Source organism: Oncorhynchus mykiss, chromosome 3 (genome assembly GCF_057628025.1).
Source record: "Oncorhynchus mykiss isolate SJ-2025 chromosome 3, ASM5762802v1, whole genome shotgun sequence".
NCBI classification, from domain to species: domain Eukaryota; kingdom Metazoa; phylum Chordata; class Actinopteri; order Salmoniformes; family Salmonidae; genus Oncorhynchus; species Oncorhynchus mykiss.
The window spans coordinates 74,191,060-74,479,417 of NC_143024.1; the positions used below are offsets into that span (position 1 = coordinate 74,191,060).

The 288,358-nt window shown below is 42.3% G+C and overlaps 7 protein-coding genes, 2 long non-coding RNA genes and 2 other non-coding genes across 30 annotated transcripts in view; 6 read left to right on the top strand and 5 right to left on the bottom strand.

Annotated features, from left to right (window-relative positions):
- Positions 1-17,289: 17,289 nt before the first annotated feature.
- Positions 17,290-59,315, top strand: LOC110520346 (5-hydroxytryptamine receptor 2A). Of its 2 annotated transcripts, XM_090230128.1 has the most exons (4): positions 17,320-18,937; positions 41,114-41,314; positions 55,450-55,496; positions 59,096-59,315. In XM_090230128.1, the coding sequence occupies exons 1-4, from the start codon at positions 18,454-18,456 to the stop codon at positions 59,159-59,161; spliced, it is 798 nt and encodes a 265-aa protein (XP_090086254.1). In that variant the 5' UTR covers positions 17,320-18,453; the 3' UTR covers positions 59,162-59,315. The 2 variants fall into 2 exon arrangements, with proteins under 2 accessions (XP_021453276.3, XP_090086254.1); XM_021597601.3 differs by lacking the exon at positions 59,096-59,315 and having other exon boundaries at positions 17,290-18,937; positions 55,450-58,199.
- A 14,458-nt stretch (positions 59,316-73,773) lies between these two features.
- LOC110520349 (uncharacterized) lies at positions 73,774-76,564 on the top strand. Its single transcript, XR_002472969.3, has 3 exons — positions 73,774-74,086; positions 74,246-74,334; positions 75,833-76,564. It is a non-coding gene; the product is annotated as an uncharacterized LOC110520349 (long non-coding RNA).
- LOC110520347 (leucine-rich repeat and calponin homology domain-containing protein 1) lies at positions 76,282-180,858 on the bottom strand. 8 transcript variants are annotated; one of them, XM_021597605.3, is made up of 20 exons: positions 180,521-180,858; positions 136,860-137,004; positions 122,116-122,242; positions 121,472-121,577; positions 112,339-112,475; positions 111,654-111,784; positions 110,679-110,766; positions 109,941-110,046; positions 106,650-106,768; positions 102,891-102,958; positions 102,159-102,239; positions 96,383-96,460; positions 96,276-96,309; positions 94,958-95,074; positions 93,412-93,481; positions 92,079-92,195; positions 83,865-83,974; positions 83,605-83,742; positions 83,414-83,491; positions 76,282-79,464 (listed from the first exon to the last, which is right to left on the bottom strand). In XM_021597605.3, exons 1-20 carry the CDS (start codon positions 180,735-180,737, stop codon positions 79,351-79,353), a joined length of 2,181 nt encoding a protein of 726 aa, XP_021453280.1. In that variant the 5' UTR covers positions 180,738-180,858; the 3' UTR covers positions 76,282-79,350. The 8 variants fall into 8 exon arrangements, with proteins under 8 accessions (XP_021453280.1, XP_021453277.1, XP_090086255.1 ...); XM_021597602.3 differs by having other exon boundaries at positions 76,282-81,536; XM_090230129.1 differs by lacking the exon at positions 94,958-95,074.
- Positions 180,859-181,890: 1,032 nt separating this feature from the next.
- rubcnl (rubicon like autophagy enhancer) lies at positions 181,891-189,593 on the top strand. Of its 2 annotated transcripts, none has more exons than XM_021597609.3 (14): positions 181,891-182,551; positions 182,786-182,893; positions 183,231-183,888; positions 184,031-184,110; positions 185,777-185,969; positions 186,296-186,350; positions 186,491-186,626; positions 186,889-187,028; positions 187,236-187,300; positions 187,848-188,086; positions 188,496-188,557; positions 188,901-189,054; positions 189,186-189,276; positions 189,380-189,593. In XM_021597609.3, the coding sequence occupies exons 2-14, from the start codon at positions 182,870-182,872 to the stop codon at positions 189,481-189,483; spliced, it is 2,001 nt and encodes a 666-aa protein (XP_021453284.3). In that variant the 5' UTR covers positions 181,891-182,551; positions 182,786-182,869; the 3' UTR covers positions 189,484-189,593. The 2 variants fall into 2 exon arrangements, with proteins under 2 accessions (XP_021453284.3, XP_021453285.3); XM_021597610.3 differs by having other exon boundaries at positions 181,966-182,551; positions 182,789-182,893.
- Positions 189,594-190,133: 540 nt separating this feature from the next.
- trnal-caa (transfer RNA leucine (anticodon CAA)) lies at positions 190,134-190,243 on the bottom strand. The gene is made up of 2 exons: positions 190,206-190,243; positions 190,134-190,179 (listed from the first exon to the last, which is right to left on the bottom strand). It is a non-coding gene; the product is annotated as a tRNA-Leu (tRNA).
- Positions 190,244-190,773: 530 nt separating this feature from the next.
- Positions 190,774-190,882, bottom strand: trnal-caa (transfer RNA leucine (anticodon CAA)). Its single transcript has 2 exons — positions 190,845-190,882; positions 190,774-190,819 (listed from the first exon to the last, which is right to left on the bottom strand). It is a non-coding gene; the product is annotated as a tRNA-Leu (tRNA).
- Positions 190,883-190,965: 83 nt separating this feature from the next.
- Positions 190,966-197,638, top strand: dhrs12 (dehydrogenase/reductase (SDR family) member 12). The gene is made up of 10 exons (XM_021597612.3): positions 190,966-191,290; positions 191,570-191,703; positions 192,032-192,114; positions 192,677-192,769; positions 192,977-193,058; positions 193,179-193,240; positions 193,510-193,614; positions 193,725-193,815; positions 193,954-194,091; positions 194,250-197,638. The coding sequence occupies exons 1-10, from the start codon at positions 191,235-191,237 to the stop codon at positions 194,360-194,362; spliced, it is 957 nt and encodes a 318-aa protein (XP_021453287.3). The 5' UTR covers positions 190,966-191,234; the 3' UTR covers positions 194,363-197,638.
- An 8,882-nt stretch (positions 197,639-206,520) lies between these two features.
- Positions 206,521-246,623, bottom strand: LOC110520350 (WD repeat and FYVE domain-containing protein 2). The gene is made up of 12 exons (XM_021597611.3): positions 245,588-246,623; positions 239,058-239,125; positions 238,798-238,871; positions 236,446-236,500; positions 236,009-236,159; positions 229,651-229,763; positions 216,561-216,687; positions 216,133-216,238; positions 215,592-215,693; positions 215,219-215,349; positions 209,466-209,574; positions 206,521-209,330 (listed from the first exon to the last, which is right to left on the bottom strand). The coding sequence occupies exons 1-12, from the start codon at positions 245,722-245,724 to the stop codon at positions 209,301-209,303; spliced, it is 1,203 nt and encodes a 400-aa protein (XP_021453286.3). The 5' UTR covers positions 245,725-246,623; the 3' UTR covers positions 206,521-209,300.
- Positions 246,624-249,094: 2,471 nt separating this feature from the next.
- Positions 249,095-262,998, top strand: LOC110504388 (uncharacterized). Of its 10 annotated transcripts, none has more exons than XM_090230134.1 (9): positions 249,311-249,404; positions 249,864-249,911; positions 250,321-250,431; positions 256,206-256,413; positions 256,874-256,950; positions 257,039-260,401; positions 260,873-261,366; positions 262,021-262,125; positions 262,248-262,998. In XM_090230134.1, exons 3-9 carry the CDS (start codon positions 250,404-250,406, stop codon positions 262,248-262,250), a joined length of 4,278 nt encoding a protein of 1,425 aa, XP_090086260.1. In that variant the 5' UTR covers positions 249,311-249,404; positions 249,864-249,911; positions 250,321-250,403; the 3' UTR covers positions 262,251-262,998. The 10 variants fall into 10 exon arrangements, with proteins under 10 accessions (XP_036830771.2, XP_036830773.2, XP_090086259.1 ...); XM_090230132.1 differs by having other exon boundaries at positions 249,335-249,404; positions 257,036-260,401; XM_036974876.2 differs by lacking the exon at positions 249,864-249,911 and having other exon boundaries at positions 249,095-249,404; positions 257,036-260,401.
- On the bottom strand, positions 252,195-255,781 carry LOC149984676 (uncharacterized). The gene is made up of 3 exons (XR_016494807.1): positions 255,455-255,781; positions 255,121-255,180; positions 252,195-252,933 (listed from the first exon to the last, which is right to left on the bottom strand). It is a non-coding gene; the product is annotated as an uncharacterized LOC149984676 (long non-coding RNA).
- Positions 262,999-265,279: 2,281 nt separating the features above from the next.
- The window catches only part of LOC110520352 (neuroligin-4, X-linked), a 30,899-nt gene continuing 7,820 nt past the window's right edge, over positions 265,280-288,358 (top strand). Inside the window, exons 1-7 of one of the 2 annotated variants that reach the window (XM_090230140.1) lie at positions 265,280-265,448; positions 268,851-268,929; positions 269,979-270,059; positions 272,690-273,344; positions 275,399-275,551; positions 281,156-281,341; positions 281,490-281,755. In XM_090230140.1, the coding sequence (XP_090086266.1) occupies positions 272,858-273,344; positions 275,399-275,551; positions 281,156-281,341; positions 281,490-281,755 (1,092 nt within the window). In that variant the 5' untranslated portion in view covers positions 265,280-265,448; positions 268,851-268,929; positions 269,979-270,059; positions 272,690-272,857. Of the gene's footprint in view, positions 265,449-268,850; positions 268,930-269,677; positions 270,060-272,689; positions 273,345-275,398; positions 275,552-281,155; positions 281,342-281,489; positions 281,756-288,358 lie in introns of those variants that run through there. The other variant, XM_036974880.2, reaches the window with a different exon arrangement.

Genomic DNA, 288,358 nt, shown 5'->3' on the forward strand with positions numbered 1-288,358 from the left:
TCCACGTCATTTCAACAAAACAATTCAATGTGACAACGTTAAATCAATGTGGAAAACTGATTGGAATTGCAAACAGTCATCAACGTAAAAGGAATTTCATAGGTTTTAACCTAAATCAAATTATATGGTGACAATTTTAGTTGAATTCACGTTAATTGGACAACTCAACCAAATGTAAATCAAAACTAGAGTTTGAAATGACGTCTGTGCCCAGTGGGCATTGTGAAAGTTTCATGCGATATCTAATTGTACGGAAGAGGCGTAGAGGAAAATGAGGTGGAAACTTTCAAACAGTGGAGAGAGTTTCACACTTCATAAAGTTGCAATTACAGCTATGCCAGCAGCCATATGATAAATTCAGTGAGGTTTCTGCCTTTGTGACTCTGTAGGGACCTAGCTATTTTCTGACTGAGAAGCTTGGATGTGGATACTGAGAGATGATTCCTGGAAAAAGGGCTCTGGGCTGTGTGAATCATCTATATACTGTATGTAATGACAAGTGGATCATAACAGAAACAGTACATTCCACGGCATAACAAGTCTATTCCAAGTAAAACCTCAACTTCAACAAAACATATTGCTACATGACTACCATCCACTTTCACTTATCACCACAGATATACATCTCCTGACAAGCACTGAACACATTATGTGAACACAAGTCAATACTTTTACAGCTGCTGTCCAGGATTAAAGCTTGACAAGGCTTTCAACCTTCACAGCTACTTGAAAATTAGAAAATACTTCACTGAGAATGATGGCGGCTTTGTTTGTTAGTATGTGTTGGCGTGTATGCCTACGAGTACACTTAAGTTCGCTTTGTGAAGCTATGTGAATTGGTTCACAGCTCAAACTCTGGCCCTCAGCATGAACCCTTCAACTGAAGAACCATATAAGTGTGTTTTTCATTTTCAGATGATTACTGATTTTGTGACCTATTAACTGTAATGTCCAGAATCCTCAACTGACATAGATGTGTATTGTACATGTTGTTTATTTATAGTCTGTATGTAATATCAACACTCTGGATGATTCATTTTGACTATACAACTTGAAATATACCATATCACCAAAATGTTTGTGCCATGAAGTTCTGCCCTGGCTGTGAAATCCCATTACCCTGTAATACAGCATGGCAGGGAAGAGCTCAAGGGCAGGAGGACAAAAGAAAGCAACATCAAAGTTTATGTGAGTTCCTCGTAGTATCCCCACTGTACAAGTAATTAACTAATCAAATTCGAGGGGATTTAGCGCTGTGACATGTGGACAGCTGAGAGAAAGAGCAGAGGGTCTTAACGTGTGTGTTTGTGTGTGTGGAAAAGCTGAAACTGCTGGGAGTTAATGCACCCTAATCTAGCATCACTGGTGCTGAGGAAAACAAACAGCATAACAGGCTTAGCCAGAGAGAAAAGGGGGGGTGGGGGGTGGGGGGGGGGGGGGGGGGGGGGGAGCGATAGGGAGAGAGGAGGAGTGGAAAAGAGAGAGGAGAAACGGAATCGTGACAAAATAGTTGACAGTAAGAGAGAGACCTGTAGAGGGGAGAGATAAAAAGAGAGATAGATGGAGAGGGATAGAAAGAGAGATAATAGGAACAGAAAGAGCAAAAGAGACATAGAAAGAGAGAGAGAGTCAGTGTTATCATAAGTTTATGTCCAACATCCTCTTGGACTCCTCCAGTGAATGATGTACTGTAGGGCTGTCAGGGAGCCTGTCTTGGATATCATTGACAAAACCTCTCTCTCAACTCATCAAGCGTCTGGCAGGTATAGTGGCAGCAGCCCACACAGCACCTTGCCCATAGACACGACAACCCTCTGTGTCCTGCTGAGACATAAGCCCCAGTACAGAGCAGCTCTGTCCCACATGGGTGATACAAGAGACCGGAGGAATGTGAGAGTGAAATTATGCCAGAGATTGAACAGGAAAGGAGAAAGAAAGAGAGGAGTCAAAAAAGGAAGGAAGAGAGTGGAGGGGATTAGAGTCTGAGGTGAGGGGGAGGAATTGAGAGGGGGTTTGGAGCTAAGAGACGAGAGATGAGTAGAGGAGAGAGGGGTAAGGTGAGAAGACCATGTGAATGACATTTAGCTATCATTCTCCCACCCATCTCCATAACAGGAGAATGGTCAGGATGTTTAAGTCAAATCGTCATTTTACTCAGAGGGTTCATTATTGTGTTCAGCTGAATCATTGTAGAGGCTATTCAACCCTGATGAAAGGGAATAAACAGAACCTCACTCAATTTAAGCTGGGTTTTTTTACTTGGTAATTGTCATGTTCTTTTTCTCTTTCTAAGGACCACACCTGAGGCAGTGTTCCCAGCTCACCCTGTCTCTTAACCCAGGCTCTTTTAATTGACAATCTGTGAGCAAGGCTTTGGTGTTGCTGTCTACACTCCCAATGTGTTTTTTAATCAAGGACAACATTTTAGAACTGGGACACCAGGTGGGTACAATTAATTCTCAGGTAGAACAGAAAACAAGTAGGCTCTGGACCTCGTATGGTAAGAGTTGAGTATCCCTGCCCTATGCTCTGTAGGTCAACAGCTTATTGATGCCAATGTCACTGTCAGTTCAGCACAGCATTGCATTTACAAGGTCAGACTAACTCTTGCAAGCCACTCTGTAGCATAGTATCCTAGATCAGTGAGATCTAGATAAGCAGTCAGTTACTGTTGGTTTACAACACGTGTCAAACTCATTCCACAGAGGGCCGAGTGTCTGTAGGTTTTTGCTCCTCCCTTGTACTTGACTGAGGAATTAAGGTCACTGATTAGTAAGGAACTCCCTTCATCTGGTTGTTTAGGCCTTAATTGAAAGGATAAACCAAAAACCAGCAGGACCTTCTTGGAATGAGTTGGACACCCCTGGTTTACAATGTCCATCTATAACGCTTGTGAGATAGATCAGCCTTCCAATGGGATTTGATGAATCACATTGATCTTTGACCTTTATAGAGGCATCAGTTTGCTTCCCTCCATTCTCCTCTCATTGGATTATACCATCGCACAGTCAGTAACTGTTGATGTACAAGAACACTGTTGATTGAGAGAAACATGAGTTATAAGATGGAATATGATGGATCAGAGCAACCATTGACTTTTTACATCAGTTTATATTTAGGCAGGTAGCCTCGTGGTTAGAGCATTGGGCCAGTAACTGAAACGTCACTGGTCCAAATACCTGAGCCGACAAAGTGAAGTCTTGCGATGTGCCCTTCAGCAGGACACTTCACCCTAATTTGCTCCAGGTGAGCCGCAGTACTATGGCTGACTCTGTAAACCAACACATTTCTATGCACCTGTCTGGTTTATTATTTCCCTTCCCTCCCCGCTCATCCCTATCGATCACTTCTGCATATCCGCACATAACCAATGACACAGGCAGATAAAATGAGGGAGGAGGAGGGAGGGGAGGAGGGAGAGGGAGAGAGGGAGGGAGGGGAGATGTCATTTATCTGTCTTTGTGAACAGTGAGGACAAGTCATTTATGGAGATTAAGTGTTGTGGAGGAGGTGGGAGGGGAGTGTTGATGGAGGACATTGTTTAGAACTACAGTCAGCAAAATGACTGTTTAGTCTACTGAGCCGATCATTCATCCAGACCTCTGTTCTCTCTGTCATCCACTCAACATCTGAGGCTGTTTTATCTGAGGGAGTCTTCAGTCAGTAAGCACGAAAGGGGAAAATGTTTTAAAAACCACTACTCTTATTGGACAATATTTCTCCTTTTCAAAATGTTTTTGTATTTAATGCCACTGTGCCAACCTATACGAATGGAACGAATCCAGGAAAGAAACAGAACTACATGCCACCTGAAAGACGAGCCCAGGGCAAGAACACCTGTTATTTCTGACATGGCTGTCATCATGACCTATGGTTAACTCATGGGGAATGCAGATTGATGACAGTACCTTGAGCAACGTCCTTGTGTCCAGGCTTACAGTAAAATACAGTACAGATAGTTACAGTAGTTTACTAGAGTTCATCTTCCATGTCATCTGAAACGTCACTGATGGAAGATAGACAGTAAGGTAAGGTGTGACGATAACTGTGGAACTCTCCATCAAACCCTGAGCCATTAAAAGGTCTATGGGAAGTGGGGTCGGGTGACTTACTCTCTAAAAACACACATTTTGAATATCATTCAAAACTGGTTTTCTTCTTCAGAACCGGTCAACTCTTCTGATTGTTAGATAAATCGTGTGTGTGTGTGTGAGATTATGTGCGTTCATGCTTGCATGTTGTTTACTTCGAGTTAATCAGGTATGACTGTGTTGTAAGATTTGGGGGGATTAGTTTGTAGTGGTTATGCCTGCAGAGTTTCCAAAGCACAATTAATAATTCAAGAGACATTTTTACCCAACAGCAAGAGTGGAGAATAGTCTGTCTAGCCAGTGTGGAAAATTAAGCTTCCCACAAGGCACAGACGTCAGTTCAACGTCTAGTTTTGATTTATATTTGGTTGAGTTGTCAACTAACGTGAATTCAATGTGAAATCATCCAAAAATGACTCCCTACCATTGGATTTAGGTTAAAAGTTTGGTGAAAAAAGACAGAAATCCCTTATGTTGATGACTTTTTGTAAATCCAATCAGTTTTCTACATTGATTCAACGTCATCACAATGCATTCTTTTGGGTTGAAATGATACAGAAATTTTGTTGATTCAACCAGTTTTTGCCCAGTGGATTGGCCTCCATTACTTGACCTGAACTTGAAATAGTACTAATTTTGGGTGTTGGAACTGTTTATATTGAGGTGCAGGAGCATTGAATTCACGTTAGTTGACAACTCAACCAAATATAAATCAAAACTAGACGTTGAACTACTTTTAAGCTACAGGAGCTCAAGCAGTAGAAAATTTGAGGTGCTGGTACTCCCACATATTCCCTTTTGTCCCATCTACTCTTTCACCACCTCCAGTGGTCATCAGCTAGTTTGCATCATTTAATTAGGCAAGTCAGTTAAGAACAAATTCTTATTCACAATGACGGCCTACACCAGCCAAACTCGGACGACGCTGGGTCATTTGTGTGCCGCCCTATTGGACTCCCAATCACAGCCAGTTGTGATACAGTCTGGATTTGAACCAGGTTGACACCTCTAGCACTGAGATGCAGTGTCTTAGACCACTGTCCTACTTGGGATCCCCTACAATACTGAAGACAAACAGTAAACATACACAAAATTGTAGCTATTTCAACGGAATATCTACTAGCCCTAACACTAGTCCAAACCTTAACCCTTACCCTAACCCTTACCCTTATTCTAAATCTAACCCTAACCGTAACTTTAGCAAGCAGTTGCTTAACAGATAGTTTGTTGAAAATCCGGACTATCCAAATTAAGTGTGACCAACCAAGCAGACCAGGCTTGGGTTTGGTGCTAAAAAACTTTAAAATTATATTTTTTGGGGGGAGGGGGGATACAAATCAAACCTATTCAATCTTTTCAGGCCGGTGAATTGTCAGTGATTACAAGTGGTCCAATAAGAACAGCATTTTGAGTTAACCCATGCTTCCCTTTTTCAATGAGAGCGGTAACAACCTAGATTCGAGCCAATGTCTTAAGTAGTTGAACCTGTTAATACTCCAACCTTCATTTTCTTCAAAAACAACATTTTATAGAATGAGTGCCTTTGATTTGACAGCCTGCACATTCAGTGCGAGATGACCGTTAGACCCCGATTACATGTTTCTGTGCATGAGCTTAGCTAGCCAATGCAGCCATGACATCGCTTACAAGCGTGATCAGGGATTTCTATTGAAGAAGCAGTTTCTGCCTATCTTCATACTGTACTGTCTTTGCTTGTGCTCTATTTGATACTCTCAGACACATTATTCAGTCCATTTTAAGAGCCCTTAAGTAGCACAACGCCGATTCCATGCCAGCATGGAGGCTGACATGAATTGTGCAGAGCAACAGACGGGCTACAGTTAGGAAACTGACAGTCCAGTACAACATTGGTGCCCAAAGACCCATAAAAGAATGCACAACTCGTCATACCTTCACACAAATGGGGTTTGGCAGTCAACGACCTTACAGAGTTCCACCTCTTTCAGCACAAAAAAACAACAACTGCGGTTACAGTGGGCTAAGGAACAAAAACACTGGACACTGGAGAATTGGAAAAACATTACCTGGTCTGATGAATCCCGGTTCCTGCTGTTTCACGCTGATGGGAGGACTAGGGTATGGAGAAAACCACATGAGTACACGCATCCATCATCCCGCGTGTCAACATTGCAGTGTGGGGTGTGTTTTCATGGCACACATTGGGCCCCTTGATAAAAGTGGAGCAATGTTTGAATGCCACAGGATATCATATCTGAACATCATTGCCAATCAGGTGCATCCCTTCATGGCAGCGATGTATCCATCTGGAAATTTTTCAGCAGGAAAATGCCCCCTGCCACAACGCAATGATTGTCCTGAAATGGTTCCACAAATATGACAGTGACTTAATGTTACTGCATTGTCCTGCCCAGTCACCAGATTTCAATCCAATCGAATTGAGGCTGAGGGCAAAAGGGGGTACAACTCAATATTAGGAAGGTTTTTCCCAATGTTTTGTACACTCAGTGCCTTCAGAAAGTATACATGACCCTTGACTTATTCCACATTTTGTTATGTTAAAGTCGGAACTCAAAATCGATTAAAAATATTTTTTTTCTCACCTATCTAAACACAATATCCCATTTTAGCAAATGTATTGAAAATGAAATACAAAAATATCTAATTTGCATAAGAACTCACTTCCCTGAGTCAATACTTTGTAGAGGCATCTTTGATAGCAGTTACGGCTGTGCGTCTTTCTGGGTAAGTCTCTAGGAGCTTTCCACACCTGGTTTGTGCAACATTTACCCATTACTCCTTTCAATATTCTTCAAGCTCGGTCAAATTGGTTTGGTGATCATCGTTAGACAATCATTTTCAGGTCTTGCCAAGCAGATTTAAGTCAAAACTATAACTTGGCCACTCACGAACAGTCACTGTCTTCTTGGTAAGCAACTCCAATATAGATTTGGCCTTGTTTTGTAGGTTATTGCCCTGCTGAAAGGTGAATTAATCTCACAGTTTCTGGGGGAAATCAGGTTTTCCTCTAGTATTTTGCCTGTGCTTAGCTCCTTTCCATTAATTTTTTATCCTGAAAAACTCCCCAGTCCTTAACAATTAGAAGTATAGCCATAATGTAATGCAGCCACCACTATGTTTGAAAATATGGAGAGCGGTACTCAGTAATGTGTTGTTTTGGATTTGCCCCAAACATAACACTTTGTATTCAGGACAAAAAGTAAATTGCTTTGCCAGATATTTTGAGTATTACTTTAGTGCGGTTTCCTTCCTCTCTGGTAACTAAGTTAGGAAGGATGACTGTATCTTTGTAGTGATTGGGTGTATTGATACACCATCCAAAGTGTAATTAATAGCTTCACCATGCTCAAATGGATATTCAAGGTCTGCTCTTTTTTTTACCGATCTACCAATAGGTGTCCTTCTTTGAGAGACATTGAAAAACGTCCCTGGTCTTTGTGATTAAGTCTGTGTTTGAAATCCACTGCTTGACTGAGGGACCATACATATCATTGTATGTGTGGGGTACAGAGATGAAACAGTCATTCAAAAATCATTTGAAGCACTATTATTGCACACAGAGTAAGTCCATCCATATTATGTGATATGTTGCTCCTGAACCTATTTAGGCTTGATATATAGTATATATAGTATAAATACAGTACCAGTCAAAAGTTTGGACACACCTACTCATTCAAGGGTTTTTCTTCATCAAAACTATGAAATAACACATGGAATCATGTAGTAAAAAAAAGAGTTAAAGAAATGAAAATATATTTTACATTTGAGATTCTTCAAAGTATCTACCCTTTGCCTTGTTTCTCAAACTAGAGACTCTAATGTACTTGTCCTCTTGCTCAGTTGTGCACCGGGGCCTCCCACTACCCTTTATATTCTAGTTAGATACAGTTAGAGCTGTTCTGTGAAGCGAGTAGTATACAGCGTTGTACGAGATCTTCAGTTTCTTGGCAATTTCTCGCATGGAATAGCCTTTATTTCTCAGAACAAGAATAGACGGACGAGTTTCAGAAGAACGTTATTTGTTTCTGGCCATTTTGATCCTGTAATTGAACACACACATGCTGATGCTCGTGATACTCAACTAGTCTAAAGAAGGCCAATTGTTATTGCTTCTTTAATCAGAACAACCATTTTCAGCTGTGCTAACATAATTGCAAAAGGGTTTACAAATGATCAATTAGCCTTTTAAAATGATAAACTTGGATTAGCTAACACATTGGAACACAGGAGTGATGGTTGCTGATAATGGGCCTCTGTACGCCTTTGTAGATATTCCATTAAAAATCTGCCGTTTCCAGCTACAATTGTCACGTCCTGACCTTAGAGAGACGTTTTATTTCTCTATTTGGTTAGGTCAGGGTGTGATGCGGGGTGGGCATTCTATGTCTATGTTCTATTTTCTATGTTTTTGTATTTCTTTGTTTTGGCCGGGTATGGTTCTCAATCAGGGACAGCTGTCTATCGTTGTCTCTGATTGGGAATCATACTTAGGCAGCCTTCTTTCCCTGTTGTTTGTGGGTAGTTGACCTTGTTAGAGGCATTATAGCCTATGTTAAGCTTCACGGTCGTGTCTTTGTTTTGCTGGAGACATTTACCTAAATATACAGAAATGTACGCTCACCACGCCGCACTTTTGTCCACTTCTTACGACGCCCGTGACAAGAATATTCATTTACAACATTAACAAAGTCTACACTGTATTTCTGTTCAATTTGAAGTTATTTTAATGGACATACATTTTATTTTATTTCAAAAACAAGGACATTTCTAAGTGACCCCAAACGTTTGAACGATAGTGTATATATAGTACCAGTTAAAAGTTTATATATACACATATATACAGGGTCAGTGCCAAATGTAAAATGTGCAGGGATACTGGAGTAGTTGAGGTAGCTACTGTATATACATGTAGGCAGGGTTAGGAGAAAGTGACTGTTAACGGGATAAATAATAATAATAGTAAACAATATGGCAGCAGCATAAGTGGTGGGTAGGTGGGTGTGTGTGAGGGTGTGTGTTTGTGTGTGTGTGTAAGAGTGTCAGTGTAGGCATGACAGGAAGATATACAGTACATGTAACCAGGGATGAAAAGTGACTGGTAGCAGGAATATATAAATACTTATTTCAAATACCATTAGTATATTACCATATGTAAATAGGATAAATAAATACATCTACTAATGGTAATGTCTATCAATAGTCAATGAACAGCAGCGTAATAGTGGTAATGAATCGAAACAATAATAATTTTAGCAACAGTGTAGGTCTGAGGGTGTGTGTGGGTGTAAGTGTAAGAGTGACAGTGAAGGTGTATGTGTCTGAATGGGTAGAGACCTGTGTATAAAAACGGGACAGGGAGGAAAAGTCTTATAATAATACATTCGTAGAAAAATCTTTCTTTTGTGCATCATGACAAAGGATTCAATTATTCCACTTGATTACAGTAAATCTCCACAGATGCTTGGTTTTTTGGCACTTTATTAAGCGCTCCGGTCATAAATGAATGGATCTCCCTTGCCTGGGATGAATTATTTTGGCAGGAGGACTGGAGGAATGAGAGAGGAGCGAGAGGAGTGGGAGGAGTGAGAGAGCAGTGAGAGATGAGGGAGAGAGATCAGTGAGAGAGCAGTGAGAGAGATGAAAGATCAGTGAGAGAGGAGTGAGAGATGAGGGAGAGAGATCAGTGAGAGAGGAGTGAGAGAGCAGTGAGAAAGCAGTGAGAGATCAATGAGAGGGCAGGGAGAGAGGAGGGAGATAGATGAAAGATCAGTGAGAGAGGAGTGAGAGGAGTGAGAGAGCAGTGAGAGAGCAGTGAGAAGAGTGAGAGAAGAGTGAGAGAGCATTGAGAGAGGAGTGAGAAGGCAGTGAGAGAAGAGGGAGAGGAGTGAGGTAGAGAGGAGTGGACTGGGACGATATGAATTAGAGGGTTTGACCCAGCACAGCGGTAGCAGGGCCAAGCTATAGGAAATATGGGTTTGGGACCTGCAAGCAACTCTCATCTATCAGCTCTATCAATAGGATTTGTGGAGTTTCAATAGTCCTTCTAGTTGATTCTGTAATGCACTGTAGCTGACATCTGCAATGTTTAAACTTTGGTTCTGTTGGAAAAGAACAGCAGCTGTGTATGATTTGTATAATTTATGCTCTTCCTGCAGAAGCATTCAATAGTCTTGTTATGTTAACAGTGTTTTGAGTGCGTCTGACTGTCAGAGTGGTAATATAATGTGTCTGTAACTGCCTCGTTTTATCACTACAGTGTGTTTTGTGTGGGGCTGTGTATGTTTGTGTCTGTGTGTGCCTGTGTTGTGTGTGTGTGTGTGTGTGTGTGTGTGTGTGTGTGTGTGTGTGTGTGTGTGTGTGTGTGTGTGTGTGTGTGTGTTTGTGTGTGTGTTTGTGTGTGTGTGTATAAATGTAGGCAGCTATCTTTGCCAGGCAGCAGCCTCTGCTTACATCAGGGTTTTTTTCAGCTCTAATTAATGTTGACTTATTCAGTCAACACCGCCGCAGTGTAGCGCTTTGCTACACAAATTAGCATATAGCTAATTGAAAGCGCAAACAAACTAGCCGAGTCATCTCTGTTATGTGGTTAGGGTGACCACATGCCCCGGACAGTCCTGCATTTTTCCTTTTGTCCCGCAACCAAACAATACTGTCCAGCATTTTATCAACAAATTCAAACAAATCCAATCAAATCAATATTTATTGGTCGCATACACAGATTTTCAGATGTTATCGCAAGTGCAATGGAATGTTTGTGTTTCTAGCTCCAACAGTGCAGTAATACCTACAGTAGCAATACAAAACAATATACACATAATCCAGAAAACACCACTAATTTGTAAAAACAAAAGGCTGATTTGTCACATATTTCAGTCAGACATTCCAACCCGTCTCTTGCGGTCATGTTGTGCTTAGATATATCATAAGGATGAGGTACTGATGATGTTAAACACTCCAATCGCTGTTGAGATCTAATATTCTGTGCAGTGCAAGACGAAACCTAGGCCAATGTCATAGCCCTATTGTTAACCAATCACATTTCTCAAATCCTTTCGGGCTAAATTCCAGCTAAACACTTGGAGAGGAAATTTAGGCCTAACTACTTACAAAAAGCGTGCTTCTGACAAAGAGCTACAAAAGTAAGTAAATAGCCATATTAGATTGAAAGATAAGGTTATTTCGTTGAACTTGCTCATTAGTTGCTCATTCAACATATTTGCTGCTACTTCACTCAATCTTGTTTAAAAAGTCTAACTTCCCTTCATAACTGTTTTACATTCCCAGACACCAACCAAAAATGCTTCCTTGGCCACATATTCCCAGATTTTCATAAAACAGCCACACTTGTGGTTTCTCTTTTCTGCATCGCCAAATTTTGTGCGAGGCAAAAGAGTAGGCTAGGTAACCTTCAATTAGCTAGTTCAGCGCAGTGGGAGTAGAGGTGTAGTGCTGCCACTTCTTACAATGGTGCTAATTTAGTAAAGTTAGAATCAATGTCTTGGTAGATCATATAATGTCATTAATGTCTGGCGAAATCATCCTGTTATTTGGGTATTTTATATGTGATCACCCTATATGTGGTTCCGGCTGTCACATCATATTCTCAATGAATATGGGCTCCTGAGTGGCACAGCGGTCTAAGGCACTGCATCTCAGTGCTTGATGTGTCACTACAGACACCCTTGTTTGAATCCAGGCTGTATCCAAGCAGTGATTGGGAGTCCCGTAGGGCGGTGCACAATGGTTTGGCCGGTATAGGCCGTCATTGTAGATAAAAATGTGTCCTTAACTGGCTAGTTCGGATGTACCGATCCTGTGCAGGTGTGGTTACACGTGGTCTGCCACTGCGAGGACGATCAGCTGTCCGTCCTGTCTCCCTGTAGTGCTGTCTTAGGCAACTTACAGTACAGACATTGCCTTTCATTTCCCTGGCCACATCTGCAGTCCTCACGTCTCCTTGCAGCATGCCTAAGGCACGTTCACGCAGATGAGCAGGGACCCTGGGCATCTTTTGGTGTTTTTCAGAGTGAGTAGAAAGGCCTCTTTAGTGTCCTAAGTTTTCATAACTGTGACCTTATTTGCCTACCGTCTGTAAGCTGTTAGTGTCTTAACAAGTGTTCCACAGGTGCATGTTCATTTATTGTTCATGGAACAAAATCAATTCAAATTGTATTTGTCACATACACATGGTTAGTAGATGTTAATGCGAGTGTAGCGAAATGCTTGTGCTTCTAGTTCCAACAATGCAGTAATAACCAACAAGTAATCTAACCTAACAATTTCACAACAGCTACCTTATACACACAAGTGTAAAGGGATGAAGAATATGTACATAAAGATATATGAATGAGTGATGATACAGAACGGCATAGGCAAGATGCAGTAGATGGTATCGAGTACAGTACATACATATGAGATGAGTAATGTAGGGTATGTAAACATTATATTAAGTGGCATTGTTTAAAGTGGCTAGTGATACATGTATTACATAAAGATGGCAAGATGCAGTAGGTGGTATAGAGTACAGTATATACATATGAGATGAGTAATGTAGGGTATGTAAACATTATATTAAGTGGCATTGTTTAAAACCTCTCTGGGATCGTTCGGGACGCTAGCGTCCCACCTTGCCAACAGCCAGTGAAATTGCAGGGCGCCAAATTCAAAACAACAGAAATCTCATAATTAAAATTCCTCAACCATACAAGTATTTTACACCATTTTAAAGATACACTTCTCGTTAATCCAACCACAGTGTCCAATTTCAAAAAGGCTTTTCGGCGAAAGCAGAACATAGGTTAGGTCAGCAACTAGTCACAGAAAGCATTCAGCCATTTTCCAACCAAAGAGAGGTGTCACAAAAAGCAGAAATATAGATAAAATGAATCACTAACCTTTGACGATCTTCATCAGATGACTCTCCAAGGACTCAATGTTACACAATACATGTATGTTTTGTTCGATCAAGTTCATATTTATATCTAAAAACCTCAGTTTACATTGGCGTCATGTTCAAAAATGCCTCCAAAACATCCGGAGAAATTGCAGAGAGCCACATAAAATAACAGAAATACTCATCATAAACTTTGATGAAAGATACATGTTTTACATAGAATTAAAGATAAACTTGTTCTTAATGCAACCGCTGTGTCAAATTTCAAAAAAGCTTTACGGCAAAAGCACAATATTCAATAATCTGAGAATAGAGTTCAGCCACAGTTTACTCTGGGCACCTTATTCATCCAAGCTACTCAATACTGCCCCCCTGTCACCAAGAAGTTAAAGTGGCTAGTGATACATTTTTAACATGTATGGCAGCAGCCACTCAATGTTAGTGGTGGCTGTTTAACAGTCTGATGGCCTTGAGATAGAAGCTGTTTTTCAGTCTCTCGGTCCCTGGTGGTTGTTGTCCTTGATGATCTTTATGGCCTTCCTGTGACATCGGGTGGTGTAGGTGTCCTGGAGGGCAGGTAGTTGGCCCCCGGTGATGCGTTGTGCAGACCTCACTACCCTCTGGAGAGCCTTATGGTTGTGGGCGGAGCAGCTGCCTTACCAGGCGGTGATACAGCCCAACAGGATGCTCTCGATTGTGCATCTGTAAAAGTTTGTGAGTGCTTTTGGTGACAAGCCAAATTTCTTCAGCCTCCTGAGGTTGAAGAGGCGCTGCTGTGCCTTCTTCTCCACGCTGTCTGTGTGGGTGGACCAATTCATTCTGTCCGTAATGTGTACGCCGAGGAACTTAAAACTTTCTACCCTTTCCACTACTATCCGCCGATGTGGATAGGGGGGTGCTCCCTCTGCTGTTTCCTGAAGTCCACTATCATCTCCTTTGTTTTGTTGACGTTGAGTGTGAGGTTATTTTCCTGACACCACACTCCGAGGGCCCTCACCTCCTCCCTGTAGGCCGTCTTGTCATTGTTGGTAATCAAGCATACCACTGTAGGGTCGTCTGCAAACTTGATGATTGAGTTGGAGGCGTGCAGTCATGGGTGAACAGGGAGTACAGGAGAGAGCTCAGAATACACCCTTGTGGGGCCCCAGTGTTGAGGATCAGTGGGGTGGAGATGCTGTTACCTACCCTCACCACCTGGGGGCGGCCCATCAGGAAGTCCAGGACCCAGTTGCACAGGGCGGGATCGAGACCCAGGGTCTCGAGCTTGATGACGAGATTGGAGGGTACTATGGTGTTAAATCCTGCGCTGTAGTCGATGAACAGCATTCTCACATAGGTATTCCTCTTGTCCAGATGGGTTAGGGCCATGTGCAGTGTGGTTACGATTGCGTCGTCTGTGGACATATTGGGGCAGTAAGCAAATTGGAGTGGGTCTAGGGTGTCAGGTAGGGTGGAGGTGATATGGTCCTTGACTAGTCTCTCAAAGCACTTCATGATGACGGAAGTGAGTGCTATGGGACGGTAGTCGTTTAGCTCAGTTACCTTAGCTTTCTTGGGAACAGGAACAATGGTGGCCCTCTTGAAGCATGTGGAACCAGCAGACTGGGATAAGGATTGATTGAATATGTCCGTAAACACACCAGCCAGCTGGTCTGCGCATGCTCTGAGGACGCGGCTGGGGATGCCATCTCGGCCTGCAGCCTGCGAGGGTTAACACGTTTAAATGTTTTACTCACGTCGGCTGCAGTGAAGGAGAGTCTGCAGGTTTTGGTAGCGGGCCGTGTCAGTGGAACTGTATTGTCCTCAAAGGGAGCAAAGAAGTTGTTTAGTCCGTCTGGGAGCAAGACATCCTGGTCCGCGACAGGGCTGATTTTCTTTTTGTAATCCGTGATTGACTGTAGACCCTGCCACATATCTCTTGTGTCTGAGCCGTTGAATTGCGACTCTACTTTGTCTCTATACTGACGCTTAGCTTGTTTGATTGCTTTGCGGAGGGAATAGCTACACTGTTTGTATTCGGTCATGTTTCCGGTCACCTTGCCCTGGTTAAAAGCAGCGGTTCGCGCTTTCAGCTTCGCACGAATGCTGTCATCAATCCACGGTTTCTGGTTTGGGGATGTTTTAATAGTTGCTGTGGGTACGACATCTCCAAAGCACTTGCTAATGAACTCGCTCACCTTATCAGCGTATTCGTCAATGTTGTTGTTTGACGCAATGCAGAACATATCCCAATCCACGTGATCGAAGCAATCTTGAAGCGTGGAATCAGATTGGTCGGACCAGCGTTGAACAGACCTGAGAGCGGGAGCTTCCTGTTTTAGTTTCTGTCTATAGGCTGGAAGCAACAAAATGGAGTCGTGGTCAGCTTTTCCGAAAGGAGGGCGGGGGAGGGCCTTATATGCATTGCGGAAGTTAGAATAACAATGATCAGGGTTTTACCAGCCCTGGTAGCACAATCGATATGCTGATAGAATTTAGGGAGTTTTGTTTTCAGATTAGCCTTGTTAAAATCCCCAGCTACAATGAATGCAGCCCCAGGATATGTGATTTCCAGTCAAATAAAGTTTGTTCAGGGCCATCGATGTGTCTGCTTGGGGGGGAATATATGCAGCTGTGATTATAATTGAAGAGAATTCTCTTGGTAGATAATGCGGTCGACATTTGTTTGTGAGGAATTCTAAGTCAGGTGAACAGAAGGACTTGAGTTCCTGTATGTTGTTATGATCACACCACGTCTCGTTAGTCATAAGGCATACACCCCCGCCCGTCTTCTTATGTTTGTTTTATGTTTGTTTCTGTCGGCGCGATGCGTGAAGAAACCAGCTGGCTGTACCTACTCCGATAGAGTGTCTCGAGTGAGCCATGTTTCCGTGAAGCGAAGAACGTTACAGTCTCTGATGTCTCTCTGGAATGCTACCCTTGCTTGGATTTCATTAACCTTGTTGTCAAGAGACTGGACATTGGCGAGTAGTGTGCTCGGGAGCGGTGCGCGATGTGCCTGTCTCCAGAGCCTGACCAGAAGACCGCTTCGTCTGCCCCTTTTACAGCGTCGTTGTATTGGATCGCCGGCTGGGATCCGATCCATTGTCCTGGGTGGTGGGCAAGACACAGGATCCGCTTCGGGAAAGTCTTATTCTTGGTCGTAATGTTGGTGAGTTGACGTTGCTCTTATATCCAGTAGTTCCTCCCGACTGCATGTAATAAAACCTAAGATTACCTGGGATACCAATGTAATAAATAACACGTAAAAAACAAAATACTGCATAGTTTCCTAGGAACGCGAAGCGAGGCGGCCATCTCTGTCGGCGTCGGAAAACAGTGTTTAAACCCTTTACAATGAAGATCTGCGAAGAAATTTGGATTTTTACAAATTATCCTTGAAAGACAGGGTTCTGAAAAAGGGACATTTATTTTTTTGCTGAGTTTATGTATGCTTGAGTATGTATCTAAATATGTAATGTGTGTGTGTGTGCTTGTACTTTGTCTTCCTACATATTTTCTGTTTGAGCGAGTATGTGTCAAGTCCTGACAACAGAAAGCCTTTATTTTCTATGGTGGACTGGGCGGTGTTCTAGTTTATTATTTCTATGTGTAGTCTAGTTTTTGTATTTCTACGTTGGCCTGGTATGGTTCCCAATCAGAGGCAGCTGTCTATCGCTGTCTCTGATTGGGGATCATATTTAGGTAGCCTTTTCCCACCTGTTGTTTGTGGGGATCTTGTTTTTGTATTGTTGCTTTTAAGCCCTATAAGGCTGTACGTTTGTTTGTTTGTTTCTCTTTATTGTTTTTGTTGCTGGTTCACATTCAAATAAATTATGATGAACCCAAATCATGCTGCGCCTTGGTCTACCCATTTCGACATCCGTTACAGTATGTGAGAGACCCAAGAGTGGGAGGAATGAGGTGGTCCTTCGGTGGGCACAACAGGGGGGTACGTGCACAACAGGGTGCTCTCTTGCTCTGTGGTACTTGGCACAGACACTGCTCAGAAATACCCCTGTATGCACACTATGCTGCCTGAATTCAACTGATTTCTCACTGCGAAGCAATACCTTTATGAGCTCTCACAGAACAACTCCTAAAGCTACTGTGTGTAAACTGAAGACCTACCCTGGAATGTGCCAGGAGGGAGAGCTGCCTGAAATACAGTACAGAAAGCCTGCCCTGTGTGAGAGTGACAGAGAGAGAGAGAAAGAGAGGGAGACCGAGAGAGAGTGAGTGAACCAGGAAGAGAGAGAGAGATGCGTGGAGAGGGGAGCAGAACAGAGAGTGAGGCAGGGAGAGTGAGAGGCAGGGAGAGAGAGAGAGTGAGGTAGGGAGAGCGAACAAGAGGCAGGGAGAGAGAGAGAGAGGCAGGGAGAGCGAACAAGAGGCAGGGAGAGAGAGAGAGAGAGAGACAGAGAGAGAGAGAGCGCATGTGAGTGTGTGTGTGAGGGAGAAGAAACGGCACACAGTGGAGTAGTGCTCAGTGACTGGTGGCTGAGGTGAGGTGTAGAGCTGTAGGGGACTTCCTAATAATCAGGGGACCTGAAGACCCTGTCTTTTGTCAAAGAGGAATCAAAACGATATGGGCTCTGTAGAGGCTGGACTAAAGGGCTGAAGGAATATGGAAGAAAAAAAGGAGAAACGGAATAAAGGTAGAGGAATGTTTTCAGTGTGACTGTTTTTCCCAAACCACCATTTTCCATCCATCACATCCGGCGAAACTCACCACCTTCCCAGCACAGAGGGCGGACCTGGCTGGAAGTGTGTGTGTGACAGTAAGAAAGGGAGGAAGAGTGTCTGTGACACCTGTCGTCACTCATTATGCTGTTGATCCATCTCCATAGCACTGACACACACAGGTGCAGTTCCTAGCGAGCGCAGCAGACACCTGAGAATTTTCTGACAAACACATACCTCCTGTCTCATCTTCTCCATTGAAATGACGATGTCAGGTTTAAACCGAGCGATCGCTGCCTTCTGACAGTGTGGATACCTTCTGTCCAAACTGGCACACTGGAGTTGAGCACATTCTTATCATTATACTTTCCTGATTTCAAATGGATTCAACCTCTTTGATCAACAGGTAATAATGTGGACCTGAGAAAAGGATTGAATGTGAGATATCGTGCTTAGGGTATTTGCCCTCCGGTTTGGAATACTTGGAACAGAGCGAAAGTCATAGAGCTCTCTATTGTTCGGGGGGTGGGGGGGGGGTTTGCTAAGTTATTGTTGCTCTCCGTTTCCGTCTGTCATTAGCTACGACTACTTCAAGAATTAACCGAGGTGAAGTCTGTACCAATGGACAGCCTTCTCTGACTTAATCCCACATGTAGTTTAACACTGACAGACGTTATGAGGGTTGACTTTGAGCTCTGAGCATGTGGAGACTCTTAAGGACCAGACCTATCCCTTTCTGCTCCTCTCTCACCACGTAACAGACTTGTAAGAGTTAGTGTGCCATTGTAAGGGACGTGCTGGAGGTGTATGGCGACTGACATAATGAACCTGCATGGGAACGTATCGGAGTTGATCTCTTCTGCCGTCAGAGCCATAACGCTTCCGTCCTTTGACCCCGAACCTGACCCTTGGCCTAATGGTCCAGAGAGACTTCTGGGAAATGAAAGCATGAATTTTTCAAATGGGTGTAATGGGAATGATGGCGGCAATGTGCATGACTTTCCGCCAGGCAACTGGACGCATAGCGGTAAGGTTTACAGTGATGAAGCAAGGATTCTGGCATCATCGCAGTGTGTGAAGGGGATGAAAGCAGTGGATAAGAACTGGGCTGCTTTGCTGATCCTGGCGGTCATCGCCGTTACAGTGACGGGTAACATCCTGGTCATCATTGCAGTGTCTCTGGAGAAGAAGCTCCAGAACGCCACCAACTACTTCCTGATGTCGCTGGCTGTCGCCGACATGCTGCTGGGCATCCTGGTCATGCCCATCTCCATGGTGACAATTCTCTATGGTGAGTTCCAGCTCAAGTTCAAAACTTTATTGTCTAATTGTTTGGTTAAACATTTACATTTGTCTTTGGCTTGCACACGTACAGGCTCAGACACAGCACAGTAAAGACGTACAAAATAACAGAAAACAGAGAATGAATCATAATACTTACAAAGTCTATCAACAAGAGTGTGTTTTGTATATTTGACATTTACGTTACTGTTCTCAGATTTTGTATTCATAGATTTTAGATTTTTATGAAAATGTGTTTTTTTTTACAAAATGCTATATATCCATAACTTATCTGGAATGGAATGGTCGTATCCTGTATATTTGACTGTACAGGATTTGGTTGTCTAACCTAGCTATCTTAAGAAGAATGCAGGTACTGTAAGTCGCTCTAGTTAAGAGCATCTGCTAGATGACTAAAATGTCAAATGTAAATGTTTTACATACAGATCTCCTATTAGTGTATTGAGTTATATTTTTTTATTAAATATTGATGTCACAAATGTATCATGTGTACAGTTCTTTATTAAAAATGTAATTATTTGTTACATTTGACTGTGTAAAACCTAGCAGTACTACTTATTTCTCTGAGTGAGGCATATAACATTTTGAAAAAAAACACCCTATTATTTGTCTCTGAAATATAACCATCAAGTGATTTTAAATAAATATGCCTGTCATTGAACAACCCCATACAATGATTAGATAGTGAAAAAAACACACCAATCTCTTTCATAATTTATTTAAACAATAAATGCTAATTTACCTACATTTCTGAAAATGGATATACAGTGTTTTGGAATTAAACTCTTCATTTATTTATAGTAGTATTTAGTACGTATTTCATATTTACAGTGCCTTGCGAAAGTATTCGGCCCCCTTGAACTTTGCAACCTTTTGCCACATTTCAGGCTTCAAACATAAAGATATAAAACTGTATTTTTTTGTGAAGAATCAACAACAAGTGGGACACAATCATGAAGTGGAACGACATTTATTGGATATTTCAAACTTTTTTAACAAATCAAAAACGGAAAAATTGGGCGTGCAAAATTATTCAGCCCCCTTAAGTTAATACTTTGTAGCGCCACCTTTTGCTGCGATTACAGCTGTAAGTCGCTTGGGGTATGTCTCTATCAGTTTTGCACATCGAGAGACTGACATTTTTTCCCCATTCCTCCTTGCAAAACAGCTCGAGCTCAGTGAGGCTGGATGGAGAGCATTTGTGAACAGCAGTTTTCAGTTCTTTCCACAGATTCTCGATTGGATTCAGGTCTGGACTTTGACTTGGCCATTCTAACACCTGGATATGTTTATTTTTGAACCATTCCATTGTAGATTTTGCTTTATGTTTTGGATCATTGTCTTGTTGGAAGACAAATCTCCGTCCCAGTCTCAGGTCTTTTGCAGACTCCATCAGGTTTTCTTCCAGAATGGTCCTGTATTTGGCTCCATCCATCTTCCCATCAATTTTAACCATCTTCCCTGTCCCTGCTGAAGAAAAGCAGGCCCAAACCATGATGCTGCCACCACCATGTTTGACAGTGGGGATGGTGTGTTCAGCTGTGTTGCTTTTACGCCAAACATAACGTTTTGCATTGTTGCCAAAAAGTTCAATTTTGGTTTCATCTGACCAGAGCACCTTCTTCCACATGTTTGGTGTGTCTCCCAGGTGGCTTGTGGCAAACTTTAAACAACACTTTTTATGGATATCTTTAAGAAATGGCTTTCTTCTTGCCACTCTTCCATAAAGGCCAGATTTGTGCAATACACGACTGATTGTTGTCCTATGGACAGAGTCTCCCACCTCAGCTGTAGATCTCTGCAGTTCATCCAGCGTGATCATGGGCCTCTTGGCTGCATCTCTGATCAGTCTTCTCCTTGTATTAGCTGAAAGTTTAGAGGGACGGCCAGGTCTTGGTAGATTTGCAGTGGTCTGATACTCCTTCCATTTCAATTAATTCCATTATCGCTTGCACAGTGCTCCTTGGGATGTTTAAAGCTTGGGAAATATTTTTGTATCCAAATCCGGCTTTAAACTTCTTCACAACAGTATCTCGGACCTGCCTGGTGTGTTCCTTGTTCTTCATGATGCTCTCTGCGCTTTTAACGGACCTCTGAGACTATCACAGTGCAGGTGCATTTCTACGGAGACTTGATTACACACAGGTGGATTGTATTTATCATCATTAGTAATTTAGGTCAACATTGGATCATTCAGAGATCCTCACTGAACTTCTGGAGAGAGTTTGCTGCACTGAAAGTAAAGGGGCTGAATAATTTTGCACGCCTGATTTTTCAGTTTTTGATTTGTTAAAAAAGTTTGAAATATCCAATAAATGTCGTTTCACTTCATGATTGTGTCCCACTTGTTGTTGATTCTTCACAAAAAAATACAGTTTTATATCTTTATGTTTGAAGCCTGAAATGTGGCAAAAGGTCGCAAAGCTCAAGGGGGCCAAATACTTTCGCAAGGCACTGTATTAGGATCCCAAATTAGCTGCTGCCGAGGTAGGCGCTTCTCTTTCTGGGGTCCAAACAGGAAACAATGTCTGTGTGTCTCTTCACAGTCCCTGTTGTGCCACGAGGTGTTCTTTTATCTGGTTATTGAATCTGGTTTTATTACTAGCTTGAGTTACCTGGGGTGGCAGAGAGATCCATTTGGTCATGGCTCTATTTAATACTGTTTGCTTCCCAGCCTCTGTTCTGGTTGCACGTGTTGTTTGATGACGATGAGTGTCCGAACTGTGTGCCAACTGCTTGAACAGATACCGTCAACACCTCGCACAAAGACCAACAGTGATGCAGTAAATCTCTCCTCAACTTTGAACCAGGAGAGATTGAAATGCATGTCATTGACATTCACCTTCCGTGTACATCTAAATGCAATGCATGCTGCTCTCCTCTGGACAAACTGCAATTTGCTTATGTTTTTCTTGCCTAAAAAAAACTGCTTGGTTGACTGAGATGTCAAGAAAGCAGACCTCTTTCCTATTTTAGTAACCATTGAGTCTATATGTTTTGACTATAATAGCTTGCTATCTAGGGTAACAGCCAGCAGTTTAGACTCCTCAACTTGCTCAATCGCCACATTATTCAATAATAGATCCAGATGAGGTTTAGGTTTGATTGAGTGATTTGTCCCAAAAATAATGCTTTTAGTTTTTGAGATATTTAGCACCAGCCTATTTCTAGTTACTGACTAGGGGACAGCATTCGGAATTTTGGATGAAAAGCGTGCCCAAATTAAACTGCCTGCTACTCAGGCCCAGAAGATTGGATATGCATATAATTGGTAGATTTGGATTTTAAAAAACTGTTAAAATAGTGTCTGTGAGTATAACAGAACTGATTTGGCAGGCGAAAACCTGAGAAAAATCCATCCAGGAAGGAGTTTTTCTTTTGGTTTTGTAGTTTTCTATTCAATGCCATTACAGTATCCATTGACTTAGGACTCAAATTGCAGCTCCTATGCCTTCCACTAGATGTCAACAGTCTTTAGAAATAGTTTTAGGCTTGTATTCTGAGTGGACCCTGCTGTGTCACAGAGATTTTTCATACGCGCCACCGAGAGAGTGCCTTTCTTGTTTACCTTTTATATTGACAACGTTATTGTCCGGTTGAAATATTATCGATTACTTAGGCTAAAAACTACCTGAGGATTGAATACAAACATCGTTTGACATGTTTCTATGAACTTTACGAATACAATTAGGATTTTTTGTCTGCCTGTTGTGACTGCATAAGAGCCTGTGGATTACTGAAGAAAACGCACAAACAAAATTGAGACTTTATCGAACAAAACAAACATTTATTGAGTAAATTAATGTCTTCTGAGTGTAACCATGTGAAGATCATCAAAGGTAAGTGATTAATTTTATCTCTATTTCTGACTTGTGTAACTCTTCTACTTGGCTGGTTACTGTTTGTAATGATTTGTCTGCTGGGCGATGTTCTCACATATTCGTACGGTATGCTTTCGCCGTAAATTATTTTTGAAATCTGACACCGTGGTTGGATTCACAAGAAGTTCATCTTTAAACCTATGTAAAATACTTGCATGTTTTCTGAATTTGTATAATGAGTATTTCAGTATTTGAATTTGGCGCTCTGCAATTTCACTGGATATTGGCCAGGTGGGACGCTAGCATCCCACATACCCTAGTGAGGTTAAAGGTGCCAGTTATTTATTTTACTGTTGCAGCCGACGTGTATACTGTTGAGTCGTCAGCATACATGGAAACACAGGCTTTATTCAAGGTCAGTGGAAGGTCATTAGTAAAAACAGAAAACGATAATGGGCCGAGCCAGATGCCCTGTGTTACACCACACTCAAACGAATTTTCATTAGAGAGGCTTCCATGAAATAAAACCCTCTGTGTTCTAACATGTTTTTTCAGCAATGTGTTATGATCAATGATATCGAAAGCTGCACTGAAGTCTAACAATCTCCCAAAATCACATTATTATCAATGTATGCTGGAGCTGACATTCTTGTTGTGTTGTACAGAATTAGTTGGTTGTTTAACATTATTATTAAAATTGTTAGAATGATTAAGTCATGCGTGGAAACTCCAGCTGTTTGGTTTTTCACAAGTGGTTCAATAAGAAGCAGATAAATATTTGGAGAATTTTAATTCAATACATTTTGTGGTTGTGGTTTTGCAATGTGTTGATATTTTGGTTATATTTATATGTTATATACACCGGCTAGTTTATTACCGACACCAACCTGTTCACAAAAATGTATCGCTCCTACAGGCAGTGAGTCACATGGCTGTGGCTTGTTATATAAAGTAGACAGACAGGCATCTTGTTACTGTTCTATTGAACGTTAGCATGGCCATAACAAGTGACCTAAGCAACTTTGAGCGGGGTACAGTATGAGCGCCGGTGCCAGGGGCACCGGATCCAGTATCTCAGCAACATCCGCCCTCCTGGGCTTTTCACGCACAACAGTCTCTAGGGTTTGCCGAGAAAGGTGCGACAAACAAAAAACATCCAGTCAGCGGCAGTCCTGTGGGCGAAAATAGCTAGTTGATGAGAAAGGTCGAAGAAGAATGGCAAGAATCTTGTAAGTTCACAGGCGGTCCACAAACAGAACAACAATGGTGTGCAGAAAGGCATCTCGGAATGCGCAACTTGTTGATCCTTATCACAGATTGGCTATATTGCAGCAGATGACCACGCAGGGTTCCACTACTATCAGTTCAAAAACAAGAAGAAGCGGCTCCAGTGGGCACGCGATCACCAACACTGGACAATTGATGAGTGGAAAACCATCACCTGGAAGCTGACAGCGAGTTCAGTTTACTTGATTGGCCTGCACAGTCCCCAGACCTCAACCCAATAGAACATATTTGACATGAGATGGAACTGGCTGTTCACAGCATGAATGTTGAATAATTTTTTCCCCCTTCATTTAACTTGGCAAGTCATTTAAGAACAAATTCTTATTTACAATGACTGCCTACCCCGGCCAAACCCTAACCCGGAAGACGCTGGGACAATTGTGCACTGCCTTATGGGACTCCCAATCACAGCTAGTTGTGTTACAGCCTGGAATTGATGCCGCTAGCACTGAAATACAGTGTCTTAGACCACTGCGCCACTCGGAAGCACCTATGTACCGCCGTCCAATCTGCAGCAACTGTGGAACGGTTCCGACATTGTGTAGAATGCTCCGAAAGAATTCAGGCTATTTTGGAGGCTAGGCCGGGTCTGACCCTGTTCTAGACGGGTGTATCTAATAATCTGGTAGCATTGAAAGTACCAATTACTGGGATTGTTACTGAATATGGGCTATATTGCGAGCATCCCTTAGAGAGATCTTTACTCTGGAAGCTGGATAGACATGTACAGTCATACTATGGAAGCTGTCAGATATTTGCCTATATGGCTTTGTATTTTGATTTATGGCCCCCTTACTAGAAGCCTCCACCCCCATCTGGTCTGGTGAACATACCACATACCCACAATGCTTTGTGCAAGTAATGAATGTCACCAACATTTTTTTTCACCTGAAACATGGAGTGGAGAGGACTCTCTCTGAATAGAGTGCTGACTCTCTCTGAATAGATCTCTCTCTCTCTTTCCCAGCTTCTCCAGGGATTGGAGTTAGACAGTCTGTTGTTTCCTAAGTCCCTCTCCGTGCCTTTCTAAATGTGTAAATGTCACAAGTCTGCTTTTATAAGGAGCTTTAAGCCCTAAGTAGAGACCTCATTTGCATGAAAATGAGGAGTGTAGTAAATGAGTCTGAAGGAAGTGTGCTTCTGTGAAAAGTACGACCTCTGCTGCTTATTAGATGTTCCCCTTTAATAAGCAGACAAAAGAACTCATTAAACGTTGGGATGCCAACAGAAACTCTTCAGATACTTTGTCATTATTTTCTTGTGTTGCTACTTTGTTGCTAAATTGCCCACAGTGGATTGGATTCATCTGGCACATGAAAAGACTGAGCAAACAGAGAATCTTTTCATTACAGAGAGAACAACAACTGTATTACAGGCCTGTCTGTCTATTACATGCTGTTGGGGATTAGACGTCTTGATTCTTATGAATGCATATAAATGAGGTTTTACCCTTTGAACAGTGTCCAGAGTCAACCAATAATTTATTAGCTTGCCATTGCCATAGATTATGTGAGGGTTTATTAATTGTCTGCCTTTCGGTGATGTGACACCAGATTACAGCACCACAGGGCTCTGATTCAAGGTAAGGTAGAAGATGAACATGAGTAGTCTCACCTGACAGCCATTCTTAGAAGGCTTGCGAGATTAAGGCCTTCATGGTCCACTGAGTTATAATCAATCACTCTGTTTTATAGACACTTTTAACTGGGCTGAGTAGTCACCAAAGGCGACGTCTGGATGTTCATGAGAACAGAGTACTCTGTTATGGTCTTAATGGAGGTTAGCCAGACCCTCCAGTCCTGTCCTGTGGGACTGTTAGGAAGACAGCACCTTTCTTCAGCCTCGCCACTCATTTAGCTCTACTGCCCTCTGGAAATAAGGAAATTATTTAATCTCTTTATTGATTTGTCTCTCTCTCTTCTCGGTTATGTCAGGATCCTGATACCTGGTCTGTGTCTCCCACCTCCACCACTTTCATGGCTTTAATCGCTCTCCTTTCCTTTGCTTTGCTTCCGCTCATGCACTGTTTCGCTCTTAGAGGGGTGCATGACAGAGAAAAACAGAGACCTCTTTTCAGAGTTTGTGTTTTTGAAGACAGAAATTTTTGACAGGCAGGTATGCCATGTTCTGTTGCCGATGCAGTAAGTGTGCTCTAGTTTCTTGGTGTTGTCTAGATCATGACATAGAGAATGAATCATTGTCTTCCTACTGGGCACATATCAGTTCACCGTTTAGTTTTGTTTGACTTTAAGTTGATTTTCATGTGAAATCAAAACATTTATTTTAGGTAAAAGTTAGTTGAAAAAATACGAAATACTCTTATGTTTATTTTTTGCAAATCCAAATAGTTTTCCATGTTGATTCAACGTCATCGCATAGATTTTCTGGGGATGAAATTACGTGGAAACAACGTTGATTCAACCATTTTTTGCCCAGTGGGTTATGACTAATGCTTAACTAAGGGGAAATGTGTTTCATATAACCCCGTAAAATCCTTTGACCCTCGCTCTTTAGACTATCTTTATAGAAGAAGATTACCCCCTTGGTAAAAATAGACCTAATCCCCTGGGTGATGGACTAGAGAGGGAGAGAGAGAGAGAGAGAGAGAGAGAACAAGAGAGAGCGAGAGAGAGATGAGTGGTTTTGTGGTTAGGGAGAAAACTTGGTTTGTGCTCAGACGTTTAGCCAGACATGGGGGAAATTTCAGGTCAAGCCAGCAGCAGCAAAACAAGATTCAAAAGAGCAGCCAGCATGAGAATTAGGGTGGCAGGTAGCCTAGCGGTTAAGATCGTTGGGCCAGTAACCGAAATGTCACTGGTTTGAATCCCAAAGCTGACTAGGTGAAAAATCTGTTGATGTACCCTTGAGCAAGGCACTTAATTGCTCCTTTAAGTCGCTCTGGATAAGAGTGTCTGCTAAAGGACAACAAATTAAGGAAAGAGTGAGTCTCAGCAGCTTCCTCTCAGACACAACCAAACACAAAACAAAGCCTTGTCATTATCTGCTCTCAGAGAACCAGATGTGTTCGCAGGGCAAAATAGGGGTATACAACAATGCAGGATCTTTCCTAAATATATATGTTTTAATTATATAAACTTAACTACTTAACAACCAAAAACACACACACAGTACGTGTCTGGTTGTTTTTCAAAGTTAGCTGGCTAACTCATCGATGCTGCTTTGTAGTATACCCCTCAGGTAAATCACAGACTGAGAGATACAAGAGGAGGAAAATAAACAAATTGGTTTCTAGGGCGAAAGACAAGAGATGGGAATGATAGAGTTCCTGATGCTTCAATCAAGGGAGGGACCTTTTTCTCCCCAATTTCGTAGTATCCAATTGTGTAGTAGCTACTATCTTGTCTCATCGCTACAACTCCCGTACGGGCTCGGGAGAGACGAAGGTTGAAAGTCATGCGTCCTCCGATACACAACCAACCAAGCCGCTGCTTCTTTAACACAGCGCACATCCAACCCGGAAGCCAGCCGCACCAATGCGCCGGAGGAAACACCGTGCACCTGGCCACCTTGGCTAGCGTACACTGCGCCCAGCCCGCCACAGGAGTCGCTGGTGCGCGATGAGACAAGGACACCCCTACCGACCAAGCCCTCCCTAACCCGGGCGACGCTAGGCCAATTGTGCGTCGCCCCACGGACCTCCCGGTCGCGGCCGGTTACGACAGAGCCTGGGCGCGAACCCAGGACTCTGATGGCACAGCTGGCGCTGCAGTACAGCGCCCTTAACCACTGCGCCACCCGGGAGGCCCCGGGAGAGAAACTTCTGAACGAGAGAGAGAGACAGAGGGAAGAGACAGAAGCCCTGTTTATACCTGGTTTTAACTTGCATCCTTTGTCCTGATCTTGTCCACATTCTGAATATGCCCACATTTTTAGAAAGGTGTAGACAATCAAAAGACACATTGTGATCTGATTGTGATCAGATCATCCTGCCCACCCCTGGAGATAGTTAGACACACATTGTGTCTGGATATCTTACAAGTGTCGACATATTGGGATAGAGAAACTATTTAAATCATCATTATTTTGCCCTCTAAAATCATTGGCAGGTGGTACCATTGACTGAGAACATCAATGTGTCTTACAATAAATAAATAAATATTATTTTGAAAGAATAGCTGTGAAATAATTTGCATAAGGGACCAGGAAACCTGTTCACAATGCAGACACAGTGGACAGATAACAGACACATTGTAATACCACGCGTAAACACATTTTGGGAAATGTGGGCAAAATTAGAATGTAGACAAGATCAGGACAAAGGACACATGTTAGCCCCAGGTATGAATGGGACTAGAGAGGGACAAGAGAGAGCGAGAGAGAGAAAGGGAGAGAAAGAGAGAGACAGAGAGAAGAGGAGGCTGACTGAGTGTATAGGTGTTTGATACAGGGGCAGTTTGAGAAAGGATTTAGAAAACATACCCGAGAAAGAGAAATGGAGAGATCAAGAGAGGCGAACATCTTTTCTTGCTTATCCTCCCACCGTTATTTGAGCTACATAACTACCCTCATTTGGGGTTCTTTGGTACATGATGTCATAGTCATGGATATTTGATAGTTTGTTTCTGATCCACTGTTTATGCGTCTGTATTATTGGTACAGGCCCCGTGTTTCAAATTCTACCTACTGGAGCCCACCAGCGCTTTACTGTGTAAATGCTGCAGTTAGAGGCAGAGGTAGTGGATTGGTGGATGTATTTATTTATACGGCTCTGTGTTTATTTTTGGAGTCTCTGACTGCTTCCAGTCCTCCTCTAACTAGTTATAAAACCCTATTACACCAACGTCAAGACCAGGAATGGGGGCATCAACCATGACAGATTGTACACATGCATGCACCGCACGCACACACACACACACACGCACGCACACACACACACAGAGTCAGTATTGGCTTTTAAGAACCTGGTATCAAACACAGAAAATACTGCTATTGAACCCCAGAATAATACAGGATATCAGTAATGAACACTGTATCCACGGTGATAGACAATTTGTGAACACGTCATACATAAATGCTGTTACCAGGGTGATGATGAACCCCAGTTTAAATCCAAATGGCTAGTTGCCATGACTCTCATCCATTGACTCAAGCGTTGTAACTATTGGCCTCATTGTGTGAGGTGTGCAAGTGTGACATATACTGCATTGTACTCTGAGTCATCGTTAAGAAATCTCAGTTATCCAAACTATGAACCTGTGGACCAGACATCAGTTACTGATGACTGAGAAATTGTCTTTGGTTGGGTGAAAATGAATGCAGAACACTTTATGACATACATAGTATGGCACACAGTAGATGGACTGTACGTGTCAGCTTCATTCTCTGAATATTATGTGGTATTGTAGAATGTGTAAATAATGTAGAAAGACTGGTGTCTTTCCTTCTATTTTTACATTTCTCTGACATGTGTGAGGGTATAGATTGTAACCACAGGTGTTGTGGTGAAGCTAATCTGATGTTTCCAAATGAACTGGGATTCAAGCCCAGTCAGAATACCCAGGATGACTACTGATGTTACCTGAAACACCAAACTGCAGCAAAAGTCAAAGGTCTCAGAGAAAATGAGTGAATTAGAGACAGAAGGAGAGACAGAGCAATAGACACATTGAGAGACAGAGCGAGAGACAGACATGGACAGACAGAAAGAGACGACTACCTCCTGTCACGTTCTGACCTTTATTTTCCTTTGTTTTGTCTTTATTTAGTATGGTCAGGGCGTGAGTTGGGGTGGGCAGTCTATGTTTTTTCTATTTCTGTGTTTGGCCTGATATGGTTCTCAATCAGAGGCAGCTGTTTATAGTTGTCCCTGATTGAGAACCATATTTAGGTAGCCTGGGTTTCACTGTTGGTTTGTGGGTGTTTGTTTCCGTGTCTGTGTTTGTCACCACACGGGACTGTTTCGGGTTTGGTTTTCGTTATTGTTCACATTTATTGTTTTGTATTTCCTAGTGTTCAGTTTATGTTTTATAATAAACGATATGGACACTTACCACGCTGCGTTGTGGTCCGATCCCTGCAATCTGCCGTTACACCTCAACTGTCTGCTCCTATCCACTGTATTCTTTCCTAGATTTTCTCATTGGTTATCGTGTTTTGTTGCTTTGTGTTCGTGTCAAGGTCAGTGGCCACAGGGTTATGAAATGATGTATGTGACTTTGTCACTCTAGTACATTCTACAACATTCATATCACTCTATAACCAAGTTAGATTTGTTTAAATTCAACAACAAAATTGTATCTTGCATTCATGCCAATAAAGCATTTGAAATTAAACAATTAAATCGAGAAAGACAACAAGAGAGACATAAACAGAATATACAGAAACTAACTTACAAGAGCCTTAGTAGGATAATTGGTTTTCCAAACTTTTTCCTGAAGCGATTACCCAGCTAGCACATAACGTTCTGAGAACCATATGTTTCTTAGAGCTTGTTGAGTGCGTTGTTGTTCTGTGGTTATTTTGCATACAACCTTCCCATCACTTTCTGGGAATGGTGCTTCACATTGGGCATAGTTGCTTCAAAATGGGTAAAAACTGTTTGTATCAATGTTGGTTACATGTCATTTCAACCCCCCAAAATATTGAATAAATGTGCAAAAGTGATTGGATTTGCAAAAAGTAATAAACTTAAAGGTTATTTTGTTTGAATTCACATTAGTTGAAAACTCAACTAAATTCAAATTAAACGTTGAACTTACGTCTGTGCCCAGCGTGTGCCCACATGCACACTGATTTAAAGCAACGGTATTCTAAGGATATGCTTGTTTAAAAATTCTGCAGCTGCAATTAAAAAAGAATAACCTTAACAATTAAATAAATAGGTGACCCCGAAAGCCGATAGCACTAGCCATAATAATGAATCTGCAGAAGGGACGAGTGAGGACAGATGGACATGTGTAAATTAGACGTTCATTCATACTGCATTTATTAGGCCTATTATTACTGAACCCCGTAGGGTATAATGCAGCAACTTTTTCACAAGACAAAAGTTAACAGCTGATGATGAGATGATACAGTGCATTTGGAAGGTATTCAGACCCCTTGACTTCTTCCACATTTTCTTACGTTACGTTCTTTTTTCCCTCATCAATCTACACACAACACCCCACAATGACAGAGCAAAAGCAGTTTTTTAGAATTTTTTGCAAATGTATTACATATAAAAAACTGAAATATCACATTTCCATAAGTATTCAGACGCTTTACTCAGTACTGTTGAAGCACCTTTGGCAGCAATTACAGCCTCGCGGCTTCTTGGGTATGACGCTACAAGCTTGGCACACCTGTGTTTAGGGAGTTTCATTCTTCTCTGCAGATCTGTTGCACAGCTATTTTCAAGCCTCTCCAGAGATTTATGGTCGGGTTCAAGTCCTGGCTTTGGCTGGGCCACTCAAGAATATTAAGAGACTTGTCCCGAAGCCACACCTGCGTTGTCTTGGCTGTGTGCTTAGGGTCGATGTCGTGTTGGAATGTGAACATTCGCCCCAGAGTGCTCTGGAGCAAGTTTTCATCAATGATCTCTCTGTATTTTTCTCTGTTCATCTTTCCCTCGATCCTGACTCGTCTCCCAGTCCCTGTCCCTGCCGCTGAAAAAGATCCCCCAAAGCATGATTCTGCCATAACCATGCTTCACTGTAGGGATAGTGCCAGGTTTCCTCCAGACGTGACGCTTGGCATTCAGGCCAAAAATTTCAGTCTTTGTTTCATCAGACTGAGAATCTTGTTTCTCATTGTATGAGAGTCCTTTAGGTGCCTTTTGTCAAACTCCAAGAGGGCTGTCATGTGCCTTTTACTGAGTGGCTTCCGTCTGGCCACTCTACAATAAAGGCCTGATTGGTGGAGTGCTGTAGAGATGGTTGTCCTTCTGAAAGGTTCTCCTATCTCCACAGAGGAACTCTGGAGCTCTGTCAGAGTGACCATCGAGTTCTTGGTCACCTCCCTGACCAAGGCCCTTCTCTTCTGATTGCTCAGTTTGGCTGAGTGGCAAGCTCTAGGAAAAGTCTTGGTGGTTCCAAACTTCTTCCATTTAAGAATTATGGAGGCTACTGTGTTCTTGGGGACCTTCAATGCTGCAGAAATGTTTTGGTGTCCTTCCCCAGATCTGTGCCTTGACACAATCCTGTCTCTGAGCTCTACTGACAATTCTTTCGACCACATGGCTTGGATTTTGCTCTGACATGCACTGTCAACTGCAGGACCTTATAAAGACAGGTGTGTGCCTTTCCAAATCATGTCCAATCAATTTAATTTACTACATGTGGACTCATGAAAATTCTCAAGGATGACCAATAGAAACAAGATGCACCTAAGCTCAATTTTGAGTCTCATAGTGTCACGTCCTGACCATAGAAAGCCTTTATTTTCTATGGTGTAGTAGGTCAGGGTGTGACTGGGGGGTGTTCTAGTTTATTATTTCTATGTGTATTCTATGTTTTCTATTTCTTTGTTGGCCGGGTATGGTTCCCAATCAGAGGCAGCTGTCTATCATTGTCTCTGATTGGGGATTATACTTAGGCAGCCTTTTTCCACTTGTTGTTTGTGGGATCTTGTTTTTGTATTGTTGCTTTTGAGCCCTACAAGGCTGTACGTTCGTTTGTTTGTTTCTCTTTATTGTTTTGTTGCTGGTTCACTTTTAAATAAATGATGACCACGCCGCGCTTTGGTCCACTCCTTATAACGATCGTGACACATAGCAAAGGTTCTGAATACTTATGTAAATAAGATATTTCTGTTTTTGATTTTTTGATTTAAAAAAAAATATTATAATAATTCTAAAAACAGTTTTTGCTTTGTCATTATGGGGTATTGTATGTACAGATTGATGAGGAGTGTTCTTTATATATATACATTTTAGAATAAGGCTGTAACGTAACAAAATGTTGAAAAGGTCAAATGGTCTGAGTACTTTCCGAATGCACTGCACATAGATAGACACATTACCGCATGGCAAGCAGTACGGGAGTGTCAAGTCTAGATCCAAGAGGCTTCTAAACTATTTCTACCCCCAAGCCATAAGACTCCTGAACATCTAATCAAATGGCTACCCAGACTATTTGCATTGCCCCCCCACCCCCCCTCTTTTACACTGCTGCTACCCTCTAATATTATCTACGGCAATGTCACTGTAATAACTCTACCTACATGTACATATTACCTCAATTACCTCGACTAACCGGTGCCCCCTCACATCGACTCTGTTACAGTAACCCCTCTATATAGCCCCGCTATTGTTATTTTACTGCTGATCTTTGTTATTTTTTTTTGATTTTTTTTTTGGGGGGGGTGGTATTTTTCTGAAAACTGTGTTGTTGGTTAAGGGCTTGAAAGTAAGCATTTCACTGTAAGGTCTACTTGTTGTATTTGGAACATGTAACAAATACAATTTGATTTGATTTGATTACAGAGATAGAGACGAAAAATGCTCAACCTCCAGATGAGTATGAGGGGGAAGTTTAAGTACAATTCTTACAAGCTTGTTTGGTTTGTAGCTTATTCTTTAGATGTGTGGGGCTGCTGGTGAACCATGATACGCAGGCATAATCAAAATGACACTTGACTAGCTAGGTTTCCATCCTATTGGCGACAGATTTTCAAGCGAATATTCTTCAGAAAAACTATGCCATTTCAGAGTTTCCTTCAGGAAAATGTAGCACCAGACAACATGACAGGGAAGATTTTAATGCACCAGACATTTGATACATTTACCGGACACCCATATGCATTCAGATCCAGTCTGGTGCAGCCAGCACCATCAATAAACAAGGGATATTGGCCAAGTGAGCCACATTTACGTTACCTTAAAAACAGCCTATAACAAATTACAAAAACATTATTCATTGTGTTTCGATGTGTAGCACTTGTATTGGTTTTTTGGCTACTTTCCTAAAACAATAATTGTCCACCTCACGGTTCAGTTGTCACAGATTTGAGCACTAAATATATCAGGGTATTGCATGTAAAGGCCTATAGGCCTGTGTCCACTGTATGATATTAACATTTTAATAAATATACACTACCGTTCAAAAGTTTGAGGCCACATAGAAATGCCCTTGTGTTTGAAAGAAAAGCTAACTTTTTTGTCCATTAAAATAACATCAAATTGATCAGAAATACAGTGTAGACATTGTTAATGTTGTTAATGAATATTGTAGCTGGAAACGGCTGATTTTTTATGGAATATCTACATTGGCGTACAGCCCATTATCAGCAACCATCACTCATGTTCCAATGGCACATTGTGTTAGCTAATCCAAATGTATCATTTTAAAAGGCTAACTGATCATTAGAAAAACCTTTTGAAATGATGTTAGCAGAGTTGAAAAAGTTTTTTTCTGATTAAAGAAGCAATAAAACTGGCCTTCTTTAGACTAGTTGAGTATCTGGTGCATCAGCATTTGTGGGTTCGATTACAGGCTCAAACTCGTCAGTCTATTCTTGTTCTGAGAAATGAAGGCTATTCCATGTGAGAAATTGCCAAGAAACTGAAAATCTCGTACAACGTTGTGTACTACTCCCTTCACAGAACAGCGCAAATTGGCTCTAACCAGAATAGAAAGAGGAGTGGGAGGCACCAGTGCACAACTGAGCAAGAGGACAAGTACATTAGAGTGTCTAGTTTGAGAAACAGACGCCTCACAAGTTCTCAACTGGCAGCTTCATTAAATAGTACCGGCAAAACACCAGTCTCAGCATCAACACCGAAGAGGTGACTCCGGGATGCTGGCCTTCAATAAGAAAAAAGGCACAACCATCCCCAAAGCAAAATATATATATATATAAAATAAGTTGACAACACTCCCCTGTTTTAGACCACCCCTGCCCCCAGTAAATGTTGATCTGTCCCTTAACTGGCCTGAATTGAGTTTGAGTTTATTTTATTTTTTACAGGGACAGTGCACATTAATCAACGTTTCAGTAAAAGTGCCGGTTTTAGCCAGCCGGCTAACTTTCAACCGCAGTCCCTGGGTAGGTTATTAAAAACAATTACAATATAGACAATCATTAAGCAGTGAGTACATACAGAGCAACATAGGACAAGCAAGATGTAGCATACAGACAGAGCAACATAGAACAAAAAGCAGCAAGACAAAATACATAAAAGCAACAAAGTGTTTCCACACCTCACAAGATAGGGACAACAGACAACAGAACAGACAACATGGAAAGCGGCAATACACAGCTAAGGATTATGTTCACAAATCTGATTGACCTTTAGCCATGTCTTCATGCATTTTGTGAAAGTGTGATATGTGGTGCAGTTATGTATGTGTGTCTGATGGCAGTGTATTCCAGACATGGGAAGCTCTTACAGAGAAAGCTGATTTACTAAAGGTGCTTTTCCTAAGGGAACTATATAGCTACCTCTCATGGAAGACCTTGTGGATCTGCTGCCATATGTTTGGGTTTTCTGTTTAACAAAAATACTGAGTGGAAGGGGAGCCAGGCCATTTAGGATTTTGAATACAAGACATGTGTCGGTGTATTGCACAAGATTTTCCCAACTCAGGAGCTCATGCTTTCCGAGGATGTAACAGTGATGATGGCTATTGGGCTTCCTATCAAGCACTTTGAGAGACTGTTTGTAGACAGACTGAATAGGTTATAATGTTGTACAGCAAGCTTGGGCCAAACTAGTCAAGCAGTATGTTAAGTGGGGGAGTATCATAGATTTGAAGTACAGTTTTGCTACCTCTGTAGTCAAACAATTTCGTATAAATCGGAAATTAGCTAGGTTGAATTTGGTTATTTGAATAACCTTTATCACATGCTTTTTAAAAGAGAGGTTGGAATCAAGTATGATGCCAAAGTACTTAAAATCAGATACCACCTGGAGCTTCTCCCCTGACACATAGACATCTGGCTCAGTAGCATTTGTTGCCCTCTTTGTGAAGAACATGCAAACAGTTTTTTTCACATTGAGATGCAAACACGAGTCACTGAGCCACTTTGTAACCTGACCATTACAATAGTGAGTTCTTGTGCAGCTTGTTGTTTGCTCTTTGCATGCACATATATCACTGTATCATCTGCATACATCTGAACTTCAGACCCAGTACAGACAGAAGTCAGATCATTAATGTACAGGCTGAACAGGAGAGGCCCCAGTATTGACCCTTGGGGCACGCCCACGTCATAGCTAAGAGTGGGCGACAGTTCATTGCTCACTCTGACACACTGAGTACTGCCTTCAAGGTATGATTTCATCCATCTCAAGGCATCGGGGGAAAAGTTGAACTTGGACAATTTTGTGATGAGAATCTCATGGTTAACAGTATCAAAAGCCTTCCTTAGGTCCAGAAACACAGCCCAAAAAACGCCCCATTTGTCCATCTTGAACTTCACATTTTCCAGAAGAAAGCAGTTGGCCATTTCTGTGGAGTGTTTCGCTCTGAAGCCAAACTGCATGGAGTGTAATATGAAGGGGCTGTTGTTGAGGTGGGCAGTCAGTTGTTCTGCTACACACTTTTCAACAACCTTTGACACCACAGGTAGTATACCAATGGGCATGTAGTTATTCACGTCAGCAGGGTCGCCTGTTTTAAAGATTGCCATTATTATGGCCGGCTTCCATACCCTTGGAAACACCCCGAGACCAATAGATGTGTTGGTGACCTTAGTAATGGGGCCAATGAGTGACTTTAGTGAGCTAATCACCTTGTTCACCTTTGACTCAGAAACCTCCCTTATGATGAAGACAGGATGAGCGTCATTCACTAGCACTGAGCCCAAGAATCCAGTGGAGGGGTTCTGTGTCAGTACCCAGACAGAGTCAATAAAGTAGGAATTGAAGGCTATTGCTATTTTGTTATTCACCATGATTTATAGTCTTTTTGCAGTGTTACTATGGTCTTTCCCTGTTAACTTTTTTTAGATTATCCCAGATCAATTTAGAATTTCCCTTTGCGTCACCAACTATGTTAATAAAAAAGTTTGCCTTGGCTTGTCTGATTTCTTTCATCACCTTATTTCTCAACATGGTAAACCTACGTCTGTCATGCTCTAATTTGGATCTTAGGGCTATTTTTCTTTAGGAAACCATTTGTCCTATACGTCTATACGTCTGTATAGGACAAGAGATCATTCCAGTTAATTCCCTTAATTGCGTTTTCAAAATAGTTTAATTCACTCCTAGATATTCTTAGTTGATCCGGCTTTCTAACAGTAGAGAGGTTAAACCTGCTCTTAGACAGCTTTCTGGCTATAAGTGTCAGATTATGATCAGATAGCCCAGTAACCATATTGAATGATTTAGTCACTCTCTCTGGTTTATTACTGAACACCAAATCAATCTGTGTTTTAGAGCAACAAGTCACCCTGGTCGGCCCTTTAACTAGCTGTGTAAGGTCATTGGTGAAGATCATAAGACATGTCTGTTACAGAGTACAAGCGGGAAGAGATGGTTAGATTTTTTGCCCCATCAGATCTCATTTTCATCAAATATGCGAGGTTACAGTGATTTTAATTGAATTTCAGTTTCCATGCATCATTTACAAAGGGTTTAAGTTACGCCCACGCATCTCAAGTTTGGATTCGGCCCACAGAAAATATGAGGTCGCATAGGATCTCATAAAAACGCCGCCAGACGTCTGCGGGTTACCCGGCTGGTTAGTCACTCTGCTCTTCACCTCTCAATCCCATGTGACATGTTTGTTTGGGCTGTACTGTTCAGCAAATTGATGATCAGCAAATTGCCTTCTACTCTCTTCTATCTCAGAGCTTTCCGTATTCACCCTCTCTCTCTCTCTCATCTCCAATTATCTCCTTCTCTTCTTCTAAAGACACACCTGAAGATGAATAGAAGCGCTGCATTTTTATTACGAACACATTTCCTGGCTGTTTCAACTTCATACACACAGTCACATGGTCTGACGGTGTGTTTCTAGGTTCTGAACAGAATGTAATAACTGAATGTAATCTTCTCAAAAGGAGCAGGCCTCCTGCTGTTCTGAATTAGAATCACAATCTTCCAGCTAATATACAGGATTGGTTTTGTCAGAACACATACATTATGTTGGAATAACCTGTCATTGTGTCAAGATTTTTACCCCATTGTACTGACCCTGGTGGAATAGAGTTCTGTGGGCTTTCATGTCAATTAGTTTATTTCACGTGTTCGTGGAGAGATTTAGGGTTTATAAAGTCAGACTCATTCTTTATGGTAATGACTGTGACGAGCACCTTTTAGAATGTCTTTGATGTAGAGCGGTAGAGGTAGAGAGAGAGAGAGAGAGGAGGAGGAGGAGAAGGATAGAAAGGGAGAGACAGAGAGATTACAGAGAAACACATTAGAAATACACTATTTACAATTCACCACTGACAGAGTAGGAAGTATATAAGATCGGGTTAGAGAGAAAAACCCTGTTCACATTTCTCTATGCTGGGTGGGTCCACATAATTGAACAAATCCTTTAGCGGTCTCTGGAGCGAGTCTTTATGTCTGAGTCGTTGATGAAAAACTTGGTGTATATACAATTTGTGGTCATGCAGGTCTCTAGCTCTCCATCTCTTTGTTTTCTCTCCATCTATGCCCCTCTCCTCTCACTCTATATTTTACTCGTCCTCTTTCCCTTTCTCTACCACTCTTCTCCCCCTCTCTCCATCCACCCTGCTGTCTGTTTGGTAGGAAACACAAATCCAGCTTTGGTCAGGGGGAAGGCAAGAAAGCCTGAAGCTGTCAGCGAGTTTGAGGAGAAAAGCTCTTTCATTTATCTCCAGTGCCCAGATTGATGCCCCTGCCAATATCTGTATGAAAATATACAGCCACCCTCTGTGGATAAAGGCTGCTTCCCTGGATTCCCTGCCTCTGGGCTCTCTTCTGCTTCCGTCAGTCAATATTGTTTTGTTTCCCGTTTTTACCCCACTGGGTACAGCAGGCGGACAAGCGAAAAAAAGAGTAACTTAACCCGACTTCTTAGGGTGTTCAGATGAGCGTGTGCACTTCTCTGCCGGAGCTGTGAAATGCTACAGTGTCAAGAGTTTTTGAAAGGAGTGAAAATAGGTCCCTTTTCAGCAGACTTCTTTTCAAAAGGCGTTGAAGGGTAATTCACTGTGGCTGCTCTGCCTAGCCTTAGACCAGCATCATGGCTGCAGGTCAGAAAGACTAATTTAAGGCTAAATCCTACAGGGTGGGATGGAGCCAAATCAGGCAGGCTCTGCTGGTCAAGCACTACACGACTTCTAAAATCTTAACTTGCTCACATTTTCCCAAATCTTTCATTCCATCCATCATCAACCCCAGCATGCGTGTGCTCGCATTACACCATGATTCCCTAGTTGATCCTGCCTTGCTTTTCTCCGTTTTCGTAGGGAAAAAATGTTGACATGCAAACAGTAAGCCGTTTTATTAGTGTGCACATTGTTATGTGTAGAAACATCAAAAAAGAGACAGAGGTGCAGAAAATAGAGTTGTATAAAATAATAATGGGGCCATTTGCACACCCCTGTGCCCCTTGTGGGTCGAGATTTCACTTAAGGACCAACCAAATGGTCTAAATGAGCAAAATCCAGAGCACCGGATTTCTCTCCACAGCTCAACCATCGGTCTTCCATCAACTCGGTCCACAACTTGCGTGTTGTTGTTTTCCTCTTCGCTATCATTGTTTTGGTCTCACATGCTGAGTGCTCATCGGCTATTGGCAGCAGTCCTTGCCAAATCACATTGTAGCACAAGATGCACAACCAACATATAGGATATGCGACAGGGGTCTGGAGAACAGAACAGCCATCATCGGTGCGTCCTTGACCCGCCCAACGTACTGGTCCTAGCCCAAGTTCATAGGATTTCACCCCGATCATGAAAGTTCATGGCAAAATCGTGTAGGGAATGTACTAGACTATACAGACCACAGGAGGCACATCATCATCATTATAAGATACTAATCTGCAAACATAGACTGGGTCCATTTTCATCCCCCTTCCCTTTATCTTCACTCTTACCTCTCTTTCTCTTCCCTCCATCCATTATGGCACTCAGATGGGCAGACCAAAATATCAAATACGGTAGAGAAGTGCATGCTGGGACAGCTTGAGGTCTAATGACTTCCCACTTCAGAGAGGTGAGAGAGGGGAGAGAGAGGTAAGAGATGGAGAGAGAGGTGAGAGAGAGAGTTGCTGATAAAAATACGTAGAAAGAGGCATTAGCATTGCTGGAGGTCTAATCCTTTTTCCACCTCCATGGGAGAGGAAAGAGAGAAGTGAGAAAGAGTGATGAAGTGGTCTGACAGAGAGAGAGGGAGAGACAGAGAGATAGAGAGGAAGGAAGAGAAAGAGAGAGACATAGGGCTGTCAGTCCGTGACAATCAGTCCAAATAAACATGCTACGTAAGGCTCTCCTTCAGGAGAGAGGAGAGGAGCGAGGGAGTCTGTGACCTCCCAACAGAGAGAAAGAGAAATAGAGGAGGATAAATTGGAGAATAGAGAAACAGTGTAACTACCACACCTGACTGTGCTTGCCAACAGTGAGATTCCCTATCTCCAGCTTATTATCACATTCTAATGTCTGGTCTTTATTCTGTACTTTTACTGTGTACTCTTTTCATTTGGAGGTTGTATTTAGTTGTGTCTGTATGGGGGATGTAGCTACAGTTTCTCAAAAGATAGGGCACAGGGGCTTCTCTAAACTGCCTTGTACATTTTGAGAAAGGCTGCTTTGCACTGTGTTTGTGAACCTCAGACTTATTTTAAAACACACACACACACAAGCTATGTTTTAGAGGGTTTGGAGGTGTTCCACGCATCTGAGTCATTCTATTTTATGTGTTTTGGTCACCTCATAAGAAGCTTTTTAGTTGCTATTACTACCCAACAACTCTTATAAAAACTCCACTGTCTCTGCAAATGCATTTTACAACCAACACCAATTCCATAAAAATAAATGTGGTAGGTGCTGAAAGTCTCACATATATCTTGTAACTGGTATTCCCATTACAAGACAGGGTTGCTGTAATTGGTGTTTAATTTCCTCTGTAAAAAAAAGTACATCCGCAAAAAAACTATTTCCCAGAGTTCATTGAGTTTTCCCTGTGTCCCCCCTACAGACCACTGGTGGCCCCTGCCCTCGGACCTGTGCCCTATCTGGATCTACCTGGATGTGCTGTTCTCCACAGCCTCCATCATGCACCTGTGTGCCATCTCTCTGGACCGCTACATCGCCATCAGAAACCCCCTCCACCACAGCCGCTTCAACTCCCGAACCAAGGCTCGCCTCAAGATCATGGCTGTCTGGACCATCTCTGTGGGTAAGAGACTGGAAGGAAGACAAGCCTGCACAAGTATATGATGCCCTCTTACTTTAGAGAGAGGGAAAGAGATAGAGATAGTGAGGAAGAGGGAGAAGGAGAGAGAGCATGTGGGTCTTTCTATAAATAATGGGGCCAATGTGTGACATTGGGATCAACATTTCAAAATGGTTTGAAACAAAAATAAAAATGATTTTTGTGCAGTTCCACATGTGCACTTAGAGGAATAAGTGTGAATATATGCAAATTGGCCCATAACGCCAGCTATACTACAACATAGGACGAGGACTATAATCCTTTAATCAGGGTTCATTAAGACATTGGCAAGTCAAATTCAAGGACTTTCAGGAACTTTTCCAAGTACTTAATTGTTATTTTCACTGACCTCAATGTTATACAATTGTATAATTTACATAATTGTACATATAGCCCTAATATATAACATCCCCCATTACCACTTTAAGAATAATGCGTTTAGGCCAAAAAGGCCAACAAGTAGGGAGGGCATTAGCACTAAGAATAATTAAAAAAAATGTTGGCCTTGCCAATGCATTGATTTTCAAATTTGTATTACATTCTAAAATATGTGAGAATATATGGGACATTGCCTGACAAAATAAATTGGATGCATGCGTGGCGATTTTTCTGTAGTCTACATGGCCGACGCAGCCATGAATAGTGGGAGCATGAATCTCAACATCACTGTTTTATAATGAGAGTGCGACCAAAAAACTGGTTCCTTTTGTAATGGAAGGATTTGTATGGAAAGCCAAGTTGAAGCCAACGTTGGATGCTGTCGTCATAATAACCGCACCTGGTTTTAACGCAACAGAGTTACTCAACACCCTTCAATTGAAGCTGCGGAAACAAACGAAAGAGGCCAAATCTCTCATGAAAACGGATAAAAAATTGTAATAACTTGAATGAATTGGCTACAATTTTTACAAGGACTTTTAATGCACCAAATTGAGGAAATGTCAGATTTTCAAGGTAGGCCTACAGTACCAGTCAGAAGTTTGGACACACCTACTCATTCCAGGGTTTTTCGTTATTTTGACTATTTTCTACATTTTCAAGACATCACAACTATGAAATAACACATATGGAATCATGTAGTAACCAAAAAAGTATTAAACAAAAAATATATTTTAGATTTAAGATTCTTCAAAGTAGCCACCCTTTGCCTTGATGACAGATTTGCACACTCTTGGCATTCTCTCAACCAGCTTTATTATGGCAAGAACATCCCAAATTAGCAAAGACTTTAAGACTTTAAGTCATGAAGGTCCGTCAATGCGGAAAATTTCAAGAACTTTGAAAGTTTCTTCAAGTGCAGTCGCAAAAACCATCAAGAGTTATGATGAAACTGTCTCTCATGAGGACCACTACAGGAAAGGAAGACTACAGGAAAGGAAGACCCAGAATTACCTCTGCTGCAGAGCATAAGTTCATTAGAGTTACCAGACACATCTCACTCACCCCTTCCTTTTCTGCAGCAACCAGTGATCTGGGTCAACAGCATCAATGTAACAGTATAGCTTCCGCCCCTCTCCTCACCCGTACCTGGGCTCGAACCAGGGACCCTCTGCACACAGACAACAGTCACCCTCAAAGCATTGTTATCCATCGCTCCACAAATCCACAGACCTTGCAGAGCAAGGGGAACAACTACTTCAAGGTCTCAGAGTGAGTGACGTCCCCGATTGAAACGCTATTATCGCGCACACTGCTAACTAGCTAACCATTTCACATCGGTTACATGAAGCATGGAAGAGAAAGTGTGATGGTGTGGCGGTGCTTTGCTGGTGACACTGCAGGTGATTTATTTAGAATTCAAGGCACACTTAACCAGCGTGGCTACCACAGCCTTCTGCAGTGATACCCCATCCCATCTGGTTTGCCCTTAGTGGGACTATCATTTGTTTTTAAACAGGATAATGACCAAAAACACACCTCCAGGCCGTGTAAGGGCTATTTGACCAAGAAGGAGAGTGATGGAGAGCTGCATCAGATGACCTGGCCTCCACAATCACCCGACCTCCACCCAATTGAGATGGTTTGGGATGCAGCCAACAAGTGCTCAGCATATGTGGGAACTCCTTCAAGACTGTTGGAAAAACATTCCACATGAAGTTGGTCGAGAGAATGCCAAGAGTGTGCAAAGCTGTCATCAAGGCAAAGGGTGGCTACTTTGAAGAATCTCAAATATAAATATATTTTGATTTGTGTATCACTTTTTTGTTTACTACAAGAATCCATATTTATTTTTTATTTCACCTTTATTTAACCAAATAGGCTAGTTGAGAACAAGTTCTAAGAGTTACACAGAGTTACACATGGGATAAACAATCGTACAGTCAATAACACAACAGAAAAATCTGTATACAATGTGTGCAAATGAAGTTAGGAGGTAATTCAATAAATAGGCCCCAAGCGGCGAAGTAATTACAATTTAGCAGTTTACACTGGAATGATATGTGCAGATGAGGATGTGCAGGCAGAAACACTGGTGTGCAAAAGAGCAGAAAAACAAAAACAAATATGGGGATGAGGTAGGTAGTTGGTTGGTTGGATGGGCTATTTACAGATGGGCTATGTACAGGTGCAGCGATTGGTAAGCTGCTCTGACAGCTGACGCTTAAAGTTAGTGAGGGAGATGTAAGTCTCCAACTTCAGAGATAGATTTTTGCAATTTGTTCCAGTCATTGGCAGCAGAGAACTGGAAGGAGAGGCAGCCAAAGGAGGTGTTGGCTTTGGGGGGTGACCAGTGAAATATTACCTGCTGGAGCGCGTGCTATGGGTAGGTGTTGCTATGGTGACCAGTGAGCTGAGATAAGGTGGAGCTTTTTACCTAGCCAAGACTTATAGATGACCTGGAGCCAGTGGGTTTGGCGACAAATATGTAGCGAGGACCAGCCAATGAGAGCATACAGGTCGCAGTGGTGGGTAGTATATGGGGCTTTGGTGACAAAACGGATGGCACTGTGATAGACTGCATCCAATTTGCTGAGTAGAGCGTTGGAGGCTATTTTGTAAATGACATCGCCGAAGTCAAGGATCAATAGGACAGTCAGTTTTACGAGGGTTTGTTTGGCAGCATGAGTGAAGGAGGCTTTGTTGCGAAATGGTAAGCCGATTCTAGATTTAACTTGGATTGGAGATGCTTAACTTCTTATGGCTGGGGGGGCAGTATTGAGTAGATTGGATGAATAAGGTGCCCAGAGTAACCTGCCTACTACTCAGGCCCAGAAGCTAAGATATGCAAATGATTAGTAGATTTTGATAGAAAACACTCTGAAGTTTCTAAAACTGTTTGAATGATGTCTGTGAGTATAACAGAACTCATATGGCAGGCAAAACATAACAGCTGGGAGGAGGTACTCTTATTCTCCATGGACTTTACAGTGTCTCAAAACTTTTTGGAATTAGTGCTGCAAGATGCTAATTTCTGTTTGAAAATTCTAGAATTTGCTTTCCTAACTGACTGTGTGCATTGGTTCCTGACTTCCCTGAAAAGTTGCATATCACGGGGACTATTCGAAGCTAGTGCAGTACGCCACAGGGTGTTTTTGTGCTGGTCAAATGGGCAGTCAAGTCTGGAGTGAACAAATGGCTGTATCTGTTCTTAGATCAACATTTTTTGAAAGGGGGATGCTTATTTTAGATGGTGAGGAAAGCACTTTTAAATAACAACCAGGCATCCTCTACTGACAGGATGAGGTCAATATTCTTCCAGGATACCCGGGCCAGGTCGATTAGAAAGTGTACTGTTGATGTCTTCACTATTGTTCTACAATGTCGAAAATAGTCCAAATAAAGAAAAAACAAAAGTCGATGTGTCAACTTTTGACTAGTACTGTATTGCAGTACATGCATTTCTGATCTTGATGCTTTTTCTGTTAACTGTAAATCAAGCAGTGAAGTGTATTAATGGACGCCAAGGGAAGCCAGGCTTCCCCCCAAAAATTAGCAACAAAAAAACCATCTCATTTATCTTTCGTCTCTCTGTGTTTCATAATTTTCCTTCAATTCGCAAGAGGCTGAATGTATCTCACAGGAGAAAGCATCTGAGTGAGAGAAACAGCGCCACACTGCCTCTCAATGTGTACACCATCTATCTGAACTATCTGGTCCAAATGAGTATGACATTGTAGTATTGAATGCAAGGGAAGCCAGCAAGCATTTGGCCTCCTTTGATAAAAAAAAAATAATACAAAATTTGCCAATCAGCGTTGAGCTAAACTGAGCGAGCTCAACCGTGAATGGTCTTGGCGGGGGAAAAAAAAGAAAACGTCTCTCCTATCAAATCGCTTTGAGAGCATATGTCATTAACAGAAACAACTTGAACTGTTCCATCTCGTTGTGTTGTCCACCGGTTGCTAGCTAGCTAACTAAAATTGGTCCTTTCCTAAATTAGCCATGGATGGAGATAGTGATTTGAACTTGTGGTTTTGATTCCTTCTCCACACTGGCCAATGATTATAACGACGATTCTGATCCAACCATTAAGTTGTGCCCCTGGCCTGAGAGGATGGAAGTTTATTATGTACAGTAGCTAGATGTAGAAGGCTAATATTAACCAGCTAACATTGCCAATTAATGGAAGTTAGGCTAGCGAGCAAGCATTTTAGCCTGGTAGCCTAGGACAACAAAAAATAAAAGCATGTACTGTATGACAGAATGATAGACCGTTTCTTCAACATGAAATGTAGCTTATGTTGATTGAATTAAATTGTTGTTTTTTTGTCACTATATTAGACTAAGCAGGGTTGATTTGATGATGTTGAAATGTTAAAGTTGCTGGAATAGTGGAGGCAGCTCCTGTTTTCTTTGTGGTTCTAAATCAATAGATTTTTAGTGGTCTGAAAATGTCGGAAACATGTACAGTTGAAGTCGGAAGTTTACATGCACTTAGGAGTCATTAAAACTAGTTTTTCAACATCTCCGCAAATGTCTTGTTTACAAAATATAGTTTTGGGAAGTCGGTTAGGACATCTACTTTGTGCATAACACAAGTCATTTTTCCAACAATTGATTAGACCGATTTTTTCACTTAGAATTCACTGTATCACAATTCCAGTGGGTCAGAAGTTTACATACACTAAGTTGACTGTGCCTTTAAACAGCTTGGAAAATTCCAGAAAATTATGTCATGGCGTTAGAAGCTTCTGATGGGCAAATTGACATCATTTGAGTCAATTGGAGATGTTTCTGTGGATGCATTTCAAGGCCTACTTTTAATGCCTCTTTGCTTGACATGATGGGAAAATCAAAAGAAATCAACCAAGACCTCAGAAAAAAATTGTAGACCTCCACAAGTCTGGTTCATCCTTGGGAGCAATTTCCAAACGCCTGAAGGCACCACGTTCATCTGTACAAACAATAGTACGCAAGTATAAACACCATGGGACCATGCAGCCGTCATACCGCTCAGGAAGGAGACCCATTCTGCCTCCTAGAGATGAACGTACTTTAGGGCGGAAAGTGCAAATCCATCACAGAACAACAGCAAAGGACCTTGTGAAGATCCTGGAGGAAACAGGTACAAAAGTATTTATATCCACAGTAAAATGAGTCCTATATCAACATAACCTGAAAGGCCGCCCATCAAGGAAGAAGCCACTGCTCCAAAACCGCCATAAAAAAAGCCAGACTACGGTTTGCAACTGCACCTGGGGACAAAGATTGTACTTTTTGGAGAAATGTCCTCTCGTCTGATGAAACAAAAATATAACTGTTTGGCCATAATGTTGTGGGGGTGCTTTGCTGCAGGAGAGACTGGTGCACTTCACAAAATAGATAGCATCATGAGGAAAATTATGTGGATATATTGAAGCAACATCTCAAGACATCAGGAAGTTAAAGCGTGGTCGCAAATGGGTCTTCCAAATGGACAATGACCCCAAGCAAACTTCCACAGTTGTGGCAAAATGGCTTAAGGACAACAAAGTCAAGGTATTGGAGTGGCCATCACAAAGCTCTGACCTCAATCTTATAGAACATTTGTGGGCAGAACTGTAAAAGAGTGTGCGAGCAAGGAGGCCTACAAACCTGACTCAATTACACCAGCTCTGTCAGGAGGAATGGGCCAAAATTCACCCAACTTCTTGGGGAAAGCTTGTGGAAGGCTACCCAAAACGTTTGACCCAAGTTAAACAATTTAAAGGCAATGCTACCAAATACTAATTGAGTGTATGTTAACTTCTGACCCATTGGGAATGTGATGAAATAAATAAAAGCTGAAATAAATAATTCTCTCCACTATTATTCTGACATTTCACAAAATAAAGTGGTGATCCTAACTGACGTAAGACAGGGAATTTTTACTAGGATTAAAATGTCAGGAATTGTGAAAAACTGAGTTTAAATGTATTTGGCTAAGGTGTATGTAAACCTCCGACTTCAACTTTACTTGCTTAACAATTTTTATTTATTTTTTATTTTACCTTTATTTAACCAGGCAAGTCAGTTAAGAACAAATTCTTATTTTCAATGACGGCCTGGGAACAGTGGGTTAACTGCCTGTTCAGGGGCAGAACGACAGATTTGTACCTTGTCAGCTCGGGGGTTTGAACTCGCAACCTTCCGGTTACTAGTCCAACGCTCTAACCACTAGGCTACCCTGCCGCCCAACAATGCTGTAGGTCATGTAACTGTCTGTTAAATGCAATATGCGTCGTAGACTTTAACGGACAGAGGTTGCTATATGGTTTTGTCTTAAAAAAAGGTGTGGTTGAATTTATTCTACTACTGTCTTCTTATTGTTTCGGCCTTTAGGCCTATCACGGTCACAAGGCATATGAATTAACAGCAAACAAAGCAATTATCGCAACACATACAGTGTAGGTTGTAATGGCTTTTTTTTGTTACCCATGCACCGCTACTGAAATCAAGCAGACTACAACAGATGATGAACTTCAATTTGCTTGGGATATTAGATCCATGTGGATCCAGGTTTCATTGGTGTTACGAATGATACAAAATATTCTGGACATTCCTCGCAAAACATGTTTTTTCCCAGTGTGGTTGCATCACATGCACTATCACAACAGCAGTTGTCATTTGACTATCAAATCCCAAAAAATCCTTCCTGGATCAGATTATAATGTGTGGTGAAGCACCACGGTGTAAGTATTATTCATAATTATTGAAGGACCATGTTAATGTATTTGTAATCGAATACATTATTTTAGATGTGTGTGCCCATGAAAACTTTTTTCTCTCCTTGCATAATCTCCATTCCATAAATGTTTTATCCTGAAAACTCCCCAGTCCTTCATGATTACAAGCATACCCCTAACATGATGCAGCCACCACTATGCTTGAAAATATGAAGAGTGGTACTTAGTGATGTGTTGTATTGGATTTGCCCCAATTTGTAATGAGGGCAAAAAGTTAATTGCTTTGACAAATTTTTTCCAGAATTACTTTAGTGCCTTGTTTCAAACAGAATGCATGTTTTGGAATCATTTATTCCTTTGTTCTTTTCACTAGTATTAGCATTAGTATTGTAGAATAACTACAATGCTGTTGATCCATCCTAAGTTTTCTCCTATCACAGCCATTCAACTCTGTAACGGTTTTAAAGTCAACGTTGGCCTCATGGTGAAATCCCTGAGTGGCACCTGAGTCAGGAAGAACGACTGTATCTTTGTAGTGACTGGGTGTATTGATACACCATCCAAAAATGTAATTAATAACTTCACCATGCTCAACAGGGATATTCAATGTTTTTTTTAAACATATCTATCAATAGGTGCCCTTCATTGCGGGGCATTGGAAAGTCTTCCTGGTCTTTGTGGTTGAATCTGTGATTGAAATTCCCTGCTCGACTGAGGGACCTTACAGATAATTGTATGTGTGGGGTACAGAGATAAGGTAGTCATTCAAAAATCATGTTAAACACTAACGTGCAGCCTGGTGACCTAGAGGCCGGAGAGGGAGCACACGTGACAGTACCCCCTCCCCTCCCTGACGTGCAGCTCCAGCTGCAAGACGCCGACCAAGATGATGATCCTGGGGATCAGGAGTGGACAGCAGGGTCCTCAGCTTAATGATGCGCTTGGAGGGCACTATGGTGTTGAACGCTGAGCTGTAGTCAATGACTTGTGTGGCTCCTTTCCAATGGTTCAATACCACCACTAATGATCCAGTCATGCTGTGTAGAGACCCAGGGATGCAGGGAGGGACAATGTCACATAGAACCAGGGAAGCAGAGAGAGACAATACACAATGTAGGGAGAAATGAACTACCGATATGACTCACCATTCCACAGGTTCCTGGTCCCAAGCGGAGCGCTAGAATATGATACGCTGCCGCCTGCAAATTAAATAAGGTTATGTATGTCACTGCTGCTTATCTACATGTTAGGTCTCATCCCCTCTCCTCTCGTTTATCTGCACATGGTAGAGAGAGAGAGAAGCTGAAGTGTAGCTGATGTTACACAGAACTGAGATGATGTGTGCTGTTAAACAAACCCTGGAACAGTGCTGCTACTGCCCAGCCTATTGCACAAAAATGCTACCACAGAGAGACATCTCTGAAGACCTTACAAAACCCCACACATACACAGAACACACACCTCATACACGTACACACACCTCATCCTGTACACACGCACACCCACCTCACCCTGCCATGACCAAGGAATGTTCCTTTGCCATGACCAGGACTTTATTAATTTTTCATATCAAACAAGATAGTTTTACAAAAGTTGCCAAGCTCAATTAAAAAAATAGTACTATTTGGTCTTTGAAACCAGCAGTCATTTTCTTTCCTGTTGAATCATTGAGGTGGTTCCTACAGCTTCCTGTATCTCTGTCATGTATTGTGCCTCAATGTTGGTCTGACAGACAGAGACTGAAAGCATCCCCTGGGGCTATTTTTATCCCTTCAGACACACTGAGCTATAGTTTCCTCGAACAAAGAAACACGCAATAACCAACGCCGTAAAAATGTCCGTATTGGCATCAGCAGATCCATGATAATGTAACTGCCACTGAAAGCTTTTTTGCAAATATGGAGAAATAATTAGCTGAGCTGTGTTTATTGGAGTAGTAGTAAATTGCTCCTACAGAGCAGAGATACTGACCTAAGGTCAGTTTAACATTTCCTCTTCCTGGGGTTAAGCTCATGTTTTGTGTCTGGTGTGGTCTCCAACCCGGAGCTCGTTGTGTCTGTGGTTCTGGTGTGGACTTGTTAGTGTGGAAACATGGCAGAGATGGTTGAGATGTCTGGATCAGGTATGTGTTTTGGTCTGTCTCCAACTGCTGTGCCGGGTGTGCTGCTGCACTGCTCTACAGAAGCCACTGAAGATCCAGGGCAACGGGAAGCTAGTCCAAACAACCTGTAATACTAGGGAGGAATGGAGTAAAGACACATGATGGGGGTGGATAGCAACAGAGGAGAAGGAATATAAACAAAGGATTACATGATGAAATGTTGGACTTGAGTCATATGATTGATTCAGGGTTCCATGGCCATCTGGATAGCAGAAGATTGTCTTGACTATATGTCAACTGCTTCCACATCCCAACCCACACAAGAAGATGTCTCTTGACGCGATTGCTTTTCTGCATTTCAAGTTTGTCTTGGTTCATCTTTTTAACATGCCCTGGATTTCAACAAAGCCAGACAAAAAATTATTGATTTACAATCCCTCCCTGGTTAAGAAAAGATCAACTCGAAGAAAAACTCCACCTTTCTTTCTCCTTTTAGTCTCAATCCCCTTCTGAATAGTGCATTCGGAAAGTATTCAGACCCCTTCCCTTTTTCCACATTTTGTTACGTTACAGCCTTATTCTAAAATGGATTAAATACAGTGCCTTGCGAAAGTATTCGGCCCCCTTGAACTTTGCGACCTTTTGCCACATTTCAGGCTTCAAACATAAAGATACAAAACTGTATTTTTTTGTGAAGAATCAACAACAAGTGGGACACAATCATGAAGTGGAGATGACATTTATTGGATATTTCAAACTTTTTTAACAAATCAAAAACTGAAAAATTGGGCGTGCAAAATTATTCAGCCCCTTTACTTTCAGTGCAGCAAACTCTCTCCAGAAGTTCAGTGAGGATCTCTGAATGATCCAATGTTGACCTAAATTACTAATAAATGACTGATAAATACAATCCACCTGTGTGTAATCAAGTCTCCGTATAAAAGCACCTGCACTGTGATAGTCTCAGAGGTCCGTTAAAAGCGCAGAGAGCATCATGAAGAACAAGGAACACACCAGGCAGGTCCGAGATACCGTTGTGAAGAAGTTTAAAGCCGGATTTGGATACAAAAAGATTTCCCAAGCTTTAAACATCCCAAGGAGCACTGTGCAAGCGATAATATTGAAATGGAAGGAGTATCCGACCACTGCAAATCTACCAAGACCTGGCCGTCCCTCTAAACTTTCAGCTCATACAAGGAGAAGACTGATCAGAGATGCAGCCAAGAGGCCCATGATCACTCTGGATGAACTGCAGAGATCTACAGCTGAGGTGGGAAACTCTGTCCATAGGACAACAATCCTATGGATATCCAATCCAATGTATATTGCACAAATCTGGCCTTTATGGAAGTGTGGCAAGAAGAAAGCCATTTCTTAAAGATATCCATAAAAAGTGTCGTTTAAAGTTTGCCACAAGCCACCTGGGAGACACACCAAACATGTGGAAGAAGGTGCTCTGGTCAGATGAAACCAAAATTGAACTTTTTGGCAACAATGCAAAACGTTATGTTTGGCGTAAAAGCAACACAGCTGAACACACCATCGCCACTGTCAAACATGGTGGTGGCAGCATCATGGTTTGGGCCTGCTTTTCTTCAGCAGGGACAGGGAAGATACACGACCATTCTGGAAGAAAACCTGATGGAGTCTGCAAAAGACCTGAGACTGGGACGGAGATTTGTCTTCCAACAAGACAATGATCCAAAACATAAAGCAAAATCTACAATGGAATGGTTCAAAAATAAACATATCCAGGTGTTAGAATGGCCAAGTCAAAGTCCAGACCTGAATCCAATCGAGAATCTGTGGAAAGAACTGAAAACTGCTGTTCACAAATGCTCTCTATCCAACCTCACTGAGCTCAAGCTGTTTTGCAAGGAGGAATGGGAAAAATGTTCAGTCTCTCGATGTGCAAAACTGATAGGGACATACCCCAAGCGACTTACAGCTGTAATCGCAGCAAAAGGTGGCGCTACAAAGTATTAACTTAAGGGGGCTGAATAATTTTGCACGCCCAATTTTTCAGTTTTTGATTTGTTAAAGAAGTTTGAAATATCCAATAAATGTCGTTCCACTTCATGATTGTGTCCCACTTGTTGTTGATTCTTCATAAAAAAATACAGTTTTATATCTTTATGTTTGAAGCCTGAAATGTGGCAAAAGGTCGCAAAGTTCAAGGGGGCCGAATACTTTCGCAAGGCACTGTATGTTTTTTTCCTCATCAATCTACACACAATAGCCCATAATGACAAAGCAAAAATAGGTTTTTAGAATCTTTCGCAAATGTATCATCCTTGAGATGTTTCTACAACTTGATTGAAGCCCGCCTGTGGTAAATTCAATAGATTAGACATGATTTGGAAAGGCACACACCTGTTTATATAAGGTCCCACAGTTGACAATGCATGTCAGAGCAAAAACCAAGCCATTACTCGAAGGAATTGTCTGTAGAGCTCCAAGACAGGATTGTGTCGAGGCACAGATCTGGGAAAGGGTAGCAAAACATTTCTGCAGCATTGAAGGTCCCCAAGAACACAGTGGCCTCCATCATTCTTAGATAGAATAAGTTTGGAACCTCCAAGACACTTCCTAGAGCTGGCCATCTGGCCAAACTGAGCAATCGGGGGAGAAGGGCCTTGGTCAGGGAGGTGACCAAGAACCTGATGGTCACTCTGACAGAGCTCTCCAGAGTTCCTCTGTGGAGATGGGAAAGTTTTTCAGAAGGACAACCATCTCTGCTGCACTCCACCAATCAGACCTTTATGGTAGAGTGCCAGACGTAAGCCACTCCTCAGTAAAAGGCACATGACAGCCCACTTGGAGTTTGAGTGGCCAGCCAGAGCCTGAACTTGAACCCAATCGAACATCTCTGGAGAGACCTGAAAATAGCTGTGCAGCGACGCTCCCCAACCAACCTGTCAGAACTTGAGAGGATCTGCAGAGAAGAATGGGAGAAACTCCAAGTGTGCCAAGCTTTTTGCGTCATACCCAAGAAGACTCTAGGCTGGAATTGTCAGAATGGTGGGTGTAAGCTGGTGTATGCAGTCAGGCACAGGAGAGCAGAGAATTGGGAGCAATGTAACTTTACTCAGAATAATGAACGGTGCAAGGTAAAACAATAGACTTGCCCAAACACAAAACACACAAACATCAACTTCTACGCACGGGCAAGAAACAGCACCCGTCGAAATAACCAGTCACCAACATACCGAACATGACATAAAACAATCCCTCACAACACCATGGGGGAAACAGAGGGTTAAATACATGAACAATAATTATGGGAATGAAAAACAGGTGTGTAGAAACAAAGAAAAAACAAATGGAAAATGAAAAGTGGATCAACGATGGCTAGAAGACCGGCGACGCTGACCGGCGACGCTGACCACCGAGCGCCGCCCGAACAAGGAGAGGAACCGACTTCGGCTGAAGTTGTGACAGTAATCACTGCCAAAGGTGCTTCAACAAAGTACTGAGTAAAGGGTCTGAATAGTTCTGAATAGTTATTTCTAACACATTTGCAAAAAACTGTTTCTGATTTGTCAATATGGGGTATTGTGTGTAGATTGATGAGGGAAAAAAACGATTGAATGCAGTTTAGAATAAGGCTTTAACATAACAAAATGTGGAAAAGGGGAAGGGGTCTGAATACATTTCCAAATGCACTGTATATTTTTAGAGGGGGCCCACTGGACACAGACGTCAATTCAACATCTATTCTTGCTGGTTCCAAGTAATTTCATTGAAATGACGTGGAAACAACATTGATTTAACCAGTGTGTGCCAAGTGGGAGGAGATCATCAGGGTGAAGAGAAACGCAGACAAAACTTATCTTTTGATTATTTCTGAATTCTGGGTATACAAGCATTTTGATGGATTTTTGGCCTCCTAAATATGACAATAAAATGCTGACTGTGGCCTTGTCAGAAAAGCAAATAAAATTGTATTTGTCACATGTGCCAAATACAACGGTGGTAGACTTTACTCTGAAATGCTTGCTTACGAGCCCTTCCTAACGATGCAGAGTTTTTAATATTTATATACATAAATATTAACATAAGAGGAATAGAATATACAATAATGAAGCTAGAAAGAGGAAGTACTCATCCTTCTTCCAATCAAAGTCATGAACGTGTAATAAAACGAGGGACTATTTCATTTCTTTCGGATCAGGATGCGAAGGAATTAACTGGGCCAAAGAAGTTTCACAATGACATGTCCAGGAGTGGAATGTTAATTAACTTTCAATTGACTGATTTCCTCATATGAACTGTAACTCAGTAAAATCTTTGAAACGGTGGCATGTTGTGTTTATATTTTTGTTCAGTATACTTGCAAATGGGAGGTTATAAATCATTGAACATGTTACCTGTGCGTGCCTAAAGTGATGGGATCTTAATTCTCTGTCTATTTTCCTGCTCTGAACCCCAAAATGTCAGTCAGTGTCAGGCCAGTTGCAGCTCCTCCCTGAGGGCATTAGGGTCCCTGCAGCAAACTGTGTTGCTGTGGGGATGAAAGCCATAGTGAATGGCTCCAGATGCATCTGTCCCTCTCTCTCCCAAATCCAGTTATTGGACGCTAATGATAATAGTGCTGACTGAATCTGTGAGGGGAAATTGCAGGGTTTATATGTCCTGGTGGGCAGACAGTGGCGATATGAGGGCTATTACATTAATAATGCAAGAGGATCCTGCCCTGGTGGCTTGATTTACGGTTGGAATGAGCAACAGGTTGACTATGATTGTTGACTTTCTTTACTTTTTGATATTACTGGTAAAATCTTGAAGCGCCACAGTGCTCTGGTTTAGGCAGAGACGAGCTGTAGAAAACTACTTTGAAATCTCAAGAAATGGAACACACACAAACACACAAACCTCACACCAAAATAACTTCTCTCTGTGTCTCTCTGTAGGTATCTCCATGCCCATCCCTGTCCTAGGCCTGCGGGACCACACAAAGGTATTTAAAGATGGCAGCTGCCTGCTGACAGATGACAGTTTCGTCCTGGTAGGCTCCTTCGTGGCCTTCTTCGTCCCCCTCACCATCATGGTGGTCACCTACTTCCTCACCATCAGCGCCCTGCAGAATGAGGCTACACTCTGCCTGGACCAGCTGGTGCCCAGGCCCAAGTGGAGTGCCACCCTGACCCTGGGATTCTTCCCACAGTCCTCGCTCTCCTCAGAGAAGCTCTTCTTCAGGCGTTCGCTCAGCCGTGACACGAGAGGGGTGGGAGGAGGGGTTGGCGGGGCTGGGGTGGACCCGCGGTACGGGCGTCGTACCATGCAGTCAATCAGCAATGAGCAGAAGGCCACCAAGGTCCTGGGTGTGGTCTTCTTCTTGTTCGTGGTCATGTGGTGTCCCTTCTTCATCACCAATGTGCTGGCAGTGGTGTGCAACCCCATGAACTGTGACCCGTGGGTGATGGGGGGGCTGCTGAACGTGTTCGTGTGGGTGGGATACCTCTCCTCAGCCGTCAACCCTCTGGTATACACTCTGTTCAACAAAACGTATCGTGCAGCCTTCTCCCGCTACGTACGCTGCCAGTACAGCCCAGAGAAGAAGCCTCTGCAGCTCATGTTGGTTAATACCATCCCTCCACTGGCCTACAACTCCACCCACCTGCCCCTGGAGGAAATAGGGTCCCTCAGGAATGGGGCCCACAGTGGTGGAGGACCAAATCAAACTCAGACAACGACAAGGCACCCAGGGACCAAGATGAGAGCATCAGCTGTGTGAGAGGTTGTGAGCCTGTGAGGACTGAATCTCCCATAATCCTAGTGAGATCTGCTGTGTTTTGATCACGATCTCGCCTTGTTTCCTGAAGGAAATCTTGGGAACGGAGGTTCCTGTGCTGGAATGTGTTCAGTAGCTCTGTGGTGAGACTCATGCCAGAGAGGAATATGTGAAGAGAGAGGGTCCACTCCCATCAAAATCTGTCCACGCGCGAATACAGTGATAAGCTGTAGGAAGCAGGGAGTACAGAGAGAGGAAAAGACACAACCTGCCTCACAAACACTTAAACTAGTTACACCAGAAGAGAACAACTGAGCTAAAGCAAAATTATCAGCAATAGCCAGGGGCCATGAGGGGATACATTTCCCCAAAATGTTCATACACATAGCCTGGATACCAGACTGTTTAGCTAACATTCCACTCCTTGTGTGCCAAAGATGTTTCACAATGACACATCAAGGAGTGGATTATTAACTAAACAGACTAGTACCTAAGCTACAGTGGCTTGCGAAAGTATTCACCCCCTTGGCATTTTTCCTATTTTGTTGCCTTACAACCTGGAATTTAAATAGATTTTGGGGGGGATTGTATCATTTGATTTACACAACAAGCCTACCACTTTGAAGATGCAAAATATTTTTATTGTGAAACAAACAAGAAGTAAGACAGAAAAACAGAAAACTTGAGCGTGCATAACCCCCCCCTGGAGCAAAACTGCTCCAGCCCCTTCAAGTTGGATGGGTTCCACTGGTGGACAGCTATCTTTAAGTCATACCGCAGATTCTCAATTGGAATTAGGTCTGGGCTTTGACTAGGCCATTCCAAGACATTTAAATGTTTCCCCTTAAACCACTCAAGTGTTGCTTTAGCAGTATGCTTAGGGTCATTGTCCTGCTGGAAAGTGAATCTCCGTCTCAGTCTCAAATCTCTTGAAGACTGAAACAGTTTTCCCTCAATAATTTCCCTGTATTTAGCGCCATCCATCATTCCTTCAATTCTGACCAGTTTCCCAGTCCCTGCCGATGAAAAACATACCTACAGCATGATGCTGCCACCACCATGCTTCACTTTGGGGATGGTATTCTCAGGGTGATGAGAGGTGTTGGGTTTGTGCCAGACATAGTGTTTTCCTTGATGGCCAAAAAGCTCAATTTTAGTCTCATCTAAGTTGAGTACCTTCTTCCATATGTTTGGGGAGTCTCCCACATGCCTTTTGGCGAACACCAAATGTGTCTGCTTATTTTTCTCTTTAAACAATGGCTTTTTTTCTGGCCACTCTTCCATAAAGCCCAGCTCTATGGAGTGTACGGCTTAAAGTGGTCCTATGGACAGATTCTCCAATCTCCGCTGTGGAGCTTTCCAGTTCCTTCAGGGATATCTTTGGTCTCTTTGTTGCCTCTCTGATTAATGCCCTCCTTGCCTGGTCCATGAGTTTTGGTGGGCGGCCCTCTCTTGGCAGGTTTGTTGTGGTGCCATATTCTTTCCATTTTTTAATAATGGATTTAATGGTGATCTGTGAGATGCTCAAAGTTTTGTATGTTTTTTTATAACCCAACCCTGATCTGTACTTCTCCACAACTTTGTCCCTGACATGTTTGGAGAGCTTCTTGGTCTTCATGGCGCTGCTTGCTTGGTGGTGCCCTTTGCCTAGTGGTGTTGCAGATTCTGGGGCCTTTCAGAAAAGGTGGAAGTATACTCAGATCATGTGCCACTTAAATAAAGTCCACCTGTGTGCAATCTAACTAATTATGTGACTTCTGAAGGTAATTTGTTGCACCAGATCTTATTTACGGGTTACAAAGCAAAGGGGGTGAATACATATACATGCACCACTTTTCTAATTGTTGTTTTTTAAATTTCACTACACCAATTTGGCTATTTTGTGTATGTCCATTACATGAAATCCAAATAAATAAAATAAAAATAAAATAATTAAAATTTGTTTAAATTACAGGTTGTAATGCAACAAAATAGGAAAAATGTCAAGGGGGTGAATACGTTTGTAAGGAACTGTTTCATACACCATATACAAATATATATATTTGTGTAAATACATTGTGCCCATCCGTAAATAAATGTGTGTATTTTTGTTGTCGTTACCCGAAGATACGGAGCTAATTTTTGTATTTTCTTGTGTTTCCTTCATGCAGTATAAAGATACAGAAATGTGTATAGGTGGGATGTAGGCTAATGAAGATGTACACTACCATTCAAAAGTTTGGCGTCACTTGGAAATGTCCTTGTTTTTGAAAGAAAAGCTAACTTTTTGTCCATTAAAAGCCTGTAATTGAACCCACAAATTCTGATCTCCAGGTACTCAACTCGTCTAAAGATGGCCAGTTTTATTGCTTCTTAAATCAGAACAACATTTTTCAGCTGTGGTAACATAATTGCAAAAGGGTTTTCAATGATCAATTAGCCTTTTAAAATTATAGACTTGGATTAGCTAATACAATGTGTCATTGGAACACAGGAGTGATGGTTGCTGATAATGGGCCTCTGTACGCCTATATAGATATTCCATTAAAAAAAATCAGCCGTTTCCAGCTACAATAGTCATTTACAACATTAACAATGTCTGCACTGTATTTCTGATCAATTTGATGTTATTTTAATGGACAAAAAGTGAGCTTTTCTTTAAAAAAACAAGAACATTTCTAAGTGACACCAAACTTTTGAATGGTAGTGTATATGTTGACAGATTCCTAGGCATAGTTCAGGGGGCTAAAGGACCTTCCTTTTAAAGGTGTGGGACTCATTTGCACTGAGAGTTGTTGTACCTATGGTTGATGTGATCTGTTATAACCCCTCCCTCTTTTTCATAGGGAACCCACCATCGCCACTCTACCACCAGTTCCTCTGATCTCAACCCCACTCAAGCATTGAACTGATGCTTCTTTTTGAAACATAGACTATGTTGATGTTGCCTGGGTGACCACTTTAACTCCGACGGAGAGAGATCTGTGTATTTTATGGAGTCTATTTTTTTTCTTGACCCAAATGAGAATTTGTTTTTTTTCCGATTAAAGTAAACTAGAAATGTAAGCCTTTATGAGTGTGTGGGGGTCATTTTAGTGTGTACGTCTGACAGGTCAAAGCAGACCTGTTTTTTTTTAAACTGCAGACCAAGGAGAAGCAAAGTGTCTAAGTGTGTGGTCAATGTTCATTTTTGTCACGTAAAAATGAACATCTCTTTTAGGAGTTTTATCCCCCAAATCTCAGGGGATAAAACTTGTTTTACACACACACACATACACCATTCACTGTCATCATTACCCATCTCTAAACCCACCTGTCATGCTCCCCAATCCCTCTTTATTGAAATTACCCAACTTCCACTAAATGATTCACGAAGCCATCAGCCCTGATCATTATAACTTCTTCACCATTTAAAATCATACTTGGGTGATCCATCAACAGACATAGAAATGGGTAATTAGCCAGGAAGAAAAAAGCTAATGTCATGGGATCATGAGGATATTCTCACAGGGAAATAATAAAAAAAGCCCAATTAAAACAAGTTGAAGCCTAACATAACTACATAACATAAACATGAAAAACAACAAAGGCAATTCCCAGCCTGGAGACAGGGGCCAGATGGACCTTTCTGTCTTACATCATGACACGGCCACCTAAGGTAATGTTAAGAGGAGTAAAAGAAGGGGGTACAGGGGTTTAATTTAAGTCTCATTAATTAAATTATTATTTGGGAATTCCTTCAGTAGCTGGGTGGGGAGAAGGATGGATTAATCAGAAATGTGAGGAGAGAGGGAAGGAGAGAGGAGAAAGGGTATGGTAGGCTCCTATTCCAGTCTCCATGGTTTCTTTTAGGGACTGAGCTTGTGTCAGTCTAGAGTGGTACTGATTAAGAATGAGGAGAAAGGAGCGTAAGAGACCTAGAGCAACTGAAAACGGGAAAACAAGACAGTCAGTGGGATGGAGGGAAGAATGAGAGAGAGAGTGAGAGGTGCTGTCAGAGTGCTGGCTACTGTGACCCTAGTGTCAATCATAATGGTGGACAGGTGATGGGTTTTTAACCAGGCTGAGGTGTTTATCCTTTACTTCAATAAGCCTTTGAAAATGTTCTCACAGATACTGTTTCTATCAAGGGCTTTCATCTCTAATTCATCTCATTCAAGCTGTTTTTCTGCTTTTTTGTTGTTGTGTATTTGGTTTGGATTTTCACAGCAGCAGAGCAGTTTAATCGATTCCTTTTAATCTTTCGCCATAAGACAAATGAAAAAGAAAGTCATATTGAAGTGCTTGGAGTAGGTATTAATATCAGTATGGATTTTATGATGAAAAAATATCAATATGCATTTTAATACACCTCAATGGGCAATGTTTGATCTCAGCAATGAGATATAACTGAAAAACAGAGTGGAATTTGAAACAGCTTAGAAAACCAAAACAATTCAGACCAAATTCGCAGTTGTGCCATTTGCAGTATTGGTAGGAATTTCAGTCACTTGGTACTCTCCATATCCACTTCGCATATTGCACATATCTTGAGTTCCACGGCTGTCATAATAAGAACAATTCCGCCTTCACTCTCTGGCCTATGGCAGTCATCGACCGGCAGTCCTACATCATGACGTGGAATGTATTTGATTATGAGGCACACGGTACATCTCAATGTGGCAACAACCAATGAAGTCATTGTTAGCAGTGGGCAGTTTGATTGTTTGGTTACATCTTCAAGGGAGTGGGTGCGAGTTAGCAGACACATATAACTCGGGACACACACACACACGCACGCAGGCACACACTCACACATAAACCACAATCCATTTATGGAGGTCATTGGCGTCTTTGTCAGGTAGGTAATTTAACACAAACCTTTAATCAGGCAAGTGTGTTTCACTCTGTCTTCAATGCTCAACAGTTAGAAGAGGAGCATCACTTTGTTCACACATGGTTCAAAGAGAAGGAAAACAGTAAAGATTTACTCTCGGCCCATATTGGTCCATCAAAGGCTACACCAACTGAACCAAACAGACACCACAACCACTGAGTGGCGAGTCCTAATGTCACCTGCATACTAGGCTTGGTTTTCTCCTAGCAGAACTCAGCTAGGCAAAGTGAACATCTGTGCTTCGCATACTCCCTTAAAAAGACCTTTGCTTGAAAAACGAGAATAAAGAGGCAATAGTACTGTTTGTCCCTCTTGAGAAGCCGAAGCCAGTATACACTTCCTCAAATTAGTCTGTATTAATCGAAGATAACTCAAGAAATCTGGGATTCATTTGGATGTTTTTTCAGAGTTCTTAAATCGCACAAATTTACATTAACTATACTGAATAAAAATATAAATGCAACATGCAACAATTTCAAAGATTTTACTGAGCTACAGTTCATAAGGAAATCAGTCAATTTAAATAATACATTTAGGCCCTAATGTATGGATTTCACATGACTGAGAAAACAGAAATGCACGCTGGTCGCAAAAAAAAGGTAGGGGTGTGGATCAGAAAACCAGTCAGTATCACCATTTGACTCATGCAGTGTGACATCTCCTTCACATAGAATTTATCAGGCTGTTAATTGTGCCCTGTGGAATGTTGTCCCACTCCTCTTCAATGGCTGTGCGAAGTTGCTGGATATTGGCGGGAACTGGAACATGCTGTCGTGCACGTTGATCCAGAGCATCTCATATATGCTCAATTGGTGACATGTCTGGTGAGTATGCAGACCATGGACGAACTGAAATTTCAGCTTCCAGGAATTGTTTAAAGATCCTTGTGACATGGGGCGGTGCATTATGCTGAAACATGAGGTGATGGCGGCGGATGAATGGCACAACAATGGGCCTCAGAATCTCGTCATGTACTGTATCTCTGTGCATTCAAATTGTCATCAATAAAATGCAATTGTATTCGTTGTCCGTAGCTTATGCCTGCCCATAACACAACCCCACCGCCACCATGGGGCTCTCTGGTCACAACATTAACATCAGCTCACCCCTTTCCCACACGACGCCATACACTCTGTCTGCCATCTGCCTGGTACAGTTGAAACAGGTGTTCATCTGTTAGAGCAAACTTCTCCAGCGTGCCAGTGGCCATCAAATGTGAGCATTTGCCAACTGAAGTTGGTTACGACCCTGGTGAGGATGACGAGCACACAGATGATCTTCCCTGAGACGGTTTCTGACAGTTTGTGCAGTAATTCTTCGGTTGTGCAAACCCACAATTTCATCAGCTGTCCGGGTGGCTCGGCTCAGACCACCAGACCGCCAAATTCTCAAAAACGACGTTGGATGCAGCTTATGGTAGAGAAATGAACATTAAATTCTAAGGCAACAACTCTGGTGGACATTCCTGCAGTCAGCATGCCAATTGCACACTCCCTCAAAACATGAGACATCTGTGGCATTGTGTTGTTGATATGCCACACCTGTCAGGTGGATGGATTGTCTTGGCAAATGAGAAATTCTCACTAAGAGGGATGTAAACACATTTGTGAAAAGAAAAGTTTTTAAAAAGTGTGTGCAAAGCTGTCATCAAGGCAAATGGTGGCTACATTGAAGAATCTCAAATATAAAATATATTTGGATTTGTTTAACATTTTTTTTGGTTACTACATGATTCCATCTGTGTTATTTCATAGTTTTGATGACTTCACTATTATTCTACAATCTAGAAAATAGTAAAAAAATACAGAAAAACCCATGAATGAGTAGGTGTGTCCAAACATTTGACTGGTACTGCATTCGGAAAATGTCAGACCCCTTGACTTTTTGTTATGTTACAGCCTTTTTCTAAAATGTATGAAATTGTTTTTCCCCCCTCATCAATCTACACACTATCCATAACGACAAAGAAAACACGTTTCGAGAAATGTTTGCAAAAGTATAAAAAAAAACAATGGAAATACCACATTTACATAAGTATTCAGACCCTTTACTCAATAGTTTCAGATCCTTTACTCAGAACTTCGGTGAGTGTAATGCTTGCTGTTCATTTTTATTGTTTATTTCACTTTTGTATATTATCTACTTCACTTGGTTTGGCAATGTTAACATATGTTTCCCATGCCAATAAAGCCTCTTCAATTGAACTTTGTTGAAGCACCTTTAGCAGCGATTACAGCCTCGAGTCTTCTCTTCAAGCTTGGCACACCTGTATTTGGGGAGTTTCTCCCATTCTTCTTTGCAGATCCTCTCAAGCTCTGTCAGGTTGGATGGGGAGCATCGCTGCACAGCTATTTTCAGGTCTCTCCAGAGATGTTCGATCGGGTTCAAGTCCAGCATTTGGCTGGGCCACTCAAGGACATTCAGAGACTTGTCCCTGCATTGTCTTGGCTGTGTGCTTAGTGTCGTTATCCTGTTGGAAAGTGAACCTTCGCCACAGTCTGAGGTCCTGAGTGCTCTAGAGCAGGTTTTCATCAAGGATCTCTCTGTACTTTGCTCCGTTCATCGTTCCCTTGATCCTGACTAGTCTCCCGGTCCCTGCTGCTAAAAAACATCCCCACAGCATGATGCTGCCACCACCATGCTTCACCGTATGGTTGGTGCCAGGTTTCCCCCAGATGTGACGCTTGGCATTCAGGCCAAAGAGTTCAATCTTGGTTTCATCAGACCAGAGAATCTTGTTTCTCATGGTATGACAGTCCTTTAGGTGCCTTTTGGCAAACTCCAAGTGGGCTGTCATGTTTCTTTTACTGAGGAGTGGCTTCTGTCGGGCAACTCTACCATAAAGGCCTGTCTGAGTGCTCCAGCGATGGTTGTCTTTTTGGAAGGTTCTCCCACCTACATAGGAACTCTGGAGCTCTGTCAGAGTGACCATCGGGTTCTTTGTCACCTCCCTGGTCAAGGCCCTTCTCCTCTGATTGCTCAGTTTGGCTGGGCGGCCAGCTCTAGGAAGAGTGTCGGTGGTTCCAAACTTCTTCCATTTAAGAATTATGTGGGCAACTGTGTTCTTGGCCACCTTCAATGCTGCTGAAATTTTTTGGTACACTTCTACAGATCTCAACACAATCCTGTCTCGGAGCTCTTCAGACAATTCCTTCGACCTCATGGCTTGGTTTTCGCTCTGAATTGCACTGTCAGTTGTGGGACCTTAAATAGAAAGGTGTGTGCCTTTACAAATCATGTCTAAGCAATTGAATTCACCACAGGTGGACTTCAAGTTGTAGAAAGGATGATCAATGGAAACAGGATGGACCTGAGCTCAATTTCGAGTCTCATTGCAAAGGGTCTAAAAACCTGTTTTCACTTTGTCATTATGGGGTATTGTTTGTAGATTGATGAGGGAAAAAAATAATTTAGAATAAGGCTATAACATAACAAAATGTGGAAAAAGTCCAGGGGTCTGAATACTTTAACCGAATGCACTGTATAATTATCATAATTGTTTTATTATATGGGGGATTGGAAATAATGCAGACAATTACATTGATGGAAACTACAATCTATCTGCAATATTAAATCTGATCTACCCCCTAAAAAATATATCTGTTTCCCATATTTTCGTTATAGAGATTAATTCAACCCTTGATGGAACTTGGCAATCAACTTCTTTGGCATTGCAGCTTCTTTCAGTATTTTTTCAATGCATTTGTGAGGCTCAGTAATACATTTTCAAATGAGGTAGTCCAAGAGCTCCAGCTTTATAGGGTAAGTGTCAAACATTCAATTTGACTCTTGAGGTCTATCCATTCCAAATAAAGTTGGAGAGTAGGCCATTTATTTTCTTAAAAGAAGTTGGATGGGATTGAAAATGGTAAGGCTTAGAATCACACTTAGCAATATATGAATGACATTATTTGGATTATCTTGACCCTACCTAACATAGGAATAGGGAGAGTTCTCCATCTCTGAACATCAGATTCAATCTTATCCATTAAAGGAAAGTAATTGATATTATAGGCCTCCTCCAATTTGCATTGTATCAATACACCCAGATATTTAACATGTCTTTGTCCATTTCCACTTAAATCTACTTTCCAAGCTTGAAAGGTCAATTAGAAACGGGCATGATTTCACTTTGAATCCTGATACAGCACCATATGTGTCCAACAGTTGCCAAATAAATGACAGGCAACGTTCTGGTTCAGATAAATACGGTAAAATGTAATCTGGATAGAATGAACATGTTGTTCTCCACCAATCTCTATTCCCCGGATTGAGCCTTATGTTCTGATTATTGATGCTAGGGGTTCTGTGGCTAAAGCAAATCAATAACTGGACACAGGGAATCCCTGTCTTGTCCTTTTTGATAACTTAAATGGATCATATATTTGTCCTTTCTTTCTTTTTAAGTAGGGTGATTGTAGCCAAACACTGTGACTGGGGGAGTTCATTTTCCACTAGAGCTGCTGTGAGCATAAGTAACATAGGCTTAGTCATTTGGGATGAAAGTGTCTGTAAAATTCCACTGGGAATCCATCATTACCAGGACATTTCCCATTTTGTAGACTATTAAAGAAATTGTCTATATCTTTCTTTGAACTTTTGTTTCCAGATTGATAGTTTTTGATTGAACGTTTTAAATACAGCTCATTTCAGAAAAGTCCATTGTTATGGTACTATCTGGGGGTTTTAATGCTATGGATAGTACTTTCCTCCTCCTCTTTCTAAATTTGCAAAGCCCGCATTTTCCAGCACTTTCACCTTGCACAGCATATTGTCGTTTGGATTCCAGGGCAGTAGTCTCTGCTGACCAGGTGTTTATTATGTTATATTCCAGCTTCAAAGGGTTCAACTGTTGATGGGTGTCAACATGTCTATCTAAGTCATGGATTTTCTGTTCTATTATTTCAAACTCTTTTTTGGTCTTCATTTTATTATGTGAAAAGTAAGAGATGATACAACCTCTCATATAGGCTTTAAGAGCTTCCCACACAACAGTAGGGCATACTTCATTATCTACAATTACACTCACCAGCAAGTTTATTAGGTACACCACCCTGTTCACGAAAAGGTATCGATCCTACAGACAGTGAGTCATGTGGCCGTGGCTTGCTATATAAAGCAGGCAGACTGGCATCGAGGCATTCAGTTGATGGGGCAAAACGAGTGACCTAAGTGACTTTTATGGTATGATTTGGTATGATTGTCGGTGCCAGGTCGAAGAAGAATGTCAAGAATCGTGCAAGCTAACAGGCGGGCCACAAACAGAGAAAGAAAGGCACAGTACAATAGTGGTGTGCACAACTGCATCTCAGAGGACACAACGCCTCGATCCTTGTCACGGATGGGCTATTGCAGCAGATGACCAAACTGGGTTCCACTCCTATCAGCTAAAAACATTAAGAAACGGCTCCAGTGGACATGCGATCACCAACACTGGACAATTGAGGAGTGGAAAAACATTGTCTGGAACATGACAGCGAGTTCAGTTTACTTGAGTATCCTGCACAGTCCCCAGACCTCAACCCAATAGAGAATCTTTGGGATGAGATGGAACGGGCTGTTCACAGCATAAATGTACCCCCCATCCAATCTACAGCAACTGTGTGATGCCATCGCGTTAGCATGGACCAAGATCCCTATCCAACACCTTGTAAAATTCCCAGAATAATTCATACTGTGCTGGAGGCAAAGGGGGGTTCGACCCAGTACCTAATAAACTGGCCATTGAGCATATTTCCAAAAACATGTCTGTGTGTTGAGATATGAGGTAAACTCTTTATCTCCAAGTAACATCGTGCTGAATCGTCAAGTCTTTGATATTGGCATAGGAGGTTTAAGTAAATTTAAAAAGACCGTCAATTAAAAAAAAGTTTACATTAAAAAGTTAATTCTTTAATATGAGTTGTGGGCATGAGAGTAATAGGAGCATTGCTTTTCAGTTGGATGTTTAGATCTCCACAGTTCACATAGACCCATCTCTTTGATGTTGTGGTTTCATACCTTAGACCACGTGTCAAACTCATTCCACAGAGGGCAGAGTGTCTGCAGGTTTTCGCTCCATCCTTGTACTTGTTGGATTAATTAAGGTAATTCATTATTAAGAAACTACCCTCACCTGGTTGTTTAGGTCTTAATTCAAAGGAAAAACCATAAACCCGCAGACACTCTGCCCTCTGAGTTTGACACTCCTGCCTTAGACATTTACATTTTTGAAATTTAGCAGACACCCTTATCCAGAGAAACTTCCAGTGCATCCATTTGTCATACTGGTCCCATGTGGTAATCGAACACTGTTACGTACGCCTCTTGGAGGGAACGCAACACCCCGCTACATCTCAACTCCCCATGGAGTGAAAAAGTATGTGAACGTAGGTGCGGGGAAGGACGACAGAGGCAGAGAAAAATACTGTTTACAGGGAATTTATTTATTCCTTAACACGGTAAAGTGGGGAAAAAGGGCTGGATGGAACCAAAGCAAAGAAAGTACTAATTAAAGACTCCCCTCTCCTACCTTACCTGCCTTCCCACTACTTACCTAACATTTAGCACCACCTGGCGCGCTAACCAAAATACAGGGGGTGGTCCGCCCAGGTCTTATCTAGTGTGCATAGACAGATGAACTACTACGGGTTATGTATGCCCGCAGGACTCTTGCTTAAACACTACCAAGGTGCGTTCCCCTTCCTCCCCTGGGAACAAATGAAACAGAATAATTACTAATACTTTAAGTGAACAATTTCAATAACCAAAAAACACTAAGTCCTTTGGCATACACATACCTCAGAAGGAGCGGCTACAAAATAATATCCACAAAACCTTTACTGACCACCACAACAATCAACGCAGGACATAAAAAGAAGCTCTCTTCCATGGGGAAGGAACACTGGCTCTTATCAAGCTGGAGAAGGAGTTGGTAATTGCAGAGACGGCTGTATCCCCTGCGATGGGGCCGACCAATCAGCTTCTTAGAATCCAGGAAGCCATTTCCTGAAATACACACACATACAAACCCACAACAACACAGAAACTGGGGAACACCCATCCCTGGCGTTCTAAATGCCATGCACTACGAGCTGAGCAACACAGGTCATGTTAGGAAAAGGGTACATAGTTTAGTTGATGACTTGGCTAAAGTTGCATCTCACACACAGTTAAAAATCACCCGCCATATAATATTCCTGTAAAATATCATTTTAGTATAAAGTTGTTAATTCATTTTGGGTCGTCTTCATTTCGGCAATAGCAAGTCAATAAAGTGACTTTTTCTTGAGACAGGTTTCCTTTTATCATTATAAAACGTCCATATGAGGCAGTCGTAATTTATGTAGACTTAAATGGGACTTTTTTTATTAATGAGAATTGATACTCCTTTGAATCTTGAGGAGTCAGTGGAAGAGAACGCCAATCCATCTCAAGCTCACCCAAACCTTTCACTTTCTAATGATGATAGATGAGTTTCTTGTAAAAAACGGATGTTTTCTTTTTAAAATAAGAACATACCTTAATTATTTTCTCTGGCTGCACAATTCCATGTTACACATGTTAATGTATTCATATCTTAAGTATTATCCACAAGGCGTGATATTGAGATGGATCTTTACATATTTTTTGTCTCATATTGACTCCATACATTATGTAAGATGTTGATACACTACATAAACGTGCCAATTGCACGCTCCCTCAAAACATGAGACATCTGTGGGATTGGATTGTGTGACAAAACTGCACATTTTGGAGTGGTGTTTTATTGTCCCCAGCACAAGGTGCACCTGTGTAACGATCATGCAGTTTAATCAGCTTCTTGATATGCCACACCTGTCAGGTGGATGGATTATCTTGGCAAAGGATAAATGTTCACTAATAGAGATGTAAACACATTTCTGCACCAAATTTGAGAGAAATAAGCTTTTTGTGCATATGGAAAAATTCTGGGATCTTTTATTCAGCTCATGAAACATGGGACCAACACTTGCCCAACTAACTAAGTATAAAAATATACATGTTTTATAATTATATTAATAATTTTTCATTAACTTAAGTATTCATACCCCTGAGTCAATACTTTTTAGAAGCACCTTTTGCAGCGATTACAGCTGTGAGTCTTTCTGGGTAAGTCTCTAAGTGCTTTCCAACACCTGGATTGTGCAACATTTGCCCATTATTCTTTTCAAAATTCTTCAAGCTCTGTCAAATTGGTTGTTGATCATTGCTAGACAACCATTTTCAGGTTTTGCCATAGATTTTCAAGTAGATTTAAGTCAAAACTGTAACTCGGCCACTCAGGAACATTCACTGCCTTCTTGGTAAGCAACTCCAGTGTAGATTTGGCCTTGTGTTTTATAGTAGGTTATTGTCCTGCTGAAAGGTGAATTCTTCTCCAGTGTCTGGTGGGAAGACTGAACCATGTTTTCCTCTGGGATTTTACCTGTGCTTAGCTCCATTCTGTTTACTTTTTTATCCTGAAAAAAACTCTCCAGTACTTAACAATTACAAGTATACCCATAACATGATGCAGCCACCACTATTGCTTGAAAATATGGAGAGTGGTACTCAGCAATTTACAGTATTACATTAGTGCATTGTTAAAAACAGGACGTATGTTTCTTTTCACTCAGTCAGTTAGGTTTGTAATGTGGAGTAACTACAATGTTGTTGATCCAACCTCACTTTTCTCCTGTCAAAGCCATTAAAATCTGTAATTGTTTTAAAGTCACCATTGGCCTCGGTGAAATGCCAGAGTGGTTTCCTTCCTCTCTGGCAACCGAGTTAGGACTGGGTGTATTGATACACCATCCATCGGGTAATTAATAACTTCACTATGCTCAAAGGGATATTCAATGTCTGTTTATTTTTTGGCCCATCTACCAATAGGTGCCCTTCTATGCGAGGCACTGCAAAACCTCCTTGGACTTTGTCTTTGAATCTGTGTTTGAAATTCACTGTTAAACATTATTATTGCAACTTATATGCTTGCCATATGCTTGCCATAACAAATGGCTTGAATACTTATTGACTAAAGACATTTCCGCTTTTCATTTTTAATTGATTTGTAAAATTTTCGAAAATATAATAATTTCCCTTTAACCAAAAGATCTTACATTTTATCCATTTTCAATTCAGGCTGTAACACAACAAAATGTGGAAAAAGTCAAGGGGTGTGAATACTTTCTGAAGTCACTGTAAAGGATTCATATACAAGCACATGCCCAGCTGCATAATCATAAAGAACCTTATTTGACAAGAGAAGGGCCCTCAATCCAAATGGCTACTTGACACTTTTACACAGAATGCATGTGTCACCAACAAAAGTGCTGGCGAATGAGGATCATTCAACCATCCACAACAGCGAGATGGCTGATGGCTTCTTCAAACTAGACTGTAGCCGAGCAAGGTTTATTTTGAGCTGATGAGCATTTCCACTTTGATTATGCTGCAGCAACTTAAATGACCTCAGGTCTATAAGACACATCATTATATTGGAGAGAGCTAATTATTCTGCTGATTAACGTCATCTCGCTCCAGCGAGCTTCTTGTTATTCCAAGGTTCCAATTTGTTTTTGGATGATGCGTGTTAATACAGGTACCAATATAACGTATTACCGCCAGCCCTGATTGCATTCGGGGAGATGACCCACTGGGCACAGATGTCAGTTCCACATCTAATTTTGATTTACATTTGATTGAGTTGTCAACTAACGTGAATTTAACTTGAAATCAACACAAAATGTCACCACGTCATTGGATTTAGGTTAAAAGTTGGGTGAAAAAAAGACTAAATTCCCTTAATATTTTTAGTTGAAATGAAGTAGAAACAATGTTGATTCAACCAGTTTTTGCCCAGTGGGGAGGCACTCATGTGGGCCTAGTCCTAGCAGATATGTAAGCATTGTTTATTCCAGGAAGCAATTGCTATCTGGTAGTACATGATTTTAGTTTAATGGTTTAATTACAGGAAGTGAATCAGACAAGTAAAACACATTTTACATATTTTTAAGAATAATACATAATAATTAGTAAGGCAGACAGACTCTGGTGAACAGAGAATAGATCATGCTACTATTTGTTTCCTTTTTTAAGTCATACATTTTTAAATTATGTTTTTCCAATAGGGAGACAGCAATAGTTTTACAGTTTACTCAGGGGCCTCTCAACATTTTTGACTACAGCGCCACCCTTCGGTGGCTTGTCGTCATATACTTGTAGAATGGAGATGGAAGGGGATGCGTCCTCATGACGTCTTACGTTAACCACACGCTGGACTCTGGAACCCAAACAGTGGGGAAGTAACCAAAGTGAAGTTATTCCCTTCAGTCGTAATTTAAACAATGTATGTCAGTGTACATCATATATCATTATTTGCAATGTATCTAGCTATAATCACAAAGTACAAGTTACGGGAACATGCAAAATTGCAGCTTGCTTGTAGGATAGGAATGGCTAGAATAAACCAGACAGCTATACATAAACCTATACGGTGTTGCACGTTCTGTCTGTAATGTACAGTAGCTGCATGCTCATCCTTTTAAGACTTTTTGCACCGTGAGTTTACCTAGCGCTTTCCAGAGGCTGCATGCATTCAAGTTGGTGCTTTTTGCAGATGTTATTGTTCAAGTTGGCTACCTAGAGCGTTGACTGTATTGATCAGCGTATCAGCAAAAATAAAAGTACTTCCGGGTCAAGGAATTTCGGAAACATTCAAAATAAAAGTCCCCCACGTAACAGTGGAAACGTGTCAAAAACGTGCATTTATAATTGTCTACACATTAACGTTGAGTCAATTTGGGTTTTAAAACATGTTCCAAGGTCAAATAAATAGAATCATATTGACATATAGAGCAAAAACTATTAGTGCCACAGTAAAAGTATTGTAGGGAATACTCAGTAGGGTCTGTAGAATGTATATATTGTGTCATGTCATGGGTTTCTGGACTTTTACTGTGGTCAAACAGCTTAAAGTGGGCTGTCTGGACACTATATGTTACAAATATAGCACTGTACAGGGAAAACAATAGATTGTGTGTCCAGTCTACTCACTAGAATCCCTACAATACAAAACAGGTCATAGGAAATGTTATGTTAACATTTGCACCATGGACAGCTACACGTTTAGAGTTGTCACTGTCAGCCTATCTCCAAATACATGGCAAATATGTGACCCAAAAGCATATTCATGTGATGTAATATTTTAATAATTGCAAATAAACTGGGGTGGAAAATACTATTTGCAGGAAAGATTAAAGAGTCCAATCCTTACTGGGTAGTGCATTTTCGATATCAATTTTCAGTGGCTCAGAAAATGATATAAAAAGATGCATCTTAAAATAAATGTATACTGTAGCCATTCTTCATGCAAGATAAAAATAGTTATTCTGGACACTGCGAATGCACTAGATTTCCATGTCTCATATTCAGGCGATATCATACATTCAGAGGAAGATGGTTTATAAAGACATTTCGAGCTCCAGAGATGGACCAACTTGCATTGCCATTACATAATACTGCCGCATATAAGGTGCACAGGGAATTAATAGTCAACGCCGACCTCCGATGTTTGGACGCTCAGAACAGAAGTGACATTGGACTAGATACATCAGTGTTCAGAAACATAAAATCTGAACAACGCACAAATAAATAACTTTTTGGATTCTGATTAAATCAATTCACTGCAATTACTGAAAGAAAATCTTGAGAAAGAAACATCGGCACAAATAATAGTTTCTCCTGTACATTGCTATATTTGTACCCTATTGTCCACGCACCCCATTTTAAGCTGTTTAGCCACAGTAAAAGTCCAGAAACACTCCATTTATCAGAACCTCGTGAAATGAGACCATATATAGATTGTACAGAGCCTACTGCGTACTCCCCTACCCACTTTTACATTGGCACAAATCATATTTCTCTCTATATAAGCCCATATGTAATGCATATGGAGTGATTTGCATTGTGGCCCATGTAATGGGCGGAGTGAAAGGCCAGCAACACTCAAATTAACACCATATATAGATTCTGAGTACTTCCCACCCCACTTTTACATCGGCACAAATGATAGTTTTTCCTATACAGTGTTATATTTGTACATAGAGTCCAGGCACCCAATTTTAAGCTGTTTGACCACAGTAAAAGTCCTGCAACACTTCCTATTACTTAGCTTTTTGTTCAAACACATCTGATCTGTATTCTAGGGACCCTAGTGAGTAGACTGGACCCTGGTTTTATAGACACAATCATATATTTTTTCCTGTACAGTGCAATTAGTTTGTGCAATACAACAAAAATACGGTAATACTTTTCTTAAACATTACATTTCAAAATTGAATCCTTGAACAATATCACCAATAAATAAGCAAGACTCATATAATCAAAATAATTAATTGTATATTATGTTCTTGACATTAATTTAATTATAAGCAACAACCATTTCTCAATGTGCTCCACCATATAGGCTTTATCTTATTTATCTTAAAGTAGTTTATATTTAGTAGTTTAGTTTAGATTTTACCCATTGTATTTATAATTGTTCATTTAAAAAAAACATGTTTACAGAATTTTAACATGCATTGATTGCAAAGCTTAAAAAAATATTTATTTCGTATCATTATTTCGTTTTATCACAAACCTTTATTTTGAAAGCAAAGTCCGAAAACCGGAAGTCTTCATGTGGCTGGTATCTAGCTCGTGTTGTTTTGGGACCCTCTTCTTGGTTGGACCCTTCTTTGTCGAGTTCTCTGCCCTGGCTGTCCAATGACATTCGAACAATTTTCTATTCTAATTTTGCATGCAGTTGTGGACTATGAGCCGCGACTTTCATTTTTAGCATGCAAAAAATGCAATGTTATATTTTAATCAAAACTTTTGCAGCAAGATTTTTTTAAGAATTCCAATAATTTTGTAACACTTTCTTACGTGGGCTTGTCAAAGGTAACTGAACTATGGCCCTCACTCAAGTGGCTACCAGAAGGTAAATCTCACGTGACTATAGCCACATTTGTAATACATTAATGCAGCACACTGCAGTTTTTGAATTAATTTCGTTTTATATATTATATACCATTGATTTCGAATCCACCTTTGGTGGAAAACTAGTCATAAATGTAACATAATGCATGTCTTTGTTCAGCACTGAGCTCAAGTGTCAAATTAATTATGCCATCTACCTGCCTCCCAAGACTGAGAATGGGAAGTGTCCTGTCTTGTACTGGCTCTCAGGTGAGTTCTACAAACTAACATAATGTATGATGAACTACCATCTGCAGATAAACACACAGTATCTGTATGGATTTGACTCTGAGAATGTTAATGTGTCTGTACTAACCGGGATTGACTTGCATGGAGCAGAACTTCATCACCAATGCTGGCAGTCAGCAGGCAGCTTCTGAGCATGGAATCATCATCGTTGCTCCAGACACCAGCCCACTTACGACCAATCGCACACACACTTATCACTCCCACCCTCACTTGTTCCCTCTCTTTCTGTGGTGTTCCATCTTGAAGAAATCAAAGGGATCAATTCACACTAAACACCAACTAGAGATCCCTGCTGGCGGAATAGAATTCCAGACCAATAAATGGAATCATCCCGCTCTCCAGGCGTATGATGTCACGGTGCTTGCAGTGTCCTACTCCGGCCCTCAGCTGGACATCCTGATCGACCAGGGCAGTGATGACTAGTTCCTGTCGGCTAGTCATTTGCTTCCTGACAACCTGATCTCCTCCTGCTCAGAGAAGATCCCTGTGGTGTTCAGGCTGCAGCCGGTCAGTGCGTCCACCCAGTGGCCAACTAAATCAAATCAAATGTATTTATATAGCCCTTCGTACATCAGCTGATATCTCAAAGTGCTGTACAGAAACCCAGCCTAAAACCCCAAACAGCAAGCAATGCAGGTGTAGAAGCACAGTGGCTAGGAAAAACTCTCTAGAAAGGCCAAAACCTAGGAAGAAACCTAGAGAGGAACCAGGCTATGTGGGATGGCCAGTCCTCTTCTGGCTGTGCCAGATGGAGATTATAACAGAACATGGCCAAGATGTTCAAATTTTCATAAATGACCAGCATGGTCGAATAATAATAAGGCAGAACAGTGGAAACTGGAGCAGCAGCACGGCCAGGTGGACTGGGGACAGCAAGGAGTCATCATGTCAGGTAGTCCTGGGGCATGGTCCTAGGGCTCAGGTCCTCCGAGAGAGAGAAAGAAAGGGAGAATTAGAGAGAGCATATGTGGGATGGCCAGTCCTCTTTTGGCTGTGCCGGGTGGAGATAATAACAGAACATGGCCAAGATGTTCAAATTTTCATAAATGACCAGCATGGTCGAATAATAATAAGGCAGAACAGTTGAAACTGGAGCAGCAGCACGGCCAGGTGGACTGGGGACAGCAAGGAGTCATCATGTCAGGTAGTCCTGAGGCATGGTCCTAGGGCTCAGGTCCTCCGAGAGAGAAAGAGAGAGAGAGAATTAGAGAGAGCACACTTAAATTCACACAGGACACCGAATAGGACAGGAGAAGTACTCCAGATATAACAAACTGACCCTAGCCCCCCGACACAAACTACTGCAGCATAAATACTGGAGGCTGAGACAGGAGGGGTCAGGAGACGACAGCAACTGTTTGATATTTAACAATTTAATATGCTGTACTTTAGTTTGGAATTGGAATTATTGTGTATTGTACCAGATTAAGTGTTATTGTAATGTCCGTGTCGCCTTCAGGGCTACGACCATAGCTACTTCTTCATCAACGACCACATTAAGCACCATGCCAAGTTCCTCAACGCTTAAGACCATGACTGCTGGACCAGAACCCAACAAGGCATTCTCCTCTATACCTTCTCCTCCCAACTGTGCACCTGCTACTATGCACCTATCCCTTACAGAGAGACGTAGGTGCCTGGTGAACTGACATTAACCTGATACGCCTGGTGAGCTGAAATGAACACACCTGCTGTGTTGAGTCAAGCTGAGAAAAATAAAATAGTGAGAGCAGGATGTTTGTTAAGAGGAGCTTGCTTGCCACCCACATGGTCACTCCAACTGGATAAAAACTAAAAAAAATGTTACTCCTTTTGATTACATTTGTTTCCATTATATGACCTTAGGCTCACACACTGACATCTGAGACCAATACAAAACACATGGACTAAAGACCAAACATAAGACTGTTTTTTTCAGATAAGGTCTTTACTCAAAGTGATGAGAAATATATACAGTATTCACAGCAGTTACGGTGACGTTAAAGGGGTGTTTCATGCAATCAAATCCAAATTGCTGTACAACAAATACACCAATTTGACAAAAGGTACAAAATTGTATATGGTACATCAAAATGCAAAACAAACATACAAAAAAAAACATCACTTTAAAATAAATGTCCTCCCAATCATAAGTACAAAACTGAGTACAAGCTTTCAGGACTATGTACAGAGAAAGGTAGAAAACAACTGCTCAACACTCAGCAGTCAACAGTTACACTGTGGTTATAACATTTCTCACAATGATATAGTTCAAATTCATTTCATATTATGCCATACACACATTTCTAAATCAAAATGGAGCTCAGATTTGTTAGTTGCCAAAACAAACAACTATAAATACTTATTTTTAAAGTGCAGATCATTTCAGGCCTGTAGGCAGCCACACAGCCACTCCCAAAGGCAGGTTGGCATTTATTGTAATGAATCTTGCCCTGCAGGCAGCTCTGCAGAGTGGTCACTAGCTGGCACAACCACAAAGTCATATCAGATTTGAACCATAACCACACTGCTAACCCTAATGCCCAACCATAAATTTAAAAACCTATGATTTTTTTCAATATAGCCAACTTTGACTTTGCAGCTGGCCCATCTAGCATAAATTCTTAATTCTGTCTCCAGGGCAAGATTCATGACAATAAACATCAACCTCCCAAAAGGTCAAAAGGATTGAATGACTAATCAATGAATAGTAAAGTAATGATCTCTTTTCATGTAAAAGTCCCCTCGTTAAGTTTCTAAAAAGGTTTGCAGCGCATGGCCCAAACCTCCATAATGACTAAAAGTGAAAAACTACACAGCAACTTTCTCTTAACAAATATCCCTGTCACATTTCCCTTCAGTCTCCACATCGCTCTGGTCGATCATAAAAATATTGAAGGAAACGTTAGAACTGGGAGAAGGGGATACTGGTATTTTTACCCATTAGTAGTTATATTTAGCTAAGTGGAAAGGCAATTACTTTGAGTATTAAAGTAGGATTAATGTGCATATTTTTTAAATATTTGTTTATGCATTGTGAATTATTTTAAATATAAGCTACATTATATACAGGTAATTGACCAAATAAATGAAACACGTGAGTAAATGAGGGATACAAAGTATATTGAAAGCAGGTGCTTCGACACAGGTGTGATTCCTGAGTTAATTAAGCAATTAAAGACATCTCATCCTGCTTAGGGTCATGTATGTAGAAAAATTCCCAGTTGCCCATCATTTTAAGTGTGTGTGTGTGCATCAGTCACCAGATCTCAACTCAATTGAACACTTATGGGAGATCCTGGAGAGGCGACTGAGACAACGTTTTCCACCACCATCAACAAAACACCAAATTGTGGAAGAATGGCATTGCATCCCTCCAAGAGTTCCAGCAAAGGCGCATGAAGTGTATTGAAGCGGTTTTGGCAGTTAGCTGTACATGAATTGCCGTACTGTTGTAAATATGATTACTTTGCATTATAGCTATGTTAACAAGATCACTCCAGATCCTGATTCTAAGAGATTGTTCACTTTGCCTGAGAAGTGTGGCTGATTATGTATTGCAGCGACTGTTAGTTTAACTAAAATATTTAAAAGAAATACTATTAATAAAGTTATAAATACTTTCTAAATACGAAACCCACTTGCACAAACCATCATCACATTACAGCTTCACATCACCACTTCTCATAAAAAAAGATATTACCATACTAAAGACATTAGATCATAAGTGGCTCTGAAAAAAAACTGTTTAGTTGTTTTGGCAACTGTCAAATCTATCCAGTGAAACATTGTGTTTGATTTTACTGCTAAGCTTAAGCTTTGGATACCAAGCTGTAGAAAATGCATTATATCTGTACAATAAAAAAAACACCACCGCTCACTCACACACACACCTAGTATGCTTATATTGGAGTGTTCTGCTGTTTGTGTAGTAGTAGGATATTGGGCACTCAAGCACTACTCTTCAGATGCTGCCAACAGTGTCTCTAAATCAGTGAATGCATTTCAGTTACTTTACTGGTCCTACATGACCACCTGACATGGTCAGCATCACCAGACACTTCAAGGCTATTTAGCAGTAAAGAATGTACTAGGACATACATACAAACCCATTCATTCGCTCCTTTTCATTCCATCTAACTCTTTTATTCTGTCTCTCACGCATGCAGTCACACACACACACACACACACACACCACACGCAAGTAATACCATTGACAAATAAGCAGTCTAGGGAATGGATCATAACAGTGTAGTAAGCCCACAACCTCCCCTGAGTTACATACCCACAGATTCCAATTCATAAACACCAGGTTCCCACAATCTTAGGACAAAATTTCAACCTCTACAGACGAGGTGAGAGACAAATTCAAAGTACAACATACAGTATACAGAACTATACCTAAAATATATTAGCTATTAGAGAAAAATATTTGGGGGATTATTTTCAATGGATACAACTCTCAACCACGTGGCCATATTTATTATAAATATCTTTAAATAGGGAAGCTGTAGCAGAGAGAGCGCTATGTTGGAGTGTTAGGTGTCTAGTCTGAAATGAGTGAGGGTGATAATACCTGGCCTTAGAAATAGAGGGGTAGAAACTGACAGCCCATGAAATGCATAGTCAATCATACACAGTGCAGCATGCTAGAAGTTGTTGTAGGCAGGGTTCAAGCTACAGGAGTGTCCAATGGTACTGGAGGCTCCCATAACAAACCAGGGCACTCCTGTAAGAATTAAAAACCATCAATGTGGACACCTCTGTCAGCTTCGAATATCCACATTAGTACAGCCCACTACTGTGTTTTAGGGCACCCCAGGCATCACATTATAACTTCAAACCATGGTTGTAAGAATCACGAAAGGAAGACTGCGATATAGGCTACAGTCCCTTGGAAAAGGCTATTTCAGGAGGTACAATGGCAACGGTGTTTGTCACTTTGACTAAATGAAACCCAGTGGTGTGTGTCTGTCTATATGTTGGTCTCCTTCCCTCTCACGTGAAGAGAGCCTGCTTGGTTGAGGTCTCATCCACCAGCGCCTGGACCGTCACGCTCACCTTGATCATACCCTTCTCCTCTAGTATGTGATGAGGCAAACACAGCTTATCCTGTCGAGGTTCCACACACAGAAAGAGCGAGAGAGCGCGAGAGTGGGGGGAGGAGGGAGCGAGAGTCGGGGGAGGAGGGAGCGGAGATAGTGAGTGGGACAGAAAGAGAGAGAGACGAGGAGGCAGAAAAAAACAAGTCAATCAAAAAGACACCTCAATGCAACTATGGTGATGAGTGAACATGCAGACAGTACAGGTGTATGTGGAAGTATGCTGAATAACCTATATGAAGAAACAGCACTTAATTCATCATCCTCCTTCAGAGAACAGCAACACAGAGACCGAATAGAATAACCCCAAACTGTACATTTATTACCAGTTCCATTCACACCATCAGATATACAAGTCAGAAAAAGCCTCAAGGTCCATCAAAATCAGCACTGACTGAGTTAAAACACAGCCAACTAATAGTATACAGTAATGGCAAACCAATTGCACTCCAACATAGTCGCTGGCAAGGTTGACATGACAACAGTGAATAAGCTAACAGAGTTAAAAGGAAAATATGGATAGAAACGGATGGACAGTTTGGAGGAAATTGTGGACACTACATCCATGGCTTTTAAATGAAATCAGAAAAGAAGGTTAACCCTCATTGCTTTAAATTCAACTACAGACATACATACATCAATCAATGGACAGTAGCAGCACTGCTGGCCTCAAAGTGTCAAAGTTCTCATTTAAAGGAATGAGCTTCTTGTACAGTTCACATATTACTGAACACATATCATATTCACTAGCCCTTCAACATAAAACCTCCAGATTAGTCCGTTCTGTAATATTGCATGTGCAAATGGTTTGTATGTTTAGAAATGATGGATCTTTTCACACCTTGTATTCAGTCCAGGTGCTTGGGAGTCCAATTTACCCTCTTGGGGTTTTAAAATAAGAAACGTAATATATGGCCTGACAGAATAGTACAACAGTATACATACTGAACCGTAGTCATGTAACTACCCCAGGGTAAATACACTATATTAGAACGAGAGTAACGTAGAGTGGTAGAGAGGTGCAGTAGTGATGTGATTATTGAACTTTATTTAGTGACAGTGTGCCGTGTGACATTTTACAGTCGTCATAAGTGGTGTGTTTATTAGGTCCAAACCTATACACTGTTTGTTGTGTCTTTGTCTCATGGATGGCATTACTACTGAGCGTTGCCATTTCCTTCAAACAGACATACAGGTGTAAATACAGTTGATATAATGTATCTGAGGAGTCTTGAAGAGACTGACCAATGCAACAAAAAAGCTCCAAGATCCAGCATGATGGAGGAGCTCTACTAGTGCTCTGTGCTTACCTGGACTGGACCCAAACTAGACAAGCTGTATGGAAACAAGAGACCGTATGACCACATGGGGAATCAGTGTGTATGACCCCATACCACGTGTCTGTGACCCCACCCCGGAGGGCATTAATAAATGAACAGTCTGACATGACAGGCTTGACTTGACGCATTGGCCAAAGAGTTGTAGAGAGACTTCAGGTAACTTTTGTGTACAAGCTCCAGGATTCTTTTCAACAGTTGGAATGTGCGTTACTGGTGGGGACAGTATACGAATGCATGTGTGTGAGGTTGTGAGTCGGTATTTATTGGAGTTTAATGGTGCGCATCTGCAATCTGTGCATGAATGCAACTGTGTATGAGAGACACTTGTGTGTGTGAATCAGACAGAGGAGAAGAGCACAGAAACAAGAGGTTGAAGAAAAAGAGGAGGATTGGGGAGGAGAAGTGTTGGCACATGCGGAGGGCAGGGCTGAGAGGAGGGCGGGCTTTGACAGGAGATTGACAGGTAGTGTTACGTCAGCTCACTCCAGCTATAGGCCACAAACAGCAGGAGAAGACAGAACATGTGTAACAGGCTCGAGCAAATCAGGTCCCACGGCTGCCATGCTGGAGGCGGAGCCTGGGCCACCTGTGTAGAAGCCTCGGGGGCAGGGGTTGGGACCTCTCCCTGTCTGTCTGAGTCCCGCCCCTCTGTGGGGGTCTCCATGGCGACCAGGGCGCACACGGTGACCCGGATCGGCCGCAGGTGACACTGGATGATGTCATAAGCTGAGCAGAGGGAAGACTGAGGGCCCAAGGAGGAAGAGGAGGAAACATACAAGGTGAATGAAGATGAAAGGAGAAGAAGGAATGAAAGGAGAAGAATGAAAAACGGGGGAAAGAATGATACAGATGGATAAAAGGGGTCACAGAGGAACATCGATGGATATTGCACACGAAGAAGAGAAATCCAGTCAGATAGAAGTGGAGGACAACAATGAGACAGGGAAGAAGAACAGAAAATACCATAGGAAGAAAGAAGAAAATGGGAAGGGAATGCCAGGAAAAGACAAATAAGGGGTAGAGATGCAGAGTAGAGGAAGAGAAGAAAGAGGGAGGGAGGGTGGTCCGGCAGGAAAACAGAACAGAGAGAAACAAGGCAGGATGTTAACCGGTGGGAACAGAGGTCAAGGTGTATTTATGTGCAGGGCTGCGCAGGCGTAGGTTACCAGGGCGACGTGTAGGGCTGCTTTTTGAGAGAGAGAGAGAGCGAGCGAGCGTGTGGGTGAGTGTGTGACTTACATTTATAAAACTGAACTCTGTCTCTTTCAGAAAGCAGGCCATGCTGGGGTGTGGAGCATTAGGAGCAATGAGGATGCGGGTGGTGTTAGCCAGCTACACCTTCGCTAGCATTAGCTTTCAATCCAGCGCAAAGTACCTGTTTCAGTGAGGCAGCGACATTTCAGCCAGCAAGCAGCAGTAGAATCAGCAGCAGGATCACAAGCTGGCTAGGGCCAGGTTATACAAGGAGAACCAGACTAGCCACAGCAAGCAAGCAGGAGGTCTAAGGAAGCAGCCAACAGTCTCACTGTTGGTATTGGTACTGCTGTGCATTCTGCTGTACAGTCCCAGCAGGCTACTCAAACAGTGAACAAAAGGCAGCTTTTGTAGTGTGAGGTTTTGACACAGCAGGGCTTACTACATCATGGTAAGAGTCCCACTACCACTGTATGTATAACCACTGGGTGACAGAAACAGTGGTTATAATTACTGACTATTTACTAAAGGAGAAATCAACACAGTAATGAGTCAGCAGGGTCAATTTGATTCTCACACACAAGCACACATATTACACACACACACATATTACACACACACACACACACACACACACACATACATATTACACACACACACACACATATATTACACACACACACACACACACACATATCACACACACACACACACATACATATCACACAATCTTTCAGTCAAGTAAATTCTATAACATTTCTGCCATGTTTTTCTGCAGGCTTTGGCACTAGCTGGGGTCAGAACCAAGCAAGAGCCAGGTCAAAGTTCTAAAGTATAGAGGATGCCCAAAGCTGTAGTGAGTAGCGATGATGACAGCATAGTCCAGTGCGGCGATGATGATGATGATGAAGCTTTAATGCAGCTTTAATGCTTGTGTCATCAATGCATCTCTCTCAGAGGAGGAGGAGTAGAGGAGGATGGGAAGGTGATTGGCTAGATGTGCCAGTTCTGGGATCAAACTCTGTGCTCTGACTGGGCAGATTGTTTTGAGGCGATGATTATAAAGTCGTTTGGTCCCGATATCAAATACATATCCTAGAACGGTAATACTGTATAAAATACATTTGTTGTAGACTTATCAAATGGTCTCATCCCAGCACTAGCAACCAGCCTTTCTGACCCTCAATACTAGTGTGTATAGTATCTGTGTTCTATACAGGCTGTGTGTTCACTGATCCCCAGTCAGCCCACCCACAACTTGATTCCAAACCCAATGATGCACTGTGGCTTTTATTCAAATTCTTAACAGATCGAAGATCAGTTTACCTCAGTTAAATCCTAACTAACAGTGAATCTGAAATACAGTGGCTGATTCAGGATCAATGAGGTGCCACTATCTAACAGAAAGGAGGGGGTGTGTCTCACCTCAGGAACGCCCATTTTCCTACAGGCATCCAGGAAGTTCTCTACGTTCCGCCGACACTTGGCCATGCTGAGTTTGGGCTGCGGGGTCACACAGAACGCAGAGCTCAACGGAGACTAATTGTCTGTAACAAAAATAAATCACCCATTCCCACTTATTCCTCTTTAACCCCTCATTGACCCCCAAGACGTACCACAGCAGGCGAGGGCACATGGATGCTGACCACGGAGCGTGGGCGAATGTGATTGGCCAGATGGCATAGCACCACCCCGTCCATGAGGGAGGAGCCTAGGTCTTCAGGAAGAGCCACCTTCAGTCTGCTCTCTATGCTCTGAGGAGAGACAAGAGGGGTAAAAACCCACTCACCTTAACACACACACAAACTGAGGACATAATGCTAATACTGGGGAGTTAACTTCCAGAAGCGAGAGAGAAAGAGAGAGAAGCTCTCACGTCTCTGAGTTGTTCCATCAGCTCCAGCTCTTCTCTCAGCTGTTCCATCTTCCTCCTCATGGTGAACTGAGGGTCAACAGACTCCAGGCTCTTATGGGTCCTCAGGAATACTGCCCCCAACATGCAGGAGGAGAGAACAGCCGCCATCCATTAGACAGGAAGTCAGTAACACCTACACATATTGTACTGTACATATAGTAATTCACACCCACACTTCAGACCCATACAACCACACATACGGTAGCATACATAAATGCATACTGCAATATTCACTGACACAGAAAACACACTTTCACTTACAAGTGGATGAGTAGCTACTGTTACCGTACACTTGCATAACCCCTTATTCATATCCACTAATGCAGATGCACTCTATAGTGCTGGGCTCTGGGCTGCATTCATTGCCATGGAAACAGTCATCTGCACTGAGGAGTGAATGTGGAAGATTGAGTTTCCTAAAGGCGTTCCACTTAGTCAATCCTGCATACCAACAGATGGCATAGCAAGCCCTCAAGGAACTGATGGAACTGAAGATTCTTATCTTACTGTACATTAAAAGTCTTCTCTCATTGGTATTCTATTCAAATCTCAAATCAGTATTTTAAACTGGGTAAGCACAAAATATGGAAGTCAAAGCTACAGAGAAATGTGTGTGTGTGTTTTTTAAACTGTGTGGGAGGAGGAAATGTAATCAGAGTGTGTGTGTGAAAAACAGGCATGGCCTATGATCACATTCTTAAATGTAGGACTGAATCATTTACTAAACCAGTCAGTGGCCTATATTCTAGTCATAAATCTCCCCTGCAACAGCCACCATATACAGCTTAGTGACACACCACATGTTCAGTAGCTCTGCTTTGTGATACACAGTCAGACCACATGAGGGAGCCCAAGAGTCACTGGATAGTTCAACCCATGCTTGGGGAAAAGGGAAGGAGAATGCATTTCTGAATTATTCACACTAGGCCTTAATAACACGGGCCCATCTGATCATCTCTCGCAGGGAAATGGCTCCTTGAGGGGCTATCCAAGGAAGTTAGAGATAAACACATACAGGCCTCATCCAGAAGCATGACTGGCTGATAACTATCAGAGTGGGTAGAGGGGAACAGCGAGGGGCGATGGTCACCCTCCACTTTCGCCATAAAGAGAACAGGATGTTGATCATTAGAGGTTGTAAATGTGGTTAGCAAGAGGTAACATTTAACAATACAACAATGGAAAGAGACATGTTACTTTTCACATAACATTTGGATTTGACATATTTTGGACATCAGAGCAACCTTGAGGAAATCATATTTGAGTCCTAAAAGGATGTTCCTATGATAGGGAAGATATACAAAACCTTGCAGAGCGCATATCCAACTGACAATCTCATAAAGAAAATAGGAACTATTGGAACCAAGACTTAAAAAGACCTGATGTTGAGAAAAGATGGAGGGAAAGTTGGAGCATAACTAATGAAATTACAGTTAACTAAAATGTATGCTCAATCCAATATAAACTAATGTATAGAATGTATTATATACAAGAGACAATCCAGTGTATAATGTATAGAATGTATTATATACAAGAGACAATCCAGTGTATAATGTATAGAATGTATTATACAAGAGACAATCCAGTGTATAATGTATAGAATGTATTATATACAAGAGACAATCCAGTGTATAATGTATAGAATGCATTATATACAAGAGACAATCCAGTGTATAATGTATAGAATGTATTATATACAAGAGACAATCCAGTGTATGATGTATAGAATGTATTATACAAGAGACAATCCAGTGTATAATGTATAGAATGTATTATATACAAGAGACAATCCAGTGTATGATGTATAGAATGTATTATACAAGAGACAATCCAGTGTATGATGTATAGAATGTATTATACAAGAGACAATCCAGTGTATAATGTATAGAATGTATTATACAAGAGACAATCCAGTGTATGATGTATAGAATGTATTATACAAGAGACAATCCAGTGTATAATGTATAGAATGTATTATACAAGAGACAATCCAGTGTATAATGTATAGAATGTATTATATACAAGAGACAATCCAGTGTATAATGTATAGAATGTATTATATACAAGAGACAATCCAGTGTATGATGTATAGAATGTATTATATACAAGAGACAATCCAGTGTATAATGTATAGAATGTATTATATACAAGAGACAATCCAGTGTATAATGTATAGAATGTATTATACAAGAGACAATCCAGTGTATAATGTATAGAATGTATTATATACAAGAGACAATCCAGTGTATGATGTATAGAATGTATTATATACAAGAGACAATCCAGTGTATGATGTATAGAATGTATTATATACAAGAGACAATCCAGTGTATAATGTATAGAATGTATTATATACAAGAGACAATCCAGTGTATGATGTATAGAATGTATTATATACAAGAGACAATCCAGTGTATGATGTATAGAATGTATTATATACAAGAGACAATCCAGTGTATAATGTATAGAATGTATTATATACAAGAGACAATCCAGTGTATAATGTATAGAATGTATTATATACAAGAGACAATCCAGTGTATAATGTATAGAATGTATTATATACAAGAGACAATCCAGTGTATAATGTATAGAATGTATTATATACAAGAGACAATCCAGTGTATAATGTATAGAATGTATTATACAAGAGACAATCCAGTGTATGATGTATAGAATGTATTATATACAAGAGACAATCCAGTGTATGATGTATAGAATGTATTATATACAAGAGACAATCCAGTGTATAATGTATAGAATGTATTATACAAGAGACAATCCAGTGTATGATGTATAGAATGTATTATACAAGAGACAATCCAGTGTATAATGTATAGAATGTATTATATACAAGAGACAATCCAGTGTATAATGTATAGAATGTATTATATACAAGAGACAATCCAGTGTATAATGTATAGAATGTATTATATACAAGAGACAATCCAGTGTATGATGTATAGAATGTATTATATACAAGAGACAATCCAGTGTATAATGTATAGAATGTATTATATACAAGAGACAATCCAGTGTATGATGTATAGAATGTATTATACAAGAGACAATCCAGTGTATAATGTATAGAATGTATTATATACAAGAGACAATCCAGTGTATAATGTATAGAATGTATTATACAAGAGACAATCCAGTGTATAATGTATAGAATGTATTATATACAAGAGACAATCCAGTGTATAATGTATAGAATGTATTATATACAAGAGACAATCCAGTGTATAATGTATAGAATGTATTATATACAAGAGACAATCCAGTGTATAATGTATAGAATGCATTATATACAAGAGACAATCCAGTGTATAATGTATAGAATGTATTATATACAAGAGACAATCCAGTGTATAATGTATAGAATGTATTATATACAAGAGACAATCCAGTGTATAATGTATAGAATGTATTATATACAAGAGACAATCCAGTGTATAATGTATAGAATGTATTATATACAAGAGACAATCCAGTGTATAATGTATAGAATGTATTATATACAAGAGACAATCCAGTGTATAATGTATAGAATGTATTATATACAAGAGACAATCCAGTGTATAATGTATAGAATGTATTATATACAAGACAATCCAGTGTATAATGTATAGAATGCATTATACAAGAGACAATCCAGTGTATAATGTATAGAATGCATTATACAAGAGACAAAATGCTCTAATTCTACAGCACAATGGCAGTCATGTCTTAAGTGTAAAACTAATAATGACTCAATAATCCATGATTTCTGGGAATGCTATTAAATCCAAAAGTTATGGGCGGAGAAAAAAAGTTGGCTGTCAGAAGTATTACAATGTGAACTTACTTTGAATCCGTCTGTCTGCATATTTCAAGGCATAGCATATGGGGGTGTAGTGAGATACCAAATGGGCTGGACGATTCTTTTGAAATCAATCCAATTCGCTATCATTAATACAATGGAAAAATCTAATTATTTATTATTGAAATATAAAAATGGCATATGGGTGACCGAAAAATTATTGGTGCAATTTATGTCCAGGTGGCAAACAATAATGCAGGCACTAGGGATGGGGGTGTGAGCATGGGGGTCTGGGCAGATGAGATGTAGTTGTATGGGTGTGTCTTTAAGTTGTTGTTTCTATGTTTATGTTTGGAGTAAAAATAAAAATATGAACAAATTATCTACATATACACACAGTATCAGAAAAAGTATGGAAACACATACTCATTCTAGGTTTATCTTTATTTTATTTTTTTTACTATTTTCTACATTGTAGAATAATAGTGAAGACATCAACACTATGAAATAACACATATGGAATCATGCAGTAACCAAAAAAAGTGTTAAACAAATCAAAATATATTTTATGTTTGAGATTATTCACAGTAGCCACCCGTTGCCTTGATGACAGCTTTGCACACACTGACATTCTCTCAACCAGCTCCGTGAGGTAGTCACCTGGAATGCATATCAATTAGCAGGTATGCCTTGTTAAAAGTTAATTTGTGTAATTTTTTTCCTTCTTAATGCGTTTGAGCCAATCAGTTGTGTTGTGACAAGGTAGGGGTGGTATACAGAAGATAGCCCTATTTGGTAAAAGACCAAGTCCATATTATGGCAAGAACAGCTCAAATAAGCAAAGAGAAACGACAGTCCATCATTACTTTAAGACATGAAGGTCAGTCAATACGGAACATTTCAAGTAAGGAATGGAAGACCCCGAGTTACGGCTGCTGCAGAGGATAAGTTCATTGGAGTTACCAGCCTCAGAATTTGCAGCCCAAATAAATGTTTCACACAGAGTTCAAGTAACAGACATCTCAACATCAACTGTTCAGAGGAGATTGTGTGAATCTGGCCTTCATAGTCGAATTGCTACAAAGAAACCACTACTAAAGGACACCGATAAGAAGAAGAGACTTGCTTGGGCCAAGAAACTCGAGCAACGGACATTAGACTGGTGGAAACCTGTCCTTTGGTTTGATGAGTCCAAATGAGAGATTTTTGGTTCCCAACCACCGTGTCTTTTTGAGACGCAGAGTAGGTGAACGGATGATCTCCGCATGTGTGGTTCCCACTGTGAAGCATGGAGGAGGAGGTGTGATGGTGTGGGGGTGCTTTGCTGGTGACACTGCTGTGATTTAAAATTCAAGGCACATTTAACCAGCATGGCTACCACAGAACACACCTCCAGGCTGTGTACAGGCTATTTGACCCAGAGAGTGATGGAGCGCTGCATCAGATGACATAGCCTCCACAATCACCCGACCTCAACCCATTTGAGATGGTTTGGGATGAGTTGGAACGCAGAGTGAAGGAAAAGCAGCTAAGTGCTCAGCATTTGCGCGAAAAAGCATTACAGGTGAAGCTGGTTGAGAGCATGCCAAGAGTGTGCAATGCTGTCATCAAGGCAAAGGGTGGCTATTTGAAGAATCTCAAATATAAAATATATTTTGATGTCACTACATGATTCCATATGTGCTATTTCATAGTTTTGATGGCTTCACTATTATTCTACAATGTACAATGTAGAATAATAGTAAAAATAAAGATAAACCCTTGAATGAGTAGGTGTTTTAAAACTTTTGACCGGTAGTGTGTGTGTGTACACACGTTGAAAGTCACTGAGCTTTTCAGTAAGGCCATTCTACTGCCATTGTTCGTCTATGGAGATTGCATGGCTGTGCACTCGATTTTATACACCTGTCAGCAACTGGTGTCCCTGAAATAGCCGAGTCCACTAATTTGAAGGGGTGTCCACATAGTTTTGTATATTTAGTGTATGTGTGTGTATAATAGCAGAGCATTCATTTTTTTCCAGAGTAATAGACACAGATTGGGCCTCTGAGGGCACACACTGATTTGTGAGGGGGTCAGAGAAAGAGAGAGAGAGAAAGATGAATATTGTGTGTCATGCTTTGAACAACAAACCCAATTTAACCCTGTCTAATGGCCGCCCAGTGGCGTTCTAGCCCAGAAGGAAATCCTGTATCAGAGAGGAAGTCTAAAATCCTGGTTCCTCTCTAGTCAGGGCTGCTACTGTGTGACATCACCGACACACAGAGAATACAACTGTCAACAGTTGTTGTTGTTTAGGAGTTCAAAGGTCAATAAAAGCGACTGCACCATACATACATTCAGTATCAGTACAGTCATTCTGCTTCCTCGTTCAGCCCTCAAGCATCTACACACAAACAGGTTGTGTAACTGTGCTACCAACGACTGGTGCTGGTGTGACGCTAAACCAGGGCTCTCCAACCCTGTTCCTGGAGAGCTACCCTCCTGTAGGTTTTCACTCCAACCCTGTTCCTGGAGAGCTACCCTCCTGTAGGTTTCTACTCCAACCCTGTTCCTGGAGAGCTACCCTCCTGTAGGTTATCACTCCAACCCTGTTCCTGGATAGCTACCCTCCTGTAGGTTTTTACTCCAACCCTGTTCCTGGAGAGTTACCCTCCTGTAGGTTTTTGTTCCAACTCCAGTTGTAACTAACCTGATTAATCTTATCAACCATCTAATTATTAGAATTAGGTGTGCCAGATTCGGGTTTGTGTGAAAACCTACAGGACGGTAGCTCTCCAGGAACATGATTGGAGAGACCTGCCCTAGACACACTTGGAGTTGGAATGGTGCCCTTAGACTGGGTTCTGAGAGCTCTTTGGCTGTTAATGAGGTCAGTCACTCGTGATCTATTGGTTACTGGTGATGTCACCTCCCTGAGGCCTGACCCGTTTACTGGTGATTGGTTATATCTTTGAAAAACAAAGCTATCACCACTGTTCTCACTACCACTGTTCTCACTACTTGGGAATTCCATGACCAATTGTCCAACATTACTGCTCCTTGGAACACTCCTATTTTGTTTCTTCAGGACATTATTTTTGAATGTCTGTTATTATAATCTACCTATTGAACTATTATCATTAGCAACGGGAGAGTGATAAAAAGTGAATGTTGACTTTGAATCCATGCTGATATCATAAAAGCGCACCCTTTCAACAATCATGTAACATGAGTCGCCCTGGGGGAAATGGCTGTCGGCAACTTTCTGTTTCCCTCCTTATGGAAGTGGGATATCCCCAGTGAGACCATTATCTAACAGTTAAAATATAAAACTATAAATACCATGAGCAATAGAAAGGAAGCCAGGGGAGAGGAACAGCAAGATACTCCGTTCGTACGTACATACTGAGCTGAGTGAGTGAGTGAGTGGAGGACATCAGATATCTCAGTACCCAATCTGCTTTCCCACCAATATCAGTCCTGGCATGAAAGATACTGTGTCTGTGTTTAATTGGTTTTCCAACGGCTATAATGCACTGTTAGGCAGAGCCCGTATCAAAGGGGACTTAATGGAGGGTGGCGTCTGTGTGTGTTGCCAGATCTGGACTGTGGTTGTACTGGGAGTGAACATACGGTCTGATAATGACTGCAGGAGGAATGAACTATTTCTCTCTGTCAGACAGAATGTGGTAATGTCCAGAGCTAGATAAAATACATCTGTATGTATAAATGTGTATGTGCATCAGAGTATCTGTGTGTGTGTGTGTGTGTGTGTGTGTGTTGTTGGGTGGTCTTGGAACTAGCTTCTGTATAGCAGACCCCCTTCCAATGTCTTCAACCACATTGATGCAGTGGCGTACAGACACATGATTTAACTTTTACCATGTGCAACCACCACCACAACACACTTGCCAACATGAGAACAGATGGAGGGATGGAAAGATGAAGGAAGAGGAGGAGTGTGTGAAGTGTGGAGGCTCTCCTTTGATCCTCTGGGCCTCAGAGTTCTGCAGCGTCACAAGCACGCACACGCGCACACACACACACACACACACAGGGAACGAAGTAATCGAAAACACCCCAAACATGTGGTCCAAGGCACAGATGTGACTGCAAAAGTACAGTGCACACTTTCATCACACTCACCCATGGCTTGGAACGAGTGATAGAGAGAAGATGAGAGATCACAGAGTGTAATAGGTAGAAAGAGTTACAGGTGGAAATATAGAAAAAGGAAACAGTGAGAGAAAGAGTTGAGAGTGAGCGAAAGAAGGAGAGAGAGAGAAACAGGGAGTCACACAATGGAAATGGTTTGCAAACATCTGACTTTATCTAGTTATGTTTGGTTTCGAGGCCTCCGATTGGCCAATTAGTTGGGAGGAGTGACCTACCACTGCTGTGCATGCCTCCATCGCCTGGTCTAGGGGGAGTGTCTCTATCGATGGACAGGGCCTGTGTGAGGAGGGGGCGGAGACAGAGCGGGGGCGAGCAGGGCAGTGAGGCGGGGGCTAGAGGAAGAGGGGCGGAGGGCAAGGTGGGGCAAGGTATAGGGGGAGAGGCCAAGTAGAACAAGACAGATCCATTCCAAAACCACCCCCACCCCCCGAGACACCAGAGAAAGTTCCGGGATAAAAACAGTTTGAATTTTAAAAGACAAGGAAACGAAACAGGCAGCAGCAGTTGATAATCGCATGCAAAGGCAGGTTGGGTTAGATAAAGGGGTGTGATTGGAGGGAGAATTGATGTAAGAGGGGGAGGAAAGGAAGAAACAAAGGAGATGTGAAAGATGCCATGAAGAAGAAAAAAATACAGAAAAGAAAATAAATCAATATTAGTGCCATTTCACAATACAGATTTCATGACATGCTGTTAATGGTAGCAGGTAGCCTACAGCTAAATTTGACACGCTACAGCTGTAGCCTACTGTACGTAGCAACTAGCTGGATGGATGCTAGCTCTATTTCTACAAGCAGCAAATATCAGATGCTAGAGTCGTTTCAGTGAACCTGCACCCAAAGCCATCTGACCCTGAGTAGTACCAAACAGGTACAGAGGATTTGTAGAGAATTTTTTTTCTCAACTCAGAATCTGTGGACCTGCTCTGTTCCACGGGAGGTAGCTAACCAGTCCTCCAGTTAGTTAGCTAAGAGATGGACGACACCTTGTATTGCGTCTTCCTCCATAGCCCCTCTTTGGGATTGGGTGCAGAGTACTCACATCCACGCCTTCTAAGCAAACACACATCACTTTTTCCATATTGTTCACACAGCATTACAGAAACATTGTGGGAGCATTGCATGTTAGCCAGGACAGGGCTGGTAGCCTCTACAGCACGGCCCAACTGCTGCTGCTTTACGGGACTTGAGCACAGAGGGTGTTATGAGATACCGTGCGTCTCAGAAGTTCTAGTCTGAGGGGAACAAGTTGGGGTAGTTGGGGTGGCGACGGACTCTTGACCATTGGAGGAACTGCCCAGGTCTTTCTTACCTTGGGATAATCTTATAACCCCATAAAAGTAGGATCGAGGTGTGGGAGGATTTGGGGGAGAAGCAGAGCGGATCGAGGGCATCCATGTCTTTATGTTGGAGTGAAAGGATGGATTTAGGGACAGTAGTATCATGTAATTATGGATTGTGGTAGGTATAGAGATGTACCCATCCCTTCACCCACCCACACATGCCTCTACCCACCCTCCATACTGTGCCATTCCCAGCCTGCACTCACCAGAACGGGGCTTCAGCCCAAAGGCCGGGGTGGTAAACGTGGGACCGCTGCCTGGAACTCTGTCTTCTCCCTGATAGAGAGTCCATGGGAGTACAAACATAAAGGTTAGGGACCCTCTTATCCAGAGAGTACACTTGCATAATACATACACATTGTCCAGGTCTATATGGGCAATTGGGGACAAGACAGCTGGTGTTGAATGTGTGTATATTTGTGACCTCTGTGTGTGCACTGTGTATGATGTACGTGTGCAGGATTTTGATTGGAGCTTGGCGTCCTATACTATGAAACACTAAAGATGACCTCTGAGCTGGCTTAACTAGAGCACAACTCACCCTGTTCCTTTCTCTGACCCTCACCCAGATTGACTAGCATGGCCAGTTGTCCTCTAGCTTGGATTGGTCAATACATCTCATGGGTTGCACAGTATCTAGTGGTTTGGTAATATCAATATTGCTTCAACTCTAATTAGTTGATTGTGCTGAGGTAACTGTTGCTACGACCATGTAGCTCGTATTGGACAGGCTGTCGCTATGTGGTGACAGTGCTGGCTGTGTGCACTGTTCCCAATAGTGGGCCCTGTCTCTCTCTCCCTCTGTGTGTGTGACAACGCTATAGCATTGTTGAAGATTTTTTTTAAAGAATTGACATACAACGAAGTCTTGTTCTCCTTGTTATGCTGTTGTTCCTCCTCCCTTGGTGCTGGTCTATTTCAACTACAGGGTTGTCAACTCTCCAGCTAGCACTTTTTTAATGACATTAAACCAACTTTTAAGCGCAAAAGCATTTGTTTAGGTCTTTAAAGTGTGTGAGCCAATCCCAGTCTTGCTATGAAGGATCGGAAGTTTCTGGGCAACATTTATTGTTATATAATGTATCTGGGCAACAGTTACCATGGTATTGAAGCAGACTGGGGCGGGGTCAAATCCTCATGTTTGTAAACTATTGGTCAACTTCACAAACTACAAACTATATCGCCATGCTACATACAACACACAACTAAATCTCACACAGTCAACAAAAACACCAACACTACACACAAGCACCTGCCTCAAATAATTCCCTTCATCTACCTCTAGAAGCGTAAACAAAAAGGTAAGATCAAAGTTAGACATTTAAAAGAGCAGACCGACACACAGATTTAAAAGGTCATGAGGTGACTAGGTAACAGGATAGAGGTCACACCAGCAAACACAACTAGTGGTCACGAGACTGAATCCTAACTTGAGATCCAAGTAAACAAACGTTCAAGCAATCTTGCACTGAAGTCAATGGCAGATTTTTGAGAAAACTCAAGTTACGCACAGATCTTGAGTTAGGATTTGCCCTCTAATGCCCTTAACCACATATCTAGGATCAGCTACCCCTACTATAGCCCTCGTCTGAACTATGTAATACTTCACACAAAAACTGACTTGGGACCAGTGGTTAAGAGCATGAAGTGACCACACACACACACACACACACACGATGAGGGAAGTCAGAGGCAGGGATTGGCTGGTAAGCCTGAGGGGAGTGGCCATCCATGGCTCGTTACTAGGTTTACCTGGTTGGACATATGTGTCTCATATTGTTGGCATGCAAGCTGGGCCTCCAGCCTGGCCCTCTCTAGAATCAACTCTCGTTTCTTCTGGAACTCAAAGCCTCCTTCGGGAGTGTCCCACTAGATAGAACATACCAACCGGTGGAACTTATTTGTACATCTACTTAGTACACTGTATATACACATAAAAGTATGTGGACACCCCTTCAAATTAGTGGATTCAGCTATTTCAGCCACACCTGTTGCTGACCGGTGTATCAAATCCAGAACACAGCCATTCAATCTCCATAGACAAACGTTGGCAGTAGAATGGCCTTACTGAAGAGCTCAGTGACTTTCAAATGTGGCACCGTCATAGGATGCCACCTTTCCAACAAGTCAGTCCGTCAAATTTCTGCCCTGCTAGAGTTGCCCCGGTCAACAGTAACTGCTGTTATTGTGAAGTGGAAACGTCTAGAAGAAACAACAGCTCAGCCACAAAGTGGTAGGCCACATAAGCTCACAGAATGGGACCGTTGAGGGCTGAAGCACGTAGCACGTAAAAATTGTCTGTCCTATGTTGCAACACTCATTACCGAAGATCCAATCTGCCTCTGGAAGTTAAGGGAAATGTTAACACTGCATCATACAATTACATTGTAGATGATTCTGTGCTTCCAACTTTGTGGCAACAGGAAGGCCCTTTCCTGTTTCAGCATGACAATGCCCCCTATGCACAAAGTGAGGTCCATACATAAATGGTTTTGTCGAGATCGGTGTGGAAGAACTCGACTGGCCTGCACAGAGCCCTGACCTCAACCCCATTTAACAGGTTTGGGGGATGAATTGGAATCCCGACTGCGAGCCAGGCTTAATTGCCCAACATCAGTGCCCGACTTTGGAATAAGATGTTCGACAAGCAGGTGTCCACATACTTTTGGTCATGTAGTGTACATCTACCACAGCAATTCAAGCTTTACTTCACCACAGCTCAAATATGTTATACTACAAACAAGTCATCTTAAGAATATTCAAATACCAACGAGCAGCAGAGCTATATTACAGTAGACAGGAAATTACATCAGAGGAGGAGGAAGGGCAGGACTGCTTGCTCAGAGAGGGAAACTAAAACACACACTAAACCCAGGAGAGGGGTCTTAGTCTACAGATGCTACTGATGTATTTTACAGTTCGACACAGCCACACACACCCCTTCACTGCACATACAGATGATACACATGCTCACACAATGGTCATAGTCAGAGTTCATGCAATATTGGTGCTCGTAGGTGTGTGCATTATGCAGTAAAACCATGTGATTCTTATAGGAAAGAGGTCTCACCTTGGGTGTGGTTTGTCCTTCACTGCCTTGGCCACTGTAGTGAGAGAAGAGAGTGTGAGTAAGACACACACACACACACACACACACACACACACACACACACTTACTTGAGAGTGTCCTCCACCATGACCATCTCAACAGGGTAGAGCTGAATTCCAGACAGGTCCTCCGTTTCCATATTCACTCTGAGAGCAGAGAGAGAGAAAGAGAGGCGTTAAGCAACTACACAGATCTCCACAAGTTTTACCGCTCAATGCCCAATGAGTCTCTTTCACCTCCACTGAGACAGCCCCAGAGTTATCCAGTCCCTGTACTGAACTAGATAGATATTCACAGTACCAAGAAAGACAGTCAAATGTGCCATTTCTGCTACCATATATATGCTAGAGAGCAGGAGGGAGCAGCATGCGGTACAGTGTGTGTGCCAAGAATTAGACAAATACGGAATAGTAGCTACAAAGACAACATTCTGATATGGCCAAGTGGGACATTTCAATAACAACATTGACCTGAAATATTATTAGATGACACATGGTGGACAATATATTTTACAGACTGAGCATTGGGATGTGTATGGGAGATTTTGACTGCCTCTATGGGCATATGATAATGAGCCATCTGTTGGGTTGGGGGATGTACTTGTTCTTGTCATAAATGTAACCTCTGACTCAGTAGGGATAACGGTACTCCAAAGTTTTCAATGCAATGTTCCAACGGTACTTCATGTAGAAGACAATAAATTATGATGATAATCATTTCTAGGGGTGTCCCGGTGACTTTATTACCGCCACACCAGCAGTCACGAGTCACCCCCACAGTCCCTGTGACTGTTGGTCACGGTAATCCCATCCAAAACTGCACAATGGAGCTGATAGGTAGCCTACCAAACTAGCTAACGGCAGTTGCAATTTATTAAGCAGTCGCAACTTGTTTTTTTATGGTGCACAAGACACCTGTCTCAGTGGACTAATACATTGCGGCGGCCACAGGGATGGCACAGTCCATCACTCTAATACATGCGATACTGAAATTGTATACAGTTATATGATGTAAAAATAATGGCGCAACTCCAATAAATCTACACTGAACAAAAATATCAACGCAACATGTAAAGTGTTGGTTCCATGTTTCATGAGCTGAAATAAAAAAAAAGCAGAAATGTTCCACACACACAAAAAGCTAATTTCTCTCAATTTTTTTGCATATATTTGTTTACATCCCTGTTAGCGAGCATTTCTCCTTTGGCAATATAATCCATCCACCTGTCTGGTGTGGCATATCAATAGGATGGCATGCTGACCGCAGGAATGTCCACCAGAGCTGTTGCCAGATCATTTAATGTTAATTTCTCTACCATAAGCCGCCTCCAACGACTTTTTAGAGAATTTGGCAGTAGGTCTACCCAGCCTCACAACCACAGACCACGCCAGCCCAGGACCTCCACATCCAGCTTCTTCACATGCGGGATCGTCTGAGTTTCTGTCTGTAATAAAGCCCCTTTGTGAGGAAAAATAATAATTCTGATTGGCTTGGCCTGACTCCCCAGTGGGTGGGCCTATGCCCTCCAAGGCCCACCCATGGCTACACCCCTGCCCAGTCATATGAAAACACATAGATTAGGGCATGATTCCTTCTATGATCTGTAACTCTGTAAAATCTTTGAAATTGTTGCATGTTGCATTTATATATTCGGTCAGTATAATATTATTTTATAACAAATGTGCTTTCTCCCACGTTGGATACGGTCGTTGTCCGCGGTTCAGTGTGCAGTAGAATTGGCGCTTTCCCTATGTTTCTACGTGCATAATAGTAAAAAGTTAACCAGCATGTTTGGATTGAGAACAATTCGGCAGATGCAGCAGCAGAGATGAGGAAACACCCTTGCCTTAGCCTAATTGTCTAAGAAAATTGAGGAGAGAGAAAACCACAACTTAATTAGGTCTATAATTAATAGCGTAACTGTTAAATGTGCCTAGCTTCATAAATCATCCATATATACTGCTCAAAAAAATAAAGGGAACACTTAAACAACACAATGTAACTACAAGTCAATCACACTTCTGTGAAATCAAACTGTCCACTTAGGAAGCAACACTGATTGACAATCAATTTCACATGCTGTTGTGCAAATGGTATAGATAACAGGTGGAAATTATAGGCAATTAGTAAGACACCCCCAATAAAGGAGTGGTTCTGCAGGTGGTGACCACAGACCACTTCTCAGTTCCTATGCTTCCTGGCTGATGTTTTGGTCACTTTTGAATGCTGGCGGTGCTTTCACTCTAGTGGTAGCATGAGACGGAGTCTACAACCCACACAAGTGGCTCAGGTAGTGCAGCTCATCCAGGATGGCACATCAATGCGAGCTGTGGCAAGAAGGTTTGCTGTGTCTGTCAGCGTAGTGTCCAGAGCATGGAGGCGCTACCAGGAGACAGGCAAGTACATCAGGAGACGTGGAGGAGGCTGTAGGAGGGCAACAACCCAGCAGCAGGACCACTACCTCCGCCTTTGTGCAAGGAGGAGCAGGAGGAGCACTGCCAGAGCCCTGCAAAATGACCTCCAGCAGGCCACAAATGTGCATGTGTCTGCTCAAACGGTCAGAAACAGACTCCATGAGGGTGGTATGAGGGCCCGACGTCCACAGGTGGGGGTTGTGCTTACAGCCCAACACCGTGCAGGACGTTTGGCATTTGCCAGAGAACACCAAGTTGGCAGATGCTTTAGTCCAGGTCTTGGAGGAGATCCCTCAGGAGACCATCCGACACCTCATCAGGAGCATGCCCAGGCGTTGTAGGGAGGTCATACAGGCACGTGGAGGCCACACACACTACTGAGCCTCATTTTGACTTGTTTTAAGGACATTACATCAAAGTTGGTTTTCCACTTTAATTTTGAGTGTGACACTAAATCCAGACCTCCATGGTTTGATAAATTTGATTTCCATTGATAATTTTTGTGTGATTTTGTTGTCAGCACATTCAACTATGTAAAGACAAAAGTATTTACTAAGAATATTTCATTCATTCAGATCTAGGATGTGTTATTTTAGTGTTCCCTTTATTTTTTTGAGCAGTGTATACATCTACAGAAATAAGACAGATCTGACTTCTGTTGCATGTTTGAGTGTTTGTTTAATAGCCTCCTGAGCACCAAGCCTCATGCAACGGCAAAATGTAGAAAAAAGCTATTTCACAGATTGACGTTTTTAATCTTTGCCATCTTTTTGTTTTATTTTTTAAACAGACGGGTATTACTTATAATTTATTTAGTGTTTACACCGTTCCAAACAGGCAGAAAAATAATATAATAATCTAACGCCACCTGTTTGTCACACATAATATGCAAGCAGCTCTAGCTGCTATACCCTCCTTTTTCTTGATCTCCTTATTGTTACAATTATTATTATGATCATCATTATAATAATAAGTAATGTTGTTTCCATGAGAATGCTTTTTATAGTATCTTTGTATAACCACCACCTAGCTGTAGGCCTAAGAGCATGTCCTGTTTAATCTTAATACCATAACTTACTTAGGCCTATATTTCAATATAAAGGCTACTGTATCAATCAATCATTAATTTGTTCATGCCATCGCACAGCATACGAGACATGCAATCAAGCATTTTAGTTTTAAAAAATGAACAAAAGGAGCTGCCTAAACAATAAATAAACCGCAATTCCCAAATGCATGCAACTGTTTTTAGTCAGCTATAATAAAGGCTTTATAGATTATACTTTTTTCCCGTTAGAACAGCCTCTCTGGTACACATATTTAGTGTTGTCTAAACTGTTCCAAATGGCCAGAAACAAAATACTATTGTAATCTAACCGCAACATAACTCACAACACTTACTGCTATACCCTCCTTTATCTTGATCTCCAGTAGTTTCTACAACTAAGTAAAATGTCTTCCATAGATCTGACTTCACCTTTCCCTCCTGAGCAACCAGTAAACATTCACCCATTTCAAGTTGCTTTCACGTCCTCCACATCCATTCTGCTGTCGACATTATTGTGCTTGGAGTTAGTTATAACCAATTTATTGATGTGATTATGATAGGCTATAGGTCAGGCCCTAATGGTCACATGTATGCAACTCTTAAATATTTCACGTAAAGAGAGCAAGGGTTGAGTGAACAGGGATTGTATTTCATAAACAAATTAGGGATTTGGGTAACAGAACTTGTCAGTCAGAAACAAGTAAGAAACTAAATGGCTACACTGGCTTCCTGTTAAGGCTAGGGCTGATTTCAAGGTTTTAATGCTAACCTACAAAGCATTACATGGACTTGCTCCTACCAATCTCTTCGATTTGGTCCTGCCGTAGATACCTACACGTACGCTACGGGTCACAAGACGCCTTATTGTCCCTAGAATTTCTAAGCAAACAGCTGGAGGCAGGGCTTTCTCCTTCCATGTGAGAGAGATGCAGATTTTGTCTCAACCTTTAAGTCTTTATTGAAGACTCATCTCTTCAGTAGGTCCTATGATTGAGTGTAGTCTGGCCCAGGGGTGCGAAGGTGAACGGCAAGGCGAACCGCCCTTGCCGTCTCTGCCTGGCCGGCTCCCCTCTCTCCGCTGAGATTCTCTGCATCTGACCCCATTACGGGAGCTTAATCCCTGACTTACGAGTGCTCTTCCATGCCATACCTAGGAGGGGTGCGACACTTGACGGACGTGATTTTCCTGTATGGATTTGCTCCCCCTCGGGCTTGTGCGTTGGAGGGGATCTTTGTGGGCTATACTCAGCCTTGTCTCAGGGTAGTAAGTTGGTGGTCTGTTGATATCCCTCTAGTGGTGTGGGGGCTGTGCTTTAGCAAAGTGGGTGGGGTTATAGCCTGGCTGATAGACCCTATCCGGGGGTATTGTCGGACAGGGCCAGTGTCCACCGCCCCCCGTCTCAGCCTCGACTATCCATTTTTATTGAACCTTTATTTAACTAGGCTAGTCAGTTAAGAACACATTCTTATTTTACAACGATGGCCTACCACGGCCAAACCCTCACCTAACCCGGACAACACTGGGCCAATTGTGTGCCTACCTATGGGACTCCCGAACAAGGCCGGTTGTGATAGAGCCCAGGATCGAACCCGGGTCTGTAGTGACACCTCTAGCACTGAGAGGTAGACCGCTGTGCCACTCGAGAGCCTGCATTTATGCTGCAATAGTCTATGTGCCGGGGGGCAGTCGGTTATATCTGGTGTAATTCTCCTGTCTTATCTGGTGTCCTGTGTGAATTTAAGTATGCTCCCTCTAATTATATATTCCTCAGCACCCGGAAGACCTGAGCCCTAGGACCATGCCTCAGGACTACCTAGCCTGATGACTCATGGCTGTCCCCAGTCCACCTAGTCGTTCTGCTGCTCCAGTTTCAACTATTCTGTCTGTGGCAATGGAACCCTGACCTGGCAATGGAACCCTGGCTCTCTCGACCTCTGTATGCTCGACTATGAAAGAGAAACAGACATTTACTCACTGAGGTACTGACCTGTTGAACCCGCTAAAACCACTGATTATTATTTGACCGTGCTGGTCATCTATCTATCTTGAAGAACAATCTGGTCTTAATGGCCGTGTACTCTTATAATCTCCACCCGGCACAGCCAGAAGAGGACTGGCCACCCTTAGAGCCTGGTTCCTCTCTAGGTTCCTTCCTAGGTTCCTGCCTTTCTAGGGAGTTTTTTTAGACTTCTAAGACATTCCCAAGTTTATAAGCCTATCACAATAAATAACAGTTGTATTGTGATAGTGTAGGCTACTGCATATTACATGGATTTTTCTAACTTTAAAAAAAAAATCTAAAGGCGTGCGTCAATAGCTTGTATGCACGTAAGCCTGGAGGTGCTAAACATGTTTATGTTAAGTATCATAATGGTGCCCACCTGTTAGGGTCTTGTAGTAGCTCCACAGCCTCCTTCAGCTGGTTGATCATGGCAATGTGTGTTCCTTCTGTGACCTTTGACCTATGGGCCAGGAAACAGGAAGTGAGTCATCTTGTTTACAATTCAGAACCACGTTTCACCAAGACATAATATTTTTGGAAGATGACAACATTCACATGAAGAATATTTTAAATGCTAACCTAATGTTGCCCTGGTATAGATATCAAAGGCACAACCAAAATACATCATGTGGTTTGTAGCAGAACACACATAGCTTTGCTGTGGCAAGAAAATAGTATGGTGATGGTCTGTTTAAATAAAGAGCATTTTTCCAAGCCTCTTTTTGGGCCACATTCGACAGCGTGGGTCTATCTAAGAAAACAGCGACCACAGTATAGAAGAGCCAAGAACAACTTGGGAGGAGCACAGCTTCTTAAAAAACACCAAAGACCTTTCTACATTGGCCTAGGGTAAGGAGCTGACAGTGTACATCAATCAATGTGAATACAGATGGACAAAGAGTACTACTGCCTATGGATGCATAAAGACAAAAATAACACCTTATACTGTGGCACAGAGAGAGAAAGCAAGAGAGAAAGAGAGAGAGAGAGAAAGGACAGAAACAGACCAACACAGAGACACACCCACTACAGTGAACAGAGAGAGGGATGTAAAAAGGAGAGAACTGGATGGATGACGAGATGAAAGATGGATGGATGGAGGGATACTCACGTCTGTTCAGAGGCCCAGTGTGTTTCTTCTTCTATCCTGAGGGGCTCGTCGTAGTCTGCCGCCCGTCCCTGCACGAGCAGGAATACACACACACCGAGTTACACACACGCGACATCAGCTGCAGTCAGGTCATATGATCCAGCCAGCGATTGGTTGCGGTTCAACATTACCGTCACTAGACTTTTTCATAGTGAGTGAGAGAGTGAATAAGCAGGCCAGTATGCCACCCCTCACACTCCCCCTCCCTCGTTCAAAGATCTGCTGACACAATCCACATGGGGTTGAAGATGAGACCACCCTATCAATTCAATTCATGGGCTCTATTGGCATGGGAAACATGTTTATATTGCCAAAGCAAGTGAAATAGATAAACAATAGTGGAATAAACCAAAAATTAACAGTAAATATTACACTCACAAGTTTCAAATGTCATTAAGTTTCAAATGTTATTATGGCTATGTACAGTGTTTATACCTCGCTGTCACACGCCCATGGGACAGCAGGGGAGGGAGGTGAGAGAGATAGAGAATAAAAGACGGAGAATAGTGGGAATAGTAATCAAGAGTTCCAGGAGTTTTTCCTGACCCTAATCTGAAGATATCAACCATACTGGCCTATTGAGATGACTGAGATATCATCCATACTGGCCTATTGAGATTAGAGGTTGACCGATTAATTAGGGCCGATTTCAAGTTTTCATAACAATCGGAAATTGGTATTTTTGGGCGCCGATATAAAAAAAAAAGATATATATTTATATTTTTTAATACCTTTATTTAACTAGGCAAGTCAGTTAAGAACACATTCTTATTTTCAATGACGGCCTAGGAACGGTGGGTTAACTGCCTCGTTCAGGGGCAGAACGACAGATTTTCACCTTGTCAGCTCGGGGGATCCAATCTTGCAACCTTACAGTTAACTAGTCCAACGCAATAACGACCTGCCTCTCTCCTTGCATTCCACAAGGAGACTGTCACGCGAATGCAGGTAGCCAAGGTAAGTTGCTATCTAGCATTAAACGTATCTTATAAAAAACAAATCAATCATAATCACTAGTTACATGGTTGACGATATTACTAGATATTATCTAGCATGTCCTGCGTTGCATATAATCTGACTGAGCATACAAGTATCTAAGTATCTGACTGAGCGGTGGTAGGCAGAAGCAGGCTCGTAAACATTCATTCAAACAGCACTTTCGTGCGTTTTGCCAGCAGCTCTTCGTTGTGTCAAGCATTGAGCTGTTTATGACTTCGAGCCTATCAACTCCCGAGATGAGGCTGGTGTAACCGAAGTGAAATGGCTAGCTAGTTAGCGCGCGATAATAACGTTTCAAACATCACTCGCTCTGATCCTTCTAGTAGTTGTTCCCCTTGCTCTGCATGGGTAACGCTGCTTCGATGGTGGCTGTTGTCGTTGTGTTGCTGGTTCGAGCCCAGGGAGGAGTGAGGAGAGGGACGGATGCTATACTGTTACACTGGCAATACTAAAGTGCCTATAAGAACATCTAATAGTCAAAGGTTAATGAAATACAAATGGTATAGAGGGAAATAGTCCTATTATTCCTATAATAACTACAACCTAAAACTTTACCTGGGAATATTGAAGACTCATGTTAAAAGGAACCACCAGCTTTCATATGTTCTCATGTTCTGAGCAAGGAACTGAAACATTTGCTTTCTTACATGGTACATATTGCACATTTACTTTCTTCTCCAACACTTTGTTTTTGCATTATTTAAACCAAATTGAACATGTTTCATTATTTACTTGAGGCTAAATTGATTTTATTGATGTATTATATTAAGTTAAAATAAGTGTTCATTCTGTATTGTTGTAATTATCATTATTACAAATAAATAAATAAATAAATACAAATCGTCCGATTAATCGGTATCGGCGTTGAAAAATCATAATCGGTCGACCTAAAATTGAGATGACTGGGATATCATCCATACTGGCCTATTGAGATGACTGAGATATCAATATATCATGATCTAAATTGCAATCTAAATGATTACTGAAGATTCATATTCCATCCATATGCATTAAAGGTACAGTATCATTAAGGGCCATTAATCAAGCCTACCGGCCACCCAAAGGTCTTCACCAAGAGTTGATGGATAAAAGTGTGATCGGTTAAACAGTACTGGGGTCATAGAGAACGAATGTAATATACAGTGGGGTAAAAAAGTATTTAGTCAGCCACCAATTGTGCAAGTTCTCCCACTTAAAAAGATGAGAGGCCTGTAATTTTTGTCATAGGTACACTTCAACTATGACAGACAAAATGAGAGAAAAAAATCCAGAAAATCACATTGTAGCATTTTTTATGAATTGTTTTGCAAATTATGGTGGAAAATAAGTATTTGGTCACCTACAAACAAGCAAGATTTCTGGCTCTCAAAGACCTGTAACTTCTTCTTTAAGAGGCTCCACTGTCCTCCACTCGTTACCTGTATTAATGGCACCTGTTTGAACTTGTTATCAGTATAAAAGACACCTGTCCACAACCTCAAACAGTCAGACTCCAAACTCCACTATGGCCAAGACCAAAGAGCTGTCAAAGGACACCAGAAACAAAATTGTAGACCTGCACCAGGCTGGGAAGACTGAATCTGCAATAGGTAAGCAGCTTGGTTTGAAGAAATCAACGGTGGGAGCAATTATTAGGAAATGGAAGACATACAAGACCACTGATAATCTCCCTCGATCTGGGGCTCCACGCAAGATCTCACCCCGTGGGGTAAAAATGATCACAAGAACGGTGAGCAAAAATCCCAGAACCACACGTGGGGACCTAGTGAATGACCTGCAGAGAGCTGGGACCAAAATAACAAAGCCTACCATCAGCAAGGGCATTGACGATGAAACGTGGCTGGGTCTTTCAGCATGACAATGATCCCAAACACACCGCCCGGGCAACGAAGGAGTGGCTTCGTAAGAATCATTTCAAGGTCCTGGAGTGGCCTAGCCAGTCTCCAGATCAACCCCATAGAAAATCTTTGGAGGTAGTTGAAAGTCCGTGTTGCCCAGCAACAGCCCCAAAACATCACTGCTCTAGAGGAGATCTGCATGGAAGAATGGGCCAAAATAAAAGCAATATTGTGTTGTGTGAAAACCTTGTGAAGACTTACAGAAAACATTTGACCTCTGTCATTGCCAACAAAGGGTATATAACAAAGTATTGAGATAAACTTTTGTTATTGACCAAATACTTATTTTCCACCATAATTTGCAAATAAATTCATTAAAAATCCTACAATGTGATTTTCTGGATTTTTTCCCCTCATTTTGTCTGTCATAGTTGAAGTGTACCTATGATGAAAATTACAGGCCTCTCTCATCTTTTTAAGTGGGAGAACTTGCACAATTGGTGGCTGACTAAATACTTTTTTGCCCCACTGTACATGAGACTGGAAGTCTGAACACATCAGCTCCACTTTTCATTCTGTTAAAAACACCAATCCTTTCATTATTTACAGCACAACCATTTCCCCATGGGTCTTTGACAATACAGACAGCCTTAATGATGCACATTATCATCCTTAGTAACAGCTCCAGAGTCCGTCTAGACATCTAGCTCATAATGGATGATGCTGAGACCCAGGTAGAAAAAGTTGACCCAAAATCACCTATTAGAGGAGTAGTTCACACCAAATGTCAAAATGTATGAATTCAACAAGTTGCTCACCTAATTAACTTTAAACCAAATCTTTCAGGGAGTGAGTGAGTGCGAGAGAGAGAGAATGGCCTTGCCTTGATGTAGCTGACAAAGCAGTTGCTGAGAGCAGAAGAGTCTCTGTAGCCAAACTGTTCCTTCAGGGCCTCAGTGGGGCTCTCCTCTATCAGTCGCACCCCGTCCCCATGGGGGTCCGCTACAGGGGGCAGAGATCGAGGTCAGAGATCAATGGAAAGAATGTCACAGTTCAAAGGCTGTACTGTATGGAGACACTGTCCCTTATATATATATATATATAGGTTGAGAATATAGTGTTTATGAGATTTGGGTGGATAGTGAAACAACATTACACTCCCCTCCGTATGTATTTGGACAATGATTTTTTTTATTTTATGTGTCAGCATTGGAATTGTATTAAAATGTACAGAAGGTGACAGTACAGTATTTGAGGGTATTTTCATGCATATCTGTTTAACCATTCATAAATCTCTCTTTTAAAAAAAATAAACAATGCATGAGAAGACTTTGCCTTTGTTCGTTAATTAAGGTGTCCAGAGTGAATACGTGGTCTGTGCAGGGTGAAAATGTGGTCTGTGGTACGAAAATTTGGTAAAAATCCAATTTGACATTGCTCAGTACATTGTTTTCGCTGAGGAAATGTATGAGTCTGCTGTTAAGGCAAAGCTCACTCTCTCGCATCCATCCGAGCTCTGCTAATATAACAGCCCAGATAGTCTGAGGCAGCTGTATAGTCCTCTCTGCTACACTTTTCCACAGGATGGATGAGTCCACCATGTTGCATTTTTCCAATAAATTAGAGGGCTTAGTGACTAAAAGGTGACGGCCCTCATCTCATCTGAGTCAGTCTGATCAAGCCTGCCATTTAACACAAACTCAGCAAAAAAAAGAAATGTCTTCACTGTCAACTACGTTTATTTTCAGCAAACTTAACATGTGTAAATATTTGTATGAACATAACAAGATTCAACAACTGAGACATAAACTGAACAAGTTCCACAGACATTTGACTAACAGAAATTGAATAATGTGTCCCTGAACAAAGGGGGGGGTCAAAAGTAATTGTCAGTATCTGGTGTGGCCACCAGCTGCATTAAGTACTGCAGTGTATCTCCTCCTCATGGACTGCACCAGATTTGCCAGTTCTTGCTGTGAGATGTTATCCCACTCTTCCACCAAGGCATCTGCAAGTTCCAGGACATTTCTGGGGGCAATGGCCCTAGCCCTCACCCTCTGAGAGCTAGGGCCATCCCATCACCCTCCGAGGGCTAGGGCCATCACCCTCCGAGGGGGCTAGGGCCATCACCCTCCGAGGGGGCTAGGGCCATCACCCTCCGAGGGGGCTAGGGCCATCACCCTCCGAGGGGGCTAGGGCCATCACCCTCCGAGGGGGCTAGGGCCATCACCCTCCGAGGGGGCTAGGGCCATCACCCTCCGAGGGGGCTAGGGCCATCACCCTCCGAGGGGGCTAGGGCCATCACCCTCCGAGGGGGCTAGGGCCATCACCCTCCGAGGGGGCTAGGGCCATCACCCTCCGAGGGGGCTAGGGCCATCACCCTCCGAGGGGGCTAGGGCCATCACCCTCCGAGGGGGCTAGGGCCATCACCCTCCGAGGGCTAGTGAAGATCCGGGCTCTTCGCTGGCCATGGCAGAACACTGACATTCCTGTCTTGCAAGAAGTCACGCAGAGAACGAGCAATATGGCTGGTGGCATTGTCATGCTGGAGGGTCATGTCAGGATGAGCCTGCAGGAAGTGTACCACATGAGGGAGGAGGATGTCTTCCCTGGAACGCACAGCGTTGAGATTGCCTGCGATGACAACAAGCTAGTTCCGATGATGCTATGACACACTGCCCCAGACCATGACTGACCCTCCACCTCCAAATCCATCCCGCTCCAGAGTACAGGCCTCGGTGTAATGCTCATTCCTTCGACGATAAACGCGAATCCGACCATCACCCCTGGTGAGACAAAACCGCGACTCGTTAGTGAAGAGCACTTTTTGCCAGTCCTGTCTGGTCCAGCGACGGTGGGTTTTTGCCCATTGGCAACGTTGTTGCCGGTGATGTCTGGTGTGGACCTGCCTTACAACAGGCCTACAAGCCCCCAGTCCAGCCTCCCTCAGCCTATTGAGGACAGTCTGAGCATTGATGGAGGGATTGTGCGTTCCTGGTGTAACTCGGGTAGTTGTTGTTGCCATCCTGTACCTGTCCAACAGGTGTGATGTTTGGGTGTACAGATCCTGTGCAGGTGTTGTTACACGTGGTCTGCTGTCCGTCCTGTCTCCCTGTAGCACTGTCTTAGGCGTCTCACAGTACAGACATTGCAATTTATTTCCCTGACCACATCTGCAGTCCTCATGCCTCCTTGCAGCATGCCTAAGGCACGTTCACGCAGATGAGCACGGACCCTGGGCATCTTTCTTTTTGTGTTTTTCAGTCAGTGGAAAGGCCTCATTCGTGTCCTACGTTTTCATAACTGTGACCTCAATTGCCTACCGCCTGTAAGCTGTTAGTACCTTAACGACCGTTCCACAGGTGCATGTTCATTAATTGTTTATGGTTCTTTGAACAAGCATGGGAAACAGTGTTTAAACCCCGAAGATCTGTGAAGTTATTTGGATTTGAACTAATTATCTTTGAAAGACAGGGTCCTGAAAAAGGGACATTTCTTTTTTTGCTGAGTTTACATGTCACACATACACTTCATTAGTACTGTTACACTCTCACACCACCTTCACTTTCAACACCATTCCCACCCAGTCTGAGGACCGCCAGCCTATCAGTGACCCCTCCCAGACTACTCCCTGTGTGTGCCGACATAGCCTTCCTGGTGTATATCTTTACTTCCTGTCCCCACCTCTCACACACACACACACACACACACACACACACACACAGAGAGAGAGAAAGCGTTTAGCCAGGGTCAACACTGCCCCAGAGCTCCCTCCGTCTTTCTCAAAAACAACAATCTGGGAAAAACTCCCACTGAGCCACATAGACACCATGAAGGCTCCGGAAACATCTCTTTTATCCCATGTCCTCTCTTTAGAGCAACGGAAATTGACAATGTTTCTATTCTGTTTCCTCTTGTGGCAGATAGGGGCGTAACATAAACCAGAGGCCTCTCTACAGTGTCTATCTGGGCAGTGTTACTGTGTTATCCTAATCTGAGGATGTAACAAACAGCCCTGCTGGCTGTTCTCTTCTCCCATTCAGGAGGGCTGGTATCGGGGATGGGTGGCTACTCATTGACAGGGTCGGTGGGTGGAGTGGGGTGGAGATATCCTTACTGAGAGTGTCAGAGACGTGTGGCGTTGTAGGTGTGTGTGTGTGTGTATGTGTGTTACCTGTGAGAGCGCTGATGTGTTCGCTGGAGTCGTCTTTGCTTAGCCCCTCCTCCTCTGTGATGTGGGACATGGGGACATTGAGACTCAAGCTGTCCTCGTCTGAGGGCTGAAACAACCACACAGCTCAGTTACCAAAAACATTAGCAAACATTTCTGTTACCAACAGAAATCTAAGCACTTCAGCTGGTACAACTGGTACAGTATTTCAGTCAGAATCAGCCAAATGTTTCAGCTGCCAAAAAACAACCAGATATTCTGTCAAATGCATCATTCCAGAGAACTGTCGTATCATACCTGACAATATCTTCTTCACTACTTCAATCTGATCAGCACAAACTACACTGATTTCATGGATGAATGTGTACCAGTAGAAAAGTAAGAGAGAACAAAAAGAAAAAAAAAGAAACTCCCCAAAAAAGAAAGGGAAGAAGACAAAGAAAAGAAAGACAGAAAGATAGCCTGCTACCCTCAGGCGGTGGCTATGTGCTCAGCCGGCACAGTACAGCCTAGAACAGCTCTGAAGAAATGGTGACAATTCAACATCACTAGGTAGATGTGCTATTTCTTGCATAATATTATTATATACATTTCTAAACTTTCTGAAGTCATGGTGCAGAAAATGAAGGGAACGTTCAATGGCAATGTATAATGTCGGACACCTACGGTGTAATCAATGCAAATGTTACACACAAATGCATGTGGGTGTGCGCACACAACAAACACAAACACTCATTCTACCTCGGTGGCAGACAGTCTCTTGTCCCCGTTGTCACTGCCAACTCCTGAGTCCGTGTCCTGTTTCTTATTCTGGTCAATGTCCTCCGTGCTGAGAGGAGAGGGGTGAGAGGATTATGGGACGGCCAGGGTCAGGAGGTAAAGACGCACACGGAGGAGGAAAGAGGAGAGAAACTGACAGAGCAGAGTCTAATCGCTCCGATCACAGTGGAGAAGCACGGCTCTGTCACACTCTCTTTCTCTCGCTCCGTCTCTCACACACATGGAAGCTAGGTTTAAGGGAAGTTATCCACGGAACAGTCTCCAGACAACTGAACCGAGATTCTCTCTCTCGCTCTCTCACACACACCTTTTCGTTTCTAGGCCACCTACATTTGCATCCCAAGGGAGCATGTTCACTGATCAGAGTGAAGCATATAGCATTCTGTCCTTATCTTCATTCACATAAACACGTTAGATCCAATTCTGGCCTCACACCGACTTAATCATTATTACCATTCAATATATAAACTTTATGAGAATCCATGTGAATACAGTTCTAATAAAGCATTGGGCCAGGGTGTTGGATCCTTCTACTATGGCTCTATGGCTGAATTATAAATAGCTCTGCTGTTCTTTTCCTCCACTGCCAGGAGTGTGTGTGTGTGAGTGGGATGTGAGTGTGAGTGTCTAAGCTCTCCAGGACAAAAGGAACATTTGTCCTGCCCACGCTTTGCAGTGGGGAGGGTTATAGGGGTGGGGGTGGACATTACAGGGCACATTACAGAACATAACATCCTCCCTCCCTGTAAAACACTTCACTCTCATACACACTGTGAGAGGAAGGCTCAGCAGCAGCACTATAACAACAGGTAGAAATGGAGTGGTAAATAAATCAGAGGTTGCCAATACTGGCCCTAGAGAGCCAAAGTGTGTGCAGACTTTTGTACCAGCCCAGTACTAACAGTTGCCTCCACTAGGGTTGCCATAGCAACTCACCTGCCAGTGGTGGGGCGTGATAGGCTGAGGCGCTCCATGACAGGCAGGTAGAGAGAGTCAGGCATCTTGTCACTCCGACACGCCTCGATGCTCAGGTACTTAAATACGTGAACTTTTCCCTTTATGCAGATCTAGAAAACAGATGATGATAGAAAAGTAGAAGGTACACAAATAATTCCACTATATGGAAAGCTAAAACAAAATAAACAGTGACATGGTCAATAGAATGCTCCATGATGAATGCTACTACATTCCATTGCAGCGTATGTCATGCCAAGCTGTGGAGAAAGCTGTGGAGAAAGCTGTGGAGAAAGCTGTGGAGAAAGCTGTGGAGAAAGCTGTGGAGAAAGCTGTGGAGAAAGCTGTGGAGAAAGCTGTGGAGAAAGCTGTGGAGAAGCTGTGGTGAGAGAAAGCTGTGGAGAAAGCAATAGCCCCATGCAGACCCAGACTAGGGACGGACATTTGAAATATTTTCACTATTCAAATAATATGACATTTTTTCAGATATCCGGATATTTGAAATGCATTGCGTTTTTTGTTAACATTATGTGCTCAGACAAAGCCTTTTCATTGTTAAAATATGGCTACATATTTGTACTTATGAATAGGCCTACTTGCAAGTAATCGAATACTAACGTCTGTTCGGATATTTGATTATCTGTGCCCATCCCTAACCCAGACTGACCTGTGCAGGTGGGCTCTGTAGGGGGTTGTTCTCCAGCTGTAGTGACTGGAGCTGGGACATTTTCCTGTAGCATACTGGGATGGTGGACACCTTGTTACAGGAGAAATCAAACTTCACCAGGGGAAGCTCCGCCAAGTCTGAGGGCGAACACACAATTCCTAGAGTTAGAGGAATAATTGTGTGTGTGTGTGTGTGTGTGTGTGTGTCTCAACAGCTCTGGGACTCCAGTGGTCTCCTGAGGGTCATCGTTGCCAGGGGGCGACATGGAGCTCCATCCACCTATCAGGTGAGAGCTTACAGCCCTGTCTGTCATCCTGAGGAAGAGGGAATGTCCACAAGAACAACATCTACATAACCCACATCAACAACTCAGTATAAACACCCAGACAACCTCTGAGCAACATCCACAGAATCCAGAGTGTGTGGGTTGACAAGGTCATGACTAGGATCATCAGACATAACTTTCCCCTCTAGAAACCCCCACAGCACAGCAGGAGCAGTTATGATACTTCAAGGGTCCCTCAATGCCTAAGTTCCACTAACATGGACCATGCCAAAATGTAAAAATAAACTGGAGGAACGCATCTTAGGCACTAACCTCGGCACAAACCACTATGGCCCTGTCCATGTGGGAGGAGAGACATGGCTAGGGAACAGAAGAAAACCACAGACAGAGAGGCTGACTATCACAACATTGGAAAATACTGATCAAATAAATAGCAGCTATTAGGCTGGGTGTTACTGGTGTAACGTTGTCGTATCATATGTATTTAAATGAGCAACATTGGATAAAGTAGTCCTGGAATCAGACAGAGAGAAGACAGACAGTGAAAGATCAATGACAGAGAGAGAAATATGGTAAATATATTAACAGCCCAGCCAGCACATTTGGTTCCTTGGAAGTTGTGGAAACATACGTTTTTGGTTTCGTTTTGGTTCTGGGAACAAAGCTAAGAACGAAAGCGAAAATTTCACCTGCAAATATTTAGGTTGAAGGCAGGTTCTGAGAACGTTTTAATGTGGTTCCCTAACATTTTCCTGGGAGGTTTTATTAATGTTCTGAGAACAGTAATTATAGGTTATTGGAAGGTAATTAAATAACACTGAGAAAATGTTTCAATAAGACTTTTTATAACACCGTTAGCTTAGTTTGGGTTAAATGTTTTGAACTCCAAGCACAGAAATTCTGAGAAAATGACTCTAAATAGAACAATGAGGAAACCTGTAAAAAGCAAAAGTACTGAAATTCCCACAGAAGAACGTTGTTTCTTAAAGTTCTCTGAACATTCTGAGAACATGACTTTAAATAGAACCATGAGGAAACCTTATGCTGAAGTACAGAAATTCTCAGCTAAGAAACATATGGTTCTCAGAACGTTATGAGCTAGCTGAGTATCCTGCAACATTCCCATAAGTTTGTGGGAGGGTTGTATGCAAAATAATCACAGGACAAGCAAGCTCTCAAAACTCTAACAAAACACATGCTTCTCAGAACGTTACATGCTAGCTAGGAGAGAAAGAGTAACAGACAGAGCTAGCGAGTCTCAGAGTTTCTGTGCCAGCAACACAATCCTCAAAAGGTCGAAATTCAAGCGAAACAATGACAACTATATCTCTCTGACAACCTTTTATAATTAAGATCGCTGAGATGAAAGATAAATATTGGCTTGGAGGACATGAGGGTGAGCTCAAAATATAATTTTTTTAACCAACCAGTATTCTACTTTTCTTAATTAGCTGAAATGAGAACGTCCGTCACATCCTCTTCCCTCAAGGTCACCCCTTAAAATAACTTATGAGGGACTTCTACTATCATTCAGTCTAAAAAGGGAGACATCTCATTCTGAATAGTACAGTAAATCAATTCCATTTCCCAAGCTTTCAAGAACTTTACCAACATTTTCTACAACAGGATTTCAACCTCCAGACAATATTTTCAGAATCTATATCACCTACTGCATTTCCTATTCCCAAAATTGGGTACACACAATGCCCCTCAGGGGTACCCCAAATAAAAATGTGATTCACATTCTTTTACATTTGTGGCTTTTTCAAGAATCTCAAATATAAAATACATTTTGATTTGTTTAACAGTTTTTTGGTTACTACATGATTCCATGTCTTAACTATTATTTTACAATGTAGAAAATAGTGAAAAATAAAGAAAAACCCTTGAATGAGTAGGTGTTTTGACCGGTAGCGTATGTGAGAGTGGATTCTCGACCCTCACTCTAGTATGAAAACGAAACACAGGCACAGACTGTGTGTGGGAAATTACTTAAGACTGAGACTCTCTCCAACATAACCCAACATTGCAGAGTTATATGCATCCTTTCAAGCAAACCCTTCTCATTAACCAGTAATTCACAATTTTGATGAACAAATAAGGTTTTAATAAATATTTTTTCATTTACCCGCCAAATTTTGTGTTTCCAATTGGTAGTTACAGTCTTGTCTCATCGCTGCAACTTCCGTACGAACTCGGGAGAGGCGAAGATCGAGAGCCATGCGTTATCCGAAACCCAACCCAACCAAGCCACACTGCTTCTTGAGACAATGCCCACTTAACCCGGAAGCCAGCCGCACCAACGTGTCAGAGGAAACACTGTATACCTGGCGACAGTGTCAGCCTGCACTGCGCCCGGCCCACCACAGGAGTCACCAATGCGCGATGGGACAAGGACATCCCTGCCGGCCAAACCCTCCCCTAATCCGGACGACGCTGGGCCATGGGTGCGCCACCCCATGGGTCTCCCGGTCGCGGCCAGCTGCGACAGAGCCTGGACTCGAACCCAGAATCTCTAGCGGCACAGCTAGCACTGCCTTAGACCACTGCACGACTCGGGAGGCCCGAAATAAGGTTTTATATGTAAGATGGCTAAATAAAGAGCAAAATAATTGATTATTATTATGTGCCCTGGTCCTATAAGAGCTCTGTCACTTCCCACGAGCCCGTTGTGACAAAAACTTACTCGTTCTTATGTTTAATAAATGTATCGTACAGTGTGTATGTGTGTGTGGCAGGCTTAGAATGATGGCAAAAAACAACATTTGAGAGTGCGCTGACCCTGGTGTTAGAGGTAGAGGTTGAATGAAGGGGTACGGGACAATAAAAAGTTTGGCAACCACTGACCTACTGAATCAGTAACCATAGCAATTTCCAAAAACTAACAAAGAAACAAAGAAACACTTCAGTAAACCTCTAAGGCAAGATGACTAAAATACTTCAGTGCCTTGGTGGTCCAGTAAGGGGGTCTCAACAAAAAGACATTTGAGGAGGGACGCCCCGAAAGTTCAACGACCATTCATCTAAAAACCCGATTTCCCAACATCCCCTCCTCCCCAGGGCTCTCGTCCGATCCACTAGCTCCTCTCCTGTCCTCCACTAACAGAGTCGAGCCTCCTGGCCAGATTAAGGCTCATCAATCAAACCCAGAGAGGATGGAGCATCTGCAGCGGGATCATAAAGCACTTTCTGTAAATCTGCAAGAGACATGCACACGAGGAAAATATGTAGTAAGACTGGTCGGAAAAATACTCTCGTCCATCATTCAGACAACGAGAGACTCTGACAGATGGTGGGTGGCGTCTCTGGGACAGAGAGCTGTCCTGTCACAGACGTCTTTTACTCTACTCAAACCACAAAGACCACTGCTAAAATACCCCTAGGCCCTAAGACATACCAGGAGACTGGATCATAGACATCATATATCTGTCTGAGACATACACTGAACAAAAATATAAAAAAGGCAACATGTAAAAGTGTTGGTCCCATGATTAATGAGTTGAAATAAAACATTCCCGAAATGTTCCATATGCACAAAAACCTTATTGCTCTCAAATTTTGCGCAGACATTTGTTTACATCCCTCTTAGTGAGCTTTTCTCCATTGCCAAGATAATCCATCCATCTGACAGGTGTGGCATATCAAGATGCTCATTAAACAGCACGATCATTACACAGGCTGCGTACAATAAAAGGTCACTCTAAAACAGGGGTGGGCAATTCCAGTCCTCGAGGGCCTGATTGATGTCACAGTTTTTCCCCAGCCTCAGCTAACACACCTGACTAGAATAAACACCTAATCATGATCTTCAGTTTAGAATGCAATTTGATTAAATCAGCTGTGTTTGCTAGGGATGGAGAAAAAGTGTGTGACACCAATCAGGCCCTCGAGGACTGGAGTTGCCCCCCCATGCTCTAAAATGTTCAGTTGTCACAGAACACAATGCCACAGACATTCCAAGTTGAGGGAGTGTGCAATTGGCATGCTAACTGCAGGAATGTCCACCAGATCTGTTGCCAGAGAATTTAATGTTAATTTCTCTACCATAAACTGCCTCCAATGTCATTTTAGAGAATTTGGCAGTACGTCCAACCTGTCGCAGCAGACCATGTGTAACCATGCCAGCCCAGGACCTTCAAATCCGGCTTCTTCACCTGCGGGATCGTCTGAGACAAGCCACCTGGACAGCTGATGAAACGATGGGTTTGCACAACAGAATAATTTCTGAACAAACTGTCAGAGTCTCAGGGAAGCTCATCTGTGTGCTCGTCGTCCTTACCAGGGTCTTTACCTACTGCAGTTTGGCGTCATAACTGACTTCAGTGGGCAAATGCTCACCTTCGATGGCCACTGACACGCTGGAGAAGTGTGCTCTTCATAGATGAATCCCTGTTTCAACTGTACCGGACAGTTTGGGCGTTGTGTGGGCGAACAGTTTGCTGGTGTCATCGTTGTGACCAGAGTGCCCTACGGTGGTGGTGGGGTTATGGTATGGGTAGGCATAAGCTACAGACAACAAACACAATTACATTTTATCAGTGGCAATTTGAAAGCACAAAGATACAGTGACAAGATCCTGAAGCTCATTGTTGTGCCATTCATCCGCCACCATCATGTTTCAGCATGATAATGCACGGCCCCTTTACACAATCTGTACACAATTCCTGGAAGTTGAAAATGTCCCAGTTCTTCCATGGCCTGCATACTCACCAGACATGTCACCCATTGAGCATGTTTGGGATGCTCTGGATTGATGTGTATGACAGCGTGTTCCAGTTCCCGCCAATATCCACCAACTTTGCACAGCCATTGAAGAGGAGTGGGACAACATTCCACAGGCCACAATTAACAGCCTGATCAACTCTATGAGAAGGAGATGTGTCGCGCTGCATGAGGCAAATGGTGGTCACACCAGATACTGACTGATTTTATGATCCACGCCTCTACTTTTTTTTAAAAAGGTATCTGTGACCAACAGAGGCATATCTGTATTCCAAGTCATGTGAAATCCACAATTTAGGGCCTAATCGAATTATCTGAATTGACTGATCTCCTTATATGAACTGTAACTCAGTAAAATCTTTGAAATTGTTGCATTTTGTGTTTATAATTTTGTTCAGTGGGTCTGTGATTTGGCTGGGCTCAGATATCAGTTACTTGGATTATAGTTCAGAATATATAAACACATTCAGCAGGGCTGTGACCAATGTTCCCTCAAACCTTTTGGGGCACTGAGAAAATGTTTGGTCTTGTGAGCAGAAACTTGGTCATTGTGAGAATTTTGCTTACAGTGAAACACTGAGGCTGTATCCTTAGTTTTAGATAGTAGCCGATAGGCTATTGTGGCAATTTGAGTATAACGTAGTTCTACCAACAAAACAAAACGGAGCAAATCCCATAACATTATTACATGTAAATAGCTTTTGATTTCTATGATTATAGTCTACAGTAGCCTATACAGGCCTACATTGCATGAGACTTTTAAACACGTTTTTACATTATGAATTGCTTCACATTAATTCATGATGTTTTACTTGGTCTGTGACACCATAGGCCAAATATGTTTTAGGTTATGTTCATTTGTATTGTGTTGTAGGATGCAAAAAAACACTTACAATGAATTATCATTACCATACAGAGAATTAGACAATGTAGCCTACCCCTCTGCCGATTGGCTTATTTGCACAGTCAAGCCCGTCTAAAAATACAACACTGCCCCTTTATGACATAAGCTTTTTACCTGACCGGCTTTTCAAAGACAACTTGAAATGTAGCCTACACGTTTTGTGCTCTTGTAGGAAGCAGTAACACCCCATTGCTGAACTATACTTATCTATAACTGGGCTAATAACTCGCCAACTAGCAAAGAATATCAACAAATGTGCACACGTGCGGATCAAATCTGAAAAACCCATTCCCTCCCGGGTGATTGAAAGACTGATCGTGGGCTACCCAGCCAATAGAATTCTACTCCTACAAGAAAATCAAAGACTCAATCTTGCAAAGTTAGATTTGTTTTTGGTTTGTTGCATTGAAAAGTTGCTGATATAATGTTGAGTCGATCACAGAAAAAACGTTGACCTATATTTTTTATTTTACCTTTATTTAAGTCAGTTAAGAACAAATTCTTATTTTCAATAACGGTCTATGAACAGTGGGTTAACTGGCTGTTCAGGGGCAGAACGACCATTATTCTTCCTCCACCAAACTTTACAGTCAACACTATGCATTGGGGCAGGTAGCTTTCTCCTGGCATCCACCAAACCCACATTCATCCGTTGGACTGCCATATGGTGAAGCGTGATTCATCACTCCAGAGAATGCGTTTCCACTGCTCCAGAGTCCGATGGCGGCGAGCTTAACACCAATCCAGCCGACTCTTGGCATCAGCCCCTTTAATGAAGCTCCCGACTAACAGTTTTTGTGCTGACGTTGCTTCCAGAGGCAGTTCGGAACTTGCAAACTTGCTCCAGAGCGCTCACAACCTCAGACTGGGGCGAAAGGTTCACCTTCCAACAGCACAACGACCCTAAGTACACAGCCAAGACAAAGCAGGAGTGGCTTCGGAACAAGTCTCTGAATGTCCTTGAGTGGCCCAGCCAGAGCCCGGACTTGAATCCGATTGAACATCTCTGGAGAGACCTGAAAATAGGTGTCCAGTGACGCTCCACATCCAACCTGACCGAACTTGAGAGGATCTGCAGAGAAGAATGGAAGAAACTCCCCAAATACAGGTGTGCCAAGCTTGTAGCATCATACACAAGAAGACTCAATGCTGTAATCACTGTCAAAGGTGCTTCAACAAACTACTGAGTAAAATGTCTGAATATTTTATGCAAATGAGATATTTCTGTTTGAAAAAATATTATATATATAAAAAAAAAATCTAAAACCTGTTTTTTCTTTGTCATTATGGGGTATTGTGTGTAGATTGATGGAAAAAAAACAATTTAATCAATTTTAGAACAAAGCTGTAATGTAACAAAATGTAGAAAATGTCAAGGGGTCTGAATAGTCTCCAAAGGCACTGTACAATGTCATTCTAGGCGATTCTGTGCTTCCAACATTGTGGCAACAGTTTGGGGAAGGCCCTTTCCTGTTCCAGCATGACAATGCCCCCATGCACAAAGCGAGGTCCATACAGAAATGGTTTGTCAAGATCAGTATGGAAGAACTTGACTGGCCTGCACAGAGCCCTGACCTCAATCCCATCGAACATCTTTGGGATTGTTTGGGCTGTTATAGCAGCAAAGGGGGGACCATCTCCGTATTAAATGTCCATGATTTTGAAATTTGACAAGCAGGTGTCGACATACTTTTGGTCATGTAGTGCAACTACACCTGCATAGGCTATAGCCTACTTTATTTAATTGAGACCAACACACATGATCTCTAAATGTACTGAACTTGGAGCAGCAAGAATGATGACAGCTACAACTGCGACTTTTGCATATAGGATTTAGTCTACCTTTTTTAGGAGGCCGATTTGCCAGCAGAGACAAATACATGAGTAGCTACTATCTTGTTAGTGGCTACTATCAATACTTACTGAAAATGAAAAGGCACAATGCTCGCTCACCATAGCAGCCTAACCTATGAGCGCGTTGTCTTGTCTTTTTAAATTATTACATTTTTTATTTATTTATTTTTTACCCCTTTTTCTCCCCAATTTCGTGGTATCCAATTGTTAGTAGCTACTATCTTGTCTCATCGCCCAACTAGGAGAGGAGAGGTGAGCTACTGAAGTTGAAGCAGCAAATTGTGTGTGTGAATAATGCTGTATGTGTTTTAATAAAATAGGTAGACTCAGGCTGACGCATACAAAGCAGAATAATTACTGTTGCCAAATAATCTGCGGGACAACAAAAATATTTTAATCGCAAAGTCATCTGTCTGACTGCCTGCTCCCGCCACCCGCAGCATGAAAAATGCAGATAGCGCCACAATGATCTCTGTCGGGACACGCAGGTCCCACGGGATGCCCTAACTGTAACCTCCAATTCCAAGACCATAAATCCCGTGGCGGTTCGCAACTCAAAACTACCTCTAGAGTGGGTGTGTCCAAACATTTGACTGGTAATGTATATGTCCACACACACATCTTTTAACAATATATTTTCCTTTATTATTATTATTTTCTGCTAACCCTACCACCCCTCCCCTAATTGAAGTAAACTAATGAACAACACTTAGGCTTCTACTTCCAGCTTATACACACTATATACATTTTAAGGACACAATCTATTTTACAATTGTTATATTTTGTTTGTTTTTTGTCTTGTCCTTCCTCTACCCTCAACATCTCCCATCTATTTCCAATCTATTTCTCAACCTCTCCCATCTATTTCTCAACCTCTCCCATCTATTTCTCAACCTCTCCCATCTATTTCCCATCTTTCTCAACCTCTCCCATCTATTTCTCAACCTCTCCCATCTATTTCCCATCCATTTCTCAACCTCTCCCATCTATTTCTGATGTCCATCCATTTTGATTTCGATTTGCCATATATTGTTCAACTGTGTTGCTTTACAAACGTTCTGAACCTTTCTATTCTCATAGTTTCCACAGATTGTAATTCAAAGACAAACATAGAATTCCCCTTTAGGTAACTGGTTCCCTAAATATCCTGTGATCCACCAAAATCAGCTAAATAAACAAACGATTGTTTCCAAACACAACCCAGACATGACCCAGACATGACCCAGAAATGACCCAGACATGACCCAGCTGCGACAAAACATCCGAGTCTCTTCGTGACCCATCTGGAAAACACTTCCTTAGGTTTCAAAACTCACTTACAGGAAAGACATATGGCAGATAATATGGTTTAATGGGTCTAAACTCACCTTCAGGTAGGACACAGAGCAGGTTCCTGCGGACGTTGAGTTCTCGGAGGGCCTTGAGTCGGCCGATGTGACGGGGCAGAGCAGTGATCTCATTACAGCTCACATCCTGTAGGGGGCACAACACACTGAGTTAACTCACACACAACTAACGCTTTACTGGTGGGTGTGCAGGATTTTGTTCCAGCCCTGCTCAAACACACCTGATTCATCTAATCATGGTCTTGACGAGTTGCAGGTAAGACAATCAGGTGTGTTAGAGAAGGGGTTGGTCTGCTCACCCAGTAACTCTCCAGGAGGATGGTTAGTCACCCCTTGTGTACAAGAGCTACGGTAAGGACTGGGGGGTTGTAACACATCCCTGGGGGGTTGTATGGCTCGTTAACACATCAATAATAAATGCTTCCTATTCCACTGTTCTTCCCCGTCTCCTCACATGGAGTTAGACAATGTCTCCCCTCTCCTCTCCTTCCCTGCTCTAGCTGCATGAGGGCCAGACCATTAATTTCACCCCTCAGTGGAGAACAGAACAGTTACATAAGGCCTGGCTGGGAGCTCACACAGGAAACGAAGAGCTGAGTCAGAGACTGGCACACACACACAAGAGAGAGAGAGAGAGAAAGAAAGAAAGATAGATAAACTCTTACCAGCTCCATGAGGCTCCTGAGCTGTCCGATGGCCTCAGGTATACACACCAGTTTGTTGTTGCTGGCAATGAGGACTCGTAGGGGTAACCCACACAGGGAGGCTGGCAGAGCACACAGCTGGTTCCGACTGTGGACACAAACACACAGAGGCATAATATTACACACCAGAGAGATGCAGATCAGAGAGCGATACATAGGATGTCCAGAGTGTCTACAATCTAGACCTGATGACGATCCACTTGGATAGAAAGTTCAATTTAAAAAAAGTGTCAGATGTGTGATGAACCTTGTGTCATGTACTCTAATATACATGACTATGACCCCATACCAACTGAACCCATTTCCTTAAAAGGGGAATATCACCCTGGCTCTGCCATGGCCTATAGTCATTACTAGATTAACAACATTATGCTTTTATCATAAACATCACAATTATCCAAACCACAAGCTAAAACTAGCACATTTCCATTTCACTGGTAGAATCAGGAAGTGCATACGGAAAGTATTCAGAAATCTAGATTTTTAGCCCACATTGTTACTTTACAGCCTTATTGTAAAATTGATTCAACTGTTTTCCCCCCTCATCAATCTAGACACAATATCCCATGACAACAAAGCAAAAACAGTTTAGACATTTTTGCAAATGTATTAAAAATAAAACAATGAAATATCACGTTTACATAAGTATTCAGACCCTTTACTCAGTACTTTGTTGAAGTACCTTTGACAGCAATTACAGCCTCGAGTCTTCTTGGGTATGATCTTGATTCAGATGACCATCCTACCCATGCTAGATTACGGAGACAATTTATAGATCGGCAGTTAAGGGTGCTCTCGAGCGGCTAGATGTTCTTTAACATTCGGCCATCAGATTTGCCACCAATGCTCCTTATAAGACACATCACTGCACTCTATAATCCTCTGTAAACTGGTCATCTCTGTATACCCGTCGCAAGACCCACTGGTTGATGCTTATTTATAAAACCCTCTCCAGGTCTCTCCAGAGATGTTCGGTCGGGTTCAAGTCCGGGCTCTGGCTGGGCCACTCAAGGACATCCAGAGACTTGTCTCGAAGCCCCGCCTGCATTGTCTTGTCTGTGTGCTTAGAGTCGTTGTCCTGTCGGAACTAGAAGCACAAGCATTAACTCAATGTTTAAGGTGTGTGTGAGGGGGGGGGGTCTGGATGACCCACGAGCCACTCATGAGGAGTTTTTTGTGGCTCCCACCCCCATCAAAGTTGCCCATCCCTGACATATTCATATTAACAGAACATGTAAATGACTCAGTGTGTGTGATTGCTTGTGTGTAATGTGCTGTACTGTAGTGTTTTCATGATACCAGAAATGTTTATGTACAAGGTATAGTATCACGATACTCAATACCAAAACAACAGCAAATAAATAAAGCATATTAGCCAGTCACAGAGTGACACTTGATCCAGACAGAAACTCAGCTACTGCTCTGTTAAATCGTTGGGCATCTTATCAGTTCAATATCATTCCATTAGACATGTTTTACGTCAACATCCATGTTGTATTAATGAATCAATACTACAATCAATTTGACTGTGTTTTTACCAATCCGACCAGGATGGAGCAGCTGTCTAGGACACTGTATCTCCGTGCTAGAAAAGTCACAACTAGGGTTGCAAAGAGAAGGATACTTTCTGGTCAATTTTCCACTGGAAGTTAAGCCCGGGAATATGGAGAATTTTACTTAAATTCATCAAATAAGTGAGCTTACAACAGTGAACCTTTTTTGTGGGATACACATAAGGCAATTCTAGGTCTGTGGCATATGTTGGTTAAACTATCCCCAATTCAATGGAATTGCAACCCTCTGCATGTGCAGTTCACTCTTACATCACATGTGCAGCTGATTCTCAAGATCTTGCACACTTATGAGCCCACACTACCACACTGTCTGCTTTCTGTTAAGTATTGATTACAATACTGGGTGGGGTGAATATATTTTATATGACATACATGATATGTTGTTAACTAGTAAATAGTAGCATACAGCAAAGTTTGTTTAAATAATTTCTAAATGGTTCATTTCTGCTAGTTAGTTTTCGCTACCATGTGGGTTTTAGCATGCTTGAGCCTGCTAACTGAGGAGTGTTAATTCAACTGTTTCCATACATGTTTCATTTTAAAACATTTATCTTACAAAGGAGTTGTTTAATCTAACTGCTTAACTATTGATCTGTACATGGAATTGTATTTGTTTTGTTTACTAATTTTTACTTACAACAAGCAACCTCTGACAAAAGTCCCTGTACTTCTATTCGAGGTGAAAATGATGAATCAGACACCTTATCAATAGCAATATCTTATGGTCCTCCTGGAATCAGAAGTATTTTTTGACTCAATGAATGTCTTGCTCGAGCTGTGTATGCAACTGGTTCACCTCTGATGCTCACAGGCAATGTGTATTGGAAGAGATTTCTGAATGTTCTTCGCCCAGCATGATTAACTAAATCATCTCCGCCCCTCAACCAGTATTCTACAAGAGCACAGACACAAGGGACAACAAACACACCGGTCTCTACATTGCAGATGAGCTGAAGACAGTCATCAATGACCTTGAACCACAGAAGGTATTTGCACTGGTGACAGACAATGCTGCGAACATGAAGGCTGCTTGGTCTAAAGTGAAGGAGTCCTACCCTCACATCACACCCATTGGCTGTGCTGCTCATACACTGATTCTGCTCCTCAATGACATCATGGCTCTGAAAACAATGGATACACTACAAGAGCCAAGTAAAATGGTTAGTTATGTGAAGGGTCATCAAGTTATAGCAGCAATCTACCTCACCAAGCAAAGTCAGAAGAATAAGACCACCACATTGAAGCTGCCCAGGAACATGTTTGACAGTCTCCTGGAGGGGAAGGAGTCTCTCCAAGAAATGGCCATATCACAGTCTACCGATATGGACAGCCCCATCAAGAGGATCCTCCTGGATGATGTATTTTTGGGAGAGAGTGGTAACTCTATAACCTATAGCAGTAGACATTGCACGGATTGAAGGAGACAATGCCATTCTGTCTGATGTTCAGACTCTGCTTGCAGGTGTAAGAGAAGAAATCCATACTGCCCTGCCCACTTCCCGGTTGCTCCAAGCAGAGGAAACTGCAGTTCTGAAATACATCAAGAAGCGTGAAGACTTCTGCCTGAAGCCCATACATGCCGCAGCGTACATGTTGGACCCCAAGTATGCTGGCAAGAGCATCCTGTCTGGTGCAGAGATCAACAATGCCTATGGTGTCATCACTACCGTGTCTCGCCACCTTGGCCTGGATGAGGGCAAGGTTCTAAGCAGTCTGGCTGAGAGGAAGACAACCAAAGCTTTAGTTTCTAGACTGTCATTTTACAGATGATGTTGAAAACGCTTTTGGAAGATGCGATGAATCATTGGGGATGGTTCAACATTCCCTTTCTCTTGTTGTTCAGTGAAATCATCCCATGTGACGAGTCAACTACTTTAATTAAAGTTCAATTCGTAACTAAATCCTTTTTTTCCTATTGGAAAGATTTAATCATTTGCAATTTTTCTATGATAAGGTAAAAGGTTTATGTTTGTCTCCAAATGATATGGTAAATATATCCAATGCAAAAAACATCTATGTTTAAATGGTATTAATATTAATTTGCATATATTTCCATTATTTCCCATATATTCCTGTTAATTCCCACAGAAAGTTTCCACCTCTGAATGTTTCCCAAAATGTGCAACCCTAGTCACTACAGACCCTTGTTTGATTCCAGGCTGTATCACAACCAGCCGTGATTGGGAGTCCCTTAGGGCAGTGCACAATTGGCCCAGCGTCGTTCGGGTTAGGTTTTAGCCGGGATAGGCCGTCATTATAAATAAGAATTTGTTCATAACTATATTTAAACTACATAACACAATGGTAATAACTTATTTGAATGGTAAATCTATCGATAAACTGGGTAAATCAAAATGTAGCGTAGGCCTTTTCACAATATACAGGTGAATGCATATCCAATAGGACTGTTTGCTTGCATCAAGTTATTCCATGGGTTACAAATTACAAACTCTGTTTCCCTTCCATTTGGGACTTGACGACATTCACGAGACAAGAGGGGTGGGGCCCGTCGGAGCTCTATTCACACACACAGTCAGACTTTCACTGAGGCGATAGATCATATGAGAAAGAGATCATGTGAGAAAGAGATAATATGAGAGAGAGAGAGAGAGAGAGAGAATTTATAAAGTTTTGGTGGCAATCAGCTTTGAAATCAGCATATTGTGATGTGATTTGCATATTATCAAAAACAAAGTACTAGGGTAGTGAATTGATGTTAGCTTCAGCTGTAAGCTAGCAAGGAAGGTTAGCCTATAAAGCTGGAAGATACTGGTATCGTCTTGCACTGTAAAGTGTTCTAGTCTGTTTTGCGAACAGTAATGAACTGTTTTAACATTTCTACATGCCATGTTGCATTACTGAAGTGTGTTCACTTCTGTGTGGCATGTGTGGGGACATAACATGATGGAGCCCGGTCTCCCAGTGCAAGCTAAGCGGAACAGGCACTTGACCTATAAGGGGGACATCAGCTTTGCTGATACAGACTTGATCTGTGAGACACATTTGAGGGAAGTACCGAAAGTAACATAAATTCTAGTACCGAACCGTTTTTCATGTTCTAGCATCGAATAAAGTACAGAAGTTTCAGTATACCGTGCAACACTACTGTACTGTAAAAAACTACTCATTAGCTTTCCCATAAACACTTTTGTACTTCTGCAAAACATAAAACACACAGTCCCAATCTAGTTCAGTTCAGTCCAGCACGACAGCCCAAAACCCCTCAAAAACAGGATGTTGGTGTTCCCTCCCTGGTTTACATGAGCACAAGATGCTCGAAAACAATCCAAAACCTTTCCAAACAGATCAGAACTCCTCCAAAACAGATCAGAACTCCTCCAAAACAGATCAGAACTCCTCCAAAACAGATCAGAACTCCTCCAAAACAGATCAGAACTCCTCCAAAACAGATCAGAACTCCTCCAAAACAGATCAGAACTCCTCCAAAACAGATCAGAACTCCTCCAAAACAGATCAGAACTCCTCCAAAACAGATCAGAACTCCTCCAAAACAGTTTGAACCTCATTAAAACAGACTTCTGGTGTTGTCTCCGGCTTACAGCTGCAGTTAGCCAGCACGCAGCAGGATGTCTGTGGCAGAGCAAGACAAGAGAGAGGCCTTAATGTGTAGATAGACAGACAGAGAGACTGTTCCAGAGGCCTTTAACATAGACAGAGAGAATGTAGAGATCTTTAACAGACAGAGGTTGGTAGAGAGGCTGCCAGCATGAGCAGAGCTGATTACAGATGACCCAGAGAAAACAAGCTCTCCACAACAACAACAAAAGGCAAAAAAGTATCCTGGAAATTACCCATTGGTACACACACATGCACACACACGGGAAAGCCTCTTGTTCTGGAGTGTGTGCAAAGACTTTGATTACACTTCCCTGAGTTATTGGTTATTTTGTGCTGGAGAACGAGTGGACATGCGCGCCTGCATGCTTACGAGTGGACATGCGCGCCTGCATGCTTACGAGTGGACATGCGCGCCTGCATGCTTATGAGTTGACATGCGTGCCTGCATGCTTACGAGTTGGCATGCGTGCGTTGCATCAGATCGAGCCGTATCACTGTGCAGTCCAGAGGCGCCACAGAGCCAGAGTTGTCAAACACAGTCTCTGTCTCCGACCCAAGAGATTAGAGACGGCATAAGTTCCTCTCTGGGATCCACTCTCTATTGAATCCCACAAGAGCCGCTTAGATCCACTCCATATGATGAGGGAGAAGGTATAGACATAACATGGTGACTGGCTGAATGAAAAATTCTAATTGACCCCCTCTCCCCCTCTCCTTATTGACTCCCTCTCCTTATTGACCCACACCCCCTCTCCTTATTGACCCTCTCCCTCTCTCCTTATTGACCCCCTCTCTCGCTCTGCCTCTCCCTGTATTGACCCCCTCCCTCTCCTTATTGACCCCCTCTCCCTCTCTCCCAATTTTTATTGACCCCCTCTCCTTATTGACCCTCTCTCCCTCTCATTGACCCCCTCTCCTTGCTGACCCCATTCCCCTCTCCTTACTGACCCCCTCCCCTTACTGATCCTCTCCCCCTCTCCGTATTGACCCCCTCCCCCTCTCCTTATTGACTCCCTCCTTATTGACCCACTCTCCTCCTTATTGACCCTCTTTCTCGCTCTCCCTCTCGTAATTGACCCCCTCCCCCTATTGACCCCTCCCCTCTCTATATTGACCCCCTCTCCCCATATTGACCCTCTCCCCATAATGACCCTCTTCCCACTCTCCGTATTGACCCCCCTCGCTCTCCGTCCCTCTCCTTATTGACCCCCGCTCACCCCCTCCCCATTAACCCTCTCTCACCATATTGACTCAATCCCTCTCTCCCCGTATCGACCCTCTCCCTCCCCCACTCCTTATTGACCCTCTCCCCCCCTTCCCGTATTGACCCTCTCCCCCCTCTCCCCGTATTGACCCTCTCCCTCCCTCTCCCCGTATTGACCCTCTCCCTCCCTCTCCCCGTATTGACCCTCTCCCTCCCTCTCCCCGTATTGACCCTCTCCCCCCCTCTCCCCGTATTGACCCTCTCCCCCCCTCTCCCCGTATTGACCCTCTCCCCCCCCTCTTCCCGTATTGACCCTCTCCCCCCCCTCTTCCCGTATTGACCCTCTCCCCCCTCTCCCCGTATTGACCCTCTCCCCCCCTCTCCCCGTATTGACCCTCTCCCCCCCCTCTTCCCGTATTGACCCTCTCCCTCCCCCACTCCTTATTGACCCTCTCCCTCCCCCACTCCTTATTGACCATCTCCCCCCCTCTTCCCGTATTGACCATCTCCCCCCTCTTCCCGTATTGACCATCTCCCCCCTCTTCCCGTATTGACCCTCTCCCCCCTCTCCCCGTATTGACCCTCTCCCTCCCTCTCCCCGTATTGACCCTCTCCCTCCCCCACTCCTTATTGACCCTCTCCCCGTATTGACCCTCTCCCCGTATTGACCCTCTCCCCCCCCCTCTTCCCGTATTGACCCTCTCCCTCCCTCTCCCCGTATTGACCCTCTCCCTCCCCCACTCCGTATTGACCCTCTCCCTCCCCCACTCCGTATTGACCCTCTCCCTCCCCCACTCCTTATTGACCATCTCCCCCCCTCTTCCCATATTGACCCTCTCCCTCCCTCTCCCCGTATTGACCCTCTCCCTCCCCCACTCCGTATTGACCATCTCCCCCCCTCTCCCTCCCTCTCCCCGTATTGACCCTCTCCCTCCCCCACTCCGTATTGACCCTCTCCCTCCCCCACTCCTTGTTGACCATCTCCCCCCCTCTCCCCGTATTGACCCTCTCCCCCCGTATTGACCATCTCCCCCCTCTCCCCGTATTGACCATCTCCCCCCTCTCCCCGTATTGACCCTCTCCCCGTATTGACCCTCTCCCCCCGTATTGACCCTCTCCCCGTATTGACCCTCTCCCCGTATTGACCCTCTCCCACCCTCTCCCCGTACTGACCCTCTCCCCGTATTGACCCTCTCCCACCCTCTCCCCGTATTGACCCTCTCCCCCCGTATTGACCCTCTCCCACCCTCTCCCCGTATTGACCCTCTCCCCGTATTGACCCTCTCCCCTGTATTGACCCTCTCCCCGTATTGACCCTCTCCCAGTATTGACCCTCTCCCCCCTCTCCCCGTATTGACCCTTTCCCCGTATTGACCCTCTCCCCCCGTATTGACCCTCTCCCTCCCTCTCCCCGTATTGACCCTCTCCCCCCCTCTCCCTGTATTGACCCTCTCCCCCCCCTCTCCCCGTATTGACCCTCTCCCCCCCCCTCTCCCCGTATTGACCATCTCCCCCCCTCTCCCCGTATTGACCATCTCCCCCCCTCTCCCCGTATTGACCATCTCCCCCCCTCTCGCCGTATTGACCCTCTCCCTCCCCCACTCCGTATTGACCCCCTCCTACAATATAGCAAGTAAAACACTGGAATGGTAGATTTGCAATGGGAGAATGTGCAAAGTAGAAATAAAAATAATGGGGGTGCAAAGGAGCAAAATAAATAAATAAATAAAATACAGTAGGGAAAGAGGTAGTTGTTTGGGCTAAATTATAGGTGGGCTATGTACAGGTGCAGTAATCTGTGAGCTGCTCTGACAGTTGGTGCTTAAAGCTAGTGAGGGAGATAAGTGTTTCCAGTTTCAGAGATTTTTGTAGTTCGTTCCAGTCATTGGCAGCAGAGAACTGGAAGGAGAGGCGGCCAAAGAAAGAATTTGTTTTGGGGGTGACTAGAGAGTAGAGTATGGAGTATGGACTAGAGTATGTACCCACTCCCCCTTTCTACCTCTCCTTATTGACCCTCTCTCCTTACTGACCCCCTCCCCCTCTCTGTATTGACCCTCTCCCCTTACTGACCCCCTTCCCCCTCTCTGTATTGACCCTCTCCCCCTTCCTCCCTCTCCTTATTGACCCTCTCCCCTCCTCTCCCCCCATTGACCATCTCACCCTCTCCCCCCGTATTGACCCTCTCCCCCCCTCTCACCGTATTGACCCTCTCCCCCCGTATTGACCCTCTCCCTCCATCTCCCCCCATTGACCATCTCACCCTCTCCCCCCGTATTGACCCTCTCCCCCCCTCTCACCGTATTGACCCTCTCCCCCCGTATTGACCAACTCCCCCCCTCTCCCCGTATTGACCATCTCCCCCCTCTCCCCGTATTGACCCTCTCCCCGTATTGACCCTCTCCCCCCCTCTACCAACTTCCCCCCCTCTCCCCGTATTGACCATCTCCCCCCCTCTCCCCGTATTGACCCTCTCCCCGTATTGACCCTCTCCCTCCCTCTCCCCGTATTGACCCTCTCCCCCCCTCTCCCCTTATTGACCATCTCCCCCCCTCTCCCTGTATTGACCCTCTCCCCGTATTGACCCCCTCCCCCACTCTCCCCAATTTGATCCCCTCCCCCACTCCGTATTGACCCTCTGCCCCTTCCTCCCCGTATTGACCCCCTCCCCCTTCCTCCCTCTCCTTATTGACCCTCTCCCCCCGCATTGACCCTCTCCCCCCCTCTCCCCGTATTGACCCTCTCCCCCCCGTATTGACCATCTCCCCCCTCTCCCCGTATTGACCATCTCTCCCCCTCTCCCCGTATTGACCCTCTCCCCCCCGTATTGACCATCTCCCCCCTCTCCCCGTATTGACCATCTCCCCCCCTCTCCCCGTATTGGCTCTCTCCCCGTATTGACGCTCTCCCTCCCCCACTCCCCGTATTGACCATCTCCCTCCCCCACCCCCTGTATTGACCATCTCCCTCCCCCTCCCCGTATTGACCATCTCCCTCCCTCTCCCCGTATTGACCATCTCCCTCCCTCTCCCCGTATTGACCATCTCCCTCCCTCTCCCCGTATTGACCATCTCCCTCCCTCTCCCCGTATTGACCCCCTCCCCGTATGGACCCACTCCCCCTTTCTACCTCTCCTTATTGACCCCCTCCCCCTCTCCGTATTGACCCTCTCCCCCTTCCTCCCTCTCCTTATTGACACTTACTGACCCCCTCCCCCTTTCCTTACTGACCCCTTCCATCTATGTATTGACCCCCTCCCCATATTGACCGTCTCCCTCTCCTTATTGACCCCCTAACCGTCTCCCGATTGACCCCCTCCCCATATTGACCGTCTCCCTCTTCCTCCTCCTCCGAATTGACCGCCTCTCGCTCTCCCTCTCCTTATTGAACCGCTCTCTTTCTCCCTCTCCTTATAGACCCGCTCTCTCTCCCCCTCTCCTTATAGACCCGCTCTCGTTCTCTCTCCTTATTGACCTGCTCTCGTTCTCTCTCTCCTTATTGACCTGCTCTTTCTACCTCTCCATATAGACCCGCTCTCTTTCTCCCTCTCCTTATAGACCCGCTCTCTTTCTCCCTCTCCATATAGACCCGCTCTCTTTCTCCCTCTCCATATAGACCCGCTCTCTTTCTCCCTCTCCATATAGACCCGCTCTCCTTATAGACCCGCTCTCTCTCTCCCTCTCCATATAGACCCGATCTCTTTCTCCCTCTCCATATAGACCTGCTCTCTTTCTCCCTCTCCATATAGACCCACTCCCTCTCCTTATAGACCCGCTCTCTCTCCCCCTCTCCTTATAGACCCGCTCTCGTTCTCCCTCTCCTTATAGACCTGCTCTTTCTCCCTCTCCTTATAGACCTGCTCTTTCTCCCTCTCCTTATAGACCTGCTATTTCTCCCTCTCCTTATAGACCCGCTCTCTTTCTCCCTCTCCTTATAGACCTGCTCTCTCTCCTTAGAGACCTGCTCTTTCTCCCTCGCCTTATTGACCTGCTCTTTCTCCCTCTCCTTATTGACCTGCTCTTTCTCCCTCTCCTTATTGACCTGCTCTTTCTCCCTCTCCTTATTGACCTGCTCTTTCTCCCTCTCCTTATTGACCTGCTCTTTCTCCCTCTCCTTATTGACCTGCTCTCTCTCTCTCTCTCTCTCCTTATAGACCCGCTCCCTCTCCTTATAGACCCGCTCCCTCTCCTTATAGACCCGCTCCCTCTCCTTATAGACCCGCTCCCTCTCCTTATAGACCCGCTCCCTCTCCTTATAGACCCGCTCCCTCTCCTTATAGACCCGCTCCCTCTCCTTATAGACCCGCTCCCTCTCCCCCTCTCCTTACTGACACTCACTCTCAAATCAAACTGTCACATGCGCTGAACACAACAACTTTAGACCTTACCGTGAAATGCTTATTTACCAAATAAATCAAAGTAATAAAGAATAAAAAGTAACAGAAAATAACAATAATGAGGCTATATACAGTTGAAGTCGGAAGTTTACATGCCAAAACTATAGTTGCTAAGTGTAAATCGGTTAGGACATCTACTTTGTGCATGACACGTAATTTTTCCAACAATTGTTAACAGACAGATTATTTCACTTATAAAATTCACTATCACAATTCTAGTGGGTCAGAACTTTACATACACTAAGTTGACTGTGCCTTTAATCAGCTTGGAAAATTACAGAAAATTATGTCAAGGCTTTAGAAGATTCTGATAGGCTAATTGACATCATTTGAGTCAATTGGAGGTGTACCTGTGGATGTATTTCAAGGCCTACCTTCAAACTCAGTGCCTCTTTGCTTGACATCATGGGAAAATCAAAAGAAATCAGCCAAGACCTCATAAAAAAATTGTGGACCTCCACAAGTCTTGTTCATCCTTGGAAGCAATTTCCAAACGCCTGAAGGTACAACGTTCATCTGTACAAACAATAGTACGCAAGTATAAACACCATGGGACCACGTAGCCGTCATACCGCTCAGGAAGGAGACGTGTTCTGTCTCCTAGAAATTAATGTACTTTGGTGTAAAAAGTGCAAATCAATCCCAGAACAGCAGCAAAGGACCTTGTGAAGATGCTGGAGGAAACAGGTCCTATATCGACATAACCTGAAAGGCCGCTCAGCAAGGAAGAAGCCACTGCTCCAAAACCGCCATACAAAAGCCAGACTGTGGTTTGCAACTGCACATGGGGACAAAGATCGTACTTTTTGGAGAAATGTACTCTGGTCTGATGAAACAAAAATATAACTGTTTGGCCATAATGACCATTGTTATGTTTGGAGGAAAAAGGGGGAGGCTTGCAAGCCGAAGAACACCATCCCAACTGAGTTGAAATGTATTTGGCTAAGGTGTATGTAAACTTCTGACTTCAACTGTACAGGGGGTAGCGGTAGTGAGTCAGTGTGCAGGGGTACAGGTTAGTTGAGGTAATTTGTACATGTACAGTAGGTAGGGGTGAAGTGACTATGCATAGATAATAAACAGCGAGTAGCAGCAGTGGACAAAACAAATAGGGGGGGGGGGGGGGGGGGGTCAATGTAAATAGTCCATTGGCCATTTGATTAATTGTTCAGGAGTCGTATGGCTTGGGGGTAGAAGCTGTTAAGGAGCCTTTTGGTCTTAGACTTGGCGCTCCGGTATCGCTTGCTGTGCGGAAGCAGACAAAACAGTCTATAACTTGGGTGACTGGAGTCTACAATTTTATGGGTTTTCCTCTGACACCGCCTAGTATATAGGTCCTGGATGGCAGGAAGCTTTGCCCCAGTGATGTACTGGGCTGTTCGCACTACCCTCTGTAGCACCTTACGGTCAGATGCCGAGCAGTTGCCATACCAGGTGGTGATGCAACCGGTCACGATGGTGCAGCTGTAGAACTTTAAGGATCTGGGGACCCATGCCAAATCTCTCCTGAGGGGGAAAGGGTGTTGTCGTGCCCTCTTCACGTCTGTCTTGGGGTGTCTGGACCATGATAGTACTTTGGTGATGTGGACACCAAGGAACTTGAAAAACTCTCGACCCGCTCCACTACAGCCGCGTTGATGTTAATGGGGGCCTGTTCGGCCGCCTTTTCATGTAGTCCACGATCAGCTCCTTTGTCTTGCTAACATTGAGGGAGATATTGTTGTGCTGGCACCACACTGCCAGTTCTCTGACCTCCTCCTATAGGTGGTCTAATCGTTGTCAGTGATCAGGCATCAGGCCTACCACTGTTGGGTAGTAAATGATGTGTTGGAGTCGTGTTTGGCCACGCAGTCGTGGGTGAACAGGGAGTACAGGACTAAGTACTCACCCCTGAGGGGCCCCTGTGCTGAGGATCAGCGTGGCAGACGTGTTGTTGCCACCTCGGGGCAGCCCGTCACATCTGCATCCACAGAGTGTCCTTGACCAGCCTTTCAAAGCACTTCATGGCAACTGACGTGAGTGCTACGGGGCGGTAATCATTTAGGCAGGTTACCTTTGCTTCCTTGGGCACAGGGACTATGGTGGTCTGCTTGAAACATGTAGGTATTACAGACTGGGTCAGGGAGAGGTTGAACATGTCAGTGAAGACACCCGCCAGCTGGTCAGCACATGCTTTGAGTACACTTCCTGGTAATCCGTCTCACGCTCCTTATTGAACCTCTCTCTCCCCTTTTCTGTTTCCTTATAGTCTTTCTCTGTGTTTTATCTTTCCATATACCAGGGAGGGCAGGCCTTTCTCTCTGCTATGGAAACGACCTTTCAGCTCCAGATACACAACAGGCCCATAGTAGGCAGAAGGCATTCATGACCTTGGCTCCTGACTCCCTCCCTCCATGAAACAATGTGTTGTCTGGTATATGTTAGATGTTATTGTTCTGTGAACACTCACATTAAGCATAGCTTTTTATATTTCAAGTGGCTAGTGTGTCGATCTGAAAACCACTACACTGCACAGCAGCACAAGCTAACACAATAGAGTAACAAGCGAGCAGGCCAATAGTCACAGTAAAAGCTGCCTGCCTAAATAAAAGCTAACAGAACAAAAGCAGCAAAACAAATCAGCAAACTCAATGACAACAACAGCTGACAGCTCTAAACAGCCTCCATCCCATCAACTTCAAAATAAGACATTTTATTCCACAACTGCCAAAGTTCTATCTAGACAACAAAGAGCCTTTATCCTCTTTCCACCATGATGCAGGCCAGGAACAGAACGATCCTAAAAATAAAGCCTTCCTTTTCATGTGTTCCTGGTGCAGACATGGAGAACATTGTCTATTTCCTGTTTTGACAGCAATATGAAAAGCCACAAATTCAAATGAGATTATCTGCCAGTGTCTCCATGGCGTCTGATAACATTCCTGTCTAGTGGTGTAAAACACATACCCTGGTGCGGTCACTGGGGTGCTCACATCACATTATACTCAGACACACGCCTCGCCACAGACTCACGTTAACCTACATCAGCTACGCTCCACCGAGGGTATTTCACATCCTTCCCCTTCAGATCTAGCATTTGTATAACTGATTCAATGAATCACTTATTAACTCAGCTTAAATTCAATGAATCAATTTATTAACTCAGCTTAAATGATATGGCCGCAACACCACATGCATGTGTGTAGGTTTGGTCTTCTGTGTGTGTCTGTCAGAGATATGACTAATGAATCTCCCTCAGTTGCACGGTGGTGTGAGCACAGAGGAAGAGATTAGAGACAGAGAGTACAGAGTCGGTCTCAGGTTGATGATGCGTACAGCAGGCAGTAAAGAACCAGGCTAGCACTGATATGATGACCTTCTCCCCATCTCTCTCGGTCTCTCTTTCGCACTCCCCTTCTGTCTCTCTCTACCATCTTCCTCCCCCATCTCTCACTTTGTCTCTCCCACTCTTTCTCTATGTCTCTCTCTGTCTCTCGATTGCTAGATGAGCAGGAGTGGAGAGAGATAAAATGAAACAAGTAGTGTCGTGCATCATTCCAATATGTGATCTGAGCGTATTGCACAAACACAGAGACACGATATGCTATTGCTCTGTGGTCGTGCCATGAGGTTAGAAGCGGTGACATCATCCCATTGAGAGGCGTCTGTGATGCGTGAAGCCTAACAAGCGTGTCTGCCCTGGGAAACAGTTGGGATCAAACACCTGAGTCTAAACAAGCCCTGGTCCAATCAGACTACTGCCAACCTTCTGTGATGCTTATCAAATATCAACTGACATCTAATATATTTAACGCTTCTCTGAACCAATACTGCCACCTTTATAGGGATAACTGTGCAAACAACTAAGGATAAACCACTGATATTCAGCAACGCCAACATTTTCTTTCTATCATTGAAAACAAAATGTGCTTCTCACTCAACACAGTCACCTGTTAACTGTAGGTTCAAGTCTTACCTGAGGTTTAAGGAGGTGAGTGACTGTAGGTTGATGATGGTGTCAGGAATGGTCTTGATACAGTTGTGATAGAGGTTCAGCATTTCCAAGGCAACCAGGTGACACACCTCTAAGGGGACCTCCGCCAAACGATTCCTCGACAGGTCTGAGAGAGAAAGAATAGGAAGACAGATATCACCTGTAGTTATATACTAGTGCCACTAGGTGTCTCTCTCCCTGGCCCAGGACCTCCCCTCCACACAACCCAGTTCAGCCAAGCTATCCAAAGCCTACAGGCTAACACAATAATTCCTGTACTAGCTCCCAGCAGCAAATAACAACATGGATATCAGCTGAGGCCATAATAACAATTAGCCACTGTGTTCAGATTAGCTCCTCTCCACTCCTGCCTACTGTTCCAAGGTGATTTAGTGAATTCAACTGGGATGACCTAAAGCACTCAGTCAATATAGAAGCCTGTGTTCCATTATGGACACCACAGGGGAAGGAAGTTCTGTTAAAAACACTCAGAGACAAAAAGGCTACTCATAGTTGATCTTCCGCTCTAGGAAAACAGCTTCAGTGTGACTCAAAGCCCTGCTAGCACTAGTAGCGCTGACTGGAAGTAATGACTAAGGCCTGAAAATAACATCACGATGTGTGTGTTTGTGTGTGTGTGCATGTACTATGTATTTAGAAAATACCAAATACCTACAGTGAATGGTGTCAGTGTCATGTAGCATCACTATGACCCCCATCCTACTATGCTTCAAATCTAATGGGACAGCTCCTGTTACACTACAACATGACAGACCGATTAAGGCTCAAACTGAGACACATATTAGGGGGTGGGGACGTGTGCATGTATGTGTCTGCATGGCGGCAATGTAGGCTACACAACAGGTCATGTGATGTGACACTGATGATGACATGGCCTAGGGTAGGGTAGGGTCAGGTCAACCCCCCCTCCCACACACACACACACACACACACACACACGCTCCACCACCCTTGTAAAATTGAGCATTCCCGTAGTAATCACCCCCCACAAACCAGACACAGGAGCCTCAATGTATTTCATGACACACATGAACACACCTGCATAAATGTGTGCATGTGTGACATTTCATGCAAGGAGACAACCATGTGACTGTGACAAAGATAAGACCAGCATATCCTGCATCTCGCTGCAATTCACTCTGGGTAGTTTATCTTCAGATTAGGCTAGTTCAGACAGCTTCCATGACAACCCAGACTGTCTGGAGGATGAAGACCTCTACTATTAGGAGTAGTGTCCTCCAGTCACACACATCATCTTCTCTCTGTGCTACTCTTCTAAAGCTGTGTCAATTCCCCTGCACTGACCCCAGCCAGACTGAAGAGTTGATCCAGAAAGCAAAAAAAGTTTACAGCCCTCTTAACCACCCCCCCCCCCCCTTTCCCTCCCTCGCTCTTTTACAGCCCTCTAAGTGCCTCATATTTCCACTGTACAGCAGCTGAACCACATCTCCCTCAGAAGTGGAGGAGAACTAATAATCCCTCCTCCCTCTCCATCGCTTTCCAAGCTCTCCCTCACTTTCCCAACAGAGTTAGCCATCAACTCGAGGGAGCACTCACTCAGCACCTGGACTAAATACATAGACACAGCTAGCGGTCTAGTTAGTTTAAAGTCATACCTATATACTTACACCCACTCACAAACATCTGAGAAACCTATTCATACAAGCATGCACACAAACACACACAGATGGCCATCAGTCAATGCAGAGCATGCTGGGAAGGGAACTACACCAGACCCAGTACAGGAAGTGAAGGGAACAACAATCCCCATGGGACAGATTCAACCTTAAAAGGAAAGGCTCACCCATTTTTATTGGATTTTTGATGGTCTACTTTTTGTTGCCGAAATTCGTGCTAATGTTGGGTTTTTGAGCTAGCGCCCAATAGATTCCCATTCACTCCTTGAAGGAGAGTGCTCCTTGTCCCAGAAATCGCCCAGAAGGCACTGTGTGGTCCATTGACGTAGCATGGCCAACGTTTCCCGTCTCCTCAAAAGTATATCTGCCATTGCGAATGTTAGACTCCACTCTGTAAGGCACATCGATCTGCAGGTTTAACACGGTGAGATTGTAGACTCCTAAATAATCCTTGATAATGCCGTTTATTTAGGGGATTTTACAGCTAACTATCTACGGTCCATGCTGATATTGTCTTTGTTATTATTGTGTGTAGCCATGTTTGCTAGTCATCCAGCCCATAGAACGAGCATTGCATTATGGATTTTGTAATAGTCCTGAGCTGCAACAGATTTCCACAACAATTTTCCATGTCGCTACCAACCTTATAACGCCAAAATGTTGTTTACAAAAAATATTGTTCTCACTTAGTGTTAATTAACACTGTAAATGAAAAGGCATGAGTAGATTCTCCCTCCAACACAAGTGTGATGTACAATCACATGGGGAAACATGTAGCCCCCATTAAGCAGGCAGACAAGTATCCCGGTTAGGTTCTGAGAGGCTTAGAACTATGCAACTCTAGAAAATGTGATTGAGAGGAAGCAGAGTGTGTGTGTAGGCAGTATACAGTTATCAGCACTATGAGTTATCAGAGAGCAGACCTCTTTCACTGAGGGGCTAACGTCTCCCTACAGAGAGCACTCTGGACCATATGTTGATTTGCATAATTTACCCTCTATGTGAAGAGAGAGAGAGAGCATGTGTGTGTACTGTTATCCAGCACTCCTAGGCATGGAACACGTGTGTGTGTGTGTGTGTGTGTGTGTGTGTGTGTGTGTGTGTGTGTGTGTGTAGCTTATGGTTGGAGGGGGAATGTAATGGGGGGAATAGGAGGAAAGGAACACAGATGAGATGGACAGGTGGAGGAGTGAATCACTGACTGAGCAGCAAGGTGGTCTCCTAGTCTGCCCACTTGTGACCCATAGACACAAAGCTTGTAGCACCCTCCCAACCTGACACACTATGGATGTGTGCGTGTAATTAATAGATAGGAGTACCATATGCCATTGCCAAACCAAAAAACATTCCCCTTCACACACACACTGCGCATGCTCAAGGCCCAAGGGTGAGATGTGTCAGTATTCTACCCCTCTGCCCTTTACATGACCCTGTAGTGCTGGGAACCACACACAAATGCTAGGGGTGTGAACGTTTCAATTCAATTTGAATCCTTAAGAAGCTCCAACCAAAAATATTTTTTTCCCCACAAAATTTTAAAAAAGGCACATTTCTGAAATGTTCAACTTCATATTCATAATTTCCAGCACCACCCAAACATCAGCATGTGAAAATAGTGCGTTTCTATGTTTTGTAGTCAAAAAGATAACGAGGAAGATAAGTGTTTCCAGTAACATCAACCGATCATTAGACAATGGCCGATTAATTAGGGCTGATTTCAAGTTTTTATAACAACCGGAAATCGGTAATTTTGGGAGCCAATTTAAAAATATATATTTTTTTATACCTTTATTTAACTAGGCAAGTCAGTTAAGAACACATTCTTATTTTCAATGACCAGGAGATGTCATGGCATGTGTGGGTGGTGGAACTAATAGGTTGGATAAGGTATAGTGAGCAGGACTAGAGGCTCTACAGTGAAATAAGCCTATAAACACTAACCAGAACAGCAATGGACAAGGAATATTGACATTAAGGAGAGGAATGCTTAGTCGAGTGATCAAAATGGTACAGTGAGTAGTGAGGTTAGTTGGGGTCACGGCGATTCAGACAGCTAGCCGGGCCATCGGTAGCAAGCTAGCATAGGATGGAGGTCTGTTTTTAGCCACCTCGTGCGTTTCCGTCGGTAGGATTAGTTGGGTTCCGTGTGGTAGAGGGGATCAATCCAATTCGCAAAAAATATATAGAGAGGCCCAAGAAAAAAATAAAAAAATTGTCAGATAGCTGTCTTATTCTCTGCTATTTGAATAGACCTAACAATTAGCGGACCGCAGATGGGCGTTCAGGTAACGTCGCGATGGAAGAGCCAGCTGGATAACTCCCTCGGGCAGATTACGTCGGTAGTCCAGTTGTGAAGGCCCGGTGGGGCTCCGCGTTGGCAGTAAAACGGGTCCGGATAGGTGATTGTAGCCCAGGAGTGACTGATGGAACTCTTGAGTTCCGGAATAATTGATGTTTGCTCTGGAATCAACATAAGCCGGTAGTCACGCAGCTAGCTAGCTGCAAGATCCATGTATAAATGTCCAGAGCTTGCTGTTGAAATCCGGGGACATGGAGAGAAAAATAGGTCCGGTATTTTCCGGTCCGAGCAAAACTGGCGATAGATTTGAGCTAAAGGATAGCTGATGACCACAAACCGTGCTTAGCTGAATATTAACGATTAGCCAGTAAACAAGCTAACTAGCTTCTGTCAAGCTTCTATGGAAGATTACAGACTTGAGGTAAATAATACTTTCTTTTTTTTTTTAAATATAAATTGGTGAGGCGGGTTGCAGGGGGGTTTTGAAGATGAGTTTATGGAAAATAAAATATATATATAAAAAGGTACGTGAAGAAAGTTATATATATATATATATATACACACACACATATACACGGGACACAACAAGACGAGGACAAACGACGTCTGTCTGACTGCTATGCCGTTTTGGTGACATATAATCAATGCAACGCTGGGGGATGATTTAACAAAAGCGCATTTGTGAAAAAAAAACAATTGTTGCACGACTAACTAACCATAAACACCAATGCCTTTTAAAAAAAATCAATACACAGAAGTGTATGTTTTTAAAACTGCATATTTAGCTAAAATAAATCCAGGTTAGCAGGCAATATTAACCAGGTGAAATTGTGTCACTTCTCTTGCGTTCAATGCACACAGAGTCAGGGTATATGCAACAGTTTGGGCCGCCTGGCTCATTGCAAACTAATTTTCCAGAATATTACCTAATTATGACATAACATTGAAGGTTGTGCAAAGGGTAGGCAACAACATCTCCACCCCGCTGATCCTCAACACTGGGGCCCCACAAGGGTGTGTTCTGAGCCCTCTCCTGTACTCCCTGTTCACCCACGACTGCGTGGCCACGCACGCCTCCAACTCAATCATCAAGTTTTCGGACGACACAACAGTGGTAGGCTTGATTACCAACAACGACGAGACGGCCTACAGGGAGGAGGTGAGGGCCCTCGGAGTGTGGTGTCAGGAAAATAACCTCACACTCAACGTCAACAAAACTAAGGAGATGATTGTGGACTTCAGAAAACAGCAGAGGGAACACCTCCCTATCCACATCGATGGAACAGTAGTGGAGAGGGTAGCAAGTTTTAAGTTCCTCGGCATACACATCACAGACAAACTGAATTGGTCCACACACAGACAGCATTGTGAAGAAGGCGCAGCAGCGCCTCTTCAACCTCAGGAGGCTGAAGAAATTAGGTTTGTCACCAAAAGCACTCACAAACTTCTACAGATGCACAATCGAGAGCATCCTGGCGGGCTGTATCACCGCCTGGTACGGCAACTGCTCCGCCCTCAACCGTAAGGCTCTCCAGAGGGTAGTGAGGTCTGCACAACGCATCACCGGGGACAAACTACCTGCCCTCCAGGACACCTACACCACCCGATGTTACTGGAAGGCCATAAAGATCATCAAGGACATCAACCACCCGAGCCACTGCCTGTTCACCCCGCTATCATCCAGAAGGCAAGGTCAGTACAGGTGCATCAAAGCTGGGATCGAGAGACTGAAAAACAGCTTCTATCTCAAGGCCATCAGACTGTTAAACAGCCACCACTAACATTGAGTGGCTGCTGCCAACACACTGACACTGACTCAACTCCAGCCACTTTAATAATGGGAATTGATGGGAAATGATGTAAATATATCACTAGCCACTTTAAACAATGCTACCTTATATAATGTTACTTACCCTACATTATTCATCTCATATGCATACGTATATACTGTACTCTATATCATCGACTGCATCCTTATGTAATACATGTATCACTAGCCACTTTAACTATGCCACTTTGTTTACATACTCACCTCATGTATATACTGTACTCGATACCATCTACTGTATCCTGCCTATGCTGCTCTGTACCATCACTCATTCATATATCATTATGTACATATTCTTTATCCCCTTACACTGTGTATAAGACAGTAGTTTTGGAATTGTTAGTTAGATTACTTGTTGGTTATTACTGCATTGTCGGAGCTAGAAGCACAAGCATTTCGCTACACTCGCATTAACATCTGCTAACCATGTGTATGTGACAAATAAAATTTGATTTGATATTTGATTTGAATGTAACAAGAATATTTAGACTTATGGATGCCACCCGTTAGATAAAATACCAAACGGTTCGGTATTAAACTGAAATAATAAACGTTTTGTTTTCGAAATTATAGTTTTCGGATTGGACCATATTAATGACCAAAGGCTCGTAATTCTGTGTATTATGTTATAATTAAGTCTATGATTTGATAGAGCAGTCTGACTGAGCGATGGTAGGCAGCAGCAGGCTCGTAAGCATTCATTCAAACAGCACTTTCCTGCATTTGCCAGCAGCTCTTCGCAAGCATAGCGCTGTTTATGACTTCAAGCCTATCAGCCTAATGGCTGGTGTAACCGATGTGAAATGGCTAGCTAGTTAGCGGGGTGTGCGCTAATAACGTTTCAAACGTCACTCGCTCTGAGAGTTGGAGTAGTTGTTCCCCTTGCTCTGCATGGGTAACGCTGCTTCGAGGGTGGCTGTTGTCGATGTGTTCCTGGTTCGAGCCCAGGTAGGGAAGAGGAGAGGCACGGAAGCTATACTGTTACACTGGCAATACTAAAGTGCCTATAAGAACATCCAATAGTCAAAGGTACATGAAATACAAATGGTAGAGAGAAATAGTCCTATAAATACTATAACTACAACAAACCCCCAACTTTCATATGTTCTCATGTTCTGAGCAAGGAACTCAGTCGTTAGCTTTTTTACATGGCACATATTGCACTTTTACTTCTCCAACACTTTGTTTTTGCATTATTTAAACCAAATTGAACATGTTTCATTATTTATTTGAGGCTAAATTGATTTTTATTATGTATTAAGTTAAAATAAGTGTTCATTCACTATTGTATTTGTCATTATTACAAATGAATAAAAAAAATAAAAAATAAATGTTAAATTGTCCGATTAATTGGTATCGGCTTTTTTTGGTCCTCCAATAATCGGTACCGGCATTGAAAAATCATATTCGGTCAACCTCTAGTTAAAATCACGATGCACACTGATGTCGTCATTGGAAACACTTCTCTTCCTCTATCTTTTTTTCAACAAAACATAGACATGCACCATTTTCATACAGTATGTCGATGTCGGGCTGGAGATGACGAATATGAAGTTGAACATTTTTTACATTTCCCTTTAAAAATCACAATGCAGTCATCAAAACATTTTCCATGAAATAGCCTAACTAGAAGATACATTTAAATAAAACCAGAGAGGACGAGGCAAACTTTAGGATACTTTTGTGAATTTGCGAAGGATACAAGACGAGATACAGCTTTTTATTGAGAGATACAGCTTTTTATTGCCGGTAGATAGGCCTAGTACACGGTTCAGACTCAGTCTGCCTGGTGGCTGACCTGCTTATACTGTGCTCTTCCCCTCTCTCTCTCCCCGTCCCTCGCTAGCTCGCTATGAAAGTTGGAAGTGTTTGTGTTCTTGGAAGTACAGCAACTAAATCAGTCTCCTCCGTTCTAAAAATGCTGAATCTTAGGAGTCGATTCCTAAGGGAATTGAATTATGACACTCTGAAAAATGGGAGTCGACGTGCAGTCGAGGAGTCAGTTATTTTGTTAACTCGCCACCACTAAGTCATCGTCGTTAACAGCTGGAGAAATGGCAGAGAAAGGCAAGCGACAGCAGACAGGTCCTGTATGGCAGTACTTTAGAAGTTAAATGAGAAGGAAATGCAAAGTTTGCGGGGTGGAATTGAGGTACAGCAGCAATGCTTAACAATCTGAAAGGAACAAACTGACCCAAACCGTTGCTGGCAGCTGCTTTGTGAATTCCCCTGGAATTTTATTAATTTTTCTAATTGTAAAAATAAAAAATAGCACAATAATTCCACACACACACAGGGTTGAGTCTGGAGGGCCATTTTAGCTGATTCTAACAGGCTGTATCCAGATCAGAGCGATGAGGACAATGTTGATATAAAGTAGTCTGATTTTTAAAACGTAACCCAAAAAAATGAAAAACAAGGTAGACAAAAACACAAGTTAAGGTTACGAGAATGAAATATGACCAAAAGTTATAGAAACTGCTAGTGTCATGTTTTCAGCTTTGGTGCCAACCTTCCAGAGGTGCTAACGCTTAGTCAAAGCTGACTCCTATAGCCTCTTATCATTGTAAAGAAAGCAGTAGTAAGTAAAGTGCAGTGAGGAGGTAAGTTCATACAGTACCTCCTGTATACCCTTCAGGACAGGACTAGTAAATCACCTAAATGGCTTTGATGTTCACCCGAGTCCTGTATAGTTCTTGTCAACAGCTTAGAATAGACAACAGCAGCAACACCAAGAACACCAGAATCATTGTGGGTTACGCAGCAATATTTATAATGTTTACAAAGCGTGAGGGAAAAAACAACCTCTCTGACTCACACTCATGTGACAGGAGAAGCAAGCCTTGAACGTGCACACACCTCATCCTCTTAAGGCTGCCCGATGCTAAAGGTGCTATGGAGAGCCAATTCTATCCCTAACCTCTTCAGACAATCCAGTGTCACACTTGAGATTTACTGGAAAGGAGGTTAAACTCAGACACAGTTCCCATCCCACCAAAGCAGGAATTATGTCCTCCTTACCCAAATTAGCTTAGCAAACTCAAAGCTTTTTTATTGTTTTTTTTCTTTTTTACAATAATGAGAACTAGGGTGTATGTGTAGGCCTTGCGGATGTCATGTTTTCAATAGCAATCAACACTGAAGAGCTGAGCATTGAATACAGGTCATTTCCATGTAAAAAAGGAACCAAGAGCATCAACATGTAAAGTTCATAGGAGGATGTCAAATGAAAGTTGGGTCTTTTTATTCCTTATTTTATTAAGGCATATATACATGTTTCTACCATTTCACCCCCCCTTGACTTCTGGTCAAACAGATGGAAACAGGGTCTTAGAAAACATCTACCAGAAAGTCTTAAGAAAGGTATTTGGAAAAACAATGTTGAGTATTACCAACACATATTTAGTTTGAGACATTTTTTCTGCTGAAATTCCATTACCAAAAACACACATATCCTTAAGATAGTTTCTAATTTCTCTCCCTTATGAGGAGGAAGTATAATGGAATTCACAGAAGTAACAAGTAAAGGTAAACCTATCAATTAGTTCGTGTTTTTACTAGTGATGCACCAATGTGACATTTTTGGCCGATACCGATATCCAATATTTTCCTTGCCAAAAAACCCGATACCGATACTTAAAATTTTAACAGCCTTTAAAGCATTCTAATACAGTTAAATAGTTAACACACACACACACACAGCGGTCTAAGGCACTGCATCTCAGTGCAAGAGGTGTCACTACAGTCCCTGGTTCGAATCCAGGCTGTATGACATCCGGCCGTGATTGGGAGTCCCATAGGGCAGCGCACAATTGGCCCAGCGTCTTTCGGGTTTGGCCGGGGTAGGCAGTCATTGTAAAAAATAATTTGTTCTTAACGGACTTGCTTAGCTAAATAATAAGTTACACACAAAAAAATAAGTTATTTTGTTGGCATTTACATATGTCCCCAGTAAAAACAGTAAAACATAATCCAAAAAAATAAACCTATTTCTTTCACTTACTTGCTATGTTGTTTCGTTGTTCAGTCGTTTCATTCTCAACCAGGATTTCTAGGGAACGCCTTTTGGGTCTTTTAATATTTACCACTATTTGGCGAGTCAAATAAGTTTGCTGACCAATCAGGACCTGAAATTGACTGCATGTCACATAATAATTTTAAGCGTTCATTAATTTTTTACGTAGTTATTACACATCGATTACACTATCACTCGTATTTCATATGTCACAACAATTCATCGATACGTATACTATGATGCTGGTAAAGTTGTCTTGCGCACCTACAGTGCTGGTCATTAAAAAAGGTTAGCTAGCTTGCTCATGGATGCAAGCCATGTTCAATGTTCAAACAATTTATAATTTCTAAATAAATTTAAGACAGTTCTTATTTGATTTAATGGTGGTCGGACCCATCTATGTGAAGCTAGCCACAATAAGGATTAGCCACAATAGTGGTTTGAGGTTAGCCTTCAAAATAAAGGTGTGGCATAATACTACGATTTGTATTCATTTGCATCACTGTCAATGACATACTTTTATTTTGAAGGCAAACCCCAAACTCCACTATTGTGCCTAATCCTTATTGTGGCTAGCTTTACAACACATAACCCAGTCCGGTTGAGCCTCACTAGCCAGATTAAGCTAGCTGGCTGTTATAACGTTAGCTTTGGGCAACAGGGTTAAGTAGTTGGCTAGCTATTTATTTTCATGAACTGAAGTTCAATTTCAATAAGCGAACAACAAGTGGCAACCTAGCTAATACTTACTCACAAGGATTCCTAAAATCATTGCTAAGAATAATGAAAAAGACTGCAGTGTCAACTGGTCTTTGTTTTGAGGCTGGTTGTATTTGTATTGGTGCTAGCTAGGTACCAAGCTAAAGCTAGCTACCCCAGAAGTTGCGGTCAAACAAATTATGCTTTATTACCAATGCGTTATTGTAAACACATTGTTCGTGGCCGGTGTTTGCTGACTTTTTTGTACAGCTTTGACAGTGCTACGGTATCTTTGACACGCAAAGACCCAAACGGTGTTCCATAGCATGTATGTTGTGAAGCTAATAGCAGTGACGCTATTACTGTGTAACTCCGGTGGGGCAACATCGGAAAAATAGCACACTTGGTAATTTTAACCGGTGCTCGACCAGTCGACGAAAGCCAACATCACCCAAGACAGAACGGTTGATTGTCTAGGGCAATGAATTCCATTATCTTGGCTTTAATGGATTTGGCCTTTTGAGTTGTCTCGCTGAAATTTTGTTACTTTCAAATTGACTGCTTGACTGCTCGATCCACACAGCAGACCTTGTGGGCTAGATTAGGAATGCTGTGTTGCACGTATAGCGCAAAATTTTACATGGCGTCATTACATCATGTAATCACGTTATATAGGTATGCACGTCAGCTTTGACATCGGTTTTTCACATCGGGCGTTAAACTAGACACTAGCCGATACCGATGTTGGCATTTTTAGCTAATATCGGCCAATTCCCATATGTTCACTGATATATCGTGCATTCCTAGTTGACTGAAATGTCAATAATGGGAAATTATATTAGTCACAAACCACAGTTGGGTTCCAGGTTTGGACAGCACAGTGCAGTACAGCACAATAAAAAAAATTAAAAGGAGATTATAGTTCAGTACAGAACATTAAAGACAAGTATAGTACACTATACTGCACTAAAGGCAAAACACAGTAACTTTGTATTTTGTTTTTTTGCTGCAAAATTTGACTTAAGTATTTTTCTGTTTTGACAGACAGCAATTTCTGATACTAAATTATATATTCCGTTCAACTGGCTTGTTCTCGTGTCAGGAAACGAAATACCACATTTATCAGATCATTTATCTGGTCATTACAACAGATGAAAGATTATTTTGTATTATTTTTTGACCCCCTTTTTCGTGATATCCAATTGCGATCTTGTCTCATCGCTACAACTCCCCAACGTGCTCGGGAGAGGCGAAGGTCGAGTCATGCGTCCTCCGAAACATGACCCGCCAAACCGCGCTTCTTAACACCCGCCCTCTGAACCCAGAAGCCAGCCGCATCAGTTGGACGACCAAAGTCAGCCTGCAGGCACATGGCCAGCCACAAGGAGTCGCTAGAACTCCGGCCAAACCCTCCTCTAACCCAGACGACGCTGGGCCAATTGTGCACCACCCTATGGGACTCCCGGTCATGGCCGGTTGTGACACAGCCAGGGATCGAACCTCGGTCTGTAGTGATGCCTCAAGCACTGCGATGCAGTGCCTTAGACTGCTGCGCCACTTGGGAGGCACCCAGATGAAAGATTTGACCGAAATCGTAGTAACTGTGTTTTGCCTTTGTATGGCAGTATACATGTTCTGTACTGAAATCTACTGAACTGTACTCCACTGTGCTTTCCAAACTTGTGAAACAGACATCTATATGATTGGTTCAGATTTGGTCCGGACCAACCAAATATGGTCTTGTTTGGGGGCAGAGCTCATTAAAATAATAGCCAGTGTGTAGAATAATATGCAAATCTGAAAAGAAGGATATTGGATATTTATACCTTTGTGTCCCTATTTACTGTAGGATGCATCACCATGAAGAGAACGACATTCATATCCATAATTATGCATTTCTGTATAGTACAGATCAGGGACCCATGATGAAATTCCTTTACTGCAATTCCGTTACCAGGTGTAAATCCTCTTCACTTACTGTAGTTCAATAACGAAGAGATTTTCAAGGTGTGATGTCATAGCTGACACCCATTCTTTCTGCAGACATTGTTAAATCTTAATTCGGGAGATATTTTGTTTTGTAAAACATGGACACAAAAAAAACGGAGGGAGATTTTACCAAAATTCTGTTACCAAACTTTGCATCTGCACAGTTCTTCTAGTAAATGTGTGTTTGTAAAATGTTTTGTGTAAAAAAGTGGTCCTTGTACATTTAAGGAATGCTGTGTTGCACGTATGGTTTGTTAAAACTTTGAAATCAATGGTTTTTGTTTGGAATACATTTAAGTGGCTCAGCACAATTCCGTTACCGCGGAATTGCCCTACAGCTCAGATACACTTAGTGATAGCTATGTTATGGACAAGAACATTCTTGTTATAAGTTCCTTATCTTTCCCCCCTTTTCAGTCACGCTTGCAGCTAGTTTTACTTTCTCTCCTGATATATGAGCACTTGACATTTCTCTTCCCTTTATCCAGACGCCATGGGCTGAACGGTTCAACTGACAGCCAACAGATACAGAGACTAGCGTTGCTCAATAGAGTCTGGCTCTTTGTTGAATATATACAGTGGCACACACACACACAAACGTACACGCATGCACAAGCACATGGCACCACCACAATAGATAAAGGTAGTCCAGGTGGCTTGGCTTGTCATTCTAGTCCACGGCACACAACATACATACAACGCTGCAACTGATGCTGCTACTACTACTATTAGGGCACGGGACTGGGGTGTGTGTGTGTGTGTTTCTGATAAAAGGGTTAGACACAAGGGAATTTCTCACTGTATGGTGCAAGACCCTGTCATTAGGACCTTGTTTACACCCCCGCCCCTGACGTATCACGACCCACCCAACAATCATTTGGGCACAACCATATATTAGGTGACTCGTCACAGAGGGGAACCTGAATGACATGTTTTTCAGACAAAATTGCATCTCTGTATAACAGCTTCTCCTGCACATGACCTCTGTGGAATAAACAATATGACAGACAGTATGAAAAGGGGAGCACATATGAAGTCACTGTACTCCGCTTGTGTCAGCCAACCTCAATCATAAGCATGGCATTCCACCTACACTACATAAAACATTCTCCAAACTCAACACTACTATAACCTACTAATATTATGACTGCAGCCTGAGGGCCTACCTTCCAACAGTGTGACAAGCCTCAACCACTTACACACAATACCTTAGGGCTTGGAATTGCCAAGACACAATATTATCACGATACTCAAGATTCTACATATATGCATTGCGATTCGATACTGTGATTTGATGTTCCAAATATATTGCTCACCATATGTGTATTGCAGAGGAACAAGAGGGAGCCATGAGAAAACAAGTTTTGATCAGTCATGGAAATAAGTGCTGAAAACAAAATTGGCTCCTTATTTAAAAAGATGGAGAACAAGCTATGAACTAAAAAGTTTGGTGCAGGTACAGCCAACTAGAGCAAAAATAATATTGCCAAAACGATACATTGTTGTCAAAAATAATATCCTGATATGTAACTGTATGGATTTTTCCCATCACTATTGTATCTCCCAGCTCCAAACTCTATACTTTTCCAGAAGGTCTCAGAACATATGTTTACACTCTCGTAGAAGGCTTAGGACTGAGTCATGTTCCCCCTACTCTACTGAAAATGTAAACCTCACATCAGTTCCACCCATTTCTGTTACCGCCACCGCCACACAGGCACATCAAACAACGTCTAGAGCATAGAAGCCTTACATAGGCCTGTCAGCTGGCTTCAGAGGCAGAGAAAGTGAGTTTCTGTTCTGCTCTGCCGTTCATGTGGTGCCAGTCCACTGGACTAGTGGTGGCACAGGTTAGCTCATAACTCACTGGTAAACAAAGGTAGCATTGAGCTGGTTGTCATGGCAGCAGAAATGGCTGAGGCCAGTGATGTTTATGATTCCTGATAAACATTCTCAGGAATACCACATACCAAAGACTGATGTGGGAGAGTGTTAAGAAGAGTTACAGAGGAGTTCTTAGAAGTTACAGATAGGACAGGGCCTTCCTCCTACTCTCCGACTTGGCTGTGTATCCATACAGGGCTACGTGTTCATTATCAGTTCCAGTATGCTCTCAGGACATCCCTCAGAGGCAGGGTTCACTATAGACAGGAACAGACAGGAACGAAAGACATAAACAAGACATGGTGTGACCTTGGCCCTCGCTAGCTCCCTCTCCGTCTCTGTTTCACTCTGTTCTCCCCCTCTTTCACTTGGTCTTTATCTCCCTCACTCTTCATATCACTGTGTGGGTCCAACACCCTACCCTGACATGGGCCTCCTCCTACAGTGTATCAGACCTCCCAGGGTTTTCCCATCCTGAGGCCAGCTTCCAAGGAATCCCTCCAAATGAACACTACAACTGAATCAAAACCACAGTGGAATTTAAGAGAATGAGCATGAGAGAAAACCCGCTGACACGCTCTCACACACACACACACACACACCCACCCACCCCTGTATCCACATCAACGCTCCCCCACATGACATGAGTCTGACCTCACAGACCAATCACCTGATAGAGCGTGTGACTAAAACAGGAAGACGCAGGACGTGTCCATCCATCAGTGTCAACACTGAACTCTGCTTGTCAGGGGGAAGGAAGGACGCTCCAATGAAACAGCTCAAAAAAACACACCTTCTGCCATGACCGTGATCTAATGATTTCTAGTGGTTATTCTGCTAATTCATTGTTTCCCTGTTGATGTGAAGTATCATTGTCAATCAGATGATATCCAGCATCTTAAGGGAGTTAAGGTCTATATCAAGCCTAACAGATTCCACAGCACTCTAAATAACTGCTGATCTCAATTCCCTCAGCTGGAGAGCCCACTCACTTACAGACTGTTTCTCTCTCTCTCCTCTCTCTGAGTCCCACTCCAGTCTGGTAGAGGAACAGGCTGGTCATTGAAATCAGGTGAAAGGCTAACATTATCTCAACTATGGGCACACTATAGCCCTCACTGGACTCACTGAGGAATCTGGAGAAACAGGAGCACACAGGTTTTTCTATAAATAATGGGGCCAATTGTGTGACATTGGGATAAACATTTCAAAATGATTTGAAACAAAAATAAAAAGGATTTACATGTAGTTCAACATGTGTACTTAAGAGGAATAAATGTGTATTCATTTGCATATATTAACATAACTCCACCTACAATATAGGCCTTTCCCCCATTAAGCAGGATTCATTGAGACATTGGCAGGTCCAGTTCAAGGACACAGCATTCCTAACCTAGCCCACAATGTCTGCTGTGTGGATTGGGCAGTCAACAAGTCGAGCAGTCATTTGAAAGAGTAAGACAATTCAAAGGCAAAATCCATTAAAGCCAAGATAATGGAATTCAATGCCCTTGACAATCAACCGTTCTCCGTCTTGGGTGATGTTGGCTTTCGCTGACTGGTCAAGCACCGGTACACACTACCAAGTGCGCTATTTTTCAAATGTTGCCCTAATGGAGTTACACAGTAATAGCGTCACTGCTATTAGCTTCACGACATACATACTATTGGGTCTTTGCGTGTCAAAGAAGGTACAGTAGCACTGTCAACTCTGTACAAAAAAGTCTGCAAACAAGGAAACACTGGCCACGAATGATGTGTTTACAATACCGCGTTGGTAATAAAGCATAATTTGTTTGACCGCAACTTCTGGGATAGCTAGCTTTAGCTTGGTACCTAGATAGCACCAATTAAACCAGCCTGAAAACAATGACCAGTAGACACTGCAGTCATTTTCATTATTATTAGCAATGATTTAGGAATCCTTGAAGTATTAGCTAGGTTAGCTATTAACTTGTTGTTCGGCTATTGAAATTGAACTTCAAGCAGCCAGCTAGCTTCATCTAGCTAGTGAGGTTCGACCGAACCAGGTTATGTGTTGTGAAGCTAGCCACAATAAGGATTAGGCACAATAGTGGAATTTGCAGTTTGCCTTCAAAATAAAAGTATATGTCATTGACAGTGCTGCAAATGAATACAAATAGTAGAATTATGCCACACTTATTTTGAAGGCTAACCGAAAGTCCACTGTTGTGGCTAATCCTTATTGTGGCTAGCTTCACATAGATGTGTCCGACCACCATTAAATCAAATAATAACTGTCTGATAAATTAGGGTTATTGTAGATGATGACACCTAGCTATATAGTTAGCTAGCTAACTATAGCAACTGAAACAGATTGTCGCTTTGCTATATTTTTGGGGAGGAACATTGTTTGCATCCATGCGCAAGCTAGCTTTTTTTTATGACCAGCACTGTAGGTGCATGAGACAACTTTACCAGCACCATAGCATACGTGTCGATGAATCATTGTGACATGAAGTACAAGTGATAGTGTAATCAATGTGTAATAACTATGTAAAAGATAACGCGTTAAATTATTATGTGACATGCAGTCCTATTCAGGTCCTGATAGGTCAACAAGCTTATTTGACACATGAAATAGTGTTCTCCTGGTCATTGTTTTCTTTTTGACATGCAAAGACCCAAACGGCGTTCCATATAATTCCTGTTTGAGAATGAAACGACTGAACAAATGAACAAAACAACACAGCAAGTAAGTGAAAGAAATATGTTTTGATGATGTTTTACTGGTAATGGGGACATACGTAAATGCCAACAAAATAACTTGCCAGTGTGGTGTGTGTGTGTGTGTGTGTGTAACTTTCATTTAACTAGGCAAGTCAGTAAGGAACAAATTCTTATTTACAATGACGGCCTACCCCGGCCAAACCTAGACGACGCTGGGCCAATTGTGCGCCACCCTATGGGACTCCCAATCACGGACAGAAGTGATACAGCATGGATTCGAACCAGGGACTGTAGTGGCGCCTTTTGCACTGAGATGCAGTGCCTTAGACCACTGCGTCCATGTGTGTGTGTGTGTGTTAACTATTTAACTGTACTAGAATGCATAAAAAGACGCAAAATAATTAAGTATCAGTATCTGGGATTTTTGCCAAGGAAAATATCGGATATCAGTATCGGCCAAAAATGTCACATCGGTGCATCACCAATTGATATTCAAATTATTATTACATTCTAAAATATGTGAGAACAATATGGACATTGCCTGACGGTTTTTCTGTAGCCCATGTGGCCGATGCAGGGACACATAATAAACCCATGAATAATAGTGGCAGCATGAATCTTACCATTTTAATCTCACCATCGTTGTTTTCATAATGAGAAAGTAACCAAAAACCAGGTTCCTTTCTATTGGAAGGATTTGTATGGAAAACAAAGTCGAAGCCAGAATTTGATGTTGTCGACCTCAAAACAACTGCATGTGGTTTTAATCGCAATAGAGTAGCACAACACTCTTCAATTGAAGCGGGGGAAAACAAACGAAAGTGGCCACATCCCTCACAAAAACTGATTTAAAAAAATTAAATCACAGACAATTATAAGGGAGCAGGAAAACTGATAAATTGGCTACAATAATGAAAGACTTTTCCAGCACCAAATTGAGGAAATGTCTGGTTTTCAAGGTAGGCTTATCCCAGTACTTGAATTTCTCAGCTCCACATTCAAATTCAAGTAGGCCACTTCAAGCGCCTTGTATTGCTTAAAATTGCTGGTGTAACATGGGAACACTTATGCATCATGTTATTTCATTACCAGATCATACTGTCAATAAGCCCACTAGCCTATGTGATTTGTTGTCACTATATCCAGAATAATTATTAGGAATAGCGTTGGGTGTTGCGCAATAGTCTAGCCTACACAACTGCACACAGTAGACATCTGAAAACATGAACACATTACTTGAGGCTTTTCTGTTACATCTAACGAGACCCTGCTGTAAATCAACAGACGATCAACATCAATTCGCTAGGGATATTAGATCGAACGTGGCTCCAGGCACAACGGTCTTCACCAGCATAACGAATGACACCAAAATATTCTGGACAATCCTCGCGAACACCATTTTTATAGCACTACGCTCATGCGATGCAACAGCCCATCACAACAGCTGTTCGCCACTTGACTGTCATTCAGAAAATTCCTTCCTGGATCAGATGATGATGTGTGAAACTATCAAGGCGTAATTAATCAGCTGGACACCAAATGCACATCCAACAAGTATTATGCATAATTATTGAAGAACCATGTTAATGACCGTATCGATTTAGGTTAAGTATCAAGGTAAGGTGACTCTATCGGTTAGAAGCATTCGATTTTGCAATCACATTTATTATTTTGGATTTGTGTGCCCAAGAAAACTGGTTTCACCCCGTAACATAAGACACCAAATGTTAGGAGTTAGACAGCATTTCTGAGATCTCTATACAAAAAAAAACTGTCCAACAGCTATATCCAGGATTCTTACAGGGTTTAAGTTTAAATGTCTAATTTAACTGATTAATGCTTAATATATGACATAACGACAACTTAACCTGCCATTCATGCAAGGACAGAAAACAAAATATTTTGTGATACAAGATTTTGGACAAATCCATCGAGACAACCAACCATGATAAAGGGTTAAACATGAATTGTATAGAATATAGCTATTAGCTTATAGCTATGATCCAACTTATCTTAATGTAAGACATGAAACAAATTGGTAGATTATTATCAATGACTTAACAGTTGTAACAAGTTATCCAGCGTAGGAAATCCTCACTTGTATCCTAGTTTATAGAAAAGACCCACATACACACACACACAGTGGCACACACAAAACTCTGCATCTCACAGATAATATATTTGTTCACACAGTTTATTTTCTATAGACTAATACACCTATTGTTTATAGTATGCACCATGTGTATGAGTTGTCCCAACAGGGCAGTCCCATGGGACCCAACTCACATGGCTGAGTAGAGAACCAAAACTCCCTGTACTGCTGTTCTGTTTAACTGCTCTGTTCCAGCTGCATCCTCAGGCCCTGCAGGAAGAGGCCTCTCCCTCTAGCTCTAATGACAGGGTCTGTGTCACACACACACACTTTAGGTCCACAAACATGTGCACACAAACACCGCAGTGATATAAAAAGCCTATCCTGAGAACCAGTATAGCCACACAGTACACTGCTGCAGATGAACAACAATGTAGTTGGGCTGAGGGAGCCATCTCATTCTCACAATACTGCCAGAAAAACAGTCCGAGGTCTGCATCACTGAACTGTACAACAGCTAAGTTCAAGAAGCATTAGCCAAGCTCCACAGCCCCTAGCAGTCACACATCAAAACCAGTGGACCCACCAACATCTCGTCGTCAATAAAAACACCAGGGTCTAGGGTTGACTGACTGTTTGGTTTCTCAGAGTGTGACAGATCTACAGAAATGATACAAGGCCAAGAGGGAGAAAATATACAGTTGTTGTCTAGAACATAAAAAAGGGTTATTTGGTTGTCCTCATAGGAGAACCCTGAAGAATCATATTTGGTTCCAGGTAGAACCCTAAGAGAGTTCCTCAGGGTTATCCAATGAGGACAGCCTTTTGGAACTATTTTTTCTAAGAGTGTAGCCTACAGTGGCTTGCGAAAGTATTCACCCCCCTTGGCATTTTTCCTATTTTCTTGCCTTACAACCTGGAATTAAAATGGATTTTGGGTGGTTTGTATCATTTGATTTACACAACATGCCTACCACTTTGAAGATGCAAAATATTTATTGTGAAACAAGAAACGAGACAAAAAAAGTATATTATGCAAGTCTATTATAAGCTTGCCACATCTTGCCAGTAGGATATTTGCCTGTTGTTCAAGGCAAAACTGCTCCAGCTCCTTCAAGTTGGATGGGTTCCGCTAGTGTACGGCAATCTTTAAGTCTTACCACAGATATTCTCAATTGGAACCCAACCCTGATCTGTACTTCTCCACAACTTTGTCCCTGACCTGTTTTGAGAGCTCCTTGGTCTTCATGGTGCCGCATGCTTGGTGGCGCCCCTTGCTTTATTTTTTGAAACAAGTTATTTTTTTCATTTCACTTTATCAATTTGGACTATTTTGGGTATGTCCAAATAAAAACCTATTTACATTACAGGTTGTAATGTAACAAAATAGGAAAAACGCCAAAGGGGATGAATACTTTTGCAAGGCACTGTATATGTGAAGAAGTGAAGATGGCTTAAAAGGCTTGCTGCTGCTGTATTATGTGATCCTAAATGAACGCTCCACACCAAGCTACTTTTACTGACAGCAGCAGAATGACCACCTGCCTGGGACAATAACAGGCCAGTATGAGGCTGGAGTGGGCCAGCAGCAGGATGTGGGATAGGGTTCAGTCAGTGAACTGTACTGTACAGGGTGAGGGGAAGGAGGGATAGACCATTACCTCACCACTAGCTAACGTTGTAGTACACACTTCAAAGAGGTGAGGGATCAGAGCTGCTAGAAAGTGGTAAGTTGGTATGATTGGAGTGATGTCAGTTCCAACACAGGATGTCTACTGCTAGTGATGGTCTTGACTGTTTACTTATGAATTGATGTGACCATACATTAGACAGAACACGTGCATGATGTGAAGGTGTACATATTTCTACATGAAGGCCTGTAGGAGTAAAGAAGATCCATGGTGTGACACAGCTCATAGAGAGAGAGAGAGAGAGAGAGAGAGCAATTGAAACTGTGTATATTAGTTGAACTGCATGTTAGCATAAAGAACCACCCATGAAAGAAAGTATGCATGTGTGACCAACTATGTGTGTGTGTGTGTGTGTACTCCCTGAAGCTTTAACCCATAGTGGATGACCAGTAGCTACAGCTGAAGTTGGAAGTTTCCATACACTTAGGTTGGAGTCATTAAAACTTGTTTTTCAACCATTCCACAAATTTCTTGTTAACAAACTATATTTTTAGCAAGTCGGTTAGGACATCTACTTTATGCATGACAAGTAATTTTTCCAACAGCTGTTTACAGACAGACTATTTCACTTATAATTCACTGTATTACAATTCCAGTAGGTCAGAAGATTACATGCACCAAGTTGACTGTGCCTTTAAACAGCTTGGAAAATTCCAGAAAATTATGTCATTGCTTTAGAAGCTTCTGATTGGCTAATTGACAATTTGAGTCAATTGGAGGTGTACTTGTGAATGTATTTCAAGGCCTACCTTCAAACTCAGTGCCTCTCTCAGCCAAGACCTCAGAAATGTTTTTGTAAAACTCTACAAGTCTGGTTCATCCTTGGGAGCAATTTACAAAACGCCTGAAGGTACCACTTTCACCTGTACAAACAATAGTATGCAAGAATAAACACCATGGGACCACGCAGCCGTCATACCGCTTAGGAAGGAGATGTGTTCTGTCTCCTAGAGATGAACGTACTTTGGTGTGAAAAGGACAAATCAATCCCAGAACAACAGCAAAGGACCTTGTGAAGATGCTGGAGGAAACAGGTACAAAAGTATCTATATCCACAGTAAAACGAGTTGTATATCAACATAACCTGAAGGGCCACTCAGCAAGGAAGAAGCCACTGTTCCAATACAGCCATAAAAAGCCAGACTACAGTTTGCAACTGCACATGGGGACAACAATCATACTTTTTAGAGAAATGTCCTCTGGTCTAATGAACAAAAAAATAGAACTGCTTGTCCATAATGACCATCGTTATGTTTGGAGGAAAAAGGGGGATGTTTGGAAGCCGAAGAACACCATCCTAACTGTGAAACACGAGGGTGGCAGCATCATGTTGTAGGGGTGCATTGCTCCAGGAGGGACTGGTGCACTTCAAAATAGATGGCGTCATGAGAGAGATCCATTATGTGGATATATTGAAGCAACAGCTCAAGACATCCGTCAGGAAGCTAAAGCTTGGTCACAAATGAGTCTTCCAAATGGACAATGACCCCAAGCATACTTCCAAAGTTGTGGCAAAATGGCTTAAGGACAACAAAGTCAAGGTATTGGAGTGGCCATCACAAAGCCCTGACCTCAATCCCATAGGAAATTTGTGGGCAGAACTGAAAAAGCATGTGCGAGCAAGGAGGCCTACAAACCTGACTCAGTTACACCAGCTCTGTCAGGAGGAATGGGACAAAATTCACCCAACTTATTGTGGGAAGCTTGTGGAAGGCTACCATAAATGTTTGCCTTTAAATTGTTTAACTTGGGTCAATGTTACCAAATACTAATTGAGTGTATGTACATTTCTGACCCACTGGGAATGTGATTTAAAGAAATAAAAGCTGAAATAAATCACTATTATTATTCTGACATTTCACATTCTTAAAATAAATTGGTGATCCTAACTGACCAAAGACAGGGAATTTTTACTAGGATTAAATGTCAGGAATTGTGAAAAACAGAGTTGAAATTTATTTGGCTAAGGTGTATGTAAACTTCTGACTTCAACTGTATAACTAGGGTTACAAAGGGTTGGAAACTTTCCCTGGGAAGATAAGCCCGGGAATTTGAGGAATTTTGCTTAAATTTATCAAAAATATTAGCTTATAACAGTGAACCTTTTTTGTGGGATACAAAAAGCAATTCTAGGTCTTGTGGCATATTTTGGTTAAACTATCCCCAATTCAATAGAATTGCAACCCTCTGCATGCACAGTGTATTCTTCCATCACAGCTGATTCTCAAGATCTTGCACACTAATGAGATGCTATTGAGCCCACAATGCTACACTGTCTAAGCCAAGGACTACATGCTTTCTGGTAAGTTTTGATTACAATACTGGGTGGGGTGAATATATTTTATATGACATACATTATTTTTTGTTAACTAGTAAATAGTAGCATACAGCAAAGTGTGTTTAAATCATTTCTAACTTGTTAACAATTTCTGCTAGTTAGTTTTTGCTACCATGTGGGTTTTAGATTGCTTGAGCCTGCTAACTGAGGAGAGATAATTCCCCTGTTTCCATACATGTTTTATTTTTAAACAACTCCTTTGTAAGATATCTAAAACATTTAACTGCTTAACTATTGCTTTGTACATGGAATTGTATGTTGTTTTTTTTACTCTTTTTTTCTAATTTTTACAGGAAAATACCACACATCTGATGTGGAGACTAGAGGTCGACCGATTAATCGGAATGGCCGATTAAGGCTCGTAAAGCATTCATTCAAACAGCACTTTTGTGAGTTTTGCCAGCAGCTCTTCATTGTGTGTCAAGCATTGCGCTGTTTATGACTTCAAGCCTATCAACTCCCGAGATTAGGCTGGTGTAACCGATGTGAAATGGCTAGCTAGTTAGTGGGGTGCGCGCTAATAACGTTTCAAACGTCACTCGCTCTGATACTTGGAGTGGTTGTTCCCCTTGATATGCATGAGTAACGCTGCTTCGAGGGTGGCTGTAGTCATTGCGTTCCTGGTTCAAGCCCAGGGAAGAGCGAGGAGAGTGACGGAAGCTATACTGATACACTGGCAATGCTAAAGTGCCTATAAGAACATCCAATTGTCAAAGGTTAATGAAATACAAATGGTATAGAGAGAAATAGTCCTATAATTCCTATAATAACTACAACCTAAAACTTCTTACCTGGGAATATTGAAGACTCATGTTAAAAGGAACCAACAGCTTTCATATGTTCTCATGTTCTGAGCAAGGAACTTAAACGTTAGCTTTCTTACATGGCACATATTGCACTTTTACTTCTCCAACACTTTGTTTTTGCATTATTTAAACCAAATTGAACATGTTTCATTATTTATTTGATGCTAAATTGATTTTAATTGATGTATTTTTTATCTATCTATCTATCTATCTATCTATCTATATCTATATCTATATCTATATCTATATCTATATCTATATATATATATCTGTGCACATTTGCAAATACTGTGACAAATCATATGTGAAGAATGCAACAAAGATGCAGAATCATCTGGCCAAGTGCTTAAAGTTCCCTCAGCGCTCACAACAAGCAACCTCTAGCAAAAGTCCCTCTACTTCTATTCGAGGTGAAAATGATGAATCAGACACCTTATCATTAGCAATAGCTCATGGTCCTCCTGGAATCAGAAGTATTTTTTGACTCAATGGACGAACTTATTCAAAGAAATGCTAATGAATGTCTTGCTCGAGCTGTGTATGCAACTGGTTCACCTCTGATGCTCACAGGCAATGTGTATTGGAAGAGATTTCTGAATGAATGTTCTTCGCCCAGCATACACCCCTCCAACCAGACATGCTTTATCTACTCATTTGCTGGATGCAGAGTTCAACAGAGGTCAAGTGAAGGTCAAGCAAATCATAGAGAAAGCAGACTTGTGCAATCATCTCTGATGGGTGGTCGAATGTTCGTGGGAAAGGAATAATTAACTAAATCATCTCCACCCCTAAACCAGTATTTTGCAAGATCAGACACAAGGGACAACAGACACACCGGCCTCTACATTGCAGATGAGCTGAAGGCAGTCATCAATAACCTTGGACCACAGAAGGTATTTGCACTGGTGACAGACAATGCTGCGAACATGAAGGCTGCTTGGTCTAAAGTGAAGGAGTCCTACCCTCACATCACACCCATTGGCTGTGCTGCTCATACACTGCTTCTGCTCCTCAAGGACATCATGGCGCTGAAAACAATGGATACACTACAAGAGCCAAGGAAATGGTTAGTTATGTGAAGGGTCATCAAGTTATAGCAGCAATCTACCTCACCAAGCAGTGAGAAGAATAAGAGCACCACATTGAAGCTGCCCAGCAACATGTTTGACAGTCTCCTGGAGGGGAAGGAGTCTCTCCAAGAAATGGCCATATCACAGTCTGCCGATATGGACAGCCCCATCAAGAGGATCCTCATGGATGATGTATTTTTGGGAGAGTGGTAACTCTATAACCTATAGCAGTAGACATTGCACGGATTGAAGGAGACAATGCCATTCTGTCTGATGTTCAGACTCTGCTTACAGGTGTAAGAGAATAAATCTGTACTGCCCTGCCCACTTCACGGTTGCTCCAAGCAGAGAAAACTGCAGTTCTGAAATACATCAAGAAGCGTGAAGACCTCTGCCTGAAGTCCACACATGCCGCAGCGTACATGTTGGACCCCAAGTATGCTGCAAGAGCATCCTGTCTGGTGCAGAGCTCAACAATGCCTATGGTGTCATCACTACAGTATCTCGCCACCTTGGCCTGGATGAGGGCAAGGTTCTTAGCAGTCTGGCAAAGTACACTTCCAAGCGAGGGATTTGGGATGGAGATGCAATATGGCAGTCGTGCCAATCTATCTCATCCGCCACCTGGCGGAAGGGACTTTGAGGCTTTTGTTGTGGATCTTGTGGGTCCTTGTTTGGGAACACACACACCAAAGCACGTAACAGGCTGACCAACACAAGGGTTGAAAAATGTGAGGCTTTTTGGGCCTGACAATGAGCCATCCTCAACAAGGTTGGAAAGTGACAGTAAAGAGGAGTACTCAAGAGTCTGATGTTCAAGAGGTGGACATTGAGGAGGTCCAGGGAGAAGACATGGAGGCCTGAGGAAGACAACCAAAGCTTTAGTTTCTAGACTATCATCTTAGATGTTGAAAACGTTTTTTGGAAGATGCGATTGATCATTCAATATTCCCTTTTGTTGGTCAGTGAAATCATCCCATGTGGAGAGTTAAATCATTTAATAAAGTTCAATTTGTAACTAAACAAATTATTTTATTTCTATTGGAAGGATTTAATCATTTGCAATTATGTCTACTTATGATGTAAAGGTAAAAGGTTTATGTTTCTGTCTCCATATGATATGGTAAATATATCCAATGGGAAAAACATCTACATTTAAATGGTATTAATATTCATTCCCATATATTCCCATGGAAAGTTTCCACCTCCGAATATTCCCCAAAATGTGCAACCCATAGCGGATGACCAGAGTGAGTCGTACTTCCACAAGAATTCTGAATGACCTGATTGCCAGTCACAGTCCATCTGCTGCCTCTCCTAAAAACAGTTTACTGTAGCTCTCTCCCTCACACAATCACTCCCTCTGTACCACTACAATAGCAGCACACTAGGAAATGACCATGTTATGTAACAGAGCAATGTTAAACACCCACAAACACTCTCTCGTACTGTTGGGCATTTCACTCTACAACACAGATCACATTAATTCAAACTGAAACAGAATGTCACAGTATGTGACAACCTCAGTCTTCAGCTCACCTCAAAACTCCTATAGATACCAGCTGAATCCTAACTTGAGATATCAATGTGGAACTCAGATTTTCACATCAAGCCTACATTGACATAAATAAGAGATTTGTATGACAACGTCAATTCTGTGCAGATTTTGATTGAATAGTAAACACAGCTTGGACTATGGTGGCGCTGACCCGTATAAAAACACAGCACACGTGGTGCTCTATTAAGTCATCCACTCAGAGTCCTGGTGCTTCTATCCCAGTTTAGTAAACTAGGGCAGAAACTAGAAATAACATGTGACTCCAGTCTCTTCATCAGAGACAATCACGTAGGCCAGCTCCCTAAAGGTATGGTAGTTCAGGCCACCCAGCCAATTTACTACAGACCAGTAGGGTGTGTATCTGATTCACTACAGACCAGGAAGTTGTGTATCTGGGTCAGCCTCACAGTTGATTTACTACAGGCCAGGAGGGTGTGTATCTGGGCTACAGTATCTGGGTCAGCCTCACAGCTGATTTACTACAGACCAGGATGGTGTGTATCTGGATCAGGCTAACATACACACGAATCTGGGCTTAGCTGTTTTTAGCCCCAAACATGGATTCCTATTGGGTTCTAAAGTTACTGCAATGTTATTAATACGTGTGTGTGTGTCAGGTAGGGTGCAGAGTAGAGGTTGACCGATTAAATCGGCATGGCCTATTAATTAGGGACGATTTCAAGTTTTCATAACAATCGGTAATCAGCCTTTTTGGATGCCGATTACACTGCAATCCATGAGGAAACTGCGTGGCAGGCTGACCACCTGTTACAGTAATGCAGCGTCAAAAGGACCTTGTGGCAGCAAGGAGCCAAGGTAAGTTGCTAGCTAGCATTAAACTTATCTTACAAAAAACAAAATCAGTCTTCACATAATCACTAGTTAACCTAGTAATATCGTCAACCATGTGTAGTTAACTAGCTTGTCCTGCGTTGCATACAATCATATCGGTGCCTGTTATCATCGCATCACAACCTACTTCATCTTTGCCAAATGGGTGATGATTTAACAAAAGCGCATTCGCGAAAAAAAGCACATTCGCTGCACAAATGTACCTCACCATCAATGCCTTTCTTAAAATCAATACACAGAAGTATATTTTTTTTAAACTGCATATTTAGTTCAAATAAATGCATGTTAGCAGGCAATATTAACTAGGGAAATTGTGTCACTTCACTTGTGTTCAGTGCACGCAGAGTCAGGGTATATGCAACAGTTTGGGCTGCCTGGCTCATTGCAAACTGTGTTACTTGTCCCTGTTCCCAAGAAAGCTAAGGTAACTGAGCTAAGCAACTACCGCCCCGTAGCACTCACTTCCGTCATCATGAAGTGCTTGAGAGACTAGTCAAGGACCATATCACCTCCACCCTACATGACACCCTAGACCCACTCCAATTTGCTTACCGCCCCAATAGGTCCACAGACTACGCAATCGTAATCACACTGCCCTAACCCATCTGGACAAGAGGAACACCTATGTAAGAATGCTGTTCCTCGACTACAGCTCAGCATTTAACACCATAGTACCCTCCAAACTCGTCATCAGGCTCAAGATCCTGGGTCTCGACCCCACCCTGTGCAACTGGGTCCTGGACTTCCTGACGGGCCGCCCCCAGGTGGTGAGGGTAGGTAACAACATCTCCACCCCGCTGATCCTCAACACTGGGGCCCCACAAGGGTGCGTTCTGAGCCCTCTCCTGTACTCCCTGTTCACCCACGACTGCGTGGCCATGCACGCCTCCAACTCAATCATCAAGTTTGCGGACGACACTACAGTGGTAGGCTTGATTATCAAAAACGACGAGACGGCCTACAGGGAAGAGATGAGGGCCCTCGGAGTGTGGTGTCAGGAAAATAACCTCACACTCAACAAAACAAAGGAGATGATTGTGGACTTCAGGAAACAGCAGAGGGAGCACCCCCCTATCCACATCGATGGGACAGTTGTGGAGAGGGTAGTAAGTTAAGTTCCTCGGCGTACACATCACGGACAAACTGAATTGGTCCATCCACACAGACAGCGTCGTGAAGAAGGCGCAGTAGCGCCTCTTCAACCTCAGGAGGCTGAAGAAATTCGGCTTGTCACCAAAAGCACTCACAAACGTCTACAGATGCACAATCGAGAGCATCCTGTCGGGCTGTATCACTGCCTGGTACGGCAACTGCTCCGCCCACAACCGTAAGGCTCTCCAGAGGGTAGTGAGGTCTGCACAACGCATCACCGGGGGCAAACTACCCTCCAGGACACCTACACCACCCGATGTCACAGGAAGGCCATAAAGATCATCAAGGACAAAAACCACCGAGCCACTGCCTGTTCACCCCGCTACCATCCAGAAGGCGAGGTCAGTACAGCAGGGAGCGAGAGACTGAAAAACAGCTTCTATCTCAAGGCCATCAGACTGTTAAACAGCGACCACTAACATTGAGTGGCTGCTGCCAACACACTGACTCAACTCCAGCCACTTTAATAAATGGGAATTGATGGAAATTGATGTAAAATATATCACTAGCCACTTTAAACAATGCTACTTAATATAATGTTTACATACCCTACATTACTCATCTCATATGTATATACTGTACTCGATACAATCTACTACATCTTGCCTATGCCGTTCTGTACCATCACTCATTCATATATCTTTATGTACATATTCTTTATCCCTTTACACTTGTGTGTATAAGGTAGTAGTTTTGGAATTGTTAGGTTAGATTACTCGTTGGTTATTACTGCATTGTGGGAACTAGAAGCACAAGCATTTCGCTACACTCGCATTAACATCTGCTAACCATGTGTATGTGACAAATTTGATTTGATTTCCTAACAAAGAACGTAATTAACTTGCCAGAATTGTACATAACATTGACATAACATTGAAGGGTGTGCAATGCAACAGAAATATTTAGACTTAGGGATGCCACCTGTTCAACAAAATACGGAATGGTTCCATAGTTCACTGAAAGAATAAACGTTTTGTTTTTAAAATGATAGTTTCCGGATTTGACCATATTAATAACCAAAGGCTCGTATTTCTGTGTGTTTATTATAATTAAGTCTATGATTTGATATTTGATAGAGCAGTCTGACTGAGCGGCGGTAGGCAGCAGCAGGCCCGTAAGCATTTATTCAAACAGCACTTTACTGCATTTGCCAGCAGCTCTTAGCAATGCTTGAAGCACAGCGCTGTTTATGACTATCAACTCCCGAGATAAAGCGCCTATAAGAACATCCAATAGTCAAAAGGTATACGAAATACAAATGGTAGAGAGAAAAATAGTCGACGCGTCATAAATCCTATAATCACTACAACCTAAAACTTCTTAACTGGGAATATTGAACCACCAGCTTTCATATGTTCTCATGTTCTGAGCAAGGAATTTAAACATTAGCTTTTTTTTCTTACATGGCACAAATTGCACTTTTACTTTCTTCTCCAACACTGTGTTTTTACATTATTTAAACCAAATTGAACATGTTTCATTATTTATTTGAGACTAAATAGATTTTATTGATGTATTGTAAGAAGTTAAAATAAAAGGGTTAATTGTTCAGTCAGTATTGTTGCAGTAGTCATTATTACAATTAAATCGGTATCAGCTTTTTTTGGTCCTCCAATAAATCCGGATCGGCGTTGAAACATCATAATCGGTCGACCTCTAGTGCAGAGCTGATGTAAAGGTCAAAAGTGACATTCCAGGATAGTATTACCAGCACGTAAGACGTAAAGAATGTAGTGAGGAGAGCCTCCTATTGTGTGCGTACGTGATACTGAGCTACTCGTGTCTCTCTTTGTATACTGGACCTTATAGCTGTGATTGCATGACTTTGTCCCCATCTGTCTCTAGACCTTTTCCATATAACATAGAAACTAAAATCACACCCACCCAAACAGAACAGCCGAAGTAGAATTCAATGTTTTAAATTATGTTTTAATCTGTAGCTGAAGTACCTATCCAATTAATGCCCAGGCTTACTGCCCTTCTCTCTGCCTATCTATTCCATGCAGTCACTGATGCTGTCGAGTGATGAGGTCACCACATTTGGGGCCCAGCTGAGGCTGCTGCTACCTTAGACACATGACAGCCTTAGAGCAGCAGGGAAAACACTCACACATTTTCACCTGGCTCTAACATGCACACACAGCTCTTCTCTTACTGCTCTGTTCTCTACTGGTCTGTACTGGTCTGGTACATGGTGTTGCTGTCTGTGTGACGTTTTGTATCTTAGGGCTGTGAGGCTGAGGCAGGTCTGTACTGTAACAGAGGCAGGAAGCCATCCTAGTCCCTCCCCGCCTGGCTCATTGTTTGGAAGGGCAGCAGCTAAGGCCATTTCCTGTCTGGGAAATGCTGAGGCACTGCATACCCCCCCGTACACCGAACCTTATATCACACCATCCTACCTGCCCCTACTGCAATGTCGGCCATCCCTTGCTACCCCGACTCAAGAGAACAAGTGAATCTGAGAACACTGGGAGACAGTACTGTCACTGACCCTTTAGAGGGGGATTTCTGGTGACACCTCACCTCACCTCACACTCCAGGGGTGTTAATGACACACACAGAAACCCCCTAGAGAGACACACACACACATCAGGAATCGTCTAGAAACTTCAGTTCCTGGCATCTTTATCTGAGTGCACCACTTCCCCAGAACTGATACCATTTAACTAGACTGTGTTTACAAGGCTAGAAAAACTATTTTATATAGGTCCTATCTGCTTTACACATTGATAATTTATTTGACCAGGTAAGTTGACTGAGAACACTGTCATTTAGAGCAACAACTTGGGGAATAGTTACAGGGGAGAGGAGAGGGGGTGACTGAGCCAATTATACATTTGGGATGATTAGGTGACCGTGATGGTATGAGGGTTAGAATGGGAATTTAGCCAGGACACTAGGGTTAACACCCCTACTCTTACGATAAGTGCCATGGGCTCTTTAGTGACCACAAAGAGTCAGGACACCGGTTTAAAGTCCCATCCGAAAGACAGCACCCTACACAGGACAATGTCCCCAATCACTGCCCTGGGGAATATTATTTTTGGAGCAGAGGAAAGAGTGCCTCCTACTGGCCCTACAACACCACTTCCAGCAGCATCTGGTCTCCCATTCAGGGACCGACCAGGACCAACCCTGCTTAGCTTCAGAAGCAAGCTAGCAGTGGGATGCAGGGTGGTATGCTGCTCCCCTCATGCCTCCACAGAGCAGAGCTTTGAACCCAACCTGTGGAGCGTGAAAAACACAGACGCTCATATCCGCCAAACAAGAACCTCTCCCTCTCTTAGCAACCAAACATGCATGAAGAGTTCTATTAGAACAGCTCTGACCAACAACCAGTGTTGTTATGGCGTTGCGGCATGGTTTCGGGTCATCTGCTGGCTTAAGACAATATCCAGGATGACCAAAATAACTTGTGATTTCCTAGAATCAATGAAATTTAGCAAGGCCATTCAAATACCCCACGCACATTTATAAACCTTCACCATAACAGAGTTCTATAAAGCAACAAACATGTTATTGAGCCTCCAAAAAGCCCTAAACGTTATTCCAACATTCATAGCGCTAAATGGACCATATATCGTATTTGGCACTTGCTCAAGGCTGTATGATGTGAAGACACAAGCTCCTTTAAAAATAAAAATGTCATCCTCCAAAATATAAGCCCTTCTCATCCACCCCCACATAGTAGAACCTCAACACCCCTTCCCCAACATCACAAAAATTCTGCCCCTGGCATCATAATTGCACCCCTCCCCCACTGACCTACCCACCCTATGAGTGTGTTCTGCAGGGCACCATGCCATCCTGTCACACTGTGTCTGTGTGAAGGGGACGTGAAGAGGCAGAGGGGGGTACATTACTGTGTCAACACCCGCCTAGAGCATACAGCACACCCCCCCTACAGCACACCCCCCCTACTGCACACCCCCCCCCTACAGCACACCCCCCCCCTACAGCACACCCCCCCCTACAGCACACCCCCCCCCTACAGCACACCCCCCCCCCTACAGCACACCCCCCCTAAAGCACACCCCCTCTACAGCACACCCCCCCCCCCCACAGCACACCCCCCCCCCTACAGCACACCCCCCCCCCTACAGCACACCCCCCCCCCTACAGCACACCCCCCCCCTACAGCACACCCCCCCCTAAAGCACACCCCCCCTACAGCACACCCCTCTACAGCACACCCCTACAGCACACCCGCCTACAGCACATCCGCCTACAGCACATCCGCCTACAACTTATACTTAACATATGTTTCCCATGCCAATAAAGCCCAGTGAATTGAATTGGATAGATAGAGAGCGAGAGAGAGAGCAGGGCACTGATACAGAGGCAGGGGAGAGACTGATAAGACACGGGTCAGTGGTTGTAGGAGTAGGGAGGAGTGTGTAGTGGCATGGAGTGTTTGTGAGGGTATTTTGTGTGTGTGTGAGATACAGTTGAGCCGTGACAGTGCAGTGTCGGGGGTTGCCAGCAAAACATCACAGCCAGAGGCAATTAACCCTCTAATCGAGTTAATACCATCTGCCTGCCCTCGTCTATTCCGCTATACCACTAGAGTTTGCACATTTCTCTGGAGAGTTCATTAAAGAACACCCAAAATGTACAAAGTGTGTCTGTATAGCTGTAGAGCTATAGGTGTAGGTTTGATGGTACCAGTATAGTCCTACCAGGGACTGACAGGTCAAAGGAGGAGGGAATGATTACAACCAGCCCATATAATCCCTAGTCCTAATCCCTGATTGTCTGCCACTCACTGGGTCACAGCAAACGGTTTCTAGAGCAGCATGTGTATTCCGTGCTCCATGGTGACGCTAAAGATTTTTTTTTTTTTTTTTAAGAAAAAAACATTTATTTATTTTAAAACACACCCCCCTCACACACTGAGGTAACAAACTTGATTAAAAACACAATAAGAACACACAAGAAGATTGAGGATCTATACAGCTGTACCAACAACACAAGAGAAAGGGTAGAGGCATCTAAATTCCATTATTTTGATTCAATTAACTTCACTGACCTAATAAATCAAGTGATTATTCAGTAATAAATTACCAAAGCAACATAGTCCATCATTGTCATCCATTCCACTAGTACTGCATCTGTCCACATTCCATAGGTTAGGCCCTGTGGAGTTTCTGCCCTGCATCTCACCACAGTGAACTTTTATTTCGCTAGTTATACTGTAGTACAGGGGTAGACCACTGCAAATTGACCATAACAAAAAAAAATGTATTTGAAAATAATAATTTCATACCTTGATTACATTGAGACACAATATTTTACATATTTTATATATGTGGGAATACTTGGAAACCGATTTACAAAATAAAACTGAATTATTGGTGATTTCACAGTCTTTTCTTTTTTGAAAACTTTGGGGGCAAAATATATATATATATTTTTTTTAATCACTCACTGACAGTTTTGGCCCGTGGGCCACCTGTTGCCGACCCCTGCTATACTGAAACCCAATCTTCTGCTGTTCCAGCCCGTCTCTGGGGCATCACCTCCTCTGAACAGGGCCAGTAACAGTTCCATTAACAATGCATTAGCTCATTATTCTATCCCCAGACTATACTCCACCACAGCACCCGCTGCAACCTGTTTATCCCATCACCACGGTTACCGTCACGGCGCAGAGCCCACAGTGTCGTGTCTAAGATCTAGACCTGATGATATAGGGATGTGTGTGTGAGTGAGTGATACTAAAGCTACAGGATACACAATTCACTTTTGAAGTTAGTTTACCAACTGGAGGCGATGAGGTCTGTCTAAGACTTAACATGTGTGTAAGGGAGATATAATTGGAGAGAGAGAAAAGGAGCGCTAGACACTAGTGAGATAGGAAGTGTGTGTGTGTGTGTGTGTGTGTGTGTGTGTGTGAGAGAGAGAGATCGAGGAAGAGAGAGAGGGGGATAGTAGATGTGTGAGTGTGTTTTTAACTCAGCTGTGGTTTATGACAGTTCTCAGGTGTGGTCCGTACACAGAACAGACAAACTCCACCCTCCAACACCCTATCCCTGGTTGCATTCCTGAGAATTCACAGCTTCCTGTAGGAGCGAGACGTACGTACACGTTTGACAGGACATCCCAGGGAGGGGACAGAGAAATTAAGGCAGGTGTGTTTACAGGGCACCAGAGTGTATCCTGGCAGCCAGCCCAGTGGTGAAGGAAGAGTGCTGGGGCTGGACTGGAGCTGAGGGTCGTAATACAGGATCTCTCACACACACACCACTGGGGAGGTGGCTCATTAGGAACCAGGCTAAGGGCTGGCACACATCGCACCGAATGTGGATTTGCGTTCGTTGGTGTGTTGATCGTTCAGTGTGTGGTGTTTAAGGGAGCAACTGCTGTAGACGTCTGACTGCCAAGACATTTCATGCGATTCTACATGTAATCATTGTGCACTCGCAATTTTTTCCCCGCAAATTTCATTGAGGTGCTAAGTACTCTCAGCCAGCAAACGCTATTGGTGTGTCTGAGCCCTAACACATCTCACATCACAACACACAGAGAGAAAGAGAGAGTGTCAGGCTGTTGCTCCAGAATGTGAGTGAACGGCGTGAAACAATACCCGAAATGCCCTTTGTCATGGGAGGCTGTTTCCTTTCCTGACATATTCATGAGAACAGGCCAATAAAATCTATAGAACTGACTATTACACACAAACATAAATAACCAGAAAACAATGCTAGATTCAGATACATAACGTTACCACAACATTCAGAGAACATTCGCCACCAGTTGAAGTGGACACATATTTTACATTTCTGCTTGGTTCCCATTTCCTCAAAAACCTCCCCTGGGAATCATTATGAAATCAAATCAGGCTATTTCTGGAGACAACCAAAAAAGGTCTCGCTCTAGTCTGGGTGAGTTGAGCTCTGAGGTCAGGAAGGCAGAATGGTAATGTTGCCGGAGTGTCCTCCTCCTCCCCTTTCTAATCCTACCAGCAATCTGATTAGACCCACAGGACCTTGTAAGGCTAAACACCTTTAGGATCATCATAACATCAAAAAGTAAGACTTCATCTGTGTACATAATACTAGAGGTCGACCGATTAGGATTTTTCAACGCCGATACCGATTATTGGAGGACCATAAAAGCCGATACCGATTAAAATCGGCTGATTTTTTGTATTTATTTATTTGTAATAACGACAATTACAACAATACTGAATGAACACTTATTTTAACTTAATATATTACATCAATAAAATCTATTTGGTCTCAAGTAAATAATGAAACATGTTCAATTTGGTTTAAATGATGCAAAAACAAAGTGTTGGAGAAGAAAGTAAAAGGGCACATATTTTACATGGAACATATTGCAATGTAAGAAAGCAAACATTTCAGTTCCTTGCTCAGAACATGAGAACATATTAAAGCCTTTTAACATGAGTCTTCAATATTCCCAGGTAAGAAGTTTTAGGTTGTAGTTATTATAGGAATTATAGGACTATTTCCCTCTATACCATTTGTATTTCATTAACCTTTGACTATTGGATGTTCTTATAGGCACTTTAGTATTGCCAGTGTAACAGTATAGCATCCGACCCTCTCCTCGCTCCTCCCTGGCCTCGAACCAGCAACAAAACAACAATTAACGCGCGCTAACTAGCTAGCCACTTCACTTCGGTTACACGAGCCTCATCTCGGGAGTTGATAGGCTTGAAGTCATAAACAGCGCAATGCTTGACGAACAAGGAAGAGCTGCTGGCAAAACGCACGAAAGTGCTGTTTGAATTCATGTTTATGCACCTGCTTCTGCCTACCACCGCTCAGTCAGATACTTAGATGCTTGTATGCTCAGTCAGATTATATGCAACGCAGGACATGCTAGATAATATCTAGTAATATCAACCATGTGTAGTTAACTAGTGATTATGATTGATTGTTTTTTATAAGTTAAATGTAATGCTAGCTAGCAACTTACCTTGGCTTACTGCATTCGCGTAACAGTCTCCTTGTGGAATGCAAGGAGAGGCAGGTCGTTAATGCGTTGGACTAGTTAACTGTAAGGTTGTAAGATTGGTTCCCCCGAGCTGACATGGTGAAAATCTGTCATTCTGCCCCTGAACGAGGCAGTTAACCCACCGTTCCTAGGCCGTCATTGAAAATAAGAACGTGTTCTTAACTGACTTGCCTAGTTAAATAAAGATTAAATAAAAAGGTGTAAAAAAAAAATAAAACATTTTTTTTTTTTTTTTTTTTTTTTTTAAATCGGCGCCCAAAAATACAGATTTCCGATTGTTAAGAAAACTTGAAATCGTCCCTAATTAAATCGGCCATTCCGATTAAATCGGTCGACCTCTACATAATACTCAGTTTAAAAAAAACATTTGATGGCAACCATTAATTTGAGATGAACTATATTTTTAATCCAAATATAGTACCCTCCGTCATCCCAGTGCAAATTCACAATGGTGATATACCCAGCAATGGTGATATACCAGCAATGGTGACTTTACCATCTGATCTATAAAGAACAGAGTGGCCAAACCGACCACTATGAGGAGGAATGTTCCAATGTTCGCTCAATTCAACTGTCATCGTTTTGTATGGCACAGTGCTTGTCTGTATGTGTTAACTATGAGTGATGTCTCTAGTGAGTGGACACAGTAGTAGGAGTGTGCTCACATCAGGTAGGGTGCAGAGCAGATGGTCAGAAGTGCCATTCCAGGATATTAATAACAGCAGGTGTGTGTGTAACTGGGAGTAAACCCAGTCAGACAGTAAGGTAATTATCACCGCTAGTAATATCTAGCGAGCCCCTGGCCACCTTGCTGTGTCAGCCGACCTGGGCCACGGCTCAATCTCAGTCATCGAGCTCCACTGATAGGGAAATGGGGGCAGTGGGGAGGGGGTTAAAAGGGCACCAACATCAGATTCAGGCCACATACAGTAGTATTACATCACAGTGTCAGTCTGCACATAGGTCCTAACATGTAGGTACCATGTAGAAGTAAGCTTTTGGTTTTTAGGCAGATGAGCAAATATGAAACAGTGTTTGGGATTTTCCTTAGCAGAGTAAGAATGTGTGTGTGAGAGAACGTGTGTATAATTTTGATAACCGTCTCACTGCAAAAGCAGAAGCGGCACAGACAGTGCTATCCTGTAGTGAGAAATCAAAGTTTATTTGTCACGTACGCTGAATACAACAGGTTCACCTTACAGTGAAATGCTTACTTACAGGCTCTATACTAATAGTGCAAAAAATGTTAGGTGAACAATAGGTAAGTAAAGAAATAAAAACAGTAAAAAGACAGTGAAAAACAGTAGCGAGGCTACACGCAGTAGCGAGGCTATATACAGACACCGGTTGGTCAGGCTGATTGAGGTAGTATGTACATGTAGATATGGTTAAAGTGACAATGCATATATGATGAACAGAGAGTAGCAGTAGCGTAAAGAGGGGTTGGCGGGTGACAATGCAGATAGCCCGGTTAGCCAATGTGCAGGAGCACTGGTTGGTCGGGCCAATTGAGGTAGTATGTACATATGTACATCAATGTATATTTAAAGTGAATGTGCATATATGAAAAACAGAGAGTAGCAGCAGTGTAAAAGAGGGGTTGGTGGGGGAGGCACACAATGCAAATAGTCCAGGTAGTCATTTGATTACCTATTCAGGAGTCTTATGGCTTGGGGGTAAAAACTGTTGAGAAGCCTTTTTGCCCTAGACTTGGCACTCTGGTACAGCTTGCTATGCGATAGTAGAGAGAACAGTATGACTGGGGTGGCTGGGGACTTTGATAATTTTTAGGGCCTTCCTCTGACACCGTCTGGTGTAGAGGTCCTGGATGGCAGGCAGCTTTGCCCCAGAGATGTACTGGGCCGTACGCACTACCATCTGAAGTGCGGTCAGAGGCCAAGCAATGGCCCTTTACCAGGCAGTGATGCAACCATTTAGGATGCTCTCGATGTTGCAGCTGTAGAACCTTTTGAGGATCTCAGGACCAATGACAAATCTTTTCAGTCTACTGAGGGAGAATAGGCTTTGTCATGCCCTCTTCACGACTGTCTTGGTGTGTTTGGACCATTCTAGTTTGTTGGTGATGTAGACACCAAGGAACTTGAATCTCTCAACCTGCTCCACTACAGCCCTGTCGATGACAATGGGGGCGTACTCAGTCCTCCTTTTCCTGTAGTCCACAATCATCTCCTTAGTTTTGGTTACGTTGAGGGATAGGTTGTTATTCTGGCATCACCCGGCCAGGTCTCTGACCTCCTCCCTATAGGCTGTCTCGTCGTTGTCGGTGATCAGGCATACCACTGTTGTGTCATCTGCAAACTTAATGATGGTGTTGGGAGTCATGCCTGGCCATGCATTCGTGGGTGAACAGAGAGTACATGAGGGGACTGAGCACACACCCTGGGGGGCTCCATTGTTGAGGATCAGCGTGGCAGATGTGTTGCTACCTACCCTCACCACCTGGGGGCAGCCCGTCAGGAAGTCCAGGATCCAGTTGCAGAGGGAGGTGTTTAGTCCCAGGATCCTTAGCTTAGTGATGAGCTTCGAGTGTACTATGGTGTTGAACGCTGAGCTGTAGTCAATGAATAGCATTCTCACATAGGTGTTCCTTTTGTCCAGATGGGAAAGGGCAGTGTGGAGTGCAATAGAGATGGCATCATCTGTGGATCTGTTTGGGCGGTATGCAAATTGGTTGGTTGCCTTAGTGTTCTTGGGCACAGGGACTATGGTGGTCTGCTTGAAACATGTTGGTATTACAGACTCAGACAGGGAGAGGTTGAAAATGTCAGTGAAGACACCTACCAGTTGGTTAGCACATGCCCGGAGCACACGTCCTGGTAATCCGTCTGGCCCCACAGCCTTGTGTATGTTGACCTGTTTAAAAGGTCTTACGTCGGCTACGGAGAGCGTGATCACACAGTCGTCCGGAACAGCTGATGCTCTCATGCATGCCTGTGTTGCTTGTCTCAAAGCGAGCATAGAAGTGATTTAGCTCGTAGGGTAGGCTCGTGTCACTGGGCAGCTTGCGGCTGTGCTTCCCTTTGTAGTCTGTAATAGTTTGCAAGCCCTGCCACATAAGACGTGCATCGGAGCAGGTGTAGTATGATTCAATCTTAGCCCTGTATTGACGATTTGTCTGTTTCATGGTTCGTCGCAGGGCATCATAGCAGGATTTCTTGTAAGCTTCCGGATTAGAGTCCCGCACCTTGAAAGCGGCAGCTCTGCCCTTTAGCTCAGTGCGAATGTTGCCTGTAATCCATGGCTTCTGGTTGGGGTATGTACGTACAGTCACTGTGGGGACGAAATTCTCAATGCGCTTATTGATAAAGCCAGTGACTGATGTGGTGTACTCCTCAATGCCATTAGAAGAATCCCGGAACATGTTACAGTCTGTGCTGCAAAGCAGTCCTGTAGTTTAGCATCTGCTTCATCTGACCACTTTTTTATAGAACGAGTCACTGGTGCTTCCTGCTTTAATTTTTGCATGGAAGCAGGAATCAGGAGGATAGAGTTGTGGTCAGATTTACCAAATGAAGGGCGAGGGAGAGCTTTATACGTGTCTCTGTGTGTGGAGTACAGGTGATCTAGAATGTTTTTCCCTCTGGTTGCACATTTAACATGTTGATAAAAAATTTGGTATAAGTGATTTAAGTTTCCCTGCATTAAAGTCTCCGGCCACTAGGAGCGCCGCCTCTGAGTGAGTGGTTTCCTGTTTGCTTATTTCCTTATTCAGCTGACTGAGTGAGGTCTTAGTGTCAGCATCTGTCTGTGGAGGTAAATAAACAGCCACGAAAAGTATAGCTGAAAAGCTAAAAAGAGCCCAACGCTCTAACCACCTCGCCTTCTGGATGATAGTGGGGTGAACAGGCAGTGGCTCAGGTGGTTGTTGTCCTTGATGATCTTTCTGGCCGTCCTGTGACATCGGGTGCTGTAGGTGTCCTGGAGGGCAGGTAGTTTGCCCCTGGTGATGCGTTGTGCAGACCACAAAACCCTCTGGAGTCCGCTGCGGTTGCGGGTGGTGCCGTTGCAGTACCAGGTGGTAATAGGAGCCCGACAGGGTGCTCTCAATTGTGCATCTGTAAAAGTTTGTGAGGGTTTTAGGTGCCAAGCCAAATTTCTTCAGCTTCCAGAGGTTGAAGAAGCGCTGTTGCGCCTTCTTCACCACACTGTGTGGGTGGACCATTTCAGTTTGTCAGTGATGTGTATGCCAAGGAACTTGAAGCTATCCACCTGCTCAACTGTGGTCCGGTTGACGTGGATGGGGGGGTGCTCCCTCTGCTGTATCCTGAAGTCCGCGATCAGCTCCTTTGTTTTGTTGACGTTGGGTGAGAGGTTATTTTCCTAGCACCGCACTCCCAGGGCCCTCACCTCCTCCCTGTAGGCTGTCTCGTCGTTGTTGATAATAAGGCCTACTACTGTTGTGTCGTCTGAAAACTTGATGATTGAGTTGCGTGTCCACACAGCCATGGGTGAACAGGGAGTACAGGAGGGGGCTGAGCATGCACCCTTTGTGGGGCCCCTGTGTTGAGGATCAGCGAAGTGGAGGTGTTGTTTCCTACCTTTACCACCTGGGGGCAGCCCGTCAAGAAGTCCAGGACCCAGTTGCACAGGGTGGGGTTCAGAACCAGGGCCCCAAGCTTAATGATGAGTTTGGAGGGAACTATGGTGTTAAAGGCTGAGTTATAGTCAATGAACAGCATTCTTACATATGTATTCCTCTTGTCATGATTGGCAAGGGCAGTGTGATGGCATCGTCTGTGGAACTATTGGGCCGGTAAGCAAATTGAAGTGTGTCTAAAGTGTCAGGTAAGATAGAGGTGATATGATCCTAGACTAGTCTTTCAAAGCACTTCATGATGACAGAAGTTAGTGCTACGGGGCGATAGTAATTTAGTTCAGTTACCTTTGCCTTCTTGGGTACAGGAACAATGGTGGACATCTTGAAGAACGATCTGGCCTTAATGGCCATATACTCTTATAATCGCCACAGACAGAAGAGGACTGGCCACCCCTCAGAGCCTGGATCCTCTCTAGGTTCCTGCTTTTCTAGGGAGTTTTTCTTAGCCACTGTGTGTCTACATCTACATTGCTTGATGTTTTAGGCTGGGTTTCTGTATAAGCACTTTGTGACATCTGCTGTTGTAAAAAGGGTTTTATAAATACATTTGATTTACATGAGTACAATACGCTCTAATAACCTTTCTGCAATGTTATGCCAATGTTCACGACATTACCTCATGACAAGGCTGATGGAATGTTGCCAACTGTAATTTAGTATCAGATTGCGTATGATGGACTGGAACTCCCCTGCTACTACGTCCAAACGCATGAGACTAATGCAACAATCTATTTTCTACTCCAGGTTATAAGGATGGATTATGGTCGCTCTGTTATAGTTACATGTAAACTATAAACTAGAGCCAATAAGTTGACTCCTCACTGAAATGGCCAAGGACACAACTAAACACACATAAATCCTGTATGATGCTGTGTGCAATCCTAAACACATGCACATAAGGGGTAAACACAAAGACTAGGATTTACTGTCAAACCCATTGACAGCTCTTACTTATTAAGCTTGCCTGGAAACCCGACGTTGAATTGCATTGAATTCTACGTCAGGCAGAAATTAGCATTTGAATTTGGAAAGTTTCCTCTCGGTACATCGCATGCTTCGGGTGATAGAAATATGAATGCACTACCAGGGCTTTGAAAAGTTGACGGAATAATAGTTTCCTGTGGATATTGTCTCACATTACTACCGCCAAAAGGACCAACCACATTAACAACCGGTAAAGTAAATTAAAATATACTTGTATTCAACATTCTGGCATGTAGAGGTCGTGAGAGGAAACTTTCCTGATTCAAATGCTAATTTCTGCCCGACGTAGAATTCAATGCAATTCAACATCGGGTATCCAGGCAATTACTAAGATAACCTACTGAAAGATCAATGGATTTAATTGCTGCAGTGCGCAGTCATGCATGGCCCAGCCAATCTATACTGAACAACAATATAAACAAAGTGTTGGTCCCATGTTTCATGAGCTGGATTAAAAGATTCCATACAATTTTCCATTTGTGCACACAACACTTTATGTCCCTGTTAGTGAGCATTTCTCATTTGCCAAGATAATCCATCCACCTGACAGGTGTGACATATCAAGAAGATGATTAAACAGCATGATCATTACACAGGTGCACCTTGTGCTGTGGACAATAAAGGGCAGTCATGCGGTGGGGTTGTGTATTGGGCTGGCATACGCTACAGACAACGAACATAATTGCTTTTTTATCTATGGCAATTTGAATGATCATTTTTAAAAGATACACAGGTGCACATCTGTGTTCCCAGTCATGTGAAATTCATAGATTAATTCATTTAAATTGACTGATTTCCTCATAAGAACTGTAACATATTTGAAATTCGTGCATGTTGCGTTTCTATTTTTCTTCAGTATAAAATACTGGAGTTAATAGCGTGACTGCTCGTTGTATGACAGCCTACCATAGAAACTTTGACAGGCTGCTGCAGCAGCCTGACACCGAAATGTGAATAGTACGGTTCTGGGAAATAATATGGGGATTTCCCCAACATCTTCCCGACAAAATTCAAAGAAAAAGGCAGCGTGCTGTTCCGTCATTGTTTGACAAACATACAGACCGGGGGCATTTATAGTAGTAGCCTTGTTGGAGCATTAAGGCCATGCTATCTTTAATGGCCCACATTTCGTTGCCTACGCACAATACTGAACATCTGTCCAAAAGCTGATTCTCCGCATCGAGAAAAGCTTAGTCGTGCGCTAGACACGGCATGTCCATAAAATTCTCCATCACTGTCATGTTAATGTGTCTGGAATTGAAACTTCTTAATTCAAACATACTCCAGACATCAAGTTATCGCTTACACAGAATACAAAACCCTTCGTCTCCAAAAGACTAACTGAATTCCAAAAATCCATGCATTTTGTCGGGACTGCTGGGCGCAGGAGCGGAAGAGATTCAGAATAATTATACGGCATTGTCTATTCTTACCTGCTTCCACCGTATCTGATAAATCGTAGTTAGATGCTGTCCTGGGGTATTCTTTGAGTTTCCTGGCGCTGAGGTTCAAAAACCCGGAGTTCGCTCCTTCTTCCAACGCTCTTTCCAAGCCGCGGTTGGGAGGCAGGTTATTGCCACTGATGTTACTTTGTATCGAGGCAGAAGCGAGCTGGGAATGGGGACGAGGGTCTGGTCCCAACGTCGCCATATTAGCCCCTGCTTTATTTAAAATAAATGCTCTGCAATGACTGTATCCAAGCACAAACTATGGGAGAGACTCCAACGGTTTGCGAATTTCCTCTTCGACTGCCTCCGCTCCCACTGCGACTGCGCTATTTACAGTACTACATTGAACTCTAGCCAGACCAACGGCATACTGGTAAATTTGGATTTTGCGACCCCTGCTGACGAAACATAAAACTTCCATAATTTATCTTCAAGACCTACTATGACATCTGTGCTGTAGCCTACCTATGTAGTTCATATGAACTGAGTGATACAGAACAATAACATATCTTAGGGATGCAGTCACAGTGAGTATGGGTTTTGAATGATTGAAAGGCCTGCACAATAATTTTACAGAATTACAATTACAGAAAAACGTTTCATACCATTCATTTCATGTTATATCTTAGATGAGGATTCCTGGAGTTCGTTGAATCTGATAGAGAAACAGAGAGAGAGAGAGCGAGAGAGAGGGAAATACACACAGAGAGACAGAGAGGCCTCACTACCAATGAGAGTGCTGAGTCAAGCGCTTGAAAAACCTGCTTGCATCAGCAGATATACTGATCACTATGGGGGCTACACAATAAACACACATACACACTGACACACATACACATAAAGTGAGAGAGACAAACAGAGAGGTAGAGATATATGCCTTCAGATACAGATCCGAAAGAAGACAGTGAGTGAGGGTGGTGGAGTGACAGACTCGTCTCTGTTTTGTCATACCTCATTTCTCAGCCTATCATCTTTCAGTCTGGTTACATCTGGAGTTAGTAAAGGCTTCTGGGATTCTATTCCAGACTAATCCTGAGAAAGAGAAATAGCCTATAGTTCTACTATTCCCAATATTCATGACTGTGACTATTTCTTTTCAGGGCCTGAAAAGCCAGTCCACATCATGTCACTTCCCACTGGGCACACACTGGTTGAATCAACGTTGTTTTCAAGTAATTTCAATTAAATTACGTTGAACCAATGTGGAATAGACATTGAATTGACGTCTGTGCCCAGTGGGTTATTTGTCACTTTCATCCCCTTACTTCATCTTCTATTATTATCAGATGATAAGTACAATGCAAATAAATGGATACTCCTGATAGTTCCTCTTTTCTGTTCAAGCTGCATTCTGCAGTGACACAGGGTTCGATAGGCTTAGGGCTGATTTCTGCAACATCTCCTTCATGCTGAACAAAGCATTACTTGCCACTGCAGGGAACCTATCAGGACGACAAAGCAGAATTCACTACTCTTGACCAAAACATTAATAAGGAAGACTATTACATATGGATTAGGTTCAATCTGTTTCTTTGTGCATGAAAACTCAATTCCCACCAGAGATGTGTGAGCTGTTGGAATGAATGTGTATAAGATTTAGTAGGCCTACTTGTCAAGTCAAATATATAATCATGAGTAGTTCTGAGACACTTCTTGGAGTTTGAGCCTTTGACCTTTGATAAAAACATTTATTACACAAAGACATAGCTCACTCGCTATTTGAACTTGGAGTTTGTAAATTCAGAGCTTATTTAAAAATAGCTTATTTATCTAAAGTTATCATTCACTTCATCATTTGTTGAGGAACACCCACAGAGAGACTTCTTGCGTCTGGTTTGAAAAGGGCATTGCTTTACCACAGAAATTTCAACCCAACATTAAATACAGGAAGTAAAGATATCCTCCGACCCACTCCTTGCTCAACAAGTTGACCGTTTTACAGCTGTGTTATTTCAGGTCATACGACAAAAAGACTCAGGTTCAACCATGTCCTTCATTTTGGAATCAAACAAAATGGTGAGTACTTTATAGTTTGACAGAATATGAAATAGTTTCAGAGATTCTAAAGGGGGTCACATATGTGATTGTTCTGAAGGTTTCAATACTACTTGTAGGTGTATCTTAACTTCAGTATAAATATAGGTTTGATGTCCCCATTGATATGTTGTTCATTTGTAATATTCTAATGACAGTAAAAAAAAATCTAAATATCCAAGTGATTATTGTTAGAATAATTCTGTATCATTTCAGAAGCTCTACAGAGTCAATGTCCTTCATGTCCATCCGTCAGTCAAACAGTGAGCTCTGACCTGCACTTTATTGTCCAACTCTAATATGGACTCACAGGATATCAAAAAGGTTGGTGTTCATGTGGAAATAGCCCCTTCACAATAGAGATATGGTTGTTATATTAATATATTTTACAACTTTTTATTGTATCTGCCTTAATGGGAAAGTGTCATATGAAGTCAAATCATCTGTCAAATGAACTTGTAATGTTGGAGATGAGAATATATTCTGTGAATACTGACTCAAACAATGCCACCATGCAAGTCTTATACATTTCAAGTTGATCTGAATATATATTTTCTGCTGGTAGTTTCCATTCAGGAAGTATAACAAGAGCAGTTGTTTTGAAGGAAATTGAGGTATAACTGCGTTCATAGAAAATCTCTCTCTCTCTCTCTGTGTGAAGGTGGTCAGTCGAGGCACTGCCTCTCCTCTACGGAAGTCAAACAATGTGAGCTGGTATGTGGACACTGTCCCCACATCCCCCTATCTAAGTCCACCACACGGACACTGCACTGACACAGAAAGCAGCGGGGAAGAAAAGAGCACAGGGCAGTACTCTCATGATGATGATGATGAAGGACACTTTAAGAGTAATGAAGCACCAGGGAGTTACTTAAACAGGGAGGACCCCTCTCTGCTGACCCCAGGTGATGACCAATATCACCTGCCCAGAAGTAGCCCCGTTATCTCCCACAGGAGGAAGTCCTTAACATGGCATGGAGATACAGGGCTGTCTCTGTCTGCATTGCCCCCTACTACTGTGGCCCCTCTGGGTCTTAGTAGTGACCCCCCATCAACATCTGACCGATATCATCTTCATCTTACTGAGCCCCCACTGGCAGCAGAGAGGTCAACTGGTACTGTAAAGGCAGAGTCTACCCCCTGTCCCTGTCCTACTATATCTCAGTCACATAAGCCACGCTGTGTCTCCATCTCTGCCAACCTGAACCGCCTGCTTACCAGCGGGCTCCATCTGCCCTTCAGGGGCTCCCAGGGGCCAGGGCTGGACCAGGAGGAGGGTCCCCGACTACGCTCAACCTCTGATGCCCATCCACAATTAGGTAACCTTTTCTGCTGTCCTGATATGGTAGACTTTACAGGTCTTTACAGGTGCAGAGAGAAAATAAGAAAGTGAGAACTCAAGGTTCCTTATGTCTAGTTCACTGATTGATATGTTTTTGTCATTGTGCTTTTACATTAAAGTGCCTATTAAGGATAAAAGACCAAGTGATATTACACACTGCTCTGCAGACATTATCAAGACTGGCTGTGACCTGGACAAGGTAAATTACCCTCTCTGAAACATATTAGGTTAATTATATTTGCTTATTTATATTTTGTTTATTTTTGAAGCATCTACATTGCCTTCGGAAAGTATTCAGTCCCCTTGACTTTTTCAACATTTTGTTAAATTACAGCCTTATTCCAAAATGGATCAAATATTTTTTACCCTCAGCAATCTATACACAATACCCCATACTGACAACACGAAAACCGTTTTTTAGAAATGTTTGCTAATTTATTGAAAATAAAGAACAGAAATACCTTATTTACATAGGTATTCAGACCCTTTGCTATGAGACTCGAAATTGAGCTCAGGTGCATCCTGTTTCCATTGATCATCCTTGAGATGTTTCTACAACTTGATTGAAGCCCACCTGTGGTAAATTCAATTGATTGGACATGATTTGGAAAGTCACGCACGTGTCTATATGAGGTCCCACAGTTGACAATGTATGTCAGAGCAAAAACTAAGCCTTGAGGTTGAAGGAGTTGTCCGTAGAGCTCTGAGACAGGAGTGTGTCGAGGCACAGATCTGGGGAACGGTACCAAAACATTTCTGGAACATTGAAGGTCCCCAAGAACACATTGACCTCCATCATTCTTAAATGGAATAAGTTTGGAACCACCAAAACTCTTCTTAGAGCTGGGCACCCGGCCAAACTGAGCAATCGGGGGAGAAGGATGGTCACTTTGACAGAGCTCTAAAGTTCCTCTGTGGCGATGTGAGAACCTTCCAGAAGGACAACTATCTCTGCAGCACTCCACAATCAGGCCTTTATGGTAGAGTGGCCAGATGGAAGTCACTCCTCAGTAAAAGGCACATGACAGCCTGATTGGAGTTTGCCAAAAGGCAGCTAAAGTCTCTCATACCATGAGAAAACAAGATTCTATGGTCTGATGAAACCAAGATTTAACTGTTTGAACTGAATGCCAAGCATTACATCTGGAGGAAACCTGGCACCATCCCTACGGTGAAGCATGGTGGTGGCAGCATCATGCTATGGGGATGTTTTTCAGCGGCCGGGACTGGGAGACTGGTCAGGATCGAGGCAAAGATGAATGGAACAAAGTACAGAGAGATCCTTGATGAAAACCTGCTCCAGAGCGCTCAGGACCTCAGACTGGGGCGAAGGTTCACCTTCCAACAAGACAACAACCTAAGCACACAGCCAAGACAATGCAGGAGTGGCTTTGGGATAAGTCTCTGAATGTCCTTGAGTGGCCCAGCCAGAGCCCGGACTTGAACCCGATCAAACATCTCTGGAGAGACCTGAAAATGGCTGTGCAGCAATGTTCCTCATCTAACCTGACAGAGCTTGAGAGGATCAGCAGAGAAGAATGGGAGAAACTCCCCAAATACAGGTGTGCCAAGCTTGTAGCGTCATACCCAAGAAGACTCAAGGCTGAAATCTCTGCCGAAGGTGCTTCAACAAAGTACTGAGTAAAGGGTCCGAATACTTATGTAAATGTGATATTTCATTATTTTAGTTTTTATATATACATTTGCAAAAATGTCTAAAAACCTGTTTTTGCTTTGTCATTGTGGGGGTTACATCCTTAGAATAAGGCTGTAACATAACAAAATGTGGAAAAGGTCACGGGGTCTGAATACTTTCCAAAGGCACAATATAAACTCTGACATGATGCTTTATGCCTGGTGTGTAGGAGAATGCTCATTTCATAGTGGTGGACATGGTGCTGGAGGCCTTGGAGGGGGTGAAGTGGGCTGTGAGTCTGAGTCAGAAGAGCTGTGGGGCTATGGGGAACCATACAGAGGCCTCAGAGGACTCAGGGGCCCAAATCTGCATCCACCCCTCAAAGACACACTCTCTTGTTTCCACTGACAGTGGATATGAAGGTAGGGAGCAAGAGGATGTAGTAATGGAAGAGGGCTTTAAAATAGTAATGAATTGTCATGAAATTGTCATTAACATTTTGGACCAGATCACCTTGAATGCTTTCCTTTCATTGCCAACCAATGTTCTTGGTGTGTAGAGAATTTATGCAAACACAACCAACCCACCTGGTCATATCAGATGCGTGGTCATAGAGGATTTAGATAGAAAGCCATTTAGGGGTGTTGGAGACAAGGCCCTGACAGAGAAGGATGTGTCAGTGGGACAATGTGAGAGAAGCGTGTTCTCTGAGTTAATGTTTTTCATATCACCTCTGTTTGCATTGTAGGTTGTGGCGCAAACAATAGACCAATAACCAGAGGCGCTAATATGTCCTTTAAAAGGTAGAAACAAACAAACAGATACAACCATCAGACCTCTGATTAACTGTGATAGTATTCATCATAGTCTTCATACAACAGCCTACAAAATCATTCCTATTCATCTTGAGTCTTGTTCTTACCCCCATTATGTCCATACTCAGTTCCATGGGTTTTCCCATAATGCGCTGCTCTGCTGAGGGCCTAGCCCAGCAGCTGGTGTGTGACTTCAGGAAGCAGTGGTTTCCCACACAGGAGCTGAAACGCGGCCGTCAGAGCATCAGAACCTCGCTGCAGGAAGTGAGAATCACTGTGGTCACAAAATGCCCCTGCTGTCAAACACACAAATACAAAAGCTAATTTTAACAGGCATACTTTCTGTTGACAGTTCTATTCCAGATAGCTGGAAAATTGCAATAGAGTAGATTTGTGAAATATCGTCACTGACACACGAGGAATGACTGTGAAATGGAAATTACTTCAATAGGATGTTTACACCAGACAGGAAGAGTGTTTACCAATCAATGTAGCAATTTGACTGACTGTCCTACTCAATCCCCAGCTTCCTGGAGGGGTTTGTATGGTGAGTGATGCCCGTCTTAGTCTGAGTGAGGAGATCAGACAGAGAACCAGGATGAGGGGAACTCTGAACTGGGCCCCACCCCGGTTCCAGATCATCTTCAGCGTCCACCCCACCCAGAGGTCAGTATGGTGTCACACTGACTTCACTGATGATGACTATTCCTACAGGGGATGGGCTTGTGCAAAAGTTTAACATTATTCTCATTGTGTCATGGTATTACTCCCTTTCACTCTCTGTACAATACATTTGTTCTCTTCATTTGTATGTGAATCAATCTGCAATAAGTCTGTTAATCAGTTTCCCTCATAATTCTGTCTCCTGCCCAGGCGCAGTGAGGTTGTTGCCTCCCAGCACTTCCTCTGTGCAGGCTGTGGAACTGAAATAGAACCCAGTAAGTACTACTCTATTCCAGAGAGCTGGACACTCTGGGTGATCCACCTGGAACCACAGCAAGCCCTTTAATGTTAAAACTGAGACAGAGCTTTGTACATATTTCCTTTGCTGTGAGGTGCTCTGAGTTTTCATGTTTCTGGGTGGTTGTGGAGGAATTCTCTGGCGTGTGTAACTGGATGATTTACGGAGCTCACCAGCTGTATATTACCTGTGAGAGGAACAGACACACTGCATACAGTCTCACTCTTTCTCACACATGCATGCACGCACGCACGCACGCACACACACACACACTGCTGGGCTTTCACTGACAGAGGCCTGCTGGTCTGCTAGGAGATGATGATGATGTTGTTGTTATGGTTGAAGATCCAAGTTTAACTGCTTAACTGTATCCTTTTTACTCCTTGTGAATTCATTTCTGAACTAAACAAAAACCATACAGTGTTGCAGTTCTCAAAGCCTTAGTATGATCTATCCTGTTGCTTTCTACATTCTACATTATATGAATATCAGTCCATCTAGATCGCATTGCTCTCATACCTCAGGATACATCAAGAAGCTGCGCTACTGTGAATACCTGAGCAAGTACTTCTGTGACTGTTGCCAAGGCGGTGCTGAGTCTGTGATCCCAGGCCGGGTGCTGACCCAGTGGGACTTTGGAAGGTACCCAGTCAGTGATTTTTCCAAGCAGCTGCTGGACTCTGTGTGGCACCAGCCTCTCTTCGACCTGACCTGTGTTGGCAAGACCCTTTACAGCAGGGTGCGAGAACTGGACAGGTTCATGGTAAGTAGACTCCTATAGGAGCTAATATACTGTATACATGGTTTCAACTAGTCTGGGGTCAGTTCTTATTATTGTGCTTGAGTGCGGTGTGAGTGTCGACTGAGAATGTAAACTGGGCAGGTCAGTGGTTTAGGTTCAAGCTAACAGCTGCAGGTTTATAGACAATGAGAGATATGGTCTGGAATCAGTTTTACAGCAGTAGTGAATCCTCTTCTTCAGCAGTGTCTGGGGTGCTCATGTCTGTACGAAGAGGAAACTCAGAATAGGGATCTCGGAGTCACTGGGAGAATGTGGATTAGTCTGTGTCTTTGATTAGTTCTCTAATGTTCAGTGGCGACATGCAGGGAATGTTGCCGAGGCAAATCCTCATACACATATTGATTACATTAACACTCTTCTCCCTCCCAAGGACCTGCAGGAGCAACTACTAGGCATTAAAAGACTGCTGAAAGCATGCAGATTATCTGAGGGGTAAAGACATCCACTTAATGATTCTCCCTTCACAACTCTCTCACACTCTAATTTCTCATGCCAACTTCTTCACCACACACGGCACTTTTCGCCTTATTTAGAGATAAACTGCATCAATCTGTTGGTTGTTGGTTGCAGACGGCAACCTTCCAAGTATTAATCGATAGAGCCATAACTTGCTGTACAGATGAAGTTAAGAACCTTTTTATCTGGACAGATAAAGGGGTTATGATATAGCCTGGGTATTGATTTAGATTTATTATGAATAGCCATAATAGTCTTGGTGCTTGAAAAAGTTCTTAATTTCACCCCCCCCCCCCACGTGTGCTGTTGTTATGCTCAGGGTCCTGAAGGAGTTTGAGCAGCTTCCTGATCACCTGACACAAGGGCCACACCTGTTCTCCATGGATGACCTCCTGAGGGTAAAACGAGGTCAGCTGGTGCCGCTGGCCAGGGCCGTGCTCCGGGTGGCCATCGCCCACGTGGAGAGCTGTCAGGTATATCCACCAGTTGCAAAATCACAGATGGACAAATAAATGTATATTCTAATATCATGACTTCACCTATAACCTCAGTTGTTATGCAGTGTTCAATTGTTGAGACTAAGATCTGTTGCGTTTTATCCCAGGTCTGCCTGGCTAGAGGCTTCATCTGTGAGTTCTGCAAGCAGAAGGATGTGTTATTTCCCTTCCAGAGTGAGACCTGCACACGCTGTCAAGGCAAGTGTTTTTCTGATCAGACAGAGACAGCCCGCTCTTCACCTTGACTTTCTTTTTTTTAAATCCATATAAATCTGATAACGATGCCTCTCTCTCGTTTTAGTGTGCAAGGCCTGTTTCCACAAAGACTGCTTCAGAGATGAGGAGTGCCCTAAATGTGCACGGATCCAATGTCGAAAAAAGCTGATGGACACGTTCTGCCTCTAGAGTACATGTTGGAAGTGTGGGAAAATATTCTCACATTCTTACATGTGTTTGTCTTTTGAATCTGAATACAGAGTATTCCAAATAATAAAATGCTGTGCATTAAAATGTAACCATATGATTTATATTTGAATTCACTAAGCATGTCACATGAAAGGAGGCAGGTACTGAGTCGGGTACGGACCCTTCTCATTTTACCAAGAAGAAAAGATGCTGCTTAGACCGAATATCAGAATGGGTTTTATGAATCTGAGTGGGATTGTGTTTATCTATCATTTTCGGGAATTACAGTACTGTACCTTCTGCTCAGTATTACAACAAAAAATGTGGAATATAGCGACATCTGTTGGACATTTGAGTGAATCACCTCACATTCTAATGGCCATAAAACAATGCCATGCACTGATGTCAGAGTGATATAATTTCTACCTCTATTCACTCATTATGCCGTATCCCAGGACTGTAACATTTGTATTGGGTGAAATAGCCTAAAGCAGTCTGCTGAATAACCCCTGTTGACATGCCCTGATATCAAGCTTTGAAATATCATCCACTTTACAATTGACATAGTCTTGTAACTATCAAATAAGACAATAAGACATGCATATACTCACCTACTACCCTATATTGAAGAATGAAAGGTCCAAAAATATTGTCAGAAGTGGGATTCGAACCCACGCCTCCATGCAGAGACCAGAATACCCCTTTCCAGGAAGGATTTTCACCTTGAGTCTGGCGCCTTAGACCGCTCGGCCATCCTGACAACTATAACAAGTGAAAGAAAACAGAGTATCTATTCATTCAACGATCAGTGATTGTCATTTTTTTTTAGATAATTTTCATGATGGCTACAGAAACTTTTCACAGACAAAATACGTGAACCTTACGATATCGCTAGCTAACCATTTCCTTTTTGTTAGCGAATCTATCTAGCTTTTTGTTAGCGAATCTAAATAGCTACCGTTAGCTAAATAACGTACTACTAGTGATATTGCAAACATATATAACATATATATATATATATATAAAACATATACACTGGAAATTACGAAATAATATATTATAATAACTTGAGTTGTAGAATAACATTTTATTTGGTATGATGTATGAATTGTCAGTGGTTGAGCTTAGTTTAAAATCAACATTATACAAGATATGGCACTTTGTGGCCTTTGGGCCTTTGGGCCGATATGGCACTTTATGGCCACAAAGTGCCATATCTTGTATAAATTGTCGTATAAATTGTCGTTGGTTGCTGAATTTTACTCGTTTTATCCATGAAAAAAAAGGTGTTGTCAGAAGTGGGATTTGAACCCACGCCTCCATTCGGAGACCAGAAACCCCATTACTGTGGAAGGTTGAACCTTGAGTCTGGCGCCTTAGACCACTCGGCCATCCTGACAAGTGAACTTTTTAGAAAGGAATATTACTTATAACGATAAATATAGCAGCAGCCATTTTATAAGTTGGGTAATAATTAGATTTGTTCGGGTTCTAGGTTCGCTACACAGTTTACTATTCATTAAACACTTACCAGTATTTACACATTTGTTGTTTTAGCTGTATTTAACTAAAGACGGAGGTTTGCGTTACCCCATGTGACTATGTTTGCCCCACCCGCATTGGACGACGTAACGAGTCATTCTTATGAAACGTAAAAAGAGGCGTGTTTTGTCTAGTGTTATGCAAAGTTAAAGTAGCTATATAACTCCACTTAAAAATAATTATCCAGCTAACTAGCTAGCTACCTAAAGATGTCGTTTTACAGAAACGCCGTTTGGTTCGTTAAAGGACTTCAAGAATACACAAAGTGGGTATCGGTTTTTGATAGCTAGTGTTGCACATGAATAGAAGGTTGACATTTTAGAGGTTTGAGTGACTAACACGCGCACATGCCTTCATAGTTACATATTGATGTTACCAAAGAGTCCATGTATTTGTTAGTTAGTAGTCATACAATTACTGTACTGACAACCTCAATATAACTGCCGTTACATTGCCTTTTTAAACATGTGTTTGCTTTATTTTATCTCAGTTCCTTAATCACCATTAACCGTATGTTGAGATGTCTTTTTCTTTTGTTCAACAGAAGCGGATATGAAGCAGCAGCTAAGCAGTTTAATACTGGGGACCTGGACGTGAACCTGAGTGGCAGGTCTTTTGTAATCACTGGGGCCAACAGCGGCATTGGAAAAGCTACAGCCCATGAAATAGCCAAAAGAGGTAAGGCAAAGTCAATGTCCTATGAGTGTTTAAAACAATGAATATGGTTTTCACCTTGAAATGTACACCACTAATCTGTAATATAACTGTTGACCATTGTTAGTTGATGATTAACAGTAGATTTATGAGTGAGTGCTAGTAGGTGGGCCAGATGCAACTAACCTCAAGGTGAGGTCTCAGAGGTTTATATAGACAGACTCACAGACCAATCATGAGGACAATATGGTGTTCAACTCCTCAGGTGGCTGATCATTAGTTGTGTGAAGGGGTTCTTTGAGGTCACTATAGTTTACCCAGTTTTTGATATAAAATTGTGGTTTTATTGCAGGAGGGATTGTCCACCTGGTGTGTCGTAACAAGGAGCGGGCACAGGAGGCGAAGGAGGAGCTGGTGGAACATAGTAAAAACCAGGTAACGAGGACTGAATGACACACAGAAAGAATCAGTACAGAAAGAAACACCACACATGTTTATTCATGCCCAGCAACTGTCTGGTGAGGGATGAAGAGCAAGCCATTGAGTCAATTGTGAACAGCTTTGTTCATGGGGTCACAATGTGGCATATTCATGGGGTCATCATGAGTTAGGTGCTGCACAGATTAGCTAGGCTAATCTAACAATGATAAGGATCTGTTATACCCAGGTGGGTGGAAGTTGAGGTGATTTACAGATGAGATTATCTGCTTCCTGCCTTGCTTAGACTGATTAATGTGGACAAGCACTTAGTCAAACAGAAACAGAGGATGGTTTGATAGTTCCTGCACAGTCATGTCTGGGGGTTGTTACGCCTCTGGTTTGGTAGAAAAGTAACACTGCTGTGTCTATACTCAAGTCCCCGGGTCACACTCACAAAATTCCATGTTTGGCTTCTTTGTGATCAAATTTGAATACTGTAATCAATCTTTCCAACTGCTAGCGTAATAGTTCAGAATCAGACTTAATGTGGTTCTATGTTGTTTCCTTGTCTGTGCAGAATGTCCATGTTCACATCGTTGACATGTCCAGTGCAAGACAAGTGTGGGAGTTTGCAGAGAGCTTCTCAAAAAGCAACAGCATTCATGTACTGGTAAGGTATCCGTTAGGTGGGTGAATCATCTCCAAGCCCAACACATGGGTTAGTCCATTGAATAGATTAAAGAGTTGGGCTGCTAGTTTGAATAGGATGATATATGAATGATTCAATAGGAGTGATTGGGTATGATTCAACATGAGTGATTAGATTCATTGAATTAATTCAATACAAGTTTATTAATTATGATTCTTTCTCCCCCAGATCAACAATGCAGGGTGTATGGTAAACCAGAAAGAGCTGACAGAGGAAGGTGTAGAGAAGAACTTTGCTACTAACACTCTCGGTAAGTAAGATCAACCCAAGGGCAGTAGTCACGTCTCATTGGAAACAATGCACACCACACTCATAAGTTGATATGTTTTCTCACAATGTTCTTCCTCGTCATTACTGTTCACTTGGTTAGGTACCTTCATCCTAACCACAGCGTTGATACCAGCCCTGAAACAGGCACAGGACCCACGAGTGGTGAGTAATGTCCTGCCATAGACAGATGACATTGGCCCAATCAATGAAATGAGAAAAGTTTGAAAAGTGGCTCTTGTATGGCCTTTCCTCCATTAGTTCTGTTTGTGCCTGTATTAATGTCTAATTGACCAGCAGAGGGCCCAGTGTGTCTGAACAAATGCATCAAAGGAATCTATTACATATTACAAAAACAACAAAAGGACATGTTCCACCTGTCTAGCAGTCCAACAGCCCATATCGTCATGATGATAATCACCCCTCTCCTCCAGATCACAGTGTCTTCAGGGGGCATGCTGGTCCAGAAGATGAAAGTAGATGACCTGCAGTCTGAGAAGGGAACGTTCGACGGCACTATGGCCTACGCTCAGAATAAAGTTAGGACATTGTGCATCTCGACTACCCACTCACCCCTGAGCAAATGCATTACCTAGCCAGTTCTGTTATATTCTCTGTGAAAGTGATGTGCTGTGTGTTGTGGTGACAGAGACAACAGGTGATACTGACCGAGAGATGGGCGTCCCAGCATAAAGAGATCCATTTCTCATCAATGCACCCTGGCTGGGCTGATACTCCAGGTACTAACACTTATCTAAAGTCAGAAATCTAGACATATTCATCAGTACAAGTATTTCTAGATGATTGTTCTGATTTGAAAAAACTCCCTGCATCTGTGTTGACTTGCTAATGTATCTGTGTCTCTGTGTTCCCCGTAGCTGTCCAGTTGTCCATGCCTGACTTCCATGCTAAGATGAAGAACAAGCTGCGTACGGAGTCCATGGGGGCCGACACGGTGGTGTGGCTGGCTGTCTCAGCAGTGGCCTCCAACCAGCCCAGTGGACTCTTCTTCCAGGGTGAGACACAGGGATGGAGAGTGTTGAGGGTGGAACACGAAGAGGAAGGGGTATTTTTGCTTAGAAATGCCTCCCTGATAGATGCATCCTAGCTGTTCAGATACCGTCCTGCTATCTCTTACATCTGCTCCTCTATTTTTTTTCCCATAATGCCCCAGACCGAATGGCGGTGCCCACACACCTTCCGCTGGCTTTAACCAGGTCCTCTCCGGCCGATGAGGAGAAGCTGCAGGCAATATTGGAGCAGCTCGCACACAAGTTCAAACCTTGACTTCTCCTACAGCGGTCAAAAGGTTATGAACAGACAGACCCTCAAGCCCGTGTGTCCGTTGACAAACACTCCTCATTATAGATATGCACTGTATAAAGCGGACATAGCGGTAATATTTTTACAACCATTTTCTATTTATGGTGATGATCTGTAACTTGATTGCTTGCTATTGCTAAGATCCAAGTGTAGCCACACAGAGCATTTCAGTGGCTCATGTTTGGGGTAGAGGCCTTCACTGGTCATTCTGAAATGGACCTGGGGTTTTCCCATCCAGACCTGAAATGCATACATTTGTAAAAAATATATATATATATAGAAGCCCGTTCAGTACAACTAGACCCGTTCTGTATAGACCTGGTCCGATCCAGATCCGAGTAAGACAAGCAGCAGAAAGGTCAATTTTTAAGCTACTTTATTAACTGGAGCTGATAAAAAGGGGAGGTAGAGAGAGGTGACGCTCTAGCAGGGGCCGTGCTGTGTGTGTAGTCTGCTGTGAGTGTGAGCGAGTGACGTGGGGAGGAGGGAGAGAGAAACCCCAACCAACCAAGCCGACTCGCGCTGTAGTAGAATAATAGCTGCCATTGCTAGGTTATTTATCATCCAATATGATTACGTAGTACCTGTCTTGACTGCACCAAACCGGGAGAAGATGGCTAGACTAATTGAGGCTGCATGCACTTTCTCGTCCTACACATTTACAAACAACAATGCCTCCAGTCCACAGGAGGTTGGCACTTTCTCTTCCTACACATTTACAAACAACAATGCCTCCAGTCCACTAGAGGTTGGTGGCACCTTATTTGGGGAGAACAGGCTCGTGGTAATGACTGGAGTGGAATGGTATCAAACACATGCAGCGGCGGTTCTAGCTTGTATGGCTTCCTAGGCATGCCTCCCCTCCCCCACCCCCCCACCCCAAAAAAAGCACCATTCTGCACAAACTATTTTTTTTTCATTTGGAACACCACAAATAAATAATCCTAGCGTTTAAAACTATAAATATACAAAAATAAGACTCATGAATATCAAAGACGAATAGAAACCAATTGTAGTATATAAAAATGAATTATTACCCTATTGCTAACAAAAAACACAAATAAAACAAAATTGCACATTCTATTTTACACAAATAGAATAACACACTTAGAAAGAAGAGAACCTGATTATTGCACTTCAAACAATAAACACACAACTAGTTGTGCAATTTAGTTTGTATTAGTACTGTACAAAGTTAGAGGTGTGCTATTTGATAGGGGGAGCAGGGGAATCTATCTCGGGCTTCCAGTAGGGAGACCTGAAGTCAACCTACCTCCGCCCCCTCCCCATCTTGTACTTCTGAGTGTGAAACCTTCCCAGGCAGTTGCCTGCCTAGCTCACAAACTAGAATCAGGGCACCCACTCCCACACGGTGACGTGATATCATTGACGTGACGTGCAAATGAGCGATAGAAAACCATTCGGATTATTATTATTATTATTATTACAATAAAATTGTGCGACCGCCCCCGGCAAGATGCTGGCCATATCGCCTATGCCTAAATCCGCCACTGAACACATGGTTTCCAGGTGTTTGATGCCATTCCATGCTCTGTTCCTAGTGGCGGTTCTAGACCATTTCAACTGGGGGGGGCCAAGCTGGGGCCAGTTGTACTGTTAGAGGGGCCAGTTACATTAGATGTTATTGTTGTCATCGTTTTCTTCACTGCATTGCAGGCATTAGCAGGCAAAATACCATGTTCATAATCAGCATCGTTGCCACTGTCTAATAACGGATGTAAAAAAAGAACGATAGCAAAACTTTTCATACTCCACATTTAGGGGGGCCACAAGGGGGTCCAAAATTGTTGGGAGTCAGACCGTGGCCAGAACCGCCACTCTGTTCCGGCCATCATTATGAGCCGTTCTCCTCTAAGCAGACTCCACTGCTCCATTCAGAATATAAAGTAGCAGCCTACCTGTGGGCTCTTCGTTGTTGTAGCCTATCCTTCTCCTTTTAACTTAATTCCATTTTAATTCAATCTTCTATTGAATAGGTATCTCCTAACTTTTGCCCCACGCGGAGGCTCTATGACTGTAGCCTATTACCGCTTTGATTACTTATGATTGGTCAACAACAAGCTACATGCGCCAGTCTCGTGAATAAATTATACCATTTCTCTCTCTACTGCAGCAGTCAAATTCAGGTCTCTATGGGTCATTCTGGACAAGTCAGTTAACATTACACATACCTGAGACCAGTGACAATCAGATCCAACCCAGACCCGTGACATTATTTTGAATTCTGGATCTGGACCCGTTCGGTTCCTGGATCGAGTATCAGGAATTCAGGTACAGGGGGATTCGTGAAGACCTCTAGTTTGGTGTCATTTGATGCTTCATAACGTTTTGCACCATACTACTTCCCTCAAATTCTTCTACAAAGGCTTTTCCATTAGCTTGAATGTTGCATACTACGTACAGTTCAGTACTAATACAGTAAATAGTGATTACGTCAGAACTTCTATGGAAACTGGACCTTCCATTTCAGAATGTGCTCTAGCCAGGCAGCTGGTTTAGGTTGATGGATGAATAAATCATGTTTTACTCAGATTTAGCAGTGTATACCATCCACAGCATTTTTACTAAATCACATTTTATTGGTCATATACACTAAGGTTTTCATCAGGGTTGAACAAGGGCTCATGTTCAAAGGTGCTTCTGGCTGTTGTCAGCGGTAATAGTGTCATTACAACTGTTTTGTATTCTGTTATTATTAGTTTACTGTACAACCAGAACAAACAGTCAGTCTTTATATTTGACTTGTCCAGAGAATCATTGAGATACTGTTCTTAAAGCTACATGTTGTTTGTCTTGTTTTACGTGGTTTAGTACTTTGACACTTTCTTTAAAATTATTTTATCCTTGTTAATCAAACCAGGACCTGTGAGCAGAAATGTGTTTTATTATTAAGAGCACAAATAAAGCCAAGGCTATTGAGCTTTTTATTAACATACCACTGTACACACTCTAGTGTAGAATGTCCAGTGCATTAAAGACAGTTAATCAACTTCAAGTAAATAATAAAAGGCACCAATAAATATTTCAATCTTATATTTTCAGCATGCCTTCTAAAAGCTTGATTTTTGTCATGTAAATTACTTATAAAACATAGGTATGTATATAATTTTTTTTGGGGGGGGGGTTCTTTAAGCTAACATGAAATGAAACCTTAAATGGAGTGCTTAATTTAAAGTAAGTAAGTCAATAATTAACTTCAATAAATGTTGATAAAATCGATCTCAAGAACCTTCATCAGAACAACTTTGACAGCCAATTTAAGGCCATTCCTCCTACTTTGGGAATTATACCCTTATCCAGAGCCTTGATCATAAATTAAGGCCTATTCTCTTCCTCTTGTGCATTTGCTCCCTTAAGAGCATCTCTCTTTGCATTTGGTGTCGTCTGTCATCAAACCCTTGCTGGAAAGGGTCATTCTGCTCCTGAAATGACAAACACAATGTCACAGACACACTGTATATACAGGAAATCACATACACACCACAAACCGTATACGCCAGACAAATGCAGTGTACACATCACAGACAGACACAGTTGATCTTACTTCTACAGTTACTTTAGTTTGAAAGTGTTCTCAAAGTTTTTACCTTGAGTCTGGCCTGTAGAACTCTGTCATGCTCTGCTACGGCATTTCTACCTTCTCTGTTCTTCCTCTCCATCACCTGGTTCATATTCTCCTCATACGTCCTCTGTTGGTCCGCTCTCAACTTCTCCTGGACTACCAGCTACTCCTCCATGGCTTGACTCCCGCTCAGAAGCCTCCCTTTTCGTTTGCGCTACTGCAGAGAAAGAGAGAGAGCAAAAGAGAGGTACAACTTATTATGGCTGGGGGCAGTATTGAGTAGCTTGGATGAATAAGGTGCCCAGAATAATCTACCTGCTACACAGTCCCATTTGCTAAAATATGCATATTCTATTTGGATAAACACTCTGAAGTTTCTAAAACTGTTTGAATGATGTCTGTGAGTATAACAGCACCCATATGGCAGGCAGCAACCTGAGGCAGGCAAAAATCCAACCAGGAAGTGGGAAATCTGAGGTTGGTCGTTTTTCAACTCATTCCCTATTGAAGATATAGTGGGATATTGGTCATGTTGCTCTTCCTAAGGCTTCCACTAGATGTCAACAGTCTTTAGAAACTTGTTTGGGGCTTCTACTGTAAAGGAGAGACTCATAAGGGCTCTTTGAGTCAGAGGTCTTGCAGAGGGCCACAAGCTCGTGATGCTCGTTCACGTGAGAGGTAGCTCGCGTTCCATTGCTTTTCTACAGACAAAGGAATTATCCGGTTGGAACATTATTGAAGATTAATGTTAACATCCTAAAGATTGATTCTATACATTGTTTGGCATGTTTCTACAGACTGTAACGGAACTTTTTGACATTTTGTCTGCTCCTAGTGAACGTGCATCGTGAGTTTGGATCTGTTTACAAACGCGCTAACAAAAGTAGCTATTTGGACATAAATGATGGACATTATCGAACAAAACAAATATTTATTGTGGAACTGGGATTCCTGCATTCTGATAAAGATCATCAAAGGTAAGTGAATATTTCTAATATTTCTGACTTCTGTTGACTGCACAATATGGCAGATATATTTTTGGCTTGTTTGGTCTCTGAGCGCCGTACTCAAGATTATTGCATGGTTTTCTTTTTCCAAAAAGCTTTTTTGAAATCTGACAGCGGTTGCATTAAGAAGAAGTGTATCTAAAGTTCCATGCATAACACTTGTATTTTCATCATTTATTATGAGAATTTCTGTAAATTGAGGTGGCTCTCTGCAAAATCACCGGAAATTTTTGGAACTACTGAACATAACGCGCCAATGTATACTGCGATTTAAAAATATATATAAATATGAACTTTATCGAAAAAAACATACATGTATTGTGTAACATGAAGTCCTGTGAGTGTCATCTGATGAAGATCATCAAAGGTTAGTGATTCATTCTATCTCTATTTCTGATTTTTGTGACTCCTCTCTTTGGCTGGAAAAATGGCTGTGTTTTTCTGTGACTTGGCTCTGACCTAACATAATCGTTTGTGGTGCTTTCGCCGTAAAGCCTATTTGAAATCGGACACTGTGGTGGGATTAACAAGAAGTGTATCTTTAAAATGGTGTGAAATGCTTCTATGTTTGAAGAATCTTAATTATGGGATTTCTGTTTTGAATTTGGCGCCCTGCACTTTCACTGGTTGTTGTCATATCGATCCCGTTAGCGATCTCAGCCCTAAGAAGTTAAAGATAATTTCAAAGTGATATTTAAATTATCTTCTCCGCCCACTTTATTTTATGGATAAAGAATCTGCCATGAAAACTAAACAAATTCACAATGAAAGTTAAATCGTCCATATCGTTTAGATCAAAATAAAACATAATATCAGTCTTTCAAATTAACATTAATAGTAGTTTATTTTAAAATAAAATCTTCTCACTCCAAAATCTTCTGACATAAGAACAGTCCCAAAATAAATGGTTGAGTCACTGGGTCACAACCACAAAATACACATCTGTAATCGATAGCTATTTTGAATCTGTGTATAATAAAGGTCTTTACAGGTTAGATTCTATGAATGAGTTTGTATGATACTTCATCTTATTAGATATGCAATATTTGCCAGACAACGATACTTTGTTCCAGTTTACTTGTCATATGGCTATATTCCAGTATATTCTAGCAGAGGGAATAGTAACATCTTGATACTTTTTTGCCCAACTGTATATAAGAAAACTATTGTCAGCCACCAATTGTGCAAGTTCTCACACTTAAAAAGATGTGAGAGGCCTGTAATTTTCATCATAGGTACACTTCAACTATGACAGACAAAATGAGGGGGAAAAAATCCAGAAAATCACATTGTAGGACTTTTAATGAATTTATTTGCAAATGATGGTGGAAAATAAGTATTTGGTCACCTACAAACAAGCAAGATGTCTGGCTCTCACAGACCTGTAACTTCTTCTTTAAGAGGCTCCTCTGTCCTCCACTCGTTACCTGTATTAATGGCACCTGTTTGAACTTGTTTTCAGTATAAAATACACCTGTCCACAACCTCAAACAGTCACACTCCAAACTCCACTATGGCCAAGACCAACGAGCTGTCAAAAGACACCAGAAACAAAATTGTAGACCTGCACCAGGCTGGGAAGACTGCATCTGCAATAGGTAAGCAGCTTGGTTTGAAGAAATCAACTGTGGGAGCAATTATTAGGAAATGAAAGACATACAAGACCACTGATAATCTCCCTCGATCTGGGGCTCCACGCAAGATCTCACCCCGTGGGGTCAAAATGATCACAAGAACGGTGAGCAAAAATCCCAGAACCACACGGGGGGGACCCGTGTGGTTCTGAATGACCTGCAGAGAGCTGGGACCAAAGTAACAAAGCCTACCATCAGTAACACACTACGCCGCCAGGGACTCAAATCCTGCAGTACCAGACGTGTCCCCCTGCTTAAGCCAGTACATGTCCAGGCCCGTCTGAAGTTTGCTAGAGAGCATTTGGATGATCCAGAAGAAGATTGGGAGAATGTCATATGGTCAGATGAAACCAATATAGGACTTTTTGGTAAAAACTCAACTTGTCGTGTTTGGAGGACAAAGAATGCTGAGTTGCATCCAAAGAACACCATACCTACTGTGAAGCATGGGGGTGGAAAGATCATGCTTTGGGGCTGTTTTTCTGCAAAGGGACCTTTACACAGGATCTGTGTAAAGGAAAGAATGAATGGGGCCATGTATTGTGAGATTTTGAGTGAAAACCTCCTTCCATCAGCAAGGGCATTGAAGATTAAACGTGGCAGGGTCTTTCAGCATGACAATGATTCCAAACACACCGCCCAGGCAACGAAGGAGTGTCTTCGTAAGAAGCATTTCAAGGTCCTGGAGTGGCCTAGCCAGATCTCAACCCCATAGAAAATCTTTGGAGGGAGTTGAAAGTCCGTGTTACCCAGCAACAGCCCCAAAACATCACTGCTCTAGAGGAGATCTGCATGGAGGAATGGGCCAAAATACCAGCAACAGTGTGTGAAAACCTTGTGAAGACTTACAGAAAACGTTTGACCTCTGTCATTGCCAACAAAGGGTATATAACAAAGTATTGAGATAAACGTTTGTTATTGACCAAATACTTATTTTCCACCATAATTTGCAAATAAATTCATTAAAAATCCTACCATGTGGTTTTCTGGATTTTTTTTCTTCTCATTTTGTCTGTCATAGTTCAAGTGTACCTATGATGAAAATTACAGGCCTCTCTCATCTTTTTAAGTGGGAGAACTTGCACAATTGGTGGCTGACTAAATACTTTTTTGCCCCACTGTACATGTTATTACATTTATAGTTTAAAATGTCAACTCCTTCTAGCTGTATTGAGGCTACAAAATCCTCAACAGTTGCACTTGGAGTACTGTTCTCCTAAAAGAAGAATAGCACCTTTTTAGGGACAGCTCTAACAACTATTTGAAACTCCTCAGGAGTGAATATAACATTGTGTGTTCTCATGATTTCTGGATAATCATATAGTTGTCCATTGTTATTCGATGTTTTAACCCAGATAATATTGTTGTCAACCCTGTTCTGGAAAAACAGACTTGTTGTATATCTACAGTGCCTTGCGAAAGTATTCGGCCCCCTTGAACTTTGCGACCTTTTGCCACATTTCAGGCTTCAAACATAAAGATATAAAACTGTATTTTTTTGTGAAGAATCAACAACAAGTGGGACACAATCATGAAGTGGAACGACATTTATTGGATATTTCAAACTTTTTTAACAAATCAAAAACTGAAAAATTGGGGGTGCAAAATTATTCAGCCCCCTTAAGTTAATACTTTGTAGCGCCACCTTTTGCTGCGATTACAGCTGTAAGTCGCTTGGGGTATGTCTCTATCAGTTTTGCACATCGAGAGACTGAAATTGTTTCCCATTCCTCCTTGCAAAACAGCTCGAGCTCAGTGAGGTTGGATGGAGAGCATTTGAACAGCAGTTTTCAGTTCTTTCCACAGATTCTCGATTGGATTCAGGTCTGGACTTTGACTTGGCCATTCTAACACCTGGATATGTTTATTTTTGAACCATTCCATTGTAGATTTTGCTTTATGTTTTGGATCATTGTCTTGTTGGAAGACAAATCTCCGTCCCAGTCTCAGGTCTTTTGCAGACTCCATCAGGTTTTCTTCCAGAATGGTCCTGTATTTGGCTCCATCCAGCTTCCCATCAATTTTAACCATCTTCCCTGTCCCTGCTGAAGAAAAGCAGGCCCAAACCATGATGCTGCCACCACCATGTTTGACAGTGGGGATGGTGTGTTCAGCTGTGTTGCTTTTACGCCAAACATAACGTTTTGCATTGTTGCCAAAAAGTTCAATTTTGGTTTCATCTGACCAGAGCACCTTCTTCCACATGTTTGGTGTGTCTCCCAGGTGGCTTGTGGCAAACTTTAAACAACACTTTTTATGGATATCTTTAAGAAATGGCTTTCTTCTTGCCACTCTTCCATAAAGGCCAGATTTGTGCAATATATGACTGATTGTTGTCCTATGGACAGAGTCTCCCACCTCAGCTGTAGATCTCTGCAGTTCATCCAGAGTGATCATGGGCCTCTTGGCTGCATCTCTGATCAGTCTTCTCCTTGTATGAGCTGAAAGTTTAGAGGGACGGCCAGGTCTTGGTAGATTTGCAGTGGTCTGATACTCCTTCCATTTCAATATTATCGCTTGCACAGTGCTCCTTGGGATGTTTAAAGCTTGGGAAATCTTTTTGTATCCAAATCCGACTTTAAACTTCTTCACAACAGTATCTCGGACCTGCCTGGTGTGTTCCTGGTTCTTCATGATGCTCTCTGCGCTTTTAACGGACCTCTGAGACTATCACAGTGCAGGTGCATTTATACGGAGACTTGATTACACACAGGTGGATTGTATTTATCATCATTAGTCATTTAGGTCAACATTGGATCATTCAGAGATCCTCACTGAACTTCTGGAGAGAGTTTGCTGCACTGAAAGTAAAGGGGCTGAATAATTTTGCACGCCCAATTTTTCAGTTTTTGATTTGTTAAAAAAGTTTGAAATATCCAATAAATGTCGTTCCACTTCATGATTGTGTCCCACTTGTTGTTGATTCTTCACAAAAAAATACAGTTTTATATCTTTATGTTTGAAGCCTGAAATGTGGCAAAAGGTCGCAAAGTTCAAGGGGGCCGAATACTTTCGCAAGGCACTGTATGTGGGGGAAATTGTTGTACATGAGGTTCCAAGTTAGAAGTACTTGTTTATGAAAGTTAGCAAGCTTAATGGGGATCTTACCCACATCAAAGTTGCATTTGAGTAAGAATTCTAGACCACGATTCTGTTTTGAAAATTAAATGAGGGATTATATTCCAAATGCAATCCTTATTTCCTAAATAGTTTTGTGCAAAATTGTAATCAGTAACGTAACTTTTGGATTACCCAAACTCAGTAACGTAATCTGACTACATTCAGTTACTTCTTCTAGTTTAAATGTCTCATTGATTCGAGTTGAAAAATAAACGCTGTGCTCATAGAATGGCATGCTTTGAGCACGCCTGAAAGTGCTATTTACATGTGAAAAATGAATGCCATATGCTGCATTTGCTATAGGCCTATTGTTTACCTTTTTGTTGGTGACACTTTGATATCTTGATAATATGCAGCTGTTTAAAGGGAACATCCACAAATGAAACAATAACAAAATGAAAGCCCGCCTCTGTTTTGCTGAGGGATGGGCCCGGAGAAATGTAACCACTCTCAAATTAATAGACAGCTATGGATGCAAGGACTGACCATCCATGATATAAAAAGTATTGTTTTAATCATTTTGAGGCTATACAGTGTTTGTTTACATTTACAATGTTTACAAACATTGGAATAAAAACCGCTTATTTTGGGTTCTCATGGAGTGTGACAGTTGAACTAAGCTCATGAGGCATTTATAAGTTATATTCTTCAAGAATCCATGGATATGGATATATGTTCAAAAATGAATGTAGCAACTACATATTGCCCCTTAAAGCCTATCAAAAGTGTGCAAGTTTGAGCATGTGTCCAACCACAATTCGTAAGGCGCAAATAGCTAAATGAGAGAGCAGCAGTGTGATTCACATCAATGCGCTATGTAGATATCAATAATAAGTTATATCCGTATCGCCATAGACTACACCACTGCTGTCATCTTTACCTCCAAGCGTTTATTCAAGTTGGATCATCTTTGGATGCCGACAGCAGTCGCACCATTGGAAGACACAACTTGGATTTTAGCCTACATAAACCTATTCCTGCTCTTTTCCAGCGATCCATCATGTGTTATCATAGGGGTCTCTGACTTGTGGTCAGACTCGCTCAGGTGGAACAAATTTAAATTTACGCTTTTTTTAAATGCTGATTTGAATGTCATTGAGAAAACAACAGAAGTTTCAAATATTTTTTTTCGCAAACATCCTTAATGAATTTAAAAGGAATCCTCGAAGTAATCTAGTTTTTCAAAAGTATTTGATTTCAATATTACATGTAATTCGTTACTCCCCAACCCTGTTCCTCCACATGAAGTTAAATAGTAAACCAGTTTTAGCTTTGGTGCTTGATTGCTGTAGTTAGGATAGAACGCTCGGATCAACCGTTAAAGACATGGGTGAGGCTAAAACTTTAAGAGGGTGTGAACGATGCTGAATGGGTGTAGGTAGACAAGAGCTCTCCTATATATATTTTTGTATTCATTTAAATAAAAAAAATCCCCATCCCCGCTGGAGGCCTTTTGTCTTCTGCTAGGCCATAATTGTAAAAAAAGATTTGTTCTTAACTGACTTGCCTAATTAAATAAAAGTTCAATATTTTTATTGAAGTACCAAAACATTCAAGGCCATTTTCTCAAAAGTGAAGTCACAAGTTTATCAACTTTCAAATCAGAATTACTTTCCAATTGTTCCTCAAATGCAGTGTGTGTGTCTGCTTTTATCCAATGTAAAAAAAAAAAAACATTTAAAATTTGCTACATAAGACCGAATCAAGGTGGTCAGTCACATATATACTAAACAAAAATATTAAACGCAACACAAAGTGTTGGTCCCATGTTTTATGAGCTGAAATAAAATGTTTCTAAACACTTCTACATCAATGTGGATGCTACCATGATTAGGGGTAATCCTTAATGATGAGTGAGAAAGTTAAATGCACAAATAGCATACTCCCATGACACGCTAACCTCTCACCACTACAATTACAGGGAGGTTGCATTTTTCTCACTCCTCATTATTCACGATTCATTCAGGATTATATGTAATCATGGTAGCATCCACATTACTGTTGAAGTTTAGAAACATACTCAATTCTTATTTACAATAAGTGACACCAAAATTACATACAATTACATTCTACTGGACAGAAAATAATCTGAAACACAACCAAAACAAACTACAAATGTGTTGGATACATTTGCTGAGTCACAAGCTTGATGTAGTGAGTCATGCTATGTCTTCCCTAAATACTTTTGGTCCCCTAAAATGGGGGAACTATGTACACAAAGTGCTGTAATTTACCCTCAAATAAAATCTGTCTGCACTTTAAAATCATAGTCACTGTATCATTTAAAATACAACGTGTTGGAGTAGAGACCCAAAACAACAACAAATGTGTCACTGTACCAATACCTTTGGAGCTCATTATAATTAGAAAATATTTGACCAATATCTGAAGTTGTATGTAAAATGCATATCAGTGCTAGAGGCATCACTACAGACCCTGGCTCGATTCCAGGCTGTATCACAACCGGCTGTGAATGGGCGGCGCACAATTGGCCCAGCGTCATCTGGGTTTGGCCGGGGTAGGCCGTCATAAATAAGAATTTGTTATTAACGGACTTGCCTAGTTAAATAAAGGTTAAATAAATAAAATAGATAATAACCGACACTCTTAGATTAGATGAAAAATACAATTCTTTATGTTTTGTATTTTTCTGTTAGAGGACTACAGTAAAACTTTAGCTCCAATACTATTGTTTTTTCTCTCCAAACATCTAGTCAGCAAATAACTTTGACAATTTGTAACTCATTGTGATTGCTGTTTGAATAACCTTGCATTGACTTTCTGGACAAAGCGTGATTTATTGACAGATTGAACAATAGAGAGAGCTGATGAGCTGAACAACTTGTTTTAAATGAAGAATTCAGCTGAATCTCTACATGAATACTAGGCATTCACATGAAGAGACATCCTGTCTTTGTCACCTCATATACATTTTATGAAATACAAACATGAGTACATCAGCTGCAGTACAACAAGGGGAAATAAAATGATAGAATGATAAGAGCACACATCTCTACTCAGATGACCTGTACCCAGATCAGCTTTAGGATGAGACATGTAGGAATGATATTCTTAACGACTAGAAAATCTCCAATAATCTGCTGCTTGGACAAACTGCACATTAAGACCGGAGGGAAATGGCACAGAGCAGGATTAAGGAGTTAGCTACCTTTCTTTGATAAACAGATATACTATAGCTCTTGATTTTTTGATTCCAGATCCTGCTTTGTGATAAACCCCCCTGGGTTACACACACACAGTACAGCACCAACCTGTGAGAATCATACTGCATCACATAAAATCGGTATGCCTAGGTGACAGACTGACAGTTCATCCATTTAGTAACACTAGTGTTGCCAATGATAACATGCTGATGAAAGCCGAGAAAGAAACTGCTATCCAGGTTACATAAAAACATAACACGAAAAACGTATTTCAAATCATATCAGCAGTCATTCCGATATTATAAATCAGTCTTGGTTTATGAATCAACATGGAACTCATACCTTTTTGCCTCTCAACAATGATAACTGTACAGAGGTCATTAAATGAGGAAACGGATAGGAATAGTATAATTCTCAAGTCAGTGATTGACTACTACAGTAAATAGCATTAGAGCCCCATACAGCCATTCTCCACCAGTAGATATGTATTAGCTTTGGCCCAAGATATGTGTGACGGATTAATCAACATGCTAGTATTCATGAAAAAGTATCATGGCTAATTATGGTTGCATAACACAAATATAAACATGCAGACAGGTTGTTGTGGTTTTACAATAGTGGCTCTGCCTAGAAAACAAATCATGTGCATGAACTTAACTTGAACAACTGTAGTTATATCCAGGATATGACACCTATCATAACCATCAATATACTTTGAGAATGTTAAAGCTTAAAAAACTGTATGTATCACACAAAAGTCCTGATTCATAGCCACACTATCAGTCAATGATAATGACCTTGATGGTGTGTGTATTACATGAGAGATGTCTATCTTGGAGGCTACAGTAACACACACACAGGAATAAATAAACTCATCATAACACAAATACATTTGACACACACATCCACTAACAACTGATCACCAGTCTGGTATACCCCTCACCTCAACGGAAAATAAATATTGTCAGCCTACAACCCTGTGTCATTTGAGTCTGTAGACAACATATTGTAAGTGTATGTATTGGACAATAAAAAGTGCTTTGTTATGATTTTGTTCTCTGAGAAATTGAACCGTAACAACTGAAGTGCAAATAACATAGAAGAGACTACAAGTAGTGAATCATGTTTAAGTAAGGCTGCAACATTTCTGGAACTTTCAATAAATTCCCTGGTTTTCCCGAAATTCCGTTTGGAAGATTCCCGGAATAGGCAGGAAATCCGGTATCCAACGACCAACCACTATTTCTGGAAAACCAGGGAATTTACTGAATGTTTCTGGAATTTTGCCACCCTAAGTCCACTACCGAAGTCAAAAGTATAGTAAGTGACATTTCAATAACTCTACAATAAAGTAAAGTAATGAACATGTTCTTTATGATTTACAATTTCAATTGGCAAGCCTAAACTAGAACTTCAGTTTGTAATACAGTATTCATAAAAAAATAAACAAAAGAAAAACATTTCTTTCTCCAAGTCCTCTACATCTGTGGCGGTCAACCATTACCTGATAGTGAGATACCACATGTAGACTTGTTCACCAGCTGTGTGTGTATGTGTGATGACTTTCAGAGAGCATAGACGCTATACAGTAGTACCCTCAAATTCACCTCTGGACCTCATTGCTCCCCTATAATCAGGGACTGATTTAGACCTGGGACACCAGGTGGTTGCAATTAATTATCAGGTACAACAGGAAACAAGCAGGATTCGTAGCTCGTAGGGTAAGAGCTTAATTCCCATACATTAGGCTATGACCCTCCTGACACCAACTGAAACATGATCCACCTAGGAACAGTGGTATTTTGCCCTCTGCAGACTGCAACAATGTTAAAAACAAAGAGTCAAACCAATGAGCCTTATAAGGTCAACTTTGGGACCTTCTGTAGTTTCATGAATATATTAGAGTATTCCATCTAACTGGTATTCACAACCCAGGTACATTTCGTGCTTCAATTTGTTTTAGGACTATTGGTTCATTCTTTCTGTTAACTGGAGGGAAAGCTATAAGAAAATAAGAGGAAGGCACTTCAATATAAGCTTTATATTTGCCCACCTAGCTGTATTTGATGTTCAGTAGGTAAACTGAGTTCCCTTTACTACAAAACTATTGTCATAAATATAATAACAAACCAAACAATATAGGGAATTATTTATGCAGCCAGTGTAAAGCTTTTCACGTTTAGTCACCAAGAGGGACGAGGACAGGCAAGAAAGGCCTGGTGTTTCTAGGTTCTGTGGATGTTGCTCTGCTGTTGTAAGTTGTTTAGCTGTTGTTGTGGTGGTGGTTGTTCTTGTTGACATTCCCTCTTCCTCTCAGGATGACAGCCACCAGGCTGTAAGCTCTACCCTGATAGGTGGATGGAGCTCCATGTTGCTCCCTGTCAACGATGACTCTCAGGAGACCACTGGAGTCATGTCCCAGAGCTGTTGAGACACACACAAACATAAGCTGTATAGAAAAACAGACTCCTTCATACACATATATGCACCCAAGAAAATACTTTGCATAAATGTATCCTCCTGTATTAGATACAAAGTGTCTGGTCGTGTCTGTCTCACCTTGACGACTTTGTCGGCCCCAGAGGTCAGCAGCCAGCCTGTGGTGGGCTCGTAGTGCATGTAAACTATGCTGTGCTTGCTGTCATGGAATGTCGCCGTGGGCGCCCGGCTGTAAGACGGGAGGGGGGGAAACAGTTATCACCAAACGTATAGGAAAAACATTTGATGACCAGAAGATGTCCCCAACAAAGGATCACCATACCAGCGTGATATCGGACCACCGAGCCAACAGAGGCCCTCTTGTCGATCCCCACGACAGCCCCCCCCCATCTCCGAGGCAACGGCCCTATAGGCAACAGTACTCCTAGCAGCACCCCCACCTCCCATACCATGAGATGCTCCATGGTAAGACATGTAGCTATTGAGGATGCCAGAACCTTGTGCTTTCCTGGAGCGAAAATTCGTAACAATCAGAAATCGGTATTTTTGGACACCGATTTGGCCTATTTTTTTTACACCTTTATTTAACTAGGCAAGTCAGTTAAGAACACATTCTTACTTTCAATGACGGCCTAGGAACAGTGGGTTAACTGCCTTGGCAGAACGACAGATTTACTCCAACGTGTACCTAACCATAAACATCAATGCCTTTATTAAAATCAATACACAAGTATATATTTTTAAACCTGCATATTTAGTTAATATTGCCTGCTAACATTCATTTCTTTTAACTAGGGAAATGGTGTCACTTCTCTTGCAACAGAGTCAGGGTATATGCAGCAGTTTGGGCCGCCTGGTTCGTTGTGAACTGTGTGAAGACTATTTCTTCCTAACAAAGAGAGCCAACTTCACCAAACGGGGGATGATTTAACAAAAGCGCATTTGCAAAAAAAGCCAATCGTTGCATGACTGTACCTACCCATAAACGTCAATGCCTTTCTTAAAATCAATACACAGAAGTATATATTTTTAAACCTGCAAAGAAATCCAGGTTAGCAGGCAACAGGTGAAATTGTGTCACTTCTCTTGCGTTCATTGCACGCAACAGTTTGGCCTGGCTCGTTGCGAACTAATTTGCCAGAATTTTACTTAATTATGACATAACATTGAAGATAGTGCAATGTCACAGGAATATTTAGACTTAGGGATGCCACCCGTTAGATAAAATACTTATAGTATTTCACTGAAAGAATAAACGTTTTGTTCTCGAGATGATAGTTTCCAGATTCTTTTTTTTTTTTTTTTCTCCCCAATTTCGTGGTATCCAAATGCTTAACTATCTTGTCTCATTGCAACTCCCGTACGGGCTCGGGAGAGACGAAGGCTGAATGTCATGCGTCCTCCGATACAACCAGCCAGCCGTACTGCTTCTTAACAGAGCGCATCCAACCCGGAAGCCAGCCGCACCAATGTGTCGGAGGCTACACCGTGCACCTGGCAACCTTGGCTAGCGCGCACTGCGCCCGGCCCGCCACAGGAGTCGCTGGTGCGCGATGAGACAAGGACATCCCTCCCTAACCCGGACGACGCTAGGCCAATTGTGCGTCGCACCACGGACCTCCCGGTCGCGGCCGGTTACGACAGAGCCTGGGCGCGAACCCAGGAACTCTGATGGCACAGCTGGCGCTGCAGTACAGCGCCCTTAACCACTGCGCCACCCGGGAGGCCCTAGTTTCCAGATTCGACCATAATGACCTAAGGCTCCTATTTCTGTGTGTTATTATGTTATAATTAAGTCTATGATTTGATATTTGATAGAGCAGTCTGACTGAGCGGTAGTAGGCAGCAGCAGGATCGTAAGCATTCATTCAAACAGCACTTTCGTGCATTTTGACAGCAGCTCTTCGCTGTGCTTCAAGCATTGTGCTGTTTATGACTTCAAGCCTATCAACTCCCGAGATTAGGCTGGTGTAACTGATGTGAAATGGCTTAGCTAGTCAGCGGGGTGCGCGCTAATAGCGCTTCAAACGTCACACGCTCTGAGACTTGGAGTAGTTGTTCCCCTTGCTCTGCATGGGTAACGCTGTTTCAAGGGTGGCTGTAGTCAATGTGTTCCTGGTTCGAGCCCAGGTAGGAGCGAGGAGAGGGACAGAAGCTATACTGTTACACTGGCAATACTAAAGTGCGTATAAGAACATCCAATAGTCAAAGGTATATGAAATACAAATCGTATAGAGAGAAATAGTCCTATAATTCCTATAATAACTACAACCTAAAACTTCTTACCTGGGAATATTGAAGACTCATGTTAAAAGGAACCACCAGCTTTCATATGTTCTCATGTTCTGAGCAAGGAACTTAAACGTTAGCTTTCTTACATGGCACATATTGCACTTTTACGTTATTCTCCAACACTTTATTTTTGCATTATTTAAACCAAATTGAACATGTTTCATTATTTATTTGAGGCTAAAATGATTTTAATGATGTGTTATATTAAGTTAAAATAAGTGTTCATTTAGTATTGTTGTAATTGTCATTATTACAAATAAATAACTAAATAAATTGGCCAATTAATCGTCCTCCAATAATTGGTTTTGGCGTTGAAAAATCATAATCGGTCGACCTCTACCTAAGACTGTTACAGATGTTTATACTCCAAGATGTGTTATCAGTCATAATCTTGTACCCATAAAGTTGATTCCCATTGTTAGCTCCATTACCGTTAAATCAAATGGGAAGCCCACTCTGGCTAGCACAAGCTCAACCAGAGCTATTAATTCAAATGTGAATTCCATAAATACGGATATTCCCTTGGTTATCAAATCAGGTAAGAGGCTTGGGATGTTGCACTTAAACGTGCAGAGTTTGATTTAAAATAAGGACCTTGTTGATATCAGTAATCTTGTGCCTATAAACCTGAATTATACTGTTAGCACAAACTGTCTGGACTATTAGGAAGCCCACTGTGTGCAGCCCACCCAGTACTATTGGCTCAAATGGAAATATCATTGACATGTCTATCACTGAGAGTTTTTTTTGTGCTTTCCTTGGGAAGCCTAACAAGCAGCCCAGAAAAGGGCTAAAAATAGCCCACATCAACCAAATTCATAAAATCGATTACTTGCTAACAGTAGACAACAGTCATATACTGGGTATCTCTGAAACTCCCTTAGATAATTCATTTGATGACACAATGGTAGCAACACATGGTTATAACATCTACAGAGGAAACAGAAATGCCAATGGGGAAGGTGTTGCTGTATATATTCAGACTCATATTCATGTAAAGCTTAGAGAGGATCTCAAGTCAAATGCTATTGATTTAATATAATTTCAGCTGCCTCACCTAAAGCCTATTCTTGTGGGAAGTTGCTATAAGGACCCCCGAGTGCTAACAGTCAGTATCTGGATAACATGCGTGAAATGCTTGAAAGTGTATGTGATATCAACAGAGGTCTATTCTCATCAAACTGGTTCTCATCAAGCTGTCCACTCAAGAAAGCTTCAAACTGTAACCAGTACCTGTAATCTGGTACAGGTTATTAGTCAACCTACCAAGGTATTTACAAACAGCACAGGTACTAAATCATCCATGTGTATTGATCACATCTTTACTAATGCTGCTCTAAAGCAGTATCCTCACCCATCAGATGTAGCAATCATAATATAGTGGCCATATGTAGAAAAACCATCCAAAAATATCTGCTGATCTGTTGTGTTTAATGAGGAGCAACCAGATACTGCACTTATGGAATTGCTTCTTCCAATTACCGATAAGCATTCAACCATTAAGAAACTGACTGTCAAAACTGCTAAATCCCAGTGGATTGATGAGGAATTTAAAAACTGTATGGTTAAGAGGGTCGAGGAAAAAGGAATGGCAATTAAGTCTGGCAGCACAGCTGATTGGCAAACCTACTGTAAATTGAGAAGTCATGTGACTAAACAAAAATAAGAAACAGTACCACGAAACAAAGATAAATGATAAAGGATGATGGTAAAAAGCTTTTGAATTCCTTAAATGACATATTAGGCAAAAAGGCAAACCACGTGCCATCTCCTCATTGGTTTTTAGGAGCAAATACCCATGTGGGTGATTGAAAGATGAACGTAGGTCCACACTCTGGTAGGTTGTAGTAATGCTGTTGGTTGCCAACCGCCATATAAAGTCCAAAGAAGAAAAATAAGCCTTAAGGAAGGAGGAGAGATGACGAGAAACTAATTTGGTTGACCGTTTTATCTGTGGATTAACTGTCGGAGTTGAGGACCTTGTGCATTTCAGGTAAAATAACAACCCAATGTTTACATACCAGGATAAATTAACTAGCAACAGCAAGCTAGCTAGCTAAATTGCCATAAATGTTGAATGCTTTTTGACCTGTCCCCAAATTAATATAATTGGTTCAGAGTTTGTTTTGATATTTCAACTTGCGTGTCCTGATTGCTTCTGGTGTGAGTGAACAAAATCAAAGTGTGCACAATGGCCGGTTTGGTCAGCATGTTAGGCATCAAACTCAGTCTTCATATTCATGCAGAACTGACCTGATAATGAAAGACAAGCATTGTAATTATGAATTCTGTAAAGTGAGTGTGGAAGAGGTGTGTGACCTCAGACCTGGAGAGAAGCAAAAATCATTCAGCTACCCAAGAATAGCAAAGCACCCTTTACCCGGTTCAAACACCCGACCAATCAGCCTACTACCGGCTCTTAGTAAACTTTTGGAAAAAATGGTGTTTGACCAGATACAATTTTATTTTACTGTAAACTGATTAACAGCAGCATGCTTTATGGGGAAGGTCACTTAACATGTACAGCACAGAACGGTGTACAGCACTGACACACCAACACAAAAGACCAATGATTGGATGAAAGAAATGAATAAGAAGATTGTGGGGGCTGTATTGTTAAGACTTCAGCTTTCGATATTATCGATCATAATCTGTTGCTGAAAAAAAGTATGTGTTATGGCTTTACATACTCTGCTATATTGTGGATAGAGAGCTACCTATCTAAATAAGTATTTTGCTTTAAAATATACTTAAGCATCAAAGGTAAACGTAATTTCTAAAATATACATAAGTATCAAAAGTAAAAGTATTAATAATTTAACATTTCTTACATTAGGCAAACCAGACTGCACTATTTCATTTTTAAATGTTTTATTTAGGAATAGTCACTAGAACACTCAGAGATAATCTTAACTACAGTATTCAATGACATTCCAGATGATTCTGTGCTTCCAACTTAGTGGCAACAGTTTGGGGTAAGTCCATTTCCTGTTTCAGCATGACAATGCCCCCGTGCACAATTTTTATTTAGATTTTATTTTTTTAACCTTTATTTAAATAGGCAAGTCAGTTAAGAACAAATTCTTATTTTCAATGACGGCCTAGGAACAGTGCCTGTTCAGGGGCAGAACGACAGATTTGTACCTTGTCAGCTCGGGGATTTGAACTTGGTTAATAGTCCAACGCTCTAACCACTAGGCTACCCTGCCGCCCCAAAATTGAGGTCCATAAAGAAATGGTCTGTCGAGATCGGTGTGGAAGAACTTGACTGGCCACTAGGCTCTGACCTCAACCCCATCGAACACCTTTGGGATGAATTGGAACGCCGACTACGAGCCAGGAGTAATCACCCAACATCAGTGCCCAACCTCACTAATGCTCTTGTGGCTGAATGGATACTCCAATATCTATTTGAAAGCCTTCCCTGAAGAGTGGAGGCTGTTATAGCAGCAAAGGGGGGGACCAACTCCATATTAATACCCATTATTTTGAAATTAGATGTTCGTCATGTATTTTTACTCAAGTACTTTACACCACTGATGTTATTAGCTTTTTTGTGCACAGTTGTGTGTGTTACTCACTCCTCGTCTGTGATGGACTCATGGCAGCTGTCACACACCCGCACCTCGAACTCGAAGCCCATGAGAGGGATGGTGGAGCGCTTGGCAGAGCACTTTCCACACACAGCCTGCCCACACTTCCTGCAGTGGTGCTGGGGGAGAGGAGATAGGAGATACTGAGGCTTGGGTTGGGCCTATTCGGCTGGCAGACAACGACAATGTGCATATAGCTCACTCATGTAGACTCACAAACAGGTGAGGCCACACCAGGGCTGTTTTTCTGTATTTCACCATGCCATTGTAAGAACACAAAATAGGGACTTCTCCTGCCCTTTTGTGGACAATAGGTGAACTACACCCCAGAGTGATAGTGACAGTATGGAGCCCACTGTACCTGGCGCAGGCCGATCTTCTTACTGTCCCACATCTGTTTGAAGTTCCAGAAGAATGGTTGCTCACACTTCTGACACGAGTCACTGTCCAGCCACTCTGGGGTCTGTGGGAACACACAGATAGACAGGTTGAAAACAGACCTTAAATACAGTAATTCTCTAGAATCAGCTTTCCCTTTCTCAATTCTACCTTTAACCATTGGGAGTTAATAAAGGGAACTGACCCATAATCAGTGCTTAGGTGTAACCTAAGTGAGAGATGGTTAGAGCCAAACAAAGCCATAGGTAGTCTACACAGATTCAGCAAACTATCTGCCATGTTGGCACTGAACACCTCATTTGCATTCAGTACATGAACATTCAAATTTTCATTCAGTTTGTCATTCTCTGTCTGTGCATCTATGGCTGTGGTTTAAAGCCACTCGGTCTGTTTCAGGTCTCTCTCTCACACCCCCCCTGCAATCCGTCTCACTGCCTTGAGGTTTCTCTTCCTCCCTCCTTCTGCTCCATCCCTCTATCTATTTCAGTCCATCCCTCCCTCACCTCCTGTCTGGTCACGTCCATGTTCCAGATGACGATGCCTCCATCTGAGCTGCAGGAGATCAGTTGACGTGTGTGTGGCGCATAGCACAGGCCCTGGACCTTATCACTGCATAGTTAACACACACACACACAAGGATGCAGTATATAAAGCTTGATTTGATGATTTCATACATTCTATCCACAAGTGCTCTTGGTTTTCCATTTTGCGGACTCAGACACCTTCTCCAACTGCATGACTGTAAATGTATCAGCCTAAAGTTATGGATCATTACTTAGCAGAAACGCCCCTTAGGAGACTACTAGAGGCATTTCAACCGTTTCTAAGACTGTATCATCCAGATGAATACACTGGGTTTTAATACTACATTGGGAGTACATTTGAAGACTATATTGGATGACCATGTTGACGTTCAGTGTGCAAGTCTTACTTGTGTCCCTGCAGTTCTATGGCGGTGCCTTTGCGTCCCCCGATGTCCCACATGATGATGGAGTGATCTGAGCTGCCAGAGAACAACACTCTCTGGGCCGGGTCCCAACACAGTGCCGTCACGTTGCCTAGAGACAGCAGAACACTCAACACACATTCTTTAGATCGTACTGGAGATAACGAACATTCCCAGCCTCTGGATCTTTAACTCGACCTGGTCAAGGCTGCACCAAGTGGAACAAACTAAAGAAACAAACTAAAACGGCTCACTGAGTTTCTACTTCTTGGTAAGACAGCAAATGCACATCCACCCCCCCATAGCAGAAGGACAACTTGATTATTTACTTGTAATTTTAAAATATGGTGCAAATTCATCACGTCAAATATAAGCCAGTACACCAGGCACCAAATATGATCCATTGTCCTCTTAACACCCACTCTCATCCCGTAGCTCTTCCACCATCCCATGTACTGTTTATTATTGTGAAAGTAAATTACCACCAAAAAGTTAGAAAGAGCAAAAAAGTAGGGTAAAAATAAAAAAGAGGAGAAAGAGAAAAATGATTTAAAGAAAATAGGGAGAAGTCAAAACAGGACAAAACAAGAGACGACCAGACAGGACAAGACAGGAGGGGACAACAAAGGACCAGACTAGTGGATAAGTTGCCAGTTAGAAGATATATAATAATTAGGTAGGAAGTGCCATATTTGGGGTTGCCTGGGGGCAGTGTAGGATAGAAATGGTTCCAAGATTGTGTAAAAGTCCTTCAGTTTGTTATTTAGTTTGAAGATGGATATCTCCAGGGAGGCTAGGTCAGACCATAAACTAAGCCAGTGTATGGTTGAAACATTGGATCTGCTTTTCGACTTGAACAATATCCCTTTTTTTCCAGATTGTTAATGAGATCAAAATAGTCCTTAAAAGAAACAGGGGTCGTCATCATCAAAATAGTGTAGTATACAGAGTGAAGGGGATGAAAACATGGTAATATGGAAGATGACAGACAATGCTTTTTCCAGTAATTCTCAATGATGGGGACAAAGCCAGAACACATGGAGATGAGTGTCGGGAACATATTTTTGGCAGAAAAAACACAGAAGCGAATCAACAAGCCCCATCAGCCACCAAGTTCCATAGATATTGTGGAATTTATGTAGGACTTTGTACTGGATAAGTTTAGTTCTTATTATATGAGATGCTGTGGGTGGTGGTAAATACTTTCTTCTGGGCTTCCCCGTTAAGGGAGATGTCCAAATCACTGGTTTCATTTCTCTAGGGAGGATAGAGCATCACCTACTCCTGTCAGTTTTTAAAACATTTTGGAAGTAATATTTATTGAACTCTGGTTGTCTAAGAACAATCGGCTTAGCTCCGAGATATGTTAATGCTTCGCATTGAATTGCAATTTAGATTTATGTAGCTGTTTAATCTGTAGGTACTGAACAGTCGAGGAGCTATTCAAATGAATCCTTTTCTGTATCTATACTGAACAAAAATATAAAACGCAACATGCAACAATGTCAACGATTTTACTGAGTTATAGTTCATAGAAGGAAATGAGTCAATTGAAATAGTTTAATTAGGCCCTAATCAATAGATGTCATGACTGGGCAGGGGCACAGCCATGGGGAGCCATGCCCACCCAATCAGAATGAATTTTTCCCCATAAAAGGGCTTTATTAGAGACAGAAATAGTCCTCAGTTTTATCAGCTGACCGGGTGGATGGTTTCAGACGATCCTGCATGTGAAGAAGCCGAATGTGGGGGTCCTGGGCTGGTTACATGAGGTCTGCGGTTATGAGGCCAGTTGGACATACTGCAAAATTCTCTAAAACGGCGTTGGAGGAGCGATATGGTAGAGAAATTAACATTTAATTCTATGGCAACAGCTCTGGTGGACATTCCTGAAGTCAGCATGCCAATTGCATGCTCCCTCAAAACCTGGAGACATCTGTGGCATTGTGCTGTGTGACAAAACTGCACATTTTAGAGTGGCCTTTTATTGTCCCCAGTACAAGGTACACCTGTGTAACGATCATGCTGTTTAATCATCTTATTGATATGCCACACCTATCAGGTGGATGGATTATCTTGTCAAAGGAGAAATGGTCACTAACAGGGATGTAAACAAATTTGTGCACACAATTTGAGAGAAATACACTTTTTGTACAAATGAAAAACTTCTCGGATCTTTTATTTCAGTTCATGAAACATGGGACCAACACTTTACATGTTGCGTTTATATTTTTGTTCAGTACTTAAATGAAATGTCCTTTATCAAGTAACTTGTCCATGCTTCCAGTGTATTTAATGTGAAGGGATTGGAAAAGGGCAGTTTTCAACAGATTGAAAGATATAGGGAAGATCTTGAATCTTAAGTGGTTTTACGCAGGAGTCTTCTATATCAATCCAGGAAGGTGAGTTTACAGCCATTTGGCTGTTATTCATTCCAAAGGCCAAATAATAACTTAGAAAGTCTGGTGCTACTAGTCTGCCTTTGGGTTTTCAGTATTGTAATATAGTAAGTTTAATTCTGGCCTTTCTCTGTCTCCAATAAAATCTTGAGATTTTATGAATGGTTAAGGGTATCAAACCATTTCTGTGGGGGGGGGAGGGGGGGGGGGGACTGGAATCATTTTAAATGTATTAATACGATCGGCAAGAGACAAAGGAAGAGGTCCATCTTTCGAGATCTTCTTTGACCAATTTCAATAGTTGAGGAAAATTATTTTCAAACAATTTATCTAGCCTGTGTGGTACTTGTTCTCAGAGATATTTAATGCCTTGAGGTGACCATCTGAAGGGGATATTTTTGGCTAAAGTGTCCCAATAAAATATATTTATAGGGAGGATCTCTGATTTGCCCCAGTTCATCTTTTATCCTGAGATACTGCAGAATGTGTTAATTGTTCGAGAGCAAGAACTTGTTGGACTTATCCCTGAGTTCATGGCTATTTTGTTGTGTTCTTATAACTAAACGCCTGTTTCTGTCGAAATAAGAATTTAATTAAGTTAGAGTCTGGCCTGTAATAGTCGCTTAGGAATATTATTGGTTTGAATGGATGCAAGGAGGGTATCAAGAGCATTGACATTTTTCCTCTAAGTACAACTTTAGCAGTTTCCCAGAGTAGCATTGGAAATTTGGGACATCAAAGATGCATTACCGATGAAAAGGTCTATATGGGAATACGTTTTATGATGAGGTGAGAAATAGGTATACTCTCTCTTGTCTGGATTGAAGAGGCACCAAATATCCACCATATCTTGTTCTATCATGTATCCTTTAATGGTCCTGGGTCGCTTGTTGAATGCATGTGCCATGGGACCCTGTTAACTAGTGGGTCAAGAACAGTGTTAAAGTCCCCAATTAGAATTCTTGTAAATGCTTGAAGATTAAATACAAAAACTGAGGACAGACAGTATTGGGACCATATAAATTCAGTATGGTGTATGATTGATTCTACCATGAATTAAGATGAAGCGCCCTTCAGTCTTTGAAAAAAAAATGATGAGTTTAAATAGTGTTTATTTTTTTGAGGATGGCAACCCCTCTGCTCTTGGGAGTTAAAGGAAGAATAGTCAAATTGGCTTATTCACTTTATTTGTAATTTTTCATGTTCAAGGTCAGTTAGATGTGTTTCTTGTAATAAACATATCTGACTTGAACTGCCTGAGAGGGGAGAGGATTCTCAACCATTATTCCTCTAAAGTTCCAAGAGGATGCAGTTAGAGTAGCATCACTCAGTTTAGGTTGGCATTCAAATATATGTGGTATTAATACAGTATTATACATGTCTATGATCGTCAATGTAAATGTTGCTGAGATTATGGCATACCAGGGATCCCATTAATCTAACAGGCAGTTTGATCAGGCAGCAGCTAGAGAGTAAGACAAAAAAGGATCGACCTTCGAAACATATAACGCACAACCAATAACATACACACATTCAGTAAGCAGGACAACAGAAAATAAATACAATGATGCATTGAATGAATGTTGAAAAAAATTCAAGTGAATTGCCTCTTTAGGCCACCATTTACGCTCATGTAAATCTCTTGAGCCATTCTTGAGCACCCTCGTGTTAAATTCTTACTTATGTTCAGGGCAGTTTAACAGGCAGATAATTGCATAATGGCAAACGTGTAATAGGGTTGAATGGCGAGAACCCGGTTACCGAGATTTACCACCCAAAACCACTCCCTTTTCCCAGAATAAATAACTGAGAGAAACATGTAAATTATAATAAATTATTTATATGAACAGCATGGCGTGAAATGGAAATAAATCTGGCTTCTCTACCACCTCCGCATGATGAATCAACGCTCAGAGTGGGGACAGACCCATCTCAGTATGGAGCGCAGTTCACAATGCATGTAGACCTGTCATCTCATCATGGTAACTTTTTTCTCTTGTGACAGGTAGGCCTAAATTTGCTGCAGCATAGCCTATGTATGCTACAGTAATATAAATACAGAATGTGTGTCTAATTTACCCATCTCCAAATCAAATCAAATTCTATTTGTCACATGTGCCGAATACAACAGGTGTAGTAGACCTTATAGTGAAATGCTTAATTACAGCCCTTAAGCAACAATGCAGTTTAATAAAAATACAAAAGATACAATTAAAATAAAAGTAACAAATAATTAAAGAGCAGCAGTAAAATAACAAGAGAGAGGCTATATACAGTGGGTACTGGTTAATAGAGGTAATTGAGTCCTCAACTGGCAGTGTCATTAAATAGTACCCGCAAAACACCAGTCTCGACGTCAACAGTGAAGAGGCGACTCCGGGATGCTGGCCTTCTAGGCAGTGTTGCAAAGAAAAAGCCATATCTCAGACTGGCCAATAAAAAGAAAAGATTAAGATGGGCAAAAGAACACAGACACTGGACTGTCACGTCTTTATTTTAGTTGGTCAGGGTGTGAGTTGGGGTGGGCATTCTATGTTGTTTTTCTATGTTTTGTTTTGTTGTTATATTTCTATGTGTTTGGTTTGTATGGTTCTCAATCAGAGGCAGGTGTCAGTCGTTGTCTCTGATTGGGAGCCATATTTAGGTAGCCTGTTTTCTATTGTGTTTTGCAGGTGGTTGTATCCTGTGTTAGTACCATACGGGACTGTTTCGGTTGATTGTTTGTACTTTTGTTCAGTTGATTTATTAAATATATCATTATGGACACTTACCACGCTGCACATTGTTCTGATCCTTGCTACTCCTCCTCTGAAGAGGAATTCCATTACACTGGACAGAGGAACTGCCTAGAAGGCCAGCATCCGGGAGTCGCCTCTTCATTGTTGACGTTGAGACTGGTGTTTTGCATTTAATGACGCTGCCAGTTGAGGACTTGTGAGGTGCCTGTTTCTCAAACTAGACACTAATGTACTTGTACTCTTGCGCAGTTGTGCACCGGGGCCTCCCACTCCTCTTTCTATTCTGGTTAGATCCAGTTTGCGCTGTTCTGTGAAGGGAGTAGTACAAAGCCTTGTACAAGATCTTCAGTTTCTTGGCAATTTCTCGCATGGAATAGCTTTCATTTCTCAGAACAAGAATAGACTGCCGAGTTTCAGAAGAAACGTATTTCTTTCTAGCCTGTAATCGGACCCACAAATGCTGATGCTACACATACTCAACTAGTCTAAAGAAGGCCAGTTTTATTGCTACTTTAAACAGAACAACAGTTTTCAACTGTGCTAACATAATTGCAAAAGGGTTTTCTAATGATCAATTACCCTTTTAAAATACTAAACTTGGATTAGCTAACACAATGTGCCATTGGAACACAGGGGTGATGGTTGTTGATAATGGGCCTCTGTACACCTACGTAAACATTCCATTAAAAAAATCAGCCATTTCCAGTTACAATAGTAATTTACAACATTAACAATGTCTACACTGTGTTTCTGATCAATTTGATGTTATTTTAAATGGACAAAAAAAAAGTGTTTTTCTTTCAAAAACAAGGACATTTCTAAGTGACCCCAAACTTTTGAATGGTAGTGTGTGTATATATATATTACCCCAAAAACATATGGGGGATTGGAAATGCAGACAATTACATTGATGGAAGCAACAATCTGCAATATCAAAGCTGATCCACCCATGGGAAAAAAAAACATTTTATACAATAAGAAATACTAAAAAGACAAAGAAATATATGTAGTACCGACAATCTGCAAAGGCAGATTAGCCACTCGTCGCCGGATCCTCACAAGGCACCCCAATCTCCTTCCTTAAAACCTCTGTCTATTTCTCCTGCGAATGACGGGGATGAGGGCCTGTTCGGGTCTCTTGATTAAATCCCTCTTGTCCGACTCATTTAAGACAAAGTATTCGTCCAGTTCAAGGTGAGTAATCACTGTTCTGATGTCCAGAGGCTCTTCTCGATCATAAGAGATGGGAGCAGCCACATTATGTACAAAATAAGTTACAAACAAGGCGAAAATCAAACAAAATAGCACGGTTAAGAACCCATAAAACGGACATCCCCTCCGGCGCCATCGTAATCTCCATCTGGCTTTCAGGGTTACCTTGTTTTTCAATTGTAAACGTAACTTTTTTGTTATGTAGCTGCAGAGATTTAAAATAGCCTTTCACTCTAATATCATCAGTGCACAAGTGAGCCCCCTCCAGCAGTCTCTCGGCTGACTGGCTCGTTGCGAACTGTGTAAAGACCATTTCTTCCGATCAAAGACCGTAATAAATTTGCCAGAATTGTACATAATTATGACATAACATTGAAGGTTGTGCAATGTACAGTGCCTTGCGAAAGTATTCGGCCCCCTTGAACTTTGCGACCTTTTGCCACATTTCAGGCTTCAAACATAAAGATATAAAACTGTATTTTTGTGTGAAGAATCAACAACAAGTGGGACACAATCATGAAGTGGAACGACATTTATTGGATATTTCAAACTTTTTTAACAAATCAAAAACTGAAAAATTGGGTGTGCAAAATTATTCAGCCCCCTTAAGTTAATACTTTGTAGCGCCACCTTTTGCTGCGATTACAGCTGTAAGTCGCTTGGGGTATGTCTATATCAGTTTTGCACATCGAGAGACTGAAATTGTTTCCCATTCCTCCTTGCAAAACAGCTCGAGCTCAGTGAGGTTGGATGGAGAGCATTTGTGAACAGCAGTTTTCAGTTCTTTCCACAGATTCTCAATTGGATTCAGGTCTGGACTTTGACATGGCCATTCTAACACCTGGATATGTTTATTATTGAACCATTCCATTGTAGATTTTGCTTTATGTTTTGGATCATTGTCTTGTTGGAAGACAAATCTCCGTCCCAGTCTCAGGTCTTTTGCAGACTCCATCAGGTTTTCTTCCAGAATGGTCCTGTATTTGGCTCCATCCATCTTCCCATCAATTTTAACCATCTTCCCTGTCCCTGCTGAAGAAAAGCAGGCCCAAACCATGATGCTGCCACCACCATGTTTGACAGTGGGGATGGTGTGTTCAGCTGTGTTGCTTTTACGCCAAACATAACGTTTTGCATTGTTGCCAAAAAGTTCAATTTTGGTTTCATCTGACCAGAGCACCTTCTTCCACATGTTTGGTGTGTCTCCCAGGTGGCTTGTGGCAAACTTTAAACAACACTTTTTATGGATATCTTTAAGAAATGGCTTTCTTCTTGCCACTCTTCCATAAAGGCCAGATTTGTGCAATATACGACTGATTGTTGTCCTATGGACAGAGTCTCCCACCTCAGCTGTAGATCTCTGCAGTTCATCCAGAGTGATCATGGGCTTCTTTGCTGCATCTCTGATCAGTCTTCTCCTTGTATGAGCTGAAAGTTTAGAGGGACGGCCAGGTCTTGGTAGATTTGCAGTGGTCTGATACTCCTTCCATTTCAATATTATCGCTTGCACAGTGCTCCTTGGGATGTTTAAAGCTTGGGAAATCTTTTTGTATCCAAATCCGGCTTTAAACTTCTTCACAACGGTATCTCGGACCTGCCTGGTGTGTTCCTTGTTCTTCATGATGCTCTCTGCGCTTTTAACGGACCTCTGAGACTATCACAGTGCAGGTGCATTTATACGGAGACTTGATTACACACAGGTGGATTGTATTTATCATCATTAGTCATTTAGGTCAACATTGGATCATTCAGAGGTCCTCACTGAACTTCTGGAGAGAGTTTGCTGCACTGAAAGTAAAGGGGCTGAATAATTTTGCACGCCCAATTTTTCAGTTTTTGATTTGTTAAAAAAGTTTGAAATATCCAATAAATGTCGTTCCACTTCATGATTGTGTCCCACTTGTTGTTAATTCTTCACAAAAAAATACAGTTTTATATCTTTATTTTTGAAGCCTGAAATCTGGCAAAAGGTCGCAAAGTTCAAGGGGGCCGAATATTTACGCAAGGCACTGTAACAGCAATATTTAGACTTAGGGTTGCCACCGGTTAGATAAAATACGTAACGGTTCCGTATTTCACTGAAATAATAAACGTTTTGTTTTCGAAATGATAGTTTCCGGATTTGACCATATTAATGACCTAAGGCTCATATTTCTGTGTGTTATTATATTATAATTAAGTATATGATTTCATACTTGATAGAGCAGTCTGACTGAGCAGTGGTAGGCAGCAGCAGGCTCGTAAGCATTCATTCAAACAGCACTTTCCTGCAGCTCTTTGTTTGCTTTTTTACATGGCAAATATTGCTCTTTTACTTTCTTCTCCAACACTTTGTTTTTGCATTATTTAAATCAAATTGAACACGTTTCATTATTTATTTGAGACTAAATTGATTTTATTGATGTATTAAATTAAGTTAAAATAAAAGTGTTCATTCAGTATTGTTGTAATAGTCATTATTACACACACACACACACACACACACATATATACAGTGGGGAGAACAAGTATTTTATACACTGCCAATTTTGCAGGTTTTCCTACTTACAAAGTATGTAGAGGTCTGTCATTTTGATCATAGATACACTTCAAATGTGAGAGACGGAATCTAAAACAAAAATCCAGGAAATCACATTGTATGGTTTTTAAGTAATTAATTTGCATTTTATTGAATGATATAAGTATTTGATACATCAGAAAAGCAGAACTTAATATTTGGTACAGAAACCTTTGTTTGCAATTACAGAGATCATACGTTTCCTGTAGTTCTTTACCAGGTTTGCACACACTGCAGCAGGGATTTTGGCCCACTCCGCCATACAGTACTTCTCCAGATCCTTCAGGTTTCGGGGCTGTCGCTGGGCAATACGGACTTTCAGCTCCCTCCAAAGATTTTCTATCGGGTTCAGGTCTGGAGACTGGCTTGGCCACTCCAGGACCTTGAGAAGCTTCTTACGGAGCCACTCCTTAATTACCCTGGCTGTGTGTTTCGGGTCGTTGTCATGCTGGAAGACCCAGCTACGACCCATCTTCAATGCTCTTACTGAGGGAAGGAGGTTGTTGGCCAAGATCTCGAGATACATGGCCCCATCCATCCTCCCCTCAATACGGTGCAGTCGTCCTGTCCCCTTTGCAGAGAAGCATCCCCAAAGAATGATGTTACCACCTCCATGCTTCACAATTGGGATGGTGTTCTTGGGGTTGTACTCATCCTTCTTCTTCCTCCAAACACGGTGAGCGGAGTTTAGACCAAAAAGCTCTATTTTTGTCTCATCAGACCACATGACCTTCTCCCAATCCACCTCTGGATCATCCAGATGGTCATTGGCAAACTTCGGACGGGCCTGGACATACGCTGGCTTGAGCAGGGGGACCTTGCGTGCGCTGCAGGATTTTAATCCATTACGACGTAGTGTGTTACTAATGGTTTTCTTTGAGACTGGTGATCCCTCACCTTCCTCATTGACGCCCCACGAGGTGAGATCTTGCATGGATACCCAGACCGAGGGTGATTGACTGTCATCTTGAACTTCTTCCATTTTCTAATAATTGCGCCAACAGTTGTTGCCTTCTCACCAAGCTGCTTGCCTATTGTCCTGTAGCCTATCCCAGCCTTGTGCAGGTCAACAATTTTATCCCAGATGTCCTTACACAGCTCTCTGGTCTTGGCCATTGTGGAGAGGTTGGAGTCTGTTTGATTGAGTGTGTGGACAGGTGTCTTTTATACAGGTAACGAGTTCAAACAGGTGCAGTTAAAACAGGTAATGAGTGGAGAACAGGAGGGCTTCTTAAAGAAAAACTAACAGGTCTGTGAGAGCCGGAATTCTTACTGGTTGGTAGGTGATCAAATACTTACAGTATGTCATGCAATAAAATGCAAATTAATTACTTAAAAATCATGCAATGTGATTTTCTGTATTTTTGTTTTAGATTCCGTTTTTAGATTCCGTCTCCGTCTCCGTCACAGTTGAAGTGTACCTATGTTAGAAATTACATGCTTTGTAAGTAGGAAAACCTGCAAAATCGGCAGTGTATCAAATACTTGTTCTCCCCACTGTACATACATACATACTAATATATATATATTAGTGTGTATGTATGTATGTATATATATATGTATATATATATGTATGTGTATATATATATATATATATATGTATATATATATATATATATATATATATATATATATATATATATATATATATATACATACATACTAATATATATATATATATTAGTATGTATGTATGTATGTATGTATATATATATATATATATACATACTAATATATATTGTATGTATATATATATATATATATATATATATATATATATATATATATATATATATATATATATATATATATATATATATATATACACACACACACACACACACATATATATATATACATACACATATATATATATACACACATATATATATATATACATACATACATATATACACACATATATATATATATATATATATATATATACACACACACACATATATAGGGGGATACATATATATATATATATACACATGGGCAGGCTGGGATATACAGTGGGCAAAAAAGTATTTAGTCAGCCACCAATTGTGCAAGTTCTCCCACTCCCCTGTAATTTTCATCATTTTTTAATTTTTTTTTTAATTTTACCCCTTTTTCTCCCCAATTTCGTAGTATCCAATTGTTGTAGTAGCTACTATCTTGTCTCATCGCTACAACTCCCGTACGGGCTCGGGAGAGACGAAGGTTGAAAGTCATGCGTCCTCCGATACACAACCCAACCAAGCCGCTGCTTCTTTAACACAGCGCACATCCAACCCGGAAGCCAGCCGCACCAATGCGCCGGAGGAAACACCGTGCACCTGGCCACCTTGGCTAGCGTACACTGCGCCCAGCCCGCCACAGGAGTCGCTGGTGCGCGATGAGACAAGGACACCCCTACCGACCAAGCCCTCCCTAACCCGGGCGACGCTAGGCCAATTGTGCGTCGCCCCACGGACCTCCCGGTCGCGGCCGGTTACGACAGAGCCTGGGCGCGAACCCAGGACTCTGATGGTACAGCTGGCGCTGCAGTACAGCGCCCTTAACCACTGCGCCACCCGTCACATGTGCTCAGTGTGAACCTGCTTTCATCTGTGAAGAGCACAGGGCGCCAGTGGCGAATTTTCCAATCTTGGTGTTCTCTGGCAAATGCCAAACGTCCTGCACAGTGTTGGGCTGTAAGCACAACCCCCACCTGTGGACACCGGGCCCTCATACCACCCTCATGGAGTCTGTTTCTGACCGTTTGAGCAGACACATGCACATTTGTGGCCTGCTGGAGGTCATTTTGCAGGGCTCTGGCAGTGCTCCTCCTTGCACAAAGGTGGAGGTAGCGGTCCTGCTGCTGGGTTGTTGCCCTCCTACGGCCTTCTCCACGTCTCCTGATGTACTGGCCTGTCTCCTGGTAGCGCCTCCATGCTCTGGACACTACGCTGACAGACACAGCAAACCTTCTTGCCACAGCTCGCATTGATGTGCCATCCTGGATGAGCTGCACTACCTGAGCCACTTGTGCGGGTTGTAGACTCCGTTTCATGCTACCACTAGAGTGAAAGCACCGCCAGCATTCAAAAGTGACCAAAACATCAGCCAGGAAGCATAGGAACTGAGAAGTGGTCTGTGGTCACCACCTGCAGAACCACTCCTTTATTGGGGGTGTCTTGCTAATTGCCTATAATTTCCACCTGTTGTCTATTCCATTTGCACAACAGCATGTGAAATGTATTGTCAATCAGTGTTGCTTCCTAAGTGGACAGTTTGATTTCACAGAAGTGTGATTGAATTGGAGTTACATTGTGTTGTTTAAGTGTTCCCTTTATTTTTTTGAGCAGTGTATTTCAAAATGAAAATCAAATTCACTTGCCTATACTTGTAAATTTGTAGGCAGCGTGTTCTCTTCTACTTTATCATGGTTTGAACAATGTGTGTAATTTCAATCCATATAATACAGCATGTTAATGTAGGGCTCATAAATATATTTAATATATGGATCATCAGACTCAGGTAGCATCAGGTTTGAATTTTTATGCTGATCAAAGCCCTAATAAAACCCAGACACATTTATATGCTTCATAATGCTTTGAATGACACATCCGGTTTTGTTGGGAAATACTTGGTGACCCAGGAGAAAAGTGATTTATTCTCAGGATGGAACATTTGTAAAATACAGGGAAAATATTCAACCCTAATGTGCAACTCTACTGATAAGAGACAGGCCTGGAATAGTGGTGCTGTCAGCAGTTGTCAGTCACACGCTTTTTTGTCAATATAGGAAGTAGGAGATGTGACTATGCTACAACAGCTGACCCCAGATCAGAACACAGGGTTTGTAAATAGCTGTGAGGGTTGTCCTCCGGGGTGTATATCTCACACAGCTCATTAGCTCTGTCACTACTGGCAGGGGATCAAGTGGTCGGGAGGGACAGTCAGTGGGTAACAGACCTACTTGTAAAATCTACATGATTTTTCCAGACCTGGGTTTAAAATAGTATTTGTGTTTTCTTTCAAATATTTAGGGTCACTTTATTTGGTTTCCACTGCGTAATGAACCATTGGAGTAGTCCAAACAGGGCGAACCCCCCCAGCTGGAGTTTTAAGGCTGGTGGAGGATGGGATAGTAGAGGACGAGTGTTGTGTTCCAATGTGGGATGTAGTAGTAGTAGTAGTACCTGTGTGTCCTTTGAAGGTGGTGACCAGACTACAGCTGTCCTGCTCCAGCTTCAGGATGGTCACCTGACCAGAGTGGTCACCCACAAAGACGTGCCTTGTCTCCACATCAAACCTGGGAGAGGTTGTGTCAAGGACGGTCTCCAGGAAAAACATGACAGTGGCAATGACTGATTAAAGAGGCAATCTGCAGTTGCTACATTCATTTTTGGCTTTATAAATGAATGATATGTACCCATAGATTACCCTTAGTTCAACTGTCGTACCACATCAGAACTGAAAATAATGAGCTTGTTTGACTCCAATGTTAGTAAAGAAAGTAAACGTAAATAGTTTTTTAAAGAACATAGTTAAAACTATAATTGTGATGTCATTAATGGCCAGTCCTTGCATCTATAGCACGGTCTATGAATTTGAGAGTAGTTACATTTCTAATCTTTTACCTAAACATGGGCGGGAAAATACTTTGTTATCGTTTAACTACGAATTGCTGCTTTAACTGAACAATTTGCATCTGAGCAACTTCACACACATTTACTCTATTCTCAAAGTGTTACCTTGTTGAAACCTACTGGATCTGATCTGTATGCGGTTCATTCTAGTCAGAGAAAGGTTGACTGCATATCCAACAAAAACTAAATATCCCATTTCAGTAAACTTACCACAACAATCAACTGTTCATTAGCTACAAAATCATATATACTTAGTCTCTGAGCTCAAGAGAGTCCTTTCAGTGACCTTCTGAGGGCGCAGCCAGGAACACAGTTCTCCCTGTGACCTGGATACAAGAGGCCAGAACAATAACAGCCAGAGAGAAAAAAAGACAAATCTTCTCACTTAGCATAATGTAATTTCTCCTTCTTCTGAAAAAGGTTGCTGTACTAATCTGACCCTAGGCCAACTCAGAACTGTGGCTGTTATGGAGAATTAGCTGGATGACATACTAAAGAAAATACACATTCCAAGTTGATTTCTTAAAATGTCAACAATTTTGGACAGTGCCTCCTTTAGGTTTGCAAGGCAAACAAAGCAAAAAAAATGGCTGCCATATGAATGATGTCAGCTGAAATCCAACGCCGTTTTGCTTTGCTATAGTTAACATGGGAAGTGTTTATCCCTGGCTTTGAAGAAGCAGTCAGTCTTATGACCTCACAGAGCTGGTTGGTATTGAGTGCCCTCCACAGTGGAGTGGACTCAAACCTTTCATCTCGCCATTACAGAAAACTCTCTGGACCGCTGCCTTGGTGACCGCATGACTGAAGGCTGTTGTTAGCATCTCCCAATAAGAACAACTACTTGGACGCTAATCTGGCTCCTTCTCTGGTGTACCCCACAGCGCTTCGTTGTTATAAAAACATACACTTGTTTGAGGTGAAGGAGACCGTCAAAAGCCATTACCACTTGAAATATGTTTTGTGGCTTTACATTTCACTTAAGTATCCGTTAAGATAAAGTGCCTTCAGAAAGTATTCATACCCCATGACTTATTCCACATTGTTGTGTTATAGCCTGAATTCAAAATGGATTAAATGGATTTATTTTTTCCTCATCCATCTACACACAATACCCCATCAGTTCCAATCGGCTCATTCAGCCCCCTCCTGTCCCCTGTAACTATTCCCCAGGTTGTCAACGTACTGGGTAAAATAAGGGTTTTTATAAACAGGTGAAAACATGTTTTGACATTTTTGAAAAGGTACTGAAAATTAAATACAGAAATATCTCATTCACATAAGTATTCACACCCGAGTCAATACATGTTAGAATAATCTTTGGCAGCGTGGTTGTTGATCATTGCTAGACAACCATTGAAGTTTTGCCATAGATTTTAAAGCAGATGTGCAGTAACAGTCAAAAGTTTGGACACCTACTCATTCAATAGTTTTTTTTAACTCTTTTTTACCTTGTAGAATAATAGCGGACATCAAAAATATGAAATAACATATGGAGTCATGTAGTACCCCACAGAAGTGTTAAACAAATCAAAATATATTTTATATTTGAGATTCTTCAAAGTTGCCACCCTTTGCCTTGATGACAGCTTTGCACACTCTTGGCATTCTCTCAACCAGCTTCACCTAGAATGCTTTTCCAACAGTCTTGAAGGAGTTCCCACATATGCTGAGCACTTGATGGCTGCTTTTCCTTCACTCTGCGGTCCAACTCATCCCAAACCATTTCAATTGGGTTGAGGTCGGGTGATTGTGGAGGCCAGGTCATCTGATGCAGCACTCTCCTTCTTGGTCAAATATCCCTTACACAGCCTGGAGGTGTGTTGGGTCATTATCCTGTTGAAAAACAAATGCTAGTCCCACTAAGCACAAACCAGATGGGATGGTGTATCACTGCAGAATGCTGTGGTAGCCATGCTGGTTAAGTGTGCTTTGAATTCTAAATAAACCACTGACGGTGTCACCAGCAAAGCACCCCACACTATCACACCTCCTCCTCCATGCTTCACGGTGGGAAACACACATGCAGAGATCATCCGTTCACCTACTCTGCGTCTCACAAAGACATGGTGGTTGGAACAAAAAATCTCCAATTTGGACTCATCGGACAAAAGGAAAGATTTCCACCAGTTTAATGTCCATTGCTCGTGTTTCTTGGCCCAAGGAAGTCTCCGCTTCTTATTAGGGGTCCTTTAGTAGTGGTTTATTTTCACCAATTCGCCCATGAAGGCCTGATTCACAGTCTCCTCTGAACAGTTGATTTTGAGATGTGTCTGTTACTTGAACTCTGTGAAGCATTTATTTGGTCTGCAATCTGAGGCTGGTAACTCTAATGAACTTATCCTCTGCAGCAGAGGTAACTCTGGGTCTTCCTTTCCTGTGGCGGTCCTCATGAGAGCCAGTTTCATCATAGCGCTTGATGGTTTTTGCGACTGCACTTGAAGAAACGTTAAAAGTTCTTGACATACAGTGGTTAAGGGCACTGCAGCGCCAGCTGTGCCACCAGAGGCTCTGTCGTAACCGGCCGCGACCGGGAGGTCCGTGGGGGGACGCACAATTGGCCTAGCGTCGTCCGGGTTAGGGAGGGGTTGGCCGGTAGGGATATCCTTGTCTCATCGCGCACCAGCGACTCCTGTGGCGGGCCTGGCGCAGTGCGCGCTAACCAAGGTTGCCAGGTGCACGGTGTTTCCTCCGACACATTGGTGCGACTGGCTTCCGGGTAGGATGCGCGCTGTGTTAAGAAGCAGTGCAGCTTGGTTGGGTTGTGTATCGGAGGACGCATGACTTTCAACCTTCGTCTCTCTCGAGCCCGTATGGGAGTTGTAGCAATGAGACAAGATTGGATACCACGGAATTGGGGAGAAAACATTGACTGACCTTCATGTCTTAAAGTAATGACGGACTGTAATTTCTCTTAGCTTATTTGAGCTGTTCTTGCCATAATATGGCCACAGTATTTTACCAAATAGGGCTATCTTCTGTATACCACCCCTACCTTGTCACAACACAACTGATTGGCTCAAACACATTATGGAAATAAAAAAATTCCACAACGTACTTTCAACAAAGGCACACCTGTAAATTGAAATGCATTCCAGGTGATTACCTCATGAATCTGGTGGAGAGAATGCCAAGTGTGTGTAATGCTGTCATCAGGGCAAAGGGTGACTCGGCCACTCAGGAACATTCACTGTCTTCTTGGTAAGCAAATCGTGTAGATTTGGCCTTGTGTTTTAGGTTATTGTCCTGATGAAAGGTGAATGAATCTTCCAGTGTCTGGTGGAAAGCAGACTAAACCAGGTTTTCCTCTAGGATTTTGCCTGTGCTTAGCGCCATTTCTTCTCCCCAGTCTTTAACAATTACAAACATACCCATAACATGATGCAGCCACCACTATGCTTGACAATATAGAGAGTGGTACTCAGTCATGTGTTGTATTTGCCCCAAACATAACACTTTGTACTCAGGACAAAAAATGGTGCTTTGCCACATTTTTTGCAATATTACATTAGTGACTTGTTGCAAACAAGATGCATGTTTTGGAAAATGTTTATTCTGTACAGGCTTATTTCTTTTCATTCTGTTAATTAGGTTAATATAGTAGAGTAACTACAATGTTGCTCCAGACTCAGTTTTCTTCCTATCACAGCCATTAAAAACTGTTTTAAAGTCACCATTGGCCTCATGGTGAACTCCCTGAGCAGTTTCCTTCCTCTCTGGCAACTGCGTTAGGAAGGATGCCTGTATCTTTGTAGTGATTGAGTGGATTAATACACCATCCAAAGTGTAGTTAATAACTTCACCATGCTCAAAGGGATATTCAATGTCTGTTTTTTCACCCATCTACCAATAGACGCCCTTCTTTGCGAGGTATTGGAAAACCTCCCTGGTCTTTGTGGTTGAATCGGTGTTTGAAATATACTGCTCAACTGAGGGACCTTACAGATAATTGTATGTGTGGGGTACAGATGAGATCGTAATTCAAAAGTCATGCTAAAAACTATTATTGCACACAGGAGTGAGTCCATGCAACTTGTGAGATATTATTATGAAGCACATTTTTACTTCTGTACATATTTAGGCCTGCCATAACAAAGGGGTTGAATACTTATTGACTCTAGACATTTCATCTTTCCATTTTTAATTAATTCCTAAACATTATTTTTTTTAAACATTCCACTTGAACATTATAGGGTATTGTGTAGGCAGGGATTTTTAAAATATTTTTAATCTATTTTAAATTCAGGCCGTAACAACAAAATGTGGAAAAAGTAAAAGGGTGTGAATACTTTCTGAAGGCATTGTACAGTCGTGGCCAAAAGTTGAGAATGACACAAATATTAATTTCCACAAAGTTTGCTGCTTCAGTGTCTTTAGATATTTTTGTCAGATGTTACTATGGAATACTGAAGTATAATTACAAGCATTTTATACGTGTCAAAGGCTTTTATTGACAATATTTGCAGTGTTGACCCTTCTTTTTCAAGTCCTCTGCAATCCGCCCTGACATGCTGTCAATTAACTTCTGGGCCATGATGGCAGCCCATTCTTACATAATCAATGCTTGGAGTTTGTCAGAATTTGTGGGTTTTTGTTTGTCCAACCGCCTCTTGAGGATTGACCACAAGTTCTCAATGGGATTAAGGTCTGGGGAGTATCCTGGCCATGGACCCAAAATACCGATGTTTTGTTCCCTGAGCCACTTAGTTATCACTTTTGCCTTATGGCAAGGTGCTCCATCATGCTGAAAAAGGCATTGTTTGTCACCAAACTGTTCCTGGATGGTTGGGAGAAGTTGCTCTTGGAGGATGTGTTGGTACCATTCTTTATTCATGGCTGTGTTCTTAGGCAAAATTATGAGTGAGACCACTCCCTTGGCTGAGAAGCAACCCCACACATGAATGGTCTCAGAATGCTTTACTGTTGGCATGACACAGGACTGATGGTAGCGCTCACCTTGTCTTCTCCGGACAAGCTTTTTTCCCAGATGCCCCAAACAATCGGAAAAGGATTGATCAGAGAAAATGACTTTACCCCAGTCCTCAGCAGTCTAACCCATGTACCTTTTGCAGAATATCAGTCTGTCCCTGATGTTTTTCCTGGAGAGAAGTGGCTTCTTTGCTGCCCTTCTTGACACCAGTCCATCCTCCAAAAGTCTTTGCCTCATTGTGCGTGCAGATGCACTCAAACCTGCCTGCTGCCATTCCTGAGCAAGCTCTGTACTGGTGGTGCCCCAATCCCACAGCTGATTCAACTTTAGGAGACAGTCCTGGCACTTGCTGGACTTCCTTGGGCGCCCTGAAGCCTTCTTCACAACAATTGAACCGCTCTCCTTGAAGTTCTTGATGATCTGATAAATGGTTGATTTAGATGCAATCTTACCGGCAGCAATATCCTTGCCTGTGAAGCTCTTTTTGTGCAAAGCAATGATGATGGCACGTGTTTCCTTGCAGGTAACCATGTTTGACAGAGGAAGAACAATGATTCCAAGCACCACCCTCCTTTTGAAGCTTCCAATCTGTTATTCAAACTCAATCCGCATGACAGAGTGATCTCCAGCCCTGTCCTCGTCAACACTCACACCTGTGTTAACAAGAGAATCACTGACATGATGTCAGCTGGTCCTTTTTTAGCGGGGCTGAAATGCAGTGGAAATGTTTTTTGGGGATTCAGTTCATTTGCATGGCAAAGAGGGACTTTGCAATTAATTGCAATTCATCTGATCACTCTTCATAACATTCTGGAGTATATGCAAATTGCCATCATACAAACTGAAGCAGCAGACTTTGTGAAAATTAATATGTGTCATTCTCAAACCTTTTGGCCACAACTGTATGTGTGGCATAGCAACATCATGTGAATAGCATAGAAAGAGTAGAATAGGTTGTTTCTAACTGATGAAGGATACTGTAGTCCAGAGACCCAGGCTATGGTGCGGTATAACCCCAGCTGTGTTCCACTCTCAGAGCAGTGCCAGGTGAGGTTCTTGTCCTGTCCTGTACTAAGGACCCACTCCATCTCCAACACAAAGAGCACCACTGTCACTTTGCCCTGGTGGGCTAAAAAACACACACACACTTATGAAACACATCATGATAATAAAACAGATACAAAAATACAGGTATATATGACCAAACATAGTATACAGTAGATGGACTGGTCTGTTCTTTGCATCCTCAATCTTAGCTTATTGCTTTTAGAGGTCTTGCAGATAAAACCAAGCAAAGTGCCATGAACAGAAAAATATATATATATATTTTGACTGGTTTAATCCCTTCCTGCCATTGACCGGAGTCAGCTGAGTCACACAGAGAACACAGCCTGTGTCTACACTTCCCTTCTCACCCTCATAGGTCCTTTCCGGGGTCATCTTGTTGTAGTCTTCAGACAGTATGAACTCCTGAAACACAGGAAGTATGTCACTCACTGGTTTTCCCAAGACGTAGCGCAATATTTATTTGATATGGGACATACTTTGGGTCAAAATTATCCAACGCTTAAAATAACCTTACGAAGAGCCCTAAGCAAAAACGGAAGTGCTTAGCTTTAAAATTATATTCATGTTATTTTTAGACAGGCAATTTATTCTGCAAATAAATCCCATAATCTACACATAATGACAAAGGGTTTTACAGTAACCATAGCCTACACGTCCAATGAGATCATCAAATACAAAAATGTGAGGGCAATTATTCTACAACTCGCTTAAATTTCCCAGTGAAACAGCCATTCCTGAAGATGAAAGCATATTTACTATCCCAGTGTTGATTGATCCACCTAACTGTTTAGCCAATCATGCAAGAGATTACTCAGAGATACAAACCCTCTGGGAGTATAGATTAGTGGTGGGTGTCTGGAGAAGCAAAGACTCGGTGTAAGAGTAACACACAGTAGCTACTCAGTGACCCACTGATGTGAAACCATGACAACCCAATCCCCAATCTGACCCTGGCACTGGGGTACGAGCTTTGGTAGCCATATGTGTGTCAGGACTGAGGCTGGATGCTAAGTTGAAAAGTATACAGTGCCTTGCGAAAGTATTCGGCCCCCTTGAACTTTGCGACCTTTTGCCACATTTCAGGCTTCAAACATAAAGATATAAAACTGTATTTTTTTGTGAAGAATCAACAACAAGTGGGACACAATCATGAAGTGGAACGACATTTATTGGATATTTCAAACTTTTTTAACAAATCAAAAACTGAAAAATTGGGCGTGCAAAATTATTCAGCCCCTTTACTTTCAGTGCAGCAAACTCTCTCCAGAAGTTCAGTGAGGATCTCTGAATGATCCAATGTTGACCTAAATGACTAATGATGATAAAAACAATCCACCTGTGTGTAATCAAGTCTCCGTATAAATGCACCTGCACTGTAATAGTCTCAGAGGTCCGTTAAAAGCGCAGAGAGCATCATGAAGAACAAGGAACACACCAGGCAGGTCCGAGATACTGTTGTGAAGAAGTTTAAAGCCGGATTTGGATACAAAAAGATTTCCCAAGCTTTAAACATCCCAAGGAGCACTGTGCAAGTGATAATATTGAAATGGAAGGAGTATCAGACCACTGCAAATCTACCAAGACCTGGCCGTCCCTTTAAACTTTCAGCTCATACAAGGAGAAGACTGATCAGAGATGCAGCCAAGAGGCCCATGATCACTCTGGATGAACTGCAGAGATCTACAGCTGAGGTGGGAGACTCTGTCCATAGGACAACAATCAGTCGTATATTGCACAAATCTGGCCTTTATGGAAGAGTGGCAAGAAGAAAGCCATTTCTTAAAGATATCCATAAAAAGTGTCATTTAAAGTTTGCCACAAGCCACCTGGGAGACACACCAAACATGTGGAAGAAGGTGCTCTGGTCAGATGAAACCAAAATTGAACTTTTTGGCAACAATGCAAGACGTTATGTTTGGCGTAAAAGCAACACAGCTCATCACCCTGAACACACCATCCCCACTGTCAAACATGGTGGTGGCAGCATCATGGTTTGGGCCTGCTTTTCTTCAGCAGGGACAGGGAAGATGGTTAAAATTGATGGGAAGATGGATGGAGCCAAATACAGGACCATTCTGGAAGAAAACCTGATGGAGTCTGCAAAAGACCTGAGACTGGGACAGAAATGTGTCTTCCAACAAGACAATGATCCGAAACATAAAGCAAAATCTACAATGGAATGGTTCAAAAATAAACATATCCAGGTGTTAGAATGGCCATGTCAAAGTCCAGACCTGAATCCAATCGAGAATCTGTGGAAAGAACTGAAAACTGCTGTTCACAAATGCTCTCCATCCAACCTCACTGAGCTCGAGCTGTTTTGCAAGGAGGAATGGGAAACAATTTCAGTCTCTCGATGTGCAAAACTGATAGAGACATACCCCAAGCGACTTACAGCTGTAATCGCAGCAAAAGGTGGCGCTACAAAGTATTAACTTAAGGGGGCTGAATAATTTTGCACGCCCAATTTTTCTTTTTTTGATTTGTTAAAAAAGTTTGAAATATCCAATAAATGTTGTTCCACTTGTTCTTGTTGTTGTTGATTCTTCACACAAAATACAGTTTTATATCTTTATGTTTGAAGCCTGAAATGTGGCAAAAGGTCGCAAAGTTCAAGGGGGCCGAATACTTTCGCAAGGCACTGTATATGTAACGCCCATACATGAGTGTATGTTAAAACTACAGAAATTGTCACTTGCAGAGATGGTTCCATTCTCCATTCCCACAGACAGCCTCCTGGTCTCTGGGTTAAAGGACATACAGGAGCATGAAGCTACAAAAAGAAAGAAATGACAAGTCTAAGAAAAGTTGGTGTGTATTAAAACTGGAACAGATGCTAAAACAGATTCCATACAGACAGAATAGCTAACGACAGCTCACAAAATGAGGCCAATGGAGTTGCTAGGCCTAGATGCTTAACTCCATGCATGCATAAGTAGCTAATGAGATGAGTACTCACCTGGCATAGTGTGATAGATGCTGGGCCAGTACTGGCCACTGTCTCTCTTCAACCATATCCGGATCGTCCTGCGGGTCAGATGCAAACTTTGGTAACGGTATTACGCTAAAATCTCCCTTAGGTTTTTATGCGACCACGTTTCCCAAAAACTCTTAAATATCTGCTCCGAATTAAGATTAAAAAGATGTCTGCAGAAAGAATGGGGTGTCAGCTATAACATGGCACCTTGAGTTTGAAAAAAACCCAATGATTTTGTTGAAGTGGATTTAGACCCGGTAACGAAATTGCACCATGGGTTCCTGATCTGTACTACACAGAAATTCTTAATTACAGATCATCACCGATCCTCCACCAAATGTCCCAGTGGGTGTGAGACACTGTGGCTTGTAGGCCTCTCCAGGTCTCGCACCCACTGTGAAATTTGGAGGAGGATCGGTGATGATCTGGGGGTGCTTCAGCAAGGCTGGAATCGGGCAGATTGGTCGTTGTGAAGGACACATGAATCAAGCCACGTACAAGGTTGTCCTGGAAGAAAACTTGCTTCTTTCTGCTTTGACAATGTTCCCCAACTCTGAGGATTGGTTTTTCCAGCAGGACAATGATCCATGCCACACAGCCAGGTCAATCAAGGTGTGGATGGAGGACCACCAGATCAAGACCCTGTCATGTCCAGCCAAATCCCCAGACCTGAACCCCATTGAAAACCTCTGGAATGTGATCAAGAGGAAGATGGGTGGTCACAAGCCATTAAACAAAGCCGAGCTGATTGAATTTTTGCGCCAGGAGTGGCATAAAGTCACCCAACATCAATGTGAAAGACTGGTGGAGAGCATGCCAAGACACATGAAAGCTGTGATTGAAAATCAGGGTTATTCCACCAAATATTGATTACTGAACTCTAAGTTAAAACATTAGTATTGTGTTGCTTGAAAATGAATATCAACTTATTTTCTTTGCATTGTTCGAGGTCTGACAACACTGCATCTTTTTAGTTATTTTGACCCGTTGTCATTTTCTGCAAATAAATGCTCGAAATGACAATATTTTTTATTGGAATTTGGGAGAAATGTTGTCAGTAGTTTATAGAATAAAATAAATGTTAATTTTACCCAAACACATACCTAGAAATAGTAAAACCAGAGAAACTGATCATTTTGCTGTGGTCTCTTCATTTTTTACAGAGCTTTATGTGAAAATGGAGCGTTTTCTATGTTTTGTGGGAAAAACGAGGGGAATATAAGCGTTAACAATTACATCATGTTATTTTAACCAATTATGAGTAGGCATTGCCTACTAAATTGGTTGATTCTGTCATTGGAAACACTTATCTTCCTCTATCTTTTTTGAATACAAAACATTGAAATGTGCAATTTACACAAATCACAATAACTAATTGATAGGTCTATCATTACTTGTTACTTATGTGACCTTTGAATGACCGGAATGTGCATGTGGTTGAGACTATGGGAATTTTATTACACGCTAGAGAGAGATGACCAGTGGGCTTTCATGTCAGCTGACTGACAAGCCCGGTTGTTTTTATGCAACGTCTGCATGACAGTATATCAGTGGTCGATAGACAGACAGACAGTGTAGAAGTCAGGTTTCTGATAAGATCATCTCTCTCTCTGCCTATTAGTTTTAAAGAAGGGTGACATTGGTACACATCAAGACCAATGTGTACAGATCTAACGGAGCGAAGACGCTAGGTGACCACGTCCAGCCAGAAAGAGCCATGACGACATGCTGCATACAAAATAAGCTCAAGCTGACTAAACTCCATGGTGAAGGAAGTTTCTGATGACCTCAACCAACGGAATTGAGCAGAGAGCAGGCTTTGTGGAATTCAGCTTTGGATACAGCGATTTCACCCAAGGTCAATACTTTTTTTTTTTTTTATTCTGAAATGATTGTGCCTCATTTTGTCTTCAGTAGTTTCATGCCTTTGTTTGTTGAAATCCATACTTTTTCAATAAATGCTACTCAAATATAGCGTCATGAAAAAAAAATACTTGCCCTTTCAGATTCTCTGATTCTGCATATTTTTTATACTGAATGTAACCAGATCTTCAACCAAACCCTAATATTAGATAAAGGGAACCTGAGTTTACAAATAAAAAAACTTATTTCATTAATTTAATTAACAAAGTTCTGCAACACCCAATTTCCCTGTGCGAAAAATTATTTGCCCCCTTACACTCTCAATAACTAGTTGTGCCACCTTTATCTGTAATGACTGCAACCAAATGCTTCCTGTAGTTGTTGATCAGTCTCCCACATCGCTGTGGAGGAATTTTGGCCCAATCTTGCATGCAGAACTGCTTTAACTCATTTTGGGGTTTTCAAGCATGAACTGCTCATTTTAAGTCCTGCCACAACAACTCAATTGGTATTAGGTCTGGACTTTGACGAGGCCATTCCAAAACGTTAAATTTGTTGCTTTTTAGACATTTCCATGTAGACTTGATTGTGTGTTTTGGATCATTGTCTTGCGGAATGACCCAGCTGCGCTTCAACTTTGGCTCACAGACAGATGGCCTGACATTCTCCTGTAGAATTCTCTGATACAGAGCCGAATTCATGGTTCCTTCTATTAAGGCAAGTCGTCCAGGTCCTGAGGCAGCAAAGCATCCACAAACCATCACACTACCACCACCATGCTTGACCATCGGTATGAGGTTCTTACTGTAGAATGCTAGGTTTGGTTTTTGCCAGGCATAATGGGACCCATGTCATCCAGAAAGTTCACTCAAGTTTGCTAAAAAAAACAAAAAATCACCTGGACTCTTGGAAGAATGTGCTACGGTCAGATGATTCAAAAGTATAACTTCTTGGACGATATGGGTTTTGTGGAAAAAGATACAGCAATTGAGACTGCATTGATTCCATGTGTTATTTCAAAGTTTTAATGCCTTCACTATTATTCTACAATGTAGAAAATAGTACAAATAAAGAAAAACCCTTGAATGGAGTAAGTGTCCAAACTTTTGACTGGTACCGTGTGTGTGTGATATATATATATATATATATATATCTCCATCCATCTCTCTCACACACACACACAGTTGAAGTCGGAAGTTTACATACACCTTAGCCAAATACATTTAAACTCAGTTTTCACAATTCCTGACATGTATAAGTCCAGTTAGGATCACCACTTTATTTTAAGAATGTGAAATATCAGAATAATAGTAGAGAGAATTATTTATTTCAGCTTTTATTAATTTCATAACAATCCCAGTGGGTCAGAAGTTTACATACACTCAATTAGTATTTGGTAGCATTGCCTTTAAATTGTTTAACTTGGGTCAATCTTATCAGGTAGCCTTCCACAAGCCTCCCACAATGTTGGGTGAATTTTGACCCATTCCTCCTGACAGTGCTGGTGTAACAGTCATGTTTGTAGGCCTCCTTGCTCGCACACGCTTTTTCAGTTCTGCCCACAAATTATCTATGGAATTGAGGTCAGGGCTTTGTGATGGCCACTCCAATACCTTGGCTTTGTTGTCCTTAAGCCATTTTGCCACAACTTTGGAAGTATGCTTGGGGCCATTGTCCATTTGGAAGACCCATTTGCGACCAAGCTTTAACTTCCTGACTGACGTCTTGAGATGTTGCTTCAATATATCCACATAATTTTCCTACCTCATGATGCCATCTATTTTGTGAAGTGCACCAGTCCCTCTTGCAGCAAAGCATCACCACAACATGATGCTGCCACCCTTGTGCTTCACAGTTGGGATGTTGTTCTTCGGCTTGCAAGCCGAAGAAGTGGCTTCTTCCTTGCAGAGCGGTGGCTTCTTCCTTACAGAGCGGCCTTTCAGGTTATGTCGATATAGGACTCGTTTTACTGTTGATATAGATACTTTTATATCCGTTTCCTCCAGCATCTTCACAAGGTCCTTTGCAGTTGTTCTGGGATTGATTTGCACTTTTCGCACCAAAATATGTTCATCTCTAGGAGACAGAACGCGTCTCCTTCCTGAGCGGTATGACAGCTGCATGGTCCCATGGTGTTTATACTTGCGTACTACTGTTTGTACAGATGAACGTGGTGGTACCTTCAGGCATTTGGAAATTTCTCCCAAAGATGATCCAGACTTGTGGAGGTCTACAATTTTTTTCAGAGGTCTTGGCTGATTTCTTTTGATTTTCTCATGATGTCAAGCAAAGAGGCACTGAGTTTGAAAGTAGGCCTTGAAATACACCCTAGGGGAAACCTCCAATTGACTCAAATTAAGTCAATTAGCCTATCAGAAGCTTCTAAAGCCATGACATAATTTTCTGGAATTTTCCAGGCTGTTTAAAGGCACAGTCAACTTAGTGTATGTAAACTTCTGACCTACTGGAATTGTAATAAAGTCAATTATAAGTGAAATAATCTGTCTGTAAACAGCTGTTGGAAAAATGACTTGTGTCATGCACAAAGTAGATGTCCTAACCGACGTGCCAAAACTATAGTTTGTTAACAAGAAATTTGTGGAGTGGTTAAAAAACTAGTTTTTATATGACTCCAACCTAAGTGTATGTAAACTTCCGACTTCAACTGTATACCCACACACACACTAGTCTAAGTCTATGTGAGGGAGGGGTAAAAGGTGGGACAGATGTTAATAATCATTATGCTCAGAGCTTAAACGTATCAATCTCCACATTGGTTGTGGTATGACATTACAGATGCTCATTCTACTTTGTTTGATATTCTCCCCATTGTTATTGATTACTGCATTGTTGGGTTTACAGATTGCAAGAAAGGCATTGCACTGTACTTGTGGGCGTGACATTCAAACTTGAAACATGTTAAACAGATATCTTGCTTGTCTGGATGGCCTCTTCTACTCCTCTTCTGACCAATTAATCTGTATATAATGTAATCACACACACAGTTTAATGTTGTGTGAAAAGCACAGATGCTCATTCTGTTTTAGTTTGATATTAATAGGCATGTTTTTTTGCCACTTAAGATATGCACCTACTGTAATGACACCTGATTGTATGAAATATTATACCGTAGCTGCTAAAACACCACACACACTTTGTGTAGCCTAAGGGAGGGGTAAATCTAGTGAGTCTTGCATAGGTGTGGGAGGAGCTGAGAATGGAAATTTCCCCATTGAAAGTCTATGGCCTTTGAAATGCATTAAATTGTATGCATATATTGCTATGGTTTAAAAAGTAGAAATTGTATCAAAACTATTTTGTCAGATAATCTAGTCTGAAGTAGTCAGTAATGTTAGCTTGGTGTCTCTAGCTCAAAGGTTTTGAACAGGGGTGGGCAGAAGAAAAATAATATGAGTATGTTGACTCAAATTACATAAGAGTTGCTGTTATAAACACACTAAAACCCTAAAAGTATTACCTCTGGTTAGGTCAGTAGCATATGTGTGTGATTAATTGCAATAGGTCAAAATAAATAACTTGAATGTCAATTATTTATTGTGTACAACATAAAATGTGCATAAATTAAAAGCTAATTTTATTAAATGCCAATGTGCATATTTCATTTCTTTATTTATCCTTTATTTTATTTAACCAGGCAAGTCAGTTAAGAACCAATTCTTATGTACAATGATGGCCTACCCAAGCCAAACCCAGATGACGCTGGGCCAATTGTGCGCCACCCTATGGGCCTGTCAATCACGGCCGGATGTGATACAGCCTGGATTCGAACCAGGCACTGTAGTGATGCCACTCGGGAGCCCAAATGCATAGGTATATATATTTAATCCCAATTCATTTTGAAATGCACATTGTATAACCCTGCATGTCAGTTTGATAGGAAATTCATATCCTAGAATGTTTGTAAATTAATCTGAGCCCACCTGTGTCATTTTGGTGCTATTTTGTTAAACACTTTCTCTAGCGACCTTTGACCCAGATTTCGGACACACAAATTGTATTATCTCAGCAATGGTAAGATTTTCTTCAACTGTATTATTGACTGTATGTTTTGTTTATTCCATGTGTAACTGTGTTGTTGTATGTTTCGAACTGCTTTGCTTTATTCTCGGCCAGGTCGCAGTTGTAAATGAAAACTTGTTCTCAACTTGCCTACCTGACTAAGTAAATGTGAAATAAATGACATACATGAAGCAAAGTGTACTATGCTTCTGAGATTCTGTTGTATCATTGGGTATGCTCAGTTCAAGCGATGTTTATTTTACCCCCCCCCCCCCCCCAACTCATATATATATATATATATATATATATATATATATATATATATATATAGTATTGACCTTTACCGAATCGATGTGGTCGGAACTGAATTACACAAAGCCTTGTCTCTGCTCAACTCCGTTTGTGGAGTGAATAAGAAATGTTATTCACTTTGAGTTTAGTCAGCGAACGTTGCATAAATAAACTCGAGCAATGACCGAGCGGTCGGTTCGGAGGGAAAACCCACTAAGCGATAGGGATATTATAGCGTCAGTAGCGACAAGTTTGCATAGAAATTGTGCAAAATGTATGTAATATTGTAACGTTAGCTAGTCATATATTTGAAAACATGGTCTCATAAAAGGGTATACCTGTCATCAGACACGCTGATCACCCCGTCCTCCTTTGGAATTATAACCGCCGTGTTCACAACATCTTGGGAAGACTCGATTTTATTGAGCAGAACAGGCGTCCGAGTCTGCGGTTTGGGTTGTATTTCTGCCGCCATGCTGGAGGTATAGCTCCTTCGCCAGTTCTGGCTCTCCGTAACATAACACCCTAATCGAGCCGCATAGGTATTCTAGGTTGTAGTAGCTAGAAACTGTTTGAACACAGCGACCCGTGTGTTGCAATAGCCAAAGATGCTGCTTGTCAGCTGACAAGACATTCACCTACTACGACGCCCATGGTCGAACCATAGACATGCGCGAAAAACTAGAACGCAAGGCTACCGGAAGTTGCAATATTGTTTTACTTGTTACTGTATATACACATGGTTAAAACAAGCTAGAAATTAGCACATACTGATGAAATCACATCAGTTATGTGATATTCAGCATTCTTACTATGTAAACAGTTCTGCAATATTCATGGCGTATTTTTGTAGGTACTAACGGAGGCAGGCTAACATTTGCAATGGCTCATAGGTCAAAGCAATGACGTTTGAAAGCTTATGGGGAAATGCAAAGCCGGAGGTATTTAGCTCCTTCGTAACATAACACCTTAGCCGAGCCGCATAGAGGTATTCGAGGTTGTAGTAGCTAGCAAGCTAGAAACTGTTTGAACACAGCGACCCGTGTGTTGTAACAGCCAAAGATGCTGCTAGTCAGCTGACAGGACATTGAACAACGACGCCCATGTTCGCGCCATAGATATCGAAAAAATAGAATGGAAAGGCTACCGGAAAATCAATATTAGAAAAGTTGTACTCGTTACTGTATATGCAAATAGTACAAATTATTAAAATGATCACATACTGATGAAATCACATCAGTTATGTGATATTCCGCATCCCTACTATGTAAACAGTTCTGCAAAAATGCTAAATAGAGAGTCATTTTATTGGCGTATTTTTGTAGGCACTGACGGGGGTAGGCTAACTCCGTCCGCAATGGTCAAAGCAATGACATATGACATTTCAAAGCCTATGGGGAAATGAATGGGGGTTTTGTAGGGTTTTTGGATCAACGCCGAAAATAAGGTCAGTGTTAAACACAGGCTTAGGAGATCTTATACGTTTTGATCTATGAGATAATCTTCATCAGCTAACATCACTTTTTGTGAATTTTGAAAAATGTATGTAATCAAAACAAGCACAAAGGATTCATAAATGTCATGTTAACTAAATGCTATTGTCTCATATAGAACAAAACGTATACGATCTCCTAAGCCTGCAGTTAACCTCAAACCTAATTGTTGGTGATTATCCCAAAACTCCATTCTTTTCCCATTAATTTCACCTATAGGAATGTTCAACGAACCAGAGGTAGAAAACGCTAACTCATTTCCGTTTTTTAGGACTACAAGCTGGCAAGCTCTATTGATTGGCTTGAATAAAACCTTTCTGAATAAATTAGGCTATAGCAGCTGCAGTATTATTATCCCATTGAAAATTATGCACAAACGAGAACATCACTTTCGTATGGTAATGACGAAAACCTTCAAAATAAAGTCTAGCATTTCATCACATTGCATTTTAATCAATGGCCACTTTTTTAAGACCAATAATGAAAGACTGATATGTTGATAATATTGGGCTGTAGAGGAAACACCTGTCTTAGCTAAAGTGGGGTGGAAATTATTCAGTATGGTCTCTAGTTCTAACCAAATATGTTTTTACAATTATATACGTGTATATTTATTTTTTTACAAAGACATATGTTTTGTTTTTTAGGGGGACTGTGTGGCAATGTCACGTTCTGACCTTAGTTCCTTTGTTTTGTCTTTGTTATGTCTTTGTTTTAGTATGGTCAGGGCGTGATTTGGGGTGGGCCGTCTATGTTCCTTTTTCTATAATTTGGGATTTCTGTGTTTGGCCTGGTATGGTTCTCAATCAGAGGCAGCTGTCAATCGTTGTCCCTGATTGAGAACCGTACTTAGGTGACCTGGTTTCACTTTTGAGTTGTGGGTGATTATTTTCCGTGTCAGTGTCACACGGAACTGTTTTGGTTTTGTTATTTCACGTTGTCGTTTATTGTTTTGTTCAGTGTTCATTATTCTTATTAAACAATATGGACACTTACCACGCTGCGCATTGGTCCTTCAACCCTTCCTACTACTCATCCTCGTCAGAGGAAGACAACCGTTACAGGCAAGGCCTGCTGTGGCTTTTTACTCCGCCCCCTCCATTGCCCCAATGCAATACTGTATATGGAATACAAATTGGGCTGTAGAGAAAAAACCTTACTACCTATCCCAGCAAAAATGTGGGTCTCTACTAACCAAATCTGTTTTGTTTTTGAGAGGGACCGTGGACAGTGTCATACATATCCATATGTATATACTGTACTCGATACCATCTACTGTATCTTGCCTATGCTGCTCTGTACCATCACTCATTCATATATCCTTATGTACATATTCTTTATCCCCTTACACTGTGTACAAGACAGTAGTTTTGGAATTGTTAGTTAGATTACTTGTTATTACTGCATTGTCGGAACTAGAAGCACAAGCATTTTGCTACACTCGCATTAACATCTGCTAACCATGTGTATGTGACAAATCAAATTTGATTTGATTGATTTGAGGTTGAAAATGTCAGTGAAGACACTTGCCAGTTGGTCAGCACATGCTGTGGTTACATTCCCAAGTAGCCTACCGAATAAAAAATACTAGGTAATTGGGTTTCCATCTCATTTTCAACTCCACTGATGGTATGTCTCAAAAAATTTTGCCTTATACAGGCTAGTAAATGCACCCACCGGTATTGGCGCTGCACTAGCCAACAGCTCACAGATAGGCTACACTGCATATAAAGCCAATTGTATACATGATAAGATTATTATGGACAAAAGAGAGAGATTATTTTTATTTGTCAAATGACAGTCAAGCATCGACATCATGTCACCAGAATAAGACCCTCGATATTTCTTGGAAAGGAGCATCAAGCTAAACAGCGTGCAATTTTCACCACCGTGAAGTTCATCATAACATATTTCATATGTAGCCTAATAAACTCCATGCTTGACAGAGTCAAGTGGGAGGACCACACAACATATTATATCAACATTTGTTCTTGTATAATTTATTTTATCTACACAAAAAGAACCCACCTTATCTAGCGTATTTTGTTTTGTCAACATTTGGAAATTTTACTGGCAAATGTGCTGTTTCCACCAGGCCTCTTTTAGGCCTACTTTGCTCGCATATCATGTAGGATGGAAACCTGGTTTAGTCTCAGCTAAACTGGGGTGGTAATTATGAATTGATGTCTCTACTAACGAAATATGTTTTGTTTTTTGAGTGACATTTTTGAGGGACACGGTCTGCTGCATGGCTTTTTACTCTGCCCCATGCCCCAATGCAATACACTGTATATAGGCTACTGTATAGAATATGCCTACATATTGGGTTGTAGAGAAAAAAACGTATTACCTGTCTCAGCTAAAGTGTCTATTTATATGGCCCCTGTGCCCTATGCCTCTGTCATAGAAATATATAGAATATATTGGTCGAATTAATAATAGAATGTATGATTTCTTTGATTATTCTTTGTTGATTTTTAGAGAAGAGCCTTCATCTCTGAGTTGCCATGGAGATTCCTCTAGGAATTTGCCGCCCAGGACGGCATTCTGGGATTACTGGGTCTCCCCAAACTATCATGGCGTCCTGTGAAGATGGCGACTACCATTAAACAGGCGTTGCTGGATTTCCTAACTATTTAAATTAAAGGAATTGGAGACGTAGGTAAAAAAAAAACACACAAAAAACGGTGTGCATATGTGTTATAGCGCAAGCATCGGTTGTCTGCATTACGTATTGTTGGTTTTGTGCGACGAGTTAAGTAATCTACAAACTGTTAGCAAGCTAGTCGAATGAATGAGGCCGCGGGTGCTGATACCGCGTGTCTTTGTTAGATAACACGTCGTGGATAACTAGCTAGCTACGTTAGTCATTTTAAAGTTCACAAGTTTTAAAAATTGTTACGCTTAAGACTGAACTTTTTTTGGACCATTGGGTGGGATTAAAAACGACACAATCCTCTCGTTGATAACTAGCTAGCATTAGCGTGCCACGTTAGCTAACTATACGCCAACTAGCTAACGTTAGTGCTTAGCTACTTTGGTTGCTATGTAGCTGCCCAGCAAAGTACCTTTCTAACTCTTAGCAAGTGTTCAGCACAGTTGTTTTTATCTAACGTTACAGAGCAAGTGTTATTGCCAGTTGAGATGAACGATTACAAAAAAGTTGCATGTAAGTGGGTCATTGGTTACGTAATACTGCTGCAGTGTTTATTTTTGTTGTGTGCCCAGACTCGGTGTAACCAAGATGACATTCATGGCTGTTTGTTTAACGGTAGTAATGTAATTAATTTGTATTGTCTTGACATTCTGAAACTGGCAGGTGTTATTCATTAGTCAGATTCAGTTGCAAAACGTTTTGCAATGGAAACCGTTAATTATAGAAAGTAGGAACCACAGAAAAGGGAAGGGACCTACCTGAATTTGTACAATAGAAACACTGATTTTCGTTGCAAAAGGTTTCAGTTCAGAGTAGACCTATAAACGGTTTTGCAACAGATGGAACATTTAACAATGGAATCTGACTAATCAACACATCCCTGTTGAGTGCCCTGGAGTAACTGTACTGTTTTTCCTTATAGAGTGAGAGACGAGGGCCAGGAGAACAGTGCTAGTGGCCAGAGGTTTTCAGGCCATCACTCACCCCCCACACAGAGCTGATAAAATGGAGTGTGCAATGGACACTCGGCAAGGTGTGTTATCAAGATTTATTATAGAAATATGCCTGTAATACGATGGATGGTTATCCTCACAGGGTTATACCTATATACAGGAAATTCATGACCAAAACAATTTTACTTGGCAATGCTTCTTAAATTCTCATTTGGAAAGCACCGGTGTCTTATAAACACCTGTTTCTAGTTGCTGGTGGAACTCCAATAATTAGGAAATATTCAGAAGTATATTAAATCAACGTTTTGTACCAAGTGAGAGATGCTTCTCGTGTGTGTGACGTAGATCTTTGTTTGGGTTGTGTGTGTGCTGTCACCTATTTATACACATGGCCACGTCTTTTAGAAATAACTAGTTCCAGCTTAGATGTTGGGAAATGTGATATGTCTGGCAGCTAAAATTACGAGGTATCGCCTCACTCAGTACAAAAGGTGGATTTAATATCTTTCTGAATATTCTCTGGTTATCAGAGTTTCACCAGCAACTGGAAACAGACACCCATGCCCAGACATGCTCAACTTTGGTGAATAGTAAGTGTGTTTTTTTAAACCTCCTGCTTTGGGCTGCATGTGTAAATGTGCAGTATATACAGTACCAGTCAAAAGTTTGGACACACCTACTCATTCTAGGGTTTTTCTTTATTTTACTATTTCCTACATTGTAAAATAATAGTGAAGACATCAGAACTATGAAATAACACATATGTAATCATGTAGTAACCAAAAAAGTGTTAAACAAATCTAAATGTATTTTATATTTGAGATTCTTCAAAGTACGTAGCCACCCTTTGCCTTGATGACAGATTTGCACACTCTTGGCATTCTCTCAACCATCTTCATGAGGAATTATTTTCCAATAGTCTTGAAGGATTTCCCACATATGCTGAGCACTTGTTGGCTGCTTTTCCTTCACTCTGCAGTCCAATTGATCCCAACCATCTCAATTGGGTTGAGGTCAGGTGATTGTGAAGGCCATGTCATCTCATGCAGCACTCCATCACTCTTATTTGGTAAAATAGCCCTTACACAGCCTGGAGGTGTGTTGGGTCATTGTCCTGTTGAAAAACAAATGATAGTCCCACTAAGCGCAAAGCGGATGGGACGGTGAATTGCTGCAGAATGCTGTGGTAGCCATGCTGGTTAAGTGTACCTTGAATTTGAAATAAATCACACACTGTCACCAGCAAAGCACCATCACACCACCACCTCCATGCTTCACAGTGTAACTACACATAAAGAGATCATCCATTTAGTCTCACAAAGACAGAGGCTTTTAACCCAAAATCTCAAATTAAGACTAACGGCCCTCATGAGCGCCAGTTTCATAATAGCGCTTGATGGTTTTTGCGACTGCACTTTAAGAAACTTTCAAAGTTCCTGAAATTTTTGACAAACCTTCATGTCTTAAAGTAATGATGGATTGTCATTTATCTTTGCTTATTTGAGCTGTTTTTGCCATAATAAGGACTTGGTATTTTACCAAATAAGGCTATCCTCTGTATACCACCCATACCATGTCACAACACAACTGATTGGCTCAAATGCATTAAGAAGGAAAGAAATTGCACAAATGAACTTTTAACAAAGGCACACCTGTTAAAACCCTCTTACAGCTCCCCCCCTTACTTTGTGCAATTTCCACCTGAAGACATACCCATATCTAACAGCCTGTAGCTCAGGCACAGAACCAAGGATATGCATATTCTTGGTACCATTTGAAAGAAAACACTGAAGTTTGTGTACATGTGAATTGAATGTAGGAGAATATAACACAATAGATCTGGTTTAGATAGAACAATGAAAAAAAAACATATGTTTTTTATTTTTGTATCATCTTTAAAATGAACAAGATAAAACATTCAGATAGGATGATGGGGACAATTTCAGTGAAAAATATAAGAGGGCAACAGTACTTGTGCAAAGTTTCAGAATGATAACTTCTAAAATGAGTGTGCTTACATGACATTTATCATGAAGTCACCCAGGTGTCCCACACAAGTAGCCCAAATGTACCCAAGTGGCCAAATTGGTGAAGGTATACATTTTGAAACAAAAAACTATATACAAAATACCAAAATGGTATTCTAACACCCCCCCCCACCCATTTACAAAATAACATGGGTAACTATTTAAACACTTTCAATATTTGGAAGACCCTCAGTCCTCTATCAAATCAAATCAATTTATATAGCCCCCGCCTAAAACCCCAAACAGCAAGCAATGCAGGTGTAGAAGCACGGTGGCTGGGAAAAACTCACTAGAAAGGCAAAAACCTAGGAAGAAACCTAGAGAGGAACCAGGCTATGAGGGGTGGCCAGTCCTCTTCTGGTTGTGCCGGGTGGAGATCACAGTGGTTGTAGAGGGTGCAACAGGGCAGCACCTCGAGTAAAAATGAACAGTTTAGGGTTCCATAGCCACAGGCAGAACAGTTGAAACTGGAACAGCGGCAAGGCCAGGTGGACTGGGGACAGCAAGGAGTCATCATGCCAGGTCCTGACGCATGGTCCTAGGGCTCAGGTCCTCCTCCGAGAGAAAGAGAGAATTAGAGAGAGCATACTTAAATTCACACAGGACACTGGATAAGACTCCCATTCGGAGTCAGTGTCACTGTGAAAGAAAATGTTCAGTTAGAATAGTTTCACATATGAGCCCTGTATCAACAGGTATAATAAACAGATATATATAGAGAGTTGAAGGTTGAATATATTAGGTTGAATATAGTATTATTACCTGCTAGATCTACTGTCTCTTATATTATGACATTTCAGCTAGATCTACTGTCTCTATTATATTATGACAGACCAGCTAGATCTACTGTCTCCATTTCACTTTGGCCATTGATGTGGTCCTGCCCTCTCCTCAACAGCCTCAAATAGGCTATTTCATGTGGGTTGGGGTGGGGCGGCAGACACACGTAATGTCATGAAATGTGAGATGCATGTTTATAAATTGCTTCTAAAATGTAAAAAAAAATCACAAATAATATTTTATATTATTCATTTCAAACAAGGGCATTAGCATGATAAGAACTTACCAGTCCAAAACGATGTCCTCTCCCGTTCAAAAAATATTCCTCCACAATCGCTAAGTGAATCATCCTACAAGAATCTCTCTCACCTTCCCAATCAATTTATTCTAAAATTGTGTGAACATCTGTATATCTAGACTTAGATTTAGCTTTCCCTGACTTAGTCGCCATAATGATTGATATATAAACAGCTGAATCTGCGCGTTCACCAAACAATGCAGTGCGTAACATGTGTTTCTCCTTCCGGTATGAAACTTCAATAGCGAATGACTCACTTTACGCTGGAGCTTACTACATGGGTTGGTCTTGCAACACATAAACATGGCGTATTGCCGTTTAGCTCAGCTCATTGGCTATCTACAGTGCCTTGCGAAAGTATTCGGCCCCCTTGAACTTTGCGACCTTTTGCCACATTTCAGGCTTCAAACATAAAGATATAAAACTGTATTTTTTTGTGAAGAATCAACAACAAGTGGGACACAATCATGAAGTGGAACGACATTTATTGGATATTTCAAACTTTTTTAACAAATCGAAAACTGAAAAATTGGGCGTGCAAAATTATTCAGCCCCCTTAAGTTAATACTTTGTAGCGCCACCTTTTGCTGCGATTACAGCTGTAAGTCGCTTGGGGTATGTCTCTATCAGTTTTGCACATCGAGAGACTGAATTTTTTTCCCATTCCTCCTTGCAAAACAGCTCGAGCTCAGTGAGGTTGGATGGAGAGCATTTGTGAACAGCAGTTTTCAGTTCTTTCCACAGATTCTCGATTTCGCAAGGCACTGTACCCAGCTAGATTTCAAAACGATCAGTGGTCATTGGGTTAAAAGACAGTCAATCAACGAAACAGCGGGCAAATCATTGGTGCACAATGATGTCATGACTTGTTGTCTTCAAATCGGTTTCTTTCAGTCAGTACATCCTGCGAAATGGCCCATCATGTTTGATTGTGTTACAAACAAAACAGTTGATTGCAGTGAAACCAAACATGACTGGAAAAGTCACGTTCTGTGTGGGTTATTTACCTGGAATGTGTCGTCGAAAATGGAATGAGACGGAATTCACGACACAAGCGGTTCACAAAATGTTTTGTGTTAGGCTATAAAAACGGGTTTTATCAAACAAAGGATCATTCATTGTGTAACAATGAGCATTGGAATTGCAAACAGACAAAGATCGTCAAAGGTAAACTTTTTATTTTAATGCAGTTGTGATTAGGTTACGCCTGTGATGGTTAAATGTTTTTTTTTAATGGGGTTCTATGCTCAGATAATCGCATCGTATTCTTTCGCAGTAAATGCTTTTTTAAATCTGACCGCAGTTGGATTAGCAAGATTCTAGGCTTTCGATACACGTGAGACACTTGTATTTTCATGAAAGTTTAATATGACTATTTATGTAGCGATCACCGTATGTTGTGGGATTTCAGCCCGCTAGCGGGTTCCGTGCGCAGAGAGGTTAATTGAAATGCATTCCAGGTGACCCTCTCATGAATCTGGTTGAGAGAATGCCAAGAATGTGCAAAGCTGTCATTAAGGCAAACTGTGGCTACTTTGAAGAATCTAAAATATATTTGGATTTGTTTAACACTTTTTTGGTTACTACATGATTCCATATGTGTTCATAGTTTTGATGTCTTCGCTATTATGTTGCACATCTTTTAGAATTTTGAACAACGTTACCTGACACTCTTGTCCCTGCTCCCCTTTTTTCTTCTGCTGCTGTGGCTGGAAATATCTCACCTGAGGATTTAAAAAAAATTGAAGACAGATAAATGTAGCTATCTTGCTTGCACTTTATACAGTTCCAAACAAACTAGCTAGCTAACTTGCTAGACTAGTAACTTTAGTTAATCATGTTTCTATCATCAACATACTTTTGGATATTTGTTAGCTAATTGCCATTATAATTGTGGCAGCAATATTATAGAGCTAAATTATGTTAGTTTTTAGGTTATATCTATCTTATGTAGTTAACTAGTTGGCTAGCTAACGTTAGTCAAACAACCTAACTTACCTTTCTTGCAGTTTCTCATGCAGGATCACTCTGAGGGGATTCAAGTGATTTGTGTTTCAAGCCGCAGGGCTTCTGTATTGCGCACTGGTCACTCGTATACTGGTCCCTGGCGTGCCGTTTCTCGCACAGGTGTATTCTGAAGTGATTCAAGTGAATTGTGTTTCGCGCCATAGAGCGTCTGTATCGAGCATGGGTCACTCGTGCATGTGTCACTGGCACGGGTGTTTCTTGAGTTGTAGGCTGCCTGCCACAGCTCACAGAGCTAAATAACCTTCAGAACTGTGTTGAACCCAGACAGATTATTTTTTTACCAAGAAAAGTGAATGTGCTTTACAGAACTTTATTGAAACTATGTTTGGTATTTATTTTGGTGTGGTGGAAATCATTCTGCCGTGGAGCAGTGCAACACTTGAGTGAACCTAGAGGAAACCCTGCCCCAAGTAAATGTTTGTTGAAAGTGTCTTTGCCGTGCTTTCGGTACACTATCATCTCAACCTCAAGATAGCTATAGCTATGCCGCTGGAGGTTCGAGCTGGATTGGCTAGATCCTGAAATGCCAATGACACACACACCAGAGGTTGCCAATTCTCTTCCTGGCCACCTTTCGTTAGGATTGTATGTCCCATGTTGCTGATGAAATTCACCAAACTCGTAATTTATCCAGACAAAGAAATGCGATTGGTTAATCTGTGACTAAAGAATGTGTTTGGCTAATCTGTAAATAAGGAATATGATTGGTTAATCTGTGCAGGTGGGGACGAGGCAGCAGAGAGTGAACACACTCTAGAGGAAACGTCTGCAAAAGAAGGAAGTGAGATGCTGCACAAGAAGAACAAGAAGCACAAAAAACACAAGGGCAAAAAGAAGAAGAAGAAACGTGGCAAGGGAGAGCGGGAGACCAGCTCGGAGTCGGTCCCAGAGTCCGACGTAGAGAAGCCACTAGTCAGAACCAGAGCAGGGTGAGGCTCCTCCCATTAGACCCAGAACATTGTTTGACTCCTCCCGTTAGAACCACAACAATGAGGAAGTTAGATTAAGCTTAACTACTGTGCACGTGCTTAACCTATGTCACTTTTGTTTTGAGAAGACTTCGCCGTCAGCCAGAGCAGGGCATCTGGCTCACACCCGGAAGGCAGCGCAGTTCCAAAACGAATGCAATTACTTTTCACCCTGCGCATACTCCTCCCACCAGAGCAACATGGGCCAAATAATTGAATGCACTCACTGCTAGACTCTGCCCATTACACCCAGACCTGTGCTGTGCCTGGTCACCTATAGATGGTTTCCTCACTGGAATATAGGAGACAAAGCAGCAGAAATCTTGCACTAATCAGCCAACAGGCTCTTGTTTGTCTTTATACTACTGGGACGATTGTGAATATTTGCTGTAATAATAAATGTTTTCTTTGTTGTTTTTAGTTTGAGGAGTGCTGGCCTTGTGGCTTCTGATGAAGCAGCAGGCACAAAAGATGAGGCAACAAAGGGCTTGATCACAGGTAAGGAGTGTGGCTCTGGGTTCGGGTGTAGGAAATTAATGGATGCTAAAGTTATTTGTTGCTAATGCCTGTGTACTGGTCCAAGCAGATAAACCTGAAGTATGTGATGCTAAAGCCAGAAAACACAAAAGACATTTTGGGAAAAAGAAGAAAAAGAGGAGGAGAAAAGGGGAAGAGAAACAGGAGAAGAACTCACCTTTACATTCCCCATCAGAGAGCGAATCTATGTCAGGGTCAGATTCTGAGTCTGAGGAGAAGCCAGCTGGCACGGATGTGCAAGCAGTTCCCATCCTGTCTAAGGCCAGACAAGAGGAAAGGGTGTCCTCCCTACGCCTAACTCTCGGCCAAAAAGAGGGATCTCTGAAAATGTGTCAAACCTTGGATGAGCAGTCTGCGGATGCACGAGGAAAGACAGAAGAGAAGGCGCCCCCTGCTGACAGGGAGGAACAGACCGTCTCCGTCATAAAGGCAGAAGATTCACGGAGCGACAGGTGCTTCAGTCACTCCCAGGAGCTTCCGGACATCATCCCCAAGCAAGGCGGCCAGAGAGAGGAGACAAACACAGGGCAGAGGTCAAAGGTGAATAACCATGCTCCCTCACGGTCAAGGTCACAGTCACTGACGGACACTAAAAGAGCCAGATCGAGTGTTAGTCATTCGACAAGCTCCAAGCGGTCCAGATCAAGCTGCAGTCGTTCACAAAGCCCCAAGCAATTGTCTGGTCTGCTTGTGTCTAGCAGGGGCAGGTCTCGATCCTTCTCAAAGAGCATGACTCCCAAGAGGAAGCAGTCCAAGTCCCTTAAAAGTACAGGACGTAAGTCCCATTCTCTGACTCCTAAGAGAGGACGCAAGTCCCCCTCTCTGTCCCCCAGCAGAGGACGCAAGTCCCCTTCTCTGTCCCCCAGCAGAGAACGCAAGTCCCCTTCTCTGTCCCCCAGGAGAGGACGCAAGTCCCCTTCTCTGTCCCCCAGGAGAGGACGCAAGTCCCCTTCTCTGTCCCCCAGCAGAGGACGCAAGTCCCCTTCTCTGTCCCCCAGCAGAGAACGCAAGTCCCCTTCTCTGTCCCCCAGGAGAGGACGCAAGTCCCCTTCTCTGTCCCCCAGGAGAGGACGCAAGTCCCCTTCTCTGTCCCCCAGGAGAGGACGCAAGTCCCCTTCTCTGTCCCCCAGGAGAGGACGCAAGTCCCCTTCTCTGTCCCCCAGGAGAGGACGCAAGTCCCCTTCTCTGTCCCCCAGGAGAGGACGCAAGTCGTCTCCTCTGTCCCCCAGGAGAGGACGCAAGTCGTCTCCTCTGTCCCCCAGGAGAGGACGCAAGTCCCCTTCTCTGTCCCCCAGGAGAGGACGCAAGTCCCCTTCTCTGTCCCCCAGGAGAGGACGCAAGTCGTCTCCTCTGTCCCCCAGGAGAGGACGCAAGTCGTCTCCTCTGTCCCCCAGGAGAGGACGCAAGTCGTCTCCTCTGTCCCCCAGGAGAGGACGCAAGTCGTCTCCTCTGTCCCCCAGGAGAGGACGCAAGTCGTCTCCTCTGTCTCCCAGGAGAGGACGCAAGTCGTCTCCTCTGTCCCCCAGGAGAGGACGCAAGTCGTCTCCTCTGTCCCCCAGGAGAGGACGCAAGTCGTCTTCTCTGTCCCCCAGGAGGGGACGCAAGTCGTCTCCTCTGTCACCCAGGAGGGGACGCAAGTCGTCTCCTCTGTCCCCCAGGAGGGGACGCAAGTCGTCTCCTCTGTCCCCCAGGAGAGGACGCAAGTCCCCCAAGAGAGGACGCAAGTCGTCTCCTCTGTCCCCCAAGAGAGGACGCAAGTCGTCTCCTCTGTCCCCCAGGAGGGGACGCAAGTCGTCTCCTCTGTCCCCCAGGAGGGGACGCAAACTGTCTCCGTCTCCAAGACGAGGGCGGCGGTCTGAGTCCAGGCCTCGTGGTCGTGTCAGGAGGTCGAGGACCAGAACCCCTCCCCCTCGTCGTGGTAGACCCTCGAGGTCCCGCTCGCCTTTGAGGCTGACTCGCCGCTCACGTTCCAAATCTAGACGGCTCCGTCATTCCCGGTCCCTGAGAAGAGGCCGGCGCTCCAAAAGCAGCTCCCCGTCTCACAGGAAGAGGTCCCCCCCCAGGACACGACGGTCCCGGTCTCTGGTCAGGAAAGGCAAGCGTACTCGGTCCCGCTCTGTCGTGATCCTGAAGAGGAACAGGAAAGGCTCACTGTCCAAATCCCCAACAGGCAAGAACACCAAGTCCCGCTCCAGGAGCTGCAGGAAATCCAGTTCACCAGTACTGAAAGTACTTTCTAGATCACCAAAGCGGAGCAGTACAAAGTCCAGATCCCCAATACGCAGTAAACCATCAAGATCACCATCCCCATGTAACAGGTCTTGTACTCTTAAATCCAAATCGCTGAAAAGAAACAAGTGTTCACTGTCAAAATCGCCCAAAAGAGACATATCGAAATCTAGGTCTGTCTTAAGCGATAGGAAATCTGAGAGCGTATCCCCAGAACGCTCAAGATCCAGGTCTACTGACCTGAAGTCTCTGAAATCAGTCAAACATACTGCAGACAAGACTGTGAATGATGAACCACCTACCAAGCCTGTTGGGGAGGCTGTAGCAACAGCTGCAACAGGGCCCTGGAAGCCCCTCCCTTGGGCTGCACCCTCCAGTTCTATCATACAGGGCAAGCCAGTGGCTGGGCAGGCTGACGAGAGCAGCTCTGAGATTCCATCTGAAGACCACGACTCCGCAGCAGAAGAGCCAAAGGGAGCAAAAAGCCCAACAGGCTCCTCTGAAGAAGAGCCAGATGAGCATGCTATCTCCAGGTCTGTGTCACCAGAGACCGTTTGTGCTGATCGTCGCTACAGGGCATCATCTTCTAAATCCTCCATCAAGAAGGCATCATCCTCGAAACAACGTCAGTCCTCAAAATCAGCATCACCTGCCAGGAAGTCCCACTCACCTGCCGGCAGAAAGACGTCCACCTCTCCCTCACGGAGGTGCTCCCGGTCTAAGTCTACCTCTCCCTCTCAGTCCAAGTCTACCTCCAGAAGGAGGCGTTCCAAGTCCCCATCCAGGAAAAGGAAGTCTGTCTCCCCGCCTGCCAGACGGAAGAAGAGGTCCAAGTCCAGAAGTCCTGTCTGGCGCAGGAGATCACGCTCTAAGTCACCGGCACGGCGCAGGAAGTCACATTCCAAGTCCAGGACCAAGCACTCAAAGTCCCGCTCCCCGGCCAGAAGGAAGAGGTCCAAATCCACAGACAGGCGCAAACGCCTCAAGTCTCGTTCTCCAGGCCGGAGGAGAAGGTCCGTGTCGCGACGGCGCCGGCCCATCATGCGAAATCGCTCATTTGACCGCCGCGACCGATGGAAACGGGAACCAAGCCATTCACCCATCCTCATCCTCCGCAAGCGCCGGTCCACATCTCGAACCCGCCGCAGTGCAAGCAAGACCCCTCCTCGTCTCACTGAGCTGGGTAAGACTACAAGTATGGAGTTCTTTGGAACCCTCTTTCCGACAGCTAAAGCTACGAAGCTTCTGCGCATGTGCAGGATTCTCTATTTTACACACAATCTGTCCTCTACTTGTTCAGCTGCCCAGAGTACAGGCTACCCTGGCGAAAGCGGAATCAATGTCTGCAAGATCACCTGTTCGATCGCCTGTTCTCTGGACAGCTGAACAAGTACAGTAGAGACTGGGTGTAAAGTAGAGAATCCCACACATGCGCAGAAGCTTAGAACCTTTAGCTGTCGGGAAGAGGGTTCCAGAGAACTTGGATCCGCAGCCACTCCGTATATACATACACCAATCCAATGTATTGTACCCTCGGTTTAATGGTGGCTGTTCTAGGCACCTTAGAACAGATTAGGTGTGATTATGTAGTCTAAAATACCACTGTTGACAGATGTCTATTCTCCACTTTCTTCTCCCCTTTCTCCCTTCACAGACAAAGACCAGCTACTGGAGATAGCGAAGGCCAATGCAGCAGCCATGTGTGCTAAAGCAGGTGTGCCCATTCCAGAGAGTCTGAGACCCAAGGCCATCCTCCAGCTTCCCCTGCCCAACCCAGCCCCAACCCCTCTGAATCTGCCTCTTCCCCTGCCCTTGCCTCTCAACATGCCCGGCATGGGAATGCCCAACATGAACATGCCCAACATGAACATGCCCAACATGAACATGCCCAACATGAACATGTCCAATATGGCCATGAGTGCTGCCATGGCCAGTATGAAAGCTGCCACCATGACTGCAGCCCTCACCAACATGGCTCAGATGTCAAACATGCCCCAGATGGCTCCCCTCCCAACCATCACCAACAAGCCCCCTCCTAGCCAGGCTCCCCAAACAACTCTTCCCCCCCTCAACCTGGACCACATAGAGGAGGTGAAGAGGAAGGTGACTCAGCAGGCCAACATCTACAGCATCAAGGAGCTCACTGAGGTAAGACTTACAAGAGACTTGTACTGCATGTAATAACAAAGACTTACTTTATCAATTGTGGATGTAGACCCCCCCCCATGATGTATTACAGCAAGCATCAAACTTTAGCTCAGACTCCCATTTGTATTGTTTTATGTAATGTTTTTGGCAATTAAGCCCTTTATCTGCTTCCCCAGAGTCATGATCTTATGGATACCATTTTTATATCTCTGCATGCAGTTTGAAGGAATTTGCTAACTGTGCAATTGCTAACTAGTGTTACCGTCATGCCTGGAAGTCTATGGTAACTGCTAGCATGCTAGTATATGCCATAGTCTTCCAGTCCATTGTGCTAATGCTAGTTAGCATTGGCTCACAAAACTAGCTCTAACTTACTTCATACGGGATGCAGAGACCTGATCTGGGGAAGTAAAGGACTTCATTGCCAAAATCGCAAAGTATCCTTAAAGGTTACAAACATGAAGAGAATGAACCTGCATCTTACTGACAAGTCAACCGGTTCCAGATGTTTTATGTAGTGTCTTAAGGTTACAAGCACGACAAGACTCGAATGTGAAGACAACTGTGTTGTTTGGGGTGTTCTCTTGTATTATTCTGACTGTGTTGACTTCACAATGATTTGTTTACGTTTCTAATATCATTCTGTGTGTGTAGAAATGTAAGATGATAGCAGCAAGTAAAGAGGAGATGGCCATAGCGAAACCGCATGTGTCTGATGACGAGGATGAGGACAGAAAGCCCTGTGGCAAGAGCTTAAGTGTAAGAACTCCCAGGCTTCATTCTAGCATTCATCCACTATACATTGAAACATTCACCCATATTAGATGAATGCTGAGTAGTAGAGTGATTTAGTAACATACATTTTTCTCTCTATTCCGCAGTAACTTTCTTTGGGGCGCATCAGAGGTACTCCCCATGGATACCATCACCAGGTGTCAAGGTTGTTGTGGTTATAGAGCAGGAACCTCATCAGATATTGCCAGCCCTTGTTCTCTGGACAATCATTCCCTCCCCAACCCCTCCCATCAGTACTCTAGCTGTCTGGGGAAGTGTTTGAAACGTCAGTGATCCTGTGTCCCATTGGACAGACTGGCCTGAGTGTTCTTGTGTGTCATTGGATGGATTGCAGTGTGTACAGTGTGGTTATCCCTAGCTTCTACACGTTGCTCAGACAGAGCTCTCTGGACAATGACTGAAGCAAAATGATATAGGAACATATTTTCAATGTTTTGTCAACCCTTTCTAATGTTAAACTTCTGTTCCTTTTTTATTGTGTTCAGTAATAATATTTCCACCTCATGGTTCCTTTAGTGACATTTTAACCTGTAATTAAGTGAACTGCTCGGTCTGCCCTCAGCACGCACGGGCACACAAATACACACATCAGTAATATGATGGTCAGGTGTGTCTTTAGTGACGGGCAGACGACCAGGTCTCTCCATTGAGAAGACAAACTTATCAGGTCTTTGTAGGATCCACTCTAAATGTTTTCACTTCTCTACATATTAACTGATGTAATCTTTAGCTATTTTAATAACAAATGCGTTTTAGGATTTCCTTGATCAGTAGTAGAATATTATTTGGCTGACTTTGTACATAATATGTTGATTATTAAAGGAAACCAGAAAATCACCTGTTGTCTAATGTTCTTTATGTAGGACCCTAACTGTCAAGGTCCCCTTTTTTTTCTAAATCTTTACCTTGTGGTCAGTACTGCAGGGGTGTATTCATTACGCCAATTCTGTTGCAAAACGTTTCTCCAATAGAAACTTGTTTTAATTGTTTGGATTAATTACCCCTGATGTACTATATATTCTTTGATTCTAATCAGAGACTGATTCAGACCTGGAACACAAGTTTTTTTAGTTTGCTTGAATGCTTGCTGCATTTTGAAACAGTTTCTAGTGAACGACACTTTCCACCAAAATGTTCTTGAACAGACTTTGAGGTACGTTTGCTCCCGTTTGGTGAGTGTGGCGGGATGTGGCTTGAAGCAATGAGTGACGTATTTAAAAGGCAGTGGCCATGCTGACAGTATTCCACAACCCCTCCCTGTTTTTCATCTGGTTGTTCAGTACAGCACCGTTTCCGTTCAATTGAATTTTCCGAACTTAAAAACGTATTGAACTTTGCTCTTGTTTGTTATTTCTGACCTCACAGCTATATGACTAACTCTGAGCCGTGTAAGTAAGTTTAACCTCTTTCCCATTCCAAAGGACAACCCTATTGACCTCAGCCAGGGATCTAGTGCTAATGGGTCCTGAGGCACTGGAGGTCCTTCTGCCTTGCACTTCGTTGGGTTCTAAAGATCCACAGTTCATTGTTTTACTGGCCCTTATTTGGGCTTTTCAGACCGCACGTTCAGAGCAGGGCCAGGGGTGTATTCATTATTCAGACTGTTGCAACGATAAGCATTAGCCGTTTATTCTAGGAACCAAGAACGGCAAACAAAATACAATTTTGAGGGACCTACCTGAATTTGTCCATTAGAAACTTGTTTTCAGTTTGAGAAAAAACGGTTTCTGTTGCAAAATATTTCGCAACAGAATCAAATTAATGAATACACCCCAGCTATGACCATGGTGGCTCAAAGGCTCATGGAAGCTCTTTAGTATTAAAAAAACAACAATGATGGTGGAACACTTTCGACAGCCGGACCATAGTGCAAGGAAAACGGATCACACACTCATTCGGCAGCCCCAATTCTGGTGGAGAGATCAGAGCTGAACTGTTCTCAAGAGTTAGATCTTTCACGCATTAGCCTTCAGTATGTCAATCTACAGAATTATGGGATCCCATCTCTGTCTGTGTGTGTGTTCAGTACCAGCCTGCCATGCATGGTGTCTAAATGGGGCCACTGCTTGTGTGTGTTAATATTGTGTGTGTGCCTGTGAGGGATCTGATGATTGCGTGTGTTAATATTGTGTGTGTGCCTGTGAGGGGTCTGATGAGTGTGTGTTAATATTGTGTGTGCCTGTGAGGGGTCTGATGATTGCGTGTGTTAATATTGTGTGTGTGCCTGTGAGGGGTCTGATGATTGCGTGTGTTAATATTGTGTGTGTGCCTGTGAGGGGTCTGATGATTGTGTGTTAATATTGTGTGGTCTGATGATTGTGTGTGTAGGTCCTGACTCCCAGCCTGGTATTGGTGAGAGGGTTGATTGGATATCATGAGCATGTGACTTGTCAGTGAAGATCACAGGAGGCTGGTGGCACCTTAATCGGGGAGGACGGGCTCGAGGTAAAGATTGGAGCGGAATTAGTGGAATGGTATCAAATACATTAAACACATGGCTTTCATGTGATTGATGCCATTCCATTTACTCCGTTCCAGCCATTCATGAACCATTCTCTCCTCAGCAGCCTCCACTGGTAGAGATACTATTCTCTGACTGGCTCACTCCTCCCCACTCCTGTCCATGAGCCAGAGAAACTCTACCAATGGTTGGAGCTGGAGAGCTTCACAAGACCCGCCCAGGACTTGCAGGTAGGATGTCTTAAAGCAGTTTAAAGAGTTAGCCAGAGCCCACTGCATCAAGGTCAGCTTGGAGTCATGCTTACTAACCCGTACTTCCCTACACCTAAAGGATTCTCATACCATGAGAAACGAGATTCTCTGGTCTGATGAAACCAAGATTGAACTCTTTGGCCTGAATGCCAAGCATCACGCCTAGAGGAAACCTGGCACTACAGTGAAGCATGGTGGTGGCAGCATCATGCTGTGGGGATGTTTTTCAGCGGCAGGGACTGGGAGACGAGTCAGGATGGAGGGAACGATGAACGGAGCAAAGTACAGAGAGATCCTTGATGAAAACCTGCTCCAGAGCGTTCAGGACTTTGGACTGGGCGAAGGTTCACCTTCCAACAGGACAACGACCCTAAGCACACAGTCAAGAGAACACATGAGTGGCTTCAGAACAAGTCTCTGAATGTCCTTAAGCGGTCCAGCCAGAGCCCGCTGTTGAACCCAATCAAACATCTCTGGAGAGTCCTGAAAATAGCTGTGCAGCGATGCTCCCCACCCAACCTGACAGAGCTTGAGAGGATCTGCAGAGAAGAATGGGAGAAACTACCCAAGTACAGGTCTGCCAAGTTTGTAGCATCATACCCAAGAGACCCGAGGCTGTAATCGCTGCCAAAGGTGCTTTAATAAAGTACTGAGTAAGGTGTCTGAATACTTATGTAAATGTGATATATCAGTTTTTAAGTTTTATAAATTTTACAAAAAAATCTGGTTTTGCTTTGTCATTATGGGGTATTGTGTGTAGATTGATGACAATTATTTTATTTTTTTAATCAATTTTAGAATGCTGTAACCTAACAAAATGTGGAAAAAGTCAAGGGGTCTGAATATACTTTCCGAATGCACTGTAAAACCAATACAGGGTGTGTTCAGTAGGGCACAGCATAGCAAAATATTTTGCATCAGAAAATGAATGTCCTTATTAATCAAGTCACAAGTGTATTTATTTTTTACTGAATCAAGTTTTGAGTTTATTATGTTGCATACATTGTTGAGTCTGTTGAAATGTTGTTTAAAAGTTTCATAGATTTGAATTTTCATATAACACATATAAACTGCCTCTACGTTTATGATCCAGCAGAGTGCAGCATCGCTCCACTCCCTGTGTGTCATCAAGTAAAATGTTATTTGTCACACGCTTTGAAAACAACAGGTGTAGATGAACAATGAAGTGCTTACTTCCGGCTCTTGCCTACAATGCAGAGAGTACAATAATAACACAAGGAAGAAATACACAATTGTTAACAACACCTTGGCTATATACACAATGCACCAGTACCGAGTTGATATGCAAAGGTACGAGGTAATTGAGGTAGATATGTACAGTACCAGTCAAATGTTTAGACACACCGACTCATCCAAGGGTTTTTCTTTACTTGTACTATTTTCTACATTGTAAAATAATAGTTAAGACTTCAAAACTATGAAATAATACATATGGAATCATGTAGTAACCAAAAAAGTGTTAAACAAATCTAAATATATTTTTGATTCTTCAAAGTAGCCACCCTTTGCCTTGATGACAGCTTTGCACACTCTTGGCATTCTCTCAACCAGCTTCTCCTGGAATGTTTTTCCAACAGTCCTGAAGGAGTTCCCACATATGCTGAGCAATTGTTGGCTGCTTTTCCTTTACTCTGCTGTCAAACTCATCCCAAATCTCAATTGGATTGAGTTCGGGTGATTGTGGAGGCCAGGTCATCTGATGCAGCACTCCATCACTCTCCTTCTTGGTCAAATAGCCCTTACACAGCCTGGTGGTGTGTTGGGTCATTATCCTGTTGAAAAACAAAGATAGTTCCACTAAGCGCAAACCAGATGGGATGCCGTATCGCTGCAGAATTCTGTGGTAGCCATGCTGGTTAAGTATGCTTTGAATTCTAAATGAATCACTGACAGTGTCACGAGCAAAGCATCATCATACCACCTCCGCCATGGTTCACGGTGGGAACCACATGTGCGGAGATCATCGGAAGGTGGAGGAGTGCAAGGTCTCTAACATCCACCAGCTCAGTGATGTCGTCATGGAGGAGTGGAAGAGGACTCCAGTGGCAACCTGTGAAGCTCTGGTGAACTCCATGCCCAAGAGGGTTAAGGCAGTGCTGGAAAATGATGGTGGCCACACAAAATATTGACACTTTGGGCCCAATTTGGACATTTTCACTTAGGGGTGTACTCACTTTTGTTGCCAGCGGTTTAGACATTAATGGCTGTGTGTTGAGTTATTTTGAGGGGACAGCAGATTTGCACTGTTATACAAGCTGCACACTCACTACTTTACATTGTAGCAAAGTGTCATTTTTTTTCAGTGTTGTCACATGAAAAGATATACTCAAATATTTACAAAAATGTGAGGGGTGTACTCACTTTTGTGATATACTGTAGATACTTTTGTACTTGTTTCCTCCAGCATCTTCACCACGTCCTTTGCTGCTATTCTGGGATTGATTTCTCTAGGAGACAGAACGCGTCTCCCTCCTGAGCGGTATGACGGCTGTGTGGTCCCAGGGTGTTTATACTTGCGTACTATTATTTGTACAGATGAAAGTGGTACCTTCATGCGTTTGGAAGATGCTCCCAGGATGAACCAGACTTGTGGTCTACAATTTTTTTCAGAGGTCTTGGCTGATTTCTTTTGATTTTCCCATGATGTCAAGCAAAGAGGCACGGAGTTTGAAGGTAGGCCTTGAAATACATCCACAGGTACATCTCCAATTGATGTACCTGTGGATGTCTAAAGCCATGACATCATTTTCTGGAATTTTCCAAGCTGCTTAAAGGCACGGTCAACTTAGTGTATGTAAACTTCTGACCCACTGGAATTGTAATACAGTGAATTATAAGTGAAATAATGTGTCTGTAAACAATTGTTGGAAAACTTACTTGTGTCATGCACAAAGTAGATGTCCTAACCGACTTGCCAAAACTATAGTTTGTTAACAAGACATTTGTGGAGTGGTTAAAAAACAAGATGGAATGACTCCAACCTAAGTATACGTAAACTTCTGACTTCAGCTGTAGGTAGGGATAAAGTGACTAGGCAACAGGATAGATAATAAACCGTAGCAGCAGCATATGTGAGGAGTCAAGAGTTAGTGCAAAAAGGGTCAATGCAGATAGTCTGGGTAGCAATTTGGGTAACTATTAAGTAGATTTATGGCTTGGGGGTAGAAGTTGTTTAAGGTCCCGTTGGTTCCAGACTTGGAGCATCGATACTGCTTTGCTGTGCCGTATCAGAGAGAACAGTCTAGGACTTTGGTGGCTGGAATTTCTGAAAATGTTTTTGGCCTTCCTCTGACACCGCCTGGTATGGAGGTCCTGGTCCAGGAAGCTTGGTCCCAGTGATGTACTGGGTCGTACTCACTACTCTCTGTAGCGCCTTGCGGTCGGATGCCAAGCGGTTGCCGTACCAAGCGGTGATGCAGTCAGTCAAAATGCTCTCAGTGCTGCAGCTGTATAACTTTTGGAGGATCTGAGGACCCATGCCAAATCTGTTCAGCCTCCTGAGGGGGAAGAGGCGTTTTTTTATTTTATTGAACCTTTATTTAACTAGGCAAGTTGGTTAAGAACAAATTCTTATTTACAATTACTGCCTACCCCGGCCAAGCCCTAACCCGGACAACTCTGGGCCAAATGTACGCCGTGCTATGGGACTCTCAATCACGGCCGGTTGTGATACAGCCTGTGTGTGTGTGTGTGTGACACCTGCAGATGAGATGAGCGTTCCTAAAAGTCCACATCAGGGAGCCAGTCCTCACATTGCCTCATAGCAGACACCTGAGGCAGGCTTGATATTGGAAGACATATCAGGCTACTGAATGACAAGGACTACACTCTGTCCTCCTAGGCACCCCTTTTAGGGATTTGTGTGTTTATAAAAGTACCCTCATGCACTGTACTGTTTTGGGCTTATGTTTGCACACCCTGTTTTTGGTTAATGTTTTTCTATGTTTGCTGAGAAGGTGAAGAGAGGATGGCGGGCACACAGGGATCTGAGAGGATGGAGAGAACGTGTGGAGGAAACAAAATCTGTCTGACATGGTGAATGTTCCCAAACACACTGAAAGAACGACACACACACACACACAACAGTATTTCTAGTATAGCTGTTACCATTTACACCTCTACGTCTTCAGGATCCCATCCATACAGAGGCCTACTGCTCCTACCAGCGTTCTAGCTCTTGGGGGCCACAAAGTCAGATTTGTGCAGTGTATAATTTGTTTATAGAACCAGATCGTCTATGTAGGGAGAATCATCTTTGTTGTGTGGCATCGTGGGTTAGGGTTAGAGTTAGGGTAGCGTCATGGGAGGGGACATGAATCACTGAGCTGACATTAAGGGTTAGGGATTGAGGTGACTGGGTGAGTCATGTCATGTCTCTCTCACTCATACACACACACTGTCCACCGGAATGGCCCCAGGAAAGAATACAGACATAGGGTAGTTATTGGAGACAGAAAAACACACTAATGTGATGTCATCTTGTGACTTAGTTTCATTGAAGGTTGTTTGTCACAAAGTTGTGTGTGTGTGATTGTATGTATTTTACCGTTGGTGCTGCAATGATACAATGTGTGGTTTTGGCAAAGCCTAGTGTTTAGAAGATATCCCATTCCATTTATGTTCCATCTTGTCTGAGACACAGTTATCCCAACATGGATTCAGAAGTTAAGATGGGCTGTGTTGTTGTGATTACTGATAGCCTGTCCTGTGGTGTGTGTGTATGTGTGTGTCTGTCCCAGCTGATGAGGGTGCATGAATCTATTGGCTGCAGGCTCCATTCAACACTGTCCAATAGCATCTGGAGAGACAGAGAGAGAGAGAGAGAGAGAAAGAGAGCGAGAAAGATGTGAACGTCGTAGTTTTTTCTTCTGTTAACGATAATCACGTCCTGTACGGTATTCAGTTGTTGCGGGGTTCAGACCACAAATACTTAGGCTATTCCCGGGAGCTCACGGCAACGGTGGAATTTACCCCAGGCACGTCGCTGGTGCACGAGGCTCTGCAGTCATCGACACACGGTCCCAGGATTTCTCTCACCGCTCTCCTGTCCTCTCTCCCCATCTTCTTTTCTGTTTTCTTCGCAGTGAGGGATGAAACGCTCTGTCAGCTGACATTTTTACTGCAGCAGCTGCGTGAACAGACCAATGGAGCAATGACGTGTGTCGGTGAGTCTCATTTATCACCATGTTCTACTGTGTGTGTGTGTGTGTGGGGGAGGGGGGGGGGGGGGGTCCTGGGGTCCTGTATGCTACAGTACGCTCATTACTATTCATCTGATGTTGCGCTTCACAGTCACATTTTTGTGACTAAAACCCCGCTATAGAATGTATTTCACTATTGGCTGTATATAATAGATAAATAGCTGGATTTCAGATGGATAAAAGGTTGATTGTCTTTAGACATGTCCTGAGTCTAAACGTCATGATTTAAGCAACACAACCGGTGTCATGGCCCCTGTAGCACCTGGGGGGTGTCACTGCAGCGAATGGAGAGGAATGGGCTCTGATTAAAATATCCAGCCATATGCCGCTGATACAGGTCCAGATATATGATACCTGATGATGCAGCTGCAGTACCAGTCACAGCCAAGAGATAACATTTAAATGTTACATATTAATTTCTCTCTCTCGCGCGCGCTCTCTCCATCTCTTTCTCTAAAATCGATTCAAATCAAATTACCTTTGTTGGCACGAATGGGAACGACCAATACAAGATCAATGCTATAGCAACAACAACAACTTGTGCGGACGTTTTAAACATTCATACTAATTTCCCCAAAAGGGCAGGGGGTTTCTGAGATTTAGAAACCAAAGACCGATATTTAACAAAAATTACAATAAGGAAATTACATGAATGACAATTGCAACAACTAGCACATACTGTGCTGCCAGCGCCAAGACTGTTGCCATGTCGATTTTGAATGAAGGCACAAATTATTATTCCACTGAAATAATAATATAGATCATTACACTGAAGTTAAGTGGTAACTGGGCAAAATAATGCCCTAATGGTGAGTAACTAACTATAACTTGTTACCATGATATTGCAATGCTATTACCATTTTATCCTGTGCTGTAGGTGATTTAAGCATCTAAGTCATGGTGGGGCTAACTCCACACATTTTTTTAGATGCATGCCAGCAAAGCCACTACACAACATTACACTAAACAATACATTAATTGCACTATAATGGTGACAAACAGAGCCCACAAACTGTTAGGGCCTACATAAAGCTGTCCCAACAGCAGAGCTTTCTTTTCAGCACCATGGAGTGAATCCTTACCACCGCTACACCTGGCTATCAGCGGAGCCTTGTCTGGCAGCGAAACAGTTAATTCAGCCTCATTTACCTCCTTTTTAAAAAACATAGCTGATATGGTTGACTTGCTTAAACAAATGTGATTTCTTCTGACAATTGAGATGTACAAACTATGGCATAAAGGAACGAGAGGTAATCGTAATTTCGATTAAGACATTTAATGAATGAGCTAAGATGGACGTAGTCAATACAACTATTTGTTCAGCACTTTTGAAATATATAGCGACAGAATTCAGATCATGGGCCGTTCTTAACGTATTCTCCCTGTACATCAAGTCAGAACCTAGGATAAATAAAGGGGGCATATAAGCAGACAATGAAAGCTATTTCAAAATTCAATGATGACGTTTCTCTAAAACAGGCTATAGGCTACATGTGCACCACTAAGTCAGAACAGTAGGCTAAGTTCTGAGGGGGATAGGTGCCAAATTATTAGGGTGAGGCACATGGGTTACTAACAGCTTACTACACAACATACACGTAGTATTACTTTCTTAGCTACAGTATACATATCTCCCTAGCAAATTACATTACTTATTATTTAATACATTTTTGGAATCACTGTTGTGCTGTGCTCACTTGAACAGGAATGTGGTGCAGCAGTCCTTCTTGTGGGCAAATTTTGTCATGATGATGACTGCTTGTCTAGCTTGGAAGCTAAGATTTTGAAAGTATTATGTTGACATGATCAGTTCAATCAAAGCTACAGTAGATATAATGTGATTTGACGTCATTTTATCTGTGGCCAATGACCTTGAGGATTCTTGGATGTGCACTTCAAATGTAAGTCTATGACAGCACCCGTTAGGGCTTGAAAAGTCTAGCTCTCCCTGTAGATTTTGAGGTGATGTAGTGTCCCCATGAGTGACAGAACACTGAGCCAATCATGGCACAACTAGAGAAGATGACCAACCCCTATGCTCTGTATTTTCCACTAGCTGCCCCTACACCACAGAAAGCACTGAGCTAGGCTGAAGCACTTGCATGTTTGTACGTGGCTTTATTAACTCATTACATTTTTTTTTTTACATTGTTTGCCAAAATAACATGCAAAACAGGCAACAAAAAAACAAGTGGGGTTCAAAATGACAGGTCGCCACTGGCTGCTATGTAAAATTATACCAAGATTGCTCTCAGTTTCTCTTTAGTCGGAGCATGAGAGGAGAACATGTCTCTCAGTTTCTACCACTCTGCACCCTGAGAGGTTGCAGCCTGTTCTCTCTGGCCAGTCATGTTGTTTTAATGGGGTCTTCATGTCTATACAAAGTCCGCCTTTATTTGTGGCATTGTACTCTTTCAGACTAGGCTGTGTCAAAACTTGCATGCTTTTTTTCAACTGGCAGTGGAAGAGGGAATTTTCCCAGTTCAGCCCGCACGCTTGGAGGAGAACCATTCTACATGCAGTATGTATATATAATTCAAGCTCTGTCTCTGCTTTTTCTCTCTGTCTGTCTCTGTCGATCTCCCTCCCTCCAGGCAGAACAGTGTGACTGTACGAAGAGAACCGGGAGGTGACTGGCTGACCCAGGGAGGAGAGAGACATATTCTGAGACAAACACACACAAAAAACTGAGCAGGGCTGTGTGAGTGTGTGTTAAACTCTCAGACGGAGTCCTGATCTAAACCGAACGCCGACACTCCCACATGTCTCCCCCGTCTCCCCCCACCCCTATCCCCTCTCTGCCCTCCTATCTACTGTGTGTCCTCTCCATGTTCCTGTCCCTGTCCAGACTGAGGGGCATCCTCCCCCCTCTCCTCTCCCTTGTCCTGTCCCTCCCCCCTGCTGCTAGCCAGTCAGTCATCACCACGTCCCAGGGCAGACTGAGGGGTCAGTTGACCCCCCTGCCTTCTGACCTGCTGGGCCCTGTGGTCCAGTACCTGGGGGTCCCCTACGCCCGCCCCCCCACCGGGGAGAGACGCTTCCAGCCCCCCGAGCCCCCACTGTCCTGGCCAGGGGTGAGGAACGCCACCCAGTTTTCCCCCGTCTGTCCCCAGCCTGTAGAGGAACACAGCCTGCTGACAGAGATGTTACCTCTCTGGTACTCTGCCAATCTGGACATAGCCAGCACATACCTGTCACAGCAGAGTGAAGACTGCCTCCACCTCAATATATACGTCCCTACTGAGGAAGGTATGTAGTATATACAGTACACACACACACAATCAAATCAAAGTTTATTTGTCACGTGCGCCGAATACAACATTTAACCTTACAGTTAAATGCTTACTTACAGACTCTAACCAACAGTGCAAAAAATGTATTAGGTGAACAATAGGTAAGTAAAGAAATAAAAACAACAGTAAAAAGACAGTGAAAAACACTGAAAAACACAAATATACAGTAGCAAGGCTACATACAGACACCGGTTAGTCAGGCTGATTGAGGTAGTATGTACATGTAGATATGGTTAAAGTGACTATGCATATATGATGAACAGAGAGTAGAAGTAGCGTAAAGAGGGGTTAGCGGGAGGATGCATCCATCTCTACATACAGTGGGTTAAAAAAGTATTTAGTCAGCCACCAATTGTGCAAGTTCTCCCACTTAAAAAGATGAGAGAGGCCTGTAATTTTCATCATAGGTACACTTCAACTATGACAGACAAAATTAGAAAAAAAATCAGGAAAATCACATTGTAGGATTTTATTATTATTATTTAGGAATTTATTTGCAAATTATGGTGGAAAATAAGTATTTGGACACCTACAAACCAGCAAGATTTCTGGCTCTCACAGACCTGTAACTTCTTCTTTAAGAGGCTCCTCTGTCCTCCACTCGTTACCTGTATTAATGGCACCTGTTTGAACTTGCTATCACTATAAAAGACACCTGTCCACAACCTCAAACAGTCACACTCCAAACTCCACTATGGCCAAGACACCAGAAACAAAATTGTATACCTGCACCAGGCTGGGAAGACTGAATCTGCAATAGGTAAGCAGCTTGGTTTGAAGAAATCAACTGTGGGAGCAATTATTAGGAAATGGAAGACATACAAGACCACTGATAATCTCCCTCGATCTGGGGCTCCACGCAAGATCTCACCCCGTGGGGTCAAAATGATCACAAGAACGGTGAGCAAAAATCCTAGAACCACACGGGGGGACCTAGTGAATGACCTGCAGAGAGCTGGGACCAAAGTAACAAAGCCTACCATCAGTAACACACTACGCCGCCAGGGACTCAAGTCCTGCAGTGCCAGACGTGTTCCCCTGCTTAAGCTAGTACATGTCCAGGCCCGCCTGAAGTTTGCTAGAGAGCATTTGGATGATCCAGAAGAAGATTGGTAGAATGTCATATGGTCAGATGAAACTAAAATAGAACTTTTTAGTAAAAACTCAACTCGTCGTGTTTGGAGGACAAAGAATGCTGAGTTGCATCCAAAGAACACCATACCTACTGTGAAGCATGAGGGTGGAAACATCATGCTTTGGGGCTGTTTTTCTGCAATGCAAAGGGACCAGGACGACTGATCCGTGTAAAGGAAAGAATGAATGGGGCCATGTATTGTGAGATTTTGAGTGAAAACCTCCTTCCATCAGCAAGGGCATTGAAGATGAAACGTGGCTGGATCTTTCAGCATGACAATGATCCCAAACACACCGCCCGGGCAGCGAAGCAGTCGCTTCGTAAGAAGCATTTCAAGGTCCTGGAGTGGCCTAACCAGTCTCCAGATCTCAACCCTATAGAAAATCTTTGGAGGGAGTTGAAAGTCCGTGTTGCCCAGCAACAGCCCCAAAACATCACTGCTCTAGAGGAGATCTGCATGGAGGAATGGGCCAAAATACCAGAAACAGTGTGTGAAACCCTTGTGAAGACTTACAGAAAACGTTTGACCTCTGTCATTGCAAACAAAGGGTATATAACAAAGTATTGAGATAAACTTTTGTTATTGACCAAATACTTATTTTCCACCATAATTTGCTAATAAATTAATAAAAAATCCTACAATGTGATTTTCTGGATTTTTTTTCCTCATTTTGTCTGTCATAGTTGAAGTGTACCTATGATGAAAATACAGGCCTCTCTCATCTTTTTAAGTGGGAGAACTTGCACAATTGGTGGCTGACTAAATACTTTTTTGCCCCACTGTATTTATACATGCACCCACATATGTTTCTTTGCATACTGCAAGAGCTGTTGAACGTTCTGAAAATCTGGCTTGTGTGTGTGTGTGATTCCAGACATCCATGATGAGGGCGGTCTGCGGCCAGTGATGGTGTATGTCCATGGAGGTTCTTATTCTGAAGGGAGCGGCAACATGATGGACGGCAGTGTCCTCGCTAGCTATGGAAACGTCATTGTCATCACAATCAACTACAGGCTGGGAGTACTGGGTTAGTCAACTTCTTCATCAGCGTCGTCGTCATCTTTACCATCATCATCGTGAGATTCCGCCTAATCACCTTTCTGGCTTACTCTCTCACTGGTTGAAATGTCACCGGTCTGTGTTGCCACTGAGTAGCTAGCAGCCTGTAGACAGCCAGATTCATCTGTGTGTATGCCTGGTTAGAGGGGAGCCATCAGCTTCGTGTTTATGGCTCACTGTAGGTAGGGTTAAATTAAGCTTGAGAGAAGGAGGAGAGAGAGAGACTAGACACATTGGAAAGAATTAACCAAGAAACAGAGCAAACTAGAATGCTATTTGACCCTAAATAAAGAGTACAAAGTGGCAGAATACCTGACCACTGTGACTGACCCAAAATGAAGGAAGGTTTTGACTATGTAAATATTCAGTGAGCATAGCCTTGCTATTGACTGAGGTCGCCGTAGGCAGACCTGGCTCTTAAGAGAAGACAGACTATGTGCACACTGCCCACACAATGAGGTGGAAACTGAGCTGCACTTCCTAACCTCCTGCCAAATGTATGACCATATTAGAGACACATATTTCCCTCAGATTACACAGAACCACAAAGAATTTGAAAACAAATCAAATTTTGATAAAAAAAAACCCTCTCATATCTATTGGGTGAAATACCACAGTGTGCCATCACAGCAGCAAGATTTGTGACCTGTTGCCACAAGAAAAGGGCAACCAGTGAAGAACAACTATAATAAACTACAACCCATATTTATGTTGATTTATTTTCCCTTTTGTTCTTTAACTATTTGCGCATCGTTACAACACTGTACATAACATTTGAAATGTCTATTCCTTTGAAATGTTTGTTAATGTAATGTTTACTGTTTGTTTTTTATCATTTATTTCACTTATAAAAAATCTATTTAATTTGCTTTAGCAATGTAAATATATGTTTCCACTACCAATAAAGCGCTTTGAATTAAATTTAATTGAGATAAGAGAAGCAGGGTGCGAGGCAAGGAAGGGGAGGGAATAAGAGAGAGGATAAGAGAGGAGGAGAGGAGGTGATCTAGAGAAAGAGGTAGTGCAGAAAGGGTTAAGAGGAAAAGAGTGGGAGGGGAGGAGGAAAACAAGAGAGGAGGAGAGGAGGTGATCTAGAGAAAGAGGTAGTGCGGAAAGGGTTAAGAGGAAAAGAGTGGGAGGGGAGGAGGAAAACAAGAGAGGAGGAGAGGAGGTGATCTAGAGAAAGAGGTAGTGCGGAAAGGGTTAAGAGGAAAAGAGTGGGAGGGGAGGAGGAAAACAAGAGGGGAGAAGAGGAGGTGATCTAGAGAAAGAGGTAGTGCGGAAAGGGTTAAGAGGAAAAGAGTGGGAGGGGAGGAGGAAAACAAGAGAGGAGGAGAGGAGGTGATCTAGAGAAAGAGGTAGTGCGGAAAGGGTTAAGAGGAAAAGAGTGAGAGGGGAGGAGGAGAACAAGAGAGGAGGAGAGGAGGTGATCTAGAGAAAGAGGTAGTGCGGAAAAGAGTGGGAGGGGAGGAGGAAAACAAGAGGGGAGAAGAGGAGGTGATCTAGAGAAAGAGGTAGTGCAGAAAGGGTTAAGAGGAAAAGAGTGGGAGGGGAGGAGGAAAACAAGAGGGGAGAAGAGGAGGTGATCTAGAGAAAGAGGTAGTGCAGAAAGGGTTAAGAGGAAAAGAGTGGGAGGGGAGGAGGAAAACAAGAGGGGAGAAGAGGAGGTGATCTAGAGAAAGACGTAGTCCAGAAAGGGTTAAGAGGAAAAGAGTGGGAGGGGAGGAGGAAAACAAGAGGGCTAAGTGATCGGATTTATAATCATTGAATGTCACATGTATCTTGTGGCTCAGCCCTCAGTAACACACACACACTCCAGCTCATCCTGTTAGTGACACACTCATGTCCCTAGTGTGGCGTGTGAATTAGTGACACACTCATTTTGCGTGTGCATGTGTTCAGTGACACATGGATGTTCTGCTGTCCCAGGTCTACCCCAGGTCTGACTGAGGGTGGTGAGCAACGGTCACATGACATCATCAGTCACTGAGTCATGTCACCACATTACCCAGGGTCCTCAGGGTTTGGCTACACTGTAAAACATGTCTGTCAATCTGTGTTTAGACAATTAATTTGTTCTACAGTATAAGGGTTAGTGCGCAACTTTAGCCACTTACTGGATTAGGTTTAGGTTATAACGGCATACTGTAATACTTGTTATTATTGATTTATTAAAATCACTAATGAGAGATTTATAAATATCTGCCGTATTAACCAATCCCCAGTGAGAATACTAGTCTCATAATTGTAAGGAATCAAATCTAGTTTCAAGTGGAGATCAGCCTTTAGTTCCAAGTCCATATTTACATCCTGCTGTTCATGTCTTTGATGAAAAGTATTTTTTAAATACAATACAGTGCATTCGATACAGTGTATTGGGACCCCTTCACTTTTTCAACATTTTGTTACATTACAGCTTTATTCTAAATTGGTTTAAATAAAATGTTTCCCTCATCAATCTACACATAATACCCCATAATGGCAAATCGAAAACAGGTTTTTAGAAATGTATGTACATTTATAAAAACAACCAAACAGAAATACCTTATTTACATGAATATTCAGACCCTTTGCTATGAGACTCGAAATTGAGCTCAGGTGGATCCTGTTTCCATTGATCATCCTTGAGATTTTTCTACAACTTGATTGGAGTCCACCTGTGGTAAATTCAATTGATTGGACATGATTTGGAAAGGCATACACCTGTCTATATCAGGTCCCGCAGTTGACAGTGCATGTCAGAGCAAATACCAAGCCATGAGGTTGAAGGAATTGTCCGTAGAGCTCGGAGACAGAATTGTGTCAAGGCACAGATCTGGGGAAGGTTACCAAAAATGTCTGCAGCATTGAAGGTCCCCAAGAACACAGTGGCCTCCATCATATTAAGTGGAAGAAGTATGGAACCACCAAGACTCTTTCTAGAGTTATCCGCCTGGCCAATCGGGGGAGAAAGGCCTTCGTCAGGGAGGTGATCAAGAACCTGATGGTCACTCTGACAGCGCTCCAGAGTTCCTGTGGAGATGGGAGAACCTTCCAGAAGGACAACCATCTCTGTAGCACTCCACAATCAGGCCTTTATGGTAGAGTGGCCAGAAAGAAGCCACTCCTCTGTAAAAGGCACATGACAGCCTGCATGGAGTTTGCCAAGTAGCACCGAAAGGAATCTCAGACCACGTGAAACAGGATTCTCTGGTCTGATGAAAACAAGGTTGAACTTTTTGGCCTGAATACCAAGTGTCATATCTGGAGGAAACCTGGCACCGCTCATCACCTGGCCAATACCATCCCTACGGTGAAGCATAGTGGTGACAGCATCATGCTGTGGGAATGTTTTTCAGTAGCAAGGACTGTGAGACTAGTCAGGATTGAGGGAAAGATGAACGGAGCAAAGCACAGAGCGATCCTTGATGAAAACCTGCTCCAGAGCGCTCAGGACCCCGGACTGGTGCGAAGGTTCACCTTCCAACTGGAGGAGAATGACCCTAATCACATAGCCAAGACAACACAGGAGTGGCTTGGGGACACGTCTCTGAATGTCCTTGAGTGGTCCAGCCAGAGCCCGGACTTGAACCTGATCTAACATCTCTGGAGTAGAGGTCGACGAATTATGATTTTTCAACGCTGATACCGATACCAATTATTGGAGGACCAAAAAAAGCCGAATTAATCGGCCGATTTATATATTTTTTTAAATATATGTATATATATATATTTGTAATAATGTCAATTACAACAATACTGAAGGAACACTTTTATTTTAACTTAATATAATACATCAATAAAATCAATTTAGTCTCAAATAAATAATGAAACATGTTCAATTTGGTTTAAATAATGCAAAAACAAAGTGTTGGGGAAGACAGTAAAAGTGCAATATTTGCCATGTAAAAAAGCTAACGTTTTAGTTCCTTGCTCAGAACATGAGAACATATAAAAGCTGGTGGTTCCTTTTAACATGAGTCTTCAATATTTCCAGGTAAGACGTTTTCTGTTATAGTTATTATAGGAATTCTAGGACTATTTCTCTCTCTACCCTTTGTATTTCATATACCTTTGACTATTGGATGTTCTTATAGGCACTTTAGTATTGCCAGCCTAATCTCGGGAGTTGATAGGCTTGAAGTCATAAACAGCGCAATGCTTGAAGCACAGCAAAGAGCTGCTGGCAAATGCAGGAAAGTGCTGTTTGAATGAATGCTTACGAGCCTGCTGCTGCCTACCAACGCTTGGTCAGACTGCTCTATCAAATCATAGACTTAATTATAATATAATAACACACAGAAATACGAGCCTTAGGTCATTAATTTGGTAAAATCTGTAAACTATCATTTTGAAAACAAAACGTTTATTCTTTCAGTGAAATACGGAACCGTTCTGTATTTTATCTAACGGGTGGCATCCCTAAGTCTAAATATTGCTGTTACATTGCAAAACCTTCAATGTTATGTCATAATTATGTACAATTCTGGCAAATTAATCACTGTATTTGTTAGGAAGATATGGTCTTCACACAGTTCGCAACGAGCCAGGCGGCCCAAACTGCTGCATATACCCTGACTCTGCTTGCACAGAATGCAAGAGAAGTGACAATTTCCCTAGTTAAAATAAATTTATGTTAGCAGGCAATATTAACTAAATATGCAGGTTTAAAAATATATACTTATGTATTGATTTTAATAAAGGCATTGATGTTTATGGTTAGGTACATTGGTGCAACGACAGTACTTTTTTCGCAAATGAGCTTGTTAAATCATCACCCGTTTGGCAAAGTAGGCTGTGATTCGATGATAAATTAACGGGCACCGCATCGATTATATGCAACGCATGACAAACTAGTAATATCATCAACCATGCGTAGTTAATCTGTGATTATGTTAAGATTGATTGTTTTTTATAAGATAAGTTTAATGCTAGCTAGCAACTTACCTTGGCTCCTTGCTGCACTCGTGTAACAGGTAGTCAGCCTGCCACACAGTCTCCTCGTGGAGTGCAATGTAATCGGCCATGATCGGTGTCCAAAAATGACGATTACCGATTGTTATGAAAACTTGAAATCCCCCCTAATTAATCGGCCACTCCGATTAATTGGTCGACCTCTGCTCTGGAGAGACCTGAAAATAGCTGTGCAGCGATGCTCCCCATCCAGCCTGACAGAGCTTGAGAGGATCTGCAGAGAAGAATGGGAGAAACTCCCCAAATACAGGTCTGCCAAGTTTGTAGCATCATACCCAAGAAGACTTGAGGCTGGAATCACTGACAAAGGTGCTTCCACAAAGTACTGAGTAAAGGGTCTGAATACTTAAATACTTGTAAATGTGATATTTGCTAAAAAAAACTAAACGGTTTTTGCTTTGTCGTTATGGGGTGTTGTGTGTAGATTGATGAGGAAAAACTACAATTCAATCAATTTAAAAATAAGTCTGTAACGTAACAAAATGTGGAAAAAGTCAAGGGGTCTGAATACTGTCCGAATGCACTGTATTTCTGTTGTGTTATATATATTTTTTTACTCTAATATCTACTAGACTTTCCTTCTATATTGTTGTGTATTTTATATGTGTTATTCCCTCAGGTTTCCTCAGTACGGGTGACCAGGCAGCTAAAGGCAACTATGGTCTGTTGGACCAGATCCAGGCTCTGCGTTGGGTGAAGGAGAACATTGCTGCATTCAGCGGAGACCCAGACAGAGTCACTGTGTTTGGCTCTGGGGCTGGAGCCTCCTGTGTCAGCCTACTAACTCTGTCCCACTACTCTGAGGGTAAGTAACCCCTGAACCCAACCTATGAACCCTTACCCTAGACCTTTAACTTCTAACTGTTAGCCTGGTCACACTTCTCAAAGAGTCACCTCCAATTCTTGACCCATAACCTCTGACCTCTAACCTCTGTCAGCATGCTGTGTATCAGATCTGTTCCAGAAGGCGATCATCCAGAGTGGGACAGCCCTGTCCAGCTGGGCGGTCAACTACCAGCCAGGGAAGTATGCAAGGCTGCTGGGGGACAAGGTGGGCTGCAGCCTGGAGGACTCATCAGAGCTCATCGTCTGTCTGCAGGGGAAGACCTACCAGGAGCTGGTGGAACAGAATATCACTCCAGCTAAATACCACACCGCCTTCGGACCTGTCATCGACGGTGATGTCATCCCTGATGACCCCCAGATACTCATGGAGCAGGTGAGAAAATATAGAACACTCTATGGCTTATATATATTATACATGTATTACAAGTTATTCTTAAAATGTTAGACCTGGACATAGCACCCTTTCAGCAGCTGCGCTTGTCTTAAATTTTATATTAAATTGCTTGGATCATAGGAATCACTGTGCTGCCATATTTATAGACCTATCCAAGGCTTTTGATACTGTCGACCATCCCTTACTCATTCAAAGGTTGTCTGAAATGGGCCTTGACCAGGCGTCTTGCAAGTGGTTTAGGAACTATCTGTCAGATAGGACACAATGTGTGCATTCTGATGGTGTTAAGTCAAGTTTCCTCGATATTACTAAAGGTGTCCTACAGGGGTCGATTTAAAGCCTAGGCAGCAGCTACTCTTCCTGGGGTCTGGCAAAATGAAGGCAGTTTTACAATTTTAATAACATTACAATACATTCATTACAGAATTCACAACACACTAATGTGGGCCCTCAGGCCCCTACTCCACTACCACATATCTACAACACAAAGTACATGTGTGTATGTTATCATATGTGTGTATGCATAGGTCTATGTCTATTTGACCATGCTGGTCATTTATGAACATTTGAACATCTTGGCCATGTTCTGTTATAATCTCCACCCGGCACAGCCAGAAGAGGACTGGCCACCCCTCATAGCCTGGTTCCTCTCTAGGTTTCTTCCTAGGTTTTGGCCTTTCTAGGGAGTTTTTCTTAGCCACCGTGCTTCTACACCTGCATTGCTTGCTGTTTTGGGTTTTAGGCTGGGTTTCTGTACAGCACTTTGAGATATCAGCTGATCTAAGTAGATTTGATTTCATATGCCTATGTTTGTGTTGCTTCACAGTCCAAGTTGTTCTATAAGGTGTGTTTTTATCAGTTTTTTAAAATCTGATTCTACTGCTTTAATCAATTGCCTGATGTGGAATAGAGTTTCATATAGTCATGGATCTATGTAGTACTGTGCACCTCCAGTAGTCTATTCTGGACTTGAAGAGACCTCTGGTGGCATGTCAAGATTTAGTTAGGTGTAGGGTTTAGTGAATGATTTCTCCCAAATACAATGCTTTTAGTTTTTGAAATATTTAGGACTAACTTATTCCTTGTCACCCATTCTGAAAGCTCTTTGTTAAGTGTTACAGTCATTTCAGTTGCTGTAGTAGCTGACGTGTATAGTGTTGAGTCATCCGCATACATAGACATACTGGCTTTACTCAATGTCGTTAGTAAAGACTGAAAAAAGTAAGGGGCCTAGACAGTTGCCCTGGGGAATTCCTGATTCTACCTTTATTATGTTGGAAAAGCTTCCATTAAAGAACACCCTCTGTGTTCTGTTAGACAGATAAATCTTTATCCACAAAATAGCAGGGGGTGTAAAGCCAAAACACAAAGTTTTTCCAGTAGCAGACTGATTGATAATGTCAAAAGCCAACTAACAGTCAAACAAAACAGCATCTTTTTATCATCAATTTCTCTGAGCCAATCATCAGTCATTTGTGTAAGTGCTGTGCTTGTTGAATAACCTTCCCTATAAGCATGCTGAAAGTCTGTTGTCAATTTGTTTACTGTAAAATAGCATTGTATCTGGTCAAACACAATTTTTTTCTACAACTTTACTAAGGGTTGGTAACAGTCTGATTGGTTGGCTATTTGAACCATGAAAGGGGGCTTTACTATTCTTAGGTAGCAGAATTAATTTTGCTTCCCTCCAGGCCTGAGGGCACACACATTCTAGTAGGCTTGAATTGAAGATATGGTAAATAGGAGTGGCAATATCACCCTTTCATTTGTTGCTGGCATGTCATGCCTAAGTTTGCTAATCTTGCCAATTATTTGTTTTTAAATAGTTGGCAATATCAGTCGGTTTTGTAATGAATGAGCCATCTGATTCAATGAATGATGGAGCTGAGTTTGCTTTCCCAACATTTCATTGAAGGTGCTCCAAAGCGTTTTACTATTGTTCTTTGTCATTTATCTTTCATAGTGTAGTTTCTTCTTCTTTTTATTCAGTTTAGTCACATGATTTCTCAATTTGCAGTACGTTTGCCAATCAGTTATGCAGCCAGACTTATTTGCCATCCCTTTTGCCTCATACATCTCAACCATACAATTGTTCTATTCCTCATCAATCCACGGGGAGTTAACCATTTTTACAGTCATTTTCTTAATGGGTGCATGCTTATTAGTAACTGGGATAAGCAATTTCATTTCAATTTCAAGTGCAGTGTCTGTTTGCTCCTAATTACACACCACAGACCAACAAATATTATTTACATCAACAACATAGGAATCACTACAAAATGTATTGTATGACATCTTATACACTATAATAGGCCCAGCCTTAGGAACTTTGGGTTTCCTAGATATGGCCACTATATTGTGATCACTACATCCGATGGATCCAGATACTGCTTTCAAGCATATTTCTGCAGCATCAGTAAAGATGTGATCAGTACATATTGTAAATGTCATTCCTGTGCTGTTTGTAACTACTCTGTTAGGTTGACTGATAACCTGAAGCAGGTTGCAGGCACTGGTTACAGTTTGAAGGTTTTTCTTGAGTGGGCAGCTTGATGAAATACATGTTTTAATCACCTAGAAAATATACCTCTCTGTTGATATTGTAACGAACTTCTTCTTCTTCGTCCGATGATAAGTAGGAAGGATCGGACCTAAATGCAGCGTTGTAAGTGTCCGTGATAATTTATTATATCAGAACACGAGAAAATAACAAAGTGCAGGAAAGAAATGAAAATGGAAACAGTTCTGTATGGTGAAGACACAGAAAACATAGAATGCCCACCCCAATTCACGCCCTGACCAAACTAAAATAGAGACATAAAAATGGAACTAAGGTCAGGACGTGACAGATATTGTATACATTATCAAGCATTTCACACATGCTATCCAGCTACTGACTGTTAACACTCTGTGGTCTATAGTAGCTTCCCACAAGAATGGGCTTTAGGTGAGGCAGATGAACCTGTAGCCATATTACTTCAACAGTATTTAACATGAGATCCTCTCTAATCTTTACAGGAATGTGGTTCTGAATATAAACAGCAACACCTCCACCACTGGCATTTCTGTATTTTCTGTAAATGTATTGCTACCACTGTATCAATAAAGGTATTGTCTAAGTGAGTTTCAAAGATAGTCAGAAAATGAATGTAATCTGTTACTACAAGTTATTAATTTCATGAACCTTGTTTCTTAACTTCTTGACGCTACCTATCCCTTAAGCGGGATAATTGTCATCAGCAACCGCTGAATAGCATAGCGCCACAGTCAAATAATATTACAAAAAAATATTCATATTCATGAAATCCCAAGTGCAATATTGCAAAACACAGCTTAGCCTTTTGTTAATCCACCTTTCGTCTCAGATGTAGAAATTATGCTTTACAGCGAAAGCAATCCAAGCGTTTGTGTAAGTTTATCGATAGCACAACAAAACATTATGTACACTAAGCATTAAGTAGCTAGGTCACGAATCAGAAAAGCAATCAAATTAATCGTTTATCTTTGATCTTCGGATGTTTTCACTCACAAGACTCCCAGTTACACAACAAATGTTCCTTTTGTTCCATAAAAAATATTTTTATATCCAAATACCTGTTTGTCGCGTTATGTTCAGAAATCCACAGAAAGAGCGGTCAGGACAACGCAGACGAAAATTCCAAATAATATCCATAATGTCCACAGAAACATGTCAAACGTTTTTTATAATCAATCCTTAGGTTGTTTTTAAAATATATATTCGATAATATATCAACTGTGAGTGTAGGTTTTTCAATAGGACCGGGAGAAACAATGGCCACTTTACTCTGTTACGCAAAACTCACTCTGAGAGCCCCCACCTATCCACTTACGCAATGTGATCTTTCTCGCTCATTTTTCAAAATAAAAGCCTGAAACTATGTCTAAAGTCTGACACCTTAGGGAAGCCATAGAAAAAGGAATCTGGTTGATATCCCTTTAAATGGAGGATAGGCATGCATAGGAACAGAGAGGTTTCAAAATAAGAGGCACTTCCTGATTTTCCTCAGGTTTTCGCCTGCAATATCAGTTCTGTTATACTCACAGACAATCTTTTGACAGTTTTGGAAACTTTAGAGTGTTTTCTATCCTAATCTGACAATTATATGCATATTCTAGTTTCTGCGGCTGAGAAATAGGCAGTTTCAAATGGGTACGTTTTTTTGCCAAAAACAAAAATACTGTCCCCTACACCCAAAATGTAAAGCTACATATGTTAACGTGGGCTATTTTGAGCACTTTTCTGGTAGGCTTGCTTCTTTTCATAGCTTTATTGGGAAGCTTAGCAGAAGTAGATATTCTCATGGTATTTATGTTAGTTCAGGGTGAGCTGCACACTAGGGCACACCACCTCATTGCTAACAGCATAAATCTGGTTCATAGACACATGATTGCTGCATACAATAGCTGTAGGTTCAGCAGAGGCATTCAGGGCAGTTAGAGGGACATATATTAGGTTATTTACATTGTGTCTACCAATGCCCCTGATATAATGTACATTTTCTAAAGCATTATGATGACTCAGCGACACAATGGTAGGGATTAACTGAGCTGGGCTTGGGTCATTGAGCAGGTTCCCACCTATAAATATCTGGGCTTTTGGACTGACAATATGTCTGTAAAAAACATATGGATGAGCTAGTTAAGAAGCTGACATTTAAAGTAGGTTTCTTTTATAGAACTAGATCATGCTGATCAACAAGAGGCAGATTGTATAGTCAACTTTCCTGCCAGAGCTTGACTAAGGTGACCATTTATTGGAATACAGCAGGCACTACTCTTAACCCTTTGGATGCCGTCTACCATAGTACCCTTCGCTTTATCACAGGTGATAGTTTTAATACGTATCACTGCATCCTGTATTAAAAGGTTGGCTGGTTCTCATTAAAGTTCCGTATATCACTTCATGAGTCCCTTTTTGTGTTCAAAGCTCTACTATACAAGCTCTTGACTTACCTAACTTAGTTTTAAAAACATGAGATACCAAACACGTTCACAGGGTTGGTCTCCACCAAACCTGGTATATCTGTTTTTCAACATTTTGTGACAAAATAGCCCAACACAAATGACAAAGCACGTGTCACTCAATTCAATACTTCCTAGTTTCATGTATCGAACGGTTATTTCAGTTATATTAAAACCAGGAAAACCTGGAGTCCCCTGCTGATTATAGACCCTTAAGTTTAATAAATTGTGACAATAAAATAATAACAAAGCTTATAAGCAATAGAATGGCAAAAATCTTAACAGACTTGATACAGTATATATTAATTAAACAGGGTTTATTGAAAATATACACAAACAAATATAATAACATGTTTCAGTTCAATACAATACCCCAAAAAACAAGATTTACATTTATCAATAATGTCTGTTGATGCCGAGAAGGCTTTCAACCATCTTGAATGGTATTTTCTATTCACAACTTTGGAAGCTTTCTACTTTCCAGCTGAAATAATACATTTATAAAAATATTGCATGAATGTCCCAAAGCCAAAATATACACAAATAATGAATTATCTGCTGAAATTGCTTTAGAAAGGTGCACAAGACAGGGATGTCCCCTCTCCCCACTCCTGTTTGCACTGGCTATTTAACTACTTGCAGAAAGAATTAGACAGGACCCAAACATAACAGGTATCAGTATTGGTAAGCATGAATAAAAAAAACAACTTATTTGCAGATGATCTCCTGATATACCTGACCAATATTGAAAACTCAATGCCCCCTTTTGCTAAAAATATTTTATGAATACTCAAATCTCAGGATCAAAAATATATGTGGAAAAAATGAAATAATGGCATTAGGAAAAAGTAAAAGAATAAGTCACGATCTACAGGAATCCTTTAAGTGGACCACAAAAAATATGAAATACTAAGGATGCTTAATAAATAACAACAAATAACTTTATTCCATTACTCAACTATATGAAAGCAGGTCTAATTAAATGGAAATATCTTCCCATAAATCTTACAGGTAGGATAAACCTCTTTAGAATGGCATGGCTGCCAATGATTTTGGATTTAATACCAAGTACCCTACCGAAGACATTCTTTAAAAAAGTATACTTGGTCATAACAGACTTTATATGGGCAAATAAAATGTATAGAATTTAAAAAAAAAGTTGAACATCTTCCTAAGTCTGAGGGTGGTTTTAATCTTCCAGACATGGAATTGTATCAACTCACTACCCAAGGCTTTTACTTGCAACATATGATAAAATGCACTAAAGAGGAACAATGGTACATATTGAAAATGCAGATGCTCATCTCCAGAATCAACTTCATAGTTAAGAACACTATAAGAGTATTGAAGAAAATGAAACATATTCTACAAGAAAAAATATCATTCCCTAAAAACACAACCTTATGGAACAATCCTTGGATAGCTTTTCAGAATTCACAGATGAATTGGTCCACATGGAAAACTAAAGGCATAGAAACCCTAAATGACTTGGTAACAGAAAATACATGTATTTCCATGACAGAATTAAAAAGTAATTTTGGACTGACCAGTGGTCAGTAGTTTTAAATATTTGCAACTTAAAAGTTACGGAAACCGATG

Coding starts and splice junctions, on each gene's coding strand:
- dhrs12 (XM_021597612.3), top strand. CDS start 191,235: ATGTCGTTTTACAGAAACGCCGTTTGGTTCGTTAAAGGACTTCAAGAA. Junction 193,059..193,178: donor CTTTGCTACTAACACTCTCG/GTAAGTAAGATC, acceptor TCACTTGGTTAG/GTACCTTCATCCTAACCACA. Junction 193,615..193,724: donor TGGCCTACGCTCAGAATAAA/GTTAGGACATTG, acceptor TTGTGGTGACAG/AGACAACAGGTGATACTGAC.
- LOC110520350 (XM_021597611.3), bottom strand. CDS start 245,724: ATGGCGGCAGAAATACAACCCAAACCGCAGACTCGGACGCCTGTTCTG. Junction 239,126..245,587: donor ATCAGCGTGTCTGATGACAG/GTATACCCTTTT, acceptor TCTGACCCGCAG/GACGATCCGGATATGGTTGA. Junction 229,764..236,008: donor GCCTGGGTCTCTGGACTACA/GTATCCTTCATC, acceptor AACCTCTCCCAG/GTTTGATGTGGAGACAAGGC.
- LOC110520347 (XM_021597602.3), bottom strand. CDS start 180,737: ATGGCGACGTTGGGACCAGACCCTCGTCCCCATTCCCAGCTCGCTTCT. Junction 122,243..136,859: donor CTCACCTCCTTAAACCTCAG/GTAAGACTTGAA, acceptor TTGTGTCCACAG/TCGGAACCAGCTGTGTGCTC. Junction 102,959..106,649: donor GCTTTGTCAGCTACATCAAG/GCAAGGCCATTC, acceptor CTGCTCGTGCAG/GGACGGGCGGCAGACTACGA.
- LOC110520346 (XM_021597601.3), top strand. CDS start 18,454: ATGGCGACTGACATAATGAACCTGCATGGGAACGTATCGGAGTTGATC. Junction 18,938..41,113: donor CATGGTGACAATTCTCTATG/GTGAGTTCCAGC, acceptor TCCCCCCTACAG/ACCACTGGTGGCCCCTGCCC. Junction 41,315..55,449: donor TGTCTGGACCATCTCTGTGG/GTAAGAGACTGG, acceptor GTCTCTCTGTAG/GTATCTCCATGCCCATCCCT.
- rubcnl (XM_021597609.3), top strand. CDS start 182,870: ATGGACTCACAGGATATCAAAAAG. Junction 186,627..186,888: donor TCAGAACCTCGCTGCAGGAA/GTGAGAATCACT, acceptor CTCAATCCCCAG/CTTCCTGGAGGGGTTTGTAT. Junction 188,087..188,495: donor GAGAACTGGACAGGTTCATG/GTAAGTAGACTC, acceptor CTCCCTCCCAAG/GACCTGCAGGAGCAACTACT.
- LOC110504388 (XM_036974876.2), top strand. CDS start 250,404: ATGGAGTGTGCAATGGACACTCGGCAAG. Junction 256,414..256,873: donor CTAGTCAGAACCAGAGCAGG/GTGAGGCTCCTC, acceptor TGTTGTTTTTAG/TTTGAGGAGTGCTGGCCTTG. Junction 256,951..257,035: donor AACAAAGGGCTTGATCACAG/GTAAGGAGTGTG, acceptor TACTGGTCCAAG/CAGATAAACCTGAAGTATGT.